Raw genomic sequence first — 266,721 nt, 5'->3', positions numbered from 1 at the left:
CCAAAGGGGATCCAGCCAATTAGATGCTGGGAGTGGGCATGAGCCTTGGGAGCTGGATCCAGGCAAGTCAGTGGCCAATCCTGAGATTCCCAACCCCTGCTTTTAAATGATTAACTGATAAGTCTGTTGAGGTCCCCTTTAACCCTATATGTAATATAACCACTGTTTTCTTGTCTTCAAGGCTGGCTAGGGCCATTGACCTGAGGGTAGTAGTATTCAGTCTGACATTGAGGAATAATGGGTTGGTTAAATAGAAGTCATTCTGGAGTTTTTTTTGTATGAGTGAGTTCTGTACAGTTTATAAGCCGCTCATGACTTTCCCAAGCAAGCAGACATTTTTGGGCAATTTTAAATCTTCCTGGGTTCCATAAACCTAGATAAATAGGACCCCTGGTTGTATGAATAGCAATCTTCCCTGGTGACTAATCAGAGCTTGGCCCTTCAACAGCTTTGACCAGAATCTTTAAGGAGATTCATGGATGGCAGAGGGAAAGAAGATCCCCAAATATTAATTCATATTTGGTGTGGAAAAGGAGAGAGTTGGAGAACAGCAGTTGAGGTCCAAGATGTAAGGGGAGTCAAAGCAAAATAGCCCCGGCTGAGTATTTCAAAGGAGAAACCCATTGTTTGAGAGATCAGAAACACTTACTGTTGGGTAGTTAAAGCATGCTGGTTTTGTTCCAGTATGGTGGACTTATGGCTCTTTCCCTCCATGAACCAAAACAATATCCCGTTATTTAGGAGTGGTGTAAATGCATTTGTTGTTTTGAGAGCTATACTATTTAATTTCATCATATTATGTACATTTTGTCTTAAATAGGTCAGTAGTCCTGTTATGGTTCTTTGGTTCTTGAAGCCTTGATTTGAAAGGTTCCTGCCTAACTTTAATGGGTACTGGATTCAACTTGTAAGTGTTTAAAAACACACATACACGTTTTAATTCTACAATTGCTGTTTTAAAACTTGTCTTGCTTTATAATTGCCAACTCCTTTGAAGCTAACTATGTAGGGAGATGTTAAATAGTATTCTCTCTGCTGTCACATGGTCAAGCTAAAGTTTGTGCATGTCAATCAAAAGCTGTCTGAGAATTTGGATCTTGTTTTTTTTCATTATGAAATTGACAAGGAAACAGAGTCAAATGCTTTAGAGTACTAACAATGTATAAGAAAAAGATCCTTGACAAAGTGTAGTTGTCTGTACAAATTACCAGAAGATAAACACTGAGAAATACATGAGAAGATTTCCATGTGAGTCAAAGTTACAATTGCAGTCATGTGATCTTACTGCAAGAAAAACTATTCATGCAGGGAAGAGAGGGTGGGAAGAAGCACAAATAGAAGCAACATTTAATAAAAAGACACTGTGAGCCACATGAGCTTTCAGTGAATTGCTGGAGGAGGACAGAAGATTAAAGAACAGCCCACAATGAAATGTTTTGCTGTTAATCAACACAAAGGGATTGGAAACCAAGCCTGAGAAGGGTTGATACAAGTTATAATGCTTTGGTGATGCTTGTGTTTCTCATTAGGGTTTTGTTTTGAATGCAATAGGCATGTTACATTTATGCAAAGGATTGCTATGCTTAAGCTGTAGAGCTGCAGCAGGGGTAGTGGGTTGCCCCCCCTTATCAACCAATCGAATAGTTGATGGAAATCTCATCAACTACTCGATTAGCTGATTGTCCGCATTTTAACACCCATAGCTTTCACTGGGGTGGGGGTGGGGGGCCTCCCCTGGACACCAGCTCCCACCTGTCCCCCTTCTGTCTCAGGTACAGAGGCAGCAGCATGAGGAGCAGGTGGCTCCATGGGAGCCAATACGCACAGAGAGCTGGCTTGAAAGCTGCTTCCTGCATGTACCAGCTCACACCTATCTCCTCTCTTCCTCCCCCCCCTCCCATCTTCTGCACTGCTTCCTCTGTATCAGAGATAGCAGCACAGGGGGATCAAGTGACTCCGTGGGAGCTGAGCCAGCACACACAGGGAACCAGTTTCAAAGCCGGCTTCCCCCATCTACCAGCTCCCACCTGCCCCTCTCACTACCTGTGCTACTGCCTCCCTATCAGAGTCAGCAGCACGAGGTGGGGGAGAGGCAACTCCACAGCCCCACTCGCGTCTGCTTCCCCGTGTTGCTGCCTCTGTGGGAGGCAGCAGGGGAGGGCAGGCGGCTCATGTAAACCACTGCATGCTAACATCCCTATCATTAACACGTTTAGGACTATAAACAGATCCATACTTTATATTTCTAACATCACAGACAAGAATGATACATGCACAAAAATAGGATACAGATCCAGCAGATTGTAACTATAAAATGGATATGTTCATGATCTATTTTGCATAAGGCATCTTTGAATTATGCATATTTATATTTGTAAACCAATTTTCATAACTCATGGGGGGGTGGCACAGTGTCGTTCAGAGTTTCTTATGTTTGAGTTTTTTTTCAGCAGAGACTACTAATAGAACATGTATTCTGATCTTTCTGTCAGAGCAGGTTGAGGGTGCTAGGGAGTGGGCTACATGAATGACCCTTTTTCATCTCAGTGGGCTGCAAAATTGTCATAACCAAGACAGTCTCCCGGGATAGGGTAGTTTTCCTAACTGTACTTGTGTACCTAGAATTTTCAGGGTCTGACAATTGAACTGTAGTAGCGCTTTGATAGGATGCAGAAGGCACCCATGGCTCCCAGTCAGTGTTGTGTGCAATCAGCACGTTCCTCACTTCACGTGCCCTTGCTTTACGTGAGTGCCACTTTAATACTGGTAGGAAAAAAAACTACACAGACTAAAACCTGTGGATTCTGGCAATCCTGCATGTGGACAACAGTAAACAAAATGTCTCATAGAACCTTGATGGGCCACAAGTGGCCTGTGCAGGCTGCCCACTACTAGATTATGGTCTCTCATGTAATTGTCTTGATACATACATTTCATAAGGAAAGGAACAGGAACTAGATGTGGCAACACAAAACAGTTGAAAAATGAAATTGACAAGGAAATTTCCAATAGGGAAGATACAGCAAGAACAAAATCAGCTGCCTAGCGAGGCTCTAAAAATCATGTGAGCCGTAAGCCACTCAAGAGCTTACTTTAGTTGAAGGCTAGCCTGAGAGGCTTAATATAGACAGCCTAGATATCATGTGAAAATTCCAATTTAGACATGAATTAATACAAGAGACTTCAGGTTTATATTTATTTCTGCCTATTCCAAGCCAGATTTTTAGTTAATTTTTTTCTTTAGAAATATAGTCTATTCATTAGTCTGCATGCATAGCTAACCCTAATTTCATCATACGAACTAAGAATAGACCACTAGTCTGTCACATTAGCACAGTGCACCTGCCATTCAAGACTTTTTACAATCATATGGTTGTCTTCAAGTTTACAATTGACTTTCTGTGAAGTCTCTCCAGATTTACAACAGGGAGTGATAACATTGATCTGCTGTATTCCAACTGGGTACTGTGGGCCTGGGAGTTTTGTGGACATAACATTTGTTGATGATTTGGTGTTGAGTAACAGGTCCTTATGCTGATTAAGAAGTGGGGTTGATGGGCTTCAAGGTACAGGCAGTCCCCGGGTTACGTACAAGATAGGGACTGTAGGTTTGTTCTTAAGTTGAATCTGTATGTAAGTCGGAACTGGCGTCCAGATTCAGCCGCTGCTGAAACTGATCAGTTTCAACAGTGGCTGAATCTGGACGCCAGTTCTGACTTACATACAGATTCAACTTAAGAACCCCAGGCACCCCCAAGTCAGCTGCTGCTGAAACTGATCAGCGGCTGATTCCAGGAAGCCCGGGGCAGGGGCTTCCTGTAGTCAGCCACTGGTCATTTTCAGCAGCTGCTGACTGGGGAAAGCTGGGGCAGAGCAGCTGGGGTGCTGCTGGGTTGGTCCAGTGGCGCCCAGAGCAGCGCTATGGGACCAACCGGTTGCGCCCCAGCTGCTGTACCACAGGCGTCCGGAGCAAAGCCGCGGAGCACGGGGGCAGCGGGATAGCCCAGACGCGCTGTGGCTATCCTGCTGCCCTCGGGCTCCGCGGCTTTGCTCTGCTCTGCTCTGCTCCCTGTCCCCCTGGTCTGCAGACCAGGGGGAGGGGGAGCAGAGCAGAGCAGAGCAAAGCCGCGGAACACGCGGCCAGCTGACAGCCCAGACACGTCTGGGCTGTCAGTTGGCCGCGTGTTCCGCCGCTCTGCTCTGCTCTGCTCTGCTCCCCCTCCCCTTGGTCTGTAGACCAGGGGGAGGGGGAGCAGAGCAGAGCGGCGGAACACGCGGCCAGCTGACAGCCCAGACTCGTCTGGCCTGTCAGCTGGCCGCGTGTTCCGCTGCTCTGCTCCCCCTCCCCCTCCCCCTCCCCCTGGTCTGCAGACCAGGGGGAGGGGGAGCAGAGCAGAGCAGAGCAAAGCGGCGGAACATGCGGCCAGCTGACAAGCCAGACGCGTCTGGGCTGTCAGCTGGCCGCATGTTCCGCCGATTTGCTTCCTCTCCCTGGTCTGCTGGAGACCAGGGAGAGGAAGGGCCCCGTTCGTAACTGCGGATCCGACATAAGTCGGATCCGCGTAACTCGGGGACTACCTGTATACTCTGTCCATTTCTCATAGGTATAAAGAGAATTGCCAAGTAAGACTCAGAAAGAGAAACAATATATTCTTGAGACTATATGAACCTTTGGCAGTGGAGATATGTGGCAAATTAGACAATTAAAAAAATTCTTGGTTGCCCTTTTGTGCTGTGGAGAAGGTCCACTAATAGTACTTTAGGTTGTTAGAACTGGACATCCTAATTTTATATATATTGCACACACCTTCTTACTGCGTGTGCTTTCTGCTTACTTTTTACATTTGTCAGTAATTGATAAATAACTATAAAAAACAATGGTTCTGTAGCACTTTACGGACTCAACAAAAAATATGTAGATAGTATCATGAATGTTTGTGGATGCAGCTCACTTCTTTAGATGAGAAATAAAGTGGAACTGAGTAACCTGTTTCTGTTTTTGTCCCATTCTGACTCTGAGCTGTTGACAAATAAATATAAACCAAAGTGAAATTGAGTAACCTGATTCTTTTTATTTTCTCTTTGATGTATTACCACAATGTTTGGGTTGAAAACACTGCAAAAAATTGTTTTTGGCCTGATTCTTCTCCCAGTAAACTTCAGTATTTTGCTGAGAGCAGGATTCTTCTTCTCCCCGCTCCCTCCAAGAACCCCCACTAACACCAAAATAACAATCCTCTGCCACCAAACCATATCTGCAGATAGATATTGTCTTGCAGTATCCATTCAAGCAGAGTGAAACTAGTAATACACAGTGTGGCTTTTTGTGATTCTCCCTTTCCCCATGCTTCAAACTGAAATCCTAAATATGTATGAGCAACATGGAAATTGTTAGCTTGGGTCACAAGACTTTGTTTCTAGAATGGTCATTAACATAATGTCAGTGGAAAGTGCAACATGTATCTAATGCCAATTGCCCTGTAAACAAAGTATCATGGGGAAAAAGAAGTATGGAGAGGAGAGAATTCCTGTTATTCAGGGTAGCTATGGAAAGTTCTATTTCACTAAATTTTAGGGCATATTAAAATCATGTTGAATGTTTCAGATTTTCTAGCAGTAATAATCATGCTTCAGCTGTATATTTCAATTTATGTATCTGTGTGTATTTACAGTCTCATTTATGCCTAGAGTATGATTTACTTTTGGATCCGTGTCCCAGATTTATAGGTAGTCTGATGGTTTGGGCTATAGCTATAGTATATTAAGTACTATTCTGGCATTTAAAATATGTGAGACTCTGCTGTTCCAAGCTTGCAGTAATCACTATTAACTTAAGAGCCCAGTCATTGTGTTTTTCTTTTGTTTGTTTTTTAATTCCATGGCCATGAAATCACTGAAAGCTGAGGAAATTCACTTTAACCCTTTCAGTGTACATGGATATATGTATTCCAGTACAAATGGAAAACTCACAACATGTTGTATGGATGTGAGTGAAGGGTGCTCCAGCCCAGAGCAGCCCCTGAGTGTGGCGGGCCTGGCAGGCCCTCTCTCCCATGCATGTCCCTGGTTAATCAGTTAACCAGTTAAATGTTATGTTTAACCAGTTAATTGATTAAACAGGATTGTACATCCCTTACATGTAGTACAGTATGTTACATAGTACCATAAATTCTTCTTTGAGTGATTGTTCATGTAGATTTTAATTAAGTGTGTGCACGCCCGCAATTGCATGGTGGCTGGAATATTTTTCCCATATCAGCACTTGTAGGGTGCTGGAGGGGCCTTCCTGGAGTCGTGGCTTTATTGCACCCAATATAGAGCCTTGGTGACCTGCTCCCTCCTCAGTTCGGTCACTGCCAATTCTCTTGCTTATGCAAGTGTGCCAACACTCCTAGTTACTTCAGTGGTATATCATTTCCCTAGTAGTAGTAGTTTACCAAGTTTAGTATTGTAGTGTTATAGTTACAGGTGCGCCCCCCCCCCCCCCCTTCGGACTTCTGTAGTTGTGGTTTGCTGTTGACTCTAGAGTTCAAAAATTGCACAGTCTGTGGAAAGTGCGTGCCAAAAATTGACCTGAGGGTCACCAAGGTGCCTGGGTGAGGGTCACCAAGGAGATCGTGGCCTCATTCGCCATGAGTTCCATTGCAGAACTTTGAAGAACAGGGAAGAGTGGCTAAAGGTACTCCTAATGGAAGCAGCTCTGTGCCCATATTCAGACTCGGGACTGGGACACAGGACTCCAAGCACTTACTCATCAGCATGAAGCAACCTGGCACCATCTTCTAGTTCAGCACTGAAAAAAGACTCTTGCTTGCACAGACATGGATCTGCGAGGGGATCATTGGAGAGGCATCACTCTCGCTTGCACCTCAGAAGAAGAAGCTGGAGGGCCAGACCTTGTCAAAGTTGAGGGAGGTGTGATCTGAGAGGGCCATCTCTCAAAATCCCCTCAGGACATGTGCCGACTCCTACCAAGGAAGGGAGGTTGAGCCTGCAGCAGCAATGCTCTCCTGCGCCACTGGACCAGCACCTGTGACTTCCTTCGCTACTGGAGGCCTTTATGGCAGTTGAAAACTTATTGCACCTCACAGCACCATTCTCTCCAGAAGTCTCTGGTGTGGGCAGTGTCTTGGTGTGCACCAGTGCAATCAAGAGTGAAGTTGGCTAAAATGTTTATGCATCCCCTAAAGTAAATTTATGCATTTACGTCTTCAGTTCTTATAGAAGAAGTAAAATATCCCACCTGCTACACAAAGCAAAGATACTTTTAGAACAAGTGGAAATGTCCCTTTAAAAAATGTTACTCTAATAAGAGCTTCAACAATGATGTCCAGTGCCAAATTCACTGCCAAACATTCTACAATTACTGTAGCAAAACAAACAGCTCTTATGCCCCATGACTCATAAGTGAAAAGTACAGTGGTAAGAGAGGGAGCTATTTGACTTTTCCTGGAGAATTAAGTCCTTTCAAGTGATGTGAAATAACTTTTGTGCTATCAGGAAAGAATTGTCCTTTCACAGTTCCCTTTGTTTTGTTGTGGTATTTGTTTGGTTTTGGGTCACCAGGCTAATAGTGACCTGGCAATGTTTAGTCAGTATTTGTTGAGTCAGAGGTTACATATCAAACACTGCAATGTCTGACCTAGATGCTTCCCAGAAGGAAAAAGTTGCATTTCAGGTTCTCTTTTCCCTTTCCTCAGGGAGGGCAAAGGGCATGGGGTAACCTTGGGCAGAGCACTTAGTCTGAAAGTAGTTAACCGTTGTCAAGTATTTCAGTATTCTTGGATGATATTATGCAAGTACAAGATAATGATTATTGCATGTATTACAGTAGTGCTTAGAATAGGGGCGGGTGTTATACTGGCTACGGGGATCCTTCAATGCACCAAGTCTGGGGCAGGGGGAGAGGCTTGTCATGATGACCCCACTTTCAGCACAATTTCGCAGTTCCCATTGGCCGGTTTCTGGCCCCATCCCTCGTCCCCGGTTTACAGCCTTCAGAGAAGCACACATGGCTCCCCACACCCAGTTGCTCTGAGTTTGTGTGGGGAGCAAGTCAAGCAGGGAGCCTGGCTGAGGGATATGCTTGGCTGCTGGTGGGGAGCCACCCAGGTAAACATTTCCCAGATAGTCTGCATCAGGCACACCAGACTGTTCCCTCTTCCCCCACCTCCCCAAGGCTCTGCCTCACCTCAAGGCCTGGCAATGTTTGGTCAAGCAATTTGGCTCAGTCCCAGCTGGATCCAGGAGCTACCCTTGCTCTTCCCAGGCTAATAGTGACCTGGCAGTGTTTAGTGAGGCTGCCTACCTGGCTACTAAAATTCTACCCCTGCTGCTGCTCTGTACTGCAAGGAATTTAGGAGCCAGGTGAGAAGGCAGCCTGGCTCAGACCCAGGTTGCGTTGGATCCAGGAACTACCCCCTGCTGCGGCTCTGCATTAAAAGTATTTTAGGAGCCAGCAGGCAGGCAGCCCGGCTCAGTCCCGGCTTGCGCAGGATCCAGGAATGAGGTTGCAGCTCTTCAAGGTGTCTCTGCCCTGATTTCCTTGACTGTAAAATGAAAATAATACTGCCTAATTCATAGGCATGATTATGACATGTTTTGATATCCTGGCCTGAAAATAACTATGTCCAAGTGAAAATTTATTAATTTTACTAATATTTCTCTGCTTACTGCATGAATGTTTAAAACCCTTCTATCTTCTGTAGGGGAAAATAAGAGTTCTACCTGAATTACAGGTTGATGATAGTGTGTGTATTATTGTTTCAAAGAGTGTATTTTGTTCATGACTTAATAACCAAAAGCTTTGAGTCCAGCGTTTAATATCCTTACTCATGTGGAGTAGTACCTTGCTCCACAAACAGTCCTATTGAAGTTACATTGTGCAGCTATTTGTTTTATAAAGTGAAGCAACATTTTCTCAAAGACCATGGGGCTGACTATGCTACTGTACAAGTTCAAAACTTCCTTTTTTTGTCAGTTTTTTTCTGTAGACTCTTCACTGTATTATGCCATGAGCTGGAACAGCTATGCTGTCACCAAGTTTGCAGAACTGTTTAATGCTGATTATGTAAATGTCTTGTAGTTGAGGACTAGTTTTATAATCTGGAGTCTGTTTAAGGGAGAAAGTCCTGGCAGGGTGCTATAAGCAAACACAGCAGATGTTTCCAAATGAAACAAAGGAAAATAGGGATCATTTGGAATTGGAAAGGTATGTTAAAAGTTTCATCATACTGGTGTGATGTCACTTAAATACAGCTTTCTCATGTTTCACCTTGGGGGAATAGCAGTGTTGGGCTGGGAAAATAGATTTCTATTTGTTGTAGGAAATGGATAGAACTAGAGGTGAAAACTTGGTTTGGGGAACATTAGTGCTTTCACTGTGACTTAAAAATGGATTGAACACAGACCTTTAAATGACAAATGTTTAGAAATCTGTCTCTGACTTTGCAAGGACTATGATTTTACTATAGTTTAATGGAGACACTAGGATCTGAGAGAGGCTAAATAGAGTGGGAGTGGCATCAATACTGTATGAATGCTGCATTTGCTCATCATGTGAAAGACTATCTTAACTGTAGTTGTATGTTGTTGGTCATTTTCCCTAGAAACAACAGTAACTGAAAAGGATGAGAGAGTACATAACACACAAGATCACTAAAAATGTATGAGTTCACTGAACTCTGAATTTAATTTAATCATTCTAGATCTGAGACCCAGGCAACCAATCAATAGAAAATATTGAGCATTAAATTTGCTTTACTCTCTAGATGCCACTTTTTTTTCCTACTTAAAAAAAACAAAAACAAAACAACCTCACCATTGTTGGTAATGAATTAAAATCACTCCAATGAGACTATTCAAAATACATTGTATGCATTTTTTCTCTGAGCTCTCCCTACTCCATCTGAGCAGCTTTTATGACCGTTTCTCATAATGTAAAGGAGAAACATCAGCAGCTGAACATTCATGTAATGTGCTTCAGTTTTACACATACAAATTGGAAAAGTGAATTACTCAAACTTCCAAATGTATGAATAAATTCCATGTACACAATTTTAAGTGAACTTGATGCAATTTGAAAATTCTGACTTTAGATGACATTGATGTAAATTTTGCAGTGCACCAGCAAAATTCCAGAGCCATACACTTTTTACTACCATCCTGATGTTAGCGTACAGATAGGAAAGTAACCAAAAATCCTTCATTTTGTGTCACTACAATAACATCCAATGAAATAAAACTTTTGCCAGAAGAAATGCTCAAGCAGCAATTGAAAAATCTTCCTTTTCCTTCCTTTATGTCAACTTCTGTATCTTCAGTCATGCTGCTGTGAATACCAGCAGTAATTTCTGGGTCCTTATCTGATGCACTGGTATTGTGTCTCCATTTAAAACACAACTTTTCAGAAAATCTCTCCTTTCTTTTAACATTAAATACCTACCAGACTTTCCCTGTCCTGAACTGTCTCGGGGCATGTGGTCTCAGTAATGCTTTGAAATTGGATTTGTGTGGGCTGACTCTTGTGCCTCAGAGTCTCTCAGACTTCAATAGGACTACATATTATGTATGGAGGCCTTGTCTGGCACACTGCTGTGAGCAGGAAATGTATATTTATTTATTGGAACTAAACTTGTTGTTTTTAACAAACCCACAAAATTATTGAAATGAGAAAATAGATGTATAAGTACCCAAGAGAATTTGAATCTTCTTGAAAAGTTTCTTCTTTTTTCAAATGACGAGAGGACAACATTCAAATAACCTAGTCCATATTAGTAATCCAGTGAATAGCTTTCTAAGTGGCTTCATATACAGGCAGTCCCCGGGTTACGTACAAGATAGAGACTGTAGGTTTGTTCTTAAGTTGAATCTGTATGTAAGTCAGAACTGGCGTCCAGATTCAGCCGCTGCTGAAACTGACCGCCAGTTCTGACTTACATACAGAATCAACTTAAAAACCCCAAGCGTCCCCAAGTCAGCTGCTGCTGAAACTGATCAGCAGCTGATTCCAGGAAGCCCGGGGCAGAGCAACTCTGCCTCGGGCTTCCTGTAGTCAGCGCTGGTCAGTTTCAGCAGCAGCTGACTTGGGGACTCCTGGGGCAGAGCAGCTGGGGTGCTGCCGGGTTGCTCCAGTAGCGCCGCTCCTCGGCGTTACTGGACCAACCCAGCAGCACCCCATCTGCTCTGTCCCAGGCGTCCTGATTCAGCCGCTGCTGAAACTGACCAGCAGCGGCTGAATCAGGACGCCTGGGGCAGAGCAGCTGGGGTGCTGCCGGGTTGGTCCAGTAATGCCCAGAGCGGCGCTGTGGGACCAACCGGCAGCACCCCAGCTGCTCTGCCACAGGCGTCTGGAGAAAAGCCTAGTCTGCTGGGGGGGGAGGGGCGTACTAGCTGCGCCCCTCCCACCCCAGCAGACGAGGAAGACGTGGGCGGCGGACCGAGACGCACCGGGGTCCCGCCGCCTGGGTCCTCCGCGGCTTTGCTCCCCGTCTCCCTGGTCTGCGGGAGACCAGCAGACCAGGGAGACGGGGAGCAAAGCCTCTGAGGACGCCAGCAGCGGGACAGCCATGGGGCGTCTGGGCTGTCCCGCTGCCGGCTTCCCCCGAGGCTTTGCAAAGCCGCGGGGGGGCTCGGGCAGCGAGGCAGCCGCGGGGCGTCTGGGCTGTCCCGCTGCCGGCTTCCCCCGCGGCTTTGCTCCGCATCTTCCTGGTCTGCAGTCCAGGGAGACGCAGAGAAAGCCCCGGAGTACACGGGTGGCAGGACCGCGAGGTCCCGCAGTCCGTGTGCTCCAGGGCGAGCCCCGTTCGTAACTGTGGATCCGACGTAAGTCGGGGACTGCCTGTACATCACTTACAAACAATCAAAGCAATGCGGTCCACAGTTTGCAACTGGTGTCCATAGTCATATCTTCCGTTGTCTCAACTTCCAGGGATGTATTGAACAGATGATAAATCGGTTGCCTAGATTTTGTTGTGCAAAGCTATCTGTAAATTTACCTTTTTTCCCCCCCCATTCAAGTCAAAAGATCACAGTTTCTGTTGACTCTGCAGCAGACTGTAAATCCAAAGGGGGAAAGGAAACAAAAACAAGAGAAGCACAGCATTACGTACATTGAAATCAGTTAATATTTGTAAGTCTTGATGCTTCAGAATGATTTTGGTGATTAAATTAATTGCTTTAAATTAATTTGAAGCTCAGTTTAAAAATGGATGCGTGTCCTTTGCTTGTCTAGTTACGCAACGTGACACTGCTGTTCTTAATCACCTGTCTAACTATAAGCATGTAAGTAGTCCCACTAAATCCTTAATTAGGCACAACTTGTTTTTATATTCATAGACATCATGTTCTTCTTCGAGTCGCCCCGTGGGTGCTCCACTCTAGGTGTCGGGTCCGTCCCGGCGCCGCTGGTCGGAAGCTTTCAGAGCCGTCTTCGGCCGGTCTGCGCATGTCCCCTGCAATGCGCGGCTTTCGCGCCTTTGATCACGAGCGCAGACCGGCCCCCCCCCCCCCCCCCCCGCCTGTTCCTCTCAGCCACCCCAGGCTGCTGGCGGAGCTTCATGATCTCCTCAGAGCAAATCCTGTCAGAGAGATAGTGTAAATTAGTTCGTTTTTTATTAGATAGTTAGTTACCTGTTAGTTAGTTAGTTTAAAAAAAAAGAAAGAAAGAAAGACATTTTCTAGGCAATTTCTGCCAGTGCGGCAGTTTGCCCAAGCAACTGAATCATGCCTGGGACACCAGGATTCAAAAGGTGCTCCCAGTGCAAAGAGGCTATGCCAGCCTCAGACAGACACACAGTATGTCAGCTGTTTGGGGGAGTCCCATGTACCCCAAAAATGCGTCCATTGCCTGAAGTTAACCCCGCGGGCGCGCAGGGACAGGGATCTCCAGCTCAAGATCCTCCTTTGTGACAAGGCTCTTCAGCCGGCACAAACTACACAGGAGCAAACAGCTGCTCCAAAGAGAAGGGCGCTATCCCCAGGGGTGCCTAAAACAAAAAAGAAAAAGGCGTCTCCCGCCCGCTCACTCCCCGCTGTCCCCCTGCTGCGGGTGAGCCAGGACAAGCCGGAGGCGAGACCGGCATCTAAAACGCTTCCCCGGTCTGTGGCAGAACCAGCAAAGCCGTGCACAGCTTCGGCTGCTGTAGCAGCTGCCCCTATTCATAGGGAGCATGTACGGACCAGAACCCCTTCGGGGGATAACCTGGCCATGTCGCTAATGCCACCAATGTAGCCACCTGACAGGAAACTGTCCCCGCAGCAGCGGGACGAGTCAGAAGCGGCAACGGGGTCGGGGCCGCTGAGAAAGGCATCCCCGACCCCTCCACAGGAGCAAGCACTGGCCGCTCCAGAGAAGACACAGCAGCACCGGGAGACCACGGCTCACCGCGTGGTGCCGACAGGGCAGACGGCACCGCAAGAGAGAAATTCCCCTGGAGCACCCCCGGTGCCATGTGAGAGCACTCGATCCGTGCCGGGGGAAAGCATTAACCCGGTGCCCTGTGAGAGCTCGGTGCTGTGCGAGAGCAATCGCTCAGTGCCGAGGGAGATCATTAACTCGGGGCCGAGAGCTGCTCAGTCCTCCCACCCCGCGGCACTGAGATTACAATCTCTGCCTTCAAGACATTCTCAGCCCGTGTGCGCTGAGCGTAACCATGGCAACACAGCAGCAGACCTGACAGCTGCCCAGCAGTCCCGGGCAGCTGTTCCTACTAAGACAGCAAGGAAATCAGCACCTAGGTACCATTCCAGGTCACCTTCACTGTATGTCTCACCAGAGCCTTCCCCTCCTGCATGTCAGTCAGACAGGGGGGCTTATTCCTCCACGTATAATAGCGATCATAGACGCTCCTGCTCGAATTACTCTTATAGACGTGGCTGTCCGCATAGATCTCGCTCGCCGACCTACTCGCCTCCCAGATCATATCGGAGCAGACACAACAGCAGGTATACATCAAGGAGATCATCTGATTATGATTATCATACTCACAGGAGTTATCATGCCCCTATAAGGAAGGGCAGATCACACTCCCATTCCCACTCTTGCTGTTGCCGCCAGCCATATCATAGATGGGCTTCACCTCATGCCCCTGAATATCAAAGACTTCATTCACCGAAACTGCCCCTTCTCACGGCACCCTCAATATCAGTCCTCTCTGACCCGGAGGAGGGTCAAATTTCAGATACAGGCGAGCACATGCCTGCAGCTTCCCCTGGGGATGTCCATTCACCCTCCCCAGATGACGCAGTTTTCGTGGGGGATCCTTCACCACCGGATGATGCCCATGAATTCCAAGACCTATTCAAGAGAGTGGCACAGTCACAGGAAGTTCAACTAACGGATGTGCAAGCGAAACAACATAAGTTGTGGAAGAACTTACACCCTAGGCATCAATCCAGAGCGGCCTTACTGCTAGACGAGGCAATTCTAGAGTCGGCTTCAGAGATCTGGAACATGCCGGCTTCAGTTACCCCATCGTGCAAAAGGGTGGAGAAAAGATACTTCATAGCAGCCAAAGGGGCAGAGTTCCTGTTCACTCACCCCCAGCCAAATTCACTGGTGGTGGACGCAGCCTTATAGAGAGCAAAGAACCCACAGGTCAGAAATTCAGCAGCTGACAAGGATGCAAAAAAACTAGACACCTTTGGACAGAAGGTGTATTCTTCATCCACACTGCTCCTGCGTATCGCTAATTATGCGGCTCTCTTGTCCAACCATAGCTTCGATAACATTGCAAGATTGACGGAAATTGCACAATGAATCTCCAAGGCCGATAGGGTTCTCCTCCGTGAGATAATTCAAGAGGGATATGCGTGTGCCAGAGCAGGTCTGCAAATTGCCAGTGACATGGCTGACACAGCGGCGCGAACAGTTGCTACGGCAGTATCCATGCGAAGGGCCTCATGGCTAGCAACAGCCGCAGTACCTAGAGAGTTACAATCCAAGGTGGAAGACCTTCCATTTGATAGGATTAATCTCTTTGCGGAAAAAACGGATGACGTACTCCATACAGGGAAGGACTCGCGAACAACCTTACGTACTCTCGGAATGTATGTCCCACTTTCCGCCGCAGACAATATTTTCCGTTCCAAAAACGGTATGACTATCAATTCCAGAGACAACAAAACCATCCTTATGATAAAGGTCATTCTAGGCAGAAACCACAGCGCAGACGTCCTCACCCGACTAGAGTGAACAATGCCGGGGCACCCAAACAGCAGGTTTGATTCCCATGTCGAGGGCATGCCGAACACTCCAATCATTGCCAGAGATGCCAAGCCCATTTTTCATCACAGACTGCAACCCTGTTATCATCAATGGGCTGCTGTAACATCAGACAAATGGGTGTTGGAGGTGATAAGATCCGGTCTCACCATCCCATTCACATCCCTCCCTCCTACCACCCCACCATCCCCGTCCCTTTTCAGGGACCCTTCTCACGAGGACCTCCTGCAACAAGAGGCCTATCGCCTACTATCTATCGGGGCAATAGAGAAGGTCCCAGAGGACTTCACGGGAAAAGGGTTCTATTCACGTTATTTCCTAATGCAAAAGAAAACGGGGGAATGGAGACCTATTCTGGATCTGCGCCAGTTGAATTGCTACCTCAGAAAACAGCGATTCAAAATGACGATGCTCAGGATGATCATCCCAGCTCTGGACAACAACAATTGGTTTGCGGCCCTCGACCTACAGGATGCGTACTTTCATATAACGATACATCCCGCACACAGACGATTCCTGCGCTTCATCATAAAGGACAAGCATTTCCAATATCATGTCCTCCCATTCGGTCTCGCTTCGGCCCCACTGCTATTCTCAAAGACCCTCGCAGTCGTTGCGGCGCACCTCCGGCGAATGCGAGTCATCATATTCCCTTATCTGGACGACTGTTTGATAAAGGGCACGTCGCAGGAAGAAACATCCCTCATGGTCACAACAGTCAGACGAGTGTTCGACTCTCTAGGACTAATTGTGAATGAGTCGAAATCGACCCCCACTCCAACGCAGAACATACAGTTCATAGGGGCAGTTCTCGACTCAAAGACGGCAAGAGCCTATTTACCGAAGGACAGATTCCAGGTGATAAAGGACCTGGTCACTCTACTAGGCAAGGGCCCAGTAGTCTCAGTACACACCTGTCTGCGTCTCCTGGGCCACATGGCCGCGGCCATGTTTGTCGTTCCCCATGCACGCCTCCACCTCAGAAACCTGCAACACTGGCTGTCAACAGTGTATGTGCCGGGAAGACACGACATTCACAAACAAGTTTCTCCTCCGCTCCACGTTCACGTGTCTCTGCGCTGGTGGACCAAGGCATCAAACATTCTCGTGGGAATGCCTTTCCACAGACCAATCCCATCGATACAGCTGACGTCGGACGCCTCCCTCATCGGATGGGGTGCGCACATGGGCGACAAACGCATACAAGGTTGCTGGTCTCCCGCCGAGAGGCGTCTACATATCAACAGACTGGAGTTGCGTGCAATATTCCTGGCATGCAAGCACTTCCATACTCACCTGAAGGGCAAGACAGTCAGAGTGTTTATGGACAAAATGGCAGCGATGTACTACCTAAACAGACAAGGTGGAGCGAGGTCACATTCCCTATGCACAGAAGCGGTATGGTGCTGGAACTGGTGCATAAGGAACAATATCATCATAGCAGCATCCTACTTACCTGGCATAGCCAATGTCATTGCCGATTCCCTAAGCAGGCGTTTCCCCGTCGACCACAAGTGGGAGATGAGGCAAGATGTGATTCAGGGCGTCTTCAACAGATGGGGCACGCCCCTGGTAGATCTGTTTGTGACGGCCTCCAACAAGAAGTGTCGCCTGTTCTGTTCCAGAGCAGGGATCGGCAAGGGATCACTAGGCGATGCACTACTAACCACCTGGAAGAAATCACTACTGTACGTGTTCCCTCCAACAGTTCTCATTCCCAGAACACTGGAAAAGATCAGAACGAGGCAGCAATGGTGATTCTGATAGCACCTGCCTGGCCCAGGCAAGCTTGGTATCAGTTCTTGCACAGGATGTCTCTGCGGCCTCCGTGGCCTCTGCCTTTACACCAGAACCTTCTCTCCCAAGAACGGGGTTCTCTGCTACATCCCAAGCTGGAGACGCTACATCTGACAGCGTGGCTCCTGACTGGCTCGAACAAGATGAGAACCTTTGCTCACAGCAGGTCAAGTCCATTCTAATTCATAGTAGAAAGGATTCAACAAGACATACTTACCTCACTAAATGGCGCAGATACTCGGCTTGGTGCCTTCAAAACAACGTCCAACCGCTGTCCGCTCCATTACACCAGGTCCTCGATTACATGCTGCGCTTGCGGGATTCAAAACTCTCGCTGGCATCCCTCCGTGTTCATCTATCGGCCATCAGTGCATTCCATTCCCCAATACAGGGGTTCTCATTGTTTTCTCATCCGACCACCAAGTGATTCCTCAAGGGTCTAAATAATATAAGTCCACCTCGGAGACCTCCTCCACCGTCGTGGAATTTGTACTTAGTTCTTGAAACACTTATGTTTTCCCCCATTTGAACCACTTGCATCCGTAGCACTACAGATGCTGACTATGAAGACTGCTTTCCTGCTTGCAATTACATCAGCGCGCAGAGTCAGTGAGTTGGGAGCGATGATGTCGACTCGCCCGTTCACATTGTTTTCAAAAGAATCAGTGACGCTACGGTTGAACCCGGCGTTCAGCCCTAAGATCTCCTCGTCGTTCCACATCAACAAACCGATTGTACTTCCTTCTTTTTATCCAAAGCCACATGCCTCAAATAAGGAGGCCATGCTTCATACACTGGATGTCAGACGTGCCCTTGCCTTCTACATAGACAGAACCAGACAATGGCGCCGAACAGATAAGCTTTTGGTATCAACAGCGCAGCGATCCAAGGGACAGCCGCTTTCAACTCAACGCATAGCTAGGCTTATCTCCCTCTGCATAACCCGGTGTCACGCTATTCATGACAGACCGTTGCCCTCAAATCCACGGGCACATTCAACGAGGGCAGTAGCAACCTCTACGACCTTTTCCAGGGGAGTTCCCCTGGCAGATATCTGTAGAGCCGCTACTTGGGCTTCAAGTGCTTCCTTTATGAGACATTATGCCATAGTGCAACGATGGGCGTCAGACCACGTGGTGGCTTCTGCAGTCCTGTCTTCTACAGGCAATAATTAATTGACCCGGAGTGCTGGTGTCCCGGTTACTGCTGTAGTCACCTAGAGTGGAGCACCCACGGGGCCACTCGAAGAAGAAGAAGAAGAAGAAGAAGTTACTCACCCTGTGTAGTAACGCTGGTTCTTCGAGATGTGCTCCGTGGGTGCTCCACAACCCGCCCTCCTCCCTGCTCCAGGTCTCTCCCTTTGATTTATCTTTCAGGGACCGAGCGGTGAGAGGAACTGGCGGGGGGGCCGGTCTGCGCTCGTGATCAAAGGCACGAAAGCCGCGTGCTGCAGGGGGCATGCGCAGACCGGCTGAAGACGGCTCTGAAAGCTTCCGACCAGCGGCGCCGGGACGGACCCGACACCTAGGCTATGTCTAGACTGCAGGCTTCTTTCGAAAGAGGCTCTTTCGAAAGCATCTTTCGAAAGAGCCTCTTTCGAAAGAGAGCGTGTAGACTGCACGGAGAAATTTCGAAAAAGCGGCTTGCTTTTTCGAAAGAAAGCATCCAGTGAGTCTGGATGCTCTCTTTCGAAGACGCCCTATTTACATGGAAGAACGCCTTCTTTCGAAAGAGGAACTTTCGAAAGAAGGCGTTCTTCCTCGTAAATTGAGGTTTACCGCCATCGAAAGAAAAGCCGCGTTCTTTCGAATTAATTTCGAAAGAACGCGGCTTGAGTCTGGACGCAGGGGAAGTTTTTTCGGGAAAAGGCTACTTTTCCCAAGAAAACCCCTGAGTCTGGACACAGCCCTAGAGTGGAGCACCCACGGGGCACATCTCGAAGAACCAGCGTTAGGCTACACAGGGCTATGAAGAACAAGTTACTCACCCTGTGTAGTATCTGAGGAATGAGAATATGTTAATGTTTGAAATACTGAGGTCATCTGGAGTCTTGGACCTCATTTCACCTCCAGGCAAAACTGCCAAATGAATATGTACTTACAGTATGGTATTCAGTTCATAACTGTGTAAGAGTTCATTATGGCTGATTATTCAAATATATGTTAATTATTCTACCATCTGTCAGGGATGGTCTAGAAATAATATTTATTTAGTCCTTCTTTGTGTTCAGAGGACTGGACTAGAATACCTCTTGAGGTCTCTCCCAGTCCTGTCCTTCTGTGTTTTTATGTAAGTAATACCTACACAGTATTATAAAATATCCAAGAGCAGGGTAGTCACAAGTTAATGAAGGCTAGTGAAATTATCATCGTAGTACATTATTGCAGTAAAAAAGCTGTTAGAAACTTATTTAAAAAAATCTTTTTCAAGAAAAACGAAGTTGCAAGTCTGTGTGTCTGCAACTGGAAATCTCCTGCTGCAACCAAGTGCGATGCCAACAAGACCCATACAGACTCCAGACAATCAAAGGAAAATACGCTTTTCCTTTCTGTGCTATACATGTTTATTTGAAAATACTTCCACATGACTTGCATATAGACTACAACAGTGTTTCTTAATTCTTACCAGCTAGGCATCTTTATATAGAAGTCTTGTGAATGGTAGAAAGTAGTTAAATTACTTTTTTGAGAATTCATGAGAACTGAAAAGGTATGAGGTACAGAGAAGGACTAAAACTTTGCAAATTATATTTTAACTAGGATATTGAGCTAGGATCTAGCAGCATAATTGTGCCTTTGCAATCATGCCCTTTCCACCCAAGATGTCCAGACATGTGCTGTCGAGAGACTTTGTAAATGCTCTGGACTTAATACTGCCTCAAGTCATGCAATAGATTTGATATGTAGGTTGCCTCTGAAAATAAATGGTAGTGTCACTGTGGGGAAAAAGCATGCTACAAGCTCAGTGACACCTATATCAAATTATGTGTCTTTCTGATCTCATGCCAGATGTTCACCAGAAGCTTGGTATCAGTATCTGGCTAGCTGGCAGCATGCTGTGCAAGAATGACTTTTCGGATGGCATATTTGTCATGCTATAGAAGTGAAGTAGAAATGTAGCAGTCCGTGTGAAATGTGGGGTTTAAATACCAACAGTGACTTCCAGTGCAAAAGAAGAGAGAAGGGAAGAAAATACAGCCCAGGGAGACTCAAGGGGAGATATTGGAGGACTAACGGCAGCAGGTATGCTGAATATCTTGTGTCCTCACTGCAGAGTGGATAGGTTACCAGCCTGGGCTAAAGCGAAGCATGTGCTGAAGCCTGTACCATCAGCGGTGTCAGCTAGACTGAGTTGAAAGCATCATCAAAACCAGTTTGGGTTTTGTGAGAGGATGGGGTAGGGTCAAGACAACACATGAGTTAACTCTGTAGGGAAGACCTACTGTATTGTAACACATTACAGAATCATATTTGAAGGCACTTATTCTCTTCTGGAGTTATACAACATGCAGAGACAACACAGGTAGCCCCTAATGTTTATTATATTTAGCCTCTAGTACTTGATGTATTAAGCAGCACTGAAAGGCTAAAAGTTTTCTTGGCCCGCACATGGTTTTACATTTTAATGGCATAATCTCTTCATGGTTCTATTGTATATCTGTCACCAGCAAGTTGAAGTTTTAATGTTTGATGCTTGCAGTGCCCATGAAACTTAATGAAAAGAGAACCTGATATTAATGCTCTTTTGTAAAGGTCAAGTGATCAAATTTCAAGTGATTCCAATTTAGAGATGGTGTCTTGAGACAGAGCATTTTAAAAAATGTTTTGGACTCTAGCTATCCGATCTTGGCTTCCCTTAATCACTTTGATTTCAGCCTAATGTATATGCCATATGGACTCTGTGCAAGAGTTTGTATAGGAGGTAAGAGGTCAGTTTCATTCATGAAGTCCAGTGTTTATACTTTATCTTGTGTCCACTTCCCTCACTTGCCCTTTTTGTCTTTGCTCTATAAAACTGTTATAAACACCCATGTAGGATGTTTACCACAAAGTAGAAGTAGAAAATGTGAAAAGCGAACATATAAGTGGGATTGCTAAGCTATTTTAATATTTCTTAATTTATGTTCCCATGATTTTTTCATGTGGTGGAAATGTTCATCTGCCTACTTATGTGACTGGGCCTCTTAAATCGTATACATGTTCAGATTTCGCTTCTGGGAAATATCATTATGAATAAAGAAACTGAGGTATGGAAAGATTGTAACCTTGTATTAGTAGCACCGTGTCAGGAGTAATATGCATAGGCCTGGAAGTCAAAAAAAAGGCGTCTAACTCTGGTCCTGATATGGACGTGCCCTTTTTGATTTTTCTATTGAATCTATTTACAAAAGATCCAAACAGATTTACACAAAAATATATTTTACTATTGAAAAAAATCATAAAATTGCCCCAGTTTTTCTGTAGCTTCACTTAGCGAATAAACAGTATTCATTAAAAACCAAACCATGGTTAATGTTTAGCCCAGTTGTTACATGAGTGGTAGAGGGGGGAAAAGGCAGTAAGCTTCAACTGCTGTAAGTCTTTGGCACTTGCTTCATTGCATGCCTACATCTAGTTATGAAGGCTTTCTATGAATTGCAATGACTGTGCTTCCTAATGTGTACAACAGTTTGATAACCCTATCACTGGCAGTGTAATGAATAATTCTAATCTTGCCTTACTTTCTCAAGGGTTACTAATGGTATTGTAGTGAATGAAGTAAGGTGGGAGTTATCAGTGAAATGCAAAACTCTGTCAATTAAGTAGTCTTCTCATGCATTCTGTAAAACCTATCAATACGCTTTCCCAAAGCATTATTGCTCCTGGACCCAAAGCTGTTTTGGCAGTTCTGTTTCAGGCTGTATGTATATAAGCACAAAATAGGAATGTGTTTGTATTGACTGGATAATAGGTCTTCCTAACTTGACTGATCTATAAGCATGTCAGTTTGCCCATTATACTTAATAGAGTTTAGTTTCCTCTCAATTCATGGGGGAGAGGAAGGTCCACAGTGAGGCTTGTGCAGAGTGCATTGGGGATGGCTTGTGGTAACATCTTCAGTTACTGCCCATATGGTGCCTCTTCTGAAGATAAGTAGCAGAATTTGATATACAGAAGCATCAGCTGGGTAATTTTAGAGTGCACACATAAAGGGAATTCATCCTGAAACTTTCAAAAGCACCAGTGTTGAAGTATAGACACAATTACTAGTTTTCCAAGTTTCATATCCAAACTTGCTAACAGTGGCATTGGAACATTTTTACAGTAGGGGTGCTGAAAGCCAGGGGTCCCCACCAATGTTCCCTCTAACTTCTTCCATCCTTATGCAGAATAAATTTTGTTATGTGCACCACCTGTAGAAACACATGCTGCCTGCTGTGAGGACTCTGCTAATTAGCTGGGCAGCATTTGAATCTCTCCCAGGAGGCTTCCTAAATGCAATCTTATAAGGAATACTAATCCCATCCCAAACATTTTAGCTTGCACCCCCTTACTCTTGTCCATGCCCCTCTGCCCCCAGAGCAGGGGCCAGGAGTGGGGCTGTGGCTCTGGGGGGTGCAGACAAAGATAAGGGGGCTGAAGCTGGGACCTTGTGTGCAGACCCCAAACATGAGGCTATAAGGAGAGCCCTGAGCATGGGGCTGGCAGCAGTCAGAATGCCAGGCATTGGACCAGGAGGAGCTGAGCTGCCCGGTGCAGGACCAGGAGCAGAGCCCCTGGTGTGGGACTAGTGGCAGCCAGGACCCTGTGCTCAGGACCAAGAGAAGCCAAGCCACCGGCATGGGGCTGTGAGCAGAGCCCTGGATGTGGGGTTAGCTGAGACCTTGTCTGTGAAGCCCAGTGTGTGGGTGACCTGAGTCTTACGGTCAGGATCTGCATGTAGGGAAGCAGAGCTCGGACGCAGTTCCTGCACCCACATGAACTTCAAAATTTTCTGTGCCCACTACTGTGACAGACAGCAAAGCAGCATCTTGATTTAATTGGTCAATTACCGCAGGTCTTTGTGTGTTCAAAAGCCCCATGAATGCAAATCCCCACATACCCCAACAGTGCAACACAGCTCTGGATTCTCAAGAAGGAATCTCAAGAAACTTTATCTTCCTTTTGACAGCACCAGCAAACTTTTCAAGTGAAACACGGGTGCTCCACACCCCTGCTTCCCCCACGGATGTTTGGTAAGAAGTGAAGCTCTTACTCTGGTAGGAAGGTCTTCTCCCACTCCTTTTAGATGAGTTGACATACCACCTGGAAGATCTGTGTGTGAACCACTGCCCTATAAGAACCTATATGGAGAGCAAATACTTAATATTGGGCTCTTCGTTCTGGCAGAGAATGCTATAACATGACCCAATGGCTGTAAATTGAAGCTAGAGACATGCAGACTGGAAATAAGATGCACATTTTTAACAGTGAGGATAATAAAAGATTGGAACAATTTACCAAGTATCATGGTAGAATCTCCATCACGGATCATTTTAAAATAAAGATTAGGTGTTTTTCTAAATTAATTGTTAGAGCAGATATTTGGAGGTGGGGGGTTAGGCCTCTGTTATTCAGAAGATCAAACTATCTGATCACAAGGGGCCTTTCTAGCCTTTGAATGTATGAATCTATGAAATGCATTTTTCAGCTCCAGATATTTAGCTATTTGGACTTTGGGAAGTTGTATGATTGCATGTATACTTGAGGTCCTGATCTGACATCCAGTGAAGCCAATCAAATTCCTTAATTTGACTTTAGTATATGCTAGCTTGTGCCCTGTGTATACAAACATTTTTGTTCTTCTGTGTTGTGTTGGTATGCATATACTCCCACTCCTTCCAGACGTACACTCTGCATAGCTTAAAGGGGAGCATACTGTAATTTAAGGAGTTTTTTTGTCTGTTCCATGTTCTGTTCTTACTGTAGCCATAGTTCACACTCCTAGGGTATGTCTACATTTCATTCCTCTTCCGAAGGAAGCATTATGGTGCTATTTTGAGAGGGAAAAACCGGGGTTATTTCAAGATAAAACCCCTTCCCTCGAAATAACCCTAAAAAATGAGTAAGGGTTATTTCGGGGGAAGGGGTTTTTATCTCGAAGTAACCCCGTTTTTCTCTCAAAATAGCACTATTTCGAAATAGCATCATAAGGTGATTACGCAAATGAAGCGCGGGATATTTAAATCTCCGCTTCACTTGCAGTGTCGGGTGTCTGCATTTGCATTCCTCTCTCGGAAGAGGGATGAAGTGTAGACATACCCCCTAGTGTCTTGGCATCTGTGGTTAGGATGAAATTTTCTGTGTGTTGGAAATGGTTACATGATATGTCTAACTTCCATTGCAATAGAGTGCAATACTAAAATGGCAGTGGACCAGCTTTTAACTGTTCTAATTTTTTTAATTCTCTGGTAGGTATCTAGGGTAAAAATAGATTGTGGTTAAGGTGAAACAAAAGGAGAGCTTCATAAGTTGTTAATATAATGTGAGTCTTACATGAGAAGAAATTATTTATAGACTCATAACATTTGCTGCAAGGAGTTTTAGTGTGTGGGACAGTGTTACATAAAGCTCTCTGAGAGCTCATTTGTATGCACTCAGCTGTGAAGGTTATGTGAAGAGTTTGTCTTGTAGGGTGTTTCCATTGTCCCTGTTTTGAGAGGAAGAGGAAATGCTGTATGCTGATGCACCAACATAATGCTGCATTTCACTGGTGTCAGGACGTGAGGGAGAGATGAGCTTCTCCTTTTTTCTCCCCTTTATCTTTACTGTGTAGATTTTATTCTTTAGAATTAGAGATGTCTTTGCATGCATTATTTAATAATTTTTGGAAAAAGCACAACTCAACATCTTTGTTCGTATAGCAGTTAAAATGAGGTTGAGAGAATCACAAGTGCAACCGTCAAGAAATGAGAATCAAAGTCTCACATTGTAGGTGACTTTGTACTATTTAAGCTCAGCACAGGCAACTACCAGTAAATCACTGTTCTTTGAAGGAATCCCTTCTCTGCTCACTTCATACAGTTGCTATTTTTAGCTTTTCCCCGTACATTTCATGTAAATGATTCATTGTGTCGCTTGCAGTTTCCCTAGGATTGTTTTTATCTGCCTTCACATATCCAGTGTCATCTTTATAAATGAAAAACTGGAGCATGAAATCTTTAGTGAGTAAAAAAGATGAACTGGTTTAGTCAGACCAACAAATAGTACGTTTTTCCAATTGATTTTTCATTTTCAGTCCTTTACTGCAGTACATTTGATATAAGAATTGTTCAGTATCTGTTAAGCAAGACATTTATTTACTGTGTTAGAAGATTTACCTGGATTTGCTCGAATCCTTAACTCAAATTTTGTTTTTTGGAAAATGTAATGAAAGTGTGCATGTTTTATTTAAATCATTGCTCTGGGGTGGGGTTTGGGATGAGGAGTTCAGTATACAGGCTGCTCGGGGTAGAGAGGTCTACCCTGGCCCTCTTTCACTGCAGCAGCTTAGGGCCAGGTGCAAAGTGCCTCTCCATGACTGCTGCAGTTCCAGGGCTTAACGATGCAACTTTTATTCAAGCTGAATATTTAGTTTACTGCTCTAAAAAGTTCCAGTTATTTCAGAAGGGTTACTCATGGAACATACTGTTTGTTCAATGTTACTAGAGATACCATACTTTGACCTTAAAGTAAACCTCATTAGATGATGGCAAGTGCCACTGTGTCCTAAGCCCCTCTAATTGTTGTGGGGTTTGTCAGTTTTAAGGTTAACCCTCATCCTGGTCTACCTTGAGGACACTCACTTAAGATTTCAGCTTCCCAGCTGTCACCTTTCAGGGAGAGATCTGCATGTCTCTTTCCAGATACGGGGCAAAGGTTTGTAGTTTCTGCACACCTCAGATTTTCCCCAGTAGGCTGCAAAAGTGTATCCAGTTACCTTATCAGTCAGCCTTCACAGCACAAAAATATATTTACTCAAAAGGTCAGACTGTTGCAATGAAAACCTAAAATACAAACAGTTCTGATCCCATGCTAAAAGCATAGTCCTATATCAATCTTACAGAGTCCTAGGCGGCCACAATATTCCCAACCCTTCTGCAAAAGTCAGTGCTGTGTCTGGACTGTTTAAATTCAACCTTTTTATACCAGATCTGCTTTCTGTGTTGGTCTCTGAAAATCCAGTTTGAACCAGTATATGCATGCCTCCCCATGGGGTGGTACCTGGAGGTGTTCACAGCCTGAATGATACAGTCCACCAATTAATGCTAGAGGGGGAAATTGACGAAGCATGCAGTGCTCTCTACGCTACAAAGTAAATAGTGTCCTGCGCAGATATAAAAATGTGAATCTGCATTCGATCTGCATCCGCTGGAAACAATATGCATCCCATCAGCAATCCACTCCAGGCCTTTTATATCTGCACCTCAGCAAGCAGTAGGTGGATGCCCTTAGAGTGCTTGTTCTGCCCTGGCGCCCCACCAGGTGCTTTCTGGGGAGCAGGGTCCAAGCCAAGAGGTACAAGCATTTGTTCCCAGGGCATGCTCCTCTGAAGGAGCATCCTGACCATGCTCCCTGGTGAGCACCAGGCAGTGTGGAGCGGGATAAGCATCTGAGTGGAGCCCTTTTTATTCAATATCCACATCCACTCCAGTATCCTCAAAATTTAATCCTGGATATTCATGGATTTGCAGGATTCTAAAAATAAAAATAATAAAAACCAGGGCAAATAAGCCTTTTTGAAATTGTGTAAGGATATTGGGAGCAAACTTTTCAGACAGAAATGTGTTTTGGATTTTTTTTTAAATTGATGTCACTTCTTTAATATAGGAGACGCTAGAATTATACCTGTGACAGAGAATCTACTGCACATCACAAACTCATCTTTGCTCCTTGCCTTTCTATATATCCCAGCCCCTATTATTATTTAAGGCAATTTTGTCAGGGCAGTTGACACTGGACATTTTTTTCCTGTGACAGGCTCCATGCTGCTGCATCTCACACTCCGCTGAGGCTATCCTTTTCCCCCTACTGTCTTACCTCCTTCCTCTCCTAGCTCTTGCTTCCTCCACACGTAAGTTTTCCCTGCCCTGAACCCCTATTTTCTCTTTCTTTTATAAGTGTTCTGCTATACGCTTCAGGTGCCTCTCACTTCAATGAGCTCTCTCCTTTTGTGGCATGTTTATTCATGCTGTTTGCACCATCTCCCCTTGTCTTCAATTCACTTTCCCATTTTCCACTTCTTGACTGCTACTCCTGATCAGTGTTTCCCAGTGCTTAAGATTGTTTGGTCGACTTACCTTGACATGAGTAGAACTGAGACTATCAGTAGCTAAAGTGATTACTTTCTCTCCAATATGTATTTTTGAAGATACAGGAATCCCTTCCCTTACAGATATTAAAGTTTTAAGTTCCTTCCAGCTTCACACACATATCTTACACCATATCTGGAAAGAATCCAGAATCCTTAAATCGAAACCAATTTTTTTCCAAAAATTGTCTAATACTTAATAAAACAGGAGAGCAAGACAACAAAGCATCCTTATGATAGGTACATCACAGTCTTTTCTTTGTGCTTCCAGGAAGAAATGCTGTGTGTGTGATATTTGTGCCAAGGCCAGTAATGCGGAGTTTCTTTTAGTTCTGGCTGTAGAAAAGGTTCATCTTGTATTCCTATGGAATACAGAAGTGACTTGTATGTATTATGGTATAAGATGCAATAAAAACTGCAAATTAAAAAAAACTGAAACTCAGATTGACCGACTGATCTCAAGATGTTTTCTTAGAGACAGCCCTTTAAAAGAATGATTTTAGTTGTACTCTGCAGCCTTGGGTTCAGTTTCCATTCTTTGATTCTTACTGCCGTGTGCTAGTGGAGCTAAAGAGCTGCACAGCTAAAATGCTTGGCTGGTGCGTTGAAGAGGTGGCGGTCCTTCACATTGTTCAATATTAGTATTCCCTCAGCTTGATAAAAGAAAATGCACTGATGGACTCCAACTGCTGTTATGATGTGAGTAAAATGGGTGAACATTGTGAAGTCAGTTAGGGATACAGAGCACTCGGCTATTACTAAAAATGCTATTTTTAGGTTTTTTTTAATGAAGAAAAACCAGAATTCAGTTTTTTTTTGAGTCATTGCAATGAACTGATTTTAAGACGTTATTGGACTTTGAAGGAATATATATGGATGTATATATTTTATAATATAGGATGTCCCTGAGGGAAGTATAGGGATGATGCTTCTGTGGAATTAAGTTTTCTCTATAAGAAGCTACAAATAACGTGCGTTTTCATTACAGCCATTCTGTTTTAAGAGTTGATAGTTCTTGGGTATTTTATGGTTCAAAACTAGGCAGCTGCAGTGCAACAGTTCTTTATCAAAGTTCAAAGGAATCCATTTGGACACTGTTAAATTATCCTCAACCCATGAAAGATTAATACATTTAAATTTATAGAGAAACTTTAAATATTAGAGGGGGAAGTTTCATATGCAATAAATTATTGACAATCCTACATAATCATGTTAGTTTTAAATGTAACGGTTTGGCTCTAGCACAGAAAAATTAAATCTGGAATATATTTTGACAATTTGAGCATTTCTTCCTTAGCATGTTAGAAGTCCCAGTGAGTGGGATGACTCTTAGGCTAAAAGCTGCACATGTGCTTAAGTGACACTCTGAGCTAGGACATCATAATATAAAACAGTAAGATGCTGAACATCACTACATTCAGATGAAGATGATTTTTAATGTTAATTTTTTATTTTGACAAATGCCACCAGAATTCTTGTGAATTTCCATGATGATTATTCATCGAGTTGTCATAATTTTGGAATTGTGCTATATTTAAAAAATTGACAAACTAAGGTTTTTGGCTGGCATTTATTTATCATGTCATCTTTTTTTTTCTTAAACTTTCTAAACACTTAAAACAAATTTTGTTAATTTAACTGAAACTCCCCAATCTATTTGTTTAAAAGTGCTTTAAAACTTTATTTAACTATTTTAAAATTAAAAAACAACAAATAATCTGCTAGCACTTTAAAGACTAACAAAACATGTAGATGGTATCGTGAGATTTCGTGGGCACAGTCCACTTCTTACGGTGACCAGCAAATGATGACAGTAATCAAACTGAAATTCCCCGTTGTATAAAGTAATTCTGTTCAAACTAAGTAATATAATTTTTGTTAAGCAAATAAAACATTCAGGCCTTGATATCAAGACCATCTTCACTTCATTTACTATAGATGAAACATCACTTTTCCCTGACTTGTTGCTTCTTGCATTGGGCCTCGTTCCTTGAGAAGTTGTGATGCCTTTATTTGTGATAGGGTGACTTAAAAGAAAACAAACGCCACAGGCAAAGTCAATAGACATTGTAGGTTTGATTAACTTGATTTACTGCCTTTTTCAGTTTCTGTCTTTTAAAGGTCTGTGAATGGTACTGAGTAAATGTTATAAGAAAATGTAATAATGAGATTGTGATGATGGATATTTAGCTCAGTTCTCTACCGTAGAATTATTCAAACTTGGATGGCAGGGCCTCCAGGGAAAGCTGCTGGTGGGATGATACTGCTTTATTTAATGTGTCCATAGCCACGGAACCTTGCAGCTGCCATTGGCTGTGGTTTGCTGTTTCCAGCCAACGGGAGCTATAGACGTACGTGTGTGTGTGTGTGTGCGCGCGCGCGCGCGCATGTGTGTGTGCACGCGCACCTAGTGAACATACATAGGATACGGTTATTAAAATTAAACCATGCTGTATTCGGGGATTAAATCAGTTACTGTTCCTAGGAACCTGTTAGATTACTTTATATAATCTATTTTAGCAACCTCAAGGACCCCTATTTTGTAATAAAATTAAGGGACCTCCCTTACTCTACCTCTTCTCTGAAACCCTGCCCCCAGTTGCTCCATGCCCCTCCCTCTGTCACTCGCTTTCCTCTATGCTCTCTCAAGGGGGGGTACAGGGTTGGGGTGTGAGAAAAGTGAGGGCTTCGGCTGAGGATACAGGGTTCCTGGCCAGTGGGAGCTGCAGAGCTGGCACTCAGACAGTAGCAGCACATGGAGCCTCCCTGATCACCCATGAGCCCAGGGACTACAAGTCTGACTGCTTCCGGGAGCTTAGCCCTGTACTGTGAGCCGCAGGAGGTACTGCGAGGGAGGGAGGGAGGAGTAGATCAACAGGACCCTCAAACTCCTTGGAGTTCCCTCATACAAATGAGACCCCAGTGTCTGCAGATCCCAGTCTATATTTTGTACATAATATAGAAGGAATTGTGTGTACAATATAAGCGTTATACAATTGTAGTACGTTCACTGGGGGGAGGGGTAGTACATTCACTGGGGGGAGAGGGGGAAGTTTTACGAATTTGGAGCTTTACATTAATGTCAAGTGCCTCTTATGATTTTAAGGGTCAGAGCAACTTCTGAACAAGTAAATGAAATTATGGTAGTCTAGAACCTGTGGCTGTGACACACATGATCCCCTGTTTTGTAAGTAAAGGGGAAGCACATAGTTATTAGCTTAAATTAGCCAAGCAAAGAATCCACCATATTCATGTAATTGTTTCCAGTATGGTGTAGTTTCTATTGGATGGGGAACAAAAGGTCAGGAGAGATTTCATTTAATTATATTAATGTTTCTTACTCTTTTTGCGTGAGCTCTTTTGTTTGACTGGTTGCTTAGTTAATAAAAACATTGATTGAAAGTAGTTTGTCAGTTGCAAATCCATGCAAATCCATTTTTGTGCAAAAGATTTGAACTCCTGTATAGAAGAAGGATAGTGCCCAAAATGGTAAGGGCCTTTCTGTGCTCTAAGTACAGAGAGAGGTGTGATAAAATCCTTTTTACAACACTTGCCCGGGTCCTGTTTGCAACACTACTGTATTTTGTAATACGCCATAGTACAAAAATGTGTTCATGCAATGAAGAGTGGCACTGTAAAAATGATTAAGTGGAGTTACATTTACTGACTCTGAGATTTCTGCATAAGGTGTGCTTGGCTTCCAAATTAAAAAAAACAAACAAACCTGCTAGTCTTGCAAATACTGTTTGGTTTATTTGGTTGGTTTGTTTTTGTTTTTATTTCACAGACACCTCTACCTATAATTTGAGGACAGATTTTGCTTTTAGTAATCCCTATTCAGCTCTGCTTTCTTTCAATTTAAACAATTGTTCTCCTCATGCTCAAGATGCAATATAGTCCAGCTGCCTCTCTGTCAGCCAAGTTGTCTGTGTGCATCTAATGGGAGTAGTAACAATGTTTCCTCTAATTTTTCCCATCCATGTGTGGAATAAATGTTTTGTGCACCAAGGCATGTGTGGATGTGTACCACCAATAGAAACACAGCTGCTGGCTCAATCCGCTGTATGGCATTTGCATCTCTCCTGAGTTGTTGCCCAAGTGCAAGCTTAGAGGGAACACTGGATTGTAACTGATTTTTGTGTCTCATCATATGCACAGGTGGCCTGTGACCAAAATTTGTCACCAAACTTGGTCCAGTGGTTGGAGCATTAGCTTCCCTGGGCCAGGTTGGGTAATGAGTGTGATGATCCATACCCCATTTTTGTCCCCATCTGATCGTATTGTGAAGTATTTGTTGATTAAACTTTCAAATATATCCCAGTCCTAAAAAGAAGACACATTTATGAGGGGTCCTTTTCAGGAAAGAATACATTTTAAACTATGCTAATTAGTGAGAAAAAGGACCAGGTCTTTTGTCATGTAAAAGAGGAGCTCCCTGGAATGCTTTCCCTTGTGCAAAAATATTGACTTTTACTACCCTGGAAAGAGTTTTACACTGTCACCTTGTGTGACTGGTAACCAATCATGTGACCCAGTGACCTATCTCAAATTTTGAATAAATCATACTTGTAACAAATTTCCTGCAAATGAGTTTCCCCAGACCACTAATTACTTGGTGAATCATTTTGAGTATCAGATTCAAAAAATTGTGATTTACATGCAAACAGTTTTCAAGTACAAATAAAAAGATGAAAGGTGTTGACCCTATCTATTGTGAATTATCCACCCACCTTTATCATTGCCAAAACTAGCTTATCCCTCACCACAGAGTTAATGTAGCTACAGAAGTGAAATCTCAATATATTCTTCCAGTAGTTAACAAAATTTATGACTAAATTCTGTTTGTGGGTGGCTTGTGACATAAGTGGAGCTTTTTTCATATCTGAGACTGCTTGGAGTGGAGAGAATTGAAGTGATCTTATTGCTGTGACCTAGGTGGTGTACAGATGAACAGAAAGACTTGTGTTGGCTGGTTGCCAAAGGTAATGAAACTTTCAGTATTACCTTCTGGTTATTGTTTGCAAATGTTTCTGTGATTGTGAGTATGTGGGAGTGGGGTTTGGAAAAAAAATCACCGAGAAAGGAACACCAAGAAATATTTTATTCACATCAGGTACTATATTAGTATCTATGACCCTTGTAAATACAAAATGTCTCATCTGTTCAAAACTCACATGTCTTTGATCACTGGAGGTGTAATTTAGGGACACACAACGCTTACAAGCCATGCCTGAGAGGTTCCTCACTCCTTATAATTATAAAAGGAAGGATTCATAAAAGTGGGGGAAGGAGGAGTGGGGAATAAAGATTGCTGTTGCTAGATGTCTCCCCAGACATTACTGTTCCTGTGAACAAAGAGTGAACTTTACTCAATTGAGTTTTCTGTTACAAATATGATTCATGAATGTATGATAGAGATCATGAGGAAATGGAGACATACAAAGCTTTTTAGTTACTCAGTCAGTATGTTTCCAGTGTGTTTCCTTGCTGTGTTTTGAGATTCTTCTATGTGAATTGCAAAGAAGCAATGGAGATTGTGCCACATTCTAATTTTCACCTACATGAAAAATGTATAACAGCAGCTGTCTCTCTCTCTTTGATTATTTCAGTGCAGCAACTTGGAAGGGGACAAGTTCAAAAATAATCCGTACAAATGACACAAAGCTGCATGCATTGATAGCTATATAATAAAGGATACTCTGCATAAGAGCCAGGAGCTTTCTGCTAACACTTTCACAGGGGATTTTTCTGTGGTTGCTATATTGAAGAATATGCGGTGATAAATTTATCACTTGAACATACAGAAAAATTATTGTCCTATGGTGATTGTAGTGGAAAGGGAGTGCAATTTCAGCTTTGTGCCTTTTTGAACCTCAGAGTCATTTTCATGTTAAAACAACAGAGGAGTCCTGTGGCACCTTAAAGACAAACACACACATGTATTTGAGCATAAGCTTTCATATGTCCAAATGAATTTCTTAGTCTTCTAAGGTGCCACAGGACTCGTTGTTTTTGCTGAAACAGACTAACATGGCTACCCCTCTGAAAATTTCAGGATACTCAGCCTTGACAAAATGCCAGAAGGCGCAAATCATCATGAAAAAGTATGAGACATTTTTAGAACTAAGACTGTCAGGCTGCCTGTATCTCTTGATTTAAAGGTGGCTGTGAATTGTGCAGATCTGGGGTTTTGGGCCTTAATACTCATCCCTGTTGAAAAATACAGACTTGTCTGAGAAGAGCGCATATGTGAAAGACTATAAAATATTGGAACTTGAGTCTAGGATGTTGCTGTGTGTACTGTGATACTCCAGTCCCCTCTACTTGTCTGGAAATGCTCTGTGGACCGCAACATTAAACCATAAGCTTAGAGCCAGAAAATGGCCCTTGGGTGGTCATCCGTCCTGCCAAGCTGCCAGATCTGGTTCCCTGCCTGCCCCGCCTTCACTCTGTGCTCAGAGAAGCCCTCTAAACACTGCAAGACCAGGGCGAAAAGGGGAAAGGTTTTGCGTGCTATCCCTGCCCTCAGCAAAATTTTGACACTCCCATTGGCTGGAAACCAGAAAATGGAGCTACCTATTTTCAGGACAGACAGCACATGAAATACCCCTCCCCAATTTGGGCTCGCAGCATTCAGAGTCAGCCACACATAGCCCTTGCAGTCCCATTCAATCCTGAAGAAATGCTGATTTTGCTCCCACTATATCTGATTCTGTCTTTTCTCCCTCCCCTCCTTCCAGTGTTTGAGCCACACAGTCCTGGCCTTGGATCAGCCACTAAGGTTAAGTAAGGTTAAGGTTACTAATCAAATAGTCAATGCATTTTTGCATCGACTATCTGATTAGTCGATAGGGTGTGGCACTGCCCCTTTTAAATGCTAGCAGCGCCACACAGCTGATCCTGAGCAGTGCCAAACAGCTGATCTCGGGCTCCACGGTGCTGCCTCTTTGAAATGTCGCAGCAGTGTTTCAAAGGGGCAGCACCACACCGAGCCCAGGATCAGCTGGGGACTCCCCAGTTGACCCTAGACTTCACAGCACTGCCCCTTTGAAATACTGCTGCATTTTGCTTGCGCTTCAAACCCCATGGGCTGGATTTGCATGGGCCCCAAACCCCAGTGGCAGCACCCTTCTCCCACATGGCTCCACACCCCAGTGGCAGCTGCCTGCCTGCTCTCCCTCCTGCTCGCGACCCCAAACCCTGGCGGCAGTAACCTGTCTGTCCGCCATGTGGCTGCAAACTCCGGTGGCAGCTCCCCACCAGACATGCGGCCTCCATCCTGGCGTCTCCTGGAACAGCCAGTTCCAAATACAGCGTTTCCGGGACTGTCCCCATTCCCATCCGCCATGCAGCCACAGCAGTGGGAGCAGCCATGTCACTTACCTTCCAAATCCAGCAGGAAAGTGAGTGCTGTTGCACAACTCTGTGAAGTAGGTGGGCAGGCGGAGAAGTTTTTATGCACGGCCGTGCAGGCACACATCTTAGAGAGAACACTGTACTCGAGTAGTCAACTACCCGATAAGCCTAAGCTTAAGTAGTTGAATCGCTTCTTGCTCCCACCCTTTGCTGCCTCTGTCGGAATCAGCAAATGGGGGTGGGAAGTAGGAACCAGGTTAAAAGCCGGAAGACTCTTACTACATTTATAATGGAGCTCTGCAGAGGTCTCAGAGCTGGCGGGAGCTGGGAGCCTGTTTGCCCATCCATAGTTTCTACTGTTGACTCCCTGAAAATAATAATCTTGAGATCATTTCACTCTGCATCCCAGTCAAGTCCTCTGTTTGCAATCTGATCCCAAGCTGCTTTTCCTGCTCACATTCAGTCTCTTAACTCTCTCCTCTAACTTGATCTTCTCTGATGTCAGGATTTTACTTTGTCTTGTAGAAGTGTCCCTATTTCAGAATACAAACTGAATAATATAGTATCCTCCACTGGTTAGGGTGGAGGGATGATGGTAATATTCTAGCATGTTCATCACTGCATGTTCTTAGGTGGCTGGATTATATTAACTCTAGGAAGGATTTGACAAAAAAAGAGAATCTGACTGTTTATCGTACGATGTCAAATATTGGCATTTACTGGCCTAACACCCCTATGGAGAAACTCATTAAATAATGTACTAAGTGTGGCAGCTGGTCCGTGTGGGGTATTTGTCTTGTAATATTTGCTGATTTTATCAGGGCATGAATAGAATATTTAATATATCTGTTTTGACTAATTTGGTTGGAACTGCCTGAACTTATTATGTGCCGCTCTTGTGTGTTTTGCAGAACTCTCAAGGAAGCCAGCACTAGAAAGAGACAGGGTTGTGTTTCTGCTTGCCAGACCCAGTCTCCAGCACTGGCCCCCCTGATGGCAGTTTGCACATCCCTGTGAAACCTGCCAAGCTGGACGCCACAGCTTTGCACGACTGCACTTTGGCTGCCACTGTGCCCCCTTCAGAGCCAACGAACCATGCAGTCCTAGCCTGTGACACAGGCATCCATGAAGAGCACTATGTAAGTGAAGCAGTGGAAGATGATGTGCCAAACTCCAGAGAATACAGAGATGCCTGCACCATTACTGGTATGAAACAAGCTAAATTATTCTACTTCTTTCTTGAGATAGGTACACAATAGCTAAGTTTTGTTTTCCTCTATGAAGCAATTGGTGACAGCATTTTCAAGCATAGTGAATCAGTGACTGTTCTAAAAAAATTTTTTTTGTGTGGGGGGGTCTGGGATATAGTGTGGAAGACTTGAGTGTTAAATGAATTCCCAGTCACAACACTACAAAAGAATAAAGCTTTTTGCAAATAGGCCATTAATTTATAACTGTATAATTAGAATACTGTAGTTATCATAGAAAAATAAAATTTAAAAGGCAATTTGGAGCTCAAGATTAAAAATAAAACTGGAAATGAGCAATTAAAATATTGTAGTTCAACAAAATTTAATTACTGGAAATTATGGAAATACTTACAATTAATAACGTAACTAACTTGGCTCTCTGGTTAGTGAGACAGCTCTAATGATTATCAAATGAGAGAGGAAGTTGCAGAGTGACCAGTGCTGTGGCTATTGTTTGTGTCTCAAAACAGCAACCAGAGGGAAGTTCTGCTCTCTTTCGGTCTTTATTGTGCTAGCTCTGGAACTGCAAGAGATAATACATCTTCCCATAAAGCCTGCATTTCAAAGAACCAGTTATGCCATTTGTTCCTTGTATATTAATTGTTACTGTAACTGAACTTAATCGATGATATGGATATTAAGTGATAAAAAGTTTCCATTCCCAACCCTTCATTGGCAAAGCTCATGAGGCTTTTATGTTCAACATAATGGTATTTCTCTGTTTTGGATACAATGTGATAACTGAATGCCAAATCTCAGTACTACTTCCAATGTTTCAGAGACTGTTCTAGGCATCAATGGGGAGAACCCTGTTGATTTGGATGAAAATTGGAAAGGCAGAAAGGAAGAATAGGGGGCACACAGTGGTCATGTCATCTGGTTGCAGACCCAGCATTTTCAACTAGGGATGTAAAATCTTATTTAATTAGTTAACTGTGGGGCTGGAGCAGCCCTCTGCCTGCTGCGGGCAGGGGTCTGCTCCCGGTTAACAGTTACCTGGTAGGCATCATTTGTTAAGAGTGATGTTTCCCAGGTAACTAGTTAATTGGTTATCAATTTGCATCCTTAGTTTCAACCACCTTTGTAATTGTCTATAGATCAAAGAACCTGTGGATGCCACCTTCCATCAAAACACACTCGCCCAACTCAGTTTTGCCCATACTCTGAATAGAGTTTAAAAATGTTGACACCCTGCAAGAAAGAAATGAAGAACGATAGTGAGGCATGCGGAAATGGGGACACACACAGCTTGTGGGGCAGAATGGAGGGATACACGGAGCCCCTGGTGTGTGCAGAGAGTTTGACCTACAGAAGCTATAAAGTATGTAACTCTCTAATATTTTTTCAGATGAAATTAAGTAATCTAGATTTGCACAGCTATATACTAAATTAGTTGAAGCAACTACCTGTTTCCAGTGCACTTGGAGTATCCTTTCCCTTTTTCCTAAAAGGAGTAAATGTGATGAGGGTCTTCAACTAGTTTTCCACCAATAGTCCCTGCCATCATGACCTTCTGTATCCTTTTAATTTGATTCATGTTACAATTTAAACCTATTTATTTAAAAAATGAAAGCCTGCAACTCTTTGAACTCACAAGATAATTGATACAACTGCTCAATTCCATAATTGTATGTTTGAGTCCTCCATAGAATTTTCCAAGAGCAGATTTCTGACCCTTCAAAAAGTCCCTAGCTTCCTAAGTATGAACTGCAATAGCCATGACTGCCAGTTGCACTGAGTGAGAAGCCAACCTGTTCATCTCAGAATTGGCGTAATACTATTGTTGTTTTCCCTACCATTGATGTTCTGGGTCATGGAGGTATTCATAAGATGGTCTCTAAGCTTGACTACAGTTGCCCAAGCATTTATGCTGCATTGAAACTTAACAGATAGACTAGGAACATTACAAAAACATGGAGTTACTGCAGAATTCTTGTAATAACACAGATGATGTGCTGAAATACCACTGAGATACCACTGAGCCAGATTACCTGTCCCCTGGGTTGCCCCACCACCTTAGTCTATTGAGCCAGACCCTCCAATCTTCTCTAGAGTTTTATACAGAGCAAACTCATAAAATGTTTTCCCTCTTTATCAATGAAAGAGAGATATGCACAGCTGCCCCCCTCCCACGGGTAACAGTTATTTACACTAGTTTTATTAATAAACAAAAGTGATTTTATTAAGAATGAAAAATAGAATTTAAGTGGCTACCAGTAATTACAGTTACTAAGCAAAATAAAACAAAACATGCCAGCAAAGTTTAATACACCAAGAAACTTGTTATATGTAAAATCTCATGCTAAAGTTCTTTCAGTCAGCTTCTTTCACAGATTGAGGAGCTTTCTGAGTCTGGACCCAGTCAGTCTTAACATTGAGTTCCAGTTTTCAACAGACATCTTAAATGGTAAACAAGGGTGTCTTGTTATCTGGATGCCTCCCTATTGTTTGGTTTCCCATCTTTGTCTCTTTTGCCAAAGGCAGGAATCCTTTGTATTCATTTTAAACTTTTTCACACTTCTAGTGGAGAAGTACAGCATCCAAAATGGTTTCCAGCATCAGGTGACCTGACCAACTGTCTTGGCAGGAGCAACCATAGTCCAGGCTTGCTGGAAAAATAAGACTATTCACAGATCATTGTCCCAAGTACCAGGCCATGAAATTCCTTGTGTAGTATCAACAGCCCTCATTTACCATGTCTAGATTATTAAAACAGGGTAATACTTCATGTTTCTAACTTCAAATACAGGAATGGTACATGGGCACAAATTGAATATACACGTTCAGCAGATTATAAATGTTTAAATGATACCTTACAAGGTATATTTTGCATAAAGCATGTTTGATTTGTGTCATATTCATATTCATAAGTATATTTTTATGAAAGCCTTGGTAGGGGCCCATCACATACATATCATATCTGTTCCAAGCATGTTGCAGAAGAATAGCTCTTGTGATATGTTCTTTCAGAATGTTCCCCCAGGGGACAATGAGATTATAAATCCTCCTTTTTATGACTGCATGCCAAAGCACTCCTGTTTTGTCACAAACATAGATATATTCTTGATAATGATCCACAGAAGGAAAAGCATTTTTTCTTTTAATGAAGTTCTCTTAGAAGTTGAGGTCAATGTTTGGTTTCCCACCATGAGGTTTTTTTTTAGACATAGCATTCTTTTTGGATTTCCTGTGGTGAAGACTTGCTTTATCCTCTACCAAATCTGGTTTGTTTATTGCTGCTATAAAATTGTTGGGTTTTTTTTTTTTTTTTTTTTTTTTTTTTTTTTTTTTGCATTAGCTGTATAGAACGAGCAAGTTTCTGCTGCATCCAACATAGGAGTACTTGTTCCGCTTCTGAACCCTTATGTTTCTGTTTAGAAAGGCAATTGCTAATTTTCCCCCCAAATGTTTAAGTTGAAGAGTATAGATTGAAAAATTTTGAAATCAGTACCTTTTTATCAGACAGAAAGCAAGTAGTAGTATCAGATATTTTTTGGAACTGGCATAGATGGACCTGTGTGGTGAAGTAGAATTAATGCAGGTCTTAATATGCAGACCACCTCGCCTCTAATTATTACCTTTCTGTTGAGCAATAGCAAATGTTTGGGGCCTTACAGAGTCTGCTTCCTGTTGAAGTAAAAATAATTGATTTGAATCTGAGTATATTCTAAGTATAATTTGTTTTATGTAAACATAGACACCAATCTTGAAACACAGATGGGCAATTAACAGCATACAAGGCAATCCCTTGTGTGAGAAATCTTAGCCCAGTATCAGTGCTTGGATCCCAGGGATTCTGCCTCAAGATGTAACTCCAGCCAGAAACCAAGATAGAAAACAATCCCTCCTGTTTGCACAGCTCTTGCTCTCAGAACCTCCCATAACAGAAGTAACACCATCAGAGCAGGTCTTCCCAAGATTGAACATTTCCTTCTGGACCAAGAAAAAGAAAAAGGAAGACTATGTAATAGCATCACCTGGTAACGCCAAGTACATGCAGGGAAACCCGCCCCTATTTCTGTTTACTATCCCGAAGTCCTCTCTCTCTCTCATATACACATGCAAATGACAATAGACTTGGTAATAAACTAACTCATTTTGGTTGTAAAGGGAGTTTTTCAAGTTAAGTAACTGGAGAAAGGGATTAAGGCTTAAGAAATGCCATGTGGTGTTTGCAGTAAACTAAAGCAGTGTTTTATGAAATTTTAAGGTTTCTTGACAGTTTAAAGAAATAGCTGAATAAAAATTATATTTCTCCCACAATGGTAGAATTTCTGAAATGAAAAAAACAATTGAAAGTCCTTCCTTTCCAATTAGTAGATGTAGTATGTATGTATCCTCAAAGTGGAAAGTAAGCAAGCTGTAAATGAAATTATTTTGGACGTTAGATCTTCTCAGTAACACTTCATGTGAGATTGCTCACTGAGACATTCGTCAGTGGAAGTTCTGTGGTATCAGTTTATCTAATCAATGAGAGATCCACATGAAAAAACAAAAAAAAAAAACCCTGAAATGAAACCTTATGTTAGGGTTTGAGAGAATTATGAGCTTAATTTGGGAACTTGAACTTGGTTAGAATGATTGCAAGTGAACAAGTTGATTCTTGAGAATATAGGGAAAGATTTTTGTTGTAAGGCTTGGGGAACAATGGAACCATTCTGCCTTAAGTGTACTTACATTCTGTCACTTGTCCAGTGTGATTTTATAGCATAGTATTTGGGATAGTAGCCATGTGTTGATAAGCTTGTTTTGTTGGGCACCAGGTTACTTTCTTAATCACATCCTCTCTATCTACAGAAAATCCAATTTTAAAACCGTACAACTGATGCAAGTGGTGAATAATGTAATAGTGTACATCAGTTAATAATGTAATGGTGCAGTGAAGATCTAACCTCAGTAGTTAGTTATAGAATTAGCTTTTCTTTTTCTGATTCTCTCACTGTCAGCTGACGGTCAGGGCAGTGAGTCCCTTATGACCGGCTGAAGTTCTTTTAAATTGTGCTTGGTTCTGTTACAGCAACTGAAGGAGTCAGGTTAAAGCTTAAACAGTTATTATTTTATTGTTACAGGGTAAACTTAGTTGTTAAATGCTACTGCTGTGTTACAGATAACACAGCCACTACAAAGGACAGGACAGAAATTACACTAATAAGTCACTTACAGGTACCATGAAACCCTTTTGGTTCTCTGAGCTCTTATTAAATGCATGCAAAATAGACACATAGCAGGTATATATTCTCACCCCTGCGTTCCAGACTTGGCGTGGCCAGCATCTTTCTCTCAATCCCTTGGGAAGAAGTAGGGCGAGGTTGGGCGTCCCACAGACCTCGGGAGACAATCAATACCTGCCAGCAGGTATAGATGATTGGAGCTCAAATGCGGTGGGCTACTATACCCCTCTTTATACCCTTTGGGTCACGTAGGCTTCTTCCTGGTCTCAAGTGGCCAATTAGGAAAAATGGCTTTGAATGCCAAGTTTCCCATGAAGGGTGCAAAGCATAATTCACACCTGGGAAAATGCAGACAATGGGCACTTCTGGTATGTGATGGGCGAAGATTCCTCTCCTGGGACAGTGCAGGCGTGTCAATTACTGGTACTAGCCATCCGGATGGCGGGAGGCCCTGGGTCATCAGCTAGCCCATTTACTGTCTGGTTTCTGTTTATGGTAGAGTCAGGGACAGGCAGCACACCTGCGTTCCCAGGGCATCAAAGGCTGACCGCCTTTCTCTTGCTCTCTGGGGGGGGAGGGGGAACAGATGGGGTTCGTGTCTGGCTACACTCACTCAGCTGTTCTTTCCTTTAGCATTTGTTTGATTTTTTTTTTTCTGATTTTTGTCTTTTACCCTTTTCTTCCATGCAACAGAAGTGGCTAAAAAGAATTGGAACATATGCTGGAGCCTGGTTTGGGTGGAGGGGAAAAAAGAGCAAGTGAAGAGACCTGTTGTTGATGTCTGATTGGCCTAGGACCAGCATCAGATCTATAATTTCAAGAGCATTAATACGCAAACATGTTAAATTTTTTGGCTTCTCTCCTTGTGCAATGTTTGATGTTTCTTTCCCCATTTTAGGTTTATGGCATAATTTTTAATTCAGTCATTCAAACTCTTGAATTACATTCTATTTGAGCTGTCGTTAGAAGCTCTTTTACTATATCTGATATTTTAACTGTTATGCAATGTGTTCTCAACTGAGGAGGCAGAATTTCTCCAGTTTCACTTTGAGGTGTGTGCTCAGGCCCAGTTCACCGATATACTTAAGCATATGCTTAGCTTTATGCATCCACTGTTACTAACTTGTGAGACTTGATCATAAATCTAAAAATATTAGTTGTTGCTTAAAGTGTCAGATCCTGGAAGTATTTGTACCTAATTACTGTTTTCATTTAGGGGAGGAAAAAAAGTTGGAGGTTGACAACTCGGATGGAGTTAAGGATGTTTTGAAGTGCTTTATTGAATTAGGACTGAGGTGCATAAATCCTATAATGATGGGTGCTATGTGCAGGTCTAAGATAGATAAATTATTACCTTCAGAATTTCAGAGAGACAAGGAGGCTAACTAAAATGTGGAGTTCTATATAAAAAGTGTGTGTGTATGAAGTTTTGAATGTCTGCTGAGTGTTTAGCTGTAGTGAGACTGCCAAAGCCAAACTGAAACAGAATTTTTAAAACTTTCTTTGGGGGGACGGGGAAGCCTACAAAAAAGGTTTTATACAAAAAAGTTACAGTATAGCTAGTTTATCCTGTAAACAGCAATCGTATTAAATTTGAAAATGTAATTGTCACTGAAATATGTAAAGAAAGTTTCAATTAAGCTTTCTCTGAAAAGTTCAATGCTGCCTTAATTATATTGATAGAAATGTAGCCGTGTTAGTCTGGGGTAGTTGAAGCAAAATGCAGGACAATGTAGCACTTTAAAGACTAACAAGATGGTTTATTAGATGATGAGCTTTCGTGGGCCAGACCCACTTCCTCAGGAAGTGGGTCTGGCCCACGAAAGCTCATCATCTAATAAACCATCTTGTTAGTCTTTAAAGTGCTACATTGTCCTGCATTTTGCCTTAATTATATTTTCTCCTGACAGCATTGTAATGTGGGTATGACTAATGCAAGTAAATATGATGGCAAAATTAGATTTCAGTGATGGTTCAGGTTGAACCACTCTGGTCTGGCAACATCTGTGGTCTGGCATGATTTTTATTTAGCCACATTTCCACTTATCATGGGTATGGTCAAGCTTCCCACAGTCCCATAAAGCATCAGTTCCCTACTGCCGGTCCGCAGACCAGCTGGCTGGGCTGCTGGAGCTCAAGCTGCCTATTTGCTGAGGCTCAGCTCCAGCAGCCATGTTGGCTAACTTTTTTTCACTGGGCCTGAGGCAGTGACAGGAGAAGGTGGAGCGGCGGCGCAGGGTTTGAGGCAGTGTCAGGAGTGGGCAGAGTAGGAGGCACCTCCCCCCTCAGTAATGGTGGCCTGGCTGGGACTCTGCACTCTCCCTCCCTTCCCCCTCTTCCCCATGGGGACACAAGATGTGCTTGGGAAGGAAGGGGGCACAAAGGAAGGGAGAGCACGTGTGTAGGGTTGCCAGGTGTCCGGTATCCTACCGGACAGTCCTATATTTGAGCCCTCTGCCCAGTTTAAAAAAAAAAATCGGGTGGAGTTACAATCGCCGCTTATTCTGCATTCTTTTTGTTTTGTTTTGTTTTTTTGCTCGACCAAAAAATACCAGGTGTCTATCTGGCAACCCTAAGCGTGTCTGGCAACCCAACAGGCAGGCACTCCCCCTGCCCATGCAGCAGTCACAGCTTCGCTCTGGGGAGTGCAGGACTGAAGTGGGGTCAGAGTTCAAAGGGGTGTTGGGTGAGGGTGTGGTGGGGTCATGGGGCAAAAGGGTGTTGGCATGATCTGTAGGGGTCAGAGATGAAAGGGTCAAAGGGCATAAGGCATAGGGATTTGGGTCAAAGGGTGTTAGGCACTGGGGAGGGGCTGGGTTAGGGCTAGGTGGACAGGTAACCTTTTATCTGCATATTTATTTGAACACACACATGCAAATAATAATGAATACACACACATGCAAATAAAATGATACTGGTCTGCTAAAAGTTTGTGAATTGGTTTGCCGGTCCATGGTATAAAAAAGATTGGGAACCAGTACCATAAAGTTTGTTTACAGCCACCAGTCCTGTTCCTCAGTGTTCTGGGCTGTTATTTAGATCTAATTTATCCCTGAATGTCATTTTAAGACCCCAGTAAGCAGTGGAAGTGTTAGTTATGCTGCTAGACAATACTGACCTCCCGTGGTTTGGCAAGTTCTCTGGTTCGGCACTGGTAGGTCCCGAAGATGCCAGACTAGATGTTCAACCTGTAATGGCTTCTGGATAACAGACCCAACATTTTATAGCAGGAAAGGGATACTCTGTTATCACGTATATGTTTTCTCTACTTGCTTTTAGGGACATCTACTGTTAACTGGTTAACCGGTGGCCTGGCCTTGCTGGGCAGGAGCAGCCCCCACCCACACGGGGCCCGGCCTGGCCAGAGCAGCATACCATGCCTGCCCCCTATTTAAGCAGTTAACATGTCAAACATAACATTTAACCAGTTAACTTGATTAAACAGGATCTTACATCCCTACTTGCTTCATTCTTTGTTCTGTTCACTGTGTATTCATGTTCTTTTCTTTCTCTTCCTCTTCTGTCTGAACCTCCTATCAGTAATCAGAGATATAGCTGTGGGTGTAGCACCATCTAGTGTATGTTCATAAAAAAAATAAATTAAAAATGCAATTTACCACATGATTAAATATTTGTTGCTGGCAGGTGCTGGATGGAAAAGGGATCTTGGGAGAAGCCTCCTCATTCTTTCCAATTTTTACTGCCATTTTCCAGAGACAAAGAGCCATATAAACTTGGCAAGAGGAAATGGAGTGTTACTGTTAGAAATGTCAGTTGCTAATTACTCCATTTTTGCAGATTGCAAAAGCCTTTTAATCCTCTTGCTTTTGCCTGCCTATCAGTAGCTGTCATTCTCAATTTATCTTTCTAGAAATGGAGATTCAGACTGTCTCTGGACATACAAAGCTCAAACTATATTGTAGGTGGCAGAACCAAAATGTTGTTGCGTTGTATGTCTTACCTGGAGGTTTTTGGCTTTTCTTTTCTGTATTGTGATCTAGAGACCTGTTGCTGCCAGACTGCAGAGGGCACAGCATAGGAATCCATACCTGGGTCTGGTATAAATATATATTAGGTCACCAAAAAGCATCATACGGTTTCTGATGTCATAATCATTGACTGACACACGCACACTGTGTCTCTGTCTTTGTCTCTGTCTCTGTCTCTCACTCTCACTGCATCTGGAGGTGCCGGTACTGAGTACCAGGCAGTACCGTCACAAAAAAGTAGTGCTTATGTATATACAGTGAAAATTATGTTCTTCATTACTGTGACTTAGGACTGATCACCAGAAAAGGGGGAAATAGGTTTATTTCAGGGTAAAGCAGTTTGTGTATGTCTATCCACATGTACATTGAAGTATCATTTGGTTTGCAGTGGGAATTCATGTACAATCTGAGCAAAACACTAGTCAAATGATTGCAAAGTCTCCAGAGGAGACCCTGGACAGAAAAATGCGAGCAGTAGGGGTTATCCAGTTTAGAAGTGCACACAATGGATATCTGGACTATAACTGTCAAGACAGTACCCTGGGAGTTTAGGTTGAACTTAGCTGCATTAGGTCGATTTTCAAAGCAATGAATCCATACCACCAAGCCCGTTCTGTCAACTTTAAGAGCCATTAATGTCTATTTCAGTTGCAAGCTTCCACAGGGCAATTGCCACTTCTTCACTGTCCAGAGGGAGTCTCATTCTGGTATTCTTGCACTTTAGAATGGGGGAAAACAATTCATAAACTTCCATGAAAATGGCTTTACCCACACAAAAGTTTGGCAGCCATTGCTGATCAGTCCATAGCTGCATCACTATGTGGTCCCACCAATCTGTGATTGTTTCACAGTGCCAGAAATGGCATTCCACTGTGTCCAGAAGATTGAATGCTGATGGCATTTGCCACTCTCTCAACTGAAGTGCTTTGCAAAAGTCTATGTTCATGGCCTCTCAAGATTCTTCCTCATTCCAGCAAACCCTGAATACACACTAGATATACTCCAGCATAAGGCTCACCATGGTTAATGTGATTGCCATAATGCTTTGATGCTCAATTAGATTCATGATGGCTTCAATGTTTACACTTCTATGGCGTCTGTGTAGATAGCAGGGGAAAAAGAGCACCAAAAAACTGTTTGATGTTTGCTTTCAAGTGGGGTGGGGGGGGAGGGAGCAGGATAAGAGTGCATTATGGGATGCTGATATGTATCCAGAACCACTGACTGTACAGTTTTAACTTAGAATTCAGAGGCACAGGAACTGTGGGATAGCGACCCATAGTTCATCACTCTCAAAGTCAACAGTAGTCACTTTACTGGGGACATGCTACTTCGAACTGTGTCAAAATCTTGTGGACAGTGGGGACATGCTTCGACTTGGGTACTAATAAATTCGACCTTATCTCTGAGTGTTGGCAAGGTCTGAGGCAAAATTAACATCATTTCATTGAAAAGAAAAGAAGACAGAAAATTTGTTTCATCTACAGATTACAGCCAGCTCTGCCTGTAATACCCTGGAAAGATTTGGGGTGAACTTTTGCTCTTATGAATCATAGAATAAAAGCACTGGAAGGGACCTCGAGAGGTCATAGAGTCCAGTCCCCTGCCCTCATGGCAGGACCCAGTACTGTCTAGACCATCCTCCCCTCCCCCCCCGATAGACATTTATCTAATAACATTTATGAATAACAAACAATCCCGTGGCACCTTTGAGACTAACAAATGTATTCTATCATGAGCTTTCATTGGTAAAATCAACTTTGTCTTACTCCAGTATTGTGTTACACACAGTTACAGGGCTACATAGCAAATAAAACTGTATCAACCCTGCACTGTAGATGGTGGAGTGACCTTGGCACAGCTGGCTGAGACCCCCTCCCCCCACGGCCCTGCTGGGCAACTGGAGACTGACTATAAAAGTCTCTGGAGCAGCTGTTGAATGGAAAGGAGGGGCTGAAGGAGCTCCTGGGGAGGAAGGACAACCAGACTAAACAGTGGCAGCCAGGCTGAGAGGTGCTCCCCGAGGAGCTGCAGAACCGGAGTGAGACTACGGGGTAGGGATGTAAAGAACTAGTCGATTAGTCAACTATCCAATAAGCAAATGCTTATCAGACAGTCAACAGGATAGTTGACTAGTCGCTCTTCTCTCCTCCCTCTGCCCCCTCCCCGCCCCGCTGCCTGTATCAGACTCCAGGCTCCACCCGCCATTTCAAAGTGGCAGCGCCGCATGGCGCCCGGCGTCACCTAGAATTTCTATCAACTACTTGACTAGTCGATAAGCACTTCCACATTCCGCTTTTGAAATGTACAAGAGCCCCAGTATTTCACATCTACAGAATATTTCTGCCCACCAATTATATAATCTGCTAGGTTTAACCACTGACCTTCTTTGACAAAAGGCAAACAGACCTTGTTCTCAATAATTTACTTTACAGTTGATATTGTGTTTCATGCACATGTCACACACCTGCAATCTTTCTTTTCCAGTTTTTCATTTTCTTTTTAATTCTTTCAAATATTTTTTGCTCTTTAAGAGATAATGGAAGACCAGTTTCAGTCTGTCTCTGGGATAATAATTTTATGACATGGACAGGAATCTTTCAACTTCTTTCACAGAGGCCACAAAGTAGCCATCAGATAGCAAATGGAATTTTTCTCCTCTGTTCTCGACACCCTTTTCTTTGCCTTTGCATACTTTTCTAGCAAACCATCTGCTTTCATGGCTTGTCATTGCCTCATCATTTCTGACTACTTCTGAATCTATCTCTTCCCCATCTCTTCAGTCCTGCAAATGAAACTCTCGCTCCAGCGGCATTTCCAGGATGGATGTCCAGCTTCCACCTCATACAAACATAACATAAATGAAGTCCTGCTCTCCTTTCCTGTCCTTTGGTATCACTGTTAATAATTCACGATTTTCTCTGCTGTTATCCACACCCACAGCTTTGGTATCTTTTTATTTTAATCACCTTTCTTTTTTTTTTTGCATCAACATCCAAGCTGTTGCTAAATCCTGCCAGTTATTATAGTGTCTTGGGGGGAGGGTGTCTGTCCCTACTATTAACATTTTTGGATTAATCTGTAGTCATTTCTTGGCTGGAGACCCCTCTTCTGGCCTGCTTGATTCTCTAATTGTTGCCTACAAGTCTATCCATCATGATGTAACTAATGTTTTTGCTCATGGCTTCAGTTATATCATTCCTCATGTTTGAAACCCTGTGTAGATTTCTGGTCTCTTTTCACCATCAAATATTAAACATTTCATTCTTGCCCTTTAAGCTCTATTTCTATTTGCATCTCATCTACCATGTCCCAGCTGGCACCCTGTGCTCTACCAAATCAATGTAAATTGACAGTTCTCTGTCTTCTATGTGGGACTCGGTGATTCTACTTATACCAGCCTCTTCATCCAGAATATCCTCCCCAATTCTGTGTACAAAGCAACGTAACTCTGACACTTCAAAATCTCTTCAAGACTTGCTAATTTAGGGGAGCTTTCCTAGTGCTGACTCTTTCTGCAACTTTTGTCCTCCTGCTGGAATATGCCATTCAAGCTAGTATTATATCAACTTATTTTAAGTAAAAATGCTTAACTACTGTATTCACGATAAAAGCATACATGTATATAGGCACACATCTTATTTTTTTCTTTTATAGCTCCCATCTTTTCTTTAGTGCCCATTTTCAGGAGTGGGCTGGGGGTGGAGTCTGGGATGGAGGGAGGTGCCAGGAGCAGGCTGGAGATTGGGGGTGGCAGGGTAGAGTGGGAGGTAGGGTGCAGGAGCAAAGTGGACGCGCATGGTCTGGGCAACAGGTAGAGTGCAGGAGTAGGCGAGGGTTAGGAGTCTGGCAAGGAGGGAATGCAGGAGCAGGGTGAGGATGTGGGATCTGAGCAATGGGGGTGGGTGCGCTTACCTAGTGTGGTGCCCCAGGGATGCGTGTGGCTCCGTGTCCCCTGCTGCTCCTACTGGCTGTGATTATGGCCAGTTGGAACAGTGGGGGGGCAAAGCTCCAGGCAGCGCTTTTCTGTATCATCTAAGGTAGGAGGGATAGGAGTGGCATGGATCCGCTTCCTGTCCTGCTGATCTTAGCATCTGGCCCCGGCTTGCCTAACTGCAGCTTGGGGCTCTGCCCCCTTGCAGCAGGAAACCAATGCTGATGATGCTGGCAGGGACGGGGGAAGCCCAGAGCCTCTGAGACTAGATCCAGGCCTTAAGTTCCCCACCTTGTGTGTTAATTCTTTAAGTTTCTCTGCTGTAATCCTATTTAAACACTAGGTGGTGATATCTACCTTCATGATGTTCGGTAGTCAGATGGGGAGTAAGTTGAAATCTGAAATAAGAGGGGAAATGGTATGATTTTGTTTTCTTAAATAGAATTCAGACTATTTAGAATCTGGGTTAAGGGGTGACCTGAGATGAAATAACTGATTCATTTTCTGCAATAAGGGCTACCTGCTCTTTCTTGGTGATAGCAGGGTTGGGTTGTGCTGTTTCTGAAGTGCTTTGAGATACCCCTTATACCTGAGACTATAAGGTACTCTATAAATGTATTTTTCTGTGTCTGCATTGTTATATAAACTGAAAGTGGGGGCAAAACTGATTTTTGTTCTTATAGAATAATATTACAGATTCTATGACTGTTTGACCGTAGCTGTATAATACTTCTACAGATAGCAAGATAAAGAATTCAATTTCCAAACAACCCTGGGACTCCTCAGATGGAAAATCTTTAGGAAACACACACACAACCTGAGACACAGAAGTATTACAAAGAATTAAAAAAATTTAACAAGCTTCATATCCAGCCACTTGCCTACATGTTTGTCAGTACTGTGTGAAGCCTATTTGTATATCCATTTCCTTTCTCATATGTCTCAGTATTGGCCTGAGTGGGAGTTTCTTCTTATTGCCTTTCTCCACTCTTTCACTATTATCTTTCACCTCTCCTTTCCCTATGTTAATAATTATCTCTCTCAGCTGTTCTCATTCTGAACTTGTGGAGAGCAGCTTACTCATATGATAGTGGCTTAGTTCCTTGTGCTCAACTATTATATGTCATTAAAAGAGAGCTTAAAATATACATTGAGTATTTTCCATGTTGCAGTACTGTAATTCCCCCAGAGATGTGTCTCAATTGTAGGAGAGAGAAGAGAGCAGGGATATCCAAGAGATCCAAGGGACGATGTTTGTGTCATGGTGAGTGTGGGTATCCTATGAGACTTGCTCTCTGAGATGAGGTCCATTTTATGAAAAGATTTTATAATGCTTGCTTGAATTTCTAGATAACCCCCTTCTCTCCAATATCATTTCTCTTGATCTCTCCCTTCCCTTTTTCCCTTTCATGCCCATTTTTTTCTTTTCCCTCTTCTTCTCATGTTACATAGAGGTTATGGAGAAGAATTCTTCTCCTTCCTCTAATAGACAAGAAGCACTGGGCTTCAATTGTTGCAGAGGAGGTTTAGGCTGAACATTAGGAAAATTTTCTTGTCAAGCACTGCTATAAATTATCTAGGGAGGCTGTGGAATCTCCATTATTGGAGATGTTTAAGAGTAGGTTAGATCAACATCGATCAGAAAGGACCTAGATTAGGAGTGGACAATAATATTTGAAGGGGAACCACTTCAATATTTTTGAAGTGATTGCCGGCCACCCCAGAAGGGGCGGGGCCTTTAAATAGTAGGAGTTGGAAGGGCTCATGCCTCCCCTGCAGCTCCCAGGCATCTGATTAGCAGGGGGCAGGAGCTGTAAGCCCTTTTAACTCCCGCTGTTTAAAGGGCTCACTGCTCCCGGCTTCGCTGCTAGCGCATTGCCTGGGAGCTGGGGGCACGTGAGCCCTTTCACTTAAAGGGCTCGCACCCTCCTCTGGGTTGTTGCATGACAGCTATGGGGATGGCACGAGCCCTTTAAATTAGAAGCAGTTGAAAGGGCTCACAGCTTCCACGCCTTTAGATGGTTGCCTGTGAGCTGGGGATGTGCAAGCCCTTTCAGCCGCTTCTCTTTAAAAGTCTCGCACCTTCCCTATGGCTGTATTTCCTGGCAGCCATGGGGAAGGCGCAAGCCCTTTAAAGAGAAGCAGTTGGAAGGGCTTGTGCATCCCAGCTCCCAGGCAACATGTTAGGGGATGGGGCCAGAAACTACCATGTGGGCCAGATAGTAGAGCTAAGCAGGCTCTTGCCCACCCCGATCTAGATGGTGCTTGATCCTGCCAAAAATGCAGGGCACTGGACTTGATGACTTCTTGAGGTTCCTTCCATTTCTATGATTCTATGATCCTCTTTCCACCAACTCCTCCCATGCTGTCACTGATCCAGAAATTAAACACCTCTATAACGGATTACTATAAATCATTTTTCCATGTAATTTGACAAAATGGCTATGTGACATAGGGAAGTAAAAAGCATTTGCTTATTGGATAGCCTTTTGATCAGTCGACTAGTCAATATTTCCCCCTCGCTGCCTCTATAAAATAGAGGCATCAGGGGGCAGGGAAGGGGTACTTCAAGGTGGTATATCAAAGGTGCAGCCGCTGCACAGTTTATCTGTGGATCAGCTTTGTGGCGGCTTCACCTTTGAAACTGCCTCCTCTGAGCCTTTCAACAGGGCAGCTGTGGAGTCCGGACTCCCCAGCTGATCCCGGGCTCTCCGAGGCATCTCCTGGGGACTCTTGTGTGTTTCAAAGCAGGCATGCCGCATGCAGCCCGGAGTCAGCAGGATTTCCCGCTGGCCCCAGGCTGAACACAGTGATCTGCATTTCTCCTTTGAAATGTACAAGAGCCCGAGCGGGGGCTCCTGTACATTTCAAAGGAGGAATGCAGAAGTGTCTATCGACTAGTTGATGGAAATTCCATCAAGTCGACTTGTCAATTAACTGCACTTTAACATCCTTAATGTGACATCAGAAACACACAGCTTATGTCTGTTTTGTTGCAAAATCACATTTACTGATAATATGGCTCCTTCCAGCTAAAAGGTGAACCCATTTTCATTAGATATGTTCCCATGTGTAGGACCTTCAGATTTGAGTATTTTACTTTTCCACTTATTGTGTACAAATATTTTGAATAATTCTATAGCTATAAAGCATCTCTCCTAATCAGAAGGTGATATTAAAGAATAAATATTTATTAAAGCTACAATAAACCATCGCCCATTGAGGTAGTCTAAAAGCTATAATAGCCAGTTGCAAAACCTGCACTTAATTCTATAGCTATAAAGCATCTCTCCTAATCAGAAGGTGATATTAAAGAATAAATATTTATTAAAGCTACAATAAACCATCGCCCATTGAGGTAGTCTAAAAGCTATAATAGCCAGTTGCAAAACCTGTACTTAATGAAGACTAACAGGTATTTTTAGAAGTTCCTCATGAAATAAGGTAGTTACAGCTACCAATATATGAAAGAGAAACTCACATTTTTTGCCAGTAATTGAAAGAGGCAGCCAAGCAGAAGTCCAATATCCTAATTTACTGGAGTGGTTTCATACCTTCAGAGAAATTGTTTCTCCAACTAACTTAGTCTTCCAGCAGGACTGGAAAAAGCTGAAGTGCTAATTTTGCAATTTGATGCACATGAGCTGGCCTTTTGCACTTGAATAGCATCTCAGTAGGACTGTGCATGGGGATGAGTCCACCTATATGGATCTCATTGCAGAAGGGCTTCAATAGGGTTGGTTTTGTATGTTAATTATTCACACTTTGTAAGTGCAAAATGGAACAGCTGGTGATGGAAAAATAACAGTGAGTAACAGTAAACTAATTAAATTTGCCCCAATGTATGGTCCATCTTCTAACTTATCTCAATGAATTTTAGACCTAGTAACCTTATCAGACAGAGAATATGAAGAACTATAGAATCTTGTTTAATTGATTAAAGCAGCACCTGCCACAGGCAGAGGCCGCTCCAGCCTGGGTCCTCCCTGTCCTGCGTGGGGGTTGCCGTAATTGCTCCTGACCCCCCCCCTCCCTTGGAAACTGCCTTGACCACCCTTTCCAGCCCCCATGTGGGGGGGGGGGGGGGACAGTGAACCTGGAACAGTTCTCTGCCTGCGGCTGGCTGCTCCCAAGTACTGGCTAACAGTTAATGAATAAGGTTAATGAGTTAAAGGTGATCCTTACCAGGTAGCAAACTGACTACCTGTTAATATCACTAACAATGTGTAAGCTCTGCTTTAATACATGGCCTGACTTTTCTGACTATGATTCAGGTCCCTGGTCTTGCACTAGGCTTAGTGTTCTAGGCCAGTGGTCTCCAACCTTTTTAAGTATCAGATCACTTTTTTAATTTAAGTGCAATCCAAGATCTACCTCAAACCCAAATAGCCTGGCCCTGCCTCCTTTGTGCCCCTTCTCCAAGACCCCGCCCCTGCTCACTCCATTCTCCCTTCCTCCCCCATCCTTCCTCACTTTCACCAGGCAGGGGTAATGGTTTGGGGGTGCAGGCTCTGGTCTTGGGTGAAGGGATTTGGAATGTGAGAGGAGTTCTGAGCTGAGCGTGGGGCAGGCAGTTGGGTTGCCACGGGGTTCTAGGTGCAGGCTGTGGGAGGGTGTTTGGATTCAGGGGTGCTTGGGGCTGGGGCTGGAGCCTAGGGTGCAGGAGGGGGTTCATGACTGGGGTAGGGTTTCAGGATGTGGGTCGATTGGGCACTCCTTACCTCAGGTGGCTCCTGGGTCGTGGTGCAGTAGGGCTAAGAGGCTCACCCCTGCCCTGGCCCTGCACCACTCCCAAAAGCAGCCAGCAAATTCCATCCCAAGTCCTGCTGTGTCCCCTCTCTGCTCTGTGGAGATAGGACACAGGGTGGGAAAGGGGACACTTTGAGACCAGCACCCCTTCTTCTCCCTTCTCTGCCCTGCACAGCAAGCAGGAGGCTCTGAGGGGTGGGAGAGGCAGCTCCAAGTCAAAGGTCAGGAGCTGCACAGCAGTGGGGGGGAAGGGGCAGTTGAAGTGTGAGTACTTGGTAGCCTCTTGGCCAAACTAGTAAAGATCACCTGTCAGAGGCTCCAAGATCTACCAGTAGATCCCGATCTACTGGTTGGTGACCACTGTTCTAGGCCCTTGAACATACTGTCTCTCTGTCTCTGTCTCTGTCGGTTTCCGCCTCTTCTCCACCCCCAGTGGATGTTAACATACAGTGCTGAATGGATGGTCCATGGAGGATTGCCAGTCTACAGAGTTTGATGGTGATTTGATGCCATGTTGCAAAATTTTGAGAGGAGCTAATTTCTGTTCATGACATAAGCAATAGCCTCTGTCGATCACCATTTGGCTATTTGTAAATATTAAATATGTTGTGTCTCGTTAAATGCTAAAAATGTAGAAAGAGTCATTCAAAGATTTACATTTTGGGTTTGACCTTCCTCTCCTTTCCAAACTTTAGCTTAATATATGTAGTATTTTGTCTCTTGTTCACAAGTGAACATGTACTGGCTAATGAACCAAACCATACCAACCCTTTTTCTGACACAGTGATTCATGATGGGTGTATCTCTAAATGACTGTAGCATGGTGCTATTGTATTGTCAGTGTGAGCAATAGAGCTTGGCACTCTTTTTGGAATTACATACTTATGTGAACTTAAGTGGCTAAACTGCATGTCTTATCAGTAGCCCGTTTTACTTAAGCTTATTATAGCAAGATCATTCAGGCAGTTTGATAACAGCTCATCTTCATGTTCTCCACCTTGCACTTTGGTAGCACATCCTTAAGCCTTATGGTTAAACATCAGAGGCACTTGTTGAATATGTAACCTTAGGGATTAGGGGGGAAACAGAACAATTAGGATATAAAATGTTATTTGAAAAACAATGAGATGTTCCTTATATCTATCTTCCCTGGTGGTACATGGGGATGTTTTTCAGTGAAAAGCCGTCTGTTAGTAACGTGGAAGGTGACATCATTCATGTTGTGAGGCGGTCACTGCTGCCTAACAGGGTTGCTTTATTTACAGTAAATTGTGAAGTGACTCTCTATCCTACCAATGCCAAATTTTGGCATTGATTAAAGATGGAATGCAGAGGCCGTAAATTTCATATGTACACAATGTGTTAGCAGTTCATTGAATAAGCAAGTGATAAAACACATTTTATAATCCCCACTCAGAAGAAAGTTTTGTGTACCAGCTTCATGAATGTGAAGATTTTCACTTGCTTCATCAAAGATAAGCTGTAGAAGTCTGCCCTACCATCTCAAAATGCTATTTAGTACTCTGCTTTTTTTTTTCTGATTATGAAGCAGGACATTTTATAAGTAACTTACAGTGAGGTAATTGAATTGTATACATTAGGAAATGTAAAATTCTTTATTATTTTAACTGTCTTATATATTAACTTTATATTGCAGCAATTATTATTGAAGTTGTGAAATTAATCCGGTTGAGAGCTATTAATCTACATTACTGCCATAGACATCTTTTTACTGTACATGTAAATTTGATGCTAGATCCACCAGTGCATCTCTGCTATAATTTGCAACACTCTCTGCTGTTTCAGCCCTGGGATTTTTCTTGAGCAAAGCCTGTCAGCATAAGTGAAATACAGAATGGGGGATAACTGGTTTCACAGCAGCACCTCTGACAAAAATCTGGGAGTAGTGTTGGATCACAACAACACCTGCAAAAAAGAAATGAAGCAAACATAGTGTTGGGTTGCATTAACAGAATCATAACTTGCAATTTAAAGAAGATGATAGTACTGCTCTCAGTGCTGGTCAGGCCTTCGCTGGTGTTCAGTGTCTAGTTTTTTCTTTGCTGCATAGAAAGGATGTAGAGAAACTGGAAAAGATCCAGAAGCGAGTGACAAGAATGATCCAAATGATGGAATGCAAAGCATATGAGCAGAGGTTGAAGGAACTATATATATTTAGACTGGGAAAACAGAATGGGGGTTGGGGAGATGAGAGCAGGTCTTCAAATACTTGAAAGGCTGCCATAAAAAAGATGGAGAAAAAAATTGTATTCTCTTGCCAGAGAGAGCAGGACAAGAGGCAGTGATCTCAAACTCTACAGTATAGCAGATTTAGATTAAATCTTAGGAAAATCTTTCTAACTATAACAACAATAGGACAATGAAACAATCTGCCTAGGGAAATTGTGGAAGCTCCTTCACTGGAGATTTTCAAAAAGAACCTGGGCTGAGATCCATCTCTGGGTGATTGACACAAGAAATTTTTGTATTTTGACTGAAGGCTAAACTAGATCACCTTTGCAGTCCCTTCTAATCTTAGGGCTCCAATTTTATGAGTCACCAACCCTGTGTTTAACTGTCTCTTGTCTCAGTCATTCAGTTCAAATTAATGTATATTGCTCACAGTTCTTTTCAGGAAACTCTTACCAGTATTGAAGTAGATTGACATGCTTCCCTGGCCCATGTTAAAACACAAGTGCCCAGTTATTTGAAGTAATTAATTTGGGTTGTGTGTTTCTTTTGCTTCTTTCAGATGTGTGCAATAGTACTGATCTTCCTGAAGTTGAAATCATCAGTTTGCTGGAAGAACAACTGCCCCATTATAAGCTGAGAGCAGATACAATCTATGGTTATGACCACGACGATTGGCTTCACACGCCACTCATTTCTCCTGATGCCAATATTGACTTAACGACTGAGCAAATAGAGGAGACGCTGAAATACTTCCGTAAGTGAAAACTTGCAAGTTATACTGAAGCAAGAATATGACATATAAATTACATTTGTGCTCTCATTCACAAGGCCCTCAACATAGTATGCTTGGGGATGTGTGAGTGGCGTAAGACCAAGCTACATGTACAATTTAAACCAGCCTTCTGTTACAACGCTGTGGCAGAAGCAATACATACATTAATAATGGATCAATATAAAGCCTATTTCCCGTACAAGTATTACAGATTCCTGATAGGTGGCAAGCAAATAAATGTTTAATAAAATATTAGAAGATACAAAATAGAAGTTGCATTTGTAGTTTGTACATGTAAAGCTTCATCCTAGAGAGATGTTTTTTATTATAATCCCTGGATTAAATTATATTTAGGGTGAAAAAATAACACATATTCTTACATGAAAAAATCTAAAAAACCACTTACATCTGAGAGTCACACCTCGATTAAACTTTCATGGGTTTGGAAAGTCCCTGAAATATCTGGAGTTGGAATAAATGTGACTATGCATTTTGTTTTGTTTGAGAATTTTTTTAATCTGCCATAAGTGAACGTAGCATATTCATATGGAATTAATAAATCATTTCAATAAGTGAAAGCTTTAAATGTTGGGTGAGCGAAGAAACTTCCAAGTAGTTGTTTGTTTTTAATATACTTTCCCTTGAAATCAGAGCTTATGTAAGAGGGAAAACCATGGAAAAAAATGTGACAAAAAAAGAAATGTATGTAACTTTGAATGCCTGGACATCCTTTGGTGTAACTGACATTTATTACTTTTGCTGTAACTATCTAAGGTGGCAGTTGCAATTTCCTGATACCAAACATCAGCATAAAATATGGAAAGCTAGCCCTAAACTTTCTGACTCCTAGATTTGCATTTGGCATTTCTGGGCACATTTAATGGTGGGTGATGCTGTTTTGTCTTGGCAAGGTATCATGAAATCAAGTAATAGTGCCGCATCTTAGGCTTCTGAGAGAAGGAGACACAATTCTGGACTGTTGTATAAGAATTGAAGTTAGTAGTAACTGTAAAGGAATTGTCAGTTCAGAGTTTGTCCTTTCATCTTTTTTTTTTTTTTTTTTTTTTTTTTTTTTTTTAAACTATCCACCTTCATGACATTGTGATCAGTAGCTGACCATTACACTATAGGCCTAGCTTAATGGTCCATTCAATTCTTCACTCTTGTCTAAGGGAACAGTTTTCAAAGTGAGGCAGACCTATACAAATATAAATCATCTTGCCATCCTAATGATGTTTCGGTCATTTAGTAATTCAACGAGAGATTTGTGATGAAATAAAGGTTTAATTCCACTTAAACTATAGGCTTGTACATATGAATTTGTGATCTTGACATTACTTATGTGGTGTCAAATTGTGTGGTGTCTGATCCTCCACCACATTACTTATGTAGTGTCTGATCCTGCAAACTGAAACAATGAAGCTGGATTGCAGTGCCTAAAATTTCACTAGGGTAAGATATGTTATATTGTGTCATCGATGAGGACTCCAGTAAAATTTTTAGGAACACAAAACTGTTACTTGCATTCTGCTTACTTTGAAGCTTTAGCAAGAGGAGGAGAAATTAAAATTTCCCACTGGGAGAAGTTAACATCAAATAGAAGTAATACTCAGTGGTTCCTATACAGAATCATATAAAGAGTATTTGTGAGAGGTAGAATAATAGCTTTGTCTGGAATAAGCATTTGATTGTTACCCAAGATATTGAGAGTTCTGATTCCAGCTCTCTTGGTGACTTGCTCTATTGCCATGAAAAATCATGTAATCTTTGTGTCTGCCTTTCATATTTGTACAGTGGAGATAAATTTAAAATATCGTACCTCACACATGGGAATTGAGGACAGATTGATATTAACATTGCACTTTGAACTTATAATGTATTGTATAAATATTAAGTATTGTTACTCCTATTATTTTTTATTTGGATAAAAGAATGGCTATCAAACAGTGTGAAGTTATATATTTAAATAGCTCCGCATGAAAAGTCCTTGAGCTGGCATATCTGTCCTACAGGAATTTCCTACAGAGTGACCTATTTTAAATGTTACGGCTGGAACACTCTCTTGCTTGAGTTCACAATTTTTGTAAGGTTTAAAAAATGATTAGTATTGGGGGTGCACAATCACTGACACTTGTCTCTGAAAAGGATTTAATCTCAAAATTACACTTTCCTAAAGAGTGGTGAACTGATGCAAATTGTGGACATCTGCAGCTTGAGGGACTGTCTAGAATTCTGTAGATACAAGCTTGTTTTTTCAATTGTTCTGAAAATGTTTCCAAATTGAGATATATTGGACAGTATTTGTGAAGTCCTTTTGCTTATTTAACTAGGGAGATTGCATCTACAGTCTAATACAGGGCTACTCAACACACGGTCCGCGGGCTACATGTGGCCCACGGCCCATTTATTTGCAGCCTGCGGGTGGGAGCTAAAACAAAAAAGTAGTCAATATAATGCTCTTCTGTTGATATGCATTTTACTAGTTAAATTCCTGGGCTGTCATTGCTCATTAAAAGTGCTGACATATGGATGGAAATCGGGTAAATATTGCATTTTATTAATAGCAACAGAACTGACTTACATGGGACGTGTGAGTTGTGTAGTCTTGCTTTAATTTTTTTATTCCTGCCCATCAGTGTGAAAGAAGCTATTTACATATATTTGGATATAAATTTGCATGTATATGCAACAACACTTCAGTTGTGGCCCTCGGCGTGCGCTATATTATTGTGGCTCCCAGGATTCCAAAGTTGAGTAGCCCCATCTAATAGTTACGTCTTGGAGCATCTGTCAGGAACAGGCCATCATGGAAGGTTGCCTTTCGTGATCTTTTCTATAAGAGTTTGGTGATAACAAAATACTTGTGCATTTGTGGTTGTCAGTCGCTTTCCATGTAAAACTGAAATTAGGAAGAGGGATGATTCCTTGAGAGAATATCACAACCTTTTGTAAAGGGAGGACACTAAAGAAGGCTAGTCAGTTAACTTGGGACCTATCTAGAATATCTTGATGTAAGAATGCCACATTCTTGTTTGTTGCAATCCCCTATTTATTTTCTTTGTGTGTAAATGAATACTATTTGTTATTTATACAGCACTCTTCATCCATACCTCTCAAAGCATTATACAAATATTGTTCCTTTTGAAAGATGGGGCAACATCATGGGAGTAGCCCAGATAAGCTAACTGACTTTTCCAAAATTACACAATAAGTCTGTGTCAGAGCTAGAAACTAGCCGCATTACCTGACTTCCATTCCCAGAGCCATTGGGTTACTTCATATGCATTCTGGGGGGAGGTGGTTGAAACAGAACAATGGATTTTCTAAATATGTATTTTATTTATCTGTTTTGATACCATGCAAACACTCCCAAAAGTGCCTAGGAATCTTCCATAGAACATAAAAGGGACAATCCAGCATAACCCAAGAGCTGAAGTCCAACCTGAAATGAAAAGAGGCAGTGTTGTGGGGCAGGAGGTGGGATAAAAGGCAGAGTAGGGTTTGGGGAAGATGGGGCAGAGCAGGAGTGGGTGTGTGATCTTGGAGGAATGGATGGAATGGGGACAGGCCTTGGGTCTGACGGGGGGATCAAACACCCTCTGGGTATTGAGGAAGTCAGTGTTTATTTGTGACAGATTGTGCCATGTAATCTTCAACCATAAAAAAAAATACTTCACAGTGGAAGGATCCAATTTTAAAATTACTCAAAAAACTACTGTGGAATAACGGCCTACCATTTGGGTATGTAGTAAAACCATTTTTAAATAACTTTCCTCTGAGTTTTTTGAGGGATATAAGAGATGGGGGTCGTGGGCTCATTCTTTCACCATTCTTCCTCATTGCCTTTTACATTGTTAGTTCCATTGCCTAATTTGGAGTGTTGATGTTCTAGAAATTAATGTGACATATGAATTCCACACTGTTATTTCCTACAGTTTAACTACCTTATTTTTATTGTAAAGAAAAATAAACTCTTCAATAGATTGAACCAGACTATGGGCATCACGGGGTACTGAGGCAGTGAGTGTGCGCAAAATTAAGAGAAGCTATTTTCTGCTTTTCATTTTGTGTATGGTGAGGGGTTTAACGTTTTACTAATTTGATTCTTTAGTTCCAGGCTAGCAAGACTTGTTAAGTGAAGAGCTATATAGCTGTCTAGGTGTTTAACTTACTCATCATCCAGGTATCTGAGTGTAATACACAATGTAATCAATCTTGACATGCTGTTTAATAATTGATTTCTGGTTCTCTTCCCCATTCCACTGAAACGTTAGGTAGGATAGGCTTTTTGGTCTTTAAATGTTCTTTTGTGGCAAAAAGCAAAATCAAAGATGCCCATCTAATTTTGCTCTGAAGGTGGTGAGAGCTCCTGTGGAAGACTGTTCTATAAAGGAGCTTTCTTGTGACACATTTCCCTGTGTTCTATTAGCAGTAATTTGGGAGATGAATTGAAAAGATACTTGCTTAGTAACTGAAATGTTCTTTAGGAGCTAAGGAACCATCTCACACTTGTGAATATTTTGCATTAGTCAGGTTTGCCGGTCACAAATGCATTAGGTCATTGTGGCTGAGTCCACAATTGTGGAAATTGGGCATAGTCTCCTGGCCCGTTTGCTGTAGATCTCAAAGGTATTTTTGGTAGTTGTATGTCTTTGGAGATTTAATACAACATGGGTCCAGACATCAACACTGTCTCCTACTTTGGCAAGTGGAGGGCAGACAAACCTCTAATTCAGTGTCTTTGACTTAGTGGAGTAAAATGGATAACCTGTGGGTTTATCTTGAATTTAACAGGATAGCAATTGTGATGCATGGTTTTAAATGTTTGTTTAATAGGAGGTAAATAGGCTTGTTTTCTGGACCTCAGGGGATCTCTCCTTGGAGAAAGTCATATTGGCAAAAGAAGCAGTTATATGAAGTAGTTGAGTTCTTTTCATTCACCATTTATTTTTTTCTCACTATTATGTTACTGGTTTCTCAACCTGTGATGTTTGTGGAATGTTTGCAGTATGATGTTTCTTCCAGTCCCTACCCATTGTCTTGGGGTAGTTTACTTCTGAAAGTACTGCAAATGAAGATTTATGAATCAGATGAATTTAAAAATCCGGTCAGTCTCTCTGTGGTATTGTTGTGCTGATGGTAGATGTTTTGCTTTGATTTCCACACAGGCTATGTCTAGACTGCAAGCCTCTTTCGAAAGAGGCTCTTTTGAAAGAGAGCGTCTAGACTGCACGCGGAACTTTCGAAAAAGCGGCTTGCTTTTTCGAAAGAAAGCACCCAGTGAGTCTGGATGCTCTCTTTCGAAGAAGCCCTATTTACATTCAAGAACGCCTTCTTTCAAAAGAGGAACTTTCGAAAGAAGGCGTTCTTCCTCGTGCAATGAGGTTTACCGCCGTCGAAAGAAAAGCCGCGTTCTTTCGATTTAATTTCGAAAGAACGCAGCTGCAGTCTAGACGCAGGTGAAGTTTTTTCGAAAAAAGGCTACTTTTTAAAAAAAAACCCGGAGTCTGGACACAGCCCTCCTGTGCAGATGCTTTGAGTCATTTATGATGAAGGGCAAACCATGACAGTCTGATTTCTTGTTACTCCCTGATGTTTCTTTAGGAGCGGGAACGCTGTATATGCAGGAAATTGATGACCAGGCTTTATTTCTTCCTAGAATATGCCATGTAGCACAGAATACTTCATCCAATATGGCCTATTACTAAAGAGAGACAAATTACAATAATGCTGGAGCTTGTGCTAGTTACTGTTTAAAAGGGTATAACATGCAAGAGACTTTTTTTTCTTTATGGAATCTTTTAAATGTATTGTAAGCATTTTAATAATCTGTTGAAAAATTGCAGAATATTAAGGATATTTTTAGAGAGATTTACAATGCAAATTGTTTTTCACTTACAGTAGTGAACTTTATTCATGATTTAGTTAAATGGTTAACCTCGGAAACCTGCCTGGCATGCTTATAGCCATAGCTATTGATGAATGATTGAGTGCTACTGGAGAAGGAATAATATTAAAGCATTTATTAATAGTTATAGGAGTTTTTGAAGGTTGATAGGCTGCTGCGTTTCACCCTTTCTTTAAAAACAAAACATTTCTCTCCAAAGTGCAAGAGCTTTTGTTATGCGTGAAAGCCTAATTTCTCTGCTTAGCGACTCACCATCAACAAATCCAGACTGTTGAGCTTGTTTTTGTTTGTGGGGTGAGACAAGTTCATACTTCTACTCTGCCTGCTGCTTCCAGTCTCCTAAGCCAGTGTGCGCATAGGACATAATATCAGAGGGGTAGCCGTGTTAGTCTGAATCTTTTAGCGACGAGGAGTCCTGTGGCACCTTATAGACTAACTGAAGTGTAGGAGCATAAGCTTTCGTGGGCAAAGACCCACTTCGTCAGATGCATGTAGTGGAAATTTCCAGAGGCAGGAATAAATATGCAGGCCAGGATCAGGCTGGAGGTGACCAGGTGGATCCAATCAAGGAGGATGAGGCCCACTTCTAGCAGCTGATCTGGAGGTGTGAATTCCAAGAGAACAGAAGCTGCTTTTGTAGTTAGCAAGCCATTCACAGTCTTTGATTAATCCAGAGTTGATTGTGTCAAACTTAAAGATGAACTGTAGCTCAGCAGTTTCTCTTTGAAGTCTGGTCCTGAAGTGCGGTGTGTAGTTGCTGGTACACACCGCACCATAATAACTACACACCGCACCATAATAACTCGAACTCAGGAACCAATCCTTGCAACAAACCTCGGTGCCAACTCTGCCCACATATATACACCAGCAACACCATCACAGGACCTAACCAGATCAGCCATACTGTCACTGGTACATTCTCCTGCACATCCACCAATGTAATATATGCCATCATGTGCCAACAATGCCCCACTGCTATATACATCGGCCAAACAGGACAGTCCCTACGTAAAAGAATCAATGGACACAAATCTGATATTGGGAATGGCAACATACAAAAACCTGTAAGGGAACACTTCAATCTTCCTGGACACACAATTGCAGATCTAAAAGTAGCCATCCTGCAGCAAAAAAAACTTCAGGACCAGACTTCAAAGAGAAACTGCTGAGCTACAGTTCATCTTTAAGTTTGACACAATCAACTCTGGATTAAACAAAGACTGTGAATGGCTCGCTAACTACAAAAGCAGCTTCTGTTCTCTTGGAATTCACACCTCCAGATCAGCTGCTAGAAGTGGGCCTCATCCTCCTTGATTGGATCCACCTGGTCACCTCCAGCCTGATCCTGGCCTGCATATTTATTCCTGCCTCTGGAAATTTCCACTACATGCATCTGACGAAGTGGGTCTTTGCCCACGAAAGCTTATGCTCCTACACTTCAGTTAGTCTATAAGGTGCCACAGGACTCCTCGTCGCTATAGGACATAATGTAATTTGTCATGTATTGTCCCAAAAACAGAGCAGGAAGGCAAAACAAGACAGACAATGCAAGAGACATCCATGAAATGAGTAAAAGTCAATCTAGTTACCCCATTCTCAGGCTTCCAAATCTTACTACTACCACTGCTATTTAGATCTTACATGATTGTTTTCATCCATACATTTCCAAGTATTTTACAAAGGAGGGCAACTATTGCTGTGTTTTACAGAGGGGGAAACTGATGCCCAGAGATTTCACTTGTTGAAGATCAGAAAGTCAGTAGCAGAGCTAGGAACAGAGTAAACTCTTCTACTTTTATTCCAGTGCCCTATCCATTGGATGTTATCTCCCTTGAGAGCTGCCCTTTTCAATTAATGTTTACAACGTAAGTTGAAACCAGAATACAACCTTGTTAACTGTTTTCTTGAAATTTTGTAGGGAAAAGGATAATTGTTTTTCAGCACCACTTTTATTAGGCTTCTGGGTAATTCTGCAGACTTCATTACATTGACCTATTTGATAAGATCAGAGCTATATAAAATCTTGTTATTTTATAGCATGCTGACTACTGACCAGTCACATCCTACAGTTCTCAAAAGCAGTAGTACTATGCTGCTAAATACCCTCCATTCTGTTGGAAGGAAATCTGTCCCAGAAGGTCCACTTGCCAAAGGGATTACTAGACATTGTGGGTGAGTTCCTCAGCTAGTGTATACAGTATTGGCATAACTCTCCTGTAGTGAAAGGAGCTGTGCATTAGCTGAGTAGTTGATTATTTGTTAAATCTCCTTTTCAGAGTTAGAGCAAAACTTGTACACAAAATTAAGCATTATCCTTTTGCTTTTCCTTGTGGTCCTTTTTTTATACAGCTCGCTCCTTCAGGGAGGAGTTTAGAAGACCTGAAACAGGAATTATAGCAAAGAATATAAACATCTAGTGTTTGACTTGAATACTGGCTTTAATTTAGTACATAGTACAAAGTACAACTACAAATAACACTTTCTGTTTAAGGAGATGTTAATTTTGCATGCATATTCAAGGCTGTTCTTTGAGGAGTTGAAGGTGAAAATGTTTGATTTGTAATTTCTCTGAAGCCCAGGAGTTTTAAGAAAATGTGCATATGATGGTGTTCATGCTCGTGTAAAACCATTGGTGAGTATATGTTACAGGTTCTCCTCTCACTCTTGTTCTGTGTGGATTGGAATTACAGCACCCAGCTTCAGAACCATGGCTCATTAGCTCAAGTTGTAGCTGCTCATAGAGTTTTTCAAGTCCCCAGTTCAGTCCAAAGGGTATTGGACTAGATGGCAGCCATCACAAAGTATGAATACCCCTGGTGAGAGAGTGGTGCATCTAGAGCACAGCCACTTGGCCCTTCCTTTCAAGTAATTCTAAATACCATGGAATGAAGATGAATGTTTACACATCCAAACAGTTTCAGTTTGGTAGCATGCCCTTTTTTTTAACATAAACTCTCTATATCCAGGGATAGGGAATGTGAAGAAGTAATTTGAACTTTTAGTTAAATTACAGTCAAACAAAATTGAGTCTCCATATCTGATATATAAAAATGCCTTTTGAAAATTATTGCTTGATATTTTGGAACTATAGATGTTCAAAAACAAAAGTAGTCAAGATGTGTTTTCACTCATTAGTTAGCTGTGAATAAAGATTGCCACTTTCCTTCAAGGACAGCCAAAGTGGATTGCTCTGTTTCTAACACATTCAGATATTTACCTATCAACATAACTAAGTCTAGCAGAGAAATAATCATGAAGTCATAAAGGGATTTCCTCTATGTTGGGCAACAGTCTTAGCTGAGTGGCCAAAGTGTCTTCTAGTACATCCAAGTACCACCTTCATCTTCAGTATCAAAGTATAGCTCAAGGAGAGTACTGTTCCTGTTTTGGTCTGACTGCACTTTGTTGGGATTAAAATGGAACATCACATGCTTGTAATTGCAGATCATGAAGATTACAATCTCAGTTTAAAGACCAAGGCAGCTGCAGTCTACTGCATTTAGTGCAAATGGTACACAACCCATGGGCTTCTGACATGTTGTTCTTATGTCCCTCAGTTGGGTTTTTTCTTATTAGAGAAGTATCAGAGTAATACTGCGGAGTCCTGGCTTGCATGTTCATCTGCCCAGTCAAGCATGCTATATACATCTTTTCCTAATTTCACAAATGTGTCCATTGGTTCTGAAAAATAGAACTACAGACCAGGGCCTCATTATGATTTTCGTGGGCCCCAGGTACTTTTGTCTTAATGGGCCCCTTCCTCCATAAAAAAATATTAAACATTATTTTTGGTATAACTTTAAATACTTCAACATTTTTTTCTGTTTTAGGCAAAATTTAATAGATTTTCTTCAACCCTAAAAGTTCATTTTTTTTCTTCTGATTTTAAAAGAAATTAAAACATTTTCGTGGGCCCCTAAAAGTATCGTGGGCCCTAGGCACTGTGCCTAATGGATAAGTCGGCCCTGCTACAGACTCTATTACAATTCCAGGATTTCTGGAGGCAGTTGCTCACAATTAAAAAAAAAAAATCAAGTTTCTGATTATTTCTAGAATAGTGATAGAAATGTAGCCATGTTAGTCTGGTGTAGCTGAAACAAAATACAGGACTATGTAGCACTTTAAAGACTAACAAGATGGTTTTATTAGATGATGAGCTTTCTTGGGCCAGATCCACTTCCTCAGATCAAATAGTGGAAGAAAATAGTCACAGCCATATATACCAAAGGATATATGGCTTCCCTAATTATCACCTCTAATACTATTAACTCACAGACATCTACCCTTCCCCACCTCTAATATCATTAACTCACAGGCATTCACCTTCCTTTCTCCCCCCTACCTGCATCCCCCTTCTGTTCTGAAATGTGATTTGTCCTTTTCATATGTGTTCATTTTTTTTAATTGTATCCTTTGGTATATATGGTTGTGACTATTTTCTTCCACTATTTGAGCTGAGGAAGTGGGTCTGATCCACGAAAGCTCATCATCTAATAAACCATCTTGTTAGTCTTTAAAGTGCTACATAGTCCTGTATTTTGATTATTTCTAATGCTTCATCTACTTCATTCCCTGGGGGACAGTAGCATAATTTGGAAGGGACCATGTATATTTTGTATTTGTGTTTTGTGTTGTCTAAGAGCACAGCCTTAACCTCATGAATTTTTATGCTCTTTTCTGTAATGAATTTCTTTAAATTATGAATGAGTATGTGCAGTGTATTTTATGGGTAAATTACTTGGTTTATGTTATGTTTCAGTTCATGAAGGCTAAAACATGTTGCTGGATTTACATTTTTTAGAAGAATGTGTATCTACAGTAGTATACTTCAGGGATATTTTATGGAATTTAACATTCCACAGGGAAGGTACATCTCAAACTAAATACTGGTGGTTTAATTCTGTTTACAGATCTGCTTTCTCATCAGAGCTAAATTTTCTCCTTTTAAAACAAGATTAATTGGTAAAAAAATTAGAATATGGTCTGTTGTATGGCAGCAAAATCTATTTAAATAACCTGAGCAGTACATGTGTTTAAAGATTGGGCCCCCAATACAGATTGAACCTCCCTGGCCTGGTACCCTTGGGAGCAATACGGTCCCAAATAAGGGAATTTGCCAGACAATGGGAAGTCCCCTGACACCAGCCCTTCAGCCTACTGCCCCTGCCCATTGCTAGTTCCTTAGGTCTGGCCAGGTTGGCTGCTGGCCAGCTCTAGTCCTAGTTGTGCTACCTGCCGGGAGGCACATAGCCCCAGGTGTTCAGGTTCTGTCGGCTGCTGCATTCTGGCCCGGCTTCCCACTCCCAGGGTGCTGCAGCTGCAGCCCTGGCCCTGTTGCCAGGAGGCAGGCAACCTCAGTCATGCTGCCACTAGCATCTGGGCAGCTGCAAACTTGCTGCTGTTGCCCAGGATATTACTTCCCTGCCACTGCCTGGGCTAATGGGGCCCTAGCCAGGCTTCCTCTCCTGGGCAGCTATGGTCCTGGATCCACTGCCAGCCTGCTGTCAGCCCAGATAGTACTCCACTGCTACATGGGATGCCCCATCACCACCACTGCCTTGGCTGCTGTGCCCCACCACCACCAGACTCGTGGGACTCGCAGTTGCTGGCCCTCCTGCTCTGGGGTTCTCTCATCCAGGAGCATCCGTGGCCATGCTGGATCATGGATGTTCACAAACAAGAGAGTCAATTCTATCCTTTATTCTGAGCTATGGTATGTTGCCACATCAGCAAGAATCAGTCTTTAAATAACTATTGTTTGTAATGTCTTCATCCTGTCTCATTACATGGAGAACCATTAATGATCATTTTACTGTATCCATATTTAAAAATAATGGCCTGTCAGACTGCCATATTAAAATCAGTTGAATTTTTACATTTGTTTTGTGGTCATCTTTAATTTTCATTAATTATTTTCTCTTAAACCAGCTTAGAGGAGCTACACTTAAGAGCTTGCAGCAGCTGCACTATAGCCTAGGTCTGGGGAGCCCTGGGCATGTTGCTCTTATGTCCCTCAGCTAGGTTTTTTCTTATTAGAGAAGTATCAGAGTAATACTGCATGTTCATCTGCCCAGTCAAGCATGCTATATACATCTTTTCCTAGTTTCACAAATGTGTCCATTGGTTCTGAAAAATAGAACTACAGACTATATATTACAATTCCAGGATTTCTGGAGGCAGTTGCTCACAATAAAAGAAAAATCAATCTTCTAATTATTTCTAATACTTCATCTACTTAATTCCCTGGGGGACAATAGCATAATTTGGAAGGGACAATGTATTTCCTGTGTGATCTTGGGCAAGTCTTGTGCCTTAGTTCCTCATCTATGAAAAAGATATTGCATCCGTCACTCACAGAATTGCTGCAAGGATGAAGTCATTAACATTTGTGAGGCTGAAATAATGTGGTCATGGGAGTTAACACCTAAATAGAAGAAAATATACATTTTATTATAATGATAATGATGTTTTTATTGATTTTATTGTAATGTAGTCTAGGGGTCCAGTTACAGTTCAGGGTCCCATTCTGATTGGCCCTATACAGTCTTTTAACAAGATGTATTGTAAATATCATTCCACATTTCTGAAGTCTTGTGTTTCAAAAAAACCCACTGGAGTTCATAAAAGATGGGAATAGGAGAGTGCTAATAGAATGTAAAAATGGAATGGATTTCTGAACATGGTAATAACTTTGTCAGCCACGGTTGCATATTTGATTTCTTGAATATTTTTAGAAATATTAATTTATTAAAATACTATTCCAGAAAGTATTTTATAATATAAAATAAAATATTTTGTAATTCTAGTAGTTTAAATCCAATCTATTGAGGTACCTAAAAATTAAGCCTTCTCCATACCAGATATTTTGAAAATGAAAAATATTGAGCAATTATGTATAAATAGTTAAGGTTGTTTAGTTATATCGAACGGCTGTACCTTGCCATAATCCTTTGTTTTGTGCCACAGAGCATAGATGTTTGAAAAGTAGGTCGCTGGTTCACTGAGAAGGCAGAGGGCAAAAGTCGACAAGTTTATCCAAAGGAGGAATGTGTTATCTGATTTTTCTAGTTTTACTCTTTCATCTTTAATGAAAGAGCACATTTTCTTTTTACAGAATTAGCACTTATAAAAGATACTACTATAACAGCACAAAATAGTAATGTAGCTTCATTTTCCATCTTTTGGGGGGGAAAAGCTTTTTAACACATGAAGGTATGCACTTGATTTACATTATTAAGATACTATATGTATACAGTGAATCTTAAGTTTATGATATTGCAAAACTGCAAAAAGGTATGTTTGTATTATAATAAAGAGCTTTTTTCTGTGTGGGAATTTTTCTTTGTGAGACTCCCCTTAGGTTTATGAAACCAGAAACATCGGAATACGTTTCCTCCCTCTTTGCATCTCTTTTAGAGCCAGTTACCATGGCAACATGTTAGACTGAAAGGTATGTGAGGACCCGGGAGGAAAGGAATGAGTTAGAACCAGCCAGGAGGTGGTGTGTGTCTTGAACGTCAGAATACCAGCCTTTTGATAGGATGATTTTGTTAACTCCCATCCAAGGCTCCTGTACAGAGCCTCTTTATTACAGCAGCTGCCAGGGCATCTGCTTTAGAAATCACTCTCCTATATCTTTTTTCTTTAATTTTCTTTTTTTCCTCCCTCTTATTTTGGCTCCTGCCTCTCATTGAAAATGTGCAGCTTATTTTCATCATTCTGTCAGTGTCTTTGCACTTCAGCGTTTTGCAAAGGCAGGGAGGCATGGTTGCGTTTCACTTGACCTCAGCACCACAGTGAAATCTCTTCTATATTGCTGAAGGATACTGACTATGCAGAAATTTATTGAAGCGGATTACTATGAACTAGACTGGTATTATGAAGAATGCACGGATGGTAATTCTGGTTTTGTAATCTGTTGATGCAGTATTTGTAGTTTGTAAGACCAGTGCATGGGTCCTATACCCATTTGAAAAGAAACTGAAGAAAAAGGCAGCGCCTTGGTGTAGCAGAGATGTCTGGCCTGTAACATCTCAGCATCTGTTGGAAGCATGCTCCAGGAGACTGCCGTAGGGCTTTCTCTTTTACAGTGGGAGCGGCAGATGTACGTAATCACTGTAACATCTCTTCCTGAGCTGGAGGAAATAAATGAGAAATGCTAAATGTACAAATATTAAGAACCATGCTAAAATTGTAATACCTTTGTTATAACGAATGTTACACTGAATTATATTGTATGTGCATATGTATGTAAGCATGCTTGTGCATTAGAGACATGGCAGAACCTTTGATATGTATGTTTGTTTGTATAACATAACATATTCTTTGTGTGGGTCTATTTCATAGACACACAAAATGTTCTGTATATATGTATAAAATCTCAGTTTCTTAGAGCTTTGGCAAAGTAGCTATTAGAGCTGCCAGATTATAAACTGTCAAGCAAGTGCCTCAGAGCTCTTTGTGAGATTTCTGCCATTTGTTAAGGTGGTGATTTCTTTCTCACAAGCTGAATGCGTTCATCAGTCTTGTGATAGAGGCTGCATGTGAAGGGAGGAGGAGAAGGAAAATCCAAAATTGTATTGCCTGCTTACTGGGAATTTTTAAACTCGCTTATCCACCCATGGCACTTAAGGTGGAACTCTTAAAACAAAATGCACTGTTCAGACTGTCTGTTAAGAACATGTACTATATTGGATTTTTTGGGGGAGTGAAGAAACCAAATCTCCAGGGCAAGAGTGTAAGGCAGTGGGGGAAGGACTATGTATTGGACCCCAAAAAGCTTCACAGTGTGTTTTGTGATAGCATCAGGGAGACTGGTAGAGGGCAAGGACAATGTTAAAATAATGATCTTTTGTTCCCTGAAATGTGATTGGCATTACGATAGCATATATGCATGCTTAATTTGATTTCCTGTGTTGTGTTGTATAAAGTGGCCCTAGTTTTACATGCTTGTCAGTTTAGAGAATTTATGTTTTTAATGAACATTTATCTTTGTGTTTAGTACGTGGGGTTATCTATCATGTTGGGGGGAGGTGGTTAGTAAAAAATTCACAGCTGACAATTATAAATGGAATACCAATGTTCAAAGAATTAGAATACAATAAAATGAATAAAATATGAAACTCTTATACAGGTTCTCACTAACCTAGTAGTAGTACTGAACTTGCAGAGTGGTTGGTTTCTTGAAATACTTGGTTGTATACAAGTAAAGTTTCTACACTGTATTATCCTATAATTTGCATTAAGAGATATTGGAAATGCTGGTTTCTAGAGCTTTCTAGTTGTTCAAGTGCAAGATAACACAGCTTTTACTGTACCGATTTGAGAAGTGTTATTTAAGTTGGACCATTTTTCAGTTGAATTGTGACTATTATGTAACTGTGTCCTCTAGTTATAAACTTAGCAAATGCTACATCTGATTAATCTGATTGATGTAACAAACGGATGAGTTGGCCCAGTTTAGGAAGCTTAAGAATTAGAGAAGTAAGAAAGCCATTGAAGACCGTGTTTTCTGTGGTAGATAGAAAAAGGCCTTGTTTGTTTGTGTGGAACAAAAGTGGTAAATGTATTCCATCATTCTTTTGTGGTTAATGTCAGTTATGTCAAAATTGCAGTGTATGGAATAATGTGGCATGAATATCATAGCTATGCAAGCTACTTAATAAGCAAGTGGTATGCTTAATTTTTGTGCAGACACAGACATATTTAGAAGATAGGCTCAGTGGGGTAACTATCACGTAGGCTCAGGTCTTACAAAGAGCAGCACCACACGGGGAAACACAGACTTTATTCAAGTCCCATGTGAGCACTGGGCTCCATCCGTTCATTCTTCCAAGATTTGAGCTTTTAATATGGAAAATAAGATGAGCTGATGGCCAAATTTTGTAGTCTTTTATCCCTTTTTTATAAATTAAAATAAATGAAGGTCACCAGGTTCCTTTGGCAATACTTAACAATGTCCTAGGTACAAGTAACCCATTATAACATTTTAAGGTAACCCTTCTATTTATGACAATTCCCACCCTTGCAATTATAATTCCCTGCCCCTTGGTTGGTTTTCAAATGCCTAGAATAATTTAAATGAATAATGATTTTTTAAAAGAAGAATATCAAGTACTAAAGCAGGAAAGAGCATTAACTAATACCTTTTTTGTCTTTCCATGTTCAGTAGCATAATCACGTTCTGCATTGACATGAGTATACTGACAAGATATTTTTACTGTCAAGCTGATCTAAAGCCAGACACGTACAAATTAGAAGGAAAGCACCAAACTTGTAATAGTGAGACGACTTCTTTCTGGAAGATGTTTTAGTCCAGTTCTAGAAGACTTTGTATTTGACAGACTATGGTGGACTTGACTTTTCTTCTTACTTGAAAGAAAATATAGTTGTGTATAGAAGGCTTCACATGTTAGCTGTTTTCTTACCACAGAGTTGCTAACTTATTTTATGGGAATAAGAAAATAGAAGTGTCCATTCTTGCCATCATATTGTCCCACTTTCTTGAGTCTTCTGCTCTGACTATTTAAAGTTATTTTTAACCATTACAAAAATCTTATAAATGGTGAAATGAATTGATACTTCCTGTATGTCTGTCAGAAAATGGGTTGAACTAACAATAAATGTGTACAAATCCATAGGGAAGCAATTATATAAGATTTTGGAGTGAGAGGAAGAAAACATTTAAAGGCACACCATCATTTCAAATCCAGTCATTAAACAAAATGTATTGTGTTGTTCCAAATGGTGCCCAGGTCCTTGAAATACGTGGTTGGTATCTCTGTTTTCGTACAAATCACATTTTACCATTTTTATAACATGCTGTTCTTTTCCCCTCTTGCTAGGTCTAAACACACATAGACAAAAGAGACTGACAAAAGGGGAGAATGACAGTAAAACTTAAATAAGAAGGGGACACTTTCTCTTTAAACCCTTTAATTTAGCAATCTTGGAAATTGTTTGTAAAAACAGTAGTTCAGCATGTGCAGACAGAAAGATGGTGCAGTGCTTCTGGAAAGTATCCATTTCCAATGGAGTGGGGCTGCAGGAATAGCAAGAGGGGAGGATTTGGGGACCAGAACCACTAAGTTGGTAGTGGTAGAAGGTGACTCTGTGGATCATGCTGGCTTCTCTGGGATCTGCTAGGCTTTTGAGACAGTGTTTCTTTAAGCATCGGGGGAACTCTGCCGGCTTTTCAGGTAATGAAAGGTGCAGATTATTTATCCCTTACATGAGATATGCTTTCTTCCAATAAGCAGAATGATTGTCTTTCATGATCCTTTGTATGGTTGGAGGTGCTGTCAGTCCTGTCTAACTGCCTTAAGGTACATCTACACATCTACGCAACTTCAATTATGTCAATTGTGTAGCTGAAATAGCTTAACTTGGTTTTAGGCACTGTCTACACAGCACAAAGTCTAAGGAAGAACACTCCTCCTTTGACTTCCTTTACTCCTTGTGAAATGAGGGTTACCATGAGTCAGAGTAAGAAGTTCTCCAGCTCAACATTATTTCTAAATAAAGGCTTCTAATGTTGATGCGCACTATTATTCCAAAATAATGCTGCTGTGTAGACGTACTCTCGTGTAGTGGTGACCTGTTAGGTCTTAATGGGTCTTGCAGGCTTTAGCTGTTTCTGTACTAGTAGAGGGGAACAGATTTTTTGGGGTTCCATTTTGATATGTGAATTTGCATCTGAAACGAAGTCACTTTTTTCCATTTAAAAAAAATGTGGGAGATGAATGACAAATATTTTTCGACATGTTTGGATATAGTGCCTTTAAAATCACTGTACAACAGGAAACTTGAATATTAAAAAAAATAGCCTAACACTTCTTAAATCACTTGGTCTTATTCTATGGATGGGGGATATTCTAATGTATGGTAAAATGTAGCTCAAGAGAAAGTTTACATAACTATTACCTAGTCCTGTACAAGTAAACCTATCCCCTCTTTTCCTCCATCCAAGATACTGAGTCCTAAATCATCTTTTAACATTTGTCAGGGTTTTCCTTGAACTATACTGTTAAGACTGCTTACTTTTTTTGTAGGCAATGCCCTAATATACTACATTGATGATATAAGAAAAATTTGCTCATCATTTCGTTGAGTATGTTTGAGTTCAGAAAATGCAGTCTGTACGCTTCTCACACCTCATCTGTTGTTAATCTCGATGGGCATAATACTGATAATCTGTTTGTGAAATATACTATTTCCTTTGAACACTTGCTGCAAGAAAACACCAAACAAATACGCCCTCAAACTTTTCACAGATAAGGTGGCCATCAAGGTGTACCTCAAGAATAGAGGTAGTTGTGACAGTGTAGGTGGCCCAAGGCAGGGAGGTGTGGGGGCTTCAGGACTCAAGGCTGGGGGTGAAGGAGCTCAGGATTGAGGGATGTGGGGAGTTTAGGAGTCAGGGCTGAGGGTGGAGGGGAGAGTGCATGGGTTGAGGGGGACATTTTGGGAAGGCGGAGGTGGGAAGTAGCAGCCACACATACTGAGTTGCTGCTGCTTTTCCTCTGACTCTGAGGGAGGGAGTGAGGGGAAATGCTGCATTCTTCCTCTGCCCTCCCCTCTTCAGCTGGTAGGAAAAGGAAGGTACAAGTTGAGCAGCTGCAGCCCTCCCTCACCCTCCCCAAACGGTCCTAGCTGGCTGCTTCTTGCGGGGCGTACTGACTTATTTTCACCTCTGGTATCAAGAAAAATAGAGTTCATAAAGGTGACCTATTTCATGTTAATAGAATACAGAGTAGCAAAAAACAGGACTGTCCTCTATAAAAGAGGATAAATGGCTACTCGAGTCACAGAATCCTGAAAGATTAGTAAATGGTTGGGATTTTGAAATCTCTTACATAACGACTTTTGGTAAGTATATTTTTGGTAACAGTGAGTAGGATTATACAATAAAATTGTACTTTCTCTTTACCACATCCTAAGCTCAAATCCTCCATAATTTCAGTCCAGTACCTTGGTTTACTGAAAAATACTGTAAACAAAAGACATATTGAGCTGTATTTTTAGAAATGCTTTCATTTTGAATCACGACTAGATGCTTGTATAATAGGTGGAAATGGGTTTCATCATGTAAGATCTCTTATTTAAATATTTCAGTGAGTGAGTACCAAGCATGCTTGAAATCCAGGGGATACTATTACACCTGTGGCTGATGTTGCAGAACTAGTATATGTACAGAGAAACCCTTTGCTCTTAAAGAGGATATTGCTAGGTCACTTGTAAACTGTTTCCTGTACTTCCAGACTGCCAACAGCCAGTGCTCCCAGTTCTAATCATTATAAGCATCATCTAGAACATTATATTCCCTTCTCTCTTAATTATAAAATAAACATTGTTCTAACCACAGCAACAAATATGGAACAAGACGCTGTTGGCAGAAATATTACACTGAAAACACTATAAATACTACATAACATAGTCTCTAGTCCAGACAGGTGGTCGTCTGGGTCGGTCTGACCGTCTCTCAAACCCCAGTTCCAGTGCAATGTCTTGTTGTGTTGCTGCTATGGTGAAGTCATACAACGCGGACTGGGTGTTGGCATCATCTCCTCTTGGTGCATAGGCAGGTGCAAGATAAGAATCCTTCCATACCCACCCATCAGAAAGTCGATAGGTGTAAGGTCCCTTCTTCTCTATCATTTTAAGAGGAGATGTGAATTTATGGTCCCCTTTGCATAAAATTCCAGGTTTTCTTGCTCTAACGAAGGAACCACACTCAAACTTCGGATCCTTAACACCCTGCCATTTGTCTGTGAAAGCCTTATACTTTGCTTGCTTCTGTTCAGCTGTTTTTCTCACATCATCCTCTTTTGATGCATCAAGTCTTGCCTTTAACAGTCCAGCAATGTTCAGTTTAGTATTCATCTGTTTTCCATGCAGTAACTCTGCAGATGATCATTGAATTGTGGCATGTCGTGTAGCCCTGTATGCTTGCAAGAAATCAGTAGTAAAGGTTATCCACGATCACCCTTCCAGTTTAGCCGTTTGCAAACTCTCTTTCAAACTTCTGTTAAACCTTTCGATTTCCCCATTGGTTTGAGGGTAATACAGGGCTGATCTTCTATGTAAAATGTTCCTCTCTGCTAGAAAAGTTTCAAATTCCAGGGAAGTAAATTGACTGCCATTATCTGAAACCAGTTCTTTGGGGTTACCTTCTCTGCTAAAAACTGTAGAGAGGAACTTAATTGCTGTAGCAGAAGAGATTTGCCATGTAAACGCTACCTCAGGCCATTTACTGAAATAGTCTATTAAAGTGATTGCATAATGACAGTCAATTGGAGCAGTATCAAAGGGTCCTACAATGTCAATCGCAACTTTTTTCCATGCAGAATCAGGAAGAGGAACAGGCTGTAATGGTGGGGTACATGTCACTGCTGTCTTATGCATTTGGCAAGTGACACAGGATTTTATGATTGCTTCAGTTTGGGAGTCCATCCCTGGCCACCAATACAGATCCCGTCGTCATTTGGTTGTGACAATTCCTTGATGAGTATCATGTGCCAGGTGAATGAGTTTTGACTGTAATTCTTCTGGCACAAGTAGCCAGTGTGTACCTCATAGCTCGCAGCCATCAAGCAAAGAAAGTTCATCCCTAACTCTAAAATAAGGCAACAAAACTAGGTCAAGGTTTTTAGGGTTACTGGACCATCTCTTTGTCAGAAATTCCTGTAGCTTTTGTTGAATTGAACATGCTGAACAAGCAGCTTGGAATTGCTGTCTTATAACTGCATTAAGAGTGCTTGTAATAAGTGCAACTACTTCATCCTCATCCTCAGGTGGACCATCTGGTGAAGACAAAGGCAAGCGAGAAAGGCAATCAGCTACCACATTTTGGTTTCCAGGCATATATTCCAGTTCATAATTGAAAGAGAGTAGTCTTGCAGACCATCGAGCAATACGATTTCCTGCTCTTCCCCGTCCTATTGTGGATAGCAATGTTGTCAAAGGGGTGTGGTCTGTGCACAACTTGAACATGTGGCCCCACAGGTAAATTCTCCATTTTTCAGTAGCCCAGACACAGGCAAGTGCTTCTTTTTCGACTGTAGACTATTTTCTCTCAGCATCACTCAGTGTCCTTGAAGCAAATGCAACAGTCTTCCTCTCTGTGTTGCCCGCATCAAGTTGTGTTAGGACAGGCCCAAGTCCGTAATCAGAAGCATCAGTAGTCATGATTGTGGGCAATGCAGGACTGAATAATGCAAGTACTGGACTATGTACAATCAAGTCTTTCACAGTTTCCAAACTAGCTTGTGCATCCATTGTCCACACCAAGGTTGAACTTCTCCATAGTAATTCTTGAAACGGTTCAATGACAGAAGCATAATTGGGAATGAATTTTCCATACCAGGAGATAAGACCCAAGAAGGAACGTAAGGTTTGCAAATCTGTTGGAGGAGGAGCATTTGAAATTGCTAGAATATGATCTGGATCAGGTTTTAGTCCAGCCAGTGAAATTGTATGCCCCAGAAAGGAGAGTTCTGTTTGTCTAAATTTGTATTTAAACATATTGAGCTTGAGGCCTGCTGTGCTGATGCAGTTTAGTACAGACTGCAGGTTATAGTCATGCTCCTCAGAAGTGTTTCCAAACACGATACTATCATCCAAATAGCACGGAACTCTATGTTGATTCTTCAGAATCAATGACATCATTTTTGGAAGGCACTTGGGGCAGATGCAAGATCGTATGGAACACGTTTAAAATGAAGTAGTCCCTCGTGTAATAAATGCTGTGAGGTCTCTGCTATCTTCATGCAACATAACCTGTGGTATGCGCTCTGCAAATCAAGAGTAGAAAACATCTTTGCTCCAGGGATTTCTGCAAATGCTACTTCTGTGTGAGGAAGAGGGTGGCTGTCAATCACAATAGATTTATTTGGCTCCCTTAAGTCCACACACAGGCGAATGCCTCCATCCTTCTTCTGTGTCACTACTATAGGTGAAACCCATTCCGAGGAGTCAGTCTCTTCAATAATGTCCTTTTGAACAAGTTTAAGTTCCTCTGAAACAGCTTCCCTAACTGAAAATGGTAAGCGCCATAAATTCTGTCGTACAGGCATCACATTATGTCACATTTTAACTTTATGCACAAACCCATAAGCACAGCCAAGTTTCTCCTCAACCTGGTCTTGGGTCCCAGCTGAAACTGGTGTGTGTACTGCAAGAGTGCTTTGCTGAGGAAGATCAATTCGTCCATTAACTACCTTGAGGTTTAAAGCAATCAATAAATCTCTGCCAAGGATAGAAGTGCCTTTGTAGACCATGTAGAACTCTGCAGTTACACAGCAATCACCAAAAGTCACTATTGCTGGCAGGCAGCCATGTACTAGAATTTGGTTTTTCAAATAGCACACCAAGTGAAGTTTGGGTTCAGTAAGAGGCACATCTTTAAAGTAATGCAAATAGATGGAATCAGGTAGTATAGATACTGCTGAACCAGTGTCCAACATTAGCTGAATAGGATGTGATTTGCCTGAAGATGTGGCAGAAACTTTTACAGTGCACCTTATCTGTTCTGGACTATGTGCAGTAGTGATTTTGTCCAAACTCAGCACAGTAAGGTCTGGTGTTATAACTGCATGCACCTGTTGATTGGACTGGCTACTGCAGCATACCTTAGCAAAATGCCCAATCTTTTTGCAGTGATTGCACTGAGCTTCTTTTGCAGGACATCTTGTGTAGCTTGCAAGGTATAATGGGGATCCACAGCAAAAGCATGCTTTTGCTGTACTTTGAATTTGCTGATTCTGTGGTTTTTCATTAGCTTTCCCCTTGTAATTGTTTGCAGCGATAGTGGACTTTTCTGCAAAGAAGTCACAGCCTGGACTGGGCCTCCTGTATCCATGCTCATTATTTTGGCTTCTGCTATAGCTGACTCAATCTGGGTAGCAATGGTTTTGCTTTTTCCAGTGTAAGTTGTGGTCCTAGAAGTAAGCGTTCTCTTACACGAAGCATGTTTCTCCTTCGAGTGGTCCCCGTGGGTGCTCCACTCTGGGTGCTGGTGCATCCTCGCGCCGGTGACCAGAGACTTTTCTAGCAGTTTCTGCCGTGCCGCGCAGGTGCCGTGGCGCTCTCTAGTGTCGTTGTAATTATTGGGTGCGTGCATGGCACGGCTCTTCAGTTCCTTCTCTACTGTCCTCAGCAGCAGATGGAGCCGATTGTTCTCATTTCTGTGAAAAAAAGTTAAATTCCCAGTTTTAACCCTCACTTTCCTCACCTTCCAAGTTTTTTAGCCCTATTCTCCTCCCCTGCCAAGTTTAAAAAATATATATTCTCGTTGGGGCTCGCCGCTTTTCCCCAACTCCCAACAGCCAGTGCTCCCAGTTCTAATCATTACAAGCAGCATCTAAAACATCATGAAGTGTTTGTAATGACTTTGATACTTTGGTCACTGGTTGCATTTGAAGTCCTCTCCTTCAACCTTGCCTGTAAGTATGTGTTCAGACACTACGTCTACCTTTCATAGATCCTGTCGTTGCATTATAGGCAGCAAGCACATGTGCCTTTGCTGGCCAATGTTAGTGTGTGGAACATGCTTGACATCTTCACTTCTTTCAGTCCCGTCTTCCCTCTATAAACACATCTCTCATTCTTCCAGTGCAAATACCCTATGCCTGTTGATAATGATTAAAGCAGCATAGCACTCAAAATGAGGTGGCAGCGTTAGAGTGCAATATATTCCTTTACCCCCTTATTAATTTGGAACATCAACATTATGTCCTGCTTTCCATGATCTATATTGTGCTGTTTAAAATTCTTGCTCTTCGGATCCCTTACTTTTGTAGAATTAACATGTGACTCAAAGTAAACAAGCCAACTCCTATGCATGTCCACCTGTTTGTTTTCAAAATGACACATGAAGTTGAGCAGGCATGGTATTTTTTCCTGCTTACAACAAGGTTGCAGGTATGATGGTAGAAGCTGAAATATGAGACAAATGTTAGGGTAGGTTGATGTTGGATTTTCTCCCCTGTACCTTTAACAGATTCACTTTTATTTTCTTATTTTTTGGAAGAGTATTAATACTTTGACTGTTTTTAAAAACATCTCTACCTAGCGATAAAAATTAAAATCTGTCTATGGTAAACTTAATATATTCTGGTGTGGTAGTACCAGCAAATATTTCAAATATGTGGGTGCAACTCCCTTTCATAGAGCTCCTGCAAAGAGCTCCTGCAAATATCCAAACCTCTGCTAAAGAATCAGAACTTGAGGGTTCAGCTTGCAAGCCTAGTATGTATGAAACAGTAACTGAACTCAGTGGGCGTTATGGATACAAATTGGGATTTCAGGATGGGGCTCCTGCTGCATATGCATACGCTCCATCAATATATCTGTTTCAATGAACAAAAGCCAAAATAAATTATTTGTCTGCTACAAACTAGATTAACTGAGAAGAATATTACACATAGGCTTGGAATGCTTGACTTCTAGCTGTGTCCTGAAAACACTAGTAAGCACTGCTTCCAGTCTGTGAATAGTTCACTTGAAATGAAAGGAGATATTGTAATAGCAATAAACATGACAACAGTCTTGCCAACTTCATGAATTTTATTGCAAGTCTCAAGGTATTTGATGGCTTTTGTTAAAGCCCCAGCTACCAGAAGTAAATTGTGTAAGAATCCCAGCTTTCATTTGGGAGGGGAAAAAAATCTAGTCTTCATGTTTGTTGAGATAAGCTTGAACATGTGAAGAAAGTGTGCCCTTGACATTCAGAAACCAGAAGGCAAATAAAACAAACCTAAAAACTTATTTAGAAAATTCTCACCATTTTGGGGACAATCACAATTTTTTGGGAACCTGACTTGTAATTTTTGAATGCTTACTATCCCAGTACTGCTATGTACAATAGTAAGTTTTGCAGAATTGGGATTTGATAAATGGCAATAGGCGAGTCTGTCCTTCACCCAAAAACTAGCAATATTTTTCAATTTTAACTTGTATATACTTTTTAATAAACTTTGAAAAAAGAGATTAAAACCTGTAATACAGGGCATTGCATGTGCAGATAACCAGTGCATTCCCCTCTGTTCTGCTTGGCAAGGTATGCCATCATTATAAAATAATTATGAAAATGTGTATTACTGAATCTGTTATGAATATTATGAAGTCATGTACATTTGAATTAATGAATTTTGAAATTTCCTGATGGTCAAAAATCTGAGGATAAGAATGAGAACTACAACTCAATATTAACAGTCAAAATTAAATGAATCCTTCCTTCATTACCCAGTTATACAATATGTAGGGTAGTTCCTTTGAAAGAATTACACCATTAATTAAACAAAAGTAGTTGATGTTTATTATTTAATAGTCAAATTGATTTGTGGCCCAGAACTAAGTGTCAGTTTTCTCAACTGTAAAATAATAGGAGTTGAGGGTGTCCAGCCATTTACAAGATGAGGCTATAAGTGATGATAAACTAATTGTTAATATTAATATTTTAGAAAAAGAGAAATTGCTGTTCTGTGGAAATCAAATACAGTAGCTATTTTTTTTCTTATCCAGTTGTATTCATATGCCTGGATAGGAGGAGCAGGATGGTTTCCAAAAAGGTGGGGGGTTTGTCATTCTTTTAAAAAAGTTCAATAATATTAGTATTTACCTGCATACATTGAAAGTCTCTGTAAGGGCAAAATATAAAGGCTCCGTCACATTTTTTTTTTCCGCCGGGTTATTTTCCTACTACATTGACATGAAGGCTGTTGTTACTACATTTGTTAATACAATATGATTTTTTTAAAAATAAAATGAATTGGTCTGTAGATATGGTTAGTGGAGAAGCAACAAGCAACTTCTTAAAGTATAGCTTTTTAAAAAAGAGCTTGCTAATTTGTTCTTTTCTGATATAAAAATGTTGGTGAAACAAAGCACAAAGAATTATTTGACTCTTCTTTTTATCAGTTGTCTGATACCTGGGGACAGATAGCATTGATTAGTCCAGTTTTCAATTCCATGCCCTTCAGAATTCCTATGGATATCCATGAGATACCAGTGCTCAAGCAGTGTAGGATTAAACAATGTTAATAGAATAATATGAGTGGTGCTTGTTTGGTTCCTAAATATAACCCATAGCAGTGTACAGAAAAATACATTTTAAATTGTAATGAAACCAATGTTTTAAATTTTCAAGAGCTCACAGAATTTTGTGTGTGTGTGTGTGTGTAAAAGTTTTTCCTGCCAAAGTGACAGGATGATGTCGAGAGAGTCTGTTGACACTCATAGCAACGCAAAAGTGGCCAGAGAGTGGGGGGTAGGCAAGTGTAGTGAGCAGAGGGTGTAGCCTGCTAGTAGAATAGAATAATAGAATTGGAAGGAACCTTGAGACGTCATTAAATCTAGTCCTCTGCACTCGTGGCAAGACCAGACATCATCAAGACCATCCCTGAAAGATGTTTGTCTAGTCTGCTCTTAAAAATTACTCATGATGGAGATTCCACAAGCTCTGTGGGCAATTTATTACAGTGGTTAACCAACCTGACAGGAAGTTTTTCCTGATGTCTAACCTAAGCCTCCATTGCTGCAATTTAAGCCCATTGCTTCTTGTCTTATCATCAAAGCCTAAGGAAAATAATTTTTCTTTCTCCTTTCTTGTAATACCTTCTAGGTACTTGAAAGCTCTTCTTTTGTCCCTGCTCCGTCTTCTCTTTTCCATTCTAAGCAAACCCAATTCTTTCAGTTACGTTTTCTAGTCTTTTAAATGTTTTTGTTGATCTTCTCTGGACTTTTTCCAGTATGTCCGCATCTTTCTTGAAATGTGGCACCAAGAACTGAACACAGTACTCTAGCTGAGTCCTAATTGGCTCTTACAACATTCTGATACCTGTTGAGACTCTCTAGTCCAGCACTATCTGTGCTCCAGCAAAGAAGTTGTAGGACCAGCGAGTCCCAATGGAGGGCCAGCAGCAGGGCAGTGGAGCTGGGAAACCTGGTGTGTGGCTGCTTGATGAGGTCCAGAGCCGCGCCAGCTGCCCGGCAGGCCCTGGAGCCAAGCTGCGACAGCAGGGCCTGCATCAGGCTGGGCTGGGGGAAGGAGGGAGGTTGGCTGTGGCAATGGGGCCAGAAAGTCCCTCCCCTGTTCTGGCAAATTCCCTTGTCTGGGATCCATGAAGTCCAACCTGTAATACACCCCAGAATGATGATTGCTTAATTTGCAGCAGTGTTGACTCACATTTATCCTGTAGTCCCCTATGACTCCTTGGTCCCTTTCCACAGTACTCCTTCCTAGGCAACTGTTTGTTCCTTCCTAAGTGGAGTACTTTGCATTGTTCCCTGTTGAATTTCAACCTATTTACATCTAATTATTTCTCCAGTTTGTCCAGATCATTTTAAATTGTAATGCAGTCCTCTGAAATACTTGCAACCCCTCCCAGGGTGGTATCATCCATAAACTTTATAAGTGTGCTCCTTATGCCATCTTGTAAGTCATTAATGAAGATATTGAACAAAAGTGAGCCTAGAACTGACTCGAGGTACCCCACTCATTATGCCTTTCCAGTATGACTGTGAACCATTGATAACTACTTTCTGGGAATGGTTATCTAACTAGTTATGATGCACAGCCTTATTGTAGCTCCATCAAGAGAGTATTTCCCCCAGTTCAATGAGAAGTTCATGCAAGACTGAATCAAAGTCTAGATATATCACATCTACGGCTTCCCCTTATCCACAAGGCTTGTTACCTGTCAGAGAAAGGTATCAAATATGAGAGGACTTGTTCTTGACAAATCTTTTCTGATCTGGGGGTGAATGAAGATGCTGTCATATGCATATGCTATCATCTCAAGCACTCATTGCTTTACTGCCACAATGTGTAACAACTTCTCCATTGATTAGGCTGAGTAGTCACCTACCTGAGTAGGGTGGGGCAAGGTGTGAGTGATACTTTCTGTAATTAGTATGCAATATCATCCTGCTATTAAGCAATAAGGGAGAGAATTAAGAAAGCACTAAATACCATTTGTGAAAGATTAGAAAAGAAAGTTAAACAGTATGCAGACTGTGTTTTGAGATGCTGGCAGACCACATGGCAGTTCATGCCAAGCCCCATGTCTCACTGAACACTGACGGAATGCATATCTGAATACTAGTCTGACTCACCTGTGTGTTAGCATTGTTAAAACAGATGTTAAGCTTATAGGAATTTGTATAGTGTTTGGAGTTTATGAAATGCTTGTGAGTTGTTGCACGCATTAATCTCACATCTGTATCCCATGTTATAAGGTAATATTTAAGTGTTTTGTTTTGTAACTTGAAACACCCACAATCAAGAAAGAAGCATTATCAAGTGTGAAGTACTGGTTTTCCACAAGAGGTGTTGTCATCTGCCCAGCAAAAGACGACCTACAGATAAGGCTAAAATTCTATCATAGAGGTAACAGAATTCATGACTCCCATGACCTCCTTGACTATTACTACTTCAGCCCCAGGGAGCGGAGTTGGGAATGTCAGCTGCTGGGGGTTCTGGAGCTCTGAATTTCTGTATGGGGAACCTACAGCTCTAGGGAACTGCCTGCTGCGGGAGGGGACTCCACAGCTCTGAATTGCCATGGGGAGGACCCTGCAACTCCAAGCTGCAGGCAGCTAGGGCATCCTGGAGCTCCCTGCTGATGCCAGAGGGATTCCAGAGCTCCCAGCCACATCTGGTCCTGGACGGCTCCCTTACTTTCAGCATCAAGGCTCGACTCAGCTCCATTTTTGCCACAATTATTTTGGTAAAAGTCAGGGATAGGTCATGTAGCTCTGTAAATTTTATTAATTTCCTTTGACGTGTCCATGACTTTTACTAAAAATAACTGACACAAAATCTTAACCTGACCTCTAGACACCAGATGAACCATTGTGGAACATCAGTGGACAAAAAAAAAAACATTGTTGATTCTACTGCCTCTGCCTCAGGATGAGGGGACATGCACAGACCCTCATCCCATCCCATTTTGAAATATAGGGAAAGGGAACAAAAATCCCAGACTAGACTGAACTGTCACTATGTGGCGTGGAATTTGAAGAAGCCAGTATTTCGAAGCTTAAGCAAGGGGGGTCCCTGAGTTGTTTAGCATCGGTTAGACCAAAAGAACAGAGAGAACTTGCAGCTTTTGTTAGCTTTGAAACCTGAGATTGTAACTCCATTGTGTGTGTATTTACATGCTTTAACCTTGAAAATAACAATTACTTCCTTTTCCGAGTTAATACATCTTTAGTTAGTTTATAATAGGATTAACTAAAAGCATTGGCTTTGTTGTGTTATCTAAGAAACAACAGACCTGGGATAAGTGATAGATCCTGTGTGTGTGTGTGTGTGAGAGAGAGAGAGAGAGAGAAACAAGCTACAGTGCTCGAGAGGACTGTCTGTGACTCCATGTTAATGCTGTTACAGTGCATGAGGAGTTCACGTTTGGTCCTTGGTTGATGAAAACTAGTTAAGGAACAGACAAACAACTAGGGATTTGTGCCCTGGTTTGTAACAATCTTCCCTGAGGTTGGCACCCATTTTCATGAGTCAGTACAAAAATAAATAAATAAATAAAAGCGCTAAATGCTACAGTATTTGTGAAAGACTAGAGAAGAAAGTTAATCCGTATGCAGACTCTGTTCTTAATGAAAAGTTTTGCAAAGACAAATGATTCAGACCTATCCACTCCTGCAAATTTTTGTTTATCATTGGAATTGAGAACTTCTATGACTTCAGTTTGTTCTTTATCCTGATCCTGTCCTTGAAAATGTGCTGAGAAACCTTTCACATCCCTATTCATGTATGGTTACCCAGTAAGCATCACCCTTAATGGGTGATGCTTACCAGTTCCAGCTAACTGGTGGGGGCTGGAGCAGCTCCCCACTATTGCAGGCAGGAGGCTGTTCCAGCCCTGTAGAGGGGGCTCCGTGGACAGGGCCTGCTCCAGTCAGCTAGAGCAGCCTCTGTCAGCATCTGGAGCAGCCCCTGCATGTGGAGGGGAGACCACTCCAGCCCAGCTTCAGCAGGTGGGAGACTGCTCCAGGCAGGCAGGCATGGGCCCTCCTGTCTACACCCCCTTTAATCAGTTAATTAAACAATGTTTATCCAGTTAACTAATTGAACAGAGTTTTGCATCGCTATATATGAATTTCTGTTGTTATAGTATTTCTATTTCCCAGGCAGGTTGTAGACTACACAGTGAGCAAAGGTGACTATAGAAAATAGGCACTGTAGGATTAATATGGCATGCAAGTTAAAAGCTTGGTTAAAGGGTAATATCATAGTGAGGAGTTGGTGGGGTTTTGTTTATTTTTGCATTTTGAAATTTTTATATTGCTCTGAGATCAGTAAAAAGCTAAATTATTTACCTTGTTATTACCCTAAAACTAATATTGCAGTCAGATTTATGGCAAAACAACATCCGATATAATATGCAGTAGCAGCAAGTTTTCCAAGATCTAAAAGTTCAACAGCCCTGTGAAACCTGTTGCTAGTGGCATTAGGCAATAATTTGCAAAGGTGGCTTGCTTACTTTACTAAAGTCCCCACCCTCAAACAGGTGTAGCAGTATAAGTATGGGTTTGTACTTCCTTGTTGCTATGATACTTTTAGGAAACTACCATTCACTTTGAATAGGGGGATAGGAATTTGTCAAAAGAACTGATTCTTAAACAAGAGTTTGTGTGCTGAAATCTCTCTTTATGTGAAAAGTGCAAATAGAGCTATTAAATAAATGCCACAACTTTCAAGTCTGGTATGATGAACAAAATAGTATTTTTAGTAATTATTAGATGGTTCCCCCCACAGCTCTTCTCTATATTTTTTCAAAGGTGTTGTCCTAGTGATATGTACAAATAATCAGCTAGTAGTTTTATAGTTTTACTTTAAGTATGTTAATAGAAGAAGATGGTACCTCTTCCACGGGGACTTTACTTGGGTCATTTCACAAATGTAGCCTCAAAGGAGATGGCTTGCCATCTCCTGGGGCACTAAAGCATAGGATAATTTCTGCCTTGGAATGATTTTAGCTATGTCAGTAAACGAGTCAGCTAACAATGAGGAAAGCTTTGAATATGACACTGAAAATGGACATGGGAACGCACAGAGATTTCACAATGAAAACCTTGATATCTTGGAAGAAGGTACTATTTATATTCTAAAACTTTTTATGATGATAAAATAGGACATACAATATTTAATTTAAAGCAAGTTTAGAGATTTTTTTCAAGGTTTTAAACCACATCTAGAAACAGATTGTTTTGGGTTCCTGTGAGTGAAGGTGGTAGAGAAACTGCCCTATAAATTAAAACTGAATAAAATTAGCCTTTTTTTTTTTTTTGGTGGGATTTTAAAAAAAGTAAATACATGCAACAAATATGGCTTGTCTCGCTCAAGTAGTAATTAACCTTTAATAATAAAATATTGCTTTTGTTAATTCTTCTTTTCAAATAATTTTTCAATTACATGGGTATACTGAGATAAAATGGGTATACTATTATACATGGGTATACTAATTCCCCCCCCCCCCAACCCTACCCACCTGCCATAGGGAAAAGGGACTGCAAGGTATTGAGTGTTTGTTTTAAAATTGACCTACTGTAAGTAACCATAAAACAAACACAAACTTGAGACTTATTTATGGAAACCTAAGCATCTAAGCAAAAATATAATGTACAGTATTAATATTTCAAAATTGTCATCTTAAGATTTTTAAAAGTTGTGTTATGTGATGGAACATGTATTGCAGAGCAAGACAATCAAGGAGGTATGCTGTTAGTTTGCAATGGGAGTGCTGATTGTTTTAGTACTGTCATAGGATTTTCAGTCTTGGTCTTTTGGTTTCTGTGAAGTCAGGATATTTTGCCTGGGGGTGGGAATCAGGAGGTAGACAGTGAGTGTCTGTCACTCTAGCCAGTTAAGCATTTGAACATTAATTCATGTACTTGATACACTGAGCAAAATGTATCATGGGTGATATCATACATGCTTCAGCATTCCCTCTGAAACAGCTGTTTTCTAGATGAATGCTGGCACACCTGAGAACACTGTCCAGTCATGCTGCTGCCCAGAAACTGCAAGGGAGAATAAGGCTTTTCTACACTTGAAATTTTTAAGCGCAGCCATGACAGTAAGTGCATTCATGGCATGAATGCTGGGAGAGAGATCTCCCAACCAGCGCTTTATGTAAACTACCTTCACGAAGGGAGTATGCTGGGAGCATGGTTAACAGTACTAGAGCCTCATTCAAACGGGCACTTTACTGCTCTGTAACTTGCCGCATTTGGGAGCGGGGGGAGTGTTTTTTCACACCCCTGAGACAGAAAGTTACAGTGCTGTAAAGTGCAAGTGTAGACTTAGCCAAACTGTTAGAGAAGAAAACTTCAGAGTTAGTCTGTTAAAGGAAAAAAAACAACAAATGGTCTGGTAGCACTTTATAGACTAATAAAATATGTTGTACCAAATAAAAGCAAGCAGGATCTTATGAGGGGGATAAGGCAAAAAGCCACATTTATTGTAAAGATAATAATAAAAAAATAAAGAAAAGATAGAAGCAAACAACGTTGTTTAACTACTTAACCCATATACATGTAAACATTAATTCATCCATTCATTCAGGTTCTGTGTATTTGTTATAGTTACCAGCCTGGAAGTTGCTTGTGACAGAATACTGGCCAGGTACTCTGTACACAAGTGATGGTAGTGGGGAGCGAAGTCCTGATCAGATGCGCATCTGAAGCTCCTGGTAGGCTGGCAGCAGAACCTTGGACTCTGATTCCATAGTTTTTTAGTCCAGTTCTTATAGGAATGTCTTCCCATGCCAGTCTATGGAAATTGCTTCATCATGCTGATGTCTCCAGGGTGGCTGCCAGGTGCTCGTCAGTGATCTCATCGGGTGGACCTCCAGTACTTGGTTTTCTCCACTTGACACCTTTTGGTTGCACTGGCACCTGACGCCTTCTTCAGCCCTTTGTTTCTGTATTCTCAGGCTGGCACCTCGCAGAACCATTCACTCATCATCCAAGCACTCTCTCTCTTACATACATTCCTTAATTGTTTCCCATACAATATTTTTGTATAATAATAACTTCACATATATCAGAGTTGTAGTTACAAAAAGTTTCTGGGTGGTATTGCTTAAAACATTCTCTGAGTGCTGAGTAAAGTTACAATGTTTTAAAGAGAACAGGCATCAATTATGTAACAATGCCCTTAGTCAATTACAGGGCTTGGCTCCCATAGCAGAGTTAGTGGCTTGACAATGCATTGTTACAATGTATCTCTGCAATGTCAATTTCAAGCAGCCCCCTTGCACAAGCTTGAACATGTCCTGGGGCACGGGGGGGGGGGGGCTGTTTCTGGCTACATAGGATTATATTCTTAATAGTTCTAAGTTACATGACCTAATACATTATATTCTAAAGGGGCAATAATAATAATAATAATAAATCTAAACATTTAACAATCTTAACAAATAATAAGAAGAAGAAGAATTAATAATAAATCTAAACACTTTAAGTTGTGGGGAACAAATTATGGGGAGTCATTTCCATTTGGGGGAATCATATTTTTAATACATTGATATATTATCCCTACAAATACAGCACAAGAAACGCAAAAAAAATTGAAGTCTCTGAAACAGGAGTGTGCTGTGTTTGCCCCTAAAATATTTCAACAGAAACTTTAAAAAAAATCCTCCTTTGAAACAAACCAGAGATGAGATGATCTTGCTCGATCCTCCATGTTTGTGGCCATCATGATAAATCGCTTTCTGGCCACAAAACACTTTCTTACTCTACTCTTCTCTAACAGAAAAAAACACAACAAATGGTCTGGTAGCACTTTATAGACTAACAAAACATGTAGATCAGTGGTCCCCAACCTTTTGGGGCTGCCGGGCACCCAGAGGTGGGGCCACTCAAGTGCCGTGTGCCTGGGGGCAGCGCCGCACATCTGGGCCGATCCCCCCCTATGCGCCACGCACCCGGGGCAGGGCCAGCCCCGATCACTCGGCGGGCGCACATAAATGCCCCAGTGGGTGCCATGGTGCTCGCGGGCACCACGTTGGGGACCACTGATGTAGATGGAATCATGAGCTTTTGTGGGCACAGCACATTTCAGATGACCGGAGTTATGAGTTTAGGATGTATACGCCCAAAATAAATAGGAGGGGGGAGGGAAGAAATAGGGAGGAGGATGGGAGACAGAAACCATCAGTAAGTATCTGAAGATTAGGTAGTTAAACTGAAGCAGATAAAATCAAAGTGAATAGATAAACTCCCATGTCAGGCAGGATACTACACAGAGAGCTGTTTGCATCTTCCATGGTTGTTAAATTGGTAATGTCCCAACCAACTTTCATCACCAGGGCTCGACAAATAATACAATCTACTTGCCACAGGCGAGTAGATTGTATTAACCCGGAAGAGCTGGGTTCGGGTGATCTGCGCATGCACAGAACGATCTGCGCATGCGCAGATTGCCGGACAGCGCGGCTGGCAAGCGGGGCTCACCGCAATTCAGCGAGCCCTGTTCATCACGATTGAGTCCATTAACATGTGGATTGAATTTGAGGATGAACTGTAATTCCAATAAAAAAACCCAACAAATGGTCCTGGTAGCACTTTATAGACTAACAAAACATGTAGATGGTTCCCTGTGGATCTGGCTTGTGGAACTGGTTTATGACAAGACAGCTACGTTGAGATCTTTCAAAGTGTGAAGTGGAAGATTAAAATGCTCACCAATAGGTTTCTGTATGTTTCCTTTATGTATATCTGATTTGTGTCCATTGATTCTTTCTGGCAGAGACTGGGACATTACCAGTTTAACAGCCATTGAAGGTACAAACAGCTCTCTGTGTAGTATCCTGCCTGACGTGGGAGTCTGTCTATTGACTTTGATTCTTATCTGCTTCAGTTTAACTACTCAATCTTCAGATACTTACTGATGCTTTCTGTCTCCCATCCTCCTCCCTATTTCTTCCCCACCCCCTCCTTTTCCCCTCTCCTATTTATTTTGGGTGTATACATCCAAACTCATAACTCCGGACATCTGAAGAAGTGGGCTGTGCCCACGAAAGCTCATGATACCATCTACATGTTTTGTTAGTTTATAAAGTGCTACCAGGACCATTTGTTGTGTTTTTTCTGTTAGAGAAGAGTAGAGTAAGAGTGTTCCAGAAAGCTATTTATCACGATGGCCACAAACATGGAGGATCGAGCAAGACCATCTCATCTCTGGTTTGTTTCAAAGGAGGATTTTTTTTTAAGTTTCTCTTGAAATATTTTAGGGGCAAACGTGGTAATACTCCTGTTTCAGACACTTCAATTTGTTGTGTGTTTCTTGTGATGTTTTTCATCAAGTATATGTCTCTTACTGTACTAGCCAATTCTTTCTTGCTAGTAAGGTGGCAAAAAAGGAAATTTGACAGAAAACACTCTATGCCTACGTCAAATGTTGATAGGGTTTTGCTGTGTGCTCCAAATCTTCATCGTGCTAAGGAAAATGAATGAAAGAGATGTATGAGAAAAGGGTCTTTAAAGCTCCATTACCCACCTGATTGAGACTGACAAGGACAATGCTTCTATTTGACTGTTCAGGTAATTTTGGTGTAGTGACTGATGTGCTTGACACAGCAACTTCTAGATGTCACCTTCATACTGGCTTTTCATATACTTAATAAGGATTAAAACTAGGTATCAGTTTTATATGCTGGATATGTACTGAGTGCAGTTAGTTACATACACTCTAAATATCTTCAGCTAGATGTAGACATAATACAGTGGTAATCAGCAACACATTATTTGTATTCTGTTATTTGTGGGACAAGATGTGTTCATTATTTAAGAAGTGGGAAAAGGTTGAGGATGTTTTGGTGCTTTTCTGTGTGCTAACTACAATGAAATTTTGTGTTTTAAAAAAAAACTGTTTAGAGTACTGACTGTTCCAGTACTATCCAGTTTTATGGGTAGAAATATAACTTGTAAAAGCCTGTCTTACGCTATTAAATCGACTGGCAGAGTGGATCAAGCTGAAAGTGTAATGTCTTAAAGTTCCTTGTTTTCAAAGCCTGGAAAAAATGTCAAAACCTTTTCCATATCACTTAGCTGCAGATGAAGATTGTTACCGGTTTGGGGTGGCAGTTGGAGCCTAATTATTATTACTGCAGAATATATTATTTATGTAACAATTGTATCCACAGGCTTCTGTCAGGATCATGGTTTGTAGTATGGCCATTATGCTAAATGATGAACAAATCTTTATCACAAGTCAAGCCAAGATTTTTTTTTTTTTTTTTTTTTTTTTTAAAGTCTAGTGGTTTTTGGGTTTGAAGATCTTCTTGGACCCACATTGACACTTTGCAAAGGGACTTCACTTTCAAAAAGTGAACATTCCAGATGCTGAAAACCTAACCTCATTTATGGAGTCTGATTGGCTCCTCAAACACTCAGGCAGTCAGACAGCTGACAATCTAACAAGAAAATTGACATGTATGGGGAAGGAATACAATCAAATATATATACATTTGCAACTTAAAATGTTTTCAAATAGATGCATAGGATTAGCTGGCATTTATTTCACCTATCAACCACTCATACCATTGTTATTGGTTAATTTCTTATAGGTATTGAAGCAGAGATAGGTGGGTGAGGGAGAATCCACTACAACCCTTGATGAATTGTCCCAGTGTTTCATTATCTTCATTTCTAAAATCTATGCTTTATTTCCATCTGAATATATCTAACTTTAACTTTCAGCCACTGGATCATGTTACACCTTTCTCTGCTAGACTGAAGAGGCCATTATTAAATGTTTGTTGTCCTTGTAGGTACAAACTTTCTGTTAAACAAAATAGATTGAGCTCTTTGAGACTATTACAAGAGGGCATGTTTTTAAATCCTTTAATCATTCTCAGGGCTCTTATCTGAACCCTCTGCAGTCTTCTTGATTTGTGGGCTCAGGACTGGACACAGTATTCCAGCAGCTTTATCAGTTCATTTTTTGTCTTCTGGGTCATTGATTAAAAAAAGTAAATGTTATAGAGCCAAGAAACAGTCCCTACGGGACCTTCCTGGAAACAAACCCCCTGAATGACAATTCCCTGATTAGTTACATTTTTGAGAACTGTTAGCCATTTTTTAAACCATTTACTGTATGCCATGTTAATTTTTCTGTCGTTACAGTACTTTATTCAGAATGTCAAGAGGTACCAAGTCAAATGCCTTACTATTTCTTTCTATCTATTTTCAAAAATCCATGCTGATTGGATTAATTACATTACCCTCCTTTAGTTCATTAATGATCAAGTCCCTTATCAGCCTCTCTGTTATCTTACCTGATTTTGTTGACAGGCCTGTAATTATCTGGAATATCTTGTTTATCCTTTTTTAAAATTGACAGAACAGCTTGTAGCTTTTTATATTGATGATTCTCAACTTCCCCTTTCTTCTGGATAACCGTAGTCAGAGAGTTGTTGTTAACGGTGCTAAATCCTGCTTGAAAGGGATAACAAGTGGAGTTCCGCAAGGGTCTGTTTTGGGACCCGCACTGTTCAATATCTTCATCAATGACGTAGATATTGGGATAGAGAGCACACTTATTAAGTTTGCAGATGATACCAAACTGGGTGGGGTTGCGACTTCTTTGGAGGATAGGGACATAATTCAAAATGACCTTAGCAAGTTAGAGAAATGGTCAGAGGTAAACAGGATGAAGTTTAATAAAGAGAAATGCAAAGTGCTCCACTTAGGAAGGAACAATCAGTTCCATACATACAAGATGGGAAGCGACTGTCTAGGAAGGAGCATGGCGGAAAGGGATCTAGGGGTCATAGTGGACCACAAGTTGAATATGAGTCAACAGTGTGATGCTGTTGCAAAAAAAGCAAATATGATTGTAGGTTGTATCAACAGGTGTGTTGTAAGCAAAACTCGTGAAGTCATTCTGCCGCTCTACTCTGCACTAGTTAGGCCTCAGCTGGAGTACTGTGTCCAGTTCTGGGCGCCACATTTCAAGAAAGATGTGGAGAAATTGGAAAGGGCACAGAGAAGAGCGACAAGAATGATTAAAGGTCTAGAGAACATGACCTATGAAGCCAGGCTTCATGAACTGGGCTTGTTTAGTTTGGGAAAAAAGAAGATTAAGGGGGGACATGATAGCGGTTTTCAAATATCTAAAAGGGTGTCACAAGGAGGAAGGAGAAAATTCGTTCCTCTTGGTTTCTGAGGACAGGACAAGGAGTAATGGGCTTAAAGTGCAGCAAGGGAGGTTTAGATTGGATGTTAAAAAAAATTCCTAACTGTCAGGGTGGTCAAATATTGGAATAAATTGCCAAGGGAGGTGGTGGAATCTCCCCCTCTGGAGATATTTAAGAACAGGTTAGATAGACATCTGTCAGGGATGGTGTAGACGGAGCTTGGTCCTGCCTTGAGGGCGGGGGGCTGGACTCGATGACCTCTCGAGGTCCCTTCCAGTCCTATGATTCTATGATTCTTCTTTGTTTTATGTATAATATTTTTTTACAATTGCCTTTACTTCCCTACTGAACTAGGTCAGTTTTTTAATCAGCACAGCTTTTTTCCTCAATTTGTGTGATTGTGGCTTTAGAGGCATCCAATCAGGCATTCTTAAATGATTCCCAATTATCATTCACATTTTTGTGAGTAAGTTCTTCTTTCCAGCTGATTTGGTTCATAAGTGTCCAACTAATGATAAGGTTGGAGGACCTAGGGGAGCAGAAGCAGCAGCAGGTAGTGGACAATGCAGCAAGAAGCTATAGTGGTTAAACAGGAGGAAGTATAGAGTTGTTAAGTACCTTGATGGTGAGGACAAGAAGCCTGCACGTGATGAAGTGGTTTGGCAAGTAGAAGGAATTCATATAGAAGTGTTGTGGTCAGAATAGTGAAGGGCAAAAAAAGAGGATCTTATCAGCTGCACCTGAGATGGATGGTGGAATTATAGGAAGAGTGGAGAGGAGGCATCTGGGATATTCAAGACTAGAGATGTGAAAGTCTAACCAAGTACATGGTTAACAGATGAGCCAGGGCTCATCAGTTAACATTCATGGTTACAAATAGGCTCCTGATATGCGTGGGCAAGCCAGCTGAAAAGCTGGCTCCCTACATGCATGTACCGGTACTGCTACCTGCCCCCCACGCACTGTTGCCCGTGGGCGTCTGGTAGCCTAGGCGGGAGAAGGCTTTAACTTCCCAAACTGCCAGGCATGGCCCTGCCTACACTCCACCCACACTACTGCTCTGGGGCCAGGAAGGTTGGAGCTACATGCCCTCCTCCCTGGTGCTCCGAGGCTGGGGAGGCTGGAGCCACACAGCCTCCTCCCTCCCTTCCTCATGGTGGGGGTGGTGCCTCAGCAGAGAGGTGGGGCTGGTGGGAGCCTGTCTTCCCCCAGCTCTACTTGCACTGACTGCCCATGCTGCTGCCTCTAATAGAGGCAGCAGCGAAGGGGCAGGCGGTCCTTTGGGAGCCACCTGTGTGTAACCATGTAGCTGTTGAAATTTTCAGTAGTTACACGGTTACTAAAATGCATTTTTATGTCCCTAATCAAGACCCAGGTGATAAGGCCTTGGACAAGAGTTTTGCATATAAGGAATACAATCCATCTTAGATGTTTTGGAGGAAGAACTGACACAGCCTGTACATGTAAGGGAAGAGAAAGTCATGTGGTGATGAATCCAAGGTTGACAAGTGTGGGTGACTGTTATTGGTATCAATAGTAACCAAGAATGAAAAGAATTGAGGAGGGGTAACTAGGATGAGATGACTTGAGAGACAAAAGAGGGTGGATGGTTCATAGATCATGAATGGAGAGGTAATTTGAGTGTCATCATCTGGAGTAGCTGAAATAGTCCAGAGAGAAGATGGAAATGGAGAATAGGAAATAATGTAGGTAGAAGAATAGACCTGATTAGATGGAATCAGTAACCAAGGGCAGACAAGTTTTCAGAGAGAAATGTATGAGTGTCGGTGTCAAACAAGATATAAGTTGAGAGAAATAAGGATGGACTACAAGGATTTAATCAGGAAAAAACCTGAGAGTATAGTGGGGAAGGTTTGGAATGGAGCTGTAGGAGGGGAATATTAGACAATGGTGGTGCATTCAGTAAGTTTAGAGACGGAGAGATTGTAGGAATAGTTGGAAAGCCAAATGGCCTCAGTGAAACACAATTTTTTGTGTGGATCAGGGAAGAGTAGGCATGCTAGTGACGATAGGGAGGGATCCAAAAGAAAATAAGATGCAGAGGAGAGAGAGGAAGAAAGTAAGTGGATCAAGGGAGAGTAGTGGCAGGTATGAGGATGGGATCAACAGGCAGGTAGAAAGCAGATCAGAAATGTGTGTCAGTAATGGGTGAGAGAAATTTCTGAAAGAGGGGAATGGAAGCTCATGTTTAGTGTGAAAAATCAGTACAATCTTGTACTGAGGAAGAAAGGAGAGAAGGGGAAATCTTGCTATTGAAGCTGTTAAACAAAAACAACAATAGGCTGACTACAGCTTTGTCAGGGAGAAATTGAGAACTAAGTGGCAGTTGAACTGCTGAAAAGCTTAAGGCTGAAAATTACATAAAATGAGCAAACTTTGATTTTGTAAAAAACTGGATTAATCTCCTTGAATGTTGTATATTACTGGACGTTGCTAAACGTTCAGATTTACAGCTATGACACTAAGATTTGCTCTCCTAAAGTCTCTTTCCTGCTCTACTCCAGCTGGGCAGGGCCGCATGGCAGGCGGGTGGCTACTCTGGCTGATCTGGGCAAAGATGTCAATTTTCAGGACCCCCCCCCCCCCCGAATAATTAACACGGTGTCTAAGAGTAAACTGTCCTATCAATGTTCATCCAGTGAAAATGGCTAGTTAACAGAAGCTAATCGGGAGAAAGGGAATTACAAATGATTACAAAGGAAGTTTATTCTGTACTAAAAAGAGACTGCCCCACCATCAACAAAAAGTCATCATAAACCACATCTCATTAATATGAAGAACTGCAGATATAAAGTGACACACAATCAAAGTTGCCTCAAGTGTTTCTAAAAAGCTGCTAAATTTCCAAATGCTTAACAAAAGAAGGAAACCTTGTCTGAATGAGTAGAAATCCACAGGGTTTGCCCTCCAAACTTTTCAGTTGGAGTTGGGGGAAATCTCTTTGGAGAAAATTGGGTCCATTTTACGGAAGCCCTACCATGAATTTCAGAATACATTTACTAGAAAATTCATTATATGAAACATTTATTCCATGAATAAATTAGAGACATTGAAATACAGTGTAATAAGTGTTGCTGCTAGAAAGATTTTTATGGGTGAAATAATGCGAAAATTAGTAATATTAAATATGATTCTCCTTAAACCAGCATAGTCCCCCATACAATTATTTTGACATGTTCTGCCATGCATAATCATAGATATATTCAAATAATGCAGAAGAAGAGAATCAGAATTTAGGAAGATACCAAAAAGTACTGAAACGGAACAAAGAACTAGTCCTACCCCACTGAAGTTAATCAGAGTTTTGCCATTAACTTCAAAGAATTAGAGCTCAAAAGTTGTGGTTTCTCCCCTTTGCAAAATGGTTTTTCAGGGTATCTGAAAATAGTTTTCTTTCTGTATCTGTTGTTAGGTAAGATAGTCAAGCATGACGTGACTGAGTTTAATTAAGCTATATCTTCACATGTAACAAATATAATGGCTCAAAGTATGCTTGTCTGGTTTGTTTAGTCATTAGATCATCTGCTAAAAATTTCTAAACTCAAATTAATTTGTATATAAAGCTGTCATATTCCGTTATACTAGATGTACATAACTGTGCATCAGTTTCCCCTTTTTACAGTTGTGAGGGCACAATCATTAGTGATAGTGAGGTGGCCAGATATTGTAGTGAAGGAAGGTAGAGTGACTTCCTTGTTAGGCAGACTGCATGTGTCCCAGTGAGGCTGGGGGGGTACATTAACAAAGACCTTGTAAACCTGAGCTCTGATGCCTTCAGGAAAGAGTCACACTTCCCTCAGTTGGGGCAGCTTCTCCTTCACCTGGATGTGGATCTCTTTCCATGTGCTCCTCACATTGGACCTAGCCAGCCCTTTGGGTATACCTCATGCTTTGTCCCCCATCTGCTCTCTATGGAGGGGCCAGGGAATAGCTACAGCACAGTGTTAATTATCCCTTGGTTTAGTATTTTTTCTTCCTTAACATATATATTTAAGATATTTTTTAGTAACTGGTGTGTGTCACGGTGGCCCACATCCGAACAAATGCACATGACCTCAATATTGGTGCACAAGAGAAAAGTCACTCCACTCATGGATAGAAAATCTTAAGAGGGAGGGAACACTGGTAACCATCTCAAACTTTTTCAGTCTTCCTCTCTGCCATGACCTAATTGTTTCCCAAATGTTTGCCTATTTAAGAATGAATAATATAACACATCATTAGTTTGCTGTATTTGAAACCTTAATATTGGAGGCAAAATGTTGGCATTCTCTGTGGGTGAACTGTGGTTTTAAACTTCTTTTAAACACACATCTTAGTTGGAAAAATTAGAACTTCTACAAATTTCAGAGGAAAAAATAATTGCTCCTTAGTATAAAAGTGCATTCTAAACTACACAAAGTGTCAGTAAGCATAGAATGTGATTATTTTGTGGTATTTTGACCTGTGTTGATAGTATTCTTATAGAATTTGTAACGTATTTGAAAAAATTGCTACTGTATCTACCTGCCGAGTGCAAGAATTGTTAAGCTCCTTTAAACCTACGTTTTGACTACTGTTTATTACACTAACCATTTTTTCACTTCTACCTCGTGATATCCCCAACTGTTATATCCAGCTGTTCATTGTTTTGTGCTTTAATTCTAAGCATTTTGAGGCAGTTACTTTTTATGATGTGGGTATTTGGTGCCTTGAGTAGAAACTCACAGTATTCAGGGTTGCATTAAAGACTTCCACAATACAAATATTTAATAATAACAATAAGATAAAGTGATTGACTTGCTTGCAGCATTTCACGGATGAGCAGTGTTTTTATCCAATGATAAGATAGTTTTGTTGTGTTGTAGATGTAACTTGTATATGTTTATACAAGTACTGAGGAAGACCATTCCTTTCCCTAAAGATTTTGTAATAAAAAAACAGTGGTGAATTAGGTTGTTGAGAGGAAGGAGACAGAAAAGTGTATGCAGGAAATGGGAGAGACAAGGCTATAGGACTTACTAGGTCCACATACTCTATTTATTTTGACCTATAACAGCACACTCAGATGTGCATCTAGAGCTCTTGTGTGCCCATGAAAATCTTTGAAAATATACAGCTATTCAAGTAAATACTCATTGTCTCCCCAGAAGGTGTGCCTCGGCAACTACAAAATTGAAGCCTCCACCAGTGCCAAATTGGAGCCTCACCAATTTCACTCTTCCTTAAAAGTCATGGAGAAGAAACACGTTTTAGAATCATAGAATACTAGAGCTGGAAGGGACCTTGAGAGATCTTAAAGTCCAGTATCCGGCCCTTACGGCAGGACCAAGCACCATCTAGATCAGAGGTTCCCGAACTTTTTGACACGGGGACCAGTAAATCCATTCACGAACTTTTGGAGGACCGGTGATGTTCATTTGCATATTTTCATATTCATTAATCAAATGATGAATATTCAAATATGTTGTTTCTCGTCCTCCCAAAACCCCCAGTGCCAGCTTTAGCAAAGCTTTTGATATGGTCACCCACAATATTCTTGCCAGCAAGTTAAGGAACATGGATTGGAGAAATGGACTGTAAGACAGACAGAAAGCTGGTTAGACCAGGGTTTCCCAAACTTTTTACTTTAGTTGGAACCCTTTTTTTTCCAATACTGCTTTTTGCAGCCCAAAAATATAAACACATAAAAAAGAAACTGAGAAAATACCAGACATATAACATATCTGCAATTTTCTTATTAGGTAAGTTGTATTATTATTAGATGTATCAGTTTGTAGTTTCGAACGGCCTGGCTGGTAAATGTGCTCAGGCTGCATGAGTGTGTCTACCAGCCAGATAATTCGCAACTACTTGAGGGGTGTGTGTGCGCAGGGACAATAGAATCCCCGGGCTGGACTAACTCATGCTTTGTGCTTTGAGGCAGCGTCCCAAGATCTACATATGGCCGGGTCAGTTCCACTCCCCGCAGGCCGATTCATTCCTCCCCCCTGCTCCCCCTGCTGCACCTCTGGCCAGCCCCACTTCTCCCAACCCCCTCCCGGGCAGCCAAGTCCCCTCCCCCCCCGCTTCTCCTCCCAATCTCCCTTGACCAGCCCCGCTGCCCGCATCCAGCTCTCCTTCCGGTGGCTGCTTCCCCATCTACCCCGGCCAGATCCCTGCCCCCAACCTCACACCCCCTGGCAGCCCTGCTTCCACCAGCCCCCACAATCTCCGCAGCCTGCCCTGATTCCCCTGTCCAGTCCTGCTTCTGGTGGCCAGTTCTCCCCTCCTCCTCACTCCAGAATCCTCTGGCACCTGCAACTTCCCTTAGCCCTGCACCCTCCTAGTGCCTCCCCTTTCTCTCACTGCTCCTGCCCCCTTTGCCCCCTCTTTCCCTGATACCCACCCCCTCAGCACTCTCTTCCCTATCTCCTCCTGCCCTTCTGTGCCCTCACACATGACTTGCTCCATCCCCACCTCTCTCATGCCCACCCCTTCTTTCAAGTCTTTTCCCAGCACCTCCTCCTCCAGCCCCCAATGCCCTTCCCCTCTCCTCTCCTCTCCTCTCCTCTTCCAGCATCACCCTGTCCCCCCTCCCACTGACACCTCCCCTCCTACCCTTTCCCTCATTGTCAGTACTTGCCCTCTGCCATTTGTCTCTCTCTCTCCTGCATCCTGTCCCTTGGTGCCTTCCCCTCCTTCCACTCCTCCCCCTCCGTGCAAGCTCGCCTCTGCCCAAGCCCGTTCCCTACCTTCTGCCTTCCACATTGCGGGACCGGAGGCCACCGGAGCCAGAGTGGCCCTGCCACGTGTCTCCGAAGACTTTTAAAATCCCGGGCCATGACATCACGTCACGCCCGGGCGTCCTCCCGCCCACGCGCAACGCCGCACATGGGCAGCAGCAGGCGGTGAGGAGGAGCCGCGCACAGCGGGGACGCTCTGGGGGCGGGGTGGGAGGACGCGGGGGGCCGGCGCGGGGGACCTGCGCCCATGCCAGGCAGAGCCGGGGAGAGACCCAGCTCCACATATCGGTGGAGCAGGGCCCCTGGATCTGTAACTCACCAGCACTTCCGGGTTCAGGGGCGCGGGGCCCGAATCAGCCTAAGGCTGCCCCTGCCCGGCAGCCACCAGCCATGCTGAGGCCCGGTACTGGGCCGCGGCCCATAGTTTGGGAAACGTTGGTCTAGATCATCTGTGACAGATGTCTATCCAAACTGCTCTTAAATATCTTCAATGATGGAGATTCCACAACCTCCCTAGGCAATTTATTCCAGTATTTAACCACCCTGACAGGAAGTTTTTCCTGATGTCCAACCTAAGCCTCCCTTGCTGCAGTTTAAGCCCATTGCTTTTTGTTCTGTCATCAGAGGCCAAGGAGAACAATTTTTCCCCTCCTCCTTTTGACACCCTTTTAGATACTTGAAAACTGCTATCATATACCCTTTCAGCCTTCTCTTTTCTAAACAATTCTTTCAGTCTTTCAGTCTTCCCTCATAGCTCATGTTTTATAGGCCTTTAATCATGTTTGTTGCTCTATTATGCTTAAAAGAAGCACCTAGGAACTTCTTTAGGGGGATCAGGCAATACGCCACATTTATTGAACATACATAGATCAATCAATACTTTATCATATGCATATGATACATTACACTCATGCACTCATACACACACACACAAGCACACTCCATCTTATGGTTACCAGTAGTTGCTCTCCCTAACTACACTGGCCAGGTGAGTTAGATAGGGGAGGAGTGGAGCTGGACTTCTGCCAATCCAGATCGATGCTCCCATGTTGACAAGACGAAAACCCAGGGTCCCTCTGCAAAATGCCTCAAATTTATCCCTCTCATGCAGCCCGTTACCTCATCTTTTTTAATGTTGCTTCAAAGAGAGTCTGTCCAAGGGCAGGCACTTGCTTCTTGACTCCCAAGGCCATCTGTATGTTCAGTCTTCTTTTCAATGAGCTCATTTTACAGGTATTGCCTTGGATCTGGCTCCCATCTGGCTTGCAACTGCTGCTGGAGGTGCTCACCTTTCATTCTCTATTCACACCTCATTCGTTTCAACAGGACAATCAATTAAAGGGGAAAGATCTATTCTACTCCTAGCTAAAGACATTTTTCTTTACCTCAACTATTCCTAAGACTTATATTATAAAGAGCTTGATACAAAGTTTCTATGGAAAAGACTGGATACAAGGTTTCTCTTAATATTCTATAAGAAGGCTTAACATAAAGATGCATCTAAAATGGGGTGTGTGTGTGTGTGTGTTTGTGTGGACTTACAAAGTTTCTCTTAATACAAAGTTATATGAGAATGATACATGGTTATATGCAGGGCTCACCGAACTCCACTCACCAGCCGCGCTGTCTGGCGATCTGCGCATGCACAGATTGCCCAAACCCGGCTCTTCTGGGTTGCAGTCTACTCGCCATGGGCAAGTAGATTGCATTATTTGTTGAGCCCTGGTTATATGGAAATATTACAGAGATTTATCCACGGCACTGCTCTGGACCTTCTGCAATTTTTCCACATCTTTCTTGAAATTTGGTGCCCAGAACTGGACACAATACTCCAACTGAGGCCTAATCAGTGCAAAATAGAGTGGAAGAATAACTTCTCATGTCTTGCTCACAACACTCATTGGTCTTGTAGCCTCATAAAAGTCTTACAGCCTTTAAAGGCTTGTTGACAGCATTTAAGGACTGTTTGAATCAAAATGGGTGATGGCAGTTAATTCCATGGATAGAATCACTGAGTTTTAGTTGGAAAGGACATATACACAGGACTTGAAAAATTCAAGACAAAGTACCTACCAAGTCACTTTACCCTAGTTGTAATCTTACCCTGCTTCCATTTCTCAGCAACTGGAATTCATAAGGTGGGATGCAGGAAAGAGCTGTTTGGCTTCCTCAGTAGCTCTTTATTCTTCCTTCTCTCCTTTCTTGTAAAATTTCCCTTAAGCTAATAGATACATGGTAAAATTTTCAAGCCCTGTCAGATGGTGTACTAGATGGAGGTTTTGGAGTAAAGTGTAAAGTACACATGATCTTACATGCTTGAGAATGTAATTACCTCAGGTACACCACTCTAATTTAAGATTCAAACTGTCTCTTTTCTGTGTATTACGCCTTTCTTCCGAGTTGTTGCATGTCCAAAACCTGGTCTTCTGGAGACTTTATCATTTATTAGTCTTTTAACCCCTTTGAAAGAAACATTGATGCATATAGCCACATCCTCATTTAAATTGCTATACAATGTGGGAGAACGTGCGATTTATTATTAGTGTTTTAGAGCCTATGTATGACAGGAATTCATGTTCTCTTGCATTTACTATGTACATTTAATTATATGCATGTGTAACCCCCCAAAACTAAAACTCAGCCCCACTGATTTTCATGAACATGAGTTGAAAACTTGATAAGAATTCTTCTGAGATCTTCATGTATTTACATTTTGTTGACTCCATGTTGTATCAAATGGCATAGTCACCAGGATCCAGTGCAGTTTTCTAAGCAATTGCTAATATTTTCTAGGTAACTTTTTTTCTTCAAATCCTGTGATTTCTTTTCTCACTTTTGAGCAACCATTATGTTGCCTGATATTCCTCTAATAGTAAACTCAGGGGTCTGAAATGTGTTAGATACTATGATTTTGTACACATAGAGATAGTCCCTGCCTATCATGAGGAACAAAAATACTGCTGATTTGCAAGTGTGGAAAAAGAGGCCAGTAGTTCTACACTGTGGGTTTTATGTTACAGTGCACTGCCCTTCATGTGCCCTTTTCATTTGGTTACAATAGTATTAGCAAGCTACTGTTCATCAGGGACTGGAACAAACCAGAAACCATATTCAGTAGGGAAATATATTTTTAATTTACATATTTCATTGGCTAAAACATAAAGTCAGGGGAAGTTTGTGTAATGAAAATATCTTTTTCTGTGCCCATTAAACAAAAGGCTTCTGTTTGTATTTCTTTCATGTTTCTTTTTCTCGTGCTGAAGCAGTAAAAATGTAATATTCATCCTATAATGTTCCTTCCCTGTATGTTGATACCAGTTTCTTTAGCTTTTGTAAATGTAGTCTTCACTTCATTGAAGTGTCTCAGTATATTTCTAACTTTGCAGTTGTGTACAAAGTCAAATTTCTTGTCCAGAGCAGCAACTTTGTTTAATGTATTGTTTTAACCAGTATTTCTAGGCTTTGTTTATCCTATGTGGTTGTTCAGCTAAGTGTGAGATTTTGGAAGGGACTTAAACAAAATGCTGTGGCCTTCAAAATTGAGATTTTTGACTGGATTCTTGGGCCTGAATTTTAATTTAGACTGGCTATATAAAGATAACTCATTACCCTTTGAAGGCCTTTAACACTATCAGGGTAATATAATGGAGGCTTCATCTAAATTTGGTGATTGCTTATTTTTAATGAGGGCCATAAAGCCTTTGGTGATCAGGTTATCCCTGGGGGTGTTTGTGTGTGTGGGTGGGGGGGGGGGGTCTTTATAAGACCATTATGGTAGTCTCTGGAATGTGTCACTTGCTGCAAAAAATTATCTATTCAAAGCACAGGTTGGACTTGGACTATCCCGTTTCTGTTTGGGCATTAAGTTCATATGTCCTATATGTGACATCATTTATTGAAAATGATAAATTTTGATTTGTGTGCAAATGATTGTTTCAGTCATACATTGCGTGATTTGGATTGTCTTGACATTGCTTTTTAATAACAGAATGTGCTGATATCCTGCTTTTAAAGGTTGCATAGCAAGTTCTGAAAAAATAGTTGAGTTAGCAACTGCACGTACCAGCTCTTATCAACCTTTCTTTTAATCAAATGACCTTGCTCAGATCATGGGAACGCCATACTGTTATCTATTTGTCTGGGCTTTATGAAGTTGATTATAGTTTTGCAGTCACTAGGGTGGTGTCAAGTTGCCTTAGTCACAAACGGTGACAGTGCTACGGTTTGCTAATAGCAATCCCAAACATGAATTTACCATTCTTAAAGGGAAAGCTGTAGCCAAGGAAATTGTGTAGTGAGCCTTTGTTTTGGATGATAAAATGTTGATCTGTGTCAGTGGTCAGTTGGTGTTTTGTGTGTTGATTTAGCTATTGTGTTAGAAATGTTATTTTTATGATTACATTACACTTCTTTATGAATGGACATTTTAAAGCTGGATAGTATATGCAATTTCTCTTCTTCCTGTCACATTTTCATTAAAAGATTCTTTGTGCAATGATTATCCCAGTTACCTACTTTGTCTGTAATCCTGATTTTTGTAAGTAAAAATATTTCTTGCCAGAAAACAGTTGGTTCCTGTGAACTTGTGATTTATAAATGCAGCATGTTTGTTTACACTATAGTACAAATATGAAATACAGAATGAATATACACTAATCAGTTTGGTGTTGATCAGTTTTTAGGGGTATACATTTCTGGCTAAAAGCTTTTAATAAGTATTTGCTAACTTTTTAAAATTAGGTTTATTGTACTGTCATATAAAATAGCTGAATGCTTTGACATTCTGGATTGCTAAGGCAACAGGATGCCTAATAAGCTACTATTTTTATTCATCGGTGTATATCAGTTGTATGACACCTAATTTTTGGTGCCAAGTTTGACCACACAGAACACACTTATTTTTAAGTAATTTGGACTTGATTTCTTTCCACTGAATTAACCACCTTGTAATAACATCGCTTGAACTCTGCATCAGCTATAATTGAAACTCTGTCAAAGATAAATGCACTGTGAAGAATAGTTTGCCTTACAGCAGTCTGTTCTCCAGAAATCAGTGTAATCAACTAGTATAACTCCGTCAACAGTCTCTTTTTTCCAGAATGGAATATTTAAGCCATAAAACATTGATGAAGGGAAAAGAAGGGTGCATAAGAGTGAAACAGGAGCTGCTCCCGATTTCTATACATTTATTTTTGTTCTCTTTAGAAATCTCAGTATCTCTGAGACTGAACCAAGGTCAGTATGTCTCTTTCAAGACATGTATTCAGATTTTTTTAAAATCCCAAATTATTCAGCAGAGTGATAACATTGGTTTTCCTAAAATGTGCCACATCCATTTCAGTTATACATTGCTTTAGTTTATAATACTATTGCCTTTGTGACATCCTCTAGTTACAAAATACATTACAAGGGCTATTATTCTTAGGTCATTTACACTCAGAAGTGTGTGTGTGTGTGTGTGTGTGTGTGTGTATATATATATATATATATATATATATATATATATATATATATATATATATATATATATATATATATATATATATATATATAATATGTACTATACAGTCTTACATGATGGAGCCCAGTTTTGCCAACTACCCACACAGCAATATCTTCTGAGAGTTGTCTCATTGGTTTTGTGCCAGTAGGGACTAATGGAGTAAGGTACAACTCAATATGAAGGTGATGCAGTGGACCATTGTTATGTGGTAGTGTGCATTTTAAAATTTATTTTTATTTAAAATGTTTTTGCACTGAGCTTAGGGTGATTGTTTATTGATTGTTTCTTAATGATTGAGAATGTATTAAGTTTTGTCATGACTGATTTTTAACTACTCCATCTTCCCTCTTATACTCATAGACTCCAGGAAGATGCACTTCAAAAAAATGTGTTAGGTTTTTTTTTAAGTTGCATTGAATCAAAAGTAAATTTAACTGTTTCACATGGAAAAATCCAGGTTTGAGGCTCTGAATTTGTTTCAGTATTGAACAGTTTACATATAGACTTGTAGAAGGCCAAAAGATTACAGGACTTGAAAAAAATTAACAAAATCAAATGCCTGCCACAAAACTGAAATACCAATTGTCTTAGTTCAATCTGAAATATGAAAGATGATTTTTTGTGTTGAATTAATCATTTTCATAGATCTTAATATTTTCTCAGAACTTAAAGTAATTCAATAAACAGATATAGTTTAGATTAATTTTAGGTTTTAAGTTTGATTCATATTTTTGCAGGTAATTTCTTAAATTGTTTAATTTGAATGGCAGGTATAATTAATTTACATGTCTTGCTTTCCAACAGTTTTATGTGCTGAAAGAGTGGGCCAGATGACTAAAACATACAATGACATAGATGCTGTTACACGTCTTCTAGAAGAGGCAAGTGTTCTTTTACAAAGCTGTTTACTTTATGAGAAAAATGTAATATAGATTGTGAAAAAATCTGTGTTGATGGAAGAAATTGTCCAATTTGTTTTAAGTGGTGAAACAAATATTCTAAATGTACAAACGCTCCATCTCAATGGTATGGAATATATGTTTATGAAGAAAAGGTGTACAAATTCACCACATGTTATACATATGTAGCTAAAGCGGATTTAGCTCATTATTGCCTGAGTACAAATAGTGGCATGCCATGCTGAGTGTTGTGAGGAAAAAAGTAAGATTCACCTGAGATTGTCTCATTAGATGGATGCGTCTGCCCAAACCTGTCTCCTCCCTGAGTCCAAAAGCCTAAATTTCTATAGCTGTAGCAGTGTAGCCCATGAGAACAGGGTTGGGGGGCACATTGAGCCAACATTCTAAAGCAGAATGAGTTCTTTCTGCCTTGTCTGGCTGTTAGAGGCCACGTGACCTGGGAATGGTACATCTTTTGCTAAATTCTTTAATGTTGCTCAGTGAGAGACTATATGAAACTTACTGAGCCAAAATTTCTTGTTAAATCACTTACTCATATTCACAGGTGTGGGAGTACATTCGTTTCCCCCAAATGGCTATACCCCTCTAATTAGATCTGATCTGATACAAAGTTTAGTGTATTTATCCTCACTCCAGTGAGGTAAGGAAGTTCTGTTAACCCCATTGCTCCAGGCTGAGACCAAAAGGGTATACCCCCCACTTCAATTAAAAACCTATGCTTGGCCTAAGTCAGATAGATGGCTTTTGCTTATGTGGCTGTTTAATTGCAAGGTAAATATTCAGGCTTGGGCAGCAGCCCTGGGCCTGGGGTCCACTGGGCCTTCCCTCCTCTCTGTAGTGCTGTTTGCTGCAAGTATTTTTCTTTTTCATGTTGACCTCGTGCAGTGGCCCAGCTGGAGATGTTGGCCTTTTACACACCAGTAGCATATTTTGTATGGTCTTCTGGGATTTTCATGGTCAGGAACACCATGCGTAATTTTGGCTGCATCGGACTCTTGGTTCCTAATGCAAAAATAGGCTTAGCTTTATATATTGGAAATCTCTTAGAAACAGTATTTTCAGGTCTGCAAAATATCAAATGTTGATCTTTACTTAAAATTATAGCTGTACTAGTAAATATCTATTTTTCTGCTCTTTTACTTTACACTGCATGGAGGAACTTGAAATGCTTGAAATTTTTGTGACCCTGTGTCACCATCAATGAATCACTAGCGTCTTTTCATAACTTTGTCTTTGTCCATGTCAGTGCAACAGTTGTCAGCCAAAATAAACAAGCACATAATAGATATTTTTAGCAAATAAACTGAACAGGAAGGAACTAAGCAAGAAGAAAGAACAGTATACCAGGAAACTGGCACAATTACTGCACGTAGATGTTTACAAATGTAACACAGTAACTATGCCTCTTGCCAGTTCAAAATCATACAAGTGCTGCAAAGTTGAGCGACTCTAAATTCATTGCCCTGTCCAAAAAGGCGCTCTCTCTAATGTTTCAGTCTTGCTGGTACTTAGCATGTATTTTACATCAGTTGGGACTATTTGTGTTTAATATTAGGTATGTGCATTAGCAGGATCAAGTACCTTAGCTGTAGTACATTTAGAATGGTTTACCATCCTCGCAGGTTTGGGCTGGTCCTGTGTGCCTGAGCAAGGCAGGAGAGAGCATAATGAATTTCTTCCGGTAACACTGAGCACTTGGTCAGAGGAAGCAGGATGTCTTCAGGCTAGTGTGACTAATGGGCTAGCCAACCGTACTGAGGGGAGAGGAGGAACATGCTAACAGAGCTGGCCCAATACACGGGGATGGTAAGACATCCTTACAAACAGTGGCACAGCTGTGACGTCTGAGCTCTTTAATTTCCACATTGCTGGAAGCTTTTTCAGAGCCCCCACAGGGTTCTGTGCCCCATATCTCAGTACAGGAGGCAGTGTCTTAAAGCTATAGTTTGACCTGCTGATTTTAACATAGTCATCTCTTTTTCGAAAGCTATCAAAAGATGTTATGCACATTCATAATTGCTGAGTAAATTGTACACTTACTACAATTTTTTTCAAGTGGAGCAGAGGACAAATTGAGAAATGCATTAGCATACCCAAGTGTATTCTGTGTCCTTGTGTTTCTTCTTTACTGTGCTTTTGGAGCTCTTAAAATATAGTCTGTAGTGCTTACTACAAAAGATGCAAAGAGAAAATAGGATGGCTGCTGGCAATAATTTTTCCAATAGAATTAAATAACTGGAATTAGATTTGCTTCCATTAACATTTTACATTAGACAGTAAGGCTTTGCTTTCATTTGTACAGTTCATTTACTATACATGTCAGTTTTTCTGGATTATGTAGGCATAATTTAAGCAGGACTAGGACAAGAAAATGGGAAAATGATGGTTTCTTTGTTTTTTGAATAATATTTATTTTTTATTTTTTCTAGCATAGACTTAACCTTTTATGACATAGAAAATAACTGGTTCTTCCAAGTGAACAAAAGCATTGGAAATCAATGTTCTTTTCTTTCCCTTTTACAGAAAGAGCGGGATTTAGAATTAGCTGCTCGAATTGGCCAGTCATTGTTGAAGAAGAACAAATCACTATCCGAGAGAAATGAATTCCTTGAGGAGCAAGTAGACCATATAAGGGAAGAGGTAAGGTCATACATACGTGTACTATCTCTACACCTAATGGTGCTGCAGATCCAGAAAAACTCATCCCTCTAGCTTATTCGTAGTTAACTTTCTGATCATTTCTGTATAGGATGCCAATCTGAACTATGGCTATTATAATGGAGTATAATGTAAAGTTCATTTTATAAATCTGATTGATGAGATCATTTTGCATGCAGGACTCAAAAAGACAAAATTTTAAGAAAACTACAGGCCATTGGGTTTTGCTCCACCTCAGGACAAATTCATTCTTAAACATATTTGTTCCTATTCTATTTTTCTTCATCCCCCCTCATGCATACTTTCCTCAAATTCTATTTTGACCTTGTTCCTGTCCTCTGCTTACATTTCCTCCCCACCTCTCTTCTTTCTTTCTCTCTCTCCCTCCCACCCCGGCCTTTTTGCCCAAGTTGCTCTTCTCTTTCCACAAACTTCAGCTTTTTTCCTTTTTCTTCTCCCCACAAATCTCAATGATTCTTACTACTTTGTTTCTCTTCTTTCCCACATATAAGAGGTTATTTTTCATTCCCTCCATACTCCTTTCTCAACTTCTTTTCTGTATTCAAACTGGTTTTGGTTTTTAAATAAAACCACTTAAATACTGAACATAGTCCCCTACTGCAGATGAATATGAACATCGAGCCATACTATTTAAAGTGCATTAGTCATATAAAGTGAGGTTTTACTTGTCCATGATCACAGAAATCACGAGTATTATACTTTCTGTACCCCTCTTGTATTACATCTCTTTAAATTAACCTGCTTCGTATCCATCAGGTGCTTGGATGGCTCAGGATAAATTACTGTGTGAGTTCTGTGACCTGATGATTAATGCTTATTCAACTCATGGATTGCTTCAGAAAGCAGCAGAATGACTTGGTTTAAAGTAGTAAGATATTAAACAGAACTAATGGTCTGGGATTTAGTATCTGTCACCTAGATTTGTTAAAACCTTCTGGCTTACACTGCAGTGCTTTTGCTATTTTTCAGTAAAATGTGCAAGAATCTGGTGGGAGGAGGGTGTGTGTGTGTGTGTGTGTGTGTGTGTGTGTGTAAAGATTTTTGTGATATGTGTGTATATTACTATTTTGGATAGCAATAGCAATACACGAGTTCTTTATGTACATACTGTGCATAGGATGATGAGGTGCAGGTCATCCCATATGAGTGCTGACCATAGTGTTCTGTGGAGGGATTTTTAAATATATGTTGTGCTATAGGCAAGTAGTATAATCCTATTTGAGAAGCACCAAAGGCTCTGAAAATTATGATCAGGATTATTTATTGTAGCTTACTAAAATGTCACAATGTAATATCCTTTAGCTCCCTGCCTTGAAGAGTTACAAGAGAATGCTGGGTCCCTCGTAAAAACACTTGGGGCATGTTTAGACTGCCTGCGGCTTTTGAAAAAAGATATACAAATTTGGCTCAGCACAAATTTGCATATCTTCTTCTGATTCCATTTTCGGAAGAGTGTGTTTTTGGGGGGGGAAATAAAAGCAGAGTAGATGTGGTTCTTTCAAGTAAAAACCCCTTTTTCGAAAGAACCCCGAAAAGTTGTTGTTGTATTTTTTTTTTGTTTGTTTGTTTTTTTATAGGAAGAAAGGTTCTTTCGGAAAAAGTTTTTTTTTTTTTCCTCCCCCTGAAAGAACTGCGTCTATACTGCTTTTTTTACCCTGAAAAATCTCATCCGAAAATGGGATCAGAAGAAAATATGCAAATTTGTATATCTTCTTTTGAAAGCTGTGGGCAGTATAGACGTGACCTTGAGATTAATCCTGCCCTTCCTGGAGCTCTTAATTGCAAGTGTACATTTTTGGGGAAGAAAGACTGAGAAATTCCACAGTTGACCGGAGCGTGGGGCGCGGGCGCGGACAGGAGGTTGAAAACAGATTGGTTTTTATAAAATGGTGTTTTGTGGAAGTTGCCCTGGGATTTGTAATGTTAAGGTAAATCTGAGATATCATGAGCAAGTTGTGGATGAAGCAGTCACAGATACAGGATACGTGGAAATACACCCTCTCTATGGAGGTGATTTCTATGGGGAAATTCCACAGACGTGACAAATGAATTACTCACTGTTCTTTTGCTGCATTGCCAGTTTGTCTATGTTATTCATGGCTTTCTTAAACAAAAAAAGACACAATTCGTCTAGGAAATTGCCAGCTTCCCTGTGTGACCAACACCTCGCTGTTAGCACCAGATATTAGGGTTTAAAGTCATGACACGTTAGTGTATAGAAAATCTGAGGTTAGCGTTAGTGGCTTTTGAGACTTTCTCTGAGTCCTGTTCAGTTGAAGTCATTATAACTAAGGTAACTGGCTTCACAACCAAAGGGATACAATAAATAGTCCCTATACATTTCTTTTAAACTCTCTAAAGCATTCTTAAAATAGTTTTTGGCACAAATTTTTATGACACAGCACACATGATGGCATGTCATAAAATTTTAATAAATTTTATTGGCACTTATATGGGGTAACACCATATGGGGTTCTTTTACTCGTGAGTAGGACATCCATTTCATATACATGCTAATGAAATCTTTATACCACACCATCACGTATCCTTAGTTTATTCCATGGTTCTAATCCGATACATAATGCTCACATTAAAGTGTCAATTTTGTATTTTCAAACCTCAACATCTTTGGGATTAGGAACAAACTCTAATCATGTTCTGATTAAAACTGTCACCTTAACCCACATGTTTTAGGCCAGTTTTTCTCTTTATATTCTCTTAATTTGCCCTTCTTAAATACCGATGTCTCCGTCACTTTCAACAAGCTGCTTTTGTGCAATCACTTCAAAATAGTTTGAATTTTATTTTCCTTCTGTCACGAGGACAGAGACCTTTCCTCCTCAATCTTATCTAATTGCTACTAATTTCTACCCTGTACCACTCTTTCCAGTAGTACTAAATTATGAAAACTGAGACTCAGACCTACTGTTTGGCACTAGAGAACAAAAGGTGAGTGCACTGAACAAATGCTGTACTGTATGTCCGTGCACTTTAGTCGCCGGGTACCTGCTGTTTTGGATTATTTTACTAAAGTTTTCAACTTTGGATTAGGCAAATTCTCTTGATTATAAATTGCTTTGACTACACAAATAAATGTTTTACCTTTAGATAGTACAAGGGATTGTAGCTTCTTAAGTAAAGCCTGATACCAGTGCTGTGTTGCAGTGTTTAAAATTAAGGCTCCTATAGCACTAAATCAATAATTCTGTCTTTTTTTGCTGAGATATGACATTACCATGTACAACCTAATCCTGTCTGCTTTGAAATCTGATCTACGAGCCAGAGGAAAGTGAACTGTCAGTTTAGGTTAGAGTGGAAGAAATGACTGGGTTTTTACTCTTCCTAGCTATTCTGGGTTACTCTATGTACTACTGGCAGGCCTACGTGGAATTGCCTGAGTCCTTTAGGGCAAGAGGATAGCAGGCAAGATAGTGGAGCCCCAACCTAGTGGCCACTTTCCCTATCGTGTCCCTCCTCTTTCTGCCCCACTTTCCATGTTATGGAAAATAGTCCTATTCTCTGCACTTCTATTTCCTTGGCACAAGCAAACCCTGATCTTGTTTTAACTTAGGTTAAAAGGAAGGCATATATCAAATTTGGTGGCCTTAGCTCTTACCATTTAAGAGGAGCTCTAGACCTGTGGTCCCTAACCCGGTGCCCGCGGGCACCATGGTGCCCGCCGGGCCCTTTACGTGCACCTGCGGAGCAATCTGGGCTGGCCCCGCCCCTGGGCATGCGGCAGGTGCCAGCCCCGGGCGCGCGGCAGGTGCCAGCCCCGGGCGCATGGCCGGCCCCGGGTGCGCCGCACGTGCCGGTGCCGACCCTGACCCCTGGCCCCGCTGCGCGGAACCTGGGCAGCCCCTGCCCGGGATCGCTGCACATGCCGGTGCCAACCTCGGGCGTGCGGCGCATGCTTGGCCCACCCCCAGTCACGTGGCCTGTGAGCGACCCGCCCCCGTACGTGCAGCACGTGAGCAGCCCAGCCCCAAAACGTTGGGGACCACTGCAATAGACAGACTCACAGATTTAACCCTAAGTTTCCTTCCTCTTTTAGTCATCTCTGTTGTGTGCTCCTGCAACAGCTAGCCCAGGGACCAACAGTTTATGATAACTCTTCAACAATACAGCATTGTGATCTTTTATGTTAATTCCTAGATATTACACCTGAGTTACTGTTTATTTGCTAAAGCTCAGTGTTCGGTGGGTGGAGCCTACTATCCTAATTTTAAAGCCTTTCCCAACTGTCATTCCTTGGTTATAGTCAGAAGGTGGGGAAATACTACTCTGAAATAAAATACTTTCAATCCACTAGCGCAAAAGGTAACACACAAAGTGTGACAGAATGTCTGTCTAATTAATGAATAAAGGATGTGATGATGTGTTTTAGTTATCCTCATTGTTTTCAAGCTAATAAAATATTTAGATCCCCACAGTACAGGAGAAATAACAGGGTTCTTCCTGCAAACTGTTGCTTATGGTTAGTAGACTTCTCACCTGCATGAGGACTTACACAAATGGGTTTGGATTTTAGATTGATTTCTGTAGAGCTGGCAATTTTGGAGGGGGGGGGGGAAATCCATGTTTTCATTGCTAAAATGAGTGTATTTGATACAGAGGAAGATACAATAAACATGGGATTGCGTGATACCACTTCTGTAGGATGGAGTAAAAGTGCACTTAGAAGCGAATAGTGTTTTGCAGTCTATTCAGCACTGATGTAATGTGCCCCTTACAACCAAAGCTACTAAATAATGGAACTGCCACTTTCTGCACCTACAAAAACTTTAGAGTTGTATCTAAAAGAACCCTGTAGAGAGAGAATTCAGATAATCCTGTCTGAAAGTCACAAAGGGAAGGTCTGTGTTCAAACGAGATGGTTACAATCATTGTGTCAATTGCAGATGGAAAGATATACTAGGCCTGATTTACCACGGCTTTACTCCATTGAAATCAATGGAATTAGGCTGGTGTAAACCTGAGGTAGTGAATCGGTCTTGCAGAGTGAAATGGGACAGACCATTTGACTTTCTTGTTTCCTTTAATAGGTAGTGAGTTAAGTGGATTCTTGGTTTCTTTAAAAAGAGGAAAAAAAATCAAGTGATTGTTTAAACATTTTTTTTTCAAGAAGTAAAATAATTGTTTCCTGTCTTACTGTCAGAGTGGTACAGTAAGCTCTTCACTAATCTGAAGGGAATGTATGGAAGTTGAAAAACAAATTCATATTTTTAGTAATAACAGTGTACTTGGGAGGAAAGTGATAAATTTACGTTCTTTTTTTTGCTCAGGTTTCTCAGTTGCGCCATGAGCTGTCCATGAAGGATGAGCTGCTTCAGTTTTATACCAGTGCTGCTGAAGAAAGTGAGCCAGAGTCCGTCTGTTCAACACCGTAAGTTATCAGACCAGTTCATTTTTCCAGAATGTGAACCTTCAGAGCGATCAGAACAGGAAGCTTTTGAGCAGTGTGGATACCCTTGAAGGTGGCAAAACGAATCCTGAATGGAATGGAATGGAGTTACATTCAGAACTTTAAACCTCTAATTTGTGCCACACATTTTCATTTGTTATCGTTTGTATTGGAGCAACTGGATTGATTCCGATGTGGGAAGGGAAGAACAACGGAGGACAGTGGCACATAATACTAAGGCTATTCTAACTCACATTGGGGCTGGCACGGACCACCCCACAGGATCAGTGAGCCACCTGACATGTGCCACCCCTCCATACCATCTTTTATGCACAAGGGAAAATCTGGCCCACTGATGGGGCACTAACCTCCATGCTTGCATTGCTTTAGCTGGCAAAGGCTTGATACATTGCTAAAATATGGTGCACTGTTTGGCAGCGGGGGAGGAGGGAGAGCAGGCAATGCATGTGTTACTGTGTTTGCCAAACAGTTAGCTGTCTGAGCAGCATGACAGACTTTGAGGAGTCTCTCTGCCCTTGTCCACTTATCTGCAGAATTATTGCAGCATTGGGGTGGAACATACACAAGAAGATTCATGAAGCTATTGTATTATTCTTTGTAAGTCTACCTGGGAACATTGTTTTCTTCCTAATATCTGTGAATGAATAGCTTTCCTTCAGCAAGTGGGAGGAATAAGGGAAATTGTGGTGTTTGCTTTTAAAAATAAATGCAAATGTGTGTTGCTACAAATAACTTAAATGAAAAGTCTGAATTTCACACAGCTCTGGCTGTTGTGACCTCTGTTAAGCCTTTCCCATTTATCATTTCTAAGGCTTCAAGTAAAATGGGCCTAAAGTAAATGTTAATGTTTATGTTATCAGATTGAAGAGGAACGAGTCTTCCTCCTCTGTCCAGAACTATTTTCATTTGGATTCGCTTCAAAAGAAACTCAAGGACCTTGAAGAGGAGAATGTTGTGCTTAGATCAGAGGTGAAATTACTCCCTTGTTTTTAACAGCTGCAGCTGTGCTTCCCTCTCCCTAGGAAAACTAGTGTTCTGATAATTGTTAAATAAGAATCGCTCACATGGGAGGGCTATATAGTTTTCCATATTACCTAACAGATCCCCTTGTAATATATCAGATTACCAATTTTGATTTTAAAGTCATGTTCAGAGTCCATATGAAACCTGTAAACTTCAGAAAGTTCAGAGCAAAGGCTTTGTGTGTGAGGAGAATGTGGCAACATGGGGCAAATCCTTCAATCATTTTAAGGGCTAGGATTATAGCCTAAAACCTAAGGGTATGTCTACACTACAAAGTTAGTTCGAACTAACGGACGTTAGTTCGAACTAACTTTAATAGGCGCTACACTAGCGCTCCGCTAGTTCGAATTTGAATCGAACTAGCGGAGCGCTTAGTTCGAACTAGGTAAACCTCATTTTACGAGGACTAACGCCTAGTTCGAACTAGCTAGTTCGAACTAAGGGCTGTGTAGCCCTTTAGTTCGAACTAGTGGGAGGCTAGCCCTCCCCAGGTTTCCCTGGTGGCCACTCTGGCCAACACCAGGGAAACTCTATGCCCCCCTCCCGGCCCCGGACCCCTTAAAGGGGCACGGGCTGGCTACGGTGCCCGTGCCAGGTGCAAGCTTGCCAGCACCCAGCTAGCAGACCCTGCACCTGGCACGGCACAGAGCCACCCACCCGATGCCCCCCCAGCCCACCCCCTCTTGCCGGGACCAGGCTGGCGGCTCCCGGGAGCTTGCCCTGGACCGCAAGAGGCGGGCACCTTCCTGGGCTAGTGCGGACATCGTGGACCTCGTCCACGATCTCCGCACTAGGCACAGGAAAGTGGCCGGCTAGGGCAGGAGAGCTGCCAGCCTGGCCACCCAGGAGCAGGTGTGCATGAAAATCAAGGGGGTCCACTGAGACCCCCGACCCTGAGCTTACAATGGCCGTCCTGGGTCAGACCAAAGGTCCATCTAGCCCAGTAGCCTGTCTGCCGACAGCGGCCAACCCTAGGGACCCTGGAGGGGATGGACCGAAGACAGTGACCAAGCCATTTGTCTCGTGCCATCCCTCTCCAGCCTTCCACAAACTTTGGGCAGGGACACCACTCCTACCCCCTGGCTAAGACCACTCCATGGACCCAACCTCCATGACTTGATCTCACTTCCCTTTAAACTCTGTTCTAGTTGTAGCCTTCACAGCCTCCTGCAGCAAGGAGTTCTGCAGGTTAACTATTTGCTTTGTGAAGAACAACAACTTTCTCTTACTAGTTTGAAGCCTGCTACCCATTCCTTTCCTTTGGTGTCCTCTAGTCCTTCTTTATGGGAACTCAGGAAGAACTTTTCTGAATGCACCCTCTCCACCCAACCCCTGCTTTTAGAGACCTCTATCCTGTCCCCCCTCCGTCTCCTCTTTTCTAAGCTGAACAGTCCCAGTCTCTGTAGCCTTTCTTCATCTGGGACCTGTTCCCAACCCCTGATCATGTTAGTTGCCTTCCCTTCTCCCAGCCTTTCTCTTCCCCTCTCCCACCTCCTTTTCCCAGTCTCCCCCAGTTTTGTTCAATAAAGACAGAGTCAATGTTGGAAGAAACGTTATCTTTATTTTGTACATCAATAAGAAGGGGGGCTAGGGAAGGGTAAGTGGAAGGAGGTGAGGGAGGAATGGGGTACGAGCCCCCGATGGGGAGGACTGGGCTGGCTCTGCGGGATTCTGGGGGTGGAAGCTCTCCTGCAGCCCCCCGATTGCCCCCTCTCCCCAGATGGCAGCCTGCAGCAAGTGCAGCCGGGCTGATGGCCGAGTGGTGTGATGTGCCCAGTGTGGGTACTCCGGGCACTCCAAGCCAGAACTTCTTTGCAAGCGGGGCACCCCTTAGAACTGTGTGTCCGGGGTGGGGGTCGGGACCCTTTAAGCGTAGCCCTCGGCTAGCCTGAGACAGCATCTCCATGCTCTAAGTCCTCCTTTTATGCCCTGCCGGCACTGCTTCCGGCCATCCTTAAGCCCTGTTCAGAGTCCACTCAATGTGGACTTGCTAGTTCGAATTAGCAAAACGCTAATTCGAACTAGTTTTTAGTTCTAGACGCGTTAGTTCGAATTAGCTTAGTTCGAATTAACTAATTCGAACTAAGTTAGTTCGAACTAGCGCTGTAGTGTAGACGTACCCTCCGAGTTTCACCCAGGTTAAAAATGAAAAAGGTCTAAAACATGACTGATCCTTTTTTCTGTATTTCTGAATCTTAATTTGTGGGTTTCCAAGGCCTTTAATATTTTTAACCTTTTTTTACTCATTTTTCCTTTTATTTTGGGGCTGTTCAAAAGAATAAGAAACATATGTATGGGTTGATGGAGTTAGTCAGATTTAATATATATTCACTGTGATGGCAGCATAGCAGATAAGTAATCACGTTTCTCTTTTTTTAATGCAATTTTTGAATTTACAGTATCTGGGGATGTGTTATAATTGGAGTATAGACAAAATATCCTTTTCACATTCATAAATTCATTAACTTTTCATTACAAATACAAGTCAGTTGTTTATAAAATAATTTGGTCAAAGTGCAGTCTACTTCACCTTTATTATGAAAACCCTCAGGAAGGATAAGCTGTGTAAATGTTATGATAACACTATGCATTCCCTGAATGTGGTTACGTTACAGTCTTCCTTATTCCAGTTAGAATAGTGACACCTAGTGGGTGCCTATTTCTGCATGAAATTTGTGTATACTGAATGTTCATTTGACCCTTTTTTTAGAGATTGAGGGGAGACCATGGAAATTGGGGGTTTTCTTACTGTCTTTCTCTAACTGCAATTTTGGGGAAAAAAAAGGATTTGCTTTCTTGAAGCAAATGGAAACACTACAACAGATTAGAAAACAGCCAAGATGCTAATGTGGCATATTTTGATGTGGACCTCTTCAACAGGCCTCTCAGCTGAAGACTGAAACAATTACTTATGAAGAGAAAGAACAGCAGCTTGTAAATGACTGTGTAAAAGAGCTGAGTATGTCTTTTCTTTTTTCTCCTTCGTGTCTAACATTGTTATATTCCGCGTTATTGTAGCCATGTTAATCCCAGGATATTAGCGAGACAAGGTGAGGTAATATCTTTTATTGGACCAACTTGTGTTGATAAGACAAGCTGTTGAGTTACACAGAACTCTTTCTTGGGAAAGATACTAAGCTGTGACTCTCTCTGGATACCTTTCTCAGATCTTTTCAATCCTACTATTACATATCAGTGCGCAGCAGATAATTTAGACTTAGAGAAATGTGCATAACACTTTTAATTTGAAGATACTTTTCTTCATCTTTAATGAGTGAGGCTAGATAAATACATTAGCAATATTCCATGTGGTTGAAAGGAAAATACCAGTTGTATGTAGAGGTAGTCATATAGAGCAGCTCATTGCAACAGTAGCTGCTTGAACTCGATGGAGCAATGCACTTTGAGATTTTCAGTTTCTCTGGGCCGCACCTCCATATAATTTGACAGCTGTTGAATTTTGTTCTGTTGAATTAAAATTAAGTTCAGCCTTCAGGCTCAGGCTGCCAGTGTGGCCCTCACTGACAACATTTGGATTGTCCAGTGTTACAGGAGTTTTAAGAACTATCTTCCCAAAACATGTTCTTACTTTCCTATCAGTTGAAGCATCAGGCTCAAAAGAACTTAAAACACAGCAGACAGGGGAACCAACAGCCTCCACAGGCCCCAGAGCAAGGTTTGAGGGGAATAGCTCCATGCTGCTGGATGGGATGGGGCCTCAGGTGGAAGTGGTGGAGCCAGGGGCAGCTAAAGGCCCCAGGGCATCAGCTGCTGCTGGAGTAATGGCAGCCAGGAGCCCCATTCCCTTTCGAATCATCAGACCCTGGGCACCTGCTCCCTTGGCCCTTTCCTTCCCTCTTCTCTCCCCTGCCCCCAAGTGGACCTGACAGCAGGGTTAAACCTTTAGGATCTCAAGTTTATGAATAGAGTGAAAATACTTTCAGACATTTAAATGTTCTAGTATGAAGTAGAACTGGGTCTCATTTACTGCAATTAGTAGGAAAATAACTGTGACAGTTTTGTTAATGCAAAAGTTTGTTTTATGCCTAATTTCAGTGCAACACACACACAAATGCATTAATTATAGAAAGATGGGAGAGCACCAATGTTTCATCTAAGCTGCCCAGCAGCACAGCTTCACAGGTGTTTAATCTGCCCCATCCAGTCAGTCAGCTCCAGGCAAGAAGCCCTGAGCCTCTGACTGGGTGGGGCTAATTAATCACCTATGAAGCTGTGCTGCCACCTAGATTAGAGGGAACACTGGTTGTCACCTTAGTATATGATATAGTCCAGTGCTCTGCACAGATGCAGAACTATCTAGACCATAACTGACAGGTGTCTTTCAACCAAGTTCTTAACATTTTTCAATAATGGAGATTAAGGATGTTAAATACTGGTTAATTTACTAATCAAATAGTCCATGGAATTTCCCTTGACTAGTCAATAGGCACATCCTCATTCCTCCTTTGAAATGTTCAAGAGCACCTATATGGACTCTTGTACATTTCAAAGAAGGAATGCGGAACTCCATGTGCAGCCTGGGGACAGCAGGAAGTCCCACTGACTCTGGGCTCCAGGGGGGCACTTCTGTTTTGAAATGCACAAGAACCAAGAGGCTTCCTGCTGGCCCCAGGCTGCATGCAGCTTGCCAGGTTTAAAATGTACAAGAGTCCTGGGGGGCTCTTGTGCATTTCAAAGTGGAAGCACCCGCATGGAGCCTGAGGTCAGTTGGGGACTCAGAGTCCTCCACTGATGCCGGGTTCCATGCGGTGCTACTGCTTTGAAATGCCGCATGTGGAGCCCGGGATCAGCTGGGGAGTCGCTTTGAAATGCCGTGGCATTGCATGGAGCCCGGGGTCAGCTAGGACTCCCTAGCTGACCCTGGGCTCCATGTGGCATTTCTGCGGAACCTGGAGTCAGCTGGGGACTCCCCAGCTGATCCCAGGCTCCGTGCATGGCATTTCAAAGCACGCAGCGCCTGGGGTCAGTTAGGGAGTCCCCAGCTGATCCTGGGCTCCATGTGTAAGCGGGGGAATGGTCCCGCTATTGTGGGGAACTTTCCTGGCTTCTATACCATCCCGGTGAAATGGACCAGCGAAAGGATCTGAGTCCCCGCTCCTACTTCCTTTACCCCATGGCCTCCCTGATCCTGAGGGCTCCCCCTCCACTATCCTGAGTAGCAGAGCCCTTTAAACCCCAACAAGGCTGGGCCCAGGTTTCCTGGGCCTTAATCCCCGACCTTGTAGTCACTAGGGGCAGGAGTTAGGGTGTCCCCACTCCTAGGTGCTCTCTTTACACTGGAGGCCTTCTTGGGCCAGTAATCACTTCATAAGGTTCCAAGCAAATACAATTTATTAAACATCAACTGATTAAAGAGAAAAGAATAAGAAAAAATGAGAATGGTTAAATGAGAACACACAGCCCTGCTCTGTAGCACAGGGACATCAACACAGCAGCCTGCAGAGTGTAAGGACAGTCCACAGTCTCTTCCTTAGAGGCCCCTTAGAGGCCTTGGATGTGCTGCGGGGGGGGGGAAGGGGGGGGGCTGCAGGCTGGACACGCTTGCTCTGGCAGTGACCACACAGCCTCAAGCTCTAAGTGGCCAGACCCCTCTCCCAGTCCAGAGCCTCTCCCCACACTTTGCAGTTCCCAGCTGCTCACCTCACCCAGCTGCAGGGTGCTGCTTGGCCAGTCTCTAGCTTCTTGCGTTGCTTCTCTGTTCCTTTTGGCTCTCTGAGCACTGCCAGTCTGCTGCTCAACACAGGGTCTGCGCTCCTTGAGCTGTGTGTGTCAGGCTCAGCTGCTGCAAAAACTGCCCCTCAGCACACAGCTTGCACTGCTTGGGCCGTGTCTCAGCTCTCTATTTGCTCAGAGAGAGCCAGAACAATCCCAGCTCACAGGGAGGACAGGGCCTGGCCTCTCCCCTTCCTCACTGGCCTGTCCAACCTGTCAATCAGGCTGAGCTGGAGTGTTGGCTGCTTTCCATTGTCTCTGGGGTCTGTCAGTCTCATGAACCCTTCCCCTTCTGAAACTGGGAGCTGGCAAACCAAAAAACTCCCACAGAGTTTTAGTAAGGGGTAACAGTCCCCTTACACATGCAATGCCATGGCGTTTCAAAGTAGCAGCGCCGCACTGAACCCGGGATCAGCTGTGTGGTGCTGCCCCTTTGAAATGCTGCCATGGTGTTTTAAAGTAGCAGTGCCGCAAGGAGTCCTTACCTTCTGCTGCTGCTTGGAAATACTCCATCTTGCCCCCCACTCTCTTTGCTGCCTCTAGCTGATAGAGACAGTAAAGTGGGTGGGAAAGGGGTGGGAAGCGACTAGTCGAGTAGTCCTTAATGGAGGTTCCACAACTTCTTTGGGTAATTTGTTCCAGTGCTTACCCATCTTGACAGGAAGTTGTTCCTAATGTCTGATCTAAATCTCTCGTGCTGCAATTTAAGCTAATGTATCCGTCTTTGTGCTGTTGAGAGAGACCGGTTTGGCCGAGCTGTTTAACATGTTAGAATGTTACAGTGAAATTCAGTTACAATGAAAGAGAATGAAACTTCCTAATTTTCAGTGTTTCAGTGAGCGAACAACTTAGCAATGAATCTTACTATTAAAAACGTTACTATTTCTATCACAATTTAATATACAGCTTTGGTCCACTGTCTTCACTGTCTCTTCAAGATGGCAATTTTGTCCACAATAGTGTGTCTTGTTAGCAAGTACATACAGACCAAATTGTAGCATCACTTCACTATTTTGCAATTTTTTTTATTAATGTCTCTTTGAGAAAGTATCTTTCCATGTTTTGGAAAAAAAGATTCTGCCGCATTAAACAACATTCTGCACGAAGTTCCTCTTTTGTAGAGAGCACATTATATAGACAGTTGTCATTGAGTTGTGATTGCTTCTCTCTTGTTAAAGGGGATGCAAACATCCAGATTGCCAGTATCTCAGAGGAGTTAGCAAAGAAAACTGAAGATGCTGCCCGGCAACAGGAAGAGATCACTCATCTTCTCTCTCAGATAGTTGATCTGCAGAAAAAGGCAAAATCTGTAAGCAATAATGTTTATCTATTGCATCACTTGAAAACTTTTCCTTTCTCTCCCATATGTGGCAGTTTCATTTAACTTAAATCTCTTGCATGGTCATTTTTTAATGTAAAAAGCAGACATGTCTTTAAGGCTTTCAAATAGTAGAATTACCCATTTCATATTAAACATAATGCATCAAAAACCAATGGTTAAATGCATCTTGAATAGCTGGAGGTGACCTTCTGATAGACTTCAGCAGGGTCAGGATTTCATCATAGCTGTATCAGATAGATAGAGGATATCCATTGATTTCCAAGACCTAAATATGAATTTGGGAGGAGAGAAATATTGTAATACTGGATGCAGTCTCATGACCTTTTTGCCCGTGCATATACATATATTATATAAATGTCTTACATGGAAGAAAATGGGAGAATTTCACTATTCACATAATTAACAGCTATTCTGGGGGTGGGGAGAAGGGAATTTAATCCTTGTATTGGTGTGTTTACCATTGTTTGATGTATTTTAGTGTGCAGTTGAAAATGAAGAACTTGTCCAGCATTTGGGAGCAGCTAAAGACGCCCAGCGTCAGCTCACAGCAGAAGTGAGTATCATGGTTAATACTTAAGTGATTTGGTAATAGAATAGCTTTTCACTTCTAAATTGCCAGTTGAATCCAAACTAAACAGTTAATGATGTGTGAGCATCTCATGACTGCTCTCTGGTCTATATGAAATGAGTTCATAGTCCCAGTCCATTTCTTGATGCGTTATTGTGTTCCTCTCAGTCACTTTCCCTATACACATTTGTGTAAGTATACCCTCATGTAAAATAGGGATGTAAGCGACTAGTCGACTATCCAATAAGCCATTACTTATTGGATAGTCAACTAGTGACTCGACTAGTCGTTTCCTCCTTCCTTCTTTCCCCCCCCCCCGCTGCATCCTTGCTGCCTCTATCACACAAAGGCTGCAAGGGGGAGAGCCAGATGTGGTGCTGGTGGGAGCTGGCTTAAAAGCTGGTTCCACCCAGCACCATCTCCATGGGGAGAGGGGGCAGGGATGCAGCAGGGAACTGGCAGCGCTACTGCCTTTGAAATGCAGAAGCATTGCAGGGAGCCTTGGTTGAAATGGGGACTCAAACAGTCCCCCGCTGGCCCTACGCTCCCTGCTTTTGAAATGTACAAGAGCCCTGGGAGGCGCTTTGTTTTGCAAAGGGAATTGGCAGTGCTTCTGCCTTTGAAATGTAGCAAGAGCCAGAGCTCTTGCTACATTTCAAAAGCAGGGCCAGCGGGGAATGTTTGAGTCCCTCACTGGCTGTGCTCCCCGTAACACTTCGGCCTTTGAAATGTAGCAAGAGCCAGGAGGGCTCTTGCTACATTTCAGAGGTGGAGGCACCCCACTCTTACTGATTAATCAAATATTCAATGCACATTACATCAACTATTCGATTAGTTGATTAATCTAAATTTAACATCCTTAATGTGAAATGGCAATCTTGTTGGCCATCTTGGGAAAACAAGGGTTTAAATGGAGTAGGAGGTATAACTGTCTTCTGCACCTGTTGTGGTTGATCTCTTTGGGTTTTGCGTTAGATCTATTAGCACAGTGAGGGACAACCTGGGGAAACTTGCATCTACTGTACTCTTAAAGAACAATCCAAACTTGTCCATCATATACTTCTCAGGAGCACTACATTCATATAAACAATGTTAAAAAAATGCTAAAGGAGACTAGTTAAATATTAGATTAACATGTAAATTAAGTAGTTATGGAAAGGTTATGGTTTTCCATAACTTAAGGTGATCTTGATTAAAGATTGTATCGAAATACCTTAGAACATGAAAAATCTCATTAAAATATTCTTTATCTTTTATACTTTTTGCCAGTGTAGTTGTTATATTTGCATATGCATTCCATACGGACAAATACTAATATTTAGTTATTGCAGTTTACATGTAAATACAGCGCTTATTCTCTTTTTTGTTGTTGGTTTTTTTTTGATACTTTAATACTGGGAGTGGTAAACTATTTGAGGCACTTACATGGCTGTTGTACAGCCCATAGTGTGTTGTAATCTTTCTGACTATGGTTTTTACAGTTGCGAGAGCTGGAAGACAAGTATGCAGAGTGCATGGAAATGCTTCATGAGGCGCAGGAGGAGCTGAAGAACCTTCGGAACAAGACAATGCCAAATGCCATATCACGTCGCTACCATTCACTAGGCCTCTTCCCCATGGTAAGCAGTTTATTTAAAGTACTTGTACAATGCCCATTGTAATGGGTTGATGGTCAGGATGAAACCTCAAAGCACTAGTACAAAACAAATAATGAAAAATACTAAATAAAACTTCCTAGAGCAATTTTACCCCGTTAAACTGGTATCTCTGAAGTAATTCCATTGATATCAGTGCCATAGATCTAGCAAGAGACTTGAAAGAAGATGTTTGCATTACACTAGTGTTGCTAAGGAGCAGAATATGGCCTTCTGTTGTTTATTCCATTTCTCACTGTTTCTCCATTTCCCATTAACTCTCTAGAGAGGAATAAAAAACTTCTCGTGAGTAGAGCATCTTTGTACACAAATAGCAAGTCCTCAGTAAAGTTTATAGCTTGGTTATTTTACATTTCTTTTTTAATATCAAGTATCAGCCAATTTAAAACAGATTTAAGATCCAATAATAGTTGTTTATTGCATAGATACTCTGCTGGTAGCTTCTTGTGATATGTGTGAGCTAAGATGGAGTTGTATATTTTGTTTTTTTCCCCCCAAATGATTAATTAGCTAGGGAAAAGAAAGTTGCTTAGATGTTCAACATTTAATGGACTTGGGACTTACTAGCATTTAAGTAAGCAATAATAAAAGTTTGGTCCATTTTAGAGGATTAATGTCCAGCTGTACTTGATAGCCCAAAATATAGCTTTTAAACACTGTTGAAACACTAATAACATTGGAAACACTTGTCCTGAGGCTGTCATTATAATTCAGTAAGCAGTACATTTTTAAAAAAACCCTACGCATATATTCTAGTTTAGGTGTGTGAAAAAGAAGGTTGGAAAGAATCTACCCACTAAATATATAATGTGTTGTACATGAAGGGAAGCATTATCTTATGCCAGAAATACAGGAGTGAAAGTCAGAAGATGTTGTAGGTTCTATTATCATTACAACACAGAATACAAAGTGTACAGTTCTCGCTTTATATTTATTTTTATTACAAATATTTGCACTATAAAAAAAATAGCATTTTTTGGTTCACCTAATACAAGTACTATAGTGCAATCTCGGTATATCATGGAAAAATGAACTTTTAAATATAGAATTATGTACAAAAATAACATCATTCAAAAATTAAAAACTGTAAATATTCAGAGCTTCCAAATCCACTCAGTTCTATTTCTTGTTCAATCACAGACAAACAAGTTTGTTCACATTTAAAGGAGATAATGCTGTCCACTTCTTGTTTTCAATGTCACCTGAATATGAAAACAGGTATACAGTAGCTAGCATCGCAAGATATTTATGCCAGGTATGCTAAAGATTCACGAATCATTCTTCCACCACTACTCCAGAGAGCATGTGTCCATGCAGATGAAGGGTTCTGTTCATTAGCAATCCAAAGCAAGATACACTGATGCATGTTCATATTCATCATTTGAGTCTGATGCCGCTAGCAGAAGCTTGATTTTCTTTTTTGGTGTCTCTGTAGTTTCCACATCAGAGTGTTGCTCTTTTAAGAGTTCTGTAGGTATCTTTAGAAATCTCACATTAGTACCTTCGTCATATTTTGTCATATCTGCAATAAGTGTTCTTAAAATGAATAACATGTTGGGTCATCATCTGAAACTGCTCTACCATGAAATAAATGGCAGAATATGGGTAAAACAGAGCTGGATACATACAGTACTCCTCCAAGAAGTCCCGTCATAAATTTAACACTGTTTTTTTTAACGAATGTCATCAGCATGGAAGAATGTCCTCTGGAATAGTGATAGAAATGTAGCCGTGTTAGTCTGGGGTAGCTGAAGCAAAATGCAGGACAATGTAGCACTTTAAAGACTAACAAGATGGTTTATTAGATGATGATCTTTCGTGGGCCAGACCCACTTCCTCAGATCAAATAGTGGAAGAAAATAGTCACAACCATATATACCAAAGGAAGGAAGGTAAGTGTCATCAATTCACAGACACTTACCTTCCTTCCTTCCCCCCCCCCCCCCCCGCATCCCCCTCCTGTTCTGAAATGTGATTTGTCCTTTTCATATGTGTTCATTTTTTTAATTGTATCCTTTGGTATATATGGTTGTGACTATTTTCTTCCACTATTTGATCTGAGGAAGTGGGTCTGGCCCACGAAAGCTCATCATCTAATAAACCATCTTGTTAGTCTTTAACGTGCTACATTGTCCTGCATTTTGCTCTGGAATAGTGGCTGACTCATGAAGGGGCGTAAGCATATTTAGCATAGCTGACGTGTAAATACCTTGCAATGCGGACTACAGAAATGCCATGAGAACACCTGTTGGTTGATTCAGATGGAGTAAATAAGAAGTGGGCAACATTATCTCCTGTAAATGTAAACAAACTTGTTTGTCTTAGCAATTGGCTGAACAAGAAGTAGGACTAAGTGAATTCGTAGGCTCTGAAGTTTTACTCATTGTTTTAATATAGTTATGTAACAAAACAAATCTACATGTGTTAAGTTGCACATTTACAATATTTGTAAGAGATGAGCTGAAAAATATGATTTTTTAAAAAATAATTTTTACTGTGAAAATATTTGGAATATAAATAATATAAAGTCAACATTTCATATTTGGTATTCTTCTAATTGAAATCAATACATTTGAAAAAGTAGAAAATCATCAAAACTTTAATTTCAATTGGTAGTCTATTGTTTAATAGTGTATTCAAAACTGGTTATCATGAGTAATTTTTTAAACCATGGTTAATTTTTTGAGTTAATTGCATGAGTTAACTGTGATTAATTACCCGCACTAATTATTACTTACTATATCAGCCATTCAGATTTTTATTAGTTTTCCAACACTGAGCTCCTGTTTTTAATATTAGAACTTCTGTTCATGCTAGAAACCTTATTAAATTGTGAAAATATTAAATAGCAGCATAAATGACAAGAGGTTTTTGTTTGTTTTGGATAGGATTCCTTGGCAGCAGAGATAGAAGGATCAATGCGAAAAGAACTTCAACTGGATGAGCCAGACTCTCCTGACGTAACGTAGGATCAATACATTTGGTTCCTATCTTCTGGTTTTTTTTAAAAAACCGCATTAACTTTTTTTAATATAAAATTGATCGCCATTTAACAGGAAAATAGTGACCCTAGGATAAAATGTAAAGTCTTTCTGAACACAGTTGCTAGTGGACTACTGTTGATGTTACAAAAAGTGTCATAGTTATGGTGGGGTTTTTTTGGTTTTTTGTTTTTAAGAAAAGACACTGGGCCTTACAGCTGAGCTACTCTCTCATCCCTGAAATAGTTCCTCTAGGTCAGGATTGGAACACATTGTCCTTGTGGTTTGGGAAAGTTTTACTGTTTTGGATAAAGAACTCTGGTCTTCACTTATGCTGTCTTACATTTTTCATTAGTGATAAACCCATATTTTAAAAAAGAGAAATGTAAAACTAAGGCAATCTCTTATTGAAACATGGAACCATAAAATCAACTGATCTCCAGAAAGGATGCACACTGAAAACATGACTTGTCAGTTGTGCCATGCGTTTTGATGGATGAATAAGTTTCTTTAACATGTTTTCTCATTTTTCCTATTTAATTCTAAATGATGTTTACAAGGATCCTGCCCTTTAAGGGCCTTTTTGGCAAAACAGATACAACTATGTTTCTTAAGAGAAAACTTTAGTGACCTGACATTATATTGCAGATTGGGCGTGTCTATGTAGAACTGATTTAAATTGTGTTAAAACCACCTTACCAGTTTCTACAGATCAAGTTGAAAGATTGCAACATACTTGGGTCCCATCTACATAGGCAAGACTGAAGTGTTTAATAACAGTGTCATTTGGCACAGTAAAATCTGCTATGTAATTTTTTGATAAATGTTCCCTGTAAGGAAGGTATGACAGAATGTAAAATCTGTCATAAAATTAATGGTTTATTTTCCCCTGAAATTAATGCTTTAATTCTTATGTGATGGAAGTATGCATACTGAGACAAGGAACGAAAGGGTAATCTCGAACTGTTACTCTATTAGACCCTCTCTCCACTAATTGGTGCATTGATGCTTCAGTGATCAATCCACGGCTGGTTGATTTATTGTGTCTGCTTAGACACGATAAATACAACTTAGATGGGGCTACTACAAGGTGGGTGCATAACTGGCTGGATAACCATACCTAGAGAATAGTTATTAATGATTCACAATCCTGCTGGAAAGGCATAACAAGTGGGGTTCCGCAGGGGTCTGTTTTGGGACCGGCTCTGTTCAATACTTTCATCAATGATTTAGATATTGGTGTAGTAAGTATACTTATTAAGTTTGCAGATTATACCAATCTGGGAGGGATTGCGACTAATCTGGAGGATAGGGTCATAATTCAAAATGACCTGGACAAATTGGAGAAATGGACTGAGATAAATAGGATGAAGTTTAATAAAGACAAATTCAAAGTGCTCCACTTAGGAAGGAACAATCAGTTTCACACATACAGAATGGGAAGCGACGGTCTGGGAAGGAGTACAGCAGAAAGGGATCTAGGGGTTATAATGGACCACAAGTTAAATATGAGTCAGCAGTGTGATGCTGTTGCAAAGAAAGCAAACATGATTCTGAGATGCATTAACAGGTGTGTTGTGAGCAAGACACGAGAAGTCATTCTTCTGCTCTACTCTGTGTTGGTTAGGCCTCAGTTGGAGTATTGTGTCCAGTTCTGGGCACCGCATTTCAAAAAAGATGTGGAAAAATTGGAGAGACTCCAGAGAAGAGCAACGAGAATGATTAAAGGTCTAGAGGACATGACCTATGAGGGAAGGCTGAAGGAATTGGGTTTGTTTAGTTTAGAAAAGAGAAGATGAGGGGGGACATGATAGCAGTTTTCAGATATCTAAAAGGGTGTCATAAAGAAGAGGGAGAAAACTTGTTCATCTTGGTCTCTGAGGATAGAACAAGAAGCAATGGGCTTAAACTGCAGCAAGGGAGGTTTAGGTTGGACATTAGGAAAAAGTTCCTAACTGTCAGACTACCTAGTAGTTTGTGATTCTATGAATCTTAGAGCATTCTCCCATTGATTCCAGTACTCCACTACGATGAAAAGTAGCTGGAATCAATGAGAGAGCCGCCCCTGCTAACCTGACCTCAAGGAAGACATCACAATGAGTGTCACCTTCAACTATATTATTTGCATAGCTGAAGTTGCATATAGTAGCGGGGGGAGGGAAAGACAGTGTAGACAAGGCCTTAGACTTGCCTAAGTAATGATTTGGGATGAGTCACTTGGACCCCTGTCTTCACTAAGTAATAATAGTAGAATTCCCATCAGTGTGTTGACTGATTCTGCATCTCAAGTGAGAGACTTGGTGCAGACAAGGCCTCAGCATATTCTGGCATTTTCCTCTCACTTAAGTTTAATGGACATGGTAGCAGCAGTGACAATAATTTCACTAAAATTCCCTACTGTAAATAAGATTTTGGATTGAGGTGAGATGAGTACAGTCCTTTTGATCCAAAAGCCTAAATCTATTCTAGACCAAGACCTTGCTAACTAATGTAAATTGTATATAATCTGCAACAAATTTAACCATTCTTCTCTTGTATAAGTAGGTGAGGTAATGGAAATTCATTTTTAATTAGAAGACCCTGTTACTGACTTTTCCCAAGAAAGGAGGGAAGGTGATTCAATAAAACACTTAACTTCAAGTACTTTGATGTAACTTCATTGATGCTTGACTTTGAATGAAAAGAATCAAGCTCTATTAGTATAGATGAGCGCCCATACAATAATTTTGTAGGTCTTATTCAATGTACTTCTTTACCCACAGATTCTTATTGCATTTAATTAATGTTGTGTCATCACTACCATTCCCTCTGGTATATGTTTACCCTTTTTAATGCTGAACAAAAAAAACAAAACATCCTCTGGAACAATGACACACTATTTTAGTGATTCTTTTGTGCTTGAGAAACTTAAGGCATGTTGTTGTAGAGCTCGCGTGCTAAGAACAAAGCTGTTCAACAGTCACCAATTGGACAAACAAATATGAATCATAATAAAGAGCTCGTGTGACTCTCCTGACTGTTGCAGCCTGGTAGTCTGTGCAAAATGAAAGCATGGGGAAGAGGGGAAATCTAAGGGGCTGTGTCTACACTGGCATGAATTTCCGGAAATGCTTAAAACAGAATACTATTCCATTTTCAGTTTTTCCAGAAAAGGAGCGTCTACATTGGCAGGCTGCTTTTCCGGAAAAGCCCTTTTTCCGGAAAAGTGTCTGTGGCCAATGTAGACGCGCTTTTCCGGAAAAGACTACTGGGCTGTCTACACTGGCCCTTTTCCGGAACAGTGTTCCGGAATAAGGACTTATGCCCGAGCGGGAGCAGAATAGTTTTTCCGGAATAGCGGCTGATTTTGTACAGTAGAGCATCGTTGCTTTTCCGGAAATTCAAGGGCCAGTGTAGACAGCTCGCAGCTTATTCCAGAAAAGTGGCTGATTTTCCGGAATAAGTGGCCCAGTGTAGACACAGCCTAAGTGTTTGTAGTCTGAGTGCTAGTTGAACCACATGGTGGAGGCTCTTGTAATGTGCCTCCTGCAGTAGAATAGATTTACTTGGTTAATCCCTGACAAAACTTCCTCCTTATGAATGAAAACATTTATAAAATTAGGATGAGTATGGGAAAAGAGAGAGAGAGGACTTTAAAAGTAGGTCAGAATTGAAGCTTACCAGTCTTGACAGCTTCTCTCTAATCCTTATGCATCCTCTTTCTGCATATAAAATAAACTATTTTTAGGAAAAGGTTATAATAGACCAAGACACAATGTTTCAAAATTAAATTGTACTTCAGAATAATGTTACATCGTTTGTCTTGAATGTTATTTTGGCATAAATGATGATTTGGAAACCTGACTATTGCAAGTATTGGATTCAAGGTATGTTAGGAAAGCTGTCAAGACTGGATGTATAACTGTGCTATAATCAATCATTACTGATCCATTCCTGTTTCTCTGTTGTTCAGTGTTTTATGGCAAAATTTTGCTTTGTGGTGTGGTTACTGACTATACATGTATTTTATCAGTCACCAGAAGCGGGTCTTTGAGACTGTGAGAAATATAAACCAGGTTGTCAAGCAGAGATCCTTGACTCCATCTCCAATGAATATCCCAGGATCTAACCAGTCTTCTGCAATGAATTCAGTCATATCTAGCTGTACCAGCACTCCACGTTCCAGCTTTTATGGGGGAGACATCTCGAATAATGTGATAGACAACAAGACCAATAGCATCATTCTAGAAACAGAATCCTCTGACATTGGGTCAGTACTACCTAGCTAGGCTACACTATTGTTTTCTAATATATGAGAGACAGACAAAGCATTTTAATGTTTCTCTCTTCCCTTTAAATCACTTGTTACAGCTTAGCATAGTTGCCTCCCTTCTATAAAGTAACTAGATTTGAGTGCATTAATGGTTGAGAACTTAAGTAGAGACATTAAGATAGAAGAAGCCTGATTTTGAGTGCATCAGAATGATACATCTAAAATGACTAGTCACTTTTGAAAATGCAGGCCAATGTTCTGAAAATATTTCACCTATTTGAATTAACATGTGAGAGGTTTGTTTACATACAGTTATAGCTAGCTCTTTTGATCCTAAAGAAGGTGAAGTTGACATCTTATAAAAAATGTGACTAAATCTAGTCAGAGCATTGCTCTTCATTCACTATTTGTTTTGTTACCTTTCTAGTAAAATACTTATTATTAAAGCAGTTAACAACGCAAGTGACTATTTAACAGCACAATTTATTCCTTTGATGGCTAATAATCTGGGTACTCCTGTAGGACTCTGGTACTTTCTGTTCTCACTGATTTAATTGGAATTGGAGGAGGGAGGAGAAGAAAGGAATCGGCACCCCTTTGTAGACACTCAACCCTTTGTAGGATTGCATCTTTAATTGACACACATCTATTTCCACCATGATTTGTGCCAGGAAAGAGTTTTCCACAGTACATGGAAGACAGAAGAGTCTAAGTTGTGGAAGATGTATTCCAAGATTAAAATATTAATTTTATTTCACGTCCTTGGTATGCAGAATTGGAAGTCACTTTAAAGACAAGTGTGTCTTCTAGACTCCACTCTAAGACTAGCATATTTTGAGATATGACAAGTGTAAAACTATATTGGTGTTTGCCTAGGAAATAGCGGATTAATTGTAAGCTCTTTTAAGCATTTTTTTTCTTCTTTTTCTTGTTGTGTTTAGAAATGAGGACAAGAATAAGAAACCTGGGACTCCAGGGACACCGGGTTCTAGTGATTTGGAGATAGCTCTTCGAAGGCTGTCCCTTCGGCGAGAGAATTACCTCTCGGAGCGGAGGTTCTTTGAAGAGGAGCAGGAAAGGAAGCTGCGGGAACTGGCAGAGAAGGGTGAACTTCATAGTGGTTCCATTACTCCAACTGAGAGCATCATGTCATTGGGAACTCATTCCAGGTTTTCAGAATTCACTGGATATTCAGGAATGTCCATCAGCAGTCGCTCGTACCTGCCAGAGAAGCTTCAGATTGTGAAGCCCCTTGAAGGTGATAATAAAGGGCCTCGGCCTTTATCTGTTCTTCTTAGTGACTCTCTGTGGTCTCTTATCCATCACCAGAAAGCAGGAAATCTCTGCAATACATACTCTTTTTACTTTAGAGATAGTCATCCTCGCTGTTGGTTTGAACTCTTTTAAAAGTAAAATAAATTTCTCCATAAGCCTTAAAAAGTGGTGTGCTGCATAAAAACAAATCACACCACGGATAGTGTAATTAAGAACACATAGTTCAAAAATATTTTAGTAGAGCCATGTTATAACTGAAATGAATCCCACAACTAATCTTCCATGAACATCATGTATGCCTAGAGTATTGGGGGTGGAGGGGTCAGGGAGTTGTAAAGTATCTAAATTTATCAGAGTAGAATTGGAGAGCATCAGGCCTAGTCCTGAAAACAGGTGTGCATGTTAATATTCTTATTCTTATGAGTAGTCTTGTTGGTTTTGATGGAACTACTGAGATGAGTAAGTGTTTTGCAGGCTTGGGTCTCAACTGTTACACCTCTGGATCTGAGTTTAAGGACTATAGAAATTTTGGTCTTTTTAGATTTCAGCCAAGCTTCTTATATATGTCCTCATCAGAAAACAAAGTAAGATAATTAGTGGTCTGTACTCCAGACTAAGAATATCAGTGTTATTGCTTTTCAGAGCTAAAGCACATTTCTGTTTGTGTGTTGAGAAGGTCACAGAATGAGTGCACTTAGCACTATTTCAGACTTTCACTGGTCATCATCTGGTTGCCATAGCATGATTTCATGTATGCAGTCATGTAATCCTGTTAGGAACCTCCCTTCTGCTTGGTGTTTTTGTTCTTGATTGTTGTGGGTTTTCTTTTTTTATGGAACTGTACTATTTCATGGAGTGGTTCATGCACATTTTAATTTCACCCATGAATTTGCAGTATTTCCTTTTTTTAAAAAAATTAATGAATCTTCATGGAACATGCCTCATGAGTATTTTCAGTAGAGAAACTTTTATTTTTCGTAGGAAGAAATTGTCATGCTGCAGTTACTATGACTCTATAACCATAGTATTTGAGTTCTTCTCTCCTTGTGTCATCGTTTCTGTTTTCATAATTATTTTCATATACTGTAGTAAGAATTTGAAGTTCTTGTTTTGCTTTTAGAAAAGGGATGTTCAAACTTCACTTAACATATATATTGGTTTCTATATCCTTGCTTTTTCCTTCAATAAACTCTTTCAGTCTTCATGTTCTTTCTCTCTGTCTGTCTTTTTTAATTTTCTCAATTTGCTCCTTATTGGGGGTGGGGCAGCATGATGTGAGAAGCGTGGGAAGGAGGTATTGTTCTTTCCAGTTCACTCCTTCCCTTGAAATTTCTTGAACATTTTCAGCACATTTTTTCACAGTCTATTTGTAACACTTTCTTGTATCTCTGTCTATTTTCTAAGTTTAATGAATGATATTTGCCATCTTTTAAAAAATAAGTTATTGTAATTCCATCTCTTATTCAGGTTAAATTATTCTCATTACGTTTTTTTCTTAAATTTAGAAAACATGGACCATTCTCATGGAGCAAATAAATGTTGAATATTTTCCCTGCCTGCTATAAGTGTAGTTCACTATATCTTTACTAGATTTTGTTATCAGTAAGGTTTTTATCTTAAGGATACACGTGCCGGATAAATCCAAACAAATTACAATCCATGCTTTGTTAAGCCACTTCAAATTTATCTGATTTCTGTTCCTTTGAATTAGTGTTATAAATCACAGTAAAAGAAATAGTGGACAGGGTGGGTCTACACTGCACCGTTATTTCAAGATTACTAGCATTCTTTCAAAATAGCAATGCGTATCTACATCGCCATTCTGTTATTTTGAAATAATTTTGAAATAATGAACAGCTTATTCCAAAATCTGTAAATCTCATTCTACAAGGAATAATGCCTATTTCAAAATAAGGCATTTGTAGACACTCCACTGCTACTATTTTGAAATAGCCCCTCACCAGGGCCATTCTAAGTTATTCCTCCCCACTGCCTCCTGGGGTTCTAAATCGAGACAGTACATCTATATTAGATAAGCCTTCCTAAGTCTAATTTTGAGTCTTCCCTGCAATGTAGACGTGCTATTTCGAAATAAGCTATTTCGGAATAACTATTTTGAAATAAGCGTGCAGTGTAGACGTACCCTTAGTGTGTGAAGATGATATTCCTATTGTCCCCTGCCCGTTAACTAGGTGTGATTAAAAAGTGAAAAGAGGCTTTGTTACACATTTAGAAAATAGTGGGACTATCTTCATTTCAACAGACGGTTTTGTTTTGCTTCGTCTTTTTTTTTCCTTATCCAGTTTTTAGTCTTCTGTATCCATAGCATCTTGCACCATAAGTGCCATGTGTAACCCCCCAGTAATGAAATACAGCCTTGAGGTTTTCACAGTCATTCAGTATCTATCTATCAGTGATGGCACTTTCATGATATGTTTCCTGGCTTCCCATGGCCCACACAGTACACAAATCAAATAGCTTCTCAGCTTTGATCTTCTTCAATACATTTTTTTAACCATTTGCTTGCAAATAAAATACATAAAATTTCAGCTGTCCTTAGTTGTTCTGAGGTCCAATTGTTCTACTCCGCAGTTCTACTTACCCTGATTTTCCTTCTGATAATTTATAATTTACAAGAATTTGCTGTAGCAAATGCTTGTTAAAGCAGCACTGCTTTCCACTCTGATTGTCTTTTGAGGGATGAATGAGTCTTAAAACAATTCTTTGTATTTTATTACTATATCTGGATCTGACTGTAAGAGGAAAGCTATGTTGCCTTCTCCATTTGCAATAATTTTTCTCAAGAAAAAAATCCAGAATTTCATCACTTTTCAAAGAAATGTATAATGGAGATACAACATAATACTATTTCATACAGCACAATGCAGATGTAGCTGAAAGTCCCTTCTATATGCAGTGATGCTTATATTGGTTTGACTTTCATGATTTTTGAAATATGCCATGATAGTATATACATGGCAAATAGAAATACTAGGTTTGGAATAAAAGTAAAGTTGTTGAGGGTTAGTACATCACCACGGCAAAGATCTCCATTTTGCCCAACAACTGCTTTTTTTTCTATAAAGTTGCTACTAAGATGAGGAATTTGGTGAAGCATGAAGTGAAGGGCTCTTTGTCTCTTTGAAAGCTTTAACATAAAGAATGAGTAAGAGTCAAGGCACGAACCTGAAATAGAATTGTGATAGAATTGCACAACAGAGGGGTTTTGGTTTCTGTCATTTGCTTTCTGAAATATCCCATGGGGGGTTGTGGCTTTTATTAAGACATACTAATGTCTGAACATCTCTGTTACCCAACTCTTGTAGTAGAATCGTCACAAAGCAAAACTTGTGTGGTACAGCACCGAAATAAGTATTGGGGAGAAGTTACTTTTCTTTGTCCAGTAATTATTATTTTCAAATAGTGACATTCATCCTACTACAGAGGCCAATGGGCAACTTAGATCCGATGTAGTCCATCAAAAGATAGATTTAGCTAGAGCATAAGCATTTTGCTGGCCCTCTGTACCAGGATCAGTTTAATCAAATATGTGTATCTTTGTCTTTATTTCAGTAAAGCTAAACAAAGAATAAATGACCCATTCTCTCTACATTCACTAGTCCCCAAAGTTCAATTACTATCCGCAATATATTTTATGTAGTTTGTTGTCATTGATGTGAAGTAATAATATACTCTAAATTTTCAAACACATTAAATTAATTTCATGCAATCCTTCCACAGTATCATGGTTCTTTAGGTTTTGCACATAGAAGACCAAGTAATTTAAAATTGATTGTCTTAAGTACCGCATTGCAGCCAAACACGCTATTTATTACACTGTATCACATTGAATGAACACAATTCTTTTTATCGGTATTGAATAATTTTTTTGCTTGTGTGAATAGAAATGTACTCAGGTATGTCACCAACATGGGATCTGAAACTAATCTTTTCTATACATTATAAAGGAGTAATTGACATGAGCTGATCAGAGCACAATTTCTGAGTTCTTGGGTTTTGATATAGGGTTTAATCCTACTCCCAATGAAATCAATGATAAATGAATGCAGGATCAGGTCCGTTGCCTGAACCCTTGGAATGATGTGTACGCTCACTTATGAATTGTTCTTGCTGGCTAATTGTTTCATGTTTCTTGGTTCTTTTTAAAATATATCTTTTCCACACCCAAAATGTTACTTCCCAATGATGAAATTGGAGGTACAGTAAGTAGAGTATGCTTATGTACTAGTGAATTTCAGTAGCATAAGGACTTGGGTAGTCTATAAAAATAATTAGAACTGATAAACCATTAGTGTTTTCTTGCTTCCTTTTAAACATGAGTTGATATAGTTTTCTAGCATCCTCAGTATAATTGCTATCCTATTAGTTACCAGTAGAAAATTTTAATGTGTGCTGATATCTCCCTTTTTAGATGTTTGACCTTACGGCAGAATTCTTTGGTTCCCATTTTTCTGACTTTGCCAATTATGGTGATTAGTATGCTGTTTAAATGTACTTTGTCTTCAGTTCTGTGTTTTGTTAATCCCAGCATGTATGGTCTGAGGGGAGTTGTCACTACCTATCCTCCCTGCTATAAGGAAGAGCTAATGCACCCTGGATTTGGCCCCCTTGCTTTGTCTGGTGGTTATGTAACTGCTTTAATTCATGCTGGTGTGGGGCTATCTAAAAGGGATAATTCTTGTGTGGTTGGATAACCCTTTAAATCCAAAAACTCAAGACCAGATCAAGGTGGCACGGAACCAATGGCGAAGCATCAGTGACACAAGGATTGAGACTTAAATGAGTGAAATGAGACTATCCAGATGTTCAGCTGAGGGAAATATTCAGGTTTGCATGCTGATTTTGTTTTGTCTTTTGTTCCTCTTAAAGGTTCAGTCACTCTGCATCATTGGCAACAGCTAGCTCAGCCTCACCTGGGGGGAATCTTAGACCCAAGGCCTGGGGTCGTCACTAAGGGCTTCAGAACTCTGGACCTGGACCTGGATGAAGTGTACTGCCTTAATGATTATGAAGAAGATGAGACAGGTGACATTTCTTACAAGGGCCTAACTACCTCGACGCCAGTTCAGCACACAGAGACCTCAGGTGAGAGGTCACAAGCACAAGTGACTGTTTCAGACAGCGAGAATAATCCAAGCCAGTCTCAGGCTTTGACAGAGGAGATGCAGGAGTCCACGACTGCCGATGATGAGGGGTCTGGTGAGGGAACATCATTAAGTCCAGTAAAATTGACATCTTTACAGGATATTGATTACTGGGCTGTTCTCACATCTCTAGAGAGCATCATCCATAGTGTCGCTTTGTGTGTAGCTTCTGCGCATTTGTGCGTGCGGTAATTAAACCACGCCTGTTCTAACACTAATTCAGAGCTCCTTTCTTTGACATATCTAATTGGTTTCACATTTTTTTAAAGCACATGGTTCATTTTTCCTTTTTAGTTTGATGAGAAAAGGCTGCTAAAAGGAGATGGTTCGTTCAAATGATTAAAAGAGACTGGGGTTTGTGATGTGATATGTGTATATTACATATACACTATATATAATATGCACACATATATATTATGTTTATATAATATATTTCTTAACATTCAAAAGGGATAATGCCACATTCCTTTAATTGTTGTTTAGAAAAAGCTGGATTCTATAAGGCTAACTGTTGAAAAACTGCAGTTCTTTGTTAAACAAATAAATGCTTAATTTTAAGTGAAAACACAAAGTAATTCTCCAAATTGAGTGTCCAATTAATTTCTTAAAATTCAACCCACAAAGATTTTGGTCATCCAGCTAAAAATTAAAGGTATTTTGTATGTGGAAGATAAAGTAATCACATCTGATTTTCTTTACAAACACCAGTTTGTCACTTCCACTAAACCACTCCCAAATTCTATCCTTCAGACTGAAAGCATTAGTTAGTATATTTAAATGATTCATTAGACTGTTTCATGCAGTAGGCGTTAAGAACCATGTCAGAGTTTATGGCTACACTTCTATTACAAATTGTCTTGCAAGTAGGTATACTGAAATTTGTTTTAAAATAGATTTAAGTTGGGAAGGGAGGAGTAGTTTTGTATCTGAGAATTTGTTTTTTTGGTTTCATATTAATCATGATTCTTTATCATTGACAAATCCAGCCATGAAAACAAATTCATTAATATCTAGTCATTTTACAAATGACACTTTTTTCTTTTGGATGAAATTATACTTTGTGCAGTCAAAGGAAATTATATGGTTTCTAAAGGCTGGAGTTTGAGGTACTTTGAACTTGCCTTGAGGTACTAAGCATCTTTAGATCACATAAGAGTGAATGAGAATTCAGCAACTCTCAGAATCATGCCCTTAACTTAGGGTAAAGATGTGTTTTCCCTGCAGATTGTAGCAGGAATCAGATCCTATGAGCTACTGAATACCTTCATTTCATATTGCAATTACCCAAAATCGATGTTAGCAATTGATATTGCCCACTGACTGGTATTTATTATGAATAAAATAAGTGTTTGTGGAACTTTAATTGGCTGTAGTTAAGCTTGACAGGAAAGCAGTTTTTTTCTTTGCAAATTTGGTTTGAAGCCATCGGAACAGGATTCTCCTTTCCCATGGGGAGGAATTCTCCCCATCTCAAACAGTTTTCCAAAATTGCTGACTATGCCAAAGAAATTGGCAAGTGTCTAATGACAAGTATATGAGAAGTCCCACCAGTGATCACACTGGCCACAGTGCAAGTACTCATTTATTCACAGTTCAGATTATAACTAAATACCTTGCTGAATTGGGGGCATGCCACCCAGATGATTTAGAATGACGATGATCAATAACTTTAATAAGTGGAAGGAGAAAATCCATGGAAAATGAGAACCATCTTCCATCTCCTCCTCCTCCTCCAAATGGCACAGCTTTTGGTATAGCCTGTTCTTCCCCACAGTGGAGAACCTAAGTACATCAGTGGATCACAAACAGATTTGTAGTCACAATGGGGCTCATTCAAGTGAAGGGATGAGAGATTGCAGTATCCTTTTTTCCCACTGGAATGATTCAGCACTTTGGAAGCTACTGACTACCTCCTATGCTGTTAAATGACTGGAATGAAGACTTTATAAACATATTGTCATCTTTGTAATTTTTTAAATTGAGCTTTATAAGCTCTCTCATCTCTTAACAAATGTGGGTAAAACATGTGGCTGATGTTCAGGGGAAGCTTTAGTATAACCCTTCAAGCAGCTTAGAGCATATCTGTCTGACCTCAGCAATCATGAGTTATACACCTGCTGTAATTGTTTTTTTCTTCAAGGAAAAGACATTGCTGAAGGAAAAGCTCCTGCAATGAGACACAAGGAAAACCCTGAAAGACTAGAAAAACAATGTCTCATGTAAGCAAAAGGGTTAAAACAGGCACCGTGGTTCCTTAATGAAGGGCCTGATGGAACATTCACTTACCTGACTCAATGAAAAAAGAGACTGCCATGATGAGGAAGCTCTCAGATCAGTTTACAGTGAAAAGTGCCCTAGAATAAATATTTATTTATGGCTGTTTACATTTTAAATCTAGCGTACACAATCAGTGTTTATCTTTTAGGAACAATTGTGGCAAAAGGATTTACTCGGAGGGATTCATAATGTTTCTTTCTACTTTTGATTAGTTAAAGCTAATTTAAATATTGGAAAAATGCTTTTCTCAGCTTATCTTCTCCTCTTGTCTGATCTTGCAATGACATAAAATGCTGATTTTTATTTAGTTATTTATGACCTTCCATTCATTTTCATTCCATAAGAGCGCATAGCAGTATCACAAAAACAAGACTGATTTCATTACAAGATCAAACAAGTGGAGAAGCTAGGATGTAAAGGAATAAAACCTTACCTAAGCACACATGGCTGAAATAAAAACAAAGAATATAGAAAGCAATCTGGATGATCACATTTCATTTTGTGGAAAAATACACATTTTTTTTCATTGCGGAAGTCTCACATCAGAGGTGTCTTGAAGCAAGAAAGGACCTGTCCTACAATGATTCTCATCAGACCGTAAAAATGTTACAGCTTTAGGAACCCTTACAGGATCGTGTGCAACAGTAGGATCTCCTTAGCCTTTTGGCTAAGTATCAGTTCTTTGTATATATCTGTTTCTGAGTTTTACAAACCAGCCTGCATGAAAGAAGCCTTTTCTACCTCTGAGAGCCACACCCTTCCATCAGGTGGCTTTGAGAGGAGCCTTTTTCCATTTCACATCTTTATGGGCAGCTAAAATGAGTTGCTATGATTGCTCTATGTGACCTGCTGATGAGTGCTTGCAATGATCCTTTAAGCTCTGATATCTAGGTTGAAGAGAGCAAATATGACTGATGCTACCTGGTGGTGCTTAAGATGTCTTAGGGCTCCCTCATCTCCCCTCCCCCCCAAAAAAAATGGCACTGCAATTTGTCTACTCTTTGGATGAGGAGCTAGGACATAAATCTTTCTGCTCTCTAAGGGTTGGCTGATTTTTGTTTTTGAGGTTTTTTTCTCTTCTGCTGTAAGAATTGCAGAAAATAAAAATGCTTTGAATAACCTCCTCACATGAAACAAAAGAGAGGACTATGCAGCACTTTAAAGACTAACAAGATGGTTTATTAGGTGATGAGCTTTCGTGGGCCAGACCCACTTCCTCAGATCAAATTGCGGAAGAAAATTGGCACGACCATATATACCAAAGGGATACAATAAATTTTTTTATTGTATTCCTTTAGTATATATGGTCATGCCAATTTTCTTCCACAATTTGATCTGAGGAAGTGGGTCTGGCCCACGAAAGCTCATCACCTAATAAACCATCTTGTTAGTCTTTAAAGTGCTGCATAGTCCTCTCTTTTGTTTCAGCAAGACCAGACTATCATGGCTACATCTCTATTACTCCTCACATGAGACTGGAGTAAAACTTTTGGTCATGGTATTAAGATTTTTCAGTACAAATTAAGTCTCTGATCTTGCAATTAGCAACATATGGGTGAACTACTGTGCCTACACAGCATTCCAGGTAATATGTGCACAAATCTGCACAATCAGGGCTGTGACCAATATCCAGATTCTATGGGAAATATTCTCTGACATGGGGATGTTCAACATAACTGAAATAGTGAGGATATTAAAGGGATACTGTCAAGTTGAATCCCGTACATTTTTAAAATATCCTTCTTTGTGCCAGTAATATCTGTGATTATTAAAACTTCATGCACTTAATTGTCTAGTTTTTCAGCTCTCATACTGTTTCTTTCCTTTTGGTAAAACCTTCATTGTACCAGATTAGTCAGTTTCAGTTCATAATTGATTGTCTGGTTCAAGTTTTCTTTTGCTAAAGTTTTCAAAACCACTTAAAGAGTGTATCACCAAAATAAAGACTGTTTAGGAATGCTCTAGAGTGCATATTTGTAAATAATTCATTAATAGGAAAAGTGCCAGTAGATGGTGCTCAAGTACACATCACATAGTCCTGGGATAAGTAACTTTTGCAACATAATTACATTAACTGTATTTCTATACTTTATTTAAAAATAACCTTATTTTGGGTCTAAAACTTGACAGAATCCTTTTATGAAACAGAAGGTATTTTCAGATGGAGACTTCTTTATATAGGCCTTAAGCTAGCAAAGGACTTAATATACTTTAAGCATGTGAGTAGTACCATTGCAGTTAATAGGACTGCTTATGAATAAAGTTAAATGTTCCTTATCTATAAGGTGGTTCAGGGTGTGCAGATTAATCCTGCAGCTTTTGACTTGAATCATATTACTTGTGTGAAGAAGGATTCTGGATTCAGGCCTATGCACTTATTTCTTTTTAAAAACTGGGCATCTAAAAGTAAGAAAGGGGAGTTTTTCAAAGCAAGTGCCTAAATTGATGGAAATACTTAATAAATTCCTCAAGTCCGATTGCTTTTAGGAAGAATAATATATGTCTACAAGAGATTATTATTTTTCCATACATTGTTAATAAAATACACTTATATTTAAAACAAGGTGCTGATACACATTTGTATTATCTTCTCTAAGATCAGATGAATATTTGAGTCGATTTTGTACATGGATGAGTTGTTTTAGCTTAATGCTGTTAAAGTATTATAGTTTGACTCAAATACCTTAAACTGCATTCAGTCAGGTAGAAGCTAAATGAATGATAAACAAATGTGAAACCTCTTAATTTTTGTGCTTTATGGTTATCTAATTTTGTGGCAAGCAGACCTCAGTCAACAGCTTAGAAAAATCATATCCCAAATAAAAAGTGTTTGATACCAATACCCTTGCTGAACTAATGTATCTGCTTCCATTACAGGCCATTCTTTTAAACAATTACTCACTCTTATACCTATCCTGCTCAGTTATGTTTCAATTTTTGTTTCTAATGCAAGGTATATTTAATGTTATGTAAAACAAACAAGAAAACTTTAATCATTTTAGGTGGTGTCAAGCTGTGTGTGTTAGTTTGTTTTTTGCTGTAAACAGTATCTTCATTAATAATGGTCCACGTAAAATAATATTTCTAATATGGAATCTTGGACTCTCTCTACAAAAGCCAGGAAATTTAGTCCTTCTTCCTCTAGTGTCTAATGTTTTAGCTTTCTTGAGTTCTCTCATGAGCTATCAGTATTCTGGTTTCATTAACTTTTGATTCGAGATGGCGGTAGAAGTGCCTTGCTTACCTTTCTCGCCAGCAACAGAGAAGGTAAAGCTATTTGGAGGGAACCTTTCATTCTGGCTATGTCTAAACTGCAAGCTTCTTGTGCAAGAAGTTTTTTGCAGAAGAGATCTTCCGCAAAAAAAACTTCTTGCGCAAGAGAGTGTCCACATTGAAAAATCAATGCACTTTTGTGAAAGAGAGCATCCAGACTACATGGACGCTCTCTCGAAAGAAAGCGCTGATAGCTATTCACAGCATGGCCACCAGGGCACCTGTGCTTTTTTCAATAGGGTTTTTTTGCACAAAAAGAGGCAGTTCCCTGTCCACACACATCGTTTTGCGCAAGACCTCTTGCACAAAAAGGAGTTTATTCCTTGCAGAAAGAGGAATAACTCTTGTGCAAAAACCCCTCTTTTCTTTCAAATTTTGCGCAAAAACTCACTTGAGGTATGAACGCTCCACAAGTTTTTGCACAAAAACAGCTGGTTTTGCGCAAAAACTCTGCAGTCTAGACGTAGCCTCCGAGTCAGAACTGCCATCTTCAGTTGTCTGGGAGAATAAGCAATGCTGAGTTATGGGTAGTACCTAAAACATACCCACCACTGTGCCAGGTGGCACTTGATGACAGAGATGATATTTTTTGCCAGGCTATGTTCAAGCATTTCTCCCCCCTTCTAGGGTATGTTGATGATGGCGTAGCAGTATTGGATGCAGGGCCTTCAGTCTCCGTGTTTCATACCAAAATAGCATCATTGAAGAAAACATGCCGTCATACGGATCTTGCATTTATTCGTCATCTTCCTTCCTTCCTTCCCATCCCCTCTAAAGCAGCTGTGACTTTTATTTCACTGCAGTAATAAAAGAAATATTTAATACTTTAACGGTCCATCTACTGACCTCATCAAAGAGTCAAGCTAATTCCTCCCAACTGAAGTTCTCTCTCTCATCCCTGCTTCCAGCCAGTCCCTGCTAAAGAAGGGACAGGCGAATGTGGATTTAGAGGACAAGTTTCCTTCTGCGGAAGGGTAATGACAGAAGAGATCTCACTCTCTAATCAAAGATGAGAGGCTAGATCCTTTCCTCAGCACAAGCCCACATAAATACTGGACAAAATGGCTTACTTTGTCCTTTAAAAAACACAAAACTTATCTCTAAGGCCTCAAGAGATGTCTTCTGGTTAACCAAGACTTTGATTCATACTCCCAATTCCTCCACCTGTTTCAGGAGGGCTACAGATCTAATCAAATATTCTGCAGTGCAAAGTCCTTCAATGCATTCTACTCAGTACAGCCTTCCACAAGATCAGTCAGTATTGTTGGCATAACGAAGAGGAATCATGACCCAATTTTATAATAGTTTTTGGTTAATTTCAGTGGTTTTTTTCCCATTTTGTCCTCTAACCAAAGTTATGTACCTGTGCTCTGTGGGTGAGCCAGACCTTAGCCTTTGCTATCATTCCTTTGTGCATCTCTAGTGGTACAGAGGGATTATAAATCCAGATTAAATGGCCAATTGAGTGTTGAAGGAGTGTGGCCAGAGTGTGTCTGCATGTGCTAGATTTAGCTAGCAGAATGGCCCCATGATGTTGTGCATAGCCTTGTGGAATTTGAAACAGACTTGAGCTGCCCTAAATTCCACAGATGGGTATGAAAATCACTTTTGCTCCTCAAGATAATTTCTTACCATTTTTTAAATTTTAGAAACAAGTTGTGTTTTGCACAATTTCTCTGTTTTAATGCTACTGTGAATGTTAGTTGTTAATTGTCTTTTTTTAAAGTATTGTTAATAAAAGCATAGCAATGGTCAGGGCTCTAGCAAGTATCTCTGTAATGAAATGTGTATAAAACAAGACAGAGGCAGGATTCCGAAATTAAAATAGCCTGCTACCCATCAGCATTGCAGATGTTTGAAGAATATGCAGGAGAGAAATCAGCTCTGCAGATGGCAGCAGAGCATTTTATCTCTTCTTAGGGTTGGCTGTTTTATCTTGAGCATTCAATGAATTCTGCAGAAAAGTTTTGTATTAAACGTAATAGGCCAGATCATCAGCTAGTGTTAAATTTACATAGTCCCCTTGAGTTCCAAACCAGTTTACCTCGGCCCAGAATATGGTCCGTGTCCGGTAGGATGGTTTGTCTCGTAATAAGTTTTTTGTTGCCATTTTGGGAAGTATTGCTCATTTACTGTGATGGGTTCTCACTTTCCTCATATTGTGTTCAAAGGATGGAAAATGCTACAGCAATCTGATAGACTTCTTTGTTGACTGATGGAGGATGAAGCTGGTCCACGTTCTCTTAGTGGTATTGGAGAGTTAAATCTATGGCTTTGGATACTGATTTCTCTTTAATCATTTTGATTTATCCCTTACTACTGGGATCCATGACTTCTATCCTTTTAGCAGCCTTTTCCTATCTCGCAGGCTCATTAATTATGAGTTTTGCTTTTGCTAATGCAGCTATATCTTCAATGTGCCCATTTCAGATCTGAGGAGAAGCACAATTGGTGTCTTCTTCAGTGAAACACAGCAATCAATAGGGGAGGGAAGTAACATTACTATCCTGTAGCCATGTGCATAATCGGGGGCGAGCTCACAATCTTCAACCAGCGTTGCATTGTTCTGTTTTTAATCCTCATCTCCCAAGAACTGTTTTATCTCCACTTTATCTGTCCTTCAATGTTTTCATCAAATAACTTTTTTTCAGCTTTTAACTCTTCATGATATGCAGAGAATCATGATTGCTAGGCTGTGCTCCTTTATACAGTAGATAAATACATTGTTCACACTAATCTCTAAAAGCCACAGGATTCCAGAACCATCATAACTATCATCTATGGAGGTGAAGTAGAACTGGTTGGTTTGGGGGTTTTGCTTTGGTTTTTTTTAATATTTGTACTAACAGCAATACGTGCTAACAGGATGCACCCCAGTATGTTTAACCAAAAATATCATCTTCCATTAATACATGGCAATATGTCCTGTTGTTTAAAAAATGGAGACACTACATTCCTGTTGAATCATCTATCATGTGCTTATACACTCATGTTTCTGTTTTCACCTTTCACTTTTGCCCATGCTTTCTCTCGCACCTTACACCCTATTGATCTCCTACTTTAAGGACTGCCTGGCTGCACATGAGTATTTGAGCTGTGATGTTTTTCAAATGAAAGAGGAAATACAGCCACAGTCAACACCTGCCTTGCTTATTTCTGAGACTCTCTGAAAGTTTTGCATGGTGTCTGGTTTCTCTCCAAGTCAATCTGTCAAGCAGCCACATACTTGACAGCCAGTAAAATGAGGCCTAGTCAGAAAAATGTCTCCAAGAGCTGAGGGGAAGAGGATGGGAGAAAATCACAGGCATGTTTTATTGTGCATGTTAGTTTGGCCACCACTAACTTTTAAAACTCCGATAGTAAATAAGAACCTATGCAATCATGATATCTTTGATTATAGTATTTAACGTCTTTGGTTGTTTCTCAAGCTTCTCAGATGCATGGCTCCGAAACTTGCTAATTAGTTTGCAATGAAATATATTCCACAGCTGCATTTTATAGCAAATGAAAAAGAAATAATTAAAAAAAAAACACAAAAACCACTGGTCTGTGAAGAACTTGAGTACATCAGCTTAAGCACTTTGTGTCTTTTTCCTACAAACCAAATAACCTCCTTTCCCAAATTATCTACCTTGCCAGCAGAATGTCAGAACAGACTTTTTTATGATGCAGGAACCACTGGGGTACCAGAATGGTTTTCAATGCTTATCATCACATATACTTGGGAATAATCAAAGATTGCTGTTTACTGCAGCTGTGGATATTCGGTCTTAAAAACCCAAGAAACTGTCACAGATGTACAGTAGTGGATCCAAAATTTGAAAAGTATTCTCTCTATGGATCTGAATGTGCGAGAGAGAGCCACAGTGTGCCCTGAAACTTGCTCAGGGGGGTGCTTGTAGCTTTAGTCTACATAGGATAGCTGGATCCATTACTGAAATGAAAGGTAATGGGGATACCTTTGCCTGGATCAATGCAGGAGTGTTTAGGATGTAGTAGATCTCAAAAGCCTTGTCTGCACTGGGAACAGTTTGCTGTAATCTCCCCCTTTTGCTCCCACTGTGTTGAGGGTGCTGGCTGCGACAGCAGCTGGCATTTTAAGCTCCGTATTATCTGACCATTTCTGAAGGAATATTTGACAGCACCAGTGAAACTGAACTGGGAAAAGTAATGGTGGGAAAATGTAGCAACTAATTTTTTATTGACAAAATAAACTTAGGTTTCTGGAGATGGGTTTGCAGAATGGGTGCCAGTTCCAATATCCCAGTAAGCTTGTATATTTCACCTTTGCTGCATTGATCCAATCCAAAGTATCACATCACTTTTCGCATCTGTTTGTGAGCACACCAAACTTTTTATTTTCCTTTTATATATAAACGCAAAGAATTTGCTTTTTTTTAATTCAGTACATCATCCTGGGAAGTGCATGTCACAAACCAACTCCACCTTCACCTTCACCACCTGCCGCATTCTACACCCTTCTGATGAGCTTACACGAGTCACTCCAAGGTAAGGGTTTTCAATAGCGTACATCAGTGGTGCCATGGTCCCCAAGGGAGGAAAAGCAAAGGAGTGGTGTAAGCAAGGGAATAGTAATGATATGCATGAGGAAGGTGGAGAGAGGGAATAACAAATCTGAAATGTATTCTCCCTTGCCTTCCAACTCCCTGCCAAATTTCTTAGCCTCTTCCTGTTCTAAAAGGTGCAGGTCTATGTGTAATTCCTTGACAAAGCCAATTGAGATATTGCATACTTCAGCTTCTGCAACTGAAATCTGGCACAGGTCAGAAGTGATTACGGTCAGGTTTACACCAGGGGAGAAAGTTGACTTAAGGTAAATAACACCAGCTATGAGAATAGAATAGAATAGAATAGAATAGAATAGAATAGAATAGAATAGAATAGAATAGAATATCTGAATTAGATATGCCTTAAGTCAGATTTCTGGGGCAGCCCGCCTGTGGGAGGTTGATGAGAGAGACTCTCCTGTTACTCATCACGACTCCATGAAATTCTGGGGTCATGGGGTGCCGTCAGTGGTCAATTCAGCAGGTCTTTACTGGACCCACTAAATCAAACCCCCAGAAGCTTAATCTCCGGAGCGTGGATCTCTGGGTAAGAATACACTAGACCTACCTTGGCCAAGTAGTATGCTAGCAGTATTTGAACAAGAGGCCTTCATAAAAGTATACCCACTGGCCCCAAAACTGATTATAAATCATAAGTACCAAATGCCTGAATGCTGTGTGGGTGAAGCTCACCCCAGCATGGAACACCAGCACAAGGAGCCATTTGTGCAGTTAAATCCTCAAAGGATGCTTTAAGTGGGATTTTCGTGGCACATGGGCTTTGTGCTGCCCCTCTACAGAGGGGTATCTTTCACTTGTGGAGAACGGTGAGGGACTAAAGAGTCTGTTCATTTGTTATCCTATTTAAATAAACATCTGAGAGACTAAGAAATATGTTGTCTTTCCTCTGGAAAATATTTGAAAATATCTGGCCCTTTGTAAAAGGGGAGCAAATAAATCAGTAAAGCAAAGAGGTAATTTTTGAAGTTCCAGAGATAACTTTCCTCTCTAGAAGAGAGGCTTCAGCACTGGCCAGATGAGGGAGAGGTAAGGGACGCTGCAGGAAGTCAGGAAATTGATCATGCTCTTCAATTTGATCATGGAATTTTAAGCTCCCTGAGAGCCCCCTGTCACACATCAGAGAGGCTGTTTGAAAATGAATTGATGGTCTCACTCCGGTACCTAGAGAACAGGTCATCTCATAATGATTGGCACTAAAAGGCACAGTGTTAAGCAAAAGGGTTAGGATTTGATGACTGAAGAGAGTGAATCGACTTCACACCTAAAGATAGACCCACCATACAAGCTGGAGGCTGGTGTGCAAAGTATTTTTTTTCCATTTAGAAAAACTATGCCCAGTTTTCTCCCCCTTTCCACCATCTTTAGCCTTCACAAGGGAGAGTACCACTGTTTTCTTTATCTAGGTTTGCAAAGGACAGTGTTTAGAAATCAAACTGGTCCCTAGTACTTGTGGCCACAGCAGAACTTTTGAAAATGTGAACACCTGCTGGATTGTGGGTATTTGGAAAAGAAATACAAATTGATTATAGAAAATGGAACTGTTTACACTTGCACTTCTGTATCGTATGATTTAAGAGCTGTACTGTGACTGGCTTTTCGTGTTCAGCACCACCATTTAAACAAGTTACTTTTATTTTGCTGCAACATCTGTCTTAAAATATAGACACTGTTGAAGCACTGCTCAATCTTCCACAACAATCTTGCAGAGAGTCATTGGTTACTAAACTTAAGTTTGCTACAGCCAGCAACTAAACCTACCTTCATGTTAGCGAATTCTCAGAGACTCATTTGCTCTGGCACCATTCATTCAGAAATATGTATTGCTGTCAACAGAACTGTTGGTAAGGAGGGGCTCCTTAAACTAAAAATGATTCTTCACAGGTCATGGGAGGAGGACGATGAAACTCCATTATGTCACGTTATGCTGAGAGGAGATATAGGGCAGACACTATGACCCAGCGTGGCAGGGGGTGAGCAATACTGCCAACAGTGTGCTGGCAGGGTCATGTAGAAGAAATTCTAGTGTGTGTGGCACCAGCTAACCCAAAAAGTGTAGATATTTACCCACTCGGTTCATTCTAATCTAACATTCTAACCCGGGTTACATTCTAATTGCACTAAATTTCATGTAGCAAAGCAAGGTGCTGATTTTCTGAGACCTTATCCTGGAGCTGTCACTAGGTTGAGGCACTGAGGCCACACCAGGTCTTCATTTGTTTTTGTTTCCATGTTTGTATTTGAGCAGTGGTTTTCTTTGGTGGGCAAAGTATTCCCAATCAAGGTAATGCTAAGAAAGCGATGCCAATAAAAGAGTTTTTCAAGCAGAACTGGTTCTGCATTGAATTTTAATGTGTATCTGCAATGACAGTGTAGCAGAAATGTAAACCTGAGTTTCTCAAAATAAAATTGAGTTGGAAGGTGTGTGGAGAGCCAGCATATTTGACAATATGGTAGTAAGCAAGGAGGCCAAAAATAATACAGTGCATAACCTGAAATTAAATAGAATGCTCGTGACAGTGGTGGTTGTTTTTTTAAAATAGGACTTCTTTAAAAATTGACCATTCTCTATAGTGTCCCAAGTTTAGTTTCCAGTATTTCTTTGGTCTCACATTTAAAAAAAAATCAGTTCAGACTTAATTTTCTTCTGTTTTCTCTATTCCTAGCCCCCATGGTTTTGCACCCCTATTCTTAGCCATTTTAGGAGATGTACTGCAGTGGCTCTCAGGTTTTCCATTGTTCTTAACGTTGCAAACTAATTAGAGGTAAGAAGGTGCAGGTTCATCAGAGGTATGAAGAGGATGATGTCATAGGAAAAGTTCCTCCCTAGCAAACCTTTTTTTGCAGCTGTATGTGTGTACACATTGGTGACATGCTGTCTTCCTAGCTACAATGAGTCCCCTGACATTGCTCACTGCTCAGATAATGAGGAAATGTAATGAGTGAAGACTAACCACAGCCCATCTGAGTGACCAGGTATTTGGCACTGCAAACAAGTGCTGTACTTGTAGCTAAAAGCCACCAGGTGGTGCAAGGAAATTCATTCCATAGGAGCTGAGAGATACCACTTACCAAATTATTCAAACATTGTAGTACAGCACTTCCTGTCTGGACTTATTTAGATTTTCTTTTGAAAAACAATAGCTGCAGAGTAAAATGCAGTAGCCCCTGGGTACTTGCATGTTTCTATGGGATAGAATAGTCAACAGATCTGTGTTGTTTTATGGATCCAGTGCTGAGGTGCAGGGAATCCCAGCAGGAGTTGGACTTGCTTACACGGTGCTTGAAATGATGTTTTTAAAGATGGATGCTTTATAGTTGTTTAATTAAATAAAAGCTATCATATTATCCCCTTTCAGGGTATGTCTCCTCAGTTTGTGCTCCTGTGTTAACTCAGTTAATTACCAGATGCCAATTAACATGAGCCAGAGTACTTGTAGAGTATGTTGACTTGCCTTCGAAGTACAGGTTGAACATTTCTGGTCCAGCAACCAACAGGATTAACAGGACCACGGATGTTGCTGGACCAGAGAACCCTAGCTTGAGACAATGGAGTCTTGGTGCCCTGGGGCAGCCTTGGGGCTGCTGAATACTGGTGGTCCTGGGGCTGGCTGTGGAGCTCCAGCGACCCACGGAAGAAGAGCAGCTGGTCATGGCGCCCCGGTGTCCCTGGAACTTGCCAAGGAGCTGGGAGCCTGGTGGCCCAGGAGCAGGGGGAGCCTGGCACAGGGGCTGACCTCCCCTGGTCCAGCAAACTCCCTTCCTCAGAACCAATTAGGCCTGAGGGTGCTGGACCAGGGAGGTCCAACCTGTACTGAAAATCAACTTCAGTTAATTGGGAATCTGTCATGTAGGTCTGGTCTGCACTACAGACTTGACTGGTATAACTGTCACTCAGCAGTGTGAAAAATCCACACTCCTGTGCGACATACTGACCTAACCACAGGTATAGGCAGCACTAGGCTGGCAGGAGCACTTTTCCCATTGACATAGCTACAGCCCCCTGCGGAGGTGAATAAACTGTGCTAGGAGGAGAGCTCTCTTCCATCAGCATGGAATGTCACAGCTGTGCCAATGTGTTTTAAGCATAGGCCCACCCCTAGAGTTATAATAGGACCACAAACTCTAGTTTCTGCAAGACCTACTGTGTTGTCTACTTGGGGAAAGAGGTGTGTGTTTGGATTTAGGGCTTGTCTGCACTTGGAAAAGTACCAAATATTTTTTCCAGAATAGCTGTTTTGGTATATTTGCAAGAGTAGACCAGCCTGTTTATTAACTCAGTCAACCCATCCCTTTAGCATTTGTGTGGATACAGCTTAATCCTTTCATGCATTCTTAAAAGGTTAAACTGCGTCTATCCAGATATCAGTGGACTTTAAAGTGAATTGAAAAAAAAATCTTTTTGCTCATCAAAATGAGGCCAAAAATGTTGTATTTCAGTAATGGGTGAAGTGCTGCCTGTAGTTGGAAATCACTTTCTAAAGTCCATAAAGCATTTTGGAGTTTCACCTGCGTGAAGATATATGTCTGAAGTCTTACCTAGATTTATTATAGGGAATACCTGGAATAATGTAAATGGGCACTTATCCAATGTCTGTTGATAATAAAAGCCCTACTTTTGACTTCAGTCAACTCTGAATTAGGGATATGAATGGCTAGTCAACTATTCAATAAGCAGATGCATATCGGATAGTTGACAGTTTAGTTGACTAGTTGCTTCCCCCTTGCTGCCTCTATCAGAAAGAGGCAGTTGGGGGGGGGGACAGAAAGAGGTACTTCAAAGTGGCAGCGCCATGTGGAGCCTGGGGCCAGACCCCAGACTCCAAACGGTGCTGCCACTTTGAACGCTGCATGCATCCCGGGGCCAGCAGGGGTGTCTCCAAGCTGCACACGGTGTTTCAAAGTGTTAGCACCCTGTGAAGCCCTGGGGTCTGCGAAGTCCCCAGCTGATCCCGGGCTCCATGGGGCACTGCTTTGAAATGCCACAAAGAGCATGATGCTGGAGCATGACGCTCTCCATGGCATTTCAAAGCAGCGGTGCCGCATGGAGCCCGGGATCGGTCCCCAGCTGACCCTGGGCTCCATGCGGCGCTTTCATCTTTTAAATGAGGTCATGCTACACTTCAAAGGCAGAGACTCCCTATCGACTAATCAAATAGTCGATGCAAAATGCATCGACTATTCGATTAGTCAGTTTCTCAAAATTTAACATCCCTACTCTGAATAGGGCTTGTATAGAGGCAAAGTTATTTTGTCATGTAAGATGTTCTCTAAGACAGCAAGTTTTTAAGGAGATCACAGCATGCCTGTAGAGTGGTGCAGGAACAATGTCTCTGAATTTGCACATAAACACCCTGAATCCAGACTGTAGCTCTTGCCACCACTGGACTTTTAATTCTTCAGAAATGCACTTTTTAAGTTCAATCCCTATTCATGTAAGATGGCTCCAGACACTGGGGAGGGAAAAGCTCATCAAAAATAGTGCCAGAGCTTGTACAGTTTTTTTAACCAATACAATAAAAAATGCTATTGGTCAGAGAGAAGAAATGTGCCTGCATGTGTTTAAATATAGAACACAGGCAACAAACAGTGTAATGTGCCAGTTGTCCCTGATTTGCACTTTTTCACCTGCTTGTTGGTATTTTTCTGTTTCTTTAAAGGGGGAAGGGTTGGTCAGGGAATGTTCAGTGCTTTCCCCGGTTCAGATAAGCATGAAACTTGTCAACAACAAACATAACATTGCAAATAAGCATGAAACTTGTGAATAACAAACAACAATAAAACTGACCCATGTTGTGTTTGGTTTACTGCTAAGTTATCGGTTACTCAATTAAACTATTGATAATCAATGGCCAGCTTTTTTTTCCAGAGGCGTAGAGTACCTACTAGGAGTATTTTTGCTCAGCACCTTCAAAAATCAGAGCACCAGTCTTCCCCTTCAGTCCCATCTCCCCCCCCCCCCCCCTTTTTGGCTTGGTTTAATAAAAGGTTGGCTTTAACCAGACAAATGTTTGTGAAAATACCAACTCCCTGCTTCTCTGCTACAATCACTTCTGCAACAAATTGTTCACAAGGGGTTCTGCTTCCTGTGTACTGCTCTCATGTTATAGCAAGATATAGCATTACTGGAACCCTTAGCAGTTTGTTATGGCCAAGTACTGCTCCCATTCTGTTAGTGTCTGAAGCGGAAAGTTCTAGCTATTGACATACTAAAGACTATTCCTTTGTTATGACAAAGGATGTTTGGTTCTGGGAAATCATTAATCCAACCCTACTGGAGAAACATGGTGTTTAAAGCTGAGCCCTGTACATTCAAAGTGATCATCTTTTGAACTCCGTATCTTGTATCCCCTTTTTGCAAGCATCAGCAAATCTTGTTCATGTTGAAAATCTTCACCTGGGCTATAATTTCCGATGTAAACATGAATTCACCTTTTCTTCCTTTGTTTTCAGCCTTAATGCAGCACCTACTCCAGCTTGCAGCAGCCTTGGCAGTTTGAAAGGCACCCCAGTTGCTACCCCATGCACTCCTCGGCGCTTAAGCTTGGCAGAATCCTTCACTAACCTCCGGGAATCCACAACAACGATGAGCACATCCTTGGGATTAGTGTGGCTTCTTAAAGAGCGAGGGATCTCAGCAGCAGTGTACAATCCACAGAGCTGGGACAGAGCTGGCAAGGGTACCCTCCTGAACATGTATGCTCCAAAAATGGCCATTATTCCTTCCACCCCTCCAAATTCGCCTATGCAGACGCCTTCTTCTTCTCCGCCCTCTTTTGAGTTTAAGTGCACCAGCCCTCCTTATGACAACTTCCTCGCTTCCAAACCTGCCAGTTCCATTTTGAAGGAGGTGAGAGAGAAAAAGAACATCAGGAACAGTGAAAGTCAGACCGATGTGTCTGTCTCCAACCTTAACCTTGTGGACAAAGTAAAGAGGTTTGGGATTGCCAAAGTAGTTAGTTCGGGGCAAGCGCAAGCTCCTCCCTTAACTGATGATGAGGGACCTCTTCTCTGTGGGGCACAAGGACCTGTAAGGGCTTTTGTTCCACGAGGTTTGGCCCCAGAAGGCCTTCACTTGGGCTGCCCTACTGTAACAAGTGCCATTGGGGGTATTCAGTTGAACACTGGCATTCGAAGGAATAGGAGCTTCCCAACCATGGTGGGTTCAAGCATGCAGATGAAGGGCCCCGCGACTCTCACTTCTGGCATCCTAATGGGAGCCAAGCTACCTAAGCAAACTAGCTTACGATGAAGGATTTAATTTTTATGGCTAGTCTTTTAAAGAGATACCAAGAACCCTCCTCCAATTTTTTTTCTTCCATTGCCTCCTGAGTTTGACAAATCAACTTTGTGCCTAATGGGAGAAGTATGTAAACTTTGTACAATGTGTAAATATGTACTGGATATATTGTAACTAATTTGTTTGTTATACTGTTCAGTTGAGTGCAAAATGTTCTGACACTGCAGTTGCTGTATTTGGGATTTAACTTGCTAACCTTTTGAAAGTTTTTGGTTTTTTTTAAAGATGCACTGAAAAAACAGACTAACAAAAACAATCCATGGATAAAAGAAATTGAATTGTGTAGCTAGCCTAATTTGACCTAGTGCAGAAAGGTTATTGACCATGTTACCTAAGACCTTGGAATATAAGCGCCCAGCAGCAGTAAGTGCTAAAGAAAATAGTCAGCTGAGCATCTGTGTTAATTTCATTTTGCTCTTGTGAATGAAATGGGTTATCCAGGCGTGTGGCTGTTATGCTTGAATTAATTGAGACTTTTTTCTGTTTTGATTTGTTTTATTTTTCCTGTCATGATAAACTTGAACTAGTGTTATGTTTTAAGGTCAACGGGCCTGCCAGGTGCCTGGAAAGATTACACATTTCCACTACTGCTGTTTCTTCTGGCACATCTGTTTTCTGTGTGATTCACTTTATTTTTTTCAGTAATGCACTGGATTGTGGAAGGAAAAATGTTTTACATTGTGTTCTCTTGCTGACACTTGAAAATCACACCTTGCAAACAATCCTTAAAGAGACTAGTTTTCACACTTCACAGGATAACATGGCAACCACTTTGTGGAAGCTAGAGTCACTGAACAGATTGGAAACCAGTCTTGTTTGAAAAGATCATTTAGCAAAAGCAGTTTTGGAAGAAAGATGCGCTTGAAATATCATGCAGGGAAGAGCCACAGAAGTATTTAGTAACAAAATGGTACAAGCAAAGGAAAGCAGCTTTTGATCCTACATTTGCCTTTTCACTACAGATTTTATGTAAGAAGAAAACAATCCACTAACTGATTTTTATAACAGGGTGGGAATATTTTCTACTTAGCTTTCATCATTTTTCATAGAAACCTGTTTTCATCCAAGTGTAAACTTGCCAGAAGTAACAGCCATTTGAAAACATGTTTATTCCCCTATTATAATAAACCCATGTGATTTCAATCAGGAAAGCCTGTTGCTAGAAATGTTAGAATGTTTTCATGTCCCTCCCAGTTCTATGGTAGGTGCTTGCTTGCAAGAATATTTGGCAACCCATGAAATAGAAATGAACAAGAAACATCTTATTTCTGTAATCAAAAATGATTATTTCTGAGCTTTCATTTTTTTTTAAATTATTATCTGTTTTTTCCCCTTGTCTTTGAGAAGTTTATTGCCTCCAATACTGCACTACATGTAAATGCCATGAATTGCCATTTGTACCAGACTGTTACTAAATCATTAGCACTGATAATTTCTTGTATAAATGAAACTGTCTTTTAGTCTTTGTGACAAGAGATGAGTGTCTTTGAATGAAGTAGATACTACAATAGTGCAATGAATATTAAGGATATTTTGAGAGAAAACACATGAGCCAAATATTGCATGTGTTTGAAGACTATTTATTCTATGAACTTTAAAAAAGTTTTAGTAAAATGTCATCAGCTCCATTTGCTGTTGTATATGTGCACTTATTATAAGTAACTTTAAATATCTTTTTATTTGAATGTATCTTTAAAACTAGTTAGAATAACAATTAAATCTGAAAAAATCATTGACTTATATGGGCCATTCATGTACCCAGAGTGAGAGAGAGCAATACCATATAAGAATTAAAAAATGTAAAAATTAATCATACAGTTTGGAAAGTGTTATTATTTAGCCTTTAAATAAGCAGTCAGAGCTGTCCAACCACAAGAAAGCAGCTGTAACACATCAGAAAGATAAAACTTAAATTTTCTTCACTAACAAATATCAATAAAATCAAATAAAATTATATTGTGTGTTATTCAGCTTTATCCTGGGGTTGTAAGGTGATTATGTATCATTATTTCATATTTATTATTTTGCCTTTCAACACAAAATACCTGATTGTTTCTGGAATGATCAAAAGGAATATAGGCTAATGTGGCTTTTAATATTTGTGATTGCAAACTAAGCTATATATAAACCCGGTAAAATGAATTAATTCCATAAATTCTTATGACAAAAGACAGGAAGGAGAAATATAAAGAATTCTTTCCTTCGGTATTTTTCAATCTACTATACATCTGGATGAAACGGTGATGGTGGTGGCCTTAAATATCAAAACTTTGTCCAGTATAGCCCAAGCCCCAGAAAGATAGTCAATTTGGACTTGTGGTGTGTGTGTGTGTATGTGCGTACACACTCTGTTCAGAGCAGGGCTTGAACTCACCCTAATTGAGCTATAAACAAATGGAAATGTTTAATAGAGTTGCCAGGTGTCCGGTATTGGCTCAACCAATTTTTTTCCTGCCATGTTCGATATTTTTTGTGAAAGTATCTGGCAACCCTAATGTTTAAACATCAAAGTATACATACTGTCTCTGAGACAACTAGGCTGTGTCTACACTGGGCCACTTATTCCGGAAAAGCAGCCGCTTTTCTGGAATAAGCTGTGAGCTGTCTACATTGGCCCCTTGAATTGATGGAAAAGCAGTGACGATTTACTGTAAGAAATCAGCTGCTTTTCCAGAAAAACTATGCTGCTCCCGCTCGGGCAAAAGTCCTTTTTCCGGAAAACTGTTCCGGAAAAGGGCCACTGTAGACAGCACAGTAGTCTTTTCTGCAAAAAAGCCCCATCACGAAAATGACGATCGGGGCTTTTTTCCGGAAAAGCGCATCTACATTGGCCACGGACGCTTTTCCGGAAAAAGGGCTTTTCCGGAAAAGCATCCTGCCAATGTAGACGCTCTTTTTCCGGAAATACTTATAACAGAAAACTGTTCCGTTTTAAGCATTTCCGGAAAAAGGTGCCAGCATAGACACAGCCCTAAAGTATAGAGATAGTGTGGGGTGAGGCCAGTGGAGTCTAGCAAGGGACCTGGGTCAGGGCTAGTTGTATTTAGTATTTTCATTGTTGATTTGTAAACACCATATTCCAGGCCATCCTTACCCATATGCAGCTGCATGGGGCACCACTGGGTCTTAATATCCACCCACCCACCTCTTCCTATCCCTGTTCTGCGGCTCTGCTTCCTGTGGAGAGGATCTAATTAACTTAAAAATGAAAAAGCCTGACAGGCCTATTAGCAGAGCATTGAACCTATGAAAGAGCCATTCAATTGGTAATGAAGCCATTTAACAGGCATTTGCCAACCCCCGGTATATACTGTCAGTTTCTGAACTAACTGTGTTTGTTTCTCAACCTTTTTTAATAAAGTACCTCTGTTTTTAAAAAAAAATTATAAATACCCCCAGTACCTAAAGTTTTCAGACATACAAACAATTTTTTCTACCATTGCAACACATTTGTTTAAACAACTTAATTGTAGCCAGGCGGGCGATTACATTTTTGGGTGTAAAAAGTACAAAAATAATAAAAACGCTGTAAAACTTAAAACAAAATCCAGTTTTCTCCAGATTTCAGTTGTGTTGACCTAAGGGGACTCAATACCACTGGCTGAGAAAATCTGGTCTACAGGACCTTAGTTTAAAATCTGCTTTTAAAATATTTTATCTGCATGTTGTTTAAGATTATAAAATCACATCTCTAAAAAATTAACATATCCCCCCTTCCTGGGCTACCATTGGGATCAGGGATACCAGTTTAATAATATTGCATAGGGCCCCATAAATCCTATAGATGGACCTGACTACATTAATAAAATTTGTAAATAATATTAAATTGAATGATGCTATAAATGCCAATAAGGGCAGAATAAATTTTAAAAGGGATCCACAGAGCTTAGATAGATGAACAAAGAATCACAGTGAGATTCCACTTGCAATCAATCCACTTGGTAGGTGACCAGATTAGTTTACCAGGAAAATCCTTGGTGAGCTTAAACACGAAAAGGAAGCTTACAAGAAGTGGAAACTTGGACAGATGAGTAGGGAGGAATATAAATATATTGCTTGAGAATGCAGGGGAGTTATCAGGAAGGCAAAAGTGCAACTGGAATTGCAGCTAGCAAGGGATGTGAAGGGTAACAAAGGTTTCTACAGGCATGTTAGCAATAAGAGGGTGATCAGAGAGGGTGTGGGGCCCTTACTGGATGAGGGAGGTAACCTAGTGACAGATGATGTGGGGAAAAGCTGAAGTACTCAATGCTTTCTTTGCCTCTGTCTTCATGGACAAGGTCAGCTCCCAGACTACTGCACTAAGCAACGCAATATGGGAAGGAGGTGGACAGCCCTTGGTGGGAAAAGAACAGGTTAGAAACTATTTAGAAAAGCTAAACTACAAGTTGAGGATGACAAACTATGGCATGTCAGGCAAACTTCCTGCTTCTGCCAGAATATACCCTCTGCCCCCCCCCCCCCCCAAGCAGGTCTCAGCATTGACTGGTTGCAGTCCACATGTTCCTAACTCAGAGAGGAGGCTGCTGAACTGTAACCTTGTTCTGTATTCTTTACAGAATAAAGCCTGCACACACTGACACGCAATGCAGAACACACAAAGGAGCCACTGGGTTAGTTAACAGGAGGGGCTACATAATCCCTACGGTTTTAAAGCAAGTTGGCTTTGTCAGGGGTTTGGAAACCCATTTAATGCTGCGAGGCTGGTTTTGGATCAAGGACATTAATGTTTTAATGCTCCATGGAGAGTTTTTCTCCAGCTTTACAAAATTTACATATGGTGGAATTTATTTTAGGCTTGGGGATCCTACCATCCTTGGTGTTCTAAACAAACATGCAAAATTATTTTTCTGACTCTGCTTCTGTGCTTGTTTCCATTTGAGACAGTGCTGTACCAGAACAGCCAGAGGGCTTTCCCCTGCCTTTGTGTCTCCATCAGAGGGCGCTCTGAGACCTGTACAAGTCTGGAAAGAGAGCAATGCTTCCACCAGGGCTGCTCCAGCATTTCAAATTAGGGTTGCCAGATGGTTTCAACAAAAAATACCAGACATACTTGATAAAAATGTGTTGACCAAAAAAAAATACACATGATATGAGAAGTGTATTGCCCGAGGATTCAGACAGGACAGCAGGAAGCGAGGGAGGATCACTCAGGGGCAGGGCACACACCTGGTACCCTTCATGGCCAGGTTGGTTCCCTGCTCTGGCGCCCCATTGTAAGAGATACGCTTGTGTGCTGTGTTTTACACTTGGCCTTAGGCAGCAACATCAGACCATCCCTCCCCATGGGCTGCGCAGCGCCTAGGCGGTGGGATCCTGAGGATGCTCTCACCGACGGGAGGAGTGAGGTGACCTCATGTCCCTCAAGATCATCCCATGGCCCTATGGAGTGTGTTTTGGGGGTTCACTCATAGAAAGCCCCAGTCCCTCCACCCCCCATTTTCCATGCCCCTGGGGTCAGAGGGCTGGAGGCAGGAGCCTTTGGCAGGAGAATGGGGCAGGGCATGAATGCTCAAGACGAAGCTAAAGCAGGAAGCTAAGTCACCTGCACTCCGGGTTCAGCATCGCCCCGGGCCTGCCCTCGGGCTCTGCTTCTCCCTTCAGCAGGACATGCTCTGGGGAGCAGCTGGTCAGAGCCCCGATGAGCCCTGCACAGAGCAAGCCAGATGCGCCTGCTCCTGTCTGGCCTCACCAGCCATCGAGCCTCTACTGCCTGCGAGGTTTGTGTCTGAGCCCAGACCAGCTTCCTCTCGCCGTGTCTCTGGCGAGAGTAACACACGGCGCTGTCCTCCACTCTCAGGCTGTCCACGTGTAGGTAGAAATTGGTGCTGTCCTTGGAGGCTGTGAATCGGTCCTGGATGGTGGGAGAATGATACTCACTCTGCCCTGGTTTACTTAATTAGAAAATGCCGGATATGAATGTCTGGTATTTTCTCAATTTGTTTCCTGGACAGAAAGCTCAAATACCGGAATGTCCACTTCAAAACCGGACACCTGGCAACCCTGTTTCAAATGCAGCACAAGGCTTGATTCTTCAGCCATTCTGGTCACTCCATTGCAAGGCAGGTCAAGTGAATAGCAAAACCCACATATTTCGTGGTCTGTTTATGCAGACACTGGTCCTAATCTTGGGCTGTTAGGGCTGCTTGGCATTGTTCTGCTGGTGATAAAGTGGCTCTAACCACGGTGTAGGAGTCGTCGTCGGTGGCATAGACAGTATTGCAGCTCTTGCACCACCACCTTCCCTGCAGATGTAGTGAGTGTGAATGGGAAAAAGGTGACATGGCCAGGGTGGTAAGTTTGCAGAAATGGTGGTGACCAGAATGCTTAGAGCCCACACCCTTCCCTCACTCAAACTTTTCCTCTCCCACCTGTCTAAGGCTCTGAGAGGGAGTTTTGGTGGGGAAAGGGTGCAGGATAGGGATGTTAGCCTGGTCTTATTGTTTACTATATGCAAGTCCCTCCCATCACAGGCAGCAGTGCAGGGGGAGCAGGTGGGAGCCAGTGCTTGGGGGGATCCAGCTTAAAAGATGGGTTAAGGGGGGGGGGGGGATACGGAGGAAATGCTTATTGGAAAAAAATCCTGCATTCCCAAAACTTCACCACTTACGAAATCCTACTTTCTGGTTTTGTATTTGTATCACTACTTTTCTTGAAATCTAGAAATACAAGATGATGCCTCCGTGGTCACTCTTGGGCTAGTACAGCTCTGTGCTGATCCTTACTCGGGGAAGATTGCCAAGTGATAATATAGCAAAAACTAAGCACCTCCAGAGAGGGCATCCCTAAGAGAGGACAGAGGGCCCAAGTTAGTCACTTCTTTATGAGGCATCTTGCAGAGCAGAGCTGTGTTTTAAGAGGTGAGTGAAAAGTTTTCCTTGATGTAAAGATCATATTTCAGGATTCCCCACACTGTGAATTAATGGAGTGTTGCTCTGAAGCATGGCAATTAGCTTCTACAAATACATACATCTATCAACACTATCCTGTACTATATTAAATCATTAAGCATTTTAAAGTAATTTTATCATGCTATAGGCACAGTATAGAAATGAAAGCTGTAATCTAAAATATGACCCATAATTCCTTGTTCTTGGTGGGAGTGCTGAATAGAGGCTTGATCCATTACTGCAAATATATCACGCTCTCTTGTTTTAAAACAGTACTTGCTTTGAAATTAAATTGATAAAGGGGAGAATAAAATTAATTGGAACCAGTTTACAAAGAAAATCATAGTGTCTTTAACTGTGAAATGTACTGAGCTGCCATTTCACCAATGTTAATTTAAATCTCCCAGAAGGCCTAATTTATCTGTTGCTAAATTAAATATCAGTAGGTTAGCAGCACTAGTAAATTCATCTCCAATGCAAACAAGAGGATGCTGCAGTACTGTCAACATACAGCATGTAGTGAAATTCTTTCAATATTTTTCTGCCCAGATCCAATGAAGTGGCAGAAAAGCAAACACGAGCATTCCGGGAGGGGAACTGCACAGGAGACTTTTAAGTCCCCTTTGTGGAGTCCTGTCTTGAGCCAGTTGGGTTGCAAGCCAGTTTGCCTGCTTTAAGTTAGAGCAGCCTAAAAGCTGCTTCAGTTTATGCCATTTGCCAGAAGCTGACTCTAATGGCCGTGATAGCACCAGAGACTGGTATCAGGGCTGGATTAAGACTGTTAGAGGCCCTAGGCACTGAAAAGATTATGGTGTCCCCCCATCCCCATATGTAATTCAAAATAAAAACAATACTATACCGTAAAATCTTTTTTTTTTTTTTTGTGCCCCTTTTTTGCTGGTGCTCTAAGCACGTGCTTAGTCTGCCTATTGGGTAATCCAGCCCTGACTGGTATGCAATGACATGTTGGCCCCTTCCTTTTCCACCAGCCATGATCTCTGCACCCACTGTGAGCTGCTATAGTATCTCTATAGAGCTTGTATAGTATCTCTATGCCACCTGGGGATCCTACTAAGGGATGTTCCTCCAGCAGCTGGCTATGCCCGCTCTAGGGCTGATTTGTGCTCATTGTGCTCTGCTTGTGCAGAGGAGAGTCAGGAATGAACTCTCCAAAGCTCCCTGGCCACACTATCAGTGTTGGCCCTTTGGTAGGTACCTGCTGTGGATGATACTAATCTTTTGGCTACATCTGGAAGAAGGATGGAAGAATAGTGAATTCTGTGTAAGGAAAGCTTGTTGCAATGCTCACTGATTTGTGTAGGGAGAAGGCTCCTCTTTGGATCTCTTTAGTGTAGCTGCCACCTGTAGACCATGAGTGGCCCACTCACGCCCAACAAGGATAGGCTGAGGATTGTTTAGAAAAGCTGGACATGCACAAGTGCATGGGGCCAAATCTACTGCTTCTGAGAGTATTGGGAGAGTTGGCTGATGTGAATGCAGAACCACTGGCTGTAAAAACTCATGGTGATTGGTGAGGTGAGGATCCTGGACAATCAGAAAAAGGCAAATATCGTGCTCTCTTTTAAAAAGGGAAGGAGGAGAATCTGGGGAACTACAGACTGGTCAGCCTCACCTCGGTCCTTGGAAAAATCATGGAGCAGGCCCTCAAGGAATCAATTTTGAAACACTTTGTGGAAGGTGCCTGCCCAACCAAATTGCCTTCTATGATAAAATAACAGGCTCTGTGGAAAGTAGTGAACATGATGTACCTTGACTTTACAAAGTTATTTATATGGTTTTCCAGAGTATTTTTGCCAGAAAGTTAAAGGAATACGGATTGGATGAATGGACTATAAGGTGGCTAGAAAGCTGGCTAGATCGTTGGGCTCAACGGGTAGTGACCGATGGACTGATGTGTACTTAGCTGTATCAAGCGGAATGCTCCTGGGGTCAGTCCGGGGCCTGGTTTTGTTCAACATTGACATTAATGACCGGGATGAAGGGATGCATTGTACCCTCAGCAAGTTCACAGATGACACTTAGCTGGGGTAGAGATAGAAGTGCTGGAGGGCAGAGATAGGGTCCAGAGGGACCTAGACAAATTGGAGGATTGGGCCAAAAGAAATCTGATGAGGTTCAGAAAGGATGAGTGCAGAGTCCTGTACTTAGGACAGAAAAATCCCATGCACTGCTGCAAGCTGTGCTAAGCAGAAGTTCTGCAGAAAGGGACTCGGGAATTACAGTGGACGAGAAGCTGGATATGAGTCAAAAGTGTGCCCTTGCTGCCAAGGAGGCTATTGGGCTGCATGAATAGGAGCATTGCCAGCAGCTGGAGGGGAAGTGACTATTCCCCTCTATCCAGCACTGATAAAGCAACATTTGGAATACCGTGTCCAGCTTTGGAGGTTCCCCCTCCCCACTACAGAAACAACATGGACAGACTGGAGAGAGTCCAGCAGAGAGCAGTGAGGAACTGGGCTTATTTAGTCTGCAGAAGGGAAGAGGGAGGCAGGATTTGATAGCAGTTCCAAAAAGAATGAAGCAAGGCAAATGACAGAACAAGACACAGTGGTCTCAAGTCTCAGTGGGAGAGATCTAGGTTGGAAATTAGGAAAAATTATTTTACTAGAAGGGTGGTGAAGTGCTGGAATGTGTTATCTAGGGAGGTGGTGGAATCTCCATCTCTAGAGGTTTTTAAGATCAGGATTTATTTAGCTGGGGTTGGTCCTGCTGTGGGCAGGGGCTTGGACTGGATAACCTCCTGAGGTCTCTTCCAACCCTAATCTTCTATGATCCTATGATTGTCTGGAAAAACAATTTCATGTTTATAAATACGTTTGCTATTTGACGTATTTGACTAATATTTGATACAAACTAATTTCACCCTCTCAATTGTATCTGATTTGCCGCAACTGTTGCTTCAAGTGTGTGCTACTTGGGTTGTGTGATTGGCACATGGTATTTTGGCCAAGTGGTCATAAGAACACATTTACAGAATGAACTGGTTTACTGATTGTGTAGCCACAGTGATTATTAAAATAGCCTTGAATCATCGTTTCCATGATCAATAAAAGCAAATCCCTTCCACATTCATGCCACAATCTCTTACAAATAATTAATAACCTTCTAGCTTGTGTGTCAACTATACTATGCATTTATAGTTCATAAAAATCACTGAATTGGGGGGAAATGGGTAAATATGGCAGAAATCACCTGTGACCTTGTGCTGAACACTCATTTTTCCATTGGCTTCAGTATGCACTGGATCAGACCCTATCTGTATGTTAGCACATAATCAAAATCATGGGCAACAATATAGATTGTGGCCTCTGCACATAAACTGCCTCATAGAGCTATTGATTTCTATACTTGAGTATTTTCTATGGTCCAAGGAGAAAAGAAATGGCAGAAAAAGCATATAACATGAAATGGATGTAAATATACTTTCCTATCTATTTCTTTGTTGTCCGAGGCTTGGTGAGGGAACATTTGTATTAGACGTAACTCAGAATTTGTAGATTTAGTACGTGTCTTGTTTATCATTTTATCGTGGGGTTTTTTGTTTTTGTTTTTGTGGGTATGAAAATTAGGATATTTTATTTCTTGTATTACAATAGTGCCTGAAGACACAAAGCAAGACTGGAATGCTATTATGCTAGATACAAATTACTGGGCAAAAAATATTCTCTGTCCCAAAGAACTTATGATTGCATCTGGGCAAAAAAGATTTTTGCAAATGGTAAATTTGACCCATAAAAAGAATACATTTTAACTATTTGCAAGTCCAGACCAAATTCAACCAATGGTTTTGGATGAAAAATACCCAGTTCCCCCTCCCCAGAAGTGTCAAAGTATTTGTTTTGACATTTTTTAAATCAGCTCTTTTATTTCAAAATGACAGTTTCTAATGAAATATCAAGTCAAAACAACATTTCATTCGATCTCTCTCACCAACATTATTTTGGTGAGAGAAACTGACAAAACTTCATTTTAGTTTGAAACTTTTTTTATGTGTTTTGGTTCAGCTACTGAAAAAAAATGAATTATGTGATCAGGTCCACTTGATCACTTCAGTTGTCTCTATTCATACGTGGAGAAAGGACACATTATCTTAATTTTTTTACAGATGAGAGTGCATGCCTTAAACCATTAACATCCTTGCTGTAGGTGCTTCTCTGTAAATTCATGCAACAAGCCAATTGAAACAGATTATTTTCACCTGGGCCTAAAAGCCTTATTAATGAAACAACCATCCCATTCCCCAAACATGTAATCTACAAGGCCTGAGTTAGACTTTGTCAGCCACTGTGATTCATGGGGACAGATAGGAACTTAAGAACGGGATCCATAAGAGTAATTTTATGCTTGATGGGTAGTGTCTCATCTAACAATAGTCAATGCTGAAGAGAGGGATGTGTCATAGGTCCCACCCTTCTCAGGGAATTAGGTGCCTAGACTGGGGGGAAATGCCTTTCTCTTTGGGATACACAGCCAAGAACCTCCTCTTGGAGTTAGGCATCTAAGTACTGGGCAAGGTGGGGAGGGGACCAACTCTGCACTTCTGGAAAGGGCGGGGCCTCAGGTGGAAGGGGTGGGACCAGGAGACTTCTCATGCTCCCCCCACAGACCCTGATTGGCCTAGCAGTGGGGAAGCATGTGAAGTCTCCCTCTTCTCACCCCAATGCGTAGCGAGAATCACCAGCTGTTTTAAAACATCTGGAAGTTCCCTCTAGGCGTTGCAACAGGAGGAGACCTCGCATGGTCCCCAGGCCAATCAGGGCCTGGGGAGCATGTGAAGTCTCTTGTCCCCTGCTTCCGACATATCAGGGGCTAGAGAGAAATGCTGGCTGTTTTAAAACAGCGTCATTTCTCTTTAATCACCGTGCGACATTGGCGGGAGGAAAAGAGTTTGCGCATTCCCCCACCCCCAGGTCTGGATTAGCCTGGGGGCAAGGGAACTGCAGGGCGGCCATAGGCTGGATCCACGGGCTTGGCAGGCTGTACCCAGCCTGTGGAGGACCCTTTGTCCATCCCTGATCTAGGTGCTGGTTCATCACCCTGAGCCTACAGTGAGCATGCCCAGAGGTGGAAACTGGATTTTATCCTACTTTATGTAACATGAATGCCATGTCAGCTGAGTTCTGATTTCAAGATCTCTAGTATGAAGGGTGAGAAAAGAAAAATACAACTTTATTGTGAAATGGCAAGCAGGATCTTCAGAGGTTCCATAGGGGTTTGTTTTGGGACCGGCTCTGTTCAATATCTTCATCAACGATTTAGATATTGGCATAGAAAATATGCTTATTAAGTTTGCAGATGATACGAAGCTGGGAGGGGTTGTGCCTGCTCTGGAGGATAGGGTCATAATTCAAAATGATCTGGACAAATTGGAGAAATGGTCTGAGGTAAACAGGATGAAGTTTAATAAAGACAAATGCAAAGTGCTCTACTTAGGAAGGAACAATCAGTTTCACACATACAGAATGGGAAGCGACTGTCTAGGAAGGAGTACGGCAGAAAGGGATCTAGGGGTTATAGTGGACCACAAGCTGAATATGAGTCAGCAGTGTGATGCTGTTGGGGAAAAAAAGCAAACATGATTCTGGGATGCATTAACAGGTGTGTTGTGAGCAAGACACGAGAAGTCATTCTTCCGCTCTACTCTGCGCTGGTTAGGCCTCAGTTGGAGTATTGTGTCCAATTCTGGGCACCGCGTTTCAAGAAAGATGTGGAGAAATTGGAGAGGGTCCAGAGAAGAGCAACAAGAATGATTAAAGGTCTAGAGAACATGACCTATGAAGGAAGGCTGAAAGAATTGGGTTTGTTTAGTTTAGAAAAGAGAAGATTGAGGGGGGACATGATAGCAGTTTTCAGGTATCTAAAAGGGTGTCATAAGGAGGAGGGAGAAAACTTGTTCATCTTGGCCTCTGAGGATAGAACAAGAAGCAATGGGCATAACTGCAGCAAGAGAGGGTTAGGTTGGACATTAGGAAAAAGTTCCTAACTGTCAGGGTAGTTAAACACTGGAATAAATTGCCCAGGGAGGTTGTGAAATCTCCATCTCTGGAGATATTTAAGAGTAGGTTAGATAAATGTCTATCAGGGATGGTCTAGACAGTATTTGGTCCTGCCATGAGGGCAGGGGACTGGACTCGATGACCTCTCGAGGTCCCTTCCAGTCCTAGTATTCTATGAATGTGTCCCTTTACAGCTAGATGGAAGTGGGGAGAGACCCTGGGCATGTTTATGTAAATACAGTTTGCTCATGCTTTGCTTAGAATTGTTAAATATTCTGTGGTGTTTGCTCACTGTAATCAACTTGGCTGATGCTGGGTCACAAATTGTGTTAATATTAATTGCAATGTCTGTAATTACTGTGGGAATAAAAAAAAAAGGATGGATGAAGAGGAACCCCTAGATATTGAACTCAGCCTGGCTGCTGCTGGGTTCACCTGGCAGAAGGGCTACATAATCATCAGCTAAATTTTTGTGCAGGGACTCAGAAAATAATTTGAGCTTCAATTTCTATGTCTCATGGCACTTATTATTTTCATTCCGCATAAAGATGCAATGGTAACATTATTAAGAGTAACAGACTATTTCCTCTATAAAAATGTACAGAATTTTTTTCATTACGGTCACTGCTGGTGCCTGTTCCTTGGCAATATAAGCTTTATAGGACCATGTGACTAGATTTTGATTCCACTGAAAGTGTGATGGGGTCTCCATAGAAGGCTAAGGGCATACTTCCTAAGATGAAAGTGAGCTGATTGGCCACGGTCCTGTACAATTGATTTGGTGCTGCTGACGTTTAATTTAATTGTATTTATTGCATGAGTGTTGGCTGGACACCTAGAGCCTTGGATAAAAGGATTTATTGATTAATATCTAAATAAATAATAAGACTATTGTAAATAGTTTGAGATTTACCTTTATCTTATTTCTGCAGATCAAAGAGGACTTGGTTTTTTGAGATCCCTTGAGTGTCTTTGCCAAAAATGGAGGCCCTCAGCAACACGTGGACTTCCCCTAAACCACAATCATGTAATCAGTCCCTAAGGTGAGTAGCTATGTTCCCACAGGTACCTGTAACTTTTCTGTCCTATTGTCATTGGCCAGAAACATCCCAATGTTTATACAACTGAATCACTGGTTATCTGTCTTTGTTCTTTTCTGCTGATGCTTTGCCTTAGATGGAAAGTACATTAGTCAAAATTCCATATTGTGCATGAGAGCTTTCCGAGCAAGAATGATATTGTGCCCAGTCCTAAATTCCTTACTCTGGCATATTTGAGTGGGAGTTTTCACTTGGTACAAAGCCATCAGGACTGGGCAGTGCTTTGGGCTCAGGCTGAAGTAATTTGAGATGCACTTTGTTCCAGGTTGAAGTCAATAGAAGTATTGGCCTGAATTATGATTTAAAGACTCAATCTGCTTTCATTTAAATACCCTCATAGACTAAAACATTGCCATATATATTGTGTAATAATTACAATTATTATGATATAGATTATATGGCACTTCCCTTCCACCTCCCTTGAAAGATCCCCAAGCTGTACTTACAGGATTCCTTCACAAGCCCCCCAAAAATGTATAACTCACCACAAGGCAAGAAGTGATCTATTTATTCCATGATTCAGAGCAGTTAGCAGAATTTTCACATTTAAGTCAAAACAGAAAATAACTGAGCCAAGAAGATAAAAGGTTTTTCTAAAGATTTAGATCTATTGGACATTCACTGAAAACATGTGACTTTGTTGTATTACTGAATCTTTTACAAATGGGGTAACCATGAAGATATTTGACCTTTTGTGGCCAAAACTGTGCTACTAAACTGACACCAACACAAGTTATCTCTAGAGACTACAACCAAAGAGAATGCTGCAAGGTTAATTTAAAAAGTGGTTCTTCACCTGTATGATTGCTTAACACATATACTCTAAGAAGGCATTTTCCTGCTTGAGTTTATTTTAAGACACCCAGTAACTTGCTGTGACAGGACGAGGGGAATACATGAAATAACTTGAATATAGTATCAACAATGAACAATAAAATAAGAAACCATAGGAGAAAGTATTTTTTAAAATTCTGCATATGTATATATTGCATTGTATAGTTTTACAGACATTTATATCAAGGATATAATATATGTTTTAAACACTGATTAGGGGATAACAAATTATAATTTTTTCCTTCTGTATAGAAATGAGAGTGTGATTCTTCTTTTTGAGATAGTTTGATATTCTTTAAGAGGAGTACTCGTACTCTTCAGCACTGCGGCGTCCAAAATCCATCCAACCCATGTAATCTCTGTCGTTTATCCTGTGTGTAGGGTCAATGTTCTGTACCCTGTTTCCCATAACTGAGATTCTTCCAGTAGGACCTAACAGTTGAGACACAAGAGGAAAAGAATAAATTAATTCAATCTTTAGCTTCACCTAATCTCATTTTTGTGTCTGTCACTTATTAATGGGCACAGTAGCGAGTGTGCTTTGATTTATACCATTTTCTTGGGAAATACTGTAAATATTGGAGGAATGTCCTTAGAATTTCTTGCTTTTATGAAAATGAAAAGCATACCCATTGGAGATTTGCTATGGAGATTTGTAATTGTATGCATTATAATTTGTGGATAGCCTGACTAATAATCTTCATGTTTCTTAACACCTAAGGAGAGTCTTGCACTATTTTAAGGGTCTCTTCTGTGACCCCATTTGGCACATCATATCCTCCTTCCCCACATCCCCATTCCTGAATGTGGACATGATTCTTGTCCTTCTTCTTGCTGCCTGGCCACTTAGAGGAATGAGGAGGGACCTGGTTGCTTCACCCCATTTGCTCAGTGTTCTCTCTGGTGTCTCTCTCTGATTTGTTAGGCAGCATGAGGAATGCTCTGTGATGAGCTAAATTTAATTGAGAGCAGGATTATGCCTGAGATGAAGACTCCATGACAGTCCTCTATGTTGTATACTGTGCAGAGGATGAGAATACTTACTCTAACATAGCACCTTTGTTATGAGTGGGACAGACATAAGACATGCAGGTTTTCTATAGTAGCTGTGGGCTGGTTTCTATGGGTGTGTCTAGACTACACCTCTCTGTCAACAGAGAGATGTAGATTAGGCACATCGAAATTGCTAATGAAACCGGGATTTAAATATCCGGTGCCTCATTAGCATAAACATGGCCACTGATTTTTTTTCGAAATGGAGTTTTTTTCTCAAAAAAAAAAGGCAGTCTAAATGCGGATCTGTCAAAAATAAAGCCTTTTTCGACATGTTCTGTAAACCTCATTTTTTTTAGGAATACAGGATCTGACGAAAAAGGCTTTATTTTCGACAGATCTGCGTCTAGACTGCCGGTTTTTTTTAAAAAAAAACTCTGTTTCGAAAAAAGCGGTGGCCATGTTTATGCTAATGAAGCACGGGATATTTAAATCCCTGCTTCATTAGCAGTTTCGATGTGCTTGATTTGCATCCCTCTGTTGACAGAGGGATGCAGTCTAGACGTAGCCATCTGAGAGAATGGTGTGGCTAGAAATTACAGCTGTGCTGGAACTCTGAGTACTATTACTTTGGGTAACTAAGGTTTTTCTGTACTTTCTTCTGCCATAGTATTAAAGTGCTGATCTCTGCTATGCCTTTTTTGTCCGACTATGTTTAAAGCATTGATAGGATATAAGAGAAACATTTTCTGTGGTAAATCAAACCCCACATATGGAAAAGGTGATGCCTTTATCTGTCTTAACACATTACAGGCAGTCCCCGGGTTACGTACAAGATAGGGACTGTAGGTTTGTTCTTAAGTTGAATCTGTATGTAAGTCGGAACTGGCATCCAGATTCAGCCGCTGAATCTGGACACCAGTTCTGACTTACATACAGATTCAACTTAAGAACTCCAGGCGTCCCCAAGTCAGCTGCTGCTGAAACTGATCAGCAGCTGATTCCAGAAAGCCTGGGGCAGAGCAACTCTGCCTCGGGCTTCCTGTAGTCAGCCGCTGGTCAGTTTCAGCAGCGGCTAACTTGGGGATGCCTGGGGTAGAGCAGCTCGGGTGCTGCTGGGTTGGTCCTGTAGCGCGGCCGCTCCTCGGCACTACTGGACCAACCCAGCAGCACCCCAGCTGCTCTGCCCCAGGCGTCCTGATTCAGCCACTGCTGAAACTGATCAGCAGCGGCTGAATCAGGACTCCTGGGGCTGAGCAGCTGGGGTGCTGCCAGGTTGGTCCAGTAGCACCAAGGAGCGGTGCTGCGGGACCAACCGGCAGCGCCCCACCTGCTCTACCACAGTCCCCGTGCTTTGCTCCACATCTCCCTGGTCTGCTGGGGGGGGCACTAGCTGCGTCCCCCCCCAGCAGACCAGGGAGATGCGAAGCAAAGCGGCGGAAGACCCGGGCCGGACCACGGTGCTTCCAGATCAGCGCCGCGGTCCGGCCCGGGTCCTCCGCGGCTTTGCTCAGCGTCTCGCTGGTCTGCAGACCAGGGAGACGCTGAGCAAAGCCACGCAGGACCCGGGGCCGGACCCGCGGCCGCTTCCAGATCAGCTGGAAGCGCCGCGGGTCGGGCCGGGTCCTGCGCCGCTTTGCTCAGCGTCTCCCTGGTCTGCAGACCAGGGAGACGCTGAGCAAAGCCGCGCAGGACCCGGTGCCGGACCCGCGGCCGCTTCCAGATCAGCTGATCTGGAAAGCGGCCGCGGGTCCGGCCCCGGGTCCTGTGCCGCTTTGCTCCCCGTCTCCCTGGTCTGCTGGCTCCCGCAGCAGACCAGGGAGACGGGGAGCAGCTTTTCTTGCCCCGGAGGAGGCGGGCGGCAGGACCGGGCGTCCCGCCGCTCGAGTTCTCCGGGGCGAGAAAATCCCCGTTCGTAACTGCGGATCTGACGTAAGTCGGATCCGCATAACTCGGGAACTACCTGTACATCATTAGAACCGAAAGAATTTAAAAATGTTAAATGACTCTGCTTCTAGTCAAAGAATGGGAAAATGTGTACTTCCATGGATACATTTTAAACTTCATTTGCAGTAATACTTTTATAAAAATAAGTTTAAACTTTCTACAACTAAAGTCAATGACATAGTTCCCAATAACTTCAATGAAAAAGGAACAAACACTATATATTGTTAATATTTAGCTTTGACCCAGATCTGTGAGTTTTTAAATGTACAAAATTTAAAAGCCCTCAGCTCTATAGCATATACTTGCTATTTATATTTTAAAGAACACCTGCTGTCACAGTACTTTTGTTGTAGCTTTCTGCACAGATGAAATGATTCAGCACAAAATAAAGAACCTATGTTCAGGAATTTAACTCCTTTTGTTGATGATTGCAGCTGAGAGTACATATAAACTGAATTGATCCCCCCACTCATTAGATACTTACTTAACTAAATGTATCTATTAAAAAGTCTGATTGATTAACAAGTTAAGGCTCTCAGTTAAATCTTCATAATTCAGAATATGTTAGTATGAGGTGATGAGAGTGGTTTCTTGGTCTAATACCACTGAGATAGTCCCTTATCTGACCTAAAAGACTTCTGAGTTCGCAAATCAATTATCAATGGGGGCTTAATGTTTTTTTGGAACCATTGTGATTTGCCCTGACAATGACTTTTTAATGCATGTGTCCCTGACTTGACAGGCACAATGTGCCTTCTCTACCCAGCTGCCAGATACATGGTAGAATACTTTTAGGATAACTTAATTGAAAGAACTGGTAGGTCATGCAAAGTAAACTGAATAAAATAAGAGGTAATCTTAATTACCTTCAAATCTCTGAAGGTGGCCTATACACTCTCCAGAGCCATTGGCCTTCCAATATTTCAACTTCTAGAACCCAACCTTAACCTCATGGGATAATAACTTATTTTTCTCCACAGTTATAACTAGAAATATTAGCCAAATTGGGCCTCTCTACAAACCATAACCAAAAACATCACCACTAACCATTCGTGGCACAGAAAAAATTCCTATATGTATAGTGTCTTCTAGCTAGTAAGAATGGATTGAACATCCTAAAAGTGACTAAAACTGGACTAGAGGGCTGTCTTGAGATTACTTGTCATATATCATTTGGAACTTACATATCAGCCATTTTCAAAATTTAAAAGCAATATTATTTTGATGACAAAATTACAACACTGAGCAACCCCTTATAGAACACACAAGCCATAAGGGTCTTCTATTAAAGGAGGCTAATATAAGTTGTAGATAATAGTCCTGAAAAGGAAGCAAATGAGAGGCCACCATGGGCTTTTAATCAGATCCAGTCATATAAAGGTTAAATATTTTTGTCCTGTCACTTTGAATTGTATTCCTTCTCTGGTGATCATGTCCGAGTCCAGGACTACAAACAATTCTAAAAATAGGTGGGATTATTTTGTGTGTGTGTGCTAATGATCAGGATAACTTATATTCCTTAACATAGCCAAAGTGTTCCTTTACTATAGCAGTTTGAGATAGTTGGCGTTTCAACCAGGAATTATGGAGAATGCACAAACTATGAAGCCACACTAAAAAAGAATATGTGTGGAGTCCAGCACATTAAGCCCTACAGTGAGGCTTCGTGGAGGGAGAACTCACAAGTGAACTGGCCTCCAAATGTGTGACAGAGAAGAGCTCTTTGTTAACCTTGCATAGGCCAATGTGGATGGAAATGGGAGGGAAAGACCACTGCTTGGGTAACACAAATTCCATCCTAAGTACATGAGGGGAGATACTTCACTCCCAGAGAAGAATTAATTGCCCAGCATCAAAACAGCTGTGTAATAACAGGCAAAGACTCTATCCTTGGCCCTCATACCCACCCTTTTCACTTCCAAGATGTCCTTTCCTACAGTGCAGGGTATAGAATATAGGAATACTAAAGCAGCTGAAAAGACCTCTGAAACCACGTGAAGAAGTTTCGTCAGTACTTGGCAGCCATCTTGCTCACCAGAAATGCTCTGCAAGTAGCTTGCCTCCCAGAATCTATCTATCTATTACTCAGATACAACACTGAGCTCTTTTACAGAGCAAAGTTCTTAAAAAGCAAATTAGCCTCTTACAGGGAAGTGTGAATGGACAACTATTTGCAAATGTTTAAAATCTAGTATTTCTTTTGGAAGAACAAGTATCTAGCTTTACAGGAGGAAAACATGACTCCGTGTGTGTATTTGCATGTATAGGTATATACTAATATACCTATAATCTATACTAATATGTATACATGCAGTGTAGTGTAAATAGTGTTGTTTTGTGCAAATACATGTTTTATGGGCCTTTATCCTTAATCATGTTGGTAGACTCATTACCTTCTCAGGTAGGTAAGTACAACTAATGAAAGCATTTGAAGAATCAAGGCCTTACATTGCATTACTCTGTTGATACTGAATACAAGCAATCCTAACTGCAACACCACAAAAGTTTGCAGTTGTACAATTCTATTGTATTGCATACAATCATTAAACTAGAAATGTAAGAAATTTTTATGATACGTGTATAAAAGCAAATGTTCAGTTCCTTATTAATATTTTTCAATAGTTCCTTTACAAATGTAGACAATCATAGCAGTCTCTTCTGTCCTTAAAATCTGTAAATGTGGAACAGTGCTGAATCTCAAGGGGAATTCTTTTGACATAGACACATGGCATAATAAGCAGTCTATTACCTTTTCTGGCTTGTTGGAGATATTTGGCCAACAAAGCTCCAAAGTTGGCTTTTTGGTCAACATTTCCATCCAGCCGCTGGATAGGTTTCAGCTGGCCAGCAGATGAAGGGACACGAACATGTCGGTGATGTTCTGTCAAGCTCTGCTCAAGCTCAGTGGCCACCGGATTGTCATTGTGCGAGCCTGTAGCCTGCTGTCCGAAAGCGCTCATGGAGAGCACAGCAAGGAACACGTAGATGCAGATACCGCTGTACATAGCTGGAGGGAAAAGAAATTAGAAGTTGTTGGAATGGTGAACTTCACTATATTTAATACTATTCCCTTCCCTCCTTTTTGAAAAAAAAAAAGTGCTGGCCTCTGAATAAACTAGATTTTAGTGTGTACTGTAAACCAAGGATTAGTGTTAAATGGGAGAAAATAAGATTGGCAACAGCATACTTGACAAGTAGGTAAAATGTTTCTAGATTTAAGAGGCAGTAGAGAGATAGGGCTGTATGTTGGAACAAGTAGAGATATAAGCAATCTGTTGCAAAGCTCTTTGCTGAAGAATTCCCTTTGCTATGCTCCTGTCTCTCAGGGCGGAACATCTCACAATGTCACTATCTTTTTAAAATACACAAGTGATACAAATATTCAGCTTTGAAAAGCTGGGAAAGATGTTTATTTTAGCAATGTGTGTTTTGTTTGTGCTTAATTGTTTCAGCTCTTTTACCATATCGTGGGGAAAGGGAGGATTACCAAGAGAAAGGATAACAAAATCTTACTCCAACAATTGAACAACTGTGGAATAAACGTGGCGCTCAGGTGATTTATCAAAGCTATACAGGAATTAGAAATAGAATGATTTGGAGCAGTATTTTTTTCAGATAAAATAGAGAATTTAAGTGTTATGCATATTTTCTTGATTCTATAAAATCCAAACAGACTTACTTTACATATTCCAACTATAATACAGGACATGGATTTGCATTAAATCATTATAGAAACGGAAAGAGCTCTTTTAGAAATGTAAAATAAGTCTTTAATTTGCAAACAGTCCATTGTTCAAGAGGAAATATTGAACTGGATCCTTCTTAATACTAGTGCTGTTTTCTGTGTGCATATTAAATATTTCATGGCTAACCCCCCTAAAACTTACAAGTTATTTGACAATGTACAATAAAAAGAGTAGCTTGTGTCTCAGATATGAACTGTTAAACCAAATTTGCCCATCACATACATTACATTTAATTATGCTTGAATGTGAGGCAAACAGGTGTTCATCGGAATTGTTATGAGAGAAAAGAAAAGTTTCAAAGTGGTAACAATTCAGGATTCTACAGCCCAAGCATAATTAATACCTTGTCACTAAGGTATCAAGTACATCTTTGCTACTTGCTTAAATGCAAGTAGCAAATGCATAGACTCCGTATTCTTTATTCTTTTCATATAGAGATGGGTGTTCTAAACTACTTCATATAATGAGAGTGACTCAGAACTAAAGTTCAGTATTTAAATACACATATTAGTTCATTTTCATGATTTTGTATCTGTATCATGTAAATGATTACTTTTCAATTCCAATGACAAATGCTGTGCAACCCTAGGCAGCTAGATGTTCAGTTACAAAATTGAAACACATTTTTGCTTTTTCAAGTATGTAAAATGATTTGTTTAATGGCATAAAGATGTTGCAAAAAGAACAATAGCACCATGCATTATTCCCTGCCCCCTAAATATAGTAAAGTTCTGAACATTAAATCTTTAATATTAAATACCTAATTTCCTCTAGTGAAGGTGTCTGTGAGAATATACCAGACCACTATATTGAAAAGTCACGTTAAAAGTAAGTGCACAGTCACATCATTTTTACATTTTTCTATCAGCAAAAATTCAATCAAACTATGTCTAAAGAGTTACTGAGCCATCATCTCCTACCTTTAATGAAGATAGTTTTTCCTCCTTCAAATCAGAATGAGTACTGTTCAGGTTCGATGAGTTAACCGTTTGAAATGCTGCTCCTTAAGTAGTCTAGTCCAGTACTTGTTGTAGTGTCATCTGTTTGCACAGGTCTGACGCAGATGAGGTATCACCACATGCTCAATTGGATGCTATCGCTTCGTAACAAATTAATTTATCTATGATGGGGAAAGGGTTCAAAAATCTGTTAACAGAAGCTCTGCGTCCTTAACCTTTTCCTCCCCAGAGTTTCTTTGAGTGTGACAGATGCCAGTGTCTTTTTTGTTCACTGGTATTATAGTTGAATTACGCAAGTGGCTCTGCTTTGGTGAGGACACTAATGTCTTTTCACATTACACTTCCAAAGTCCAGAAAGAATGCACCTTAACTGGGTTTCAGTGTCTGTATTTCAGCTTTCAATGAGATAACGTGCTTTAGCTAAACATGTACTCTCTTTCCTTCTCCAAGGAGAGAGACAAACCTAGAGAGACTCTTTCTTTCTTTCTTTCTTTCTTTCTTTCTTTCTTTCTTTCTTTCTTTCTTTCTTTCTTTCTTTCTTTCTCACACAGTTAAGACGGGTACAGAGGCTTTGTGGCTCATAAGGTTCCTTTAAATATAATTTTCACTCCATTTATGTTTAAAAACTTGCAAGTAATTGTTTCTGGTTTCTGTAACCCTTCGCTTAAAGAGCAGTTAAAGGCAAATTGCTGGCGAGCTGAGCTCTCAGCACTTATTAGCGATGGCTGATTTTGTGTTTATTTATGGATTCTCTAAGTCCTGCATTTCTATGATGTAGTCTAAGCAGCCGAGGCTGTCTGAGAACCGCACAGAATAGCACCCCCCCCCCCCCACACACACATACTGAACGTTGAGAGCGCGTTGGATAATGTCTCCCTATGCTCGATCCCTGAAACAGCAGATTGTGTGCGACGCTCTCATCCATACTCCTCGAGGGTTACTTTTCCAATGCAATAAACACTTGGGGGAGAGGGGGACACTAAAGGGAAGCGGGTTCCTAGGACAAGTGCACTGCAGGCCAGGCTCTGCTTCCCCAAAGGGCACAGTCCCCCGAGAGGGAAGGAACAGAACAGTAGGACCGGCCCCCTGTAACTCATGTTGACACAGGCCCAAAGTCCGATGTGCCCCGAGGGTTGCTGCCCTGGTGGCATGCGGGGTCGCTAACTGGAGCCCAGGGGGCACTGCTGAGCCGAGAGGTGCAGCGCCCCCTGCCTGGGCGCGGTTTCCATTCCAGCCGGATGTCCCGTGCGGCTCCCTGTGCCAAATGACCAGAGGGCTGTCTGCGCCCCCGGGCCCCGCGCGGCTGGAGCTCTGGGAAGCCCTGCCCGCCGCACCCCTCTGCCCCGCGTCCTCCTCCCCGGGCAGCCCCTTTCCTGCCCCTGCGCGGTACCCAAGTGGCCACTAGTGAGTCGCCTGCTTCCTTCCCTCCTCACCCGCCCGCGCCCTGCACAAGCCGCCCGCGCCCCGGGATTTAGCATCAGCCTTCGGGAACGCTAAGACAGGTGATTGCCCTTGGGGGTGGGCGCAAGGTGCGAGCAGCAGCCCTGGCCCGGCCGGAGAAGCCTGGAGGCGCTGGGGCACTTTGCCCCGCAACAGTGACCGAGGCACCAGCTTCTTGTGGTCTCCGCCCCCTGGCCCGGACCGCGGCGTGTGCACTGGCGTGGGGAGGAGGCGGCGGCTCCGAAGTACCGGAGCGGCTTTTCCCCCACTCGCTTCCCGCGCCGCTGAGCTCCCGGCCAACCCAGCTCGGGAAGCGAGTCTCCTCTTACCTGGCTCCCCCCTCCTCTGCCGTGCAAGCCCCTCCGCCTTCAGTGCCGCCGACACCGCACTAGGTGCGCCCCGGCTGCTTTGCTGCGAAGTGACTTCGCCTGGGCTCGTCTTAACCGACCCCTCAGCGCCACAAGCCATACCCGGGTGCGGATCCCCCCGCCCCCCACTTCCAGTCAGGCAAGGAGCCCGCGCAAGCCGCCTGCTTTTTCAGAGCCCGACTCTCTCCCGAGCCCCACGTGCGTGGTGTGGTCACAAGCAGCAGCCGCGGTAGCGACTGAGGCATGGGGCGTAGGGGGCAGACCCCCAGGCAATGGTAGTCGAGCCGGGGAAAGCGAGCAGCCCCCCCCCCCCAACGAAAACCGCAGGGGGCCATTTCAACAGAAACGAGGAGAAGGGGCTTATGGCAATGACAGGGGCCGATCACAGTCTCTCCCATTTCATCCGCTGCCACAACTTCACACGGTCCCCATGCACAGGGTGATTTCCCCGCCTCGCGCCGCTCTCCGGCGCTTGTACCTCTCGGGGTGTGCCTGTGGCATGCGCTACGGCTGCTTGATTTTGCAGCCCCCCTCAGGCCGAGATCGCCCTCCTGGCATTTAGTGCTTTGTCCTTTGTTCTGCCTCCCTCCCCGCAACTGGCTTTGCGAGCTGGCACAGCCTGCCCCGGGAGAAGGGCGGCTAGGCGGCCAGCCCACCACAGAGGGCGCCAGGAGCTCGCTTCCTACCTCCCCGCCCTCTGTCCCCCTGGCCTGCATGTGCCTGGGGCCTGCGGGACCTGCCTTTTTAACTCGCCTTGATCCTGAATCGCCTGGGGGAAGCAGTGCAAAGAGTGGTGTGGAGAGGGCGGATAAAGAAAAGTTATTTATTAGTTCCCATAATAGAAGAATTAGAGGACACCAAATGAAATTAATGGGGAGCAGGTTTAAAACGAATAAAAGAAAGTTCTTCTTCACACAGCGTGTAGTCAACCTGTGGAACTCCTTGCCAGAGGAGGCTAGGACTATAAGGGTATGTCTACACTACAGCGCTAATTCGAACTAACTTAATTCAAACTAGGCTAATTCGAATTAGCGCATCTAGACCCAAAAACTAATTTGAATTAGCGTTTTGCTAATTCAAACTAGCGCGTCCACACTGATCAGGTCAGTAGTTGCTTTGTGTGGCTGCTGTCTGAGGCTATCTGAGGCTTGTGCTTAAATGGACCCCCCTGGACAGCCGGTTCTCAGCTTTTCCGCTTGCTTGCCTACCTCACCGAGGGACAGCAAAGTGTTTTCCTCTCCACCTGCCTGTGTCAGTGGTTCCCATTGGGGACACCGCCGCAGTTGGCACCATGGAGCCAGAGCTCACCCTGGGTATGCTGCTCCAGTTCTTGGACTTGCTGCTGCAAGCCTGCCAGCAATGGGTGGAGGCTGCTTTGCACCATCTGGTGCACGTCAGCCCCCTGCCTCTCTCTCTGGCCTCCCTGGGGGTCATGGAGGAGCGGCAGCAATGCCCGGACATCAGTGTGCCCCGCCGCATCTGGCGTCTGGACACCAGCAGCGACTGGTGGGACCTCCTTGTCCTGGAGCGCTACGAGACCAACAGTGGACCCAGAACTTCAGGATGAAGAAGGACACCTTCCTGGAGCTCTGAGAGTGGCTCACCCCTGCTCTGCGGCGACGGGACACTCGCATGAGGCCCGCCATCCCTCTCCAGAAGTGTGTGGCCATTGCCCTGTGGAAGCTCTCCACGCCAGACAGCTACCTATCCATCGGGAACCAGTTCAGCGTGGGGAGGGATCCACCGTCAGAGCAGTGCTCATGCAGGTATGGCACCCACCGGCCACTGGGCTGGGAGAAAGGGGGACTGCAAGGAAGGGATGGGCCGCCCCAGGGAAAATGGGGGGGGGGGGAAGAGGAGGAGGCGAAAGTGCCCCCGCATGGGAGAGTTCGGTCTGTCCCGGCTGTACTACACGCCACCTGAGGGGGATGCTTCCGGGAGTGGGGTGCGGGGCAGTGCCAGGGAATGGACACTCCCAGCCACCTGGGCGCCCCAGTGATTCGCAGTTTGCTGTGTCTCTCTGCAGGTGGTCAAGGCCATCAACTGGGTGCTGCTTTGCAGGGTGGTCCACCTCGCCAACCCGGACGCAGTCATCTGGGGGTTCGGCGCCCTCGGCTTCCCCAACTGCAGGGGGGCCATTGACGGGACGCACATCCCCATCCGTGCCCTGGAACATCAGGCCTCTCAGTACATCAACAGGAACGGGTACTTCTCCGTGCTCCTGCAGGCCGTGTGTGACCACCGGGGCCAATTCACGGACATTAATGTGGGCTGGTCCGGCAAGGCACACGATGCCAAGGTGTTCCGAAACTCCTGTGTGTGCCAGAGGCTGCAGGCTGGGACCTTCTTCCCTGACCGCCACATCAGGGTCAGGGACATGGACATACCGGTCTGCCTGGTGGGGAATGCAGCCTACCCCCTACAGCCCTGGCTCATGAAGCCATACATGGGGCACCTCAACCCCTCCTGCCAGGCCTTCAATGCCAGGCTCACCCGGGCCCACATTGTGGTCGAGGGGGCCTTTGGCTGACTGAAAGCATGGTTTAGGTGCCTCCTCACCCGCCTCAACCTCGCTGAGCACAACATCCCTCCCGTGGTGGCAGCATGTTGTGTGCTGCACAATTTATGTGAATGGAAGGGGGAGGCTTTCCTGCCAGCCTGGATGGCTGAGGCTGAGCGCATGGTTGGCCAGTACTTGCAGCCCCACACCGCCGCCGTCCGGGAGGCCCAGCGGGGGGCCGTCCGGATCCGGGAAGCCCTGCGGGAGAGCTTCTAGGTGGAGAAGGAGGACTGAACTCTCCCTGCATGCCCCACTGGAGCCTTCTTCCACCCTCTCTTTTCCCCTCCCTAACCCCCCTTCCTAATGTAAAATAAACACACCTGTTTTGCCAGCAAAAATCTCTCTTTATTGTACATCACCGGGGTGGGGGAGGGGAGGGGGAAACCTGGGAAGAGGGAGCTGGAAGGGGTAGAAGGGAGGGGAAAGCTCAGGGTTAGGGGTCCTGCTGGCTCTCCCATCTCGCAGCACTGCGGGTGCAGGGGCGTCGGGGTGGAGTGGGTGTGGAGGGTGGGGCAGGAGGTATGGGGGGTGCAGAGGAAGCAGGAGGGGGAGCAGGGGTGGGAGGAGGAGCGAGAGCTGGGGCGGCCACAGGGGCTGGAGCAGGAGGAGGCGGGAACCTATCCACCAGGGTCTGGAGGTGACCTCTGAGGGCATGGTTCTGCTCCTCCAGCACCTCCATGCTCCGCTGCTGCAACCACAGGTCCTCCCAGACCCAGTGCTCCTGGATGTGGATCTGGTACTCTAGTAGCTGCAGGTGCTGCCGCTGGTAGTCCTCCAGGTTCCTGGTGCGCCTGCTGGCCCGGATGCGGGTGGCTGCTGCAGGCGGAGTGGTGCGCCCTGCAGTCCCAGGTGCTGCGGCTGTGGTGAAACAAGAGCAGTGGTCAGTTCTCCCTGGGAACACGGTGGGTGAAACCCAGCCCCCCTCTTCAAGGTGAGGTCGGTGTGTGGGGAATGGTCCAGGGCCCTTGCATGACACCCAGCTGCTGCTTCATGGGGGGCAAGGCCCAGGCTCATGGTCCCTGGGCTCCCTCTCCCCCCACATCCCCCATACACATAAGGGGAGCATGATGGCACTCACATGTGGATCCCTCCCTGGCCTCAGACGACACACAGAGCGATGTGCTCTGTGGGGTGCCTCGGGGGTCCTGGGTCATGGGCAGGCTCCCTGCAGGCTCCTGGCTCACGGCATCCTCCTCCTCAGTGTCCAGAATGGGTCCCTCTGCCCCGGGGTCGATCGCCACCTGGGGGGCATGCACTGCGTGAGCCCCCAGGATGTAGTCCAGGGCCTCATAATGGGGGTATGCCTCCGGGTCGGCCCCTGGCTGGGAGGCCCTGGAGTAGGCCTGCCGCAGGTCCTTAAATTTGCAGCGGACCTGCTCCCGGGTCCTCATGTGGCTTCTGGTGGCCATGTGGCTGTAGACGGCCACGTTCCTGTGGCTAGTGCAGAGATCGTGGACGTTGGACGACTTCCCCCAAACCTTGATGAGGTCCACGATCTCCGCACTAGACTAGGTGGGTGCCCGCCTCTTGCGGCTCCGGGCAGGCTCCTGTGAGCTGCCAGCCTGGTCCTGAGAAGAGACGGAGGGCTAGGTGGCAGCGGGTGGCTGGCTCATCCCGTGCCAGGTTCAGGGTCTGCTGGCTGGGTGCTGGCAGGCTTGCAACTGGCACAAGCACCGTAGCCAGACTGTGCACCTTTAAGGGCTCTGGAGCCGGGAGGGGGCAGAAGAGTTTCCCTGATTGTGCCCAGAGTGGCCACCAGGGCAAGCTGGGAAGGGCTAGCCTCCAACTAGTTCGAATTAAGTGGCTACACAGCCCTTAATTTGAACTACTTAATTTGAACTAGGCGTTAGTCCTCGTAGAATGAGGTTTACCTAGTTCGAATTAAGCGCTCTGCTAGTTCAAATTAAGTCCGAACTAGTGGTTTGCATGTATAGATGCTATGAAAGTTAATTCGAACTAACATCTGTTAGTTCGAATTAACTTTGTAGTGTAGACATACCCCAACAGAGTGTAAAGAGAAGCTAGATAATTTCATGGAGGTTAGGTCCATAAAAGGCTATTAGCCAGGAGATAGAAATGGTGTCCCTGGCCTTTGTTTGTCATGAGGCTGGAGAGGGATGGCAGGAGACAAATCACTTGATCATTATCTGCGGTCCACCCTCTCTGGGGCACCTGTTGTTGGCCACTGTCGGCAGACAGGCTATTGGGCTAGATGGACCTTTGATCTGACCCAGTACAGCCGTTCTTATGTTATGTAACAAAACACATCCCACGTCTCCCTTCAGCTGAAGCCATTATTTGGAGGGGTGGGGCTGAAATTATGCTGGGTCATTTTGGGCCAAAAGCAGCATCTTAGCCATTTGTAGATAAGTTTCCCGCCTCGGGGAGGAGAGAGGTGTCTACACACTAATCCCAGGCTGTGATTCAAGTTTGGAGGAACGCGACCCCCCCTCTCCCCCCACACACACTCCTGCAAATCAGTCTGATTCAGAGCAGCAAGCATTCAGGACACAGGGCCTAGGACCCTGGGTCAGAGACGGGGATGCTAGCATTTGCTCATGACACAGACCTGAATCAGAAGGTCAGCAACATGCAGTATGGATGCATTAGTATGGCTGTGAGACCCAGCAAAATTGTAAGCCTCGATGTACAAGCTAGTATGAGTGCTCAAGCAGGGCTTGGAAACAGCACCTTCACAAATCCATCTCTCACCAATTCAGGTCTACAGTGCACTGCAGCCATACCCTTAATGACCTGAAAACAACGAGCAGTCCCGTGGCACCTTAGAGACTAACAAAAATATATAGTGTCCTATATGAGGTCCTAGGACCTGTGTCCTGAATACTTGTTGCCTTGAATCAGACTGATTTGGGGAGCACCTCTTTTCAAACTTGAGTCATGATGAAGTGGGTCATATATATATATATATATACACGTATATACATATATATTTGTTAGTCTCCAAGGGTGCATCTACACAGTAGGGCTTAACGTGAAATAAGCTACTCAAATTGAGCTACATCAATTGCTTAGCTTATTTTGAAATTGAAATTGGGAGCGTCCACACCGCACTTATTTCAAAATAAAGCACATTGCCTCTGACTCCCCTTACTCTTTGTACAATGAGGGTTACAGGAGACCGAGTAAGAAGTCCTCCAGCTTGATGGTAGTTTGATGCTATTTTGAAATAAATGCCTGCTGTGTAGACGTGGACTAAGTTATTTCGAAATAATGTTGCTGCGTAGATGAACCCCAAGGTGCCACAGGACTATTCATTGTTTTTAAAGTTACACACTAACATGGCTATCTCTCTGAGACTTAATGACCTAGTACCTCTTTTCCATCTCTTGCATCTTCTCACTCTGTCACAATTTGCTCCTAGAGAGCTGGGACTACATCTAGCTAGGGGAAGGCAGCACCTTGGACAGTACCTTTGCAATAGCCTTCCCTCTCTGTCTGAGACAGTCACTCTTGGATTGGATCTCTATTGCCTGCTCTTTCCATGTGTCGCTGGACTCTAAAGATGACATTATGGGACTTCATATTTTCTCTCAGTGATTTTCAGTTCTTCAGCCATGAAGATTTTTTATGACTGCCTGTGTTACTGACTGAATTGAAAACTGTTTTCTCATCACTAACATCCTCACCAGAGGATAAAGAGGCTGCCAAGAAAGTATAAAGAATTTTTTTTTTAATCTAGATGGGACACAGAGGAAGGAGGGGACAGAGGCAATAACATTTATATATACACATATACACACACACACATGGAAAGGGGAAAAGAAGAACAACACTAAAAATAGATTCAGCATTTTTTTTCAAACTAATTTGCTAATGGAGCACTCTCTCCTTTCCTATGAGTTTGTTTCTTCTGTCAAACCAAGTGCATTCCTCATAAGTCAGTTTCAGTGTTTTGGCTTACTGATTAAACTGATCACTACTATTACAGAAGCAAAACAGACCACATACGAACAGTGGCTTAGTGGGAAAAAATAGCCCAAATGTTCTGGGAAAGTACAATACAATGACAATTCTAATAGGGAGCATACCACAATGACTAAACTCAGTCCTCAGGGAAGACCTTCTATAGATAATGAGAAGTTGATGAGGGAGGAGAATGACAGGCAACTGTGCTATTTATATATAAAATATTTAATGTTAAAAGTGTTGGTCTGGGTGAACATGTACTGTGACAATGTAAATGTTATCTACAGTACATAACTAGAAGATTTACCCCATCTTGCTCAGGAGTAATGAGCAGTAATTACAAGGAGTAATGGTAGCTCGAATTAGAAAGCCTAATTCGAACTACCTACTCCATGCCGCATGTAGCCACGGGCACTGAGTCCGCACTAACGGGGATTTAAAAATGGCAGCGCCCGGCAAGATGCAAATGAAGCCCGGGATATTTAAATCCCGGGCTTCATTTGCAACTTCGAATGCCTACATTAGCCACCCTAGTTCGAACTAGGGTGGCAGTGTAGACATACCCTAAATGATTAACTGATAAGCCTAGGCTTATTGGATAATCCTATTGACTGCATGCATTCCCCCTCCCTAGTTGCCTTTGTATCAGAAGCAGCCAGGGGGTGGGGAGGAAGTGGGAGCTAGCCGCCCATGAGGAGCTGGCTTTAAGCAGACTCCCCACAAGCACCAGATCTGCCTCCCCGCAACTGCTGCCTCTGATAGAAAGGCAGCAGCGTGGAGGATGAGAGGGGCAGGCTGGAGCCTATATGCATGGAGAGCCAGATTTCAAGCCAGCCCCCTGCATGTATCACAGGTGTAGGCAGAGCCATTCAAGATGTTGGAAAGTTTTCAAGGGCTGCACTCTTCCATAATATTAATGGAGGAGATGCGGGGTCTGGGATGGAGGTTGGGTGCAGAAGGGAGCTTGGGGTAAGGGATTGGGGTGCAGGAGGAGAGTGGGGTGCAGGAGAAGGAGGCAATTGTGACTTAGGGTAGGGGACTGGGATGTGGGGCTTTGGTTTGTGATCTAATGGAGGGGAATAGGGTGCAAGAGTTTGGGTTGTGACCTATGGTGGGAAGGGGATTGGGGTGCCAGATCTGGGAGGAGGTATGGGTGCAGGAGGGGGACAGAGGGTTGGGGTATGTTGAGTGGGAGGCAGAGGGTTGGGGAAGGGAGGGGCTGGGATGCCAGCAGCAGGCTCTGGCCTGTAGACTTACCAGCCAGAATCCCAAGCAGCCTGCCTGCCTGCAGAGCTAAATGCTTGCAGAGCTTAAAAAGTTTCTCTGCCTGCCTGCCTGCCCACCCGCCCCATGCCTACACAGGCTGCAGGTCCACGTGCCTGTGTGAATAACTGAGCCGGAGGGGGACGGGTGTGATGCTTTGTGTGCTGCATGTTATTCAGACAGGCAGCTCCCATTGGCCAATTTCTGGCCAGGTACCGGCCAATGGGATTGTGCTGGGGGTGGAGGCAGCACCTGAAACCTTTACACCCTCCCCTCCAGATTCACAGTTTTGAAAGAGAAATGGCCCCACAGCCGCTTTTCTGAGCGGTGTGCAGGGCTGTGGGGCAAGCAGGGGAGCCTGCCTGTGGCTCCTCGCTGCATCCATGGGCTGGATCTGGTGGCTTAGTGGGCCATATTCAGCCCATGGACCATAGTTTGCAGCTCCTGTGGGCCTGCCTACCCCCCTTGTGGACTCCTACAGAAGCAGTGGGGGAGGGGAGAGTAGGAGCCAGAGGTGGGGAGAGCTGGCTCAAAAACTGGTTCCCCCAGCATCAACTCCTCTGTGCCACCTGCCCCATCCCCATGCTGCTATCTCTATCAGAGGCAGCAGCATGGGGTTGGGAAGGGCGGGGAGGCTACTGAGAAGCAGCCCTTCTCCATGGGAGTCTGAGCTCCCCATGGACAGAGACTGCTCTGCATCCTATGGAAGCTGCTCCACATTCCAAGGAGCAGCCTCTATCTGGTGAGTCTGGGCCTGCCATGGACATAGGCTACTTTGCAGCAGCAGCCCCTATCCACGGCGGGTCTGAGCTCCCTGAAGACAGAGGCTGCTCCCCACAGAGCAGCCTGTGTCCACAGAAAGCTGGACCCACTGTGGACCGAGGCTGGTCCATGGCAGCAACCCCTGTCCCTGGGGAGCTTGGATCATGGTGGACAGGGACTGCTGCCACCCTACATTGCTGCCTCTCTATCAGAGGCAGCAGGCAACCAGTCTGCTTGGGGACCTGGTTTTTAAACTGGCTTCCCTTGCCTGGCACCCCTTGCTGCCTGGCACCCCTTGCCGCTGCCTCTGATACAGAGGCAGCAGTGCAGGGTGGCAGGGGGCTCCCCAGGAGTGGGGCCAGAGTGCAGTGGCTGCCAGACCGGCTGCTGGCCCCACTCCTGGGGACTATTGAATAGTCATGTAACTGATAAGAATGCATGTGGCTACACGACTATTCAATTACCTGATATCTAACATCCCTACTTTAAATTATGGTAAGAGGAAGCTACATACCAAAGTTGGTGGTCCTAGCTCTTACCGTTTAGGAGGAGTTCTTGAACAAATGGCCTCACAGCTGGACGGACAGACAGTCACACATTCTAAAATATATAGTAAGATGACACGCATTCATTATTTAATGATAAATTATAAAATGTTTTCTGCATGAATGGAGAGTGCTGTGTGTTCTGTTGAACAAATGGACATATGGTATAAATCAAGGTTTTAATACTGATTGTCTAAAATACATACAATGAGAAACCTAACAGTGTGCTTGGTGCTACACAAAAACAAATGAAGAAGAGATGAATGTATCATATCTGCATATGTGTGTGTGTGTGTGTGTGTGTGTGTGTGTGTGTGTGTGTGTGTGTGTGTGTGTGTGTGTGTGTGTATCAATGCAGATGAATAGCATTACAGTATCATAGGCTGATTTTTCCCTGGATCTCTGCCTTGTTCAGTGTGTCGGTTGGACAGTGCTGAGTGAATGAGACAACTATACAATAATTATTTTTTATTCTTATCTCTGTCTCATTCAACTCATACTGAACGCAAATCCCTGCCTCATTCACTATCCAGCTTTCATACTAAATAAGGCAAAATAGTGAGAACATGGTGTGAAATAATATTATTATAGAATGCACAAATAAAGTGACAACCTTAATTTTGGCATTTCCAATGGTGTTTCATTTTGCACCCTTAAGTTTCTTTTAATCTATTTTGTATATGGAATTACTATAAATCATATTATGATTTATTTATTTTCCATCAAATTCTTTGCACAGGATCAAGAATCTGTTGATACTCTGTAGATACATATTAATTGAAGAGTGTTTTGCATTTTTAGAAGGTCAAAATGATATCCTCATGGAGAAACTAATACAGTATTTGGATCTAATAGGATAGGATATGAATCTGCATGTATTAAACAAGTTCTCACAAATCTTACACTGTTCTGATAGACCTGGACACAACGCATCTTAAGTATTGTTATTCCTTCAATCACTAATTTAAATGATAACCTCCTTTATTACCTGGAAAGTGTCTATTGTCAGAAAACATGCTGCTATTGTTATTTTGATGGGCATTGGGAAGAATTTATCTTTTCATAACCTTAACTGTTAAGTTTCCTAGCATCTCATATGTAGAATATGAATGTAAGAGACTAGTTGACTATGCAATAAGAAAAGCTTTTTGGATAGTTGACTAGTCCCTCGACTAATTGCTTCCCCTCAAATAGAGGCAGCAAGGTGGGGGGAGCAGGAGCTGGTGCTGGAGGGAGCTAGTTTAAAAGCCAGTTGCCCCCAGCATCGTCTTCGGGGGGAGGGCAGAGAAGGCAGGGGGGATAGCGGGGACTGGGCGCGAGCCTGGAAACAGCTGATTTCTGGCTTGTGCCTAGTTCCAGACGCTGCCTCTGCTGGCAGAGAAGCCTGCTGGCTCTTAACACATTTAAAAATCAGAAGTGCAGTAAGGGGGACCTGGCATGAGCCAGGACAACTGATTCCTGGCTCATGCTGGGTACCCCATGCTGCACTTTAGCCTTTTAAATGTATTAAGAGCTGGCAGGCTCTTACTACATTTAAAAGGCTGAAGAGCAGCAGGGGGGATCCAGCATGAGCTGGGACAGGTGATTCCCAGCTTGCGCTGGGTCCCCTCCACTGCGGGCCAGCTTTTTAAATGTATTAAGGGCTTGTTGGCTCTTAATAAATTAAAAAGGCTAAAGCACAGCAGGAGGGACCCAGCGCAAGCTGGGAATCAGCTGTCCTAGGCTTACACAGGGTCCCTTCAGCTGCGCTTTAGCCTTGTAAATTCATTAAGAGCCAACATGCTCTTAATACATTTAAAAGGCAGAGCTGCAGCAGAGGTAGCTGCTGGGGCAGGAGCTAACCCCATTGTGGCTTTCTGGCTTATCGACTAATTGATGGAAAATCCATCGAGTAGTTGATTCGTTGAGTAAACTAAATTTAACATCCTTAATGTAGAATAGGTAACAATAATCTGTTTGTGAGGTTCTTTTCTAAAATCATTTATCTTTGAATCCAAAGGACTACTTTTTGATTCTTTTCCATTCTGCTAGGAATGTTTTGTTTGTAACATCTGAGCTAACTGTTCATTTAGTAGGGTACATTCATTCACTTAGTAGGGTACATTCATTCAATCACATTTTGTCACACACATTTTGAACAATTGTAACTCCTATCAAAGACTGTAATATGATATATTCCAAACTTTGTTGGGAGAGCTGCACCTTGTATGAATAGTCTTTCTTTTGTTCTTGGTGCAAAACTTTCCTTTCAGTAGTGATGATTAGGGCCATCTTGCTGGTGCCCAATGCATCTTGGGGAGAAGGCACAAAGGTAGCTGTAAACTACCCTTTCAACTCTGTGATCCTCATATCACTAGGCTCATCAAGGCAGTTGGTTGTAATGCCACTAATGGTAAAAAGCTTGTTGCAGAGGAAGATACTGTAAGTTACCAGCACCTTAGGCATCATTAATGTGCCTACATCACAGATGGTAGATACCTACATCATAGTGGCACATTAGAGTTTTTCAGTATGCCACCAGGTACTCACTGTTGGATCAGGAAGACCTGCCTACCACAGATATGGTAGGAAAAAAAGAAAGACAGAGATAGAGTAATTACTTTCATGGGCATTGAGAGTGATTTAGGGTGCGATCACCCCCTCCCCAGAGCGAGAGGGGAGCTTGGCGAACCCCTTTCACCCTCTTCCCGCTAGTATCCTGCCCAGGGCCCCTGTTCGTACGCCCTGTCAATTAGGTGCGATCACCCCCTCCCAGGAGGGGGGGTCAGCGGACCCTGCAGCTATCACCCGCCTCTGCGGGTTGGGCCCTGAGCCCCCCGTCCAGTCCCTCCTAGTTGACTGTCACCTGGTCCCATTGCACGCCTGAACCGGCACTACCCGGGCTTGAATGCTCCTCGGGGTGAGGGAGGGGGACCTGGTTCCACCCTCTCTCCGGGTCCTAGCCCGGGGCCCTAAGCGTCGGGGCTTGCTTGTGCCCCGACGCGGTAGACGGGGATCACTTCTGCTGTAACCCGTCTACCCACGGACACCAAAAGGGCCCCGCCCCGGGCTTCTTCCTCCCTTCCCCAGTAGCTTCGTACCGCGGTCCCAGTTCTCAGAGCTTACCCTGGTTCAGGAGTCCGGGTCTGGAGTCGCTCCAGCGATGTCTCGCGGGTCTGTTCCCTTCGCCGGGTCCTATCTTTACCGGTCTGTTTTTTCCAGGGCTGGCGGGGAGGGGTCCAATCTCCGTCGGAGCCAGGACTGGTCAACCGCAAGTTGTGGTGGCTGTCCCGGGATCCCCTGGGACGAGGCCGGGCTGCCTGCCGGTCTCGGTGCCGCTCAGGGTCCGTTTTGCACTCGGGGGTTCTCCTCACTGTCTGTGAGGAGGCTGCCCCCTCCCTTGCTGGCGGTGAGCCTTTTTAAAATGGCCCACCGTGCCAGACACCACCCGGGGCTCCTCCCCTCCCAGTGGCATGCCGACGTTCTCAGCAGCCACCCGGCTGCATGACTCCGCCCCGCCCAGCGCGGCCTCCAGGGAGGGCCCAGCAGTTCTCTGCCGGTGCAGCTGTGGAGGCTGAGCGTGGCCCCACCGGCTTCCCCTGCCCGTGCCAGGGCCGGTGGGAGGGGCTTGGGCCGCGCTGCCGCTTTCCGCAGCCTGGCGTCCCAGGCCGTCTCCCGTGTGGGTTACTGGCGGCCCGTCACAGGCATGTATCTTCTTGACCTGGGACCTATATAACAAGATGACCAAAGTTCCCTTTCATGGTAGCAGGAAGTGCTGTACTTTTCACCCATTGGTTATTCCTTGGACTTTACTCTGAAGTCAAGTTCCCTGGATTGCTGAGTGATCTCGGTCTACAAAACCTTCTTCAGTACATAGTCAATAGCCTTTTTCAAATAGAAGAATTTCTTCAGGCCCTTAATTTTCTGTGACCCACAGGCTTAATCTTCCCAGCATCCTTCAGACAGCATTTTCTACTCAAGGACAGCTCTTTAAAGCCCTTTTTTTAGGAGTACACTGAACTCTAGTATTACCTCTCCATCTACCAACTCAGTGGGAAGAGACTGTAGAGGCCCAAGGCTCTTCCCACTCACAGCATTCTTAATAAAAACATTGTCAGGTGTTAAGATTTGCTAATAGCCAGGACTCCTCTCCCTCACTTCAGCAGTGAGTAAAACCAGTTGGATCATATACTAACCTGAAGGAGTCACAAACTATTCAACATTTACTTTAGCTTCTTAAAGGGCTTGAGTTTTTTCCTCCTTTTTTTCCTTGTAACAATTTGCTGTGTCAGGGAGAAATACTCTAGGAATGGGGGCAGGGGTAGGGCAATTTAAAATGGCAGTGGGGTGTGAATTTTACCTCTGATGGCAACAAACTCAGATATACTCATTGCATACTTATCCACCCTTGGTCTCATATGTGCTATGCTATTCTTTATTCCAAACAAAGTATTTATGGGTTTTGTCTCCTTGGAATATATTTAGTTAGCACTTTCAGTTGTGGTGTGCAACAACATAGTTTTCATGTGGCATGCATAATGCAACACACCAACTTATTATGCCTGCTTTGGATGTTTTTTTAGACAAGTGGAACATATGGCCCTATTATTGATTGCATGGGTTCAGACTCAATGGCATTTACATTCTTTATCAGGAAATTAGTTAGGTACTGCTAAGCATAAGCATATGGGGAATGGTATATCATGGACAGTAAAGCCAGATGGCTGCTGTGTTGAACTAAATAGGCCTAGTGTTTGGGAAGGCAGCCAAAAATGATATTTTAAAAACTTAAGTATTATATTTTTTCTGATTTGCATTGTGGATTTTTTTTTAACTCAGACCCTGTTGCTTAAGAACAAAGTACATTGGGGGAACTTTATTGTTGTTATGGCTCCACTGAAGTCAGTGAAGTGGCACGGTGGATGAATATGGTCCATTATGAATAACAAAGTAGCAAGCACTGGTAGTAGATGGCAGATAAGTGGAACTGTTCATTTTTCTGGCACTAAGTTTTCACAGACAAATCAGTGAATGTATAGTTTTACAGGCTTCGTAACTATATTTATGTGAACAAAGAGCCTTAAGCATAAGTGAGAATACCCATTTCCTTAACACTTTCATGGCTGTCAATGTAGCCATTGCATATTTTTCTCTTTGCTTTTCTCAAACCTATTTAATTTCATTTCAGTAATTTCTATCAAATCATCCACCTGGTGGTCTAGGGGCAGCTTGTTGTGTATATAATTAATCAGCATAATCTCTTCACTGACATCCTATGGGATTCAGATACTATGATGATGATGATGTAGTGTAAACACCCTACAGATTAGTTAGGAAGCCTCTGTCTGTGATCTCTGCACGTTTAGGTCTTCATGGTTTTCAAGAGATATAAGGTAAATTTGGTGAAGAGATCTGGGGTGAACTGCTTTTTGTAACATCAATTCATTTGGATGAAATTTAGAAAGTAAACGGTAAATGTAAGTAAAAACACACACAATTATTCATGCTCAGTATCTCCTCTGTGATATCTATACCACTGCTAGAGACAACATACTGTGTGAGCACCTAATAAGATAAAAGCTTGTTGCATCAAGTGCAAAATGAACCAGCAAATGCAGTAATTAACCTCCCCCATGAAGTAGGAAGTTTCTGTAATGCTTATGTTGTAGAATTCCTGGGCAGTTTAGTACTTGTCTTCCTTGCCTTTCATTGTGTGCAGTGCGCATCTGTTACTTTGTGCAACTCAAGAAATAAATGGGTCAAAATAAAAACAAAATGTATCTCTTTTTAAATAAATCAGTTACATTTCAATGAAGAGGTATGGAGAGAATGATCACCTAAGAAAGCCATGCCTACAAGCAAATAAATGCAGCCTCTGTGATTGTTCTGAAATGTTCCTATGAGACCTGAGTCAGCAAAGCACTTAGGCACATGCTTAAGGCCCATTGAAATCAATGGGATTTGTTACCCATCCATAAGCGGTTTGGTGGTGAAAGTTAAGTCCTCTGCAGAAATGTGGCATCAGTCCAGTTTGCCCTTTGAATCATTTGTTTCTCCAGTAGCAGTGGTGGCAGCCCGGATCTCCAGGCCCCTTAGAATCGCCAGGCCCCAGGGAAATTGTCCCCTTTGCCCTCTCCCATCGGCGGGCCTGCCGGAGAGTCATCCTGGAAATATCCTATCCCACGGTCCCTTCCTGCAAGAAGGGAAGGTCTGGGCCATTAATATTTATAAAGCAGAATATTTTTGTGAAGGCTGCTATTTCATTGATCATTCCGCATTGTCAGAGGTATCAACTGTTCCCTAAGTATCCCAAGTAAAATACTTTCCACAACAATAGCTATCAAAATGCTAAGAAGCAGAGGTTTAGTGGCAAGCCATGTAGTCTGTCGTTTGACCTTTTTGTGGCTAGGAGGCACAGAATTTCCATGAACATAGAAATTCCTATAAATGCAAATAACTACATTTCAGGAGGAGACTAAGTGTCGTTATATCTTAATGTCTATGCGTCTCTGTATGTAGTAGGATACAATCCAGCCTAATGAGCAGCTGTGCCAACCTTGCTCAGCTCCATTGGTGCCCCACAATGGCTTGCTGAAGTACCTCCCACTTGGGCCTCTCCCAAACAGCCTTCTAGCTGCAAGCCACTGACATCTGCATACAACTTCAGCCTGCCAGCCTTGCTAGGGTTACACTCTGGCTCTCACCAGCCTTGATTATTCTGCCAGATGACCCCAACACAGCTCCAGTTTTAGATTTTCCCTGTGTCAGAGCATACTACACATTGCTTCTCTTTCTTTCCCATGAATATTTTTGTTAGTTTTTTCCTTAGTCTGATGTAAGCTATCCAGGTTGAAAGTATATCTCTGCCAGTTTGGATATTGTAAATAGAAGAGCTATATTATTGGCCCTTAATACCACCTACATCCTACCTTTTCGTAGAATGAGATAGATGGGAAAAACTCACTAGGAGCGTGCGGCACTTACTATTTGAGGCTCAATTGCATTTTTTTTTACCATACCTCACTCATGGTAGCTTAATCCTCATTAATATGCCAAGGTTTCCAGCCTGACCTGTGTGGAGCAACAATCCAGACTTCACCTAGACTTCACGAGGCACACCTCTGGGAAGGCAACAGAACAGATGTATTTCATTATCCACTTTGTAAGGCAGTATCCACTTGTTCTGCCAGTATAATAGAATTAAAGCTCTATACAGATACAAAATTTGTATCTATCTGTAGCTGCAAAAATGAGTTTTGGATAACCTCACTGGCATTCGTGAATGTGGATGCCCAAAGATATAAAGATATAAATTTGCTGGGTTCTAGATACAAAATTTGTAGCCACATGCATATCCACCAAAATGAGCTGCAGATATCCACATCTGCGGATGCATATACCCACAGATATAAATCAGACAGTCGCAGATTTGCCAGACTCTAAATAGAATATCAGCTGCTAGGCTCTATATAGTTTTTACTAAGTAGCTCTTGACCACCGTCTTACTATATGCCATTCAGTAAACAATATGATCTGAATATACCGGATTTGAAATAGTCGTCTATGCAAATATGCTGTTGACTTTTTCACCTTAGGATCCAGTGATGCTCTTGTTAGCCTATCAATAATTGTAATACATGGATTCTCCCTGTACAAGACTTGCATATTGTAACACACTCAGAGAGCATTACAACATTCAGGTTCTGACCAACATAAGAAGAACCATACTGGGTCAGACCAGTGATCCATCTAGTCCAGTATCTAGTCTTCTGATAAAGACCAGTACCAGGGACTTCAGAGGGAAAGAACAGAACAGAACAATCATTGAGTGAGCCATCATCTGTTGTACACTCTTAGCTTCTGGCAATTAGAACTAGGGACACCCGGAGCATGGGGTTGCATCTTGGCTAATAGCCATTGATGGACCTGTCATTCATAAACTTTCTTAATTATTTTTTGAACTCCATTATACTTTTGGCCTTCACAATGTCCCCTGGAAAGAAGTACCACAGCATCTCTGTGCTACTGGATCTCATCAGGAATGCTTGTTAATCCTCTTTACAGCTTGGTTTTGTGGGACAAAAGATTTAAAGCTGGTTTCTAAACACTTCAGGAAACAAACAGGATAGTACCAAATCTTTTAGGATACTGAGATATTCTGCTCAATTAAAACATCTTAAAATCGGACTGGGTTATACACACAAAAGAGATACCATGTGTCAGATTAACCATTATTCTGGCACTTTCATGATATCTTCAGATAAACATGGAGCGAGCAAGGGGTGGAATGTGTATCCCTTCACTTTTGTCAGTTTGATTCTTCTTCCTAAAATTATTCTAATGCAGAATTGTTGCATTTAAAAAAAAACACCATTAAAAGATAATTACTCTATGTGAAATTAAACTGAAACAATTAACTATATAGACTTCAAATATCTTGTTTTCAAAAGAAGGGAAAGTAACTCTTGAATAGTCATTTGTCTGATTGCATTTTCCTTTGTATGTTTTAACATATTCAAACAAAAAAACAAAAGAGAAAACCCTTAAGAATAACAACTCTTCCCCCACCCAAGAGCCCCTGAATTACCACATTTCATTTGTGTTGTATTATCTGGCTAAAAGTGCAAAAAGTAGTTCTTCATGCAATAACTAATTGTATACTTTAAACCATGGTTCTTCTTCGGGTAGTGTCCCCATGGGTGCTCCACTGTGGGTGTTGGGCTTGTCCTGGCGCTGCAGTTCAGAGATCTTTCAGCTGTTTCTTCCGGACTGCACATGCGCGGCGGCCATCTTGTGGCTTTTTGTGCCGTTTCTGCTCGTGCGGTTCAGCTCCCGCCAGTTCTTCCTGACCGTCTTTGGGTACAGACAGAGAAACAGCTCCCTCTCGTGTTGGTCCTGTCAGGACTGAGAGAGGAGAATGTGTATATAGTTGAATAGTTAGGTTTATAGTTAATGTTTTTAGTAGTTAGATTCTAGTTAGTTAGCGCATTTAAAACAAATATGTTTCTGTTCTCTTCATCATGCCTGGATCACCAGGATTCAAAAAATGCCTGACGTGCCGGAAGTCAATGCTCATATCAGACGGGCACTCCTCTTGTATAAAGCGCCTCAGGGAAGGACATATTCCCCAAAAGTGCCCACACTGTACAAAAATGATGGCCAGGGCACGCCATGACCAAGAGAAGTGGCTCACAGGCAGAACCCCAGCTCAACCGCTGTCTCTCCCTGATACAGCTCGTCGGCCTTCCCACAAGGCGACAAGCTCAGAAAGGAGCCGATTGTCATCTCGCTCCTTACCAGGGCTCAGAGTGAGCACGGGAAATAAGATGGGCACCTCTGGGACAGCAGCAGCCCAAAAGCCGCACAAAGACAAACTGGTGCGCAGTACATTGGCACTGAGTCTAGCGGAGCGCACGGCACCGAGACTCAAGTCAGCACCAGCTGTGGCACTGGTTTCATTGGCCCCTGTCCCACCTTCCTCCGACCTACCAGCACTGATGCCGGTGGTGGAGACCATATTGGTGCAACCTGCACCTCATTCCCAGGCACCGATGACCTAGGCACTGGGGCACACCGTACTGATGCACAGAGCTACAGTTTCATCGGCACCAATGCCTAAGGCACCAACATGCTCGGCACCGGAACCATTGGCACCACTGCATCACTCTTTAACACCGCCATACTTGTGCCAGATTTCAACACCTACCACAACATCATCAACGCCTCTGATGCAACTCTCCCCTTCTTCCGCTGACAGAGGAGTAGCAGCGAGCCCACAACAAGGGGTTTTCTCCCCCAAACCTCTTTCTCCACCTCCAACTCGGCATGAACTCCATCTTCATCTTGGTCTCTGAGGATAGAACAAGAAGCAATGGGCTTAAACTGCAGCAAGGGAGGTTTAGGTTGGACATTAGGAAAAAGTTCCTAACTGTCAGGGTGGTCAGACACTGGAATAAATTTCCCAGGGAGGTTGTGGAATCCCCATCTCTGGAGATATTTAAGAGTATGTTAGATAAATGTCTATCAGGGATGGTCTAGACAGTATTTGGTCCTGCCATGAGGGCAGGGGACTGGACTCAATGACCTCTCGAGGTCTCTTCCAGTCCTAGTATTCTATGATTCTATGAATCCAGACAGCTCCAACCTAGCGTTTCCCCTCTACCAAGACACTACTACCACCAATATTATTGTGCGCCATCTCCTTGCTGCTCGAGGTACAGATCCAGATCCAGATCAAGATCCCCAAGGTCTTTCCTCATATTCCAGGAGCTCTAGATACAGGGTCGACCACAGGTGCAGATACCAACCTTTTTACAAGGATCATTACCATAATACCATACCCATCAAGAGCGATATTCCCACTCAATTCGCACCTCACCTTCACCAACTCTGTCATTCACAACTCATGACAAGAACCAATCCCCCACTTTGCCATCAGCCAGACCACCTACTCCATCCAGTGATCAACCACCAACAGAACAGCCTACCGTAGAAGTAGAACACACCGCTGACACGGAAGCGTCATATCACAGGTCCCCTATGGACATGGAGTCTTCTTCACCAGAAGATGCCATCCTCACTGGAGACACCTCACTGTCGGATGACCTGAAGGAATTCCAGGAGTTATTCGGATGGGTAGCTGACACCCAGAATGTATAGCTAACGGAGATCCAACAGAAACAACATCATCTGTTGAGAAACTTACATCCTTCCTCCCACTCATCCAAGGTTGCTCTCCCACTGGATGAGGCCATACTTGAAATTGCCAACGGCATATGGCAAACTCCTGCCATGGCACTGCCGACCAATAAAAAGGCCGACAAAAGTATTTTGTCCCAGCTAGTGGGATAGAATTCTTGTTTGACCATCCCCAGCCTAATTCCTTGGTTGTTGACTCAGCTCAACAGCGGGCCAAAGCCCCTCGTTAAAGGACCAACACTGGAGATAAGGACAACAAGCGCCTAGACCTCTTGGGCAGAAAGGTGTACTCCTCGGCCACGCTAACACTCCGAATGGCCAATTATGTGGCACTGTTAGCAAATCACAACTTCGACAGTTATGCGAAGTTAGTCCCCCTGCTTGACCAGCTTCCAGATACTAAGCGACAGCTGCTGAAAGCTATTATTCAAGAGGGCTATGCTGCCTCTTGGTCAGCACTTCACCTTGCTCGGGACATGGCGGATGTGGCAGTGAGGATGACAGCAACATCTATCGTAATGCATAGGGCTTCATGGCTCCACATGTCAGTGGTTCCGAAGGAGCTTCCATCTAAAGTTGAAGACTTGCTCTTTGACAGACAAGGCCTCTTCGCAGATAAGACAAACCAGCTGCTTCAGTCCGGCAAAGATTCGCGTATTATGCTTAGGAATCTGGGCATGTATACGCTGCCATATCAGTGAAAAAAGTACACATCATATCAGAAGCAAAGGCCTTTCTCTTATGCACAACTGCGAGAATACGAGCACCAACGACCTAGGCAATGGCCTCAAAGACAACGGCCACAAGCTGCCAGACCAACAAATCAACAACAAACTAAACAGCAAGTTTGATGTGTGAATCAAGGAATTGCAAGCCATTCAAATACTACCTGCCTCTAATGCTAGTACTATGCTTTTCCACCATCATTTAAGGCTCTTTCACCATCGCTGGGCTGTAATAACAACAGACAAATGGGTCATACAGCTAAGAACAACGGGCTACATAATTCCCTTCACATCCCTTCCCCCTACTACCCCTCTCCTCCCGTCCCTCTTCAGGGACCCATCTCACAAACCCCTCCTCAAACAGAAGGTAGCTCATTTGCTCGATATTGGAGCAATAGAGAGGGTACCAGAGCCCTTCCATGGGAGAGGGTTTTACTCCTGCTATTTTCTAACACAGAAAACATCTGGAGGCTGGAGGCCTATACTGGACCTTCGTCATCTCAACTAATACGTACGAATGCAACATTTCAAGATGGTACCCTAACGACCATCATACTGGCACTCAAGAAAGACAACTGGTTTGTATCCCTCGATTTACAAGACGCCTATTTCCATCTGACAGTTCATCCGGCCCACAGGCACTTCTTCTGATTCCTGGTGGGTTCCGATCATTATCAGTACAAAGTCCTGCCATTCGGCCTTTCGTCAGCCCCCAGGGTGTTCTCCAAAACACTGGCGGTGATAGTGGCCTTCCTATGTCGACTAGGGATCATCATTTCCCCCTATCTAGACGACTGTCTTCTCACAGCTCGATCATTTGCCGAGGCCTCAACTGCCATCAACACAACAAGACTGAGCACTACAACACCTAAGATCCTTTATGAATCTAGCCTGTAGGCACTTGGGAGATGAAGTCTACTTTGTATTTCAGTGGAAGTTAGGCTCATAAGTCGCTTAAGTTATTAAAGCACTTGAAAAATTTCCCATGGCCCGATAGATCACACTGTTAAAAGTAGAAATAGATCCAAATTAAGACCCTGGATCTAGACACATTTGAATTTTGAGGGTGTTTTGAAAGCCAAAGTTTGCTCAAAATATTTCAAATACCCTTATAATGTGTTGAACTGAACCTGAATGCTCCAAATCTTTTATGTGTTCCAACGCTAAAAAAACAGTTATTGAAACTTGACTATATTTTTATTGAAATGATTCATGAACTGGTGAAGACAATTTTGCTTTGCAGTGCAAAAAAAAAAAAAAAAAAAACAGAAGTCAGCTCTATTTTATGCCTTGCTCAAGTAGCTTAATCAAGAAAATTTTGTACTAAAGCACAGTATGTAAATTTGTGGAAAAGGAGTCGGAGAAAAATAACCTAACTATATGCTACTGTATCTTCCTTTTTACATAATGTTACATCTCATTAGGGTTTGCTACTTTACAGTTTTTTAAGGCCTTTTGTTGCATGTATTTCAACTGTGTCTTGTTTCTCTGCTACCCATCAGTACCCATGAGGTTAAGGTAGATTTTAGAATATTTTCCTTCTCACACATAAAATGCACAAGAAGAATAAACATTAGATATTCAGAAGACCGATCTAAAGATGCCGAGAGCTGGAATACATTATCCTATCTGCAGTGTATACTTGTCAAAATAAATATACTGTAGTTAAAAAGACTTCATGCATTATGTATTTAGTCTAATATATGGCTCCATAACTGTGTAGGAAATCTATGTGGTATTTCACTATGCAATTTTTAGATCAAAATGCACACATCCTACCCTGTAAGACTGTACTCTATAAACTATAATCACTCCTATATATTTTAAAAATATAACTAAATCCATCAATGTTGTACGTATCGCTAGGAAGATTTAAACATCTTTTAATAGGGATGCCTGAATAGCGCTTGGCAACCTCCAGCTCCAGCAAATTCCCTCTGCGTTCACACTGACTTCAGTCAATGTTGTCGCATCACTTTTCTGGGGGGCTCTCACCATCCCCTTGCTTTGGACTCAGTACTCAGGCTGTTACTTTAATTTAACAATGAAGGTAATTAACCATCGGAGCACTTTATTAAAGATTGTGCTGGAGTCCCCACATTGGTGGTTTTTTAGAATAAGACTGGATTTAAAAAAAAAAAAATCCGCTCTGGGAATTTGTTGGGGGAAATTCCATGACCTGTGTTATAATGGAGGGCAGAGTAGATGATCACAGTGGTCCCTTCTGGCTTTATAATCTATGAATTCCATGTCTATTGATACAGCCTCTTCTGACATCAGAATGCAAGCTTCCCCCATTCTGGATATGGAACATCTCATTCCAATAGCTTAATTAAAATCAAGTTCTCTGGAGACAAATATTAAAGAGAATTTGACATAAACTCACCTCAGATTGCTAAACATAATATTGAGTGGGAGAGAGATGTTGGGAAAAATTTCCCCCCTTCTAGCTCAGATTCAGTTCAACCTCGCAAGCTCAAGTATCTCCTATCAAGACACTGTACTGCTTTCTTTTCCAGAACGTCAATACATCCTCCCTTTCTAGTCTTGCATAGCAATGTGTCCACAAAACCTTCTTGCACTGTCCCCATCGAATATTAATGGACACACTGCTGTTATTTAGTATTCATTTGTGTGGTGTAGGTAATGTGAAATGCTTACGATTTTTTTCCTATGCACTGCACCTTTACATTTCTAAGAACTCTGCTGTTTTCAAAGGCGTTGCAATTGATTAAAGGGGAAACACACATAGGCTGTGTCTACACTGGGCCACTTATTCCGGAAAATCAGCCGCTTTTCCGGAATAAGCTGCGAGCTGTCTACACTGGCCCTTGAATTTCCGGAAAAGCAACGATGCTCTACTGTACAAAATCAGCCGCTATTCTGGAAAAACCATTCTGCTCCTGCTCGGGCATAAGTCCTTATTCCGGAACACTATTCCGGAAAAGGGCCAGTGTAGACAGCCCAGTAGTCTTTTCCGGAAAAAAGCCCCGATCGCGATAATGGCGATTGGGGCTCTTTTCCGGAAAAGCGTGTCTACGTTGGCCACAGACGCTTTTCTGGAAAAAGGGCTTTTCCGGAAAAGCAGCCTGTCAATGTAGATGCTCCTTTTCCGGAAAAACTGAAAATGGAATAGTATTCTATTTTAAGCATTTCCAGAAATTCATGCCAGTGTAGACACAGCCATAGTGTTCTCTCTACTTTTTTTCTTTCTTGTACCTTTTATTACCAGGTTATGAGTAATGCTCTTTTAAACAAGCGCTAAAGAGAAGATGTGGATTGTGTCCACTCTGAGCAACCAACAGTTTATACCTCTAGAAATCACATTAAATTTAAGTCACAACTGATTCTAAGTTTAGTAGGACCTATTAGAACATTTTTTTGGGATACAGCTCAGGCTGTCTATTACAGATCACATGTTATGTTACGGACCAATAGACATTTTGATACTCAAGCTTTTTTTTTATCTCCCTGCTGGGGTATTATGTTTTTGAGAATTACTCCTAGAATAATTTTCTCCAGTATGGCTGTTATATAAAGGGGCATACTGACCCTCTGCTCTGCTAGCATAATGCAAATCCTGACAATAGGGGATACACAAGCTTTGGAAGACTTTGTGACTAGAGACTAGCAAGCATGTGTTGCTAGACTGAGGAAGCCACAGATAAGTGAAATTTTAGTTTACATCTGTCATAATAGGTTGTGAGTGTTGAGTTGGTGACAGAAGACAGGCATGGGTTACACTGTAAAAATCTCAGTGATATTGTTTGTAATGGGATATGAATAGCTGGACAGGATAAATAATCTGTCATACTTCCATTTTCAGGAATATTTCATATTCTGGGTATAAATTCCCACCTTCGCACCATCTCTTAGAATCCTCCCAAGAATCTGGTAGAGCTTAGTGGTTTGCTTTTACTCTGTCCCTCGTCTACCCGTGGCTCCAACCCATGTCCATTTCTGAGTACACTATTTTCTATGGCATGATTTTACAAGTTACACATCTCCTCACATGTCACTAAAATGCAGCCCATCAATGTATCCCACTTCTGTTCCTTCTCTATCTTTGTTCAGGATGCTAACATTCAAGATATTGGTCTGTGATGATATTTCTTTAGTTTGTGCTAAAACAGAACAAATGCATCTTGATTTTTGACAAGTTTCCTATCTCCTTCTGCCAAATGCTTACTTCAGTAAATGCAAGGAGTTATGGGATACTTCATGCGAGTGAGCAAGATTATGGTATAAGCCAATTTAAGCTATACCACTGTTACAATATTTGTGCTTAATGTTATTGACATTTATTGACCACTTTTTCTACTTTCTCTGCACCATGTGCAGTCACTCTCAAATGCAGTGTTCCAACTGTTAACAAATATATACAGGCGTGCGTGTGTGTGTGTATAGATACAATATATATTAAACTTAAAGTACCAATAACATTAAGTATATGTATATATACACAGAGAGAGAGAGAGACAGAGAAAAAAGGGTACATCTAGACTACATGCCTCTGGCGACAGAGGCATGTAGATTAGACTACCAGGCATAGGAAAATGAAGCGGCGATTTAAATAATCGCCGCTTCTTTTAAATTTACATGTTTGTCAGTTGTTTGTCAGCTCAGCGCGGTAGTCTGGACGCGCAGGGATTGACATCAAAGGCATTTGTCGACCTCCCAGGTATGCCTTTGATGTCGACCCCCGCACATCCAGACTACCGCGCTGAGCCGACAAACAGCTGATCGGCTCAGCGCGGCAGCCATGTAAATTTAAATGTCGCCAGAGGCATGTAGTCTAGACGTACCCAAAGAGAAAGAATTGGGGAGGAGACTAACACATATTATATCTACATGCACACGTGCCTGCATATCTTTGATAGCAGATGGCAACACTACATTTGAGAGTTTTTGCATGGAGTGCAGAGAAAGACATTTGTCCAGTAGAAAAAAAGGAAAATATGAGTGAATTGAAAAACTTATTCACATCCCGAAACACAAATACCCCACAAAAGAGGTGGAGAAAGGATCAATATGGTATGAGAAGGGCAGCTGGAGCCTGGTTCTGTCCTTGCACAGGCTAAAGCAAACCCTCTGTAGGGGTTGTTATGCCAGTGGAGATTGACGGGACTCCACACACTATGGCAGGTGGAAGGCCCCTTGTGTTAGAGGACCAGCAATCTGTAGCACACAGCTAGCTGTGCTGGTTTTATGGTACCTGAGGTTTCCCACTCAAGAGAAATATATAGCTGGATATTTAAGCCAACTTTCCATCTCCTTTGGATTTCTAGAAGAAGAAATAGGATCTGGCCTGAGAAATTTTCACATTCTTTGATTCAGTTTGTATTTATTTTCAAGGGTGGGAATTTAGACATTTTCAGGGGACCAGCTGATAATATATAAGCTTGTGATAATATGCATTAAGATTTGGCTGAGACAGCACATGTTCAGTATTCCATGGGAGTATAAATGGCGGACCAGAGCAATTAAGAAGGAAAACTACATTCACATATTAACTGATATTTAACTAATGATGTTGCCCTTAAGGCCATAATCAATTTTTGATTAAAGGAAGGCATAAATACTAAATTACTTTCCAGCTCCTTGATTTAATTACATCTGTTCAATTTAATAAAGAGTTCTGGCGTCAACAGAGTTCCCAGGGTACTTTTTTTTTAACTAGAAGCATTCAAAGTATTAGTAATTTATTATTTTCTTAGATTTCTGGTATGTGTTAAGCAGTGTTCCCTCTAAGATTTTCCATCAGGGAGTGGAGTGAGTTTTGTCTTGTGTACCAATATTGACATCACGTGCACTTGTTCGAATGTGTGCCACCATGGCACCCACCTGTTACAAACAAAATTATATAAAATTTAAATTGTTATGTAAGAAAAATGCTAAAACAAGGGATATTTACACAGTGCATGACCCTGCACCCGCACACCACCCAGCTTGGCACCCAGTCTCACTCCCACCAAGCCTTGCTCCCACCATTCTTGCATCCATGGAATCCTCATCCCCTGTACCTCCATCTTGTCCATCCTTTACCACTATTAGAACATTTAATTTCATTGGACTGTCTGTCCCCTTGCCCACGGGCCACACAGCTTAACACAGAGATGAAACACAAGCACCCACACTGCATCACACACAAACTGACATAACACACTGTTGACTCATGTTAACATAATCTACCTATGGAACTACACACCAATGCACAACCTAACACAGCCACATGAGAACTGAAAGTCACACAAGCTCACACATTACACAGATGACAACACACACTGACCACAAACTTGTACAACACAGAGAAGCAAACTAATAATTTACACTAAAATGCCCACGCTCTCACAACACACAGATGGTAACAACAGACATATTAATTCAGCCCCTAATTCACAACACACACACAGAGACATACACCTTGAAATGCACAAATATCATTTCTCCAGCCACATACAAATACAGGTCTACAATTTGAAACACACACACACACACACACACACACACACACACACACACACACACAACCATACTAAATGACAGAGGTCTTACATAAAAGACCCGGGCTACCTACTTTTACAACTGCTGTCTATAATAATGAAGAAAACAAGTACATCTAATGATTATTAATTATCCAGTTACAGTAAAACCCATTACCTAATGCTCCCAGCCCTATTTAAAAATGAAGGTAAGAGGAGCTAACATTTTTGAACAATCTCAATTACAGCTAATGCTCAGTTCTTAACACTCACATACTTTTCCAGGGCACGGAAGTACTAGTTTAAACACCCTATCTGATCTAGCAGGTGGCAAATTTCTTTTGGGGGGTGGGAGATGGGATCCAGGCACATACCAAGACTTTTAAGAAATCTGTCCGCAGTACCCTGACACTTCCAGCTGGACCATTCTTTAGAAACATGGATCTAAATGGATCTATCCTCCAGACTACAGCCCAAAAGATTGCCAAGTGTCTATGTGTGCGATCCAATGCATTTCTATTGAGTAGACAGTGTGGGGCTTTTATATGCACATGCAGATGTGTGACAGGGACAGGCTATGTATAGTTCTGCTCCTGGTACACATGACGGTATCATTTATTGCTACCTAATATATGCAAATATATGTGTGTGAGAGATTAGATATAAAAAGAATAATAATATATTGAGAGGAGAGTGTGTCTACACTGAGTCATGCATTAATTAATTACATTCTATAAGTCTATCACTCCCCTAATTGCTCCCACGTATCTATCTGATATACTTACCAGTGCTAGCTTCACCATGGCACTGCTGTTCATATGGCGCAGCTGTGGTCTGGCAGCAGGTGTATTGTCTCCTCTACTGAGATCTGTCCATGAGAAGGCCGACTGTAGCCATAAGTCTTGTGATGGGGACACCTGGGTGCAGGTCACCAGTTTATTTCATGCAGGGCCAACATGCGGCGGCTCAGGCCTGGGTCTCACCCACCACAGCAGCCACTGGAGGAGCAGCTGCCACCCCTGATATGGCTCCGGCTCTGGCCCTGTCTGGGGCCACCAGAGAAGCTGCCGCCCATCACGTGGCCCACAGCTCAGGCCCTGGGGAAGGGCTGAAGCCAGGACCAGGCCTATGTGGTGGCTGCCCTGCTGCTACAGGGCCGAGCAGCTGCCTGGCCCATAGCCCCACCCTGGAACAGCTGAGCAGCCACTGCATGGCTCTGCTTTGGAGGTGGGCACACCTCAAATTCTTGGTGCATGCCTGTGTGCCCCTTAGAGGGAACACAGGCGTTGAGGAAGATACCACATAATTTGCCTTGCCAAGTCTCGGACACAGATTTTAACATCCTGTTAGATCCTCATGTGGTGTAAATCAGCATCGCCCCATTGATTTTATTGATACTAGGTTGGCCCATATTCTGTATAAACTATACAGACAGTTTAGTAATTAAATTAATTTTTAATAACACAGCTAAAGAAATTGCATCCAAATCACAGCTGGGATAAAAATGGCTCCTTCTTAACACATGTCAAGGGGAGCCAGGCTAGTGTCCCTTGAGGGAAAAGAGTTTTAACAAATGTGGACCCATCTGTAGTAATATATACAATGTAAAAACAGGCACAAGGGGAAAGTGTTTCCAACCCTGGGATTTTGGTAACTCCTGTGGTCCTTGAGACCTTATTAGAAACTCTTGACAGCACAATAACCTCATAAATCAATTTCCTGTTATTTATATGCTATTTCATTTGCATAATTTTGCAGCAATAACTTAAAACACGCTCTTTTCAAGAGCTTCACAAAAAGATTCATTTTGCCCATGCTGCTAGAAATGCTGTACTAAATTAAATGAAAACATCCTTGCATTTTGCGGGAAAAATAAAAAAAGAAAGAATAAAACCCAACACAACATCCACAGAATAGAACTTCATTCTTAGGAGGTATTAAATTTCTGATAGGCCTTAAAAAATTGATATTGTTGTGGCGGGGTACCCCGCCCCTCCCAGAAGCCGCTGGGGCGCCGCGGCCGTGGGGAAAAGGACCCCCCCCCCCGGCGAGGCGTGCATAGCCGTCTGTACCCCCCGAGCGGGGCGCCGGCGCACCGGCCAGGTTACGAGCCGGGGCCGGCGGACGTCGCGGACAAAGGGCGGGGGGAGGAGGTCGCGGAAGTGACGTCACGGGTAGGCCGCCCCGAAGGGGGGCCGGAGGCCGACGAGGGGGGTGACGTCATCTGCCTGCGACCGGCGGGCAGTTCAAAAGGTGGCATTGGACCAGCGAGCGGGGGGGACACCGAGGAGACGGACCCACCCCGGCAGCAAGCAGAAGGACTCAGGTACTGGAGACCCTGGGCGGGGACCGGCATGGAGGCCCTCGGGGTGAAGTGATTTAATTTGGGGGAAGAAGTGGCCCAGGGCGGGGACGTGGACCCTGAGAGCGGGGGAGTTTAGGGTTCTCGACCCCCCCGCTAGGTGGGGATTCTTTCCCTGACCTTAGGGCCCTGGGTCGGGGTCCGGAGTGAGGGCGGGCCCGGACCTCCTTCCCCCAGCCGGCCGAGCTGAGCGGAGCAAAGCCAGGCGCACACGGCCGACAACGGCCACAAGGACTAAGGGGGGCGGACGTAAGCCCCCCCGGGGTAAAAACCCCTACAATTGTCAAGCAATAAATGATTAGATGCAATTTGCATGACTGTTAGGGTTTATAGGATTTGTTATTTCCAAAGGAGAAATAGAATGTTATTGTTGAAATATAGGGGAGAAAATTGTGTTTTTAAACTATTTTACTGCACCCATCTTTTTCCAGCTTAATTTCCCCCGACTACAATCTTTCATGTATTAGTGTTATTTAATGCACTTCATTGAAATAGTAGGTTGCTCCCTGCCTCCATAAACTGGGACTGTGTCTCAAGTGCTTTGCCATGTAAGCCCAGTGCTTGTAAAATCTTAGGGCCAAATTCTATAAGTACTCAGAAAGCCACGGTGATGGAGGTAGTATTGGAATCTACATAAAATTGTACATTCTGCACACGATCTTAGTGTGTGAAGCTGTAACACAGTAATCATTCGAAATGCTAGCGCTGGTGACTGATTTGGCTGAGGTCATGTAAATCTGCTCTGAAGCCATGTAATTCTTGTACGGAAAGGAAAAGAAAGAAGGAATCATTTTATACAAATCATCAAAACTGCACCACAGGTTTTAAGATCCATTTTACAGGGGATTTGTGTGACCTGGAACACAGAAAAGCTTATGCAGAGGTTGGGAAAATAACAAAACTCTCACCTAGGTTAATAATTTTGTCCATCTTTTTTTTTCCTTTCACTCTAACTTCCTTTAATGTTTGTAAATAAATTTGCCAGGACAAAATATCTTTCAGATTTGATTCCTAACTCTAGCATATTCTCCCCTGTTTCTCCATGCAGTGCTTATTAATTGACAGCTGTATTTGTAGCCTTCCACTGGGTGGGCTGAGATGCCATTTGGACACCATAGTGATTGACACAGAGAAACACCAAGAAGGATATTTCTGAAAGTTCTCTAAAAGGCACCTGCATTGTGTGTGTGAGTGTCTTCAGAGTATCATTACATCTGCACAGATAGGGAATACTGCACGGGTACAGAAAATGGGAAGTAAGTGATCTCACTTTCTCACTCCTTCATAAAAGGAAGGAAAGTTGAGTAGCTTTTCACTCTTGACCTAAAATATCAGACCTCAACTGTTTCCTTCCATCCTACTTTACTTTTCAATTCAATTGCTGCCAAGTCTAAAGTGAATATTTAGACCAAATTTAGATTTCTTGCCCTTTTCTGGAAGCTGAAGGGAGACTGAAGACAGCTCTGAATTTGATACATTGCCATATAATGTAAAGAAAATACAGTCTAGTCTCTGAGAAATTTTAAATAGGTTTACATCTTATTCAGAGTTTACGTATACTTAAAGTAGATCCTAGCATCATCTTTTAAAAAAAATATTCACATTGCAAATTGGAGGATTAGGCAGAACTTTGGTGCCATGTGGAAGAGACAGGCCTTTCTAGATTAATAAGAAAATTTCCGCCCTCACATTTTTACTAAATGCTTGCACTTCAACACTCAGGGTTTGATGTGGAACCCTTACTCTTGCCAGGTAGCTATCACATACACCATGGGTAGAAGAAAATGCTTACCTTGGGGGTCAGAGGTTCATAACTCAGGCCTTGTCTACACTAAAAGGAGGATTGCTGCTACTGAGATCGATTTTCTGGAGTTCAATTTAGCGAGTCTAGTTAAGACTCACTAAATCAAACTCAGAGGGCACCCCTACTGGTGTCCAATATTCTTCCATTTGTGAGGAGTAAAAGAACATTTTTGGATCTATATAATAACCACAAACAGGCAGGACTTAGTTATTCTCAAGACTTGTAATAAACCTGGGCTGGGCAGAGGCGTATGCTCTTTTGCCATTAATATATTTGAGAGGCTGGTCATCAGAGGGATGCAGTGATGGAGCAGAAGGTATTGGAGCTATGGAACCACCTGGCTGCTTACCCGAGGATCCATCCCTTGTAGAAACTGTTGCAAGAAGTGGGAGGTACTCTGAGCCCTTTGTAACTATCAGTCTTGGGCAGCTATATCCAGTTATGAATCCAATTCCATCAGGAGCTGGATTGCAGCTCCCACTTCTTCTGTGTCATGCAAGAGTGGAGGATGCTAAAAATCCCATATGACCTACCTTCTGGTAGAAGAAGGCACCCTCCTAATGTCTCTGGGGATGATGCAAAAAATAGCAAGGAGTCTCTCAGTTGGCAACTCCTGTAGAGCTATGAGCATGGGAGGCTGGCTGGTACAATTCATGGATGTATCTGGCATGTGACCCTTCAGTGGTGAGAGCTACATGCCCACCTGATGTGCCCTCTCTTTGGCTTCTCCAGAACTTCCTGCTGATCTGTTGGCTATGTTTTCCCCCACATTTCTTCCTCTGTGAGCTCCCTGTCAGTGGCACCACAAAGCCGCAGGACCTCTTTCTGAAACTGGCCAGGGTGGCCATTCATCTGACTGGGACATGTTGGGGGGAGCAGGCTCGATGGAGTGGTTCTCTGCCATGGCCAGGCATACTTCTGGTTCCTAATTGTTTCCCTCATTTGGGCCAAATTCTCCTCGGTGGCATCCCCTGATTAGGTCTCTTTGACCAAGCAGTGGGTGCTGTCCGGATTTTTTTACCTAGTGTCTCCTTCTGGTTCCCTCGTTCTGAGCCTTTGTGCTGCATGCATGTTCCTGCTTTTTCATTTGGTGGTTCCTTCATTGACTTGGTTTCTGAGATTTCTTTCACTCTCCCTCTCCCTCTCCTTTGTGTTTGTGGGGGAAGGCTATTAGGTCCACCTCTTCCTGGAACTTAAAAACAAACATCCTGGATCTTTGCTTTCTCTCATGTTCTTAATTTACTCCAGTTACTTTCTACTCCTTCTTTTTTGTCTTATGACCAAAGCTAATTCTCTTTTGCGGGTCTTGTCTGTCTACTGAGGTCAAATCAGTTAATAATTTTCAGGGAGAGATAAATTCACGTTTAAAACTCTATTTCTTAAACATATTGGCATTGTCACACAAACTCTGTTAACATGCAGCTAAACCAGGACACTGAACTCCCCAAAAATTTGTATTGAGCAGTTACAGGTAAAGTACAATAAAAATCCTTTCCAAGGTGCTTCTTCCAAAGCTTGAGTCTTTCCCATGGACCAGTGGGTTTTCTATTCATGCCTTAAGTACTCTTGTAGTTCTTGCTGAATAGAGATATTACCCAGTTTACAACCCCAAAGCATAATAACCTACTAAAGTTTTGTTTCTACCATCACAATTTCTGGGACATTGCATCAGGTGTATTCTTCAAATCAATCACAGTGTAATTACTTTCATTATAAGATAAGTATGCTTAAGTTATAATACACTGTATAGAGCCAAAGAAAAATACAAAAGGCACTCAAATGTAATGCTGTGCTTTTCAAGTACAATATATTAAAGTTGTTAACATCAACATATTAATTATTATACTCATTGTAAGCAATATGGAACCTTTGATATATGATCCTCTGCTCTAAAAATAGATGTGCAAGTAAATAAGACAGAAATTTCTGTATTTGCTGCTTCATACCATCACCATTGAAATGAATAGAAAGATTCCCGTTTATGAATTTTAAATGTCCATATGATGTGATATTGCACTGATATAAGTTTTACACCATTCCTTTGCACCTCCTTCCCTTTTTCAACTTCATCAACTTATGGAAAATTACCAAATGACACAGTTACCCTGTTTCAGTTTTCCTTTTGTCACACTTCATTTTCTGAAACTGAGGAAGTTTAACAGAGTGCACTTGGGGCTTGGAACCCACGCGAAATCTCAGCATGATTCATTTTACTGCATTCAGAGATTATTGGGCAGGGAGGATAGTGGCAAAGTTGAACATTTCTGGGTATTAGAAAACTGAAATGAAATAACCTTTTTGTTTAGAATTTCCCCATCAAAAACGGAAATAAAAATTATCCAATGCCATTTTTCATTAAAAAAAATGTTTTCAGCAAACAACCATTTTTTAGTAGGAAAAGCTTTTGGTAGGAAAACATGACTATCTCTAATATATTATTACCTGTGTACTTTATCTAAACTTCTCAGTGTTAAATATAATTTGGTAATGGGAGGTATGTAACAATCTTCTAGGTCAGGGCCGTTCAACATTGGAAGTCCTGCAGGCCACAGTAATACTCACAGCACATGCCAAGGGCTGCAACTTAAGTGTGGTTGCATGTACATGCAAATAGCTTATTTCACACTAATGGGCATGAATACAAACATTAAGGCAACACTATATAACATGCAGGCCCCATTTAAGTCAGTTCTGCTCAAACTAATAAAATGCAATATTTACCCGATTTCCACCCATATAACAGCACTTTTAATGAGCAATGACATTCCAGGAATTTAACTACTAAAACGCATATCAACACAAGACCATTATATTGACTACTTTTTGGTTTTGGCTTCACAACAGTCCAGGAATTTAACTGCTAAAGCACATGTCAACCCAAACTGCACTGTAAACCCCATACCACACCGTGGGCCACAAACAAACAGGCAGTATGCCGCATGCAGCCTGTGGGCTGTGTTTTGAGTAGCTCTGTTCTAGATAGTGATTAGTTGATAGTGTTTTATCCAGGTGGTCCTGTTTAGCCTGTGATTAAAAAAACGTATGTTCAAAGGTATGTGCTTAGAGACATGGGTATGTCTTAGGGTTGGGGTGGCTATTCTCTTGTTTCCCTATTTAAAGAAACACATGAAGGAAGCAACAAAGAGCCCTTGATAACAATTTCTTTTTTGTGCCTAAGACAGTATACAGATGGGCAGTGTTCTCTCTAAGCTGAGTGCTTGGGCAACTGCCCAGGAGAGATTCAAATGCTGTCCAGCTGATTAGCAGAGCACCCACAGCTGGCATCATGTGTTTCTACTAGTGGTGCACATCTACACATGCCTCAGTGCATATAACACAATTTGTTCCACACACGGATGGAGAAAATTAGAGGAAACACTAGGGATGGGAGTCTGCTGATTGTGCAGTATAGTGTTCTGCTTGTATAACTTGGGATGAGGAAATGTTGAGGTGGAGATACTTTTGAGGAGGGCAAGGCGAAGTCTGTCCTGAGAAATGTCCTTGAAGACACTGGAGCACTATGATCCAGGCTATAGGTATGCTATTTGCTTCTCAGAAGTCTCTTAATAAATCATTTCTGACAGGGGAGTCAGGAGGGGCTGAGCATCCCAATTTTTTAGGGCAATTGTCCCAACTGTCCCTTGGACCTGGGTGACAAGCTTTATGTAAAGGGCTCCCAATGGTCCCAAGAATCCTCTCCAGCACATCAGTTCTTTCTGTTGATATGTTACTAGAAGACAAATATTGCAGCTACAGCATATGGAGGGGACCAATGTTGGAGGGGACCAATACTTTGCCAGAGTATGGCTATGATTTGGCATTTGGTTTGACAAAGCCTTTGTATTTGGAGCAGGTAATTGCCCCAGGCACACTCCCCTGCCTCATGCAGAAATACATGATTTGGGGCATTTGATCACTGTTTTGCCTAAAACTTCTAATTCCCTGGATTATTACTTTACTAAAAGGCCTTTTCCTGAACCAGTTCCTAGAGAGTAATCCTGCTACTTCTATATCTACTGCAGGAAGGTATCAAGGACCAAAAAAGAGTCAAATAGGTGGCTCTTATCAAACTGTCAGCAGGAAGTATATAACCTGCTCATGTTTCCTAAGAAGGGAGGCTGTAAAATCAATCCAAAAAAGAATCAATCTGAAGAAGTGGGTTAGTGGGTTGTACTCACGAAAGCTCAAGATGCCATCTATGTGTTTTGTTCATCTTTAAGGTGCTGCTAGATTAGTCGTGTGTGTGTGTGTGTGTGTGTGTGTATAAAGATATTTGTTAGTTTCTAACGTGCCATGGGACTGCTCATTTTTATTATGTCTGGTGTCTCTTTTAGAACGTGGAAAGACGGGCTTTGTTGCAGACTCCTTCTTGAACTCCTGTGGCTGTTTATCTTATTCTGAACTGGTGTTTTTTCAGTTTTCTTTTCTCCTCTGAACAAACCAAAAAATCACTTTGCTGTAGTCTCCAATTCTGAACCACAATTTGCATTTGATTTAATGGGTGACACAAAGCAAAGGAATTAATTCAAGGCAGGGAATGCAGTTACAAGCTCCTGAACATCCTGGCTTTCACCTACTGCACACTCAGATCGGGGAGGCTAATGTGTGGGAAAGAGAGACAGCTAATGTCAAGTGATAAATTAATGAAGACAGTATAGGGCTGGGGATCAAGTCGGCCTCCTTGTAGAATGGAAGAAGTCTTCACAAGGGAATGTATATGGAGACACAAATGAAGGCCAGTGTTTCACTTTACTGGAATCATCTGGATCTCCTTGAGTTGGAAATGCAAAGAGCTGTGCATACAATTGATGCCCATTGGTATTCTTAAAGTATAGGTTGCCCCTCCTTTAATCAGGACTCTCTGGTCTGAAGACATCTGTGGTCCAGCATGACCATGGATGTTCTTGGATGAGGGAACCCTGAAGCAGGAGGACCAGCAGCTGGGAGTCCAGTGAGTCTGGTGGCAGTGTGGCTGCAGCAGCCAGGGCAGTGGAGGTGCCAGGGCTGCCCAGGTGGTGCTGGAGAACTATCAGGGATGCCTGCTGCCCAGCAGTGGGGCTGGGACAGAGTTTCTCAGGAGGGGAAGCCTGTGTCAGGGCTGTGTCAGCCTGGGTGGCAGTGGGGCCATAGTGTCCTGGGTGGCAGCAGACTGAGCAGCGGTGGCAGTGGGATTGGGACTATCTGCCACCCAGCAGCGAAGCTGGGACTGCAGCCACAGCAGCACAGGAGGGGAACTTGGGCCAGGGCTGTGGCAGCCGGACAGAATCAGTTCAGCTGGAGCCATGTGCCTCCTGGCAGTGAGGTTGGGACTGCGGCTGCAGCAGCCTGAAAGGGGGAACCTGGTCATGGCCACGGCAGCCTGGCAGAAGCAGCGCAGCCAGGCCACGTGCCACCCAGCAGGCAATAGAGCCAGGGCTGGCCAGCAGGCATCCTGGCTGGGCCAAAGGAGCTGGCTGCGGAGAGGGGCAATGGGCTGAAGGGTTGGTGTCAGGGGACCTCCCATTGTCCGGCAAATTCCCTCATTCAGGACTGGTCAGGTCCCAGGGGTGCCAGACCAGGGAGGTCCAATCCATAATCGGATATTGCAGCTTCACTTGAAGAGGTCAAACAATTGTTCATTTTCTACATTATTTTAATAGCACAATTTTTGTTAAAACCTTTCCATATTACAGGATTATGAGGAAAGGAGTTGCTGAAGAGCAGATTGTGGGACACTGCTGAGGACAAACTGTTAACCTTGATAGTACAAACATTGCTTGCACATTTCCATCAATAAATATAGTTCATAGTCAGTTCTTCCTATTAACAAGAGGGTTGAGATAAAGACAAGTGATAATAGGTCTAAGAAATATTCTGTAGAATTAATATTGTTGTTATGGCAGATATCACCAAGTGTTGCACAATTACATAGTCTTCCAAGTCTATGTTTATTGGTGTGTGAGCAAATCTTCAGTCTTGCAGGAAGTACTATGTGATAATGGTAGTTTTGTTATGCAAGGTTCCAGGATTAAGGGCCTGTCTAAGCAACAGGAGAGTTTAACAACCTTGGAGTCAATTTTTAAGATAGGTACGTGCTGGGAGCTGGGCAGCGGTGTTTGGCTGAGATTCCTGAAAGAAGCCTTGAATACTGATCAACCACCTCTGCTCCAGGACTGTGTAAACAAAGCAAGTTACACTTTGAATATACTCAGGTTCCATGTTTCTCATCCATGGCAATGCCCTAGAAATCTGGGGCAGGTTATTTCAAAATAGTAAGTCCTGCTTTCCACAAGGAATAATGCTTATTTCAAAATAGTTAGTTTGAAATAGTGTTAATGTGGACACTCTGCTGCTATTTTGAAACTACTCTCTAGAGTCATTCAAAGTAATTACTCCCCGTGATTCCTAAGTCAAGGTAGAGCATCCAAATTAAGGGAGCCTGACTCAGACTAATTTTGAGGCTTCCCGGTAGTGTGGGCACACACGATATTTCAAAACAGTTATTTTGGGAGTTACTATTTTGAAATAAGTTTTGTTGAGTGTGTGTGCATCAGCATTCTTTGGAACACTGACTCTCAGGCTACATCTACACTGCATGGCTATTTCGAAATAAGCTATTCCGGAATAGTTATTCTGAAATAGCACGTCTACATTGCAGGGAAGCCTCAAAATTAGTCTGAAGCAGGCTTCCCTAATGTAGACATGCTATCTCGATTTAGAGCCCCTGGGGGCACTGGGAAGGAATAACTTAGAATGGACCTGGTGAGGGGCTATTTCAAAATAGCAGCAGTGGAGTGTCCACACACATGTTATTTCAAAATAGCTATTTTGGAATAGGCATTATTCCTTGCGGAATGAGGTTTACAGATTTTTGACTAAGCTGTCTGTTATTTCAGATTTGTTTCAAAATAATGGAATTGCTTTGTAGACACATTTTTATTTTGAAATAACGCTAGTTATCTTGAAATAACGGTGCAGAGTAGATGCATCCTGAGTGAAGAACAGAGATATATGAAGCTTCAGGGGGTAGCCGAGTTAGTCTGTACAGGATAAACTTAAAAAACAACAAATGGGCTGGTAGCACTTTATAGGCTAAGAAAACATGTAGATAGTATCGTGAACTTTTGTGGGCATAGTCCTCTTCTTCAGATGACCGGCCATCTGAAGAAGTGGGCTGTGCCCACGAAAGCTCATGATACCATCTACATGTTTTGTTAGTCTATTAAGTGCTACCCGACCATTTGTTGTTTTTTAAGAGATTTACGAGTTAGGCACTATGGTCTTTATTTAAAATAAAAGGGAATGACGTGGGAAGGAGTAGAAGGATACCTAATGTTTGCCCTGTGGGAGACCAAGATCTGTTTTTACATTGCAAAATAAGGGATATCTAGATTAAAATACAGGCTGCAAGAAAAATAGATTCTCTTTTGCAAGCTGTGGTAACTGCCTTGGGGATTGTTATGTTTTGTTGTTCAATACATTTATATTTATTTCCTGCCACACCGCTTTGTTTTCTCTGATAAACTCTTCTTTAAAATATGTAGCATCATTGAGCGCTCGGCACATTACAGGGCGGTGACGAATGCTTTGGGGCTCCGGAGTGTTGTATTTGAAGCATTGCTGTTTTCTCACTGAAATAGCCTCTGCTCCTTTTTATAAACTCTTCCTCTCTTTCCTTTTTCTCTGCCTGCTGTTGCTGACATTCTTCAATTTTGATGTGCAGAATTCTTGTGAGAATACATAGACAAGCCTCTCCAGGCTTTGGAAAATAGACCTACCTGGGAGAATTTCTTTAAAGTGGACATAAGCTGAGTTGGTTTAGAAATGTTTGAGGGACTCCATCAGATGTAGGGCTCCCATCTCACTTCTGTTGTGCTCCATGCCATTGTTTAACGCTGGTGCCACATTTCAGATGACTCACCTCAGGCTGGCTGTGGAGATCACTTATGTGACATAACTTGTTACTTCTTGGTAACACTGGTGTCCATTTGCCTTTGACAAGGAGAAGAGCAGAATTGTGTTCTCAACTCTAGGCAGATTTAAAAATATTCAAAATTTAATAAAGAGCCTCAATGAACTTATTTTTAAACCCTTTCTCTTGTGAGGTATATTGCTATCTGCAGGTGAGACATTGTTTGCCCTAACCTCCACCTGTCTGTGTACTTGGTCTACCTCCTTATACATTTTGCTCAAAACCCAAGGAAAGCTACTGAATTAATCAAAGAAAGCTAAATGATGCACATCATGTAGGCTAACAACAGTAGTGTCTCTCTCTCTATTCCAAAAATACACCGGAGAGAGGAAGCTGTAGTTATTTTGGGATTTTTAAAGAACTCTGCAATACTAATTCAAGGCACAGTGACACAAGAGCTGTGCTTATGGCATGAGACTCATTCAGCTTAGAATTCTCATAAAGCAGCGTCTGAGGTATCTCACACTTCCCTGCTTTTCAGGGAACATATTGCTCTTGAAGGTGTCGCAGCAGAGCCTTGGAAAACATTCTCGTTTATCACAGAACAGGTACAGCACCAACTGCAGCAGTTCAGCATTCTACAGTGCTTTGGCCATCTTCTGCAATGTCCACTTCCAGTGGTTATCTGCTCAGTGCTTGGCCTCTGTGGAGATGAGGGAGATGAAAATGGCTGCCATCCACAGCGCAGAGCTCAAGACTGAAAAACAAAATGCAGGCCTCCCCTACGGTACGTTGTGAGACCCAGAAGAAGTCCCCCCATGGCCTATTGACACCTACAAAATTCAGTAAGCAAGCAGTGCATTCTCAGAACAGCTCTGTTCAGGCATTTTGAACATAAGATAAGAACATAAGAACGGCCATACTGGGTCAGACCAAAGGTCCATCTAGCCCAGTATCCTGTCTGCCCACAGAGGCCAGCACCAGGTGCCCTAGAGAGGGTGGACCGAAGACCATGATCAAGCGATTTGTCTCCTGCCATCCTTCTCCAGCCTCTGACAAACAGAGGCCAGGGACACCATTTTATCCCCTGGCTAATAGCCTTTTATGGACCTAACCTCCATGAAATTATCTAGCTTCTCTTTAAACTCTATTATAGTCCTAGCCTTCACAGCCTCCTCTGGCAAGGAGTTCCACAGGTTGACTACACGCTGTGTGAAGAAGAACTTTATTTTATTCGTTTTAAACCTGCTACCCATTAAACGCTCATCACTAGAGAGTTTACTGTGAATTAATTTCCATAGATTACAAAGTGGTGACTCTTGGCCACTGGAAAGTTTGAGGCAAAGCGTTGTGTATGCCATTCCCAACCCTCTCAGCAGCTAGTTCCTCTACAAGTATCTTACCCTTTTATGTCAAAGGACTCTGTGTTTCACAGAGACACTTACAATCTCACTAATCTAAAGTCACTTGCCTTTGAACCCCCCTGCAGACAAAAATGGGGAGGCACCTCCTCTCCCAAGGCAGCTATTTTCATGTAACTCTTTAGGGTGCTTTATGCTTGACCTGAGCATTTATTTATTTACTAATGATCAGTGGTATTGTAATGGTGCCCCAAAGCATGAGTTAATGCAATGCACACCCTCGTCTAAGGCTTCCACTTTAACACTTTTCTGTGTGACTAATGCTGTTCACCCTGAAGGATCCCAAGGTAACACACTGAATTTTTGCATACTTGTATAAGAGTTATGTTGCTCCTGAAGCGCAGCTCTCTCTGGGATGCTGTTTAGCCGCAGACAGTGGCAGAGTCCTTTCATGTCAAACATAATCTCTGTTACTTGCGTCACTGTAGCACTAGTATTACCAAAATACTGGAAATGTTTCATCATGTCATCAGTGTGACTTGAACATATGGGTTCATTGAAATAATTAATTTAAGCTGTCTTTGGTGTGTGTCTAATTACTTGAAATGGACTTGAATAAGGTAGCTACTCTTCCATCTTTGGTCCTGTGCAACTTCAGACATCTGTAAATGTAGTGGAGGGAATTCTGGAGGAGGTTTTGTGTTTGAGAATAACACTTTCAACTTGTTTGCAACAGATTTTGAAAAGCTCTCTGCTAGTCACAAATGTCACAGGGGCTTGTTCCTTTTTCCTATATGGAGTACAAGGGGGCATGGGTGCACAGTGTTCCTCTCCCCATTATATCTCCACACAGTGCTGGTCATAATCAAATTTCTTGTACTCGCTTGACCACAAAGACTGCATAAAGATAGTACTGCTAGCCATAGACAGGAAATCCATGCCTACTTCTTTCCCGTAGCAATGAACCCCAGTCATTCTTGGGATCTTTGCCATTCTTCTCTAGTTCCACACTGTCTTTGGGGCTGGTGAAGCAGCAGTGCAATTTAGAACCTCCAAGCTGCATTGTTCCTTTAAAAGAACAATGCTGCTTAAAAATTCCTTAGTGGGGCATGCAACTGTATAACACAAATTGTTAAATTAAACTCTAACAATTTCTGAAGCAATATGTTTTCTTACTTTGCCGATCTGAAATGTGGTTTGTCGATGGAAATATTTTTTCACCTGTGGGTGGTCAGCTACATTATTGTTAAGGCAGTGCCTGCAAACTCCAAATGAGATCATGACCCCATTATGTTAGATACTGGAGAAACAATCTCTGACCTGAGATGTTTACAATAAACAAAGAGTGAGATGGAAAAGAGATAAAATGCCTTGCCAAGATCACACACTAGGTCAGTAGGGCTACATCTAGACTACAGGCCTCTTTCGGAAGAAGCTTTTTTTGGAAGAGATCTTCCAAAAAAATGTCTTCTGAAAGAGCATGTCCACACTGCAAAAGTGTATCGAAAAGGTGATTTGTTTTTTTTGAAAGAGAGCGTCCAGACCAAATGGACACCATCTCACATGTAAGATGTGATTGCTATGGATGGAATGGCCACCAGGGCACCTGTGCTTTTTCCTCTTTCCTCTTCTTCTGAAAAAACTCCTTCTTCCCCATCCACACATGCCTTTTTGCAAAAGAGCTCTTTCACAAAAAGGCTTCTTCCTCGTAGAATGAAGATTACTGATGCCAGAAAAAACCCTCTGTTCTTTCGATTTTCTTGCTTAAGAATGCAATTGCAGTGTGGATGTTCCTCAAGTTTTATCGGAAAAACAGCTGTTTTTCCGACAAAACTCTGGCAGAGCAAGGACTAGAACCCTTACTCCAGTCTAATGTCCTATACACTGGCCCATGCTATTGCTTGTAAGAATAACCTAGTGTACTGCAGTGGGGAAGAATGACTTACCATTAAGATGCTGGTGGTTTTTACTTGCACAGCATTAACAATTTAAAGTCATAACCAAATAATTCATGTATACTGAGCAATAAACACTTTTCTCTTGGTTTGTGAAGACTTTGATTCCAGCCTACATTGTTCTGAACTAAGGATTGATCTGTATGTCAAACTGTTGTCGGAATATGATTTTCTTTCATGGCTGTCTCTGTAATGTAAAATTCCACCTTCTGCAGAAGTAAAATTTATTTCCCTTCTTTCTGCTCTGTCTATTCACATGAATATTTGATTATGTTAGCAGTTGATCTGTCTTTGCATTAGTGTATTTGCATCCTCTGAGTGTTCGCCACTCTGGCGTACAATAAGCCCTTTATCATCTCTTTTTTAAGTGCTAATCATGGATTGTTCTTTCTGGCTGTATATGCAGGCACATTACTGTCTAGTGTACCTCTCTAGATCTATTTGTTATATTGACATATCCCCGATGAATGAATATCATTGATCATCTATCCATGCTTTTCCCCGGGCTACCTTTTTGGAGGTTAAGTATATTGGAAGCATATGGGTTTATTTTCTCAATTATATTTATTGGCAAATACTTATTTGGCAAGGGAAGATGAGCAATCTTGTTTGTTTGTGCTACGGATTTTAATATATGGAATGGGTGCATACGTGGTCTTTCATACATCTAAAAAATCCTAAAGCACTGTAGGGATCTGATACTATTCTGTATTTGTTATCCTATAAATCTGTACAAAACATGGGAAGGGTTGTTTTTGTTTTGCAATGGGAAGCTTTGTACTTCCCATTAAATTCTCATTAAGCAGAACTTCCTTCCCCCCCAAGTTTCTCTGTTGACAACCAATTTACATTCTCTGCTCACCTAAGGAAGTAGGTTTTACTCACGAAAGCTCATGATTCTCTCTCTGTATTTGTTAATGTCTAAGGTGCTACAGAACTACTTGTTGTGTCTAATTTACATTTGTTATAGCTTCCTTTGTAGGAGGTGCCAGGGACTGCTGTTTGAATTTACTCAGTCTCATGTTCTTCAATGCAGCGTTGCATGGTGATGCATTGAAGTGTTAAGATGCCAGCTGAAATATTGAAGGATTTTACACTTATTTTCAGCTGAGACAGTCTTGTAATGCAATGTTCCTAGTTGAGATGATAGGCATATAAAATAAAGGTTTCTGGTACTGCTGAGCTATGTTTGTTGCCGTTGCCTTAACTGTTAGCCTGACACTTGCCAAATGTTTTAGCACTTGGCTGGATGTGGGAGGGGGAGGAATTCCAATAAAAAAATGCTTGCTTTCAAAATCTGAGTCCTAAGCTTTACCTGCTGCAATGACTATACACTTGTCACAAGTAATTGAGCCTGCAAACTCTCTCTGCACTTGTAACCCAGAGAATTGAATGTAACGGTTCTTTCTCTACCCTTCCCTTGGTATCAGTACACACTTGATCTAGGATTTACATTGCTAAAAGCATGTTCCTCTGCCACTTGAGTTAACAGAGCAACTCCATCAACTAGGAGCAGTAGTAAGTTCCTGCCCATTTATATCGACCAGTTATTGGGGAAGGACATTTAATGCAGTGAACCACTGGGTTACATGCATGCCTACATAAATACCTAATAGCACGTACAATTAACCCAATTTCTGTAACATGGCTGCACTTACGCATAAGTTACAAATACTTTGCCAGGAATCATTTCCAATGAGTCTGAATCTTGACAGCTTGGCTATATATGTTATTAGGGATTTGTGTACTTACTCCAAAAACTGGTTGTAGATGTACTCAATTGACCATATTTCTTGGAAAAAACCAAGCAATGTAGGAGTTCCTTTTTTTGGTGTTTTCAAAGCACTTCTATAAGACTGTGTTTGTACATTTCCCTGAGAGTTTGTGATCTGTGTTAAAATATGTCACTCATTTTATGGCACATTCCAAATAAAACTGTAACGTTATTGACTCAAAAAACAAGTAGTCCTGTGGCACCTTAGGGACTAACAAAAGTATAGGATCATGATCATGAGCATTCGTGGGTAAAACCCACTTCATCAGATGAATTGGAGTGGAATTACAGAATTCAATACATATAAACTGCAAAAATAGTTAACTGTCAATTGTAGGACCCTTGTTAATGAAGCTAATTAAGTAGGCTGGATGTGTCCCATTTATAGCTATTGATGTGAAATGCAGATGTGAAAGGCAGGGGAAATTACTTTTGTAGTGCATTAATTAGTTAATGTTTTTATTCAGTCTCAGGAAGACAGTGCCAACGTGCAAATGAACTCCAGTTCTGCAGTCTTTCACTATAACTGGGTGGTGAGAGGTTAAAATGTTCCCCCCACAGGTTTATGTGTGTTGCCATTCCTGACATCTGATTTATTTATTGACTTGAATGCTGCAGATGTCTTGCAAATGGGCAGCAACAAGTAACTTCTACCAGCAAGACATCCCATTCTTCCTTCTAGCTAGAGACTTTTTCATTACATTGCCTGTAATTATGTTCATAGCTTCTTATGAATTAGCTTTTTTAGTTATGGGAAATGGGATCTGACCCTTCAGAATTTCTCAGCACTAGATCAATAATTGGGGAAGTCTGAGATGCAGGAGGAGTACATTAACCTCTGTTACAGAGTTATTTTTAGGCTAATATAACGCTCTAGATCAGTGGCTGAAGCGTTTAATTATGGCTTGGACTATTCTTACGAAATGTGCTTTGTGCAATGAGGCCATCATGAAATGAATCCTAAGGAAATGCCTCATTAGCACTGTATGAAACATGAAAGGATTGCGTTTTCAGTGGATCAGCAGAAGCTGTGCTATGGGTCTGATTGGCTTGGATCTGCACTTCCTATATTTGGCTGGTATTTCGTGTCAAATGTTTTTTAAAAACACTGAAATTGCTTAACCCCTCTCAATATTTTATGCCCAAACCATGTGCAGTTGGCATTTTTTCTTCATGTGGAAACCATACATCACATGGCACTGGACTCCTGACAAAACCAGAAGACAGGTGAATTCTGCTGGGTTTCAGATTACATTATAAAGGTTCAATATATCTCTGTTCTTAAATCCACAATTGGCTTAATTTGACTAGACAGACTTTTGCCATGATACCATCTCTTCTGGGCTAGCAGTACCTTTGATAACTCTCCCTTTACGCAGTGGCTTGCAGCCATATTGGCCCAGAGGAACACTGGGGAAAAAATGATTCAGAGAGAGCCGGATATTTACCCAGCTGCACTGGGAAATACGAGGGAGTATGAGCCAATCCATCTGTGTGACTGTATCGATACTCTCTACTTTGCTACTTGGGTGAGAAGCAGGAGCTGTTCACCTGTTACTTGACATCCCTTGAGGAAGTGGAGGTGGTTGGGGGTGGGGAGGATGGGAGAGAAATGCGAAAAGACAGTGCTTTGCCACCAGCCAGCTTTGGAGAGCTGTCACAAATATGTGTGTGTTTGAGGGGTGGTTTAAAGGCTGTGGTAAATTACTTATTCTGGGAGCAAAGCACAGCAACTCTGAGTCCTAGTTCCTCCCCAGTGTTCTTTGGGGGCCATGCGGCTTCACATCAGCTTTTGCACAGGGCTGTACCTAAAGGTAGCACAAAATGTGTGTGCAGGAACATGTTGACAGTTTCTTGATCAACCATTATTTGTGTGCACAAATTAACAGGTGATGTTCCTGATGAACACTAGAGTTGGATCTGGGCCTTTACACAACTCTCCCAAAATATAAATTGAACCTTTTTTTAGGTTTGGAAAACTTTGGTTAATTTTTTCTCCCCTTTCTTCCTCTCAGCTGCATCCAATACAGATAGTCCTCAACGTACCAAACACTTGGTCGTAACTCGATCTGTTCATAAGTCGGACTCCAGTTATTTAAATGTGACTACGCTGTTTGTAAGCACGGATTGTGCATTTGTAACTTGGGGACTGGCTGTAATGCGCTTAATGGGAGGTTGGTCAGAAGTATGAGCAGTCGTAAGTTGATGCGTTCGTAACTCGGGGGACCACTTGTATTCCTGGTTTCTGCCTATAGCAACAATACAATAGCATGGCACTACAAAGGTGTCTTACGGATTTGCCAATCTAGTCCAAGCAGAAAATGGTGTTGTATTTTCAGTATCTGATGCTGATCTCTCAACAGTGTGAATCAGAAGTTAACTCTATTAAAGTCAATGGATTTATACAAGTATAAAACTGTAATTATTGAACAAAAACCATGCCATTAATTTGAGGCTCTCAAAGGACTTTATAATCATCAGTTAATTTAATCAAACAATGTTCCTATCAGGTAAGTTAACTGCTATATTACTGGAGCAGAGATGATTTGGAAATTGCTTTAGAAACTTGCTCACTTTGATAGTGAGGAAAGACTTAAAGAGAGCTGTCTTGCATAAAAGTAATGCTGTTGGTAGTTAGAAAGTCTGTACAGTGCTTCACAAATTATGGCAGAAGTTTTGAAATCTTGTTCCTTCTCCCAAATGACTTGATTTTAATGGCCTATCCAAAACAAACTGGCATCCTTTGTAGCCCTTTAGAGAATTCAAGTTCTACAAGCAGTCGACTTCACTTAATTAATATGAAAGCCCATGCTTAAGCCCAAGAATAAATTCATTAAATTGTACACGTCTTTTATCTTTAATAACCTAAACTGGAAGATGCTGTGAACACAGCTAACATAGAAAATATTCTTAATAAAATATCCTCAGATAGATGACTCTTACAAGAGAATTAACTTCAGCTTTACTAGACAGTGCTAGAGGGTCATTCATTAAGAAGTGGGTCTGAAGCAGGTAATATTTAATCATCCTTTGCATTATTTCTGACTTTTGCTTAAATAAAAAAATAGTTTTATTTGATTTAATCTTAAATGCTATGCAACCAATGGCCAAAGTATAATGAATGATGGCTTATGTTTATGGATAGTGACTTTCATCCAGTAAGATACCCAGGCACTTTACTAAGGCTACACTGCAGTGAAGCCGCCGGTATCCCGAAATAGCTATTCCGTGTCTTTTGAGCACGCCTGTTATTTTGAAATATAACGGGCTCGCTATTCTGACGTCCCTGTAAACCTCGTTCCACGAAGAGTAAGGAATGTTTCAGAAAAGTGATTTATTTTGATATAATTGCTATGTAGACAGCAACAAATTTCGAAATAAGCTAGTTTGAAATAACATTGAAATAAGATATGCAATTTGCATAGCTCAAATTGTGTATCTTATTTCAATCTACAGTACAGTATAGATGCACCCTGACTATGGTTTTGTGTGTGCAAGCAAGTGTTTGTTCACATATTACTGAAACTTGGCCATTTCTGGAGTGACATAATTCTTTAGTGGAACACAGAAACATTTTGTAATACTTCAGGACAAAAACGGTAAAAAGATTAAACTAAGGAAACATGGACATTATTTTAATACTATCTACCTTTGGGATTCTTAAGAGAATAGTTTAAATCCAGCTACTTGTATAGTATGGTAATTACAAGGAGGTGGGAGGAAATTAATTGTTCTTGTTAACCTCTGAGAATAGGACAAGAAGTAATGGGCTTAAGTTGCAGCAAAGGTGGATTAAGTTGGATATTAGGAAAAACTTCTTAACTGTCAGAGTAATTAAGCATTGGAATAAATTGGCTAGGGAGGTTGTGGGATCTCTATCATTTGAGCAGGTTAGACAAACACCTGTCAGGGATGAGGTAGATAATACTTTGTCCTGCCTTGACTGCAGAGATTAGAACAGAAGACCTCTTGCGGTCTCTTCCAGTTTTATACTTCTATGAATGATTCTATGTGGTCTATACAATCTAGAAGTGACCAATGGAGAGCTGCACATGTCACAAAACCACCATTATATATGGCATTTTTTGACTGTCTCAACCTAACAGTTAAAGACCAAATTTAGAAGTCCATAGAAGTGGTCCCGGTAAGCCAGACTCGAAACATATTAACAGGGCAGTGAAGGAAAGCTTTCCCTCTAGCTTCAGGTCAATAGAAGAACTGCATCTTCAAGGTCTGGTAGCATAACAAAATTCAAACAAGCTCTGTGTGTGTGTGTATGTGCGCGCACGTGTGTGTGTGTTTTAAAAAATGAAATAAAATACAATGTAGGTACAAAAATAGATCAAAGAAGAGGAAGGAAGAATCTCTCTCTTTCAAATATTCCCCATTTGGGACCCAAGAGTGAGCTGTGGATTTCTGTCCTCCCTCCCCCTTTTGCCTACAGTTTTCTTCAGACAAGTATTTTAGACTGCTCTCAGGAAATCCAGCAGTTTCCTATAGTGCCCACTGTTCCTTAAAACATATCTGTTCATGTCTTAGTACTTGTCAGTTTCCTGCAAGAAGCCTTTTTAGGAAGGTGGATGGCAGGGATAAGTGTTCTAGGTGTGGAAGGATGGAACCCTAGAGGAAAGAACGGATTTAGTTGAATTAGTTTACATGAAATTAGCTGGAATCAAAGGATCCTAAACCCTTTCTAGAAAAGGAGATGAGACTGACTGTTTGTAGTAGAAAGAGCAGCAGTAGGGACAGCAGCTCATTTGAGTCTGATAACCTCTGCCCTGAGAATAGCTAAATGGGAACTGTGGACATAGCAGAGATACTCAGCTAATTTTCATGATGGTACTTCTGGGAGCGTGTGAGAAAACTGTTAGAGCTCCTACCCAGAGATGGACCCTGAAGGGTGACCATTTTGTACCTGTGATGGGGCGAGGTCACAGATGACCCTTTGGAGATGCTTCTTGGAGTACTGACAAGGCCACTGCCGCTCGCCTTCCTGCTTTCTCACTACCCTGTCCTGCTGGGCCAGCTCCCTGGTCTTCTCAAGCCAAGTCACCAAGCTGAGATCACTGTCCCTCTCTCCGAGGAGTAATACAGACGCTGAAATGCTTCAAGTCCAAGGAAAATTCAGTTTTGGGTCCAGCTTCCCGGGATACCACTCCCCAAATGGGATGAGAACCCCCAAATTAATTATTTAGGTAAGCTCCCTTTAGCAATGAAAGGGGGCTGTACATACTGATTGCACCCCCAGCTAACAATTATTTACACTGGGCTTGGTAGTAAATATAAGTAATTTTATTAAGTACAGGAAGTAGGATTCAAGTGGTTCTACGTAAGAACAGACAAAACAAAGTCGATTACAAATTTAAAATAACAGAAAATGCTTAACTAATTCTAACATTGAAACCTCAGTACAAACTTACTACAAATTCACCCTAAACTTGTTCTAATTTCAGTTAAGCCTCCAAATCAGGGAAGTTCCCTCTCCCTTGGTGGGACTTTTGATTAATTCCCCTGGGAGTGCCACGCCAGCCAAAGACAGACACTCCTAGCTTCTTATTGCTTTACAGATACCATCTTTCCATGGACAATTACTTGGTCCACCCCTACCAGTTGGAGTGGACATATGACTTCCTAAGACCAACCACTGCTAAGACTTAAAGGACAAAAGAGGCTGTTTACATATGATTTTGCCCAGACATTGAGGCATTCCAGAATTGGAAACACCCTTGATGGCTTTCAATTGCACATTTAAAAGCCATAAATCATTCTATACGCCATATCTCTAACTTTACATACAAGAGTAATACATGCTCCAAAGTAAGATATACAGACCCAGCAGATAATGACATTAAAATTGATAGGTTACAGGAGGTAATTTCTCCAAAACATCTTTGAGTTATGTATATTTGTATCAAATCCATTTCATAAAGCATGGGAAGGAGTGGTCTGTCACAGTACCAAAGATTTGTTCTGGGATCTTCAAAAATGTTTCTTATTGGCCGAACTGCTCCCACAGTCAGTGGTGAAGGCTGGAAGGGAGAGGTCCTCAAACACCATGAAAGTTGAGTGTTTCATTGTCATTCTAAATTTCACTGTGTTTAGGGTGCATCACTCCTTTGGAAACTCCCTTCACTGGGAGCAATCTTAGGTAAAGACTCTGGAAAAATCCCATCCTTGTATAATGTTTCTTTTTTGTGAGCTTAGTAGTAATACTGAGAGAAGAGATTTGAAGTTCTCACTAATCCTTTGGCTACCATTGCAAGTGAACTGACCACTAAGTTTAAATGAGGGTGAAATCAGACCATTTGTGTTTACTGTTTTAAGTCCCATTTATTTTTAAGAATACTAAATCATCCCAGAGATGATTTGTAGATCCAAAAGCTGACCAGTGGGAGGAATGACAGGCAACATCCGTAAATGAAGGAGTCGAGAGAGTGTATGTCCTGATAAAGTCAGCTCCTGTCTCAATGCAGTAAGAGTAATGAAGTCCAAATGAGTAATCCTGACAGATCCCTGCTATCAAAGGGAAGTGTGGTGTCTGTGTTACTTCCCATAATTTGAAAATCTGTTAAATATTTTGTGAAGAGCATATGTTGTGGATAAAATCAGTGTGTAAATATACATCTCTCTCTTAAATTACTGACAGGGTGGGAGTGTGGTGTTTAGCATTTGTAACCCCAACTCCTACTCCACTAGAAGGCCCAAAGCCAACCAGTAACAGCCCTGAGTGTGAATGATGTTGACTAGGAAGAGCGATGTGGTTTGCGAGGGTGGTCAAAGATGTGCTGGCTCAGCGCCTTCCTAAGCCAGCATATGCATATCAAATTTGTTCTTTTTCTTGTGCAGTCCTAGTGGTAAGGCAGTAACGTAATGAAGCAGCACATGCCCTGCCCTGGAAGGGACCCCCACTTCGTGCAGCAGCTCTGAAGACTGAAATCTTGCAGCTGCGGTGGTGACTCAATCGCTGATTATTTAAGTACAGAGTTTTCAGCAGAGAATGAAGTCTGATAGTCAGTACCTTGAAGGCAGTAAGTCTCGCCATATGGCAGCAAAATGTAAGCTCTGCCCACAGGCAAGCATTTGGTCATTGATCATATTCAAAGCACCCACGTGTTTCTGAACAGGTTCAAGTCTAAATATACTGGATCTGATTGTGGTCTCACAACTGCAGTAACAGCACCGGAACCACGACACTTTGGGATTTCTTATTGCAGGTCTATCTGCTCTGTCTGCTCACATGCCTCTCGAGTTCAGGCTATTGAAGTCATATTTATGACTAGATTAGTTTGTAAAACCTAGGGCTTTCAAAGGAAACATTTATGACTAAAATATTCAAAAGTACTTAAGTTATCCTGGCAGTACTCAAATGTTGAAAGCCATTTGCAAGAACATCTGCCTGATTAGTTTTTGGAAGTTTTGAAAGTTATTCTGGAGTGTTCTAGGGAGTAGTTTAAGACTCAGCGTGGAGCAGCTGCGATTGGCAAGCTTTCAGGGTGTGGCTGGAGAGTAGAAAATTAAAGTTATTCCAGGGTTCTAGAATGCTGCTCTCAATAGAGTGGCACATGTTGTGCCTTGGAGCTGGCTTTGCTTCGTGCAGTCCTGGGGGCCTATCAAGGGAGAGAGAGAGGTGGGGGGAATTGTTTTTTTTTGTTTTTTTTTTTAAACAAACTTATCTGTGTAACAAATGTTCTCTATTTTCATGAACATGGAGACCATGACTACTTTCACTTTCTGTTCCCCAGGTTAAACATTCTGATGGCCAGAGAGCTGTAACTGTTTGATCCCCAGAATTAACTGTGTAACCATCTGTTAGCAGAATTTGCTTGCCTTCGCTCTCTGGGTATGTTTGCATTGATTCAAACGACAGTGTTGTATATTGGGTTGTAGATATAGATCTTGTTGTTATGGTAACTGAGTAGGTCACTGGGGTCAGCCCAGATAGTCTGGGCTTGTTCTGGTGAGTTCTGTGCTATGCAATAAAATGGACACTTGCACCTACTCCAGCTCTCTGCCTTTCCACTGATTTCTTCCTATGCTGTGAAACTCCCCACGACATAACAAGTGGCGACGAGGATGGGATACCTGTGCTGCCTCCAGCAACAAAAGAAGTAGAAGTCAATGTAAGAAAACAAACTCTTTCTGGCTGTTCTGGAAGGTGGGGGTAAGAACTGACTGCTACCCTGTACAAACTGAAACTAAGATCAAGGAGCCCAGAGACTGGAAAAAAAAAAAAAGGGAGGAGTGCAGCAGCCATGGCTACCCTTACAGGGCCACTGGGACCTTTTGAGGAGACTGTAGAGCAATGGCACGTATATACTGAGCATTTTGAACTTTTTGTTATTGCAAATGACATTAAAGAAGAGAAGAAGGTGCCAATATTTTTAAGTGTTATAGGGGCTAAGACCTATTCTCTGCTACGCAGTTTGCTGCTCCCTGTTAAGCCAGAGACCAAATCTTACAGTGACATTGTGGAAATCCTGGGGTCACATTATGCTCCAAAACCACTGGTAATTGCAGAAAGGTACAGGTTCCATAGCAGAGACCAAAAAGAAAGTGAAACAATTGTACAATTTGTAGCCAATTTGAAAAAGCTTGCTGAACACTGTGAATTTAAGGAGATGTTAAATGATGCCATACGTAACAGGCTAGTGTGTGGCCTGCACAGTGAAGCTATTCGGAGGCGTCTGTTAACAGAAGCTCCGCTCACCCTACAGAAGGCCATTGATATTGCGGTCTCCCTGGAACTGGCCACACAGGAGGCACAATACCTTAGTGCACCCCCTGGGGTGCATAAAATGTCCCAAGAACCTACTCACAAAACAGTGGGGAGCCAGGAATGTTACCGCTGTGGTAAGACAGGTCACCATGCAGCAGAATGCTGGTGTAAGAACCTAGTGTGTCGACAGTGTGGAAAAAAAAAAGGATACTGAGCGTGCCTGTAAACAAAAGAAAAAGAGGCCTGTGGCTGGTGGAACAAAAAGGAAAATCTGCATACCATCGAGCAGATGCCTGATGATCAAAGTGACACCTTGTCTGAAGAAGAAGTGCCCTGCTATGTTTTATCTTTGAAAGGGGGCTTTCATGAATACTGGGTAACCCCACTGTTGGATGGCAAACCGGTACGCATGGAAGTGGACACTGGTGCAGCAGTTTCATTGGTCTCAGACTCGGTGTATAAGGAAAAGCTGAAGCATCTTCCACTTAAGGCAACAAAGATCATTCTGAAGACATATACAGGAGAAGCAGTACCCCTATTAGGCACTACTGATGTTAAGGTGGAACTAAATGGACGGACTGCAGAATTACCACTGTTTGTGGTGAAAGGCCATTACCCAGCCTTAATGGGGAGATCATGGCTTAGGAAGATCCCACTGGACTGGGCAGAAGTGCACCGGATGACTAAAGAAGAAACAGGTCTGACTGATATATTAAAGAGACATGCTGCTGTTTTTGGAGAGGATCTGGGAAGTATGAGGGGAATCACCGTGAAACTGAACATTAAACCTGGTAGCCAACCAAAATATCTGAAGGCCAGAACTGTACCATATGCTATCAGACCAAAAGTTGAAACAGACCTGGAGCGCCTAGTCAAAAATGGAGTCCTAATACCAGTTACCCATAGTCCATGGGCAACTCCAATAGTTCCAATATTGAAGAAAGATGGTACTATTCAGATTTGTGGGGATTTTAAGGTCACTGTTAACCCCGTTTTATGTGCAGAGCAATACCACCTTCCTCGCATCGATGACATCTTTGCGGGCCTGGCTGGGGGACAAAGGTTCAGCAAGATTGATCTGAGTCAAGCATATTTACAGATGCAAGTTGAGGAGGAATCCCAAGAGCTGTTGACTATTGTGACTCATAAAGGGCTTTATCGTTACTGTCGCTTACCCTTCGGAATAACTTCTGCCCCAGCCTTGTTCCAGAGAGCTATGGACCAGATCTTGTGTGGCTTGCCAGGAGTTCAGTGCTATCTTAACGACATCCTGGTCACGGGTGGGAATGAGGAGGATCACCTTAAGAACTTAGAGACTACCCTACAAAGACTGGAAGAGTATGGCCTACGAGTCCGTAAAGATAAGTGTGCATTCTTTCAGCCCTCTGTTGAATATTTGGGACACATCATTGATGCTACTGGTCTTCATAAGTCCCATTCAAAAGTTAAGGCTATTGTGGAAGCTCCACCGCCTCAAAATGTTAGTCAACTTCGCTCATTTCTAGGACTATTGAACTATTATGGAAGGTTTATTTCACAGCTAGCCACACTATTAAAACCACTTCACGAGCTCCTTGACCAGAACAAGGTCTGGAAGTGGACTGACGCCTGTGATGTTGCATTTAACAAGGCTAAATGTGCATTGCTAAATGCAGAGGTCCTGACGCATTTTGATCCATCCTTACCTTTACAGTTGGCTTGTGATGCCTCCCCATATGGAGTGGGAGCGGTCTTGTCACATGTTATGCCCTCAGGAGAGGAGAAACCAATTGCTTTTGCTTCACGCACCTTAAACACAGCAGAAACTAACTATGCACAAATTGAACGTGAATTGTTTTTGGAATTCGGAAATTTCACCAGTACCTGTTTGGACGGAAGTTTACACTTCTCACTGACCATTGACCTCTGATGGCAAATTTTGGTCCACACTCAGGTATTCCACCAATGGCTGCTAGTTGTATGCAATGATGTGGCTTTCAGGACACACATATGAGATCAGATATCGGAAAGCCACTCTACATGGCAATGCAGATGGTCTCTCTAGGCTGCCTTTGCCAGTCAAACATCAAGATAGTGGCCAGAAGGAAATCTTTTATTTTGAGCAGGTAGAGAACAGGCCCATCACTGCTGCACAAGTTAAGAGAGCAACTCGTGTTGACCCAGTACTCTCCCAAGTAATAGAATTAGTGATGCATGGAACATCTCTATGGAACTCTCAGGTCTCATCTGACCTTGTCCCTTACATGTCCAGGAGAACGGAGTTATCAACCCATTTGGGGTCCTTGTTGTGGGGAATGCGTGTCATTATTCCAAAAATACGGAGACAACAGATGTTAGAGCAACTGCATTCAGGTCACTGTGGAATGGTGCGCATGAAAGAAATTGCACGAAGCTATTTTTGGTGGCCTGGTTTGGACAGTGACATTGAAAAGAAGGCAAGAGCTTGTATTTCTTGCCAGGGTGTGAGGAATGCACCTCAATTGGCACCTCTGCACCCATGGGACTGGCCTGAAAAACCATGGCAACGTATTCATGTTGATTTTGCTGGCCCATTTGAAGGTAGCATGTTTTTGGTGGTGGTAGATGCTCATTCCAAATGGCCAGAAGTCTGTATAATGCCTTCCACTACTGCTGAGAGTACTATCCAAAAATTACGGGGAATCTTCTGTCATTTGGGTATTCCTGAACAACTTGTGAGTGACAATGGTCCACAGTTTGTGTCTCAGGAGTTTGGAAATTTTATGAAAGCAAACGGGATCCATCACATCACTTCAGCACCGTATCACCCGGCCACAAATGGATTGGCTGAAAGGTTTGTCCAGACAATGAAACAAGCTTTGAAATGGGTTAGAGAACATTCACTCGTACAAAAGAGTCTGGACATATTCTTACTATCCTACAGAAACACTCCTCACGCTACAGCCAAAGTGTCCCTGGCTTTTCTAATGATGGGACGTGAGCTACGCACATGCTTTGATTTGCTGAAACCTTCAGAACCACGACAAATTGTGCAACGTCAGCAGGAAGGTCAAGTCATCAGGCGTGCATCCAGAGCAAAAGACCGAACCTTTAGTCCTGGACAGACAGTTTTGGCTCGGAACTATGTTCCTGGAGCTAAATGGGTTCCTGCCACTATTATTGCTCAAACAGGACCTGTTTCCTATACTGTCCGGACTGCGAAAGATCTCATCTGGTGGCAGCATGTAGATAGTTATTGACAGGTTATTCCTGCCCCCAAGGCACATCTCCAGTTGAGTTGCCTGTCCTTCCCACTGCTGGTGAGCTACCGTGTCAAGAATCACCTGCTCCTGACTCTCTTCCTCCATCACCACCAGCGGCGAACAATAACCTCCTGATCCAACAGCCTCACCTGTTCACACTTCAAGTTCCCAGCCCAGTGTCAGGCCTGCACCCATAACATCTTTGGGTACGAGAACGCCGGATGTCTGCCGTAATCCACCTAGAGAAAGGAGGCCTCCTCAACAACTGGACCTTTAGTTAAGATTAACTCACAGATGGGGCAAAATAATCCCCAGGGTTAGCTGGGAACTTGAGGCGTTCTACCCTCATTTCATAGTTAGTTTTTGTTTTCTTAAAGGGACATTTTTATTAAGGGGAGAGGAATATGTTGTATATTGGGTTGTAGATATAGATCTTGTTGTTATGGTAACTGAGCAGGTCACTGGGGTCATCCCAGCTAGTCTGGGCTTGTTCTGGTGAGTTCTGTGCTATGCAATAAAATGGACACTTGCACCTACTCCAGCTCTCTGCCTTTCCACTGATTTCTTCCTATGCTGTGAAACTCCCCACGACATAACAGACAGATGTTCCCAAATTAGAATGGGATAAGCATGAGTAACCATGCAATGCCAGTCAAGTTATTGTATTTGTTCCGGAATGCTTATGGCAAAACATGTGCCATTTCTGCAACAAACTGACAGGCTACGTCTACACTGGTGGCTTCTTGCACAAGAACAGCTGTTCTTGAGGAAAAACTTGTGGGTTGTCTACACTGCACGTGCATTCTTGCGCAAGTAAATTTATAGTCTAGCATCGGAAAACAGGGCTTCTTCCAGACAAGTTATTCTTCTCCCCATGAGCAATAAGCCCTCTTGCACAAGAGGGCAGTGTAGACAGGCAACATTAATTTCTTGCGCAAGAAACCCCTATGGCTAAAATGGCCATCAGCGCTTTCTTGCGCGAGAGAACGTCCACACTGCCATAGACACTCTTGCGCAAAAGCATATCTCTTGAGCAAAAGCACATGCCAGCGTAGATGCGTTCTTGTGGAAGAATTTTTGTGCAAGAACTCTTCCGCAAAACAGTTCTTGTGGAAGAAGCTGCCAGTGTAGACGTAGCCACAATGTATAACAGTAGGGGAGCTGCTTCAACTTAGATTTTGTTTGACCTTAAAGCTAAACTGGATATGCCTTGTCAGTGATTCAGTGCTTGGCTGAGTGCCCTCTGGAGGAAAACTCAGGAAGTGTGGAGTAGTCAGTTGCTGCATTATCTGCATACCAATGTGCCTTTGCTGTTTGTCTCTGTTTAGGTATAAACAAAAGGGGATAGATTCTGTGCCACGCTGAGTGTCCATAGAACTATTGACTTCAGCTTCCGATTGCTGAATGGTGCTAGTAAATAATTGGATAAAGGCCTGGTTTGTATTTCAAGTTTTACTGGCAAAGCCATGTCAGCATCGGGTGTGGTTTCTAACTGATAGTTTTGCTGGTAAAAACCCTAATGTGGATGCAGTTACGCTGGTATGGCTTATTTTGCTTCACCAATCTGGAATAAGTTATACTGGTATACCAATTTAATTGCATTTGCACAAAGGGTTTCTTGTCACTCGAACTGTCAGCAAACTCTTAAAGTGTAGACAAGGTGCAAGAGTCCTATAGCTACCTCCTTTAGCTAGGTAAGGCATCAGTGGCTACTTTCTAGGGTTTGGCATGTAAAACTGAAAGGAAAATGAAAGTGAAAGTTGGCATTCTCTGATTCTAGAAGTGTCCTTACTATACCAAAAATAAATAAAAATGGACAGTTACATTTTAAAATCCAAGAGCCTGATCCAAAGTCTTTATGTGAATAAGTTATTGAAGTCTTTGAGTAAATACATTTTACTTTCACTAAAGAAGTTATTTAGATACACAGGAACTAAACACACTCGCTCTGGAGGTCCTAGAGATCAGAATGAGGAAACACAGGCTGTCATTTTTCTTCCAAACACTCTTTTTTTAAATACTTGAGTAACTCAATGTGAGCAGCAGTGGCATAGCTAGGGATATAAAATCCTGTTTAATTGGGTGAACTTGTTAAATATCACATTCAACCAATTAACTGATTAAAGATAGACGGGAGGGGTGCGTTAACCCTGCTGGGCTGGAGTGGCCCCCCTGCTGCAGGCAGGGGCTGCTCTGGATGGCTAGAGCAGCGCCTGCCTGCGATACACCCAGACTCTCTATGGATAGGGGCTGCTCTGGGTGGCTGGAGCAGCCCCTGTCCACAGTGAGCCCCACAGTGCTGGAGCAGCCCCCTTCCCATGACAGGAGGGGAGCTGCGCTAGCCCCCACTGGTTAATTGGAACTGGTCAGCATCACCCATTAAGGTGGACCTGACTTGGGGTGGAGGGGCAATAAAGGGGATGCATGGAAGAGGCGGCAGGAGAGATTAGGGCTGCCTCCCCCTGTTAGCTTTGTGGGCAATGGCCAATCTGCTTGGGGATCCCTCTGTTGCCCAGGTACACACCTGGCAAGCAGGTTTGGGGTATGGGGGCTCTCCCCATTCTATCTGCTCATCCAGTGCTCTGGTTGGGAGAGCAATTGGAGGCGTGCCCTGCTCTGGGTGCACGCCCCGCCCTCCAGCCAGGGAGTAGGTTTGAGGTGCAAGGCTTGTGGGCAGACAAGTCTTCATGCCCTAACTCCACTCCCAGCAGGAGCACTGATTGAGCAGAGTAGAGCAAGCGCTGGGCTGGATCAGAGAAGAAGCTGGGCAGTGGCAGTGGTGGTGGGGGTGGGTGAGTCTGCATGCTAAGAGGGCAGCTTGTGTGGCCCACCTGTGGCTACACCACTGGTGAGATGTCCCATGGATCTTAATGGGACCATCCATGTGAATATTGTTAATCAACAAGAAGTAAATATTTGTGGGCTCTTGGCCTTACTGTGCAAATTTTATCCGTAGTTTAAATCCATCCTCAGTGGGATTAAATATTTGTAATTTAATCGTTAAATATTTAATTATTTATTAAAATATTTAAATTTGAATTTAGGACCCTTTGAAAAAAATAATTTTTACAAATTTGATTGCTATTTGACTGCATCTCACTGATCGCTGGGGAGTTGGGCTGCTCCAGCCTACGCTACCTGCTGCCCATTCTTAAAGACACAATGATAGCTTTAACTTGACCCTCAACACTACCTGAGCCTGCCCCTGCAATTTTTCACATAGGAAAAAAATCTCAAGTGCAGGTAAGGGAAATTCCCATCTGATGTTTTCCTGAAGGGGTGAGAACAGACCTGTTTCCTTATGTCAATTTGTACCCTAGTTTCAGTATGGTTTTTTATAAAATAGTTTCATAAAATATTTGCTTAGGTCAGCTCTTTGCTCTGAATAAACTGCACGTGTGAACTATGCTCTTCTCGTGGGATACATAACAATGCAACCTAGCTTCTGCTCTGACATGCAAATCTACAAGCTTGTAACATGTCTCACTGAAGCACAAGGTGTTCTTGTCAAACTCTTCTCCCTACCCTGACCTTTTGAAATGACAAACTCGTTTATTAAAAAAAAAAACTTGAGAAAATTTACATGATAGGCCCAGTGAGCCTACAGCTTATTATATAAGCAAATTGTTCTTTCCGATTGAGCTGGCAGGAGAGTGAGAGAAAATGAACAGCAACAAGTAATACAACAGGTGGGGCTGTTAGAGAGACCACTCTAAGAAGTACAGTGAGAGGCTGGTGTAACACACTGAGGCTGTGCTGTTCCTATCCCACTTGCCAGTATAATGATGTGCATCTGGGTGGCTTGTTGGCAGCAGGAATTGAATGGTTCCTGTAAATGTTAATGCATGATACTTGTCCTGCCTAAGTGAAACGATCCATATCTGCTTGCCAAAACTGTAGCAAATTCAGATTGACTAGCTGTGCCCCGCCTATCCCTAGAAGACCATTCTGGATAGGAATGGTTTACACCATGACCACCAGGGTCAAATTGCTGAGCTCCCAGTGCTTCACTAAACTAGATCCTGCCTGAAACCTGATCCTTTTTCTCTAGTTCCACTCACTATATTTTACAAACTGTAGAAAAACATCATCCTTGCACTGGTAAAGGGGTTAGTGTGTTTCAAAAGCCACACCAAGGCACATGTTTTGCCATAAGCGTTCCGGAACCAATACAATTACTTGACTGGCATTGCATGGTTACTCATGCTTATCCCATTCTAATTTGGGAACATCTGTAGTTTGAATCAATGCAAACATACCCAGAGAACGAAGGCAAGCAAATTCTGCTAATAGATGGTTACACAGTTAATTCTGGGGATCAAACAATTACAGCTCTCTGGCCATCAGAATGTTTAACCTGGGGAACAGAAAGTGAAAGTAGTCATGGTCCCCATGTTCATCAAAGTAGAGGACATTTGTTACACAGATAAGTTTGTTTAAAAAAAAAACCCAATTCCCCCCACCACTCTCTCTCTCTCTCTCTCTCTCTCCCCCTTGATAGGCCCCCAGCACTGTACGAAGCTAAGCCAGCTCCAAGGCACAACATGCGCCACTCTGTTGTGAGCAGCATTCTAGAACCCTAGAATAACTTTAATTTTCTACTCTCCAGCCACACCCTTGTTGCCAGCACAGAGGCCCGAGGGGGGCAACAGCTGGGTTCAGTGCCCGGTGTGCGCGCTCCAATAAACACACCGGTGTGGAGAAGCAAAAAAAGTTTATTTGAATGCTCAAATAGGTGCCAGGAGACTAGACATCTCAGATCAAGCACCCCAACGTAAGCAGTTTCCCCTCCTTATATACCCAGGTTGTTTACTTGCAGGAAAATAGTGAACTGTAGCAAGGTTCCCACGCTGGGACATGCTGCCTCCTCCTCCCCTCTACAGAGCCACATCGGAATTCTTCTTCTATACCACTGATAGTAACTAGGCAACCTCAAGGTCTGTCTGTCTTGCTGTTCCCAGCTATTAGCGAGCCAGAGGAAAATTATGCTTGGGGATGGGGGGGAAGCGGCGGAAGGGGGGAAAAGGGGGTGCTTTTAGGGTGCTTGGGCCTAGAGCGGGGGCGCTTCATCGATTCTTGTGATCTTCCACTCCCCCGAGTTACCTAGGATCATGCCCAGTGACCCCAACACCCTGAAAGCTTGCCAATCGCAGCTGCTCCACGCTGAGTCTTAAACTACTCCCTAGAACACTCCAGAATAACTTTAAAAACTTCCAAAAATGAGTCAGGCAGATGTTCTTGCACATTTGTCACATTTGTTGAGGTACACTGTGATGTAAGTCAGTGACAATGTTAGTGAGACTGGCATGCTAACAGTATGGAAAGTATATCACTGTGTATGCACAATTCTGGAGACTTAGAATTGCCCCTTCTGGCAACGAGCCTTCCCCCGTCTCTCTGTGTGGTGTCTCACAACAACAGGAAACAATAAAAGTGCAGTTTCCAGGCATAAGCACAAAGAGTGTGTCTCTTTAGAAAGAGGCTGCAGCAACAAAATGGCTGTGGACCTTAGCCCAGTGAGGGTTAAAGCTATGGGAAGTGGCAATGCTCAAAAACAAAAGCATGACAGTCATGCATCACAGGCCTTAAATATTGTTTAGGGTTGAGAAATAACTTTTGCTAGATGACTAGTAGCATAGTTTTCTTGTTTTTAAATGAGCTACTTTTAGTGGACCTCATTGAAAATACAATTCTTATTGGAGAAAGTGTTCTGGAGAAGTTCTCTAATAAGGCTTTTAGCAGACTCACAGGGTTTGAGGTGTCTGCAGTGTTCTGTTTTCTTCTAATTGCTGGTTTTGCCCCTCATCTCTCACGCACAATTTTTCTATCCTACACACCAACCAGATACAATCTGTAGTCTGTAAAGCACGTCTGGATTTAAAATGAGGTATAGATCTGTGGAACCATAATTGCCCTAAAAATCTGTTTACTTGATGTCATCAAACTTGCATCATCCCCCTCCCCCAAACATTGTAAAACCAGTTTCTTTTATGGAGTTTTCCTACTTCCTTGTGGATTTGAGTTAAAGCACATAAGAAAGGATATATTTCTCAAGAGAGTGGTCACAACAATGGTCCACCCAGCCCAGGACTCCTTCCTCCTGTGGTGGGCAATGCTAGGTGCTTCAGAGGGACTGCACTGGACAGGCAATTACTGAGTGATCCATTCCCTCTCATCCAGTCCCTGCTCCTGACAATAAGAGGCTAAGGGTAATAGAGCGTGGGGTTGCATTCCTGACCATCTTGGCTAAAAGTCACTGATGGAGCGATCCTTCAGAAACTTACCTCATTATTTCTGAACCCTGCTAGAGCTTTGGCAAGAAGAGAGGGCTACAGATGGCTAAATCACAGGGCTTTTTTAAAAACTGAACTGATGATTTGAGATTTCCCTAGGCGGGATTTTAAATGTACTGGGAAATTTATAACTCACTGGTTCAAGGAACATTTATGAAAGCTGTGCCAGCTTGCTCAGTCTAGAGTTATAGCTATGCAACTGTTTTAGGGTGCCCCTGCTGTTAGTTAACATCCCCACCCCCCTCTTTGTACAGTATATAATAAACTTCCCTATAGTTTTGCAACATCATTTTTCATCATGGCTGTGTCTACACTGGGCCACTTATTCCGGAAAATCAGCCGCTTTTCCGGAATAAGCTGTGAGCTGTTTACACTGGCCCTTGAATTTCCGGAAAAGCAACGACATTCTACTGTACAAAATTAGCCGCTATTCCAGAAAAGCTACGCTGCTCCCGCTCGGGCATAAGTCCGTATTCCGGAACACTGTTCCGGAAAAGGGCCAGTGTAGACAGCCCAGTAGTCTTTTCCGGAAAAAAGCCCCGATCGTGAAAATGACGATCAGCGCTCTTTTCCGGAAAAGCGCGTCTACATTGGCCACAGATGCTTTTCTGGAAAAAGGGCTTTTCCGGAAAAGCATCCTGCCAATGTAGACGCTCTTTTTCCTGAAATACTTATAACGAAAACTATTCTGTTTTAAGCATTTCCGGAAATTCATGCCAGTGTAGACACAGCCCATATGTTTGATACCTCAAAAGTCAATGCCTTTAACAGAAGATTTTACAGTTTCTTGGTATGTTTGTCACCACATATATATTTTACTCTAGAACTTTCTAATCTTTCTGTTTCCAAAAGAAATGGATAAAGACTTCAGCAGAGACGGAGGATGCAGAGATGTCACACAGCACAGATTAGAACAGTCGTTTTGTAAATGTCTCACAGAATAATTGCACAAGCAAGTAAGTGATCTGGAGGAAGAGGGCAGTGCATCCTTTTATTCAATAGTGTGTGCATAGTGGCCTTTGAGGCCACTGAATTGCAATGCAGTTAACTTCTCTACTCTTGTGTTAATGCTGACATAGCTAAAGGACTGCAGCTGTATCCCTTAGCATTTGTTTGACAGGTCATGTGATATGCATTTACACTCTGGAATTCTGGGGCTCTTTTATATATGCACATGGCTCAAAAACAGGTTTGGAAAGGAATGGGTACTTACTGGAGCCATGGCTCTTTCCTCAAATCAAAGAATTTCTCAAGCTGCCCCTTTGTAACAAACTTTTCCACTGCATTCCCAGTATCTTCCCTCGGGTTATAAATGGTTGGTTCATGATCTGGATTGTGTCCCTCTTCATTGCTCTTCCAGCCTCCATCAGGTTCCTTTCTGGCACCAGCTGCTAATTTTAATGCCTGTGCCCTCTTGGTTTTTTTTTTTCCAAATGGGAAGCAGTGGGAGAGGAGGAGTAATATTTAGTGAGAGTTGAATATAGCAGTCGGTGCAGGTCCAGCACCAATTTCTAGGGACCTGCAACCTGCTAATAGACTCACATTCATGATGTGGATATGAGGCACCTGGCGAAGGCCAGGAAGGATAAAGAATCCTGTGGAAAATTGGACCATGATGGGTGGTCTTGGGTTCTGGCTGGGTGCCAACCATTTGTGCTGGGGAACTATGAGAATCCCTTGGGGAAGAAAAGGGAAAGGTGGCATTAGGGGGTAAGGAGATGAATCAAATGGGTGGGGAGTCTCAGAGAGAAATGATTTTGTGGCCCAAATTCAAAGAATTTTACACACACACACACACACACACACACACACACACACACACACACACACACACACACCCCTCCTGATGCAGAGGGATGCTCACCAACCATTGGGCCTGCTGCACCCCAGTGGGAGATCCACCTCTGGAGAAGGGTAGGTGGTGATTACAGTGCAACCATCCCTGAGGATTCTGCCAAAGCAGGGAACTTTTAAAAGCTTGTCAAGACTCCAGATTCTAATGGCTCCTGGTCCATCAGTGAAGAAGGTGATCGAGGGCTTTTGTGCCACCACTACCAACTCTAGACAGAGTCTGTGCCCTTGGGGATCCTGCAATCTGGGCTGCCCTCAATGAGGCAGAGTTGAATGAAGTGCACCTCCTGTATTAAGCAGCAGTGCAGGGATGGTAAGTTCCCTGGTGCCTGGACTTGCTTGAGTTCTGAAGGAGGGGAAAGGGAACACAAGACCTTTTCCTCATCCTTAGTCAATTGCAGGGTGACTAGGAACAGTACCCATCCTTGTGCTCCATGTGTAGCACCAGCCTCCTCAGAAGCCTCTGCCTCTGGCTTAATTAGCAGAGCTGGGCTGGTGCTGTGTTCTGAAATACTATGCATCCAGGATCTCTGACTGGGAAGGTGCACCTCTGCAAAGCCCCATGCCACAAGTGGGCTCAGCATGTGTACTGTGTGCCTAAGCCTGGATAAGAAATTCCAGTTTCACACATGTACAGAATACTTCAGCTTAATATGAACAGCATAAACAGAGATCATCTTCTGAGCCCCGGGCTCATAGGGCCAGGGTTAATGACATTGAACACCTCATCTTAATTCTGTATTTCCTGATTTCAGTGCTTGGTTTTCCAGCCTTAATATTGTGTTAACTCTCATCATTATGCTTTTAGACTATAGTAATATCTTCAACAGGCCTGATTGTCCTCTCACATCAGTCTTAACATCAATGCAAGTCATTGACTTCAGTGGAACTACTGCTGAGTCTTCCTTAGGTTAGTGAGAAGAGAATCGGCCCCTATTTGGTCACTGTTCGCATAACACTTTTTCTCGTGGCCTGGTTCTGATGTTGGTCTCACTACACAATGGAGCAGAGTTTAAACCTTATTTTGATAGCTGGTGAATGGTGCCCAATTGGGGTTAATTTTCAGAAGTTACTATTAATCTTGGTTGGTTCAGTTTAGACACCATAAAGGATTCTGTTTTTCAGAGTATGAGGGTTTGGTACTTTCTAAAACTCTGGCCTATCTCATGTGTCTGCAAAAATCGCTAGTCGCTTTTGAAAATTAAGGCCCTCAAGACTGAAATCTCCTTGTTCATACAGGCAAGCTTTCCCATACTGGAAGAGCAATATGTCTCAACCCTACCTTGGAGGCAAGTCGTATTAGTCTGTATCTGCCAAAACAAGGAGGAGTCCTATGGCACCTTTCGATCATTCAGTCCTTGACACTTTTGCCAATAATCTGGATTGTAAACAAGATGGCTTACAGTATATAAAATGAGTCCCTTTGTGTCACCATACAAATATATATGCAAGTGTCAATGGGGAGTATGGGAAGAATCTATATTAATAGTTTTTTTTTTATCCTATTACATGCTGACTTTTAAAACATGGCGGCTACGTCTAGACTGGCATGATTTTCCGCAAATGCTTTTAACAGAAAAGTTTTTCTGTTAAAAGCATTTGCGGAAAAGAGCGTCTAGATTGGCACAGATGCTTTTCCGCAAAAGTACGTTTTGCGGAAAAGCGTCCATGCCAATCTAGACGCGGTTTTGCACAAGAAAGCCCCGATCGCCATTTTTGCCATCAGGGCTTTTTTGTACAAAACAGTTTTCAGCAGTCTACACTGGCCCTTTTGCGCAAAAGCATTTCTGGAAAAGGACTTTTGCCCAAACGGGAGCAGCATAGTATTTTCGCAAAAACACTGACAATCTTACATGAGATCGTCAGTGCTTTTGCAGAAATTCAAGTGGCCAGTGTAGACAGCTGGCAAGTTTTTCCGCAAAAGCACATGCTTTTGCGGAAAAACTTGCCAGTCTAGATGCAGCTGGCATGACAGGAACATATTGTTCTATAGTCTTTCAAATGCCCTATTTCCATAAATAACTTTCAAAAGAAGAATAGGAGAATCGCATGCTAGAAAACTTATCTGGAGTTTTTTGTTGAAACCTGACTGGTTTGAGTGAATTGGTTTATGGAGTAAAGCTTGTTTACTGTTCATTTGTGTAGCTCTTGGCAAAAAACCTTCTAGAGCTCTGTATTGCTGAGAAATGGTAGCCTGCGATGTGCGGCTTTCAAGATCCCCACCCTCTAAGACAGAATGATTTGGCAGAGGTTCTGGTGAGCAGACTGTTAATATTGCACAAAAGTTTAGACTAAAGGGAACTGAAAGCTTTGTAGAAGGCAGCTGTGTGCTCATCTGGATGTAACCACTTGAATAATGGCCAGTACTTGGATTGCATTCCATGGTCACTTTAGCAGGAGATTTTTATTTTATTTTATTTTACTTTTTTTTTTTGCCTTGAGAGAAAGTGCCTTACTTCAGCAAGTTACTATAATGGATTAATCTCACTATAATTTCACTAATAGGCTATTGATTCTTTTTAACATAAAAACCTTTGCTAGAGAGTTACACCCATCTCCTTTAACATGAATTATGCGCATGCAGTCAAAATGCTACTTAAGGGTTGATCCACTCTGTTAAATCCTAAATCTAAATTATTATCAAAATTGATTTCAGTGAGAGTTCTGAATGTGCTGTTTCCCTCACTGATCAAGAAATCTTCAGTGTGAGATATCAATGCAATGGATGTAGGAAATAGGCATTTGGTTTGTTATTAAAAGGCACAAGAACAAACTATCCCACTGCGTAGGAAAAATTGGAAGAATGGCAAGGGACCAGGAGACTGTCAATGATCTGAAAATTTAAAAAAAAATCCTACAAAAAGTGGAAAGTAGGTTAAATTACGATGGATGAATATAAAGAAAATAACAAGCATGTAAGAGACAACATTTAGAAAGGCCAAGGTACAAAATGAGATCAAACTACTTAAAGACATAAAATATAACATAATATTTCACAAGAAGCAAGAGGAAGAACAAGGATGTGATAGGACTGTTACTCAATGGGGATGGATGCAGAAGTGCTTAGTGACTTTTTTTGGTGAAAAACAAAAAAGTTTAGTAGCAATTGGGCATCTAAATTAATGAAAACCAGAGAAAATAATGTAGGATAAGACACTAAAATAGGAAAAGAACAAATTAAAAATGACTTAAAGAAATTTGATAGCTTCAACCAGTAGAACTCCTTGCCAGAGGATGTTGTGAAGACCAGGACTTTAATAGGGTTCAAAAAAGAATTGGAAAAATCCGTGGGGCACCCAGCATAGGATACTGGGCTAGATGGAGCTTTGGTCTGACCCAGAATGGCCATTCTTAGGTTAAGTTACTGGGTCCTGATGAACTACATCCTTGAATACTCAAGGACCAAACTGAAGAGAGATCTGACCCATTAGTGATTATCTTTGAAAAGTTATGCGAGTAGTCAGTCTAAGTTCAGTTCCTAGAAAGATAATGGGGCAAATAATTAAGGAATCAATTTGCAGACACCAAGATCCTTGAAGATAAGGTGATAAATAACATGAGCATAGATTTATCAAGGATCAGCTAGGTCAAACCAACCTAACAGCTTTCTCTGTGGATGGGGAAAGCAGTAGATGTGGTATATCTTGACATTAGTAAGGTTTTTGATTACTGTGTCACATGGCCCTCTCATAAACAAACTAAGGAAATACAACCTAGATGGAGCTACTATAAGATGGGTGAATAGCTGTTTGGAATACCATTCAGAGAATAGTTATTAGTGGATCACAGTCAAGTTGGAAGGATATAATGAGTGGGGTCCTCCAGGGATCAATTTTGGATCTGGTTCTATTCAATATATTCATCACTGATTAGGGTAATGGAATAGAATACATTTTTATAAAGTTTGCAGATGGCATCAAGATGGGAGGAGTTACAAGTGCTTTAGGAATAGGATTAAAATTAAACATGATCTGGATAAATGGTCTGAAATAATTAGCATAAAGTTCAATGAGGATGAAGGCAAAGTATTCAACTTAGGAAAGAAAAATCAGTTGCACACATACAAAATGGGAAATGATTGCCTAGGAAGGAGAATTATGGAAAAGGATCTGAGAGTCATAGTGGATCACAAGCTATATGTAAGTCAGCAGTGCAAAACTATTGCAAAACAAAAAGTCAAAAATCATTTTGGGGTATATTAGCAGGAGCTTTTAAGCAAGACACAAGAGTTACTTTTTCCTCTCTAATATGCACTGATTAGGCCTCAGCTGACGTATTGTGTCCAGTTCTGGCCACCACATTTCAGGAAAGATGAGGCAGAATTGGAGAGAGTCCAGAGAAGAGCATAAAAAATGACTGACGGCCTAGAAAACATAAATTGAGGGAAGATTGAAAAAAGTGAGCTTGTTTAGTCTGGAAAAGAGACTAATAGGAGGGGACATGTTATCTTTTATATACTTTAAAACTGTTTGTTACAAGGAGGGAGGAGGACAAATTGTTCCCCTTATACTCTGAAGACAGGATAAGAATGAAAGGTCTTGAAATTCAGCAAGGATGGTTTAGTTTGGACATTAGGAAAAATTTGGACATTAGGAAAAATTAACTGGTAGTTAAGCATTGGAATAAATTGCCTAGGGAAGTTATGCAATCTGTTTCATTGAAGATTTTTAAGAGCAGGTTAGAAAAACTCCTGCCAGGGATTCTAGATAACACTTAGTCCTTCCTTGAGTGCAGGGGACTGGACTTGAAGACCTCTCAAGGTCTCTTCGAGTTCTATGATTTTCAGTGGAAGTTGGAAAAATATGCATTTGTTTTATCATGAGATGTATGAATTCTCAGGAATAATCAATGACAATGATCTCTAGAGCCTTCCAAGAAGCCAAATTAATATTAATCAAATTTTGTTGCTTAGTTTCAATTTGAAATTTGGATTTTCCTTTCCTCCCTCCTTCCCTCTCGCCCCCTCCCTTTTTTGATAGAAAAAAGAGAGGGAAGAGAGAGGTTTTCACACAAAAAGGAAATGTGTGTGAGGGAACACACAAGCGCTCTAATCCAGTCCCCTGCACTCAAATCCTGTGTGTGTGAGAGTGCACTCATGTGCTTTTTCCTGTAGGTAGAAATGACACCCTCCAAAAATGGTGGCGAGAGAGTGAAAACAAAACCCCAATCATGTGATTTTTTGTTTTTAGAAAACTGAATTCTGAAGTGCTTAGATACTGAAGCAAACAAAGTAAAAGGGGAAAACCTTCTAGTACCAATGGCATTTAATTGAGGCTGTGGCTGTGATCAAAACTGAACAGGCACGGACTGGTGGTTGGGGATCTGGGTCTATTCCCAGCTGTTTATTCATAGAAGGAATAATATAGAATATAAAAATATAAATATAGGTATCTGTCCATCCAAACAATGTCAGTTGAATTAATTGGCAGAGTCCTATTATCTTAGGGTGAAGAAAATTATAAAGTGGTTCATAAAATACTTTCATTTGGGGACAATTTAGACACTGAATTCTAGGTTTATTGTCCATATAAGACACAGTCTTGCTGTGGAAAGCAAAGAGATCAGAATTCCAAGTAACTCATTGAGAAGAGCAAATAGACAATAATACTCTTATTGAACTGTCATCACCTCTAACTAGTCAGAACAATTTAATCTGTCTCGAAACAAAATCTGACACCTTTGCAAATTAAACTACAGTTTAATTTCTAAGTATGGTGTGTGTCATACTGGCTTGTCTCAGATGCCAAATTAGTCTAAAAAGCAATCCCTTTGATTTTCAGCCTTTTTAAAACAGAACAAATAATGAAGTGCATTCTCTCCCACAGATCAAAAGAAAGTTTTTGGGGCATTGGTAATTAAAGAAAATAAGCAAAAAAATCTAAGTGGTAAGAAATCTTGATGTTTTCCAAAATGGAGACAAATAGGATTTATGACTCAGACTCATACCCAAAGGTCAAAGAATTTCAGAACTGCTGACTTTCCAGGAGTAACAGTTATGTAATTTCTATAGCAATCCTGTTTTAAGTGGGTTACATTCAAGTGAACTAGGAGGTTTTTTTAGTTTGTACATGCAGCATCCACACTGGCCAGTTACAGCCCATCACTTTGGAGCACGCTGCTAATTATGTACTAGTAGTCCAAACTGCTGGGCAGTTCAGACAAGCCCATAGCATCCCAATCCCTTCTTTGTCCAGCCCCTCTTCCTGTGAGAGGAGTAAGGTTCCAATTCAGGAAAAGACTTCAGTTCCTGCCTTCTTTTCTTGAGGATCTGCTTTCTGCCCTCACTCTCCTGTGTATCTACTCTTGCTTGCAATTGGAGAGAAAAACTCAGCACTGCTCCTGCTCTTTGCCCCTTTTCTGTTCATGGATGAGCAGCTCTTGCTTTGTCCAGATCTTGATCCTACTGGGTGGCCTAGAGAACAAGGGGACACTGGCTGTTGTCCTCTGCGTGGCTGAATAAGAATTGTGACAATCTAGCCTGGGGATGGGCAACTAGTGATTGGGCCACATGAGTGACCCTCCTTCACCTCAGTAGGCTGAAGCCCACAGGGGTTCTCTTGTGGCTGCACACCTCCTGTCTGCCCTCCTCCCCTACATGCCTTTCATGCACTGGGGCACTGGAGCCCCACACATCCTTCTCCCTCCCCCCAGAGCTTGGACACCCTGTTGGGAGGGGGAGGAGGAGGAGGAGGTGCGGGGCATCAGTGCGCAAGAGGGACAGACAGGGGACCAGGAGCCGCACATGGAACCCCAGAGGGCTGCATGCAGCCTGCAGGCCACAGACTACCTATGGCAAATATCTAGATGAAATGACCTACCCTAAGGATGTTAAACTTAGATTAATCAACTAATCGAATAGTTGATGTAATTTGCATCAACTATTTGACTAGTTGGTAGGAGTGCCTCTGCCTTTGACATGTAGCAAGAGCCCTGCCAGCTCAAAGGCAGAAGCGCCGCAGAGAGCACAGCCAGTGAGAGATTCAAGCAGCCCACCTGCTGGCCCTGTGCTCCCTGCTTTTGAAACGTGCAAAAGCCCGATGGGGGGCTCTTGTACATTTCAAAAGCAGGAATTGAGAAGCCAGTGGGGGACCCTTTGAGTCCCCCGCTGGCCCCATGCTCCTGGTGCTTTGCTTTTGAAACATTTGAAAATCAGGGAGCATGCAGCTAGTAGGGGACTGTTTGAGTCCCCAGCTCACTCCAGGCTCCCTGCAGCGCTTCTGCTTTTGAAGTGTAGCAAGAGCCGTGCTCTTGCTACATTTCAAAGGAGGAAGTGCCACCAGTTCCCCACTGTGCCCCTGCCCTTTATCCGCCTGGAGACAGTGCTGGGGGGCACCAGCTTTTAAGACAGCTCCTCCCAGCACTGGATCCTGCTCTCCATGGTGGCGGGGGGGGGGGGGGGGGAAAGGAAGGGGAGCAACTAGTTGAGTCACTGGTTGACTATCCAATAAAATTTGCTTATCGCATAGTTGACTAGTCGCTTACATCCCTAACTGTCTCCTTGAAAGACTTCTGCGTGCCCTGATAGGTATGTGAATCCCTGGTTGAGAACCACTGTCCTAGAGCAGTGTTTCTCAACCATTTTTATATCTGGGAGCATTTTTTTGCCTTCCTAAATGGGGCAGGGAGATCTCCGATAGGCACTGGAGCCCTGACCAGTCATTCAGAAACATTGTCCTAGGGCATGTCCACACAGCAGTGCTAAACTCGAAATAAGCAATGCAACTTGAGCTACGTTAATTGTGTAGCTTAAGTCAGAATAGCTTATTTCAAATTTGGGCACATCTACACAGCATTTATTTCGAAATAGAGCACTCTTCCCCTGACTTCACTTACTCCTCATACAGTGAGGTTTACAGAAGTCGGAGTAAGAAGCTCATTGAAATAATGGGTTTGCTGTGTAAATGCGCAATATGTTATTTTAGAATAATTGATATTATTCCAAAATAACGCAGCTGTGTAGACATGTCTCCAAAGAATAGCAAACTTTAGGCTCATTTATAGGTCTCCTATCTTTTATGGAACAAAAATTTCTTGATCCCTGGGCAGGCACTAACTACATTATTTTCATAGAAATGGAAACATATGTGCAGCAGCAGCAGCAACAGTCCATGATGACAACAATACATACATAATCTTAGTACAGAATGTTCATGACAGATATAATTGCTGCCACTAAGATAAAAATTACAGCTGTTAACATTCAAGTCCCTTTTGCTTCATTATAAATTCCATTCATGGATATATTTTTGAGTAACTTCTATGCTGCTTGTTGGCAATGGAACAAACCCAGAGCCATATTCTGGAAAACAAAACAAAGCCAAACAACCCAGCCCCTGCATTTTTCAAATCCAGAGATACTTGTTTTTTATTTAGTCCTTACTCTGGACTAAATAAAGGAGTTTGCCTAAATGAGGGCAAAGATAAAAGTAAGCACCCCAGTTCGTGGCCAGCTAACTTAATGGGGGCAGCGTGTGTTTAATACATTTCAGGATTTGGTTCACGATGAAGAGTAAAAGGTGACTTTGCAGTCAAACATGGCTAAATTAAAAGGTGATGGTGGTTCAGTAGTGAATGGTCATTACTACCTAATGTGACCCAGTGCGTTTGGCAGATGTATTACTCTCTAAGACTACGTCTAAGCAGTCTCTACACGGAATAACGTTAGTTATTCTGTAATAACACAGTCTGCCTCTACACAGCAGGAAGTTATTTTGACATAATGTCGAAATAATGTTGAGCTGGAGGACTTCTTACGAGAAGTAAGGGAAGTCGGAGGAAGAGTGTTCTAACATGGGCTTTCTGCTGTGTAGACAGCAACAAAAGCCGAAATAAGCTATTTCAATTTAAGCTATGCAATTGACGTAACTCAAGTTGCATACCTTATTTCGGCTTTAACCCTGTTATGTAGACATGCCCTAATAATCTTACCTCTCTCTCACCTGTTTTTGAATATTCCCAACGATGTTAGTGCCTGTTCCACATTCTAGCAATGCTGTTCCTGCTTGATCCTTGTCCCTTTTAACTGTGACTAATTCCAGTGCTCATTCTGATGACCCAGACTGCATGGTACGTGCTGGCACCTGCCCGGACATATAGCTGAAGTAGAAGCATGCCCTGTGAAAAAAGGAAGCATTACATTCTTTGCACATATGCAGCTAAAGAAAGTTATGATGCCTCCCTTCACCATCTGACCTATTGCAGAGCAGGCACTTGCTGTTTCTTTATGTAACTGGTGGCCAACAGGAGACCTCCCAGACAAGTGCAACTCATTGTTTCTGTGCTGCTGGAGGCTTTGAAGTCCCCTCATGCAATGTTCCATCTTAATCCAAGAAACGTAAAAATGGGTGATTACAACCTGCTCCATAATAAAGTAAATGAAATATGGCCCTTCTCCCACACACCCCCAGCCATGTCCTGGCAGGTTACTAATGCAGTCCTGGTTTCATACATTGGATAGTGTGCAAAAAAATTGACAATATTATCGGGGGGGGGGGGAGGAAGCACATATTAAATAGTCAAAAGGCAACTTCTCACTCTGGGATTTTGAATGGATCCTTGTAAATCCCTGTGCTCACTCTCAGTCCATTCCTATCCTAACAGCAATGAATTAGTTCAACACTCCCGGTTTCTCTGTGTGAAAGCTAAACAAAACTACGATCTCTTCCACTAAAGTGCAGACATGTATCTAGGAAACAATTAGTTGCTGTTGTAATAGACTTGCATTATTGATACCACTTTGTGTACTAGGAACAAAGCTTGCTTGTAGGACCGGCCATCTGCTTGTATCTCAGAAACGCCTCACAAGTAGATACCACCTATTAAAAGTGTGGCTATTCAGCAAGAGAATCTTTGCTAGCATGGCTTCTTTACCCTTGAGAGAGAAGACAAATGATCAATTCTTATGTTAAATATTTATGGGGACTGGTTGACTTATGGGTATAAGATGATCACTAACGGTGTTTTATTTCATATGCAGCTCAGACCACCCTGTGGGCCCAAATGAGTTTATTTAATAACCTTAAATGAGACATGCATAAATATTGGAACGCTTAATAGATCAGCTCAGTATCTCTTGCATGTTGAACGTAGAGGCACCAATGAACAGTTCAGAAATCAAGCCTGATCTATATAAAGGGGTTTCTTTTATGTTAATAAAATAAGCATTCTTTTACATGAGGCCAGTTCACATTTGTTTGCATTAGACTCCTCAAGAGATTGATTTCTTCCCTTGTGTGAAAGTAGAAAGAATTATATTGTAAGAGAAAGATGAATTATACTGTAATAATTGAATAAGTTGAAGGAACACTATCTCTGAACAGGAAAGAGGAAATTATGTTAATTTTGTTAATGTTGTTTGTAGGTATGCAATCAGAGTGTTAGCCAGGTGTACCTGAGGTAACAGAGGAAGGACACATTAGGTGTTAGGCAGAAAGCAATTGAGATAACCAGGGAGAAATGGACAGGAGATTGCTGTGTGCTTGATGTGGAAATGAAGATACTTGATTAGCCTCATACTAATCATGTGAAGTTTTGCCTCTCTTTTAATCTTGTTAACTTGGCTTTCTTTTGACTGTATAAATCAAGGAGTTTGAACCTTGTATGGTACTCACATTTTCTGGGTGAATTAGCAGAGCGGCTTTGCTAATAAACAGAGCGGTCTGACAAATTTGTGAGTCCTGTCTGACTTTGACACTTGGAACACTTAATTTGATGCTAGGAAAACATAAAAGAGTGAGGCCGCGCCCTGAATCTTCTCTTAGCACCAGCTGCTACTGCAGTTTTACTGGGATTGCAGTAGATTGGGAGTGCAGTTGGTTGCACTATGATTTGCAGTGGATCATGTGGCATGTGAATAACTCAAGAGGTTCTGTTATTCGGAGCTTAAACTTTAAACCAAAAAAGCGGCTTCTCTGAACTGAAGTGCTGAACCTCACGGAGTTTGCCCCCTCCATGGGTGCATCACTATAGTACGACATGAGAAACTTTCAAAAGAAAATAAAACAGAAAAACCTCACATGCTCGTTTCTCAGAGGTAAGACAGTCTCCCCATATATTAAAAAAAAAAACCCAAGTCTAGTAGCATATATCTACTGGCTTTCCATTCCTTTGAGTGTGAAAGCACCACTCTAATATTTAACATTTGTACAGGGTGAAACTCTCTGGTCTGGACTCTCTGGTCCTGCAATGTGTTGCCAGATCAGAGAACCCCTGGACAAGAAACCCGGTGGCAAGGTGTGGTGGTCAGCTGTGAGTTTGGTGCAGGAGAGGCTGGTGGCTGGGAGCCCCTAGGGCCAGGAACAGAGCAGGAGCCTGGCAGAGGGCTAGGAGCAGAGCCAGTCCAGTGGCTGGGAGCCGGCAAACCAAGGGCCAGGAACGGAGCAGGAGCCCGTCTGCAGGGCCGGGAGTAGAGCTGGTCCTGGGGCCAGCGGGCTGGTCCTGGAGCCTGGCTGAGTGGTCGGGAGCAGAGCCAGTCCAGTGCCTGGGAGCAGGGAGCCTAGCTAGGGCTGTCGGTGGCCATGAGGGGAGCCCAGCTGGGATGCTGGCAGTCCCCCCCACCCTCCCAGGGAGAGCTCAGAGGCTGGCAGTAGAGGGGTCAGAATTGACCATCCCTGGTCTAGCAAATTCCCCCATTCAGGACTGTTCAGATCCCGAGGGTGCTGGGCCAGATGGGAGCAACCTGTATTAGTGCCAATAAGGGACTGTGTCTAAAATTACAAAAAAAGAATATCAAATCCTAACTGCCCTCTAGCCAATTTGAACGTTAATGAATTAAAAAGGTTAATAAAGTTTTAATGAATTTTGCAGTGTGCATAATAAAAGCTTAAGAGGGTAGAGGCAAAAGGAGGAGTATACCTTGGCTTTGGCTCCACTGACCTGAGTTGTTGACCTGACTCCTTCCTCTCACTTAACATTAAAAATGAAGATTGTCAGCCTGCATTTGGAGCTAAAAGGTCCTGCTGAAAGGCAGTCTAAGCCAATAACCAAAAGGATACAGTGTTGAAAGATCTAAGACCTGATTCTCTGTGGCCTTTTATTGGTACACAACTGGTGTGAGAGGAGACTCAGCACCACTTTGTCAATATACAGGCAGTCCCCGGGTTACGTACAAGATAGGGACTGTAGGTTTGTTCTTAAGTTGAATTTGTATGTAAGTCGGAACTGGTACATATTGTAGGGGAAACTCTAGCCAAACATTTTTTTTAGTTTTGGATAGCATAGGGAAAGGTTAACTCCCCTCTAATGTTTGTTTTGCTGTCTGTTCCCCTGTTCAGAAGATTTCACATCTATTTCTGTCCCTGTGACAAACTCAGGACTAAAGGAGTAACTCATCAAATACCAAACAGCTCTGCACCATGCTTTGAGCTAATAGCTTTATTTCCACACACCACCCAGGGTTCTAGGAGGAGGGTCCTTTTTTTGCTAACACAATGAGGCCAGCACTTTGTTTGTTTTGGTGGAGTCTTTGTTTGCCCAGGGAGCCCAGCATGTATAGGGGGAGGAGGGGCGGAGAGGCTGCTTTTGTCTGCTGTTCGGCAGCCTGTTGCTCAGGGGAGGGGGCAGCCTGTTGCTGGCAGGGGGGGAGGGGGGAGGCGTGCAGGATGCGAGGCCGCGGGGGGGGGGGGCGCAGCGGGCCTGGGGAGGCACTTTTCCTCTGCCCGGCAGCTCTGCGGGATCCCTGTCCCTGTGGCCAGCTGCTGCAGGCAGAGGCCAGTTGGAGCCGGCCGAAGAGGAGGAGGAGGTGGATTCTAGGACCCAGGTGAGCGAGCCCCGGGACACTGCTGCGCTCCGGGAGCCCGGCATGTATAGAGGGGAGGAGGGGCAGAGAGGCTGCTTTTGTCTGCTGTTCAGCAGCCTGTTGCTGGCAGGGGAGTGGGGGGGCAGCGGGCGTGGGGAGGCACTTTTCCTCTGCCCGGCAGCTCTGCGGGACCCCAGTCGGAGCCGGCCCGAGGAGGAGGAGGATCCTAGGACCCAGGTGAGCGAGCCCCGGGAATGCTGCTGCGCATGTGCGGGAGTTGCCTCTCCCCGTTCGTATCTAGGAATCCGACGTAAGTCGGATCCACGTAAGTCGGGGACTGCCTGTACAACCAACCCTGTAGCTCTGAATGAAAATGTTGTTTCTTTTTTTCCAGCTAATTCAAAACACTGGCACGGTGTGTTAAGTTTTATAAAAATAATGATGGCAACAACTCTGCCAAGTGATAATAATAAAATATTGCAAACCATTAATTGAGATGCCAATTGAGTAGTAAAACAAACTGCTGAATGGCTTAGCTATCCAACTACTTAATTAGAAAACCAAGCCTACATGGATATATAGGTCCTATCATAGGTAATTATAATCACATCAAAGGCAATCCTGTGTTTTCTAATGGGAGCACACAGGTGTGTCTACACAGCAGAGCTAAACTAGAAATAAGCTATACAAATTGAGCTAAGTCAATTGTGTAGCTTATTTAGAAATAGCTTATTTCAAAATTGGGAGTGTCTACTCAGCACTTATTTCAAAATAGAGCACTCTTCCTCCAACTTCCCTTACTCCTTGTACAATGAATAAGAAGTCCTCCAGCTTGACAGTATCTTGACCTTATTTCGAAATAATTGCCTGTTGTCTAGATGTGGACTAAGTTATTTCAAAACAATGTTGCTGTGTAGACATATTACATTAAATCAAAAGGATGCGGTGGTTTTTTTGACCATGGTAAACCTCATTTTACGAGGAAGAATGCCTTTTTTCGAAAGTGCTCTTTTGAAAAAAGACATTATTGAATTCAAACAGAGCTTTTGTGAAAGAGAGCATCCAGACTGCCTAGGTGCTCTCTTTCAAAAAAGCGGCTCACTTTTTCAAAAGAAGTGGTTGCAGTCTAGACGCTCTCTTTCAAAAGAGGCTTTTTCGAAAGATTCTTTCGAAAGAGGCTTGTAGTCTAAACGTAGCCATAGAGGCAAATAGAGAAAAATTTCTCTACCTCCATTGTAGCATTTTAGATCCTTCCTATAGTCAAGCCAAAGAAACATAACCACTCAAAGCAGAGTTGTATTCTATGAAGAGCTGCAAAAAGGTATAGGGTGAAATTTGGATCTCTTTGAAGTCAATAGCAAAACTTCCACTTGTTTCAATTAAGTTAGGATTTCAGCAGATTACCATTTAGTCCATTATGTGCCTCTGCAAACAGATTTGCTTGTGTACCTCTGACATCCCCACCTTCTCTCCAAAAGGGGATAAGGATGAAAATGGATTTCCATGCACTGGCCAGCAATGTGGTAGAGAGGACACCTGTGCCTTTTCATGTATATGCGGGTTGGTCCGCCATGCTATTTCAGTGGTGGCCTCTGACAAAATTGCTTCCATTTCCAGAGAACTCAGTGATGCCAAACCTGTGGTACACGAGCCCCAAATGATCTAAAATGCCAAATTAAAATTCCAATTTAAACTCCCATTGAAGTCAAGGGGAGACTTTCCTTTAGTTGACATATGCTCCTCATGCAGTTCTAGAAAAGTGAAGTCCTGAAAACGCAAGCAGCGTAGACAGCAACGCTGTAAAATCATCAATATGTCTCATACCTAGCCTTAAAAGGAGCACTTCTCAGTAGCTTGTGAGGTAAGGTTTGATAGCCATATTTACAGAGAATACCGTTCTATCTGAATTTGGGTAGCGATACTTGTGATAACACCCAGTTTCTCATGGGTAAGGCCACTCAGTAACTTCACTGAGGTCACCAAAGAGTTCTTAGAGAACTTGGGCTTTAGTATTTTCTGTTGTTGGAAGGATATTTACTCCCATTAGAAGGGTGTCGTGTTTTAGACTGAATGCCAGTTCCCTGACTCTTGTCTAATAAGACAGTAATTGATGGGTTCGGGTTTGAGGCTGTGGTTTGTCATAGGTGAAAAATATTTGCCACTGGGTTGTTCTAAAGAATGGCCAGAATTAAAGGACTTGCTGTGTTAGATTTCAGTGGAACTGAAGTAGTAATGGTGAATAAGGTCCAGAGAGACTTTTGGTTTTGTTTGACACTGGGTCAGACCTTGTACACCAACATTTTTTACAATCAGCTATGTTTCAAACTGCTTTTTGTCATCTGTTTTTTTTAATGTGGGATTGTTCTAGGCAGTCGTCTCTGGTCAGGAGTTATTTAATCGGAAACCCTCCTTCAGGAAGAAGTGAACAGAAAACACTCCTTCTCTCATAAACAAACTTTGTTTCAACTGTATTCTTTATTTTCTTTCTTTCTTTGAACTGTAGGAAAGGTCTAGGGATGACTTGATAGTCATTAAAAATGACTTTCTCCTGCGTCAATTCTGGTTTGTAAGTTTTTCACTTTCACCTTTGTAATAATTGCAAACACTGTGTGAATACATGTTGTCACAAACAATTTCTGACCAAAGTGTTTGCATCATTATTGTAGATGAGCATCCTGTCAGGTTTGCCATTCAATATCTTTATTCCCGCTTACAAAATTAATTTTTGAGGCTGTTGATGCCTAATCTTACCCAGTAACTGAAAATGATACAACTAAATGGGCTGTCTGTTATACAGCAATACATTTTAAAATCTGGTGACTCTATAACAAAAGTGAAAAACTGCAAAGAAAAAAGAATCCTAGGGGTTTTGAAGTTGTTTTACAGGTAAATGTAGGCACAAAAACAATCTCCATAGACTGAGACAATATTGCTGTCTTATAAACCTTTCTGAGGTATTTTTTCATTGGAACAAATGACAGAGCAAGTTGCTAAATGCATAGGGGCAAGGCTCAGAGAGAAAAGGACAGAGGGGAGAGCATCGCAGCCCCAGGCTGGGCACAGGGATGTAGGAATAACTGGGCTGGGGAGACATGTGGGGTGGTCACGTGTCCTCCCAGTTAGCTTGTGCCCTCCCCCTGAATGGGAAAATACCAGTTGTCTACGCTGCCTAGATAAGGTCACATGTAGAGTGAAATTAACAGGGTGTGCAATAGCTCAGGGCTACTCAACTTTGGAAGCCCCGGGGCTCACAGTGATACTCACAGCTCATGCTGAGGGCCACAACTTAAGTGTGGTTGCATATACATGCAAATATACACGCAAATAGTATCTTTCACACTGGTGGGCATGAATATGAAGATTAAGGCAAGACTTCACAACACACAGGCCCCATTTAAGTCAGTTCTGCTGATATTAATAAAATGCAATATTTATCCGATTTCCATATTACAGCACTTTTATTGAGCAATGACAGTCCAGGAATTTAACTACTAAAATGCATATCACCAGAAATCCATTATATTGACTACTTTTTTGTTTTGGCTCCCACCTGCGGGCTGCGTGTTGAGCCCCTCATAAACTCAAACCACACTATGGGCCGCAAACAAATAGGCAACAGGCTGCATGCGGCCCATGAGCCACATGTTGAGTAGCCCTGATATTGCACAACATGATTCCTTTGCACATGTAACCATGGTTTCCAGTCACCCTATTTATTGCCATAACACCATGTAAGTTTCTGTTTATTTGCTATCCAAAATGTCTCTTAAAAAAAAAAGTACTCTAGTCTAGGTATCATCCTTTTTCCAGGTATCTATAATTTGGGTTACTTTTTCCCAGATGGATTAGCTCACTCCCTCCATCCCCCCACCCTCCCAGCTAAATGTAATTAATGTAATTTAATTTTCATTATGCTTCTAATTTCTGGCTAAGATTGTCCAGAAATGATTTGTGATTCTTAGATGCCTCGAAGTTTGAATGTCCAACATATGATGTCTTAAATGGGCTGGGCCTGATTTTCATAAAGTGCTGTGTAGTACATGCGTTCTCTCAAATTCAGATCCATTGAATGTGTGTTATGGTGTTCTTTTGCTGAGACAATACTTAAAATATCGGACAAGTAACTATTAAGATGATCCTTCCTTTTTTAAAAAACCCAGGAAGTCAGTACCTCAGTTATTTTTAAAACCATCATTATTGTCATCCAAGTTTATAAAGGAAGTACTTTCCTCCAGAAATATTTACCTTGTTTTTTGTGAGCATTTCTTTCTCTGTTTCACATGCAAAGTTAACATATAACCCAAAATATGTAATGTTGTTCTTTTCATTAATGTAAGTTGGTTTTTGCTCTTTCTGCAACAAACATAATAAGGAATCACACAGACATGGAAGGATTCAAATGTTTTTATTAAACATTGACATCATGAAAGGCCTAGCAAAATATACACAATATACACTACTGCTCTGGGTTGGATTCTAGAAACTTCTTAAACAGAGAACATGGTGGGCGCTACTAGAGAGTTCAGAATTTATTTAAAGGGATGCAACCTTGTTTTAAATATACTACATACTCATCCTTTATTGTAAAGCAGAGGTTCTCACATAGGGGTATGCGTACCCCTGGAGTTACACAGAGGTCTTGTAGGGGATAGGTCAACTCATCTAGATATTTGACTCATCTCAGAGGGTTAGCCATGTTAGTGTGCAACTTGAAAAAAAACTTAAAAAATGAGTGGTCCTGTACCACCTTAGATACTAACAAAAATATAAGTAGTATCATGAGCTTTCGTGGGCACAGCTCCTTCTTTCAGATAACAAATTTGTCATCTGATGAGAGGTCATGATACTATCCACATTTTTGTTAGTTTCTAATGTGCTACAGGACCACTTGTTTTTAAGCTTTTACTTCAAAGATATTTGACTAGTTTACAATACATTATGTAAAAAAGCACTAGTGAAGTCAGTACAAACTAAAATGCTCTGTACAAACTCTATGTACTAGAGGCCTTCTAACAAATGTGCTACTGTCATTAAATGATGTCTCACTGAATAATGTCATAGGCCTCAGAACAATATCTGTAGTTTCTGGTGTAGCTGTATGAACACCATTCCCTGGGTCACTTGAAGTAGAAAGAGGGACATGGTTTCATTTAATGCTACCTTGATATTGGCCTACACTATTTTCTAACAGCTGTATCAGGTAATTAAGGCAGACATTTATATTGATCCTTAAACAGATTTTGTTTGTAGAGATAAAATTTCTTGACACCATAAATGACTGCTTCTTAGGGCAGCTGGTTCTGGAACCCACAAGAGGAAAGGCAATTCTTGATTTAGGACTAAGAAGAGCACAGTATCTGGTCCAACAGGTAAATATAATTGGACCACTTGGAAATAGTGACCATAATGTAATACAATTTAATATCTTTGTGGTGGGGAAAACACCTCAACAGCCCGACACTCTGGCATTTAATTTCAGAAAGGGGAACTACACAAAAATGAGGAGGTTAGTTAACAGAAATTAAAAGGTACAGTGACAAAAGTAAATCCCTGCAATCTCAATGGAGACCTTTCAAAGACACCATAATAGAGGCCCAACTTAAATGTATAACCCAAATTAAAAAACACAGTCAGAGAACCAAAAAAGTTGCCACTGTGGCTTAGCAACCAAAAAGTCAAAGTTAAATCCTAATAAGGAAAATAGAAAGGAGCATAAACTCTGTCAAATTATGTGTAAAAATATAATAAGGAAACCCAAAAAAGAGTTTGAAGAGCAGCTAGCCAAAAACTCAAAAAGTAATAGCAAAATGTTGTTTAAGTACATCAGAAGCAGGAAGCCTGCTAAACAACCAGTGGGTCTCCTGGATGATCAAGATGCAGAAGGAGCACTCAAAGACAATAAGGTCATTGCAGAGAAACTAAATGAATTCTTTGCTTTGATCTTAACATCTGAGGTTGTTAGGAAGATTCCCAAACCTGAGTCATTCTTTTTAGGTGACAAATCTGAGGAATTCTCCCAGATTGAGGTGTCATTAGAGAAGGTTTTGGAAGAAATTGATAATCTTAACAGTAACGAGTCACCAGGATCATATGGTATTCACCCAACAGTTCTGAAAGAACTGAAATGTGAAATTGTGAAACTATTATCTGTGGTTTATAACCTATCCTGTAAATCAGCTTCTGTACCTAATGACTGGACAATAACTAATGTGATGCCAATATTTAAAACAGGCTCTAGAGGCGATCCCGGCAATTGCAGACTGTTAAGTCTAACGTCAGTACTGAGAAAATTAGTTGAAACCATAGTTAAGAATAGAATTGCCAGACATATAGATGGGCATAATTTGTTAAGGAAAAATCAATATGGATTCTGTAAAGGGAAATCATGTCTTACTAATCTGCTATAGTTCTTTGAGGGGATCAACAAGCATGTGGTCATAGGGGAACCAAGGGATGTAATGCACTTAGATTTCCAGAAAGCCTTTGACAAGGTCACTCACCAAAGGCTCTTAAGTAAATTAAGTTGTCATGGGATAAGAGGGAAGGTCCTCTCATGGATTGATAACTAGTTAAAGTACAGGAAACAAAAGATAGGAATAAATGGTAAGTTTTCAGAGTGGAGAGAGGTTAACTAGTGGTATCCCCCAACAAGGGTCCATCTTGGGACCAATCTTATTGAACATATTTATAAGTTATCTAGAGTATAGGTTCCCAAACTGGGGGGCGCGCCATGAGAAATTCCGGGGGGGAGGGCGCACAAGGTGATCCAGCCCACCTCCCTGGCCCCTGGTCAATCCGTCACCCCCAAGAAAGAGCCTGGTCCATCCGGTAAAAATATTCAGAAAATACCATGTGAAATGTCCAGTATTTTTTGTTTTTCCTGGCTTGAGCATCTATTGGAACACAGCTTGGACTGGCTGAGGTGGAGGGGGGGGGGAAGATGGAGCAGCCTGGGCAAACTTCAAAATGTCCACCTTAAAAGGGCAATGAATGCTCTGCTCTTAAAAGGGCAACTTTTTTTTTTGGTCAACAACTTTTCCCCTGGAGTACCTGCACCTTTTTTTTATTAGAATTAAAGGGGCCATGACTGTTTTTCGGCCCCGGCCAGTTCTTTTTTTTTTTTTTTTTTTTGCTCAACAAGTTTTCTTGCTATTTTTGGGGGTGTGAGGGGCTTGAGGGTTTCTCAAAGATCAAAAAGGGGGGCGTGATGCTGAAAAGTTTGGGAACCACTGATCTAGAGAAAGGGGTAAACAATGAGGTGGCAAAATTTGCAGATGATACTAAACTGCTCAAAATAGTTAAGACCAAAGCACACTGTAAAGAGCTTCAAAAGGATCTCACAAAACTAGGTGATTGTGCAACAGAATGGCAAATGAATTCTAATGTTGATTAATGCTAAGTAATACATTTTTGGAAAAATAATCCCAATTATACATACAAAATGGTGTGGGGCTAAATTAGCTATAACAATTCAAGAGAGAGATCTTGGAGTCATTGTGGACAGTTCTCTGAAAACATTCACTCAATGTGCAGCAGCAGTCAAAATAGCAAACAGAATGTTAGGAATAATTTAAAAAGTGATTAGAGAATAAGACAAAGAATATCTTATTGTCTCTATAAATCTGTGGTATGCCCACATCTTGAATACTGTGAATAGATGTAATTACCTTACCTCTAAAAAGATATACTAGCATAGGAAAAGGTTCAGGAAAGGGCAACAAAATGATTCAGGGTTTGGAATGGGTGCTATATGAAGAGAGATTAAAGAGACTAGGAATTTTCAGCTTGGAAAAGAGGAGAGTAAGAGGGGGGATATGATAAAAGTCTATAAAATCATGACAGATATGGAGAAAATGAATAAGGAAGTTATTTACTTGTTCCCATAACATAAGAAGTATGAGTCACCCAATGGACTTAATAGGTAGCAGGTTTAAAATAAACAAAAGGAAGTTTTCCTTCACGCAGTGCATAGTCAACCTATAGAACTTCTTGCCAGAGGATGTTGTGAATACCAGGACCTTAACAGGG

At 42.2% G+C, this 266,721-nt stretch overlaps 2 protein-coding genes and 2 long non-coding RNA genes across 9 annotated transcripts; 2 read left to right on the top strand and 2 right to left on the bottom strand.

Annotated features, from left to right (window-relative positions):
- The first annotated feature begins 35,621 nt into the window (after positions 1-35,621).
- On the top strand, positions 35,622-159,448 carry TRAK1 (trafficking kinesin protein 1). 6 transcript variants are annotated; one of them, XM_014577913.4, is made up of 17 exons: positions 35,751-35,890; positions 37,032-37,255; positions 56,530-56,724; positions 107,845-107,921; positions 110,484-110,600; positions 115,925-116,025; positions 116,925-117,033; positions 119,968-120,046; positions 123,999-124,129; positions 124,641-124,715; positions 126,212-126,349; positions 129,274-129,350; positions 133,379-133,615; positions 134,560-134,876; positions 139,784-140,113; positions 150,015-150,117; positions 156,648-159,448. In XM_014577913.4, exons 4-17 carry the CDS (start codon positions 107,871-107,873, stop codon positions 157,444-157,446), a joined length of 2,664 nt encoding a protein of 887 aa, XP_014433399.3. In that variant the 5' UTR covers positions 35,751-35,890; positions 37,032-37,255; positions 56,530-56,724; positions 107,845-107,870; the 3' UTR covers positions 157,447-159,448. The 6 variants fall into 6 exon arrangements, with proteins under 6 accessions (XP_025044818.3, XP_014433397.3, XP_014433399.3 ...); XM_025189033.3 differs by lacking the exon at positions 37,032-37,255 and having other exon boundaries at positions 35,622-35,890; positions 139,784-139,999; XM_014577911.3 differs by lacking the exon at positions 37,032-37,255 and having other exon boundaries at positions 35,622-35,890.
- On the bottom strand, positions 39,730-45,134 carry LOC112547240 (uncharacterized). The gene is made up of 4 exons (XR_003090985.3): positions 45,067-45,134; positions 44,559-44,678; positions 44,224-44,305; positions 39,730-39,867 (listed from the first exon to the last, which is right to left on the bottom strand). It is a non-coding gene; the product is annotated as an uncharacterized LOC112547240 (long non-coding RNA).
- Positions 159,449-171,994: 12,546 nt separating the features above from the next.
- On the bottom strand, positions 171,995-182,367 carry CCK (cholecystokinin). Its single transcript, XM_075921855.2, has 4 exons — positions 181,750-182,367; positions 179,942-180,141; positions 178,025-178,282; positions 171,995-172,767 (listed from the first exon to the last, which is right to left on the bottom strand). Exons 3-4 carry the CDS (start codon positions 178,278-178,280, stop codon positions 172,631-172,633), a joined length of 393 nt encoding a protein of 130 aa, XP_075777970.1. The 5' UTR covers positions 178,281-178,282; positions 179,942-180,141; positions 181,750-182,367; the 3' UTR covers positions 171,995-172,630.
- Positions 182,368-232,727: 50,360 nt separating this feature from the next.
- On the top strand, positions 232,728-245,076 carry LOC149525402 (uncharacterized). The gene is made up of 2 exons (XR_016348640.1): positions 232,728-232,904; positions 244,959-245,076. It is a non-coding gene; the product is annotated as an uncharacterized LOC149525402 (long non-coding RNA).
- The last annotated feature ends 21,645 nt before the right edge of the window (positions 245,077-266,721 follow it).

The sequence above is a fragment of the Pelodiscus sinensis genome, chromosome 2 (genome assembly GCF_052426305.1).
Source record: "Pelodiscus sinensis isolate ZL-2025 chromosome 2, ASM5242630v1, whole genome shotgun sequence".
In the NCBI taxonomy this organism is placed as follows: Eukaryota; Metazoa; Chordata; order Testudines; family Trionychidae; genus Pelodiscus; species Pelodiscus sinensis.
The sequence above is the reverse complement of the archived record's forward strand: the minus strand, read 5'-3'. Positions and strand labels throughout refer to the sequence as shown.

Excerpts from the sequence above, each read along its gene's own strand:
- TRAK1 (XM_025189029.3), top strand. The coding sequence starts at position 87,634 with ATGATTTTAGCTATGTCAGTAAACGAGTCAGCTAACAATGAGGAAAGC. Across the intron at positions 124,130-124,640 it reads TGCAGAAAAAGGCAAAATCT|TGTGCAGTTGAAAATGAAGA; the intron begins GTAAGCAATAAT and ends GATGTATTTTAG. Across the intron at positions 129,351-133,378 it reads CCAGACTCTCCTGACGTAAC|TCACCAGAAGCGGGTCTTTG; the intron begins GTAGGATCAATA and ends GTATTTTATCAG.
- CCK (XM_075921855.2), bottom strand. The coding sequence starts at position 178,280 with ATGTACAGCGGTATCTGCATCTACGTGTTCCTTGCTGTGCTCTCCATG. Across the intron at positions 172,768-178,024 it reads TCTCCAACAAGCCAGAAAAG|GTCCTACTGGAAGAATCTCA; the intron begins GTAATAGACTGC and ends CTCAACTGTTAG.